General features: G+C 42.6%; 5 protein-coding genes, 1 long non-coding RNA gene and 1 other non-coding gene across 17 annotated transcripts; 4 read left to right on the top strand and 3 right to left on the bottom strand.

The window, feature by feature from the left end:
• Positions 1–36609: 36609 nt before the first annotated feature.
• Positions 36610–36837, top strand: LOC113935096 (cyclin-dependent kinases regulatory subunit 2-like). Its single transcript, XM_035723805.1, has one exon. The coding sequence runs from the start codon at positions 36610–36612 to the stop codon at positions 36835–36837; it is 228 nt and encodes a 75-aa protein (XP_035579698.1).
• Positions 36838–81158: 44321 nt separating this feature from the next.
• Positions 81159–81231, top strand: TRNAE-CUC. Its single transcript has one exon. It is a non-coding gene; the product is annotated as a tRNA-Glu (tRNA).
• A 9867-nt stretch (positions 81232–91098) lies between these two features.
• On the bottom strand, positions 91099–135064 carry APTX (aprataxin). 6 transcript variants are annotated; one of them, XM_027615614.2, is made up of 10 exons: positions 134468–135064; positions 134080–134176; positions 123625–123701; positions 101979–102115; positions 100618–100664; positions 100101–100403; positions 98607–98666; positions 97564–97790; positions 92120–92223; positions 91099–91370 (listed from the first exon to the last, which is right to left on the bottom strand). In XM_027615614.2, the coding sequence occupies exons 4-10, from the start codon at positions 102109–102111 to the stop codon at positions 91216–91218; spliced, it is 1029 nt and encodes a 342-aa protein (XP_027471415.1). In that variant the 5' UTR covers positions 102112–102115; positions 123625–123701; positions 134080–134176; positions 134468–135064; the 3' UTR covers positions 91099–91215. The 6 variants fall into 6 exon arrangements, with proteins under 6 accessions (XP_027471415.1, XP_027471416.1, XP_027471418.1 ...); XM_027615615.2 differs by lacking the exons at positions 123625–123701; positions 134080–134176; positions 134468–135064 and adding an exon at positions 110144–110379; XM_027615617.2 differs by lacking the exons at positions 123625–123701; positions 134080–134176; positions 134468–135064 and adding an exon at positions 110144–110244 and having other exon boundaries at positions 100317–100403.
• Positions 135065–136754: 1690 nt separating this feature from the next.
• Positions 136755–147566, top strand: DNAJA1 (DnaJ heat shock protein family (Hsp40) member A1). Of its 2 annotated transcripts, none has more exons than XM_035723585.1 (9): positions 136755–136894; positions 138057–138198; positions 138340–138517; positions 140503–140607; positions 141509–141736; positions 143639–143753; positions 144735–144850; positions 145123–145223; positions 146381–147566. In XM_035723585.1, the coding sequence occupies exons 2-9, from the start codon at positions 138067–138069 to the stop codon at positions 146597–146599; spliced, it is 1194 nt and encodes a 397-aa protein (XP_035579478.1). In that variant the 5' UTR covers positions 136755–136894; positions 138057–138066; the 3' UTR covers positions 146600–147566. The 2 variants fall into 2 exon arrangements, with proteins under 2 accessions (XP_035579478.1, XP_035579479.1); XM_035723586.1 differs by lacking the exon at positions 136755–136894 and adding an exon at positions 137334–137479 and having other exon boundaries at positions 146381–146610.
• Positions 147567–152021: 4455 nt separating this feature from the next.
• On the bottom strand, positions 152022–172099 carry SMU1 (SMU1 DNA replication regulator and spliceosomal factor). Of its 4 annotated transcripts, XM_027616570.2 has the most exons (12): positions 171950–172099; positions 167916–168126; positions 166258–166410; positions 164941–165051; positions 163490–163618; positions 161976–162095; positions 160356–160472; positions 159604–159731; positions 158161–158287; positions 155874–156041; positions 153607–153759; positions 152022–152533 (listed from the first exon to the last, which is right to left on the bottom strand). In XM_027616570.2, the coding sequence occupies exons 1-12, from the start codon at positions 171973–171975 to the stop codon at positions 152435–152437; spliced, it is 1542 nt and encodes a 513-aa protein (XP_027472371.1). In that variant the 5' UTR covers positions 171976–172099; the 3' UTR covers positions 152022–152434. The 4 variants fall into 4 exon arrangements, with proteins under 4 accessions (XP_027472371.1, XP_027472372.1, XP_027472373.1 ...); XM_027616571.2 differs by lacking the exon at positions 161976–162095; XM_027616572.2 differs by lacking the exon at positions 163490–163618.
• Positions 172100–195346: 23247 nt separating this feature from the next.
• B4GALT1 (beta-1,4-galactosyltransferase 1) lies at positions 195347–248598 on the bottom strand. Of its 2 annotated transcripts, XM_027614841.2 has the most exons (6): positions 248006–248570; positions 217898–218133; positions 203707–203894; positions 201079–201201; positions 198512–198616; positions 195347–198291 (listed from the first exon to the last, which is right to left on the bottom strand). In XM_027614841.2, exons 1-6 carry the CDS (start codon positions 248421–248423, stop codon positions 198159–198161), a joined length of 1203 nt encoding a protein of 400 aa, XP_027470642.1. In that variant the 5' UTR covers positions 248424–248570; the 3' UTR covers positions 195347–198158. The 2 variants fall into 2 exon arrangements, 1 of the variants encoding a protein (XP_027470642.1); XR_004819510.1 differs by lacking the exon at positions 203707–203894 and having other exon boundaries at positions 197743–198291; positions 248006–248598.
• Positions 248599–248737: 139 nt separating this feature from the next.
• Positions 248738–265944, top strand: LOC113934252. The gene is made up of 3 exons (XR_003523604.1): positions 248738–249052; positions 253034–253264; positions 265213–265944. It is a non-coding gene; the product is annotated as an uncharacterized LOC113934252 (long non-coding RNA).
• The last annotated feature ends 22414 nt before the right edge of the window (positions 265945–288358 follow it).

Genomic DNA, 288358 nt, shown 5'->3' with positions numbered 1-288358 from the left:
CTGCCTGGATGCTGAAGGTGCTGCTTCCAGATACCATTCAGCAAACACACATGCACACACACCTATGGTTGTCATGACAATCGAGGCATGGTCTAAACAAAAAACACACTGAGTCCATATCTGAATAGAGCCAGTAACTCAGACATTTTGGTAAAGCCTTTTGTGTTTTGGTTGGGGTGAGGGAATTTGTCTACCCAGCAGCAAAAAAAAACTTCATCTGTCTACACAGCAGACAGTAATACTGCCTAACTAAGTGCAAAATCCTGGGATTTGGGGACTAATTGATTAATTAATTAATTTAGAATTAATTTAATTTAAATTAAAGCATTGGCATTTAAAACATCAATTATTTTTCAAAAGGGCTCTCTGAATGGGGTTTGTCCATCTCTTCTAGGTCCTTACCCACCAGGGGTCACAAGGACTAAACCACAGTAAAAATAACTGCCAAACCAGTCTAGCACAGAGTTCTTGTTTCCGGGAAACATTTCTGGTCATTTTGTTTTGGGGGAAACATTAAGGTCCACAAGTGTCAATCTACCACTTGTTTTTTCACTTGCAAGCATTCTGATGCTCAATTCGAATGATTATCTAGAGTCTAATGACTCACTTAGGGAGCAACTTATCTAAATTAGAGCCCAAGTACTCAGAAACAATGAGAAACAGCTAATAATGGTACCTAATTTTCATTGAATGCCTTAGACACTAGGAAAATTATCATCATTACTAATAAGCAATGACTTTGTGGTAGACACTTGGGCTAGAGAGAGATATAAGGCTCAGGGAAGTCTATAAATATAAGCCACACTACAGGGCCAAACAAAGCAAACAACCGACTAGTTAGACAAGTGGGTGATTAGGAAACCTTGGGGCAAACAAAGTTTCAGGGGGCAAGTGAGACTTCAGCTGAGCCTCATAAAAAGCATAACATTTAAGCATACTGGAAGTAAAGGAAGAACTATTACAGGTAAAAGAACTTCAGGAAAGTGTGCGATGGTTTGGGTATTACCTTGTTTGGCCAACAATGTTCTACAGAAGAGCAATGGAAAATAATACTGTGCAGTGATGAATGAACCTTACCCAAAGAGAGGTCTGGCCTTTGCCCTCAGCTACTAGGAGTTGACCTCTAGGCCTTTGGAATATCTTGCCTAATAGGTAGGTCTTTGCTGTTTGCAAGCTTTGGCCACTAACAATCTAACGATGTGATTTGTGATGGGCCCTCAGGGCATGCAATATGCTGTGACCTCCAGAGGGAATGATGACTAAAGGTATTAGCCTGACCTCTGCGAGTAGTTGGAGACTAAAGGTCAAACACACAGGCAGCATGTGATCAAGCCCCAGTAAAAACTCTGGACACCAAAGGCTCAAGTAGCTTCTCTGGCTGGCAAAACTTTGCATGTATTATCACATGACTCGATTGGGAGAGAATGCAGGAAACTGCATTTGGACCCCTCCTGGACTTTGCTCTATATGTCTCTTCCTTGGCTGATTTTAATTTGTATCTTTTTGCTGGAATAAAACTATAATAGTAAGTATAACATTCCTGAGGTCTGTAGTCATCCTAGCAAATTATCAAAACTGAGGTGATTATGGGGACCCTCAAATATGTAGCCAGAGGATGGTCCTGGGACCACCAAACTTGTGGCTGGTGTCTGAAGTGAGGACAGTCTTGTGGGAACTATGCCCCCAAACTGTATAGTTGGTGAAACGCATGGCAAAGGCTAAAGAATTCAGTTATGGGGACACTGCACACAAGCTTGGAGAGTTTGGATATAATGCTGTATGCCATTAAGTTCTTGAAAAGAGAACATGATAAGGTATAGTTTCATCTCATAGTAGTGCAAAAGACAGGGGCAAGGAGACTCGAGACGGAACTCTTTTTTTTTAAGATTTCATTTATTTATTTGAGAGAGAGAACGAGGGAAAGAGGGCAGGAGTGGCAGAGGGGGAGAAGGGGAGGGAAAGAATTTCAAGCCGACTCCCCTCTGAGCACTGAGCCCCATGTGGGGCTGGATCTTGCCGGGCTCGATCTCACAACCCTGAGATCATGACCTGAGCTGAAACCAAGAGTTGGACACCTAACTGACTGAGCCACCCAGGTGCCCCTGAGGGACTTTTTCTTGTTCAGATGTAGGAAGATGATGGTCTGGACCAGGGCTGAGGCTAAGAAAGGGAAAGGTTGTGTGAATAATAACATTTATTGTGAGCATATGCTGTACCAGGCATCATAAGTACTCCATACACATTTTTTCTTTTGCCTTTTTGTTATTGTTCTAGTTTTGTTTGTTTGTTTTTTTAATGTTCATAGTCCCTGCTTTATGTTCATTTGGTCACACACACTTTAAAACACACTCATGGGGTACTTGGGTGGCTCAGTTGGTTAGGCAACTGCCTTTGGCTCAGGTCATGATCCCAGGGTCCTGGGATTGAGCCCCAAATTGGGCTCCCTGCCCAGCGGGGAGTCTGCTTCTCCCTCTCCTCTGCCCCTCCCCACTGCTTGTACTCTCTCTCTTTCTTTCTCTCAAATAAATAAATAAAATCTTTTAAAGATAATAATAAAACACACTCACAAAATACCCAAACATCCATAATTAGAAGGGCATAAAACAAGGGACTTACAAGCTGAAAGAAAATCCTAAGCTTCAGAACAAAACAATACCAATCGACTATTGGTTTCACCAAAATTCCTTTGGCAAACACACAAAGATGTTTTGTTTTCAATAGGAAAAATTTAAGGACAAGAACCAAGCTTTTTGTGCTCCCTGAGGCAGGGTGTGACTTCTCTCCATATGTTTTTAATCCTAAAAACCATTTTATAAGGTAGACAACATTATTATTTCTATTTTCAAGATGAAAAAAAACTGACGCACAGAGAGATTAATTTGCCCCAAATTACCCAGCAGGCAAGTGGCAGAGCTAAGATTTAAAACCAGCTCAAAACCATGAGAGATGATGGACTCTGAAAAACAAACTGAGGGTTCCAGAGGGGAGGAGGGTAGGGGGATGGGTTAGCCTGGTGATGGGTATTAAAGAGGGCACATTCTGCATGGAGCACTGGGTGTTATGAACAAACAATGAATCATGGAACACTACATCAAAAACAAATGATGTAATATATGGTGATTAACATAACAATAAAAAATTAAAAAAAATAAAATAAATAAAACCAGCTCAAATCTGACTGCAGAGCCTGACTCATAACCATTCTATCAAATGAGCTCTACCTCATGTAAGACATTGTGTTAAAGGAATCAACAGTATTTGCTAGCCAACTGGATATAAGAGAAGAAGAGTACAGGGTGACTTCAGAGTTTAGCACATTGATAGCGGAAAAGATGTAGTGGCCCCTACAGCCCAATTCTTCTGTTTCACCATGAGCAGAAAGGACATGAAGAGATCTGGGTCGTGGCCCCAAATGTGCTACTAAGGGGACCTTGGTTAAGTCACTTAATTTTCCTGGGCCTCTGGTTCTTCAGCTGGAAGGTCTCTGCCAGCCATGAGAATTAGCATAGTGAATGGCCAGCAGCATGAGCTCTAGAATGAAAGAGATTTGGGTTCTGGCTTTTGCTAGCTATGTGAGCTTGGGCAAGTAACTGAGCGTCAGCAATTCTCATCTGGGAAATGGGGATTGTAATATACAGGTCATAGGGATTTTATGAGGATATTTACTGTAATAAAATAATCCATGTGAAGCCCTTAGCACAATGCCTGGCATATGGCTAAGCATTAGATATATGCTGGTTTTACTGTTAGTATTCCAGCTCTAACATGCTGTGAGATAATGCAGAATTGATTAGCCCTGAGCCCCCCATTCCAAATAATTCCCTTGGCCAAACTCAAAGTTGAATAACTAATTGGTCAATCCTTATTAATAAAGATATGAGAGAAACTAACATTTTTAAGCTACCCTTATGTAAATGTATATTCTATATTCTACTTTCATTGCTGTCCGGTGCTGTGGTGATACATACAGTAAGAATACAAGTTCACACTGACATGTAACCAAACTGTGAAACAACAGTAAAACAGACAATAGCCTAGGATGAAGATTCAGCATCACATCAGACCTTGACCAAAACTTAAATGAATCAGCACTTTCCTAAAGCATAACAAAGCAGAACCTAGAATCCCAAGTACTTATTCCATTTTTTTAATCAACTCCAAGCAATAGCTACTTCAAGTTTAGCCAAAAGATTACTTCAATTTTCTTTTTTTTTTTCAGTAGTGGCCATCAGAGATAGTATAATGACCTCACTCACATTTCTATATAATGAGCTTACCCTTGGTGAATGAAGGAAAATCCTTTAAATACACAGATTATTGAAAATCAGCATCCCGGCTTACTAAGCATGTAGTGTCCTATATTTACCCATTAATAGATCTGTTAAATATCCTCATCATTTACTGGGAGTATGTTTGGGTCTAAACACTTGTTCATTGATTCTGAATTAGAGGCATAGGGAAGAGAAGCTCAATCAGAGAAAAATTAAATACAAAGCAAATGATGACATAGTCATGTATGATAGCAACTTTAATTCTATAATGCAGTGTTTTCCAGTAATGAAAAGAAACACAATGAATTGTACAAGCACAATAGTTTCATCAACATTAACTTCATAATGCAGTATTTTTCAGTAATGAGTGGAAATAAAAGGAATTGTGTGAGTCACAATGAAGCATGCAGTGAATTGCATGATCTGTAGGTCAAGTAATGAAGGTAAAATGGGAGAAGCATCATTCCCTCTTCAACGTGGTTACTGGTCTCAGTCTTTCTATTTATCACTAGACTGTAAATTTCCTAAGTGTAGAAATCCTGTATGTCATGTTCACCCTTATAACCTCCAGAGCTAACACAGTGCCTGGCACAGATTGGATTCTCAACAATTACAAACTGAATAGATGAATTGTAACTATTGTTTAATTATAAATATTTTTAAATCTATTTTCAGTTTGCCTGATGGCTAATGAAACATTTCATTGTTCCTGTCTCAATTTATACAATTAAAATTGAAATTAGAAATTATGATTGTTGATACCATTTTATCTAATTATTGTTCCATGTTTGCTACACCATCTTTCAAGATTCACCTCTTTCTCTCACTGGGTAAGGGGAAAGGGAAAATACCAATGTGAACAAATGGGGGTTTAAAGGTCATGCCTGAGAGTCTGACCCCCCCAAAAAAGTATAAAACCAGTTTATTTCCATTATTATTGAATAAAAATGCTTCTCAAGCCAAATCAATAGGCTTTTTCTAGGTGCCCACTATGAAAAAGTCAAAGGCACAATGGAGACCACTAAGTATTGCTTCCTAGGAGATTATGACTTAGGAAAGTTAGAATTTTTACACTTGATCTTAGTCAAAAGGCCGAGAAGCGATGAAAAGTTAGAATTTTTATACAAATTATTTGCTTCCATTAATTCCTAACTTTGTTCCACTGCCATTTAATATTGCTCCATGTCTCAGGGACTGTCCATTCATCAATAACTACTCACATGCAACTCTGACTGTCTCTACTTTGTAGACATCATAATGACCTATAATTTTGCTGAAGGTGGTGTGCAGCTTGTTCAGAAACAAGTGTATCCACTTGTCCAGTGCAGCTTGGACACTCCTTTGTACTGCAGGCTGGCGCCGGAAAGTGGAGTGAAGCCCACAGTGCCACAGGAAAAGGGGTAGTGAGGTAGAAAAAAGTTAAATCAGGCAAAATAATTGGCAAGACCTGATTAGGCAATGGTACCTCCTTATTCAGCACAATTTTTTGAAGCTCTCAGAATTCTGAGCCAGGGAGACTGGAAAGCGATGGGCCAGTTAATTGCTTTAGAAAATATTCTTCATTGTTTATATGTTTGGTTGGTTTTTTTGTTTTGGACTGGTTTGGGGGGAATCTTTGTTTTTGTTTTTTGTGTTGCTCAGCATTGCTTCAGACTGTGTTGATCAAAGCTAGGGCAGCTTGTTTGATGGGAATACCATCCCCTAACATCTAGACTCTCCCTGTTTCTGTCGATCAAGTGAGTGGGTTTATATAACAAGAGATTCACAAGGATTGGGAAGGCTGTGTAAAACTCGTTTAGAGAAGTCCCAGGCTAAGGTTCATTTGCTTGCCAGTTATCCTGATTTCTGCATGTATTCTAGATCTTTTATTTCTTGAATGTCAGTGGCACTTTCATTTCTTCAGATAAATTATTTTGAGTGCATACTAGACTCTTCGCTGGAAAGAGGCTTTCTGCCTCCCCCTCCGACCCCCTACCCAGGAGAGTGTCTTCAGCAGTGACAAGGCATGCCTCTAAGCTTTTCTAAACTCTATGCTCTCTTTCTCCATCTGTGAAACAGGGAAGACCCCTTGACCCCCGGTTAGGGACTGACTGCTTTGACTGCCTGCAGCAAACTCCTGTTACGCAAAATGTTAAGAATGTTTTAACCTGGGCACCTGGGTGGCTCAGTCGTTAAGCGTCTGCCTTTGGCTCAGGTCATGATCCCAGGGTTCTGGGATCAAGCCCCGCATGGGGCTCCCTGCTCTGCGGGGAGCCTGCCCCTCCCCCTGCTTGTGTTCCCTCTCTCCCTCTCTCTCTCTCTCTGACAATAAATAAATAGAATGTTTCAACCTTACAATTTACAATTTCGATTTAGGGGTTTTTCATTGAACTTTCAAAACTTGCTCCCAGGCAAGATGACCTCAGGCCTCATTGCTGATGGGGCCACTGTATCCTTCGCTATGGAAGGGAAGAACTGTATGGCCTATTTACTTCAGATTTTAAAACACCCTTCCTAAGATGAAGAAGTATATCTTTCTAAAGCAATTTCCTGCTGTTTTTGCTAAACTGGATGCCTTTTAGCTCTAAGAAACTGATTTAAGTTAAAAAAAGAAAAGTGGTGGGGGTGGAGGGACTTAACCAAATCACTGCAACATACCGTATTAAAAGCATGCCTAAGTGCTAAGCTCACTGCCACTTTACTCAAACGCCTGCATTTTCTTCTTTTGCAGATAGGATTTGCTCTCCACCTACTAACAGTCATGTGCAAATTTTATAATACTGTAGACTGCTGATCTCTCTGCCTTTTGAGTTGAAATCCTAACTCCAGTTATGTTAATTTACCTGAAAAAGATAGATGCACTCAGGTTACTGAGTTTGGCAAGGTTGGCCTTGTCTTAGGTCATCAGCAACTTGTTTTGGTAACATGCCTTTTTTCAGCTATGAATTAGAATAGTTATTTATCCGGGGCAGCTGCGTGGCACCGTCGGTTAAGCATCTGACTTGGTTTCGGCTCAGGATCTCCGGGTCATAAGATCAAGCCTCACATCGGGCTCGGTGCACAGCGCAGAGTCTGTTTGAGATTCTCTCCTCTCCCTCTGTCCCTCCCACTCGTGCTTGCTGTCTCTCTAAAATAAATAAATCTTAAAAAAAAAAAAAAAGGAGAAGAACAGTTAATTATCCTCAAGGAAAAGGACACACAAGGCCCAATCTTCACGTCTGTAGCATCATTTGTCACCACTCGCACTTTTGATTGTTCTGTGTTCCATATATAGAGTAGGGTATTGTTTGTTTGTTTGTTTGTTTAAAGATTTTATTTGTTTATTTGACAGAAAGACAGAGAAAGAGACAGAGCACAAGCAGGGAGAGCAGCAGAGGGAGAGGGAGAAGCAGGCTCCCCGCTGAGCAGGAAGCCGGACGCAGGACTCAATCCCAGGACCCTGGGGATCACGACCCAAGCTGAAGGCAGACGCTTAACCAACTGAGCCACCCAGGTGCCCCTAGAGTAGGGTATTGTTTGCATTGTTTGCCTGGTCATGATGGATTGATACCAAGCCAAGCACATTCCCTAACCCGGGCTTCCCTGGAGCCAGTGTGGAGATGGGGTCATGGGTGCTATCAGGGACAGAGATACCAGGAGAGTTCATTGGAGGAATGGAAGCTCTGCCTGTAATCTCTTTCACTCTGAGTTTTCCTGACTGAGCACTTTGGTCATTGAAATTGATGCCTCCCCTAACTGGAGACACTTTTATGGGATCCTGGACCTCTCAAGGTGATTGAGCAAGCCCAGCTGCTGCCTTGCAGGGATCTGCAATTTGGCTGGTACAAGCAATGAGTGTTGTTTGAGAGCTCCAGGACTTTGAACTTTGCCGGGAGTGTGGGGGTGTGGGGCAGGGGGGCGTGTTAGGAAGAGCAGGCTATTATTACCTTCTTCACAGGGAGTTTGGCGGTACAAGGACAATTTACCCTGACTCCTCTAGTTTTGGGGATTAAAAAATCTACCACTATTTGAATCTTTAAGCTGTTAGAAGAAGCAACCAACTAAGATCTCCATTCTGGCTACAGGGTAGAAACAATCGGAGTGATTTACCAGGCACTTTTAGTGCTCATTTCACTTGCAGAGAGCTTGGGACCCTCCCTAGAGGGATAAAGGATGAATATTTATTGGAGTCTAATAATAGTGGTAAAATCAAATTTGTCTTTTTTCAGTGAAAGAAATAGGGTGATATTTTTGTATTTCCCTCAGGAATTCTGTCTCAATAGTCCATTTTTGATACATATTCACAATCTACCCTGGTAATATGCTAAATACTTATAAAATACAGCATGATCTGGCTATATTGTTATTTTTTGTATTCATGGTTAATTAAGGAATACAAAATGCAGTCAGGCTTCCAATCAATATTTACAGAGTACCTACCATGTCCCGGGCACTGGGTGAGGTACCAGGGACACAAAAATGAACAAAATTCAGTCCTCACACAAAAGTAACATGTAATCCTCCTAGAGTAGGGTATTGTTTATATTGTTTGTCTGGCTATAAGCTTGCCCCTGTTTTTACTGTTTATTTTATCTTCTACTTCTCTGCCCAACTGTCCCACCCCACTGACCCCCATGCTGTCCCTCCAGCTCCAAGCATGTGCCTGCCTGTGTGCCTCCCATTCCTTCCACCCCCAGATGCCCCTCACTTCATTCAGGGTTCTGACCACACCACAGAAAACTGCAATCCCACTCCCTCTCTCAATCCCCACATGGCTTTATTTTTCTTCTAGCATTTATCACCACCTGATACATCATATAACTATCTGTTACTCTGTACCTTTTCTATCTTCCTCCACTAGACTATGAGCTCCACACAAGCAGAGACTCAGTCTGTCTTGTGCACTGCTATATTATCTGCCTAGTACAATGCCTACCTAGCACATAGTAAATAATAAGTATTGATTCAATGTCTAAATGAAAAGAGTCAGCAAGATGGGATCCAGAACCTAAGTAGAGAGGTTGGCCTTGGAAAAACAAATGGCACAGCTCTTCCTCCGAAAAAAGAAGAAACAAGGTAAAGATGAGCCTTTATTTGATAAGGTTAGAGATAGTTGGAAATGGGGGGACATTGGTCAATTTCACACTTCAGAGCCTATAATTGGGAAGGAGGGATGGTGGAGCAAGGTCATCCTCTGGGAGTGAGATTAAGAAGGAATGTAAAGAAAGCATTAAAAGTGAGGAAATGCCGTAAGGCAGTTAGGGATAAATAGAAAGACTGCATACAGCTGTAGCCTAGGTGGCCCAGAACATCCAGGTCAATGGCTGGAACTTACACACCCAGACCTCAAGACAGATGGAGAGCTAAAACTCCAGGACTAGAAAACACTTGCATACAGGTAGTGGTGGCAGCTCGGAGTGGGAGTTAAATCAGAGAGGGTTTAGAACAAGTGAAAAGCATGCCAAGGACAGACCCCAGGAAACTCTAAGCATTTAAAGTGCGTGTGAAGGATGCTGCTGAAAAACTGAGAGGGAGCCTGCTGGGCAGTAGGAGGTGAAGAGGAAAGAGGGAGTAGGGAAATTCGGTGAGGAAAAAGCTTCAGAGAGAAGGGAGGAGTCAATGGTGTCAAATGCTAGAAACAGGTCAAACAGAAGAACCAGTTATCCCTACTGGTTATTAAATAATTATGGGTTTGGCAATTACACTGCTACTAGATGTTTACTGATTCCCTTGCTTAAAACAATGCTTAGTTTACTTGTTAAACTGCTAGGCCAGTAGTTTCCAAGCAGGGCTGCACATTAGAATCCACCAGTGAGCTTTTAAAATACTAATGCCTGAATTTTCCCCCTGAGTATTTACAGCACAGTGTCTGAGAGGTGGGGCCCAGGCATTAGTTTATTATGAAAGCCCCAGGGGATTATAATAGACAGCCAGGATTGAGAAGCACTGTGCTAGGGGAAACTGAGCTTTCCACAAATAACCACATGGGGGAACTCCATGTTTGGCGCATACTGAACAACGCTAGCCCACCCAATAGGATAGAGGACAGAGAACTTTGGTCCTTCGGATAATGGGAACAATCTGTTGGGATGCTGGTGGACCTTGCCTAGGCACCTAAGCCTGGGGATATAATGGTCACCCTCTCTGCCAGGTACCTGCTGCCTATTTGCTTCCTTGGTTTGGCAGATCCTTCAAACAAAGATCCTTGTCTGTTCACATCATCATCACCATCATCAACATATCTATCGAGTTCTGTATTGTACCAGGCACTTGCTAAGAGCATTACATGCATTAACTCATTTAATATGACATTCCTATGAAGTTGGTACAGTTTTTAACCCCTATTACATGGGATGGAGAAACTGAGGCTCAGAAAGTGACTTGCCCAAGGATCATAAAGCTAGAAAAAGGCGGAACTGGGACACTAATCCAGCTCTGGCTCACTCCAGAGCCTAAGCTCTGAACCATGTTTACATCATACTGCTCCATAACACTGCTGGAGTTGGAATCCTCTACCTGCCTGAGCACCTCCCCTTGCAGCTTCCTAGGAGGACTGCTCTCCCAGCTCCACCTCCCCCTAGACTGGGCACTTCCTTGCAAGACTCATGCACAGCTGCCCAAGATCCAGTGCTGACATTTAACCCTTTCCTTGGTAACAAGTAAAGATTTGTCTTCTACCTTCGACGCACATTGACTTCTGTTAGAGGCACTGAGAGTTACCAAAATCCTAGTGAAATGAGAACTGACCCTTAAAAATCCATGCAAGCAGAACACAGAATTAAAACCAAAGATGTAAAAGTATTATTTCCATGACTTCAGCAATTAGCTCTCAGGAAAGAGCATTCCAGAGAAATAAGTTAAATAGAAATGCATGAACTAACCAAATCAGCCTTTATTACTGACATTGTAGTTCAATAAAATAAGCAGGTGGTGGTTTTTTTGTTTTTCATGCATTAGGTCTCGGATCTTGTCCACTATAAGTACTTCCGTGTTTGCTATATTTCTCCATCTAAGCATCCATCACAAAGAGAAATTATTTCATGAGAATACTTTGCTCCCCATGTATTAATCTCTATTTGAAAGCACCTAGAAGGCAGAGGGGTTTCCATAAAGGGCTCTTCACTTATAATTATCATCCCTTTAGGATCCAGTAACCAAGCCAGCTATGAAGGGGTGCACCAGTGAGATCTGCCCTTAATGCTGTGATAAATTCATACCTAAATGGGTGCAGTTAGTGAGGACTGGGAAATCACCCAAAATTACCAAAGACATCATCACCTCTACCAGACTAACTGTGTTGGGAAATTCATCTTATATAAAGTCTTCTTTATTTGTTCGAAAGTGGGTCTTTGAGATGGGTTGTTTTTCTTGTACCTCCTAATCAACGGCAGTGATCAAGAGTAACACCCAGGCCCTGATTTACTGATATTCTGAACAGAACTGCAGAACTGAACAACTTGGAATCATCTCAGTCCCAGGGTTCCCCATATTTGTTAATGTTCGCCCCACCAGCCAGGAGGATCTGATTGAGCTTTACATTCAGAAGCATGAACTACAAAATCAATCCATGTGATTTTTATAAATTTTATAAATATGAAATTTGATTATAAAATTCAATATATTTTTCAGACCACTTACAAAACCTTCTCTCAGGGGCACCCCAGGACCACCCCAGGATTCACTGATGTAGTATCCCTTTTTAATTTAATTTTTTTATTTTTTATTTATTTATTTATTTATTTATTGGTATCCCTTTTTAATTTTAAAGATGAGGAAACTAGCCCAGAGATGCTAGGATGCCAGAGGCTTGGAGATTCAAGCACAGGAGGGCAATTAACCCCATGTCTGGGGCTAGACTGAAGGACTCTGTAACATCCCTGGCAGATCCTTTCCACTCCACCACTGTCCCATGAACCCTTTGAAAGTCACAATTCTCATTTTGTGTTTTAGTAAATTAATTACATAAATCATCATAAACACATATACATGTCTAAATCCCAAAATGACGGGTATTGTGGCTCCATAGCTGTATCTGCAGATGGGGCATGCTGCATATGAACATGCTTGCCTTGTTTTCTTCATCATATGCGTCACTTTGTCATCATGTTTTTAATGGCACCAGAGCTCTCCAGAAATACTGGGCTGCCATCTCAGCATTTTGCTGTCTCTTCTCTCTTTACATCTTCTCTGTAGAAGGTTTCCTCTCTATCTATGGCTACATTACAGCCCTAGGTAGTGGTGGTCCCCAAACTTCCATCTCCATCTGAGCCTCTGTTCCAAGTTCCTGGCACATATTCAAATTGCCTACTGGATCATCTCTACCTGGAAATGGGCTTAGAAAGGCCGGGAAAATGCCAAGAAGTTGTAGGTTACTTTTGTTGATATATCTCTTTCCAAGACATAATATGGGTTTGTGCTTAGCTGATGACTTCAGATGATGATCAAGTTCCCTTTCCCACCTCACCTCCTTACCTCTGCATACGCTGAAGGGCAAGGACAGTGATTCTCAGGCTTCCCTATAATTAGCTCAAGAGAGAGACATTGGAATGCCTAACAGAACAAGAGTCTTCTTTCTGTGGGAGGAGAGAAAAGAATTAAAGAAAAATTAAAACTTAGCATTAGAAATAATCAAAACAGAAGCATGTGCCAAACTCTCTAGACAAAAGTAAAATTTAATCCCTCTGAAAACTATGCTCACGTTCACTGATCTATTTATTCATTCAACTAATATTTACTGAGCACCTACCATGTGCCAACCACATTCTAGGCCCTCAGAATACAGCAGGGAGCAGAGCAGACAAAGGCCCTGCCCTCAAAGAGTGTATAGTTCAGAGGTAGAAGATAGCAAATATACCAAACATATATAATTTTTCAGTTTGTGATAAGACAACAGGAGTTTAGGCAAATTAATCTATATCAGGGATGAACCATGGCATCTAAGCCAGGTGAGGAAAAAAATGGGGTATGAAAGAAAGTGAAGTACAGTGAGGTCAGTGGATTGGATGTCCCACCTAATGCATTGGTGGAGTTGGGAAACTAAAGGGCATTCACTAAAAAAAACTAAAGGGAATTCCCCTGACATGGAGATGTGGAGGTGATCCAGTTATGTGTAATGATAATATCTGAGGTGTGCTATAGAAATGGGTAGGTGAAGAAAAAGATCTAGATGAGGGATTTCACATCAAAATGACCTGTGTGTCTTTTTGCAGGTATGCCATTGTTTGAATTGCTACGTGAGACAGGTGAAGAAAAAGATCATGGGGGTCAAAGAACTGACAGAACAGAACACGTCATCCTCATGGATACTAAGGTCGGCCAAAATTATAATGGAAGTAGGGTTGGAGAGAGAGAAGCCCAGGACTGAAACTGTGTCCTTCTACCAGAGAACTACATGGGAATAAGGGAGCAAGCTGGAGCCTTAAACAGGTTTCTCAGTCTCTCTGGGTCTCAGTTGCCTCATCTGAAAATGAAATGGCACAAATAAATAATCTATAAGGTGACTTCCACCTAATAGCTGCAGTTTCAGACAAGCTAAGATGGTTGATTCAACCCCTTGGCCTCCCTCTGACAAGTAAAAAGGGTCAAATTAACAAGTGTATCAATTCATGATTCATCTGTCAAACACTATTTAGAATTACACTGTGCATTAGGCATTCCTTCATGAGATCTAGCCTTGAGGCCTTACTAAGTGTCTTAATTAATCATGAGGGAAAGAAAATTCAATTTTGCCACCAATACCTGTCTCTCTCTTCACTCTGTTTATGTCATTCCCACCACTTAAGAGCTGACAACGCTCCTTTCTGGTCAAGTGTGACTTTCTCAGCCTGGCATTTAAGAATCACCACCAAAGGACCCATCCTGGTCATCCAGTTATTCCCAGCTCCCCAACATGCATTGACCAGCTCTAACAATGCTGCTTAGGCCCTTTATTCCCTGTTATCCTGCACAACCCACACCCTGTCTCTCCCACACACATACTCAGCTCACTCCTGTAGAGGACAGAGTGATGTCAGCCCAGCCCCTGCCATAGACAAGTTCCATATACAGTTAGTGCTCAGTATAGAAATGACCTTGCTCATCTGCACTTGTCTAAGGGAGTCCACTTTTAGATATTTATGACATATAGTGACTAGTATGAGCCTTCCCCCATGAAGAACAGTAGTCTGTTGTTTGGTTTTGTTTTCAGTCTCTGTGGGATTACACTTAAATTGCATGGTTGTTGTTGAAAATTAATTTACTTAAACATATATTAAAGCTGGGTAATAACAAGATAATTGGGGGAAATAGTAATAGCCTATGAACCCAAACAGTGTAGTTATTGGTATAAAGTAAATTTTCCATTACCATCAAAATTTCATGATTCCCCTGATCTGAGAGTTGAGACAGATTTTCTTATTATATACTATCATCTCTCCTTCAGCTCTTCTTTGCATTTATTTAAACATACCAAGAGCAGTCAATAATGTTCAATTGTTCTGAATGAAATTCCCATGTCCCTTGATTTATCTGTTAAATGGCATTCAGAAAAACATGAAACCATTGGTCAACATATACAATTCCCAAGGGTTTTACATTTAAAATAATTAAATGAAAACTAATTTCAAGGAACCATGCCCCCACCCTCACTCACCTCCTATTTCTCTTATGGACAATGTCTTTTATGACAGTTTTAATGTCTGTTGAAAATATGTATAATTTTTGTGATTTGTTGGAATTTATAAACCTGGAGGGATTTCTTAAAATAAATAAACAAATCCTAAGGGTGAGAAGAATTTATTTAAGGACTCAACATCCTGGGGAACAAAATCCACACTCAACATCATTATGATTGGAATGTGGTCAAATGAACCAAATCCCAGAGGATCCCTGTGTTCCAGATGCAGCCAGAGTATTTTTAGTCCTGCTCTCCTTTAACTCAGTCTGCCTAGATTTAGATGGGGAAACTCACCCTAATATCTAGAAGACTTTACACTATGGAATTTTGGTTCAGTACTTTTTCAAAAGCATAAGCTATTCAGATAGATAGATAGATAGATAGTATTTATCTTATTCTCTCCTATATATATGAACAAATCAGACAAAACATCATTGTCTGCTAGGATAGGGCACACAGTTCATTGCTGAGCAATGAAGATGCTTGAAAATATGTTCAATAGAATCTTACCAAGACTGAGTCACTTCACGTAGCAATCAAAACAATGGCATACCTGCAAAAAGACACACAGGTCATTTTGATGTGAAATCCCTCATTTAGAGCAAATTAAAAATCCATAGAGATTAGTCCTGATCTGTGAAATTGTTTCAAATGAGCTCAGCTATACCCATATTTGTGAATGCTATGAGGTCATGATTATCCAGAAAAAAAAGTGAATATTTCTTCCAAATAAATCTGATTCACTTGTACATATGTCACATTTAAAAATAAATTTAGGGGCACCTGGGTGGTGCAGTCAGTTGGGCGTCCAACTCCTGGTTTCAGCTCAGGTCATGATCTCAGGGTCGTGAGATCAAGCCCCACATCGGGCTCTGTGTTCAGTGCAGAGTCTGCTTGAGTTTCTCTCTCCCTCTCCCTCTGCCCCACATTCTCTCTCTCAAATAAATTTTTTAAAAAATAAAAAATAAAAATAAATAAATTTAAATGTTCATGAACTGGTCTATAATTAACAGACAAGTTATGTATTATGCTATTTACATTGCTAATATCCATTAGGCTATGGATATCAACTCAGTTATAGTTACAGTTATACTCAGTAAGAGATATGTTAGAAATACTTTTCCCAAATACTTATATGCCTGTTAATTTTCACTGTGGTGTCATATAATCATATATAAGTGGTTCCTTCTAGTACTTTTAAAGTTTCAGTTTTCATACTGGAAATTTAAAGCTGTCCCCAAATTAATTTTGGTTAAAGGCCAACAATCTCTCCTTTCCTCACTTATTTGAAATTCCATTTTTGTAATATACTAAATTATCTTATTTACTTTGGCCCATTTCAGGACTACGTACTTATCTTTCTGGTCTCATTTCTCACCACTCCTACCACTCGCCTCCACCCTCATCTCTAAGCTCCAGCCATACTAAACTACTAACAATCCCAGATTGGACGATCTTCTCTTAGATTTTACATACCCTGTTCCCTCTCTTTGGAATTACTTCTCTTTTTCCTTTTTCCTGGTAAACTTCTACTCTTCCTCAGCTCACCTCCTCTGGGATACCCTCCATAGCCCATTCCCCAAGCTCAGTCTGGACTAGGTGCTACTCCCAGGCACATGACACTCCCTTAGGACTTCTATCAACTGTTCCATAACTCTGTTTGTCTTTCCCACCAGCCCAAGATGTTCTTGAAGGGAGGGAATATTTATTTATTTTTGTAGCCTTAAATGCCCAGCACAGTATTTGTTAGGTATATTAATTAGACCTAGCCTGTGCCTACTACTTACAAGACTCTTTGCCATTGCCTGTGGCTACACTCTTTAGATGCTAAGCAGGACTTTCTGCTAGCATCTCCAGCCAGGTCTTCCCAGGCACCAGTGAGTGAGTGGGCCTAGTTCAAAATCCTCTCTAGGCCTTCCTGTGTAGATATAATGATCCACCCATTCCCATCCATGCCCCAAGACATAAACAAAGCCTCTTTCAAGGTAATGCATTCAGATGACAATAGATCCTTAGGAACAATGATGGAAATGGGGTTTGGTTGTAGAATTTCACTAGTTTATGTTTCCTACCACTCAAATGCCTGGCTCTTACTGGATACCTCAGTTGACAGGAATGTCATCATTGAGCAGAACATCCATCAAGCTTCCCTATGGGCAGTATTCTGTCACAATAACCACATCTGGCACTTTAATGCAGACTTCAAAGAATCTGCAGATGTTTGGATGATCTAATTCTCTGGGAAAATCAGTAATACAAACCAGAAAGGATTTATCTGGAACATGATCTCCTAATTCCCACTTTAAAATTTGACCTAGTTTTTCTGAGCACATAAAAGAACAAATATCTTCCTGGATTTAGTGTTGTACACAAATAAAGCTTGCAGATCCACCCATTGTGATACAGAATTAAGTATTTAGAAAAAAACATACCATCACCATCACAGTTCATTCTGGGCCAGGCACTATACATCTAATATCTCTAATCTGTACAACAACCCTAACTTACTAGGTATGATTATCTCCACTCTAAATGAGGAAACCGAGGCTCAGAGAGGTGAAGTAACTTGGTCAATGTCCCCCAAAGGTAAGAGAGCCAGATCCTAAGCCTGATTTCTGCAATTTCTGAAATTCATTCATGGCTTTTTATCATTGCCATAGTGCATTCCAATATAAAATACAAAAGCAAAGAGAAAGTTCTCACACCAAGAAAAGTTTTGTTTTCCTCAAAAATATTGTTGCTTTGGAAACAAAGGCAATTTTCACAAGCCAAGTAGTCACAGACTTTTCAGTCTTTCCACACCTGTCTCTCATACATTTGTTTCTCTTTAAGCTGGAGTCCCCCACCCCCACTCCTAAAGAAGGAGAAGGCTCTCCCCAAATCCCAGGTGTGTGGCTGGCATTTCGGTGTGGTTAATTACTACATTTGCACCATCAGCACAGAGGCACACATGCTGCTTTGCATAAACCAATGATTGGCTTGCAGATTATCCATGGGGAGTTCTCCAGTTATAATATTTTTCTCCAATCAAAATTCCACCATCTTTTCAGCTTAAAGCTTGTTTCCCCAATCATCAGTTCTTGGATTAGATCACAAATGAGACATCTTCCAAGGGATCGCACAACAGCATTACTTTTCAAAACTGATGCTGTTGAGGGAAGGAATATTTATACTTGTTGTCCCAGCTGTAGATGAAGGGACTTCTGCCCCCTCTCCCCTTGTTTAGGAGATTAAATGGAATGGTCTGATCTCTCCTACCCCTGACTCACTTTCCACTGAATGACTGGGCTGTGTGATGGGTCACACAGTTAGTGTGTGCTACAATTACTGGTGGATATCATTACCGAACCATGACTGTACTGACTACTGTTCCATTTCTGCTCCACATGGCAAGCACCCCTCGACAGTCCTGCCAGGCCTGCCATTCTTCTTGTTCAACCTATGATGGGGTGGGTGTGGCAGGCATGTAGTCCTGGAATGCCGATGGTTAGATACTTGACTTTTTATCTTTTCTGCAGGTCTTTACTCACTGACTCACTCTGTCATGTGGCTGAGCATGTGAATCTAATGACTTACATTTGGGCTGGGTGCTAGAAGCATACACTTCAACTTCACACCAGAGTCAGGTTCACCAATCCACCTTTTACCAAAGTTTACTTTGGGTATCAGGAGCTTGTCTACCTATGAAAGAAGTGGTAATTGTCTCTTTATTATTCCTTATGTGTGTTCCCCATTGGTCAGAATCAGAAAAAGAAGGAGAGGTGAATAGCAACCTGAACATCTAACAATTGAGAGTTCTCAGAAACCAGGTTCTGAAAATATCCTCCATCAACATTAGAATGGCCCCAAGTCAAGGGCACATAAGGAAACCCCTCCTGATTGCAAGATAAGATATTTTAAAAGAAATACGGCATATTAAAAGAACGATCATTTGTGCCCTGCTTTATAGCCCACAATATGCTTTTTATATACATATAAGAAGTCAGTGAGGGTGCCTGGGTGGCTCAGATGGTTAAGCGTCTGCCTTCGGCTCAGGTCATGATCCCAGGGTCCTGGGATCGGGTCCCGCATCGGGCTCCCTGCTCCTTGGGAGCCTGCTTCTCCCTCTGCCTCTCTCTCTCTCTCCCTCTCTCTGTCTCTCATGAATAAATAAATAAAAAATCTTTAAAAAAAAAAAAAAAGAAGTCAGTGAAGGGCACCTGGGTGGCCCTGTAGGTTAAGCATCTGCTTTCAGGTCAAGTCATGATCCCAGGGCCCTGGGATCAAGCCCCTTGGCAGGCTCCGTGCTGGGCAGTGTCTGCTTGTCCCTCTCCCTCTGTCCCTCCCCCATACTCGTGCTCTCGCTCTCACTCACTTTCTCCCAAATAAATAAATAAAATCTTAAAAAAAAAAAAAAGGAAGTCAGTGTTGCTTTGGTTTGCTGAGCCTGGAAAGCTACAGAGCCCCTTGCAAAGGTAAAGAACTAGGAGTTAGTCAGTCTGTGGCTGCCTGATATGCAGGCTACTTTGTATTTCAAAGATGAGTTTCAATATCAGGAGTATTCTGCAAAACTGCAAATGTCGTCCCAACCTAGTATCTCCTAACCAATGTAAATTGTTGCTGGCCCGGTGCCTCCCCATGTATTCCCTTTCTTTATTTTAAGAGGGAAACAAAGTTGAACATATTGCCCCATTAGTCTTGGGAGTAAAAAAAGAGGGGGAAAGCAATGTGCCTACTCCCCTAACTTCTCCTGAATCTAAAGTCAGCTATACAGGGTAAGGGAGAATGGCAGGGATTAGAAAGAAACTAAATTACTGAGGGAAAATGCAATCATAATTTTTGCAAACTGATTAAGTTTCTCGCACAACCTGTTCACAAAATAAGGCCTTAGATGTGTCAAAAATAATGAAGGCTTTTTAAATAACAAAAACTATTGTACTTTTGCTGCAATCAACGTTCTAGTTTTTTAAACATTTGTGACATTAATTCTTTCAAGCTCTGTTACATTGGTCACCACCCCAGTCTTCCAGTCCTAAATGTACCCTGATTTATCATTTTCTGTGATGGGTTAAATATGAAATAAAATATAATATGAATCCATGCAAAGCAAGTACTTGTGTGCCAACTCTGAGACATGATTGGTAATGGCTAACTGAAGCATTGTGTTTAGAAGGATTCTGAGGCCTATCAGGCTCAGAGGAAAAAGTGCCAATAAAAAGATCCTTGGATGTGAACAAGGTCCATAACACATATTTTCCACTCTTGATAGAAATAAAATCTTATCCATAAGTCCAAAAGGCCAATTCACATGGAAATAGGTAGGGAGGTCTAGTGTCATAATAATAATATATATGAAGCAGATTTGGAGTCTGAACTGACTACAAGCTTAACATGAGCCTACAACATGAAGGCACCGTCTAGGGTGGCACGGACGGAGGCATCCCATCCAGAGTTAGGCAGGTGTGTTCTGCTCTGCACTGGCAGGATCATGACAGGAGTGATAGGTTCCATTCCAGAAGTCACACTTGGAAAGAAACATTAGTCAGCAGTCAGCAGGCTGGAAAGTGGTCATTCAATAAAAGGGCTGTGGATTCTGTGTTTTATGAAGAAAAACAAGGTTATTCAACCTGGTAAAGAGAAAACTTAGAGGAATCCTGATACCCATCCTTCCCAGAAATCCAGCATGCTGCTGCCCCCAAAGTAGACCACTTGAGGTCTTTAGCACCACTAATTTATCTGATTCGGTAACCCGCATGAGCTCTCTGCTGTATTTACCTGTCTGCCACTACCATGGTATGCCTGCTGCACCCAGATGTCAAACTTGCAGGCTGGGATCAGTTAGCAATTGTAATTAAAGCTGAATGTAATTAATAACATAATAGTGAGATATTCTTGTTTAATTTCCTGAAGTTGGAAGATGATGATATTCCTGACAAACGATCATAAATATAAATAAACTCCCAAAATTCAGATGAGCATTTTGAGTCATATCCAAATAACTATTCACCAAGCCATTGTCACCAAGTGGAAATTCACTGGCCCACACACATGTAGGAGAATTATCTTAATTAATGATCTTCTGGCCCACTATCAATAGACTTAGATGCCCTTGCTGTCTTTAAATGCTTAAAAAATAGATAGCTGATGATTGTACAACAATTTGAATGTACTTAATACCACTGAGCTGTAACCTTACAAATGGTTAAAATGGTAAATTTTATGTCATGTATATTTACCACAATAAAGAAAAATGTTTTAAAAGAATAGTATGGTGTAGTGGTAAAAGTATAGGCTTTTGAGTCAGCTGGAAAGGAGCATAAATTCTGACTGGGTCACTTACTGGTTCTGTGACCTCAAGCAAGTTGATAAACCTCTCTGAATCCCAGTCTTCTGCAAAATGGAGTGAAAATGCCTACCTATCAAATGAGGTTAATAGTTCGAGGTAAGGAGTAGGAATGACACATAGAAGCTACCTGGGTGGCTCAGTGGGTTAAGGGTCCAACTCTTGATTTCGGCTCAGGTCATGATCTCAGGGTTCTGGGATAGAGCCCCACGTCAGGCTCTGCACTTAGCAGGGAGTCTGCTTAAGGATTCTCTCTCTCCCTCTCCCTCTGCTCCTCCCCCTGCTTGCTCTCTCTCTCAAAATAAATAAATTAAAAAAGAAACAAAGAAAGGAAGGAAGGAAAGAAGGAAGGAAGGAAGGAAGGAAAGAAGGAAGGAAGGAAGGAAGGAAGGAAGGCAGGCAAGCACCCAGGGGGTGATATGGCAGCTGAGAATGGATTAGACTCAGCATAAGGACCAGTGGATTGAAGTTTCCAGAAGACCCACTGTCATTCAGGATAAGGAAGATTTGCTAACTTAAAGTTTCTGACAATGGAAGAGGCACCTCCACAGAAAGACCATAGCTCTGCAAAACCATAGCCCTGAAAACCACAGCTATGGAGAATGATAACCCAAGAACCAGAGGTTCAAAAACAATGGTTCACTTCCCAAGACTGAGGTTTCTAATCCATTCCATAGGATGAAAGGGCCACCTGTTAGCAGCAGACAAACACTGTATAAAACTTAATTATCAGTGAAGGAAGATAGAATTATTCAATAAATTGCACTGGAACAATAAATTAGTTGTATGAGAAAAATTATATTACATCCTCACCTCACTCAATTTACTAAATTAATTTTAGATAGTTAACCCATTGTAAAAACTGAAAATGACATAAATTTTTTTTAAAGATTTTATTTATTTATTTGTCAGAGAGAGTGAGCGAGAGAGAGAGAGAGAGAGAAAGCACACAAGCAGGGGGAGTGTCAGGCAGAGGGAGAAGCAGGCTTCCCGCTGAGCAAGGAGCCAGATACGGGGCTCGATCCCATCATGACCTGAGCCAAAGGCAGATGCTTAACAAACTGAGTCACCCAGGCGCCCCAGAAAATGACATAAATTTTTAGAAAGGAATTTAAAAGTTTGGGATAAATTCATAAAACAATGGATAAACTCAAAAGGAAAATATTTATAGATTTGTCTGCATTAAAAGATGAAAATACCTAACTCATTTGATCCTCCTGGGAAGATCCAATTAGATTAATATGTATTAAAATGTTTTTACACACCACACAGTGGAATAATTTAAAAATATTTAGGGTCAGAGTACCTGGGTGGCTCAGTCGGTTAAGCGTCTGCCTTCAGCTCAGGTCATGATCCCAGGGTCCTGAGATCGAGCCCCGCATTGGGCTCCCTGCTCCGCGGGAGCCTGCTTCTCCCTCTCCCTCTGCCTGCTGCTCTGCCTGCTTGTACTCTCTCTCTTTCTGTCAAATAAATAAATAAAAGCTTAAAAAAAATTTAGAATCACTGACAGGAAGATATACTCTATTCATTTGGTGATCTCAATTCAAATTCTATCTTTATCCCAATTTTCACTGGAGCATACTAGGTTCGTGTTTTAATTTCTTTGATTTTCTATTATTTTTTCACATCAAAAAACAAAAATATTCTTCCTTGCTACTATTTTTTTATTATTAACATAAAATGTATTATTTGTTTCAGGGGTATAGGTCTGTGATTCATCAGTCTTACACAATTCACAGCACTCACCATAGCATATACCCTCCCCAATGTCCATCCGCCAGCCACCCCATCCCCCACCCCCCTCCACTCCAGTAGCCCTCAGTTTGTTTCCTGAGATTAAGGGTCTCTTATGGTTTGTCTCCCTCTCTGGTTTCATCTTGTTTCATTTTTCCCTCCCTTCCCCTATGATCCTCTGCCTTGTTTCTCAAATTCTACATATCAGTGAGATCATATGATACTTGTCTTTTTCTGATTGACTTATTTCGCTCAGCAAAATACCCTCTAGTTCCATCCACATCATGCCAAATGGCAAGATTTCATTTTTTTTTTTGATGGCTGCATAAGCCTTGCTACTATTTTTTTAATGTCCCTGGATATTCTCATCTGCTGATCTTTCCAAAGGAAATTGAGAATCCTTTGTTAGCATGGCCCTGGGTCTTCCGAGGCAGGGCCCAGGCAATGGGAGAACAAGGCACCTTCTACCCTCTCTCAGGCAAGCAGCACTGCCCTCCAATGTGAGGTGAAGCAAAAGCAGTCCACAAATGGGTTTTCTCAACCCAACTTCACTGTTTCTACAACTTTTGGAAATCTGTATTTTCAGAAGCTTCTTTCACATCAAGCAGAATCTAGCTGAACCCATTCTAGCTAAACCTATCTTAGACCTGTTAGAATGGGTTGGATGATTATGATAAGTGCTGGGCTTTCTGAGAAATAGTACTACTTAATCATAATGCCTGTGACACTTGTAGCAGACAAGCTCAAAATTACTTAAAAATCTTAAGGGGAAAAAATTGTCAGAGAGGTACCTTTTAGGTGAATGGTTTCACATAAAAGCCTGACTGCCTTATTTGGGGGTAAAAAAAATATTTTTAATTGAATAGACTTCCTCCCCAATAACTGATAGAATACTGACCAAATAAAATAGTCTCTATAACAGATTTAAATCATACCAAAACTGTGAATTTGTGTTTTCAGTATTCATCCTTTTGTTTTTCAGGTATTTTCTTGAGAAGCTGGGTAAAGATGCATCAAGGGGTGTTAATCAGATGCCATTAAACCATTATAATGGAAAGTTAGAAGGAAGTGTAGTAGGGGCTCTACTGCGTAATCTACCATCATGTGGCCCAGAAATCCAGATATTTTCTAAGTTAAATTTGTGCTACTTTTAACCAGCATTGGGAAAAGTCTGGCTTAATAGTAAAGGAATGTGCTTAGAATCCAACAAACTTGGGTTCTAATCCTGGCTCCATTTTATACTATTTAAAAGCTCTGAGCAAGTTTATTTTACAGCTCCGTGCCTCAGTTTCTTTGTAGATAATATAAAGAAAATAAAACTGACATTATAGCATTCAAGATTAGGGGTAATGCATTCAAAGGGCCTTGTACAATAGTTGGCACAAGATGGATCCCTAATAAATATTAGTTATTAATGCCATCAATAATATTGAATAGTCTGTGTTTCCTTATTATTCTAGTCTAAGAGCTCACCTAGGAGGGGCGCCTGGGTGGCTCAGTCGTTAAGCATCTGCCTTCGGCTCTTGTCATGATCCCATGGTCCTGGGATCGAGCCCCGCATCGGGCTCCCTGCTCAGCAGGAAGCCTGCTTCTCCCTCTCCCACTCCCCCTACTTGTGTTCCCTCTCTCACTGTGTGTCTCTCTGTCAAATAAATAAATAAAATCTTAAAAAAAAAAAAAAGAGCTCACCTGGAAGAAAGTAAGAGGGGAGAGAAAAGATTATAAATGATTCTCCTAGTCTATAGCATTTCTACCAAGGAAATCAAGTTCTTGCCTCTGGCTTGAGTAGCATCCAAGGAGCCCACTAGCTGCAGTACAATAATGGGTGCATGTCCCTGCCTGGCACTGAACACACACTCAGAAGCCAGCCTACTAGATCCCACTCTGAGAACCAAGAGAAACTGTACAAATGTCCCTGGGGCCCCAGGGACCATGGGACTCCCTGGCCACCACTGACCCACTGCCTAGGCTCCCCATCATGATCCAGCAAGCCACATCTGAGTGTAAGAAACAAAACAGTGACATCAGTTTGTGCAACCAACAAAGGGAACAAGCCAATCAGCAGACACTCATTGAACAAGTATCCTTAATAATAATAGCTACCATTGATTTGCCAGATACCCCTCCTGGTACTTTACAGGCCCATTCTTATTTAAGTATCACAATAACCCTGTGAGATAGGTATTGATATCTTCATTTTACAGAGGAGGAAACAAGGCTCAGAGAAATTCATAGTAACTTGCCCAACATCCCATAGCTGTTAAGAGTCAGAGATAGGATTCCAATCCAGATCTGCATGGCTACAAAACTCAATGTCATCCTACCATACCATGCTGACTCTCCAAGAGCCCACAGAGTTCTTCATGGGCTTCAGAACCTGATTCACAGACTCTAACCTGGAAGGAACCTTAAAGATTACACCAGTTATTAAGCTGTTGCCTCTGGGCTCCAAGCTCACCCTTCCACATTTGGCTTTGTGATGCTAGGGCAAGACCCTGCACACCCCATTTCCCCATTGCCAGCTGCTTCCTGTGAGGCTTTTCCAATGGAGGTTGGGGGAACAGTGTGCTAGAGTAAGACCTAAAAAAGGGAGAGGTGGCCTGCTACTTCCTGCCTGCTTCCCATTAGGTCAGCAGGGCCCCAGCAGTGTTTCTTCTTTACCCTGACCTCAGCAGCTTGTTCCTATAGCACAGAGATTCTGTTTGCAATTTTCTCAGCACCAGCCACATTGTAACATCTTCCCCTCCCTTCCCCAGAGATACCAGCACCTACTGGTTCCGAGAAGCATATGTATAACCGTCTCAGCTTCTTCCCTCTGTTCCCCCAGTCCTAAGTGTGATAGCTGCCTTCTGCAGTTGCTACCTCTGTGTTCCCTGTCTGCCTTTCCAGTTCTCTACTACCTGGTTAAGAACTGTTTATAGTAATTTCTCTGTTAAAATAACTGGCATGGTTTCTATGTCCTGACTGGACCCTGACTGACATAAAGAATCATCTACTCTAATGCTTTTTGAATAAGGAAACTAGGCCCAAAGAATTGAGGTGACTTGCCTAAGTTTGCACAGCTAGTTAGTACTAGAATTCATAATAATGTTGCCGCCATTTATACACTTAGAAAATACTACACCCCAATGAAGTACTTAGACCATCAGCCTTATAAAACAAATGTGAAAACTGAAGTTCAGAAGTTTTTGTGATTTCACTCATGTCTCATTCACCTAATGAGCAACAGAGGCACAATTTGAACTGAATTAGCCTCAGTGCACAATCAGGGCTCTTCACCACTATTCTGTGTTTGGCATCTTTTCTCCTCTCACTGAGAGATGCAGAAATGTAAATGTCTCTGCATCTTCAAGGACTGGTGGAGCTTCTAGCTGTGACTACTCACTCTACTCCTGGAACTGCTCACTTGACGTCAGTAATCTTTTCTTAGCCCTCCCGGGACAGAATAAAAATCTAAATATCATTCCATCTACTAACACTTCTTAACCAAGTCCCCAAGCCAAAAGGGAAGAAAACAGTGTTTATATCATATCACTTGTCTCCCAAGCTATCCAGGAATCTTCAGGATGACTGAAGCCCCTCTAATAGCCAATCACAATGACTCCAAGTCCTGGCTGATTCACAGACAAAACCAGAGGAGGATTAGTTGGCAATAACGAAGGAGGTAAGATCACAGTTATGAAACCTATAAATACCTTTCATAAACCTGCTGCAGACTGGGCTGCAAAATGAGGGAGTTCTGATATGCTATTTACCAGTTATCAAAAAAGTTGTACTTCAGAAATATCAGTAAGTCTCTCTCTATTACCTCCTGACAGGTGGAGCCCAATTAGGAGCTTCCAAGGAGCTGGGTTTGGAGTCCAGCCACTCCCTGGACTGGGAGTTCTGCTGATCACAGCTAGACTAGAGTCAGTTAATCACAAAAGTAGACGGCGTAGCTCCCGTGCCAGGGATGCTGCCAGCTTGCCCAGCTTGCTGTCTACTAATGACTCAACCTGGATGACCAGCAACTCTTGTTAGGCTCAATACCCTTGTTTGTAGGAAGCATCCTCAGAAAAATTCATCTTCATTCAAGCCCAGAATGGAGGTTAAGGCAGGAGGTCTCAGAGCATGCAGGAAGCCTTGCTACCATACCAGGGTTGAAACTACCCACAAATACAGGAGTAGAAAACATAATGAGGACAAGCCATGGGCCTTTCCATGTGTCCTGAGCTTTGGCAGTCAGTTCCATGAAGCCCTTGAAAGTTGTGCTGCTTTATATCCAATAACGATTTATGGAGCACTAACTAGAAGCCAGGTACTGACAGGATTGTTTTGTTTAATTCAACAAACATCTGCTGAGCACCTACAACGTACAAGGGCCTTACCAAAGAGGAAGGACTCATGCCTAAAGGCAGCCTTCTGGGCTGTGTGTTACTTCTACTCTGCTCAGTATCCTTGTTTTCACAGATTTCTCAATGCCTACAGCAGGAGCAGTCTGGTTTACTAGGAAGAGCAATAGACCAGGAGCCAAAAGGTTGAAGTCTGGGCTCTGATGCGCACCCCCTATAAAATTTAGGCAAATCACTTAACTACCCCTCAGTTTTCTCATGTGCCAAAAGGAATCTGACAGGTTAAGATGCAGTGAAATGAATCTATTATTGAAATTTGAGGGCAGAATGGAAAAAAATATATTTTAGTCCTATTTAGTTTAACCATTATAGCAGACAAATGAAATTCCCTGATTAAAAAAGACATGGGGTCTACACAGCAAAGGAAACCATCAACAAAATGAAGAGGAACTACTGAATGGGAAAAAATATTTGCAAGTTATATATCTGATAAGAGATAAATATCCAAAATATATAAGGACCTCATACAACTGAATAGCAAAAGCACAAACAATCCACTTAAAATTTAGCAGAAGATCTGAATAGACATTTTTCCAAAGACATACAGATGGTCAATAGGTACATGAAAAGATGCTCAACATCACTAATCATTAGGGAAATACAAATCAAAATCACAATGAGATATGACCTCATACACAGTCAGAACAGCTAGTATCAAAAAGCCAAGAAATAAGTGTTGGCAAGGATGTGGAGAAAAAGGAACCCTTGAGAACTATTGGTGGAAATGTAAATTGGTGCAAATGTAAACTGGTGTGGCCACAATGAAACAGTATGGATATTCCTCAAAAAATTAAAAAGAGAACTACCCTATGATCCAGCAATTCTGCTTCTCAGTATTTATCCAAAGAAAATGAAAAATACTAACTCAAAAAAATATTGGCACCTCCGTGTTCACTGCAGTATTATTTACAATAGCCCAGATATGGAAACAACCTAAGTGTCCATTGGTGGATGAATGGATAAAGAAAATTTGGTACACACACATACACACACACGAATATTATTTGGTCATAAAAAAGAAAGAAATTTTACCATTTGCGACAATGTGAATGAACCTCAAGGACATTATGCTAAGTGAAATAAATCAGACAGGGAAAGATACTGTATGATCTTACTTATGTGTGGAATCTAAAAAACAAATAACAAACAAAAAAAAACCAAAGCTCATAGATACAGAGAACAGATTAGTGGTTGCCAGAGACAGTAAGTAGGGGATAAGAGAAAGGAGTGAAGGGGGTCAAAAGACACAAACTTCCAATTATAAAATAAGTAAGTCACAGGGATGTATTATACAGCATGGTGACTATAGTTAATAATACTGTATTACATATTTTAAAGTTGTTAAGAGAGTAGGTTTTAAAAGGTAAGAAAAAAAACTTGTAACTATGCCAGGTGATGAATGCTAAACTTGCAGTGATCATTTTGTAATATACAGAAATATCAAATCATTGTGTTGTACACCTGAAATTAATATGTTACATGTCAATTATATGATAGATAAAGAAGAAAAATAAAAAAACACCAGAAATGAAAAAGAGGACATAACTCCAGAGAAAGTAGATATTAAAAATCATCAGAAATATATAACTTTATGCTAATATATTTTAAAATGACACTTCTATAAAAATTACTTACCAAACCTGACTTAAGGGAAAAAAATTTAAACCTAAATAAACCAATAACCATTAACAAAAAAATAGGGGAAAACTGAAAGATAAAATCACCCCCAGGAAAATGTGGCCACACATAGATTTATTTTCAAGTCTGCTGTAGCTTATTATTATTATTTTTTTTTTGGTGTCCACTTCATTCAGTGGCCAGCCCCAACATGCAGAATAGCCCTCACCCTCACCCCTCCGGAATCATGAATCTCAGCACTGGAAGGGCCCTCTGCCCATCTCATCCAGTCTCTTGCTCCCACATGACTCCAGTCACCAACATCCTGGTTGAGGTCTTCCAGTCTTTGCTTGAATTAATACATGCAAGGGTGACTACCCATTGTTTATCAATGCGCCACTCCATTCCTGCTCAGCTTTGTAAATAGAAAACATGGTACCCAAAACCTTTCCCTATATTTACCTCTTAGTAGTCCTAGTTCAGCCCCTCTGGGGCTACCTGACTTACCTAACCCCTGTTCTCCAGGGTGCTCTTTTTTTTAAGGATTTATCTATTTAGAGAGAGAGCATGTGAGCATGAATGGGAGAAGGGGCAGAGGGAGAGAATCTTCAAGCAGACTCTCCACTGCACAGGGAGCCGGTCTCAGGGCTTGATCTCATGAGACATGAGATCATGACCTGAGCTGAAACCAAGAGTCGGAGTTTTACCAACTGAGGCACCCAGGCGCCCCTCTAGGGCACCCTTGGACACCCTCATTCTCCTCCTTCACAAGAACTCCTATAAACTGCTTTGGGGTTTTACAAAGCACTTTCCTTACATATCATTAGCAAAATAACATTCCAAAGGGGTGGGGGGAGGAGGGAACCAACACCTTGACATTGCTTGGGCCCTATTAATAGAAATGAGTTCTTTACCCTGTTTATTCAGAAGTTGACATTAGGTATAAAAAATAGGCATGACCTTTTCAGCCAGACTCTAGGCAGAAGACACTAAAAATACATCTATGTCCTCAGGCACATGGTCAGAGCCACTGTGAATAACCCTCCATGCTCCGTGGAAATTCAGGCAGGCACCAAGAAGGGGCCTGCAGGGCAATGTGTATGTGGGAACACAGAGGGAGGCCCTTGTCCTCTAAGAGATGAGGCACGGCCCAGAGCAATGGAGACCTTGTCCTTTCCTGAATTATGAGATGGTCCAGAGGAGGAGAAGGAGTGGATTAGGAAAATGGGAGGATTTGGCCATATTATAATCAAATTTCCCTCAATCTTTGAGAATTATGAGCAAGAACTTGGACTCAAATTAGCTTATGATTAAACTCAAATAGTGCGATAGTACTATTGATTAAAATGAAATATCTGGCTATACTAAGTCCAAGTCACTGTGTGGTAGGAGTTAATCCCATATAAGTATCGTCACTTATTAATAACAATAGTAATTATTTTTATTGAGCCAGTTACTGTTCTTTAGCTATATTATCTCATTTAATCTATACAGCAACCCTATAAAGAGATACTATCATTATCCTCATTTTACAATTGAGTAGACTAAAGCTAATAGCAAGTAAGTAATTTGACTAAGGTCACACAACTAGTAAATAATTTACTCTGGGTCCATGTGACTTGGATTCCAAGCTCTTAACCAAGAGACAAGAACAGGGGCGCCTGGGTGGTTAAGTTGGTTAAGTGACCAACTCTTGATCTCAGCTCAGGTCTCTATCTCAGGGTCATGAGTTCAAGCCCCGGGTTGGGCTCCACACTGGGCATGGAGCCTACTTTAAAAAAAAAAAGAGAGAGAGAGAGACAAAAACAGAGAAAGAATGAAGCCACCTTCCATAGCCAGTCAGTTATAGAGCCATTCAGACCAGACCAGGGTCTCTAGATACCAATCACTCCTACCTGTAGACTTCTGAGAAGCAAGCAGGGCAGGCCTCTGACTTATGTGGACTCCCTCGGTTCTCTGGGCTGGGGACTCTGCCACCTGCAATCTAAGCTTTACCTCAGCTGTCTGGTCACATCGTCCCTGAATCACCAGGCTCCCCTGCCCCTGCTGCCACCTGTGTCTACTTACCTGTGCCTGCTTGACTGAGCATAGGCACTTGTTCCCCAAGCCTGTGCTGAGCCCCTGGACCCTTAAATCCAGCAGGTCTACCAGGGAAAACATGACCCATCTATTCTTGTCAGTCACCTCCTTCCGCCTGCTTGGAAGGTCTTCCACAGCTGGCTGCTTCTCCTCACATGCACTACACTTGCAGGGCTCTGGATGCAGTTCTACAGGTTGCACTCCCATGCCTATTTAAAATCCTCAGAGGCAATAAAGCACAGTGGTTATGGCCCACCACACTTGAATTCAGTCTCACATCTGCCATATAGGAGATGGGTGACCTTAAGCAAGTTTTTTTTTTTTTAAGATTTTATTTATTTATTTGACAGAGAGAAAGAGAGCACATGTAGCAGGAGCAGCAGAGGGAGAGGGAGAAGCAGACTCCCTGCTGAGCAGGGAGCCTGATGTGGGGCTCCATCCCGGGATCCTGGGGTCATGACCTGAGTCGAAGGCAGATACTTAACCGACTGAGCCACCCAGGCACCCTGTTATGCAAGTTTTTCAAACTTAGCCTCAATTTTCCTTCCTTCTTTCTTTTTTTTTTAATTGAAGTATAACTGACATATTAGTGTCAGGTATACAATGTAATGGTTCAATATTTGCATTAGCCTCAATTTTCTTATCCATAAAAGTGGATTTTGAGGAGTCAGTGAGGTAGGATACAAAGTGCCTTGAATGTACTTAGTGCTCAGTAAATATAAGTTTCTGTCTCCAAATTGAAACTTTACTGCCTAACCAAATCCTAACTCAAATATTCCTTGGGTGTCTCCTACCCAGATGCTACCCAAGTAGCTCTGAGTCCCTGGTTTGTTTTCAAATCAGAGGGCTTCTCTGAAAACTGATAACTCATCAAACCACATTGAATAATAAGTATGACTTGCTTTCACAAAGGACTAGAAAGGGAAAGTATCTTCAAGAACAACCCCCTCCCTCCCCCCAGATCACACACCTGGTTAGTAATAGAGCCAGGACTAGAACCTGGGTTCAAATAATTTTCTGTCACTGCCTAAAATGAATTAAAAAGAGATACATTTCTTGGCAAAGAGATTCCATTTATATGATTATTTATAATAACTGTGATCCTAGGGATCCCGAAAGTTGGGCCATCTAAAAATCCTTTTCTTTCACTTTTGTTGTATTACATTTTTCTGCACAATTAGATTTTGGATAGGTCTGAGGCTCAAATTAATTTGAATTCCCTGCTTTCATAAGAGCCAACAGTGGAATTTGGTGCCCCAAGAATGGGTTGGGTAGCAAACAGAGCTAGTTAGGAGTTCTGTTTTGTAGAACATAATCTCTAGGTAACTGGAAAGTTACCAAAGGCTACTTAGACTCACTGTCCCTCAGAGTTAACATTATTTGGCCATTCCTAATTATGGTGATTCCCAAACATCATCAGTCACATGCTACCATCACAATTTTTTTAATATCTGGGGACCACTATTAACTACTTCATGTGTTTCTGTAAAAAAGCTTATTTATTTTCTTCAGCTATGTCTAAACAATATCTATGCAATCACAAGCTGATATTCTGGTTAATATTTTAAAACATGCAACTGTTGGTTGTTTTGTTTTGTTTTTTTAATTTCCCATCAGTAATACATAAACCACTACTGGCACATACTGCCTCATGAGATGCACAAATACCTTCCTCAACAGAGTAAACATTTGATTAACAATGTCCCCTTCACTAGATGGATGATGGCTATTAAGGAGGGCACTTGGGTTGAGCACTGGGGGTTATATGTAAGTGGTGAATCACTAAATTCTACTCCTGAAAACAGTATTACACTATATGTTAACTAACTAGAATTTAAATAAAAATTAGGGGAAAAAAACACACCAAAACACCAACATCCCCTTCAATAACTCCAGTGAGGGGACTCACCACTTTCCAAATATTACCTAAAGATTTAGTTCCCAGCTAAATAGACAGCTCTGGAAGGACACCAGGCAGTACCGAAGTGACCAGTGGTATATTTTGAAATTTTTACTTTTTTTTCTAGAAAGAACCTCTTGAAAAAGAATAAGGCTTTCAGGTCAGAGGTGGTTAGAATTTTAACTCTACTACCTGTACGTTCCTGAGCAAGTGACAACTTCTGAGCCTCAGTTTCTTCATTCTGCAAGGGGACAATGATACCCATGACACCCCTCTGATAGAGTTGACCATGGGTTAAAATGCATACATGAAGCATCTAGCACAGCACCTGGCACAAAGTAATCACCTACTAAATATGAGTTCCCTTCCATTTCCACAAGAATATAGATTAAATAACCTGGAAACACTGACTAATGACTTTCCTTGGTAAAAATTGACCTAATTTATCTCCTAGAGGCACTCCAATCACCCTGTTTTTGCATACGAATTTGGGACAGTATTTTTCTTCCTATTTGGCTGAAAGCCTGTTTATCTTTCTAAACTATAACTAGGGGACATGATCATTCTGAATGTGAAGACAGAATTTCTGACTGAAATGGCAGAACCCTCACTGTTGGTTTTCTAGGTACAACAGGTTTTCCATAATCCCAAGGGGAAATCTAGCTTGCCTAGATTGGGTAGGTAGGGGGTAGGCCCACTAGGGGTGGGGGGGAGGGGCTCTGACCTGGAGGCACCAACCCTGAATCTGGCTGCTTAAGCCCATAGAATTTCAGCAGAAAAGCATCAACCAGTTGTCAACTTTGACAACACTGTCAAAGAGCTGGGGCCTTTGAACTGAAGCTACACAGCCCAGAAAATGTAGGAAAAGTAGAGCTGGAGCTCAGACAGTCCTAATGAGGTGGGTTGGTGGTCAAAACCTCATTTGCATTCATTTCACTCATTATTATGTGGCATTAAGGAAATTTTCTGCTGAGCAGAGTAACCTTGACATGTTATTTCCTGTGCTCTCTGGGTATACGCAAAGCATTATAAGAAGTAATGATTCCCAAAGAGCCCATCTAATCTGACAATTTTCATCAGCCTCCAAAAAGAAATTTTATCTTTTGTCCATTTCTCCTGGGTTAGTTTTTTTGTTGTTTTGTTGTTGTTGTTGTTTTTTAGTGTGTTCCTATAAAAAGAGAGAACAAGATCTATAACCTTCAACAATGTCCTTGCAAAAGTTAGACGTGTGACGTAAATACGATCTTTCACTCATCTTAACTACCACTCAGCATTTCTCAGCGGGTGATTTAAATATTCACTGGCCCAACTCTCCTCTTTGTCTAAATCATGGTAATCTCCAGGCAACCCCTCTGAGTTTGGCCTAAGAACCACAGGCACTAGACTATCAGGATCAAATGGCATGAATCTAGGTAGCCAGTTCCTAACTACTCTAATCTCAATTAATTTTGAGTCCACATTTGTGAACGTGGGTTATGAGGGACATGGGAATAAAACTCTGATTCTGGCTGTTTACAAACTTTGTGCGACATGAGTGAAATCTACTATCCAACTTTTACCTGAAAACATCTTTTAAAACTACTTTTCAAAAAAAATGATACTGAGGGCGCCTGGGTGGCTCGGTTGGTTAAGCGACTGCCTTTGGCTCAGGTCATGATCCTGGAATCCCAGGATCGAGTCCCGCATCGGGTGCTCAGCAGGGAATCTGCTTCTCCCTCTGACCCTCCCCCCTCTCATGCTCTCTCTATCTCATTCTCTCTCTCAAATAAATAAATAAAATCTTAAAAAAATAAAATAAAAAATAAAAATAAAAATAAAGATACTGAAAAAACTTAAAAAAAAGAAAAAAGATTGAAATATGATTGAAATGTTTTATAGTAAAAATTAATCAAAACAGTAAAATTCAGGGATGCCTGGGTGGCTTGGTCAGCTGAGCACCTGACTCTTGATCCAGTAGTGAGTTGAAGCCCTGCGTTGGGCTCCATATAAAAACAAAACAAAACAAAACAGTAAAACTCAGCACAAAATCATACTTAATTATTCATCATTAGCAACAGCAAGACTACCAATAAGATGATGGTACTCATTAGCATAGCCAATCACAATGGGTTTAATAAAGATTTAAATTAAAAAGCCATATAAATTTCAGGGCACCTGCGTGGCTTAGTCGGTTAAGCGTCTGCTTTCAGCTCAGGTCATGATCCTGGGGTCCTGGGATCCAACCCCAAGTAGGTCTCCCTGCTCAGTGGGGAGCCTGCTTCTCTCTCTCACTCCCTCTGCCCCTCCCCCTGCTTGTGTGTGCGCACTCTCTCTCTCTAATAAATAAATAAAATCTTTTTCTAAAACAGCCATATAAATGAGAACAAAGATTTGAGAACTCAACACAATTTTTTAAATGTCACATGACTTTCAGATTTATCTTTAATATTGATAGACTGTACATTTCAGCTTCAAAATAAAGAAAAAGATTCTGTTTTCTAGCCCTTCAAAAGCTATTGTTATTCTTCCTCCCTACTCTGCCCCTACTTCTCTGTAATCATTCTTTAGCAATCTTCTGAATTCCTTTCCATTCCATTAAAGGCTCCAAGGAACTATTTCTCTCTCACATCCCCCCACACACATTCTGCCTCCATGTCAACAAGCTTTATTATCTATCCCAGGGAGGAAAACATTTGCATCAACAATCCAAAGCAATAGAACATGCCAAACCTTTGACTTTTAGTATCAGAATATACTATATAGGTTTTGGGGTAACTGAGCCTTCCTAATAATAGTTTCAAAAATAATGTTTAAATGCACTTTATCAATTTTTTATGCACCACGTGACAGGAGGAGGAGCCCACATATTAGAGCATGAGATGGTAAGAATTTGAGATTTTAAATTTGCTACAATGGATACACAAAGTTGATTTGACAGGGGACCAAAAAAAAAAAGCATGAGTAGCCCCAGGGTCTTCCCCAAACCACTCCCTGCTTCCATATAAGGAGGAAGTTACCTTAACTTCCAGATCCATTCCTAGACCTTTATTGCACAAAACCAAGCTAATAGAGGAAGAAAGAAAATTAAAATGTCCAAAAGGCTATGTTGATCTACATAATGAAGAACTAAGCAAAGAAGGGAGAAGGAAGAGATAAGCGACTTTATGTAGGTTCAGCTGGGTAAAGACCCAGGGCAGTAGCTTGTACTGGGGGAGAAGAGAGACTTTGGAGCAGCTACAATGTTGGGAAGATACTTTGAGAAGGAAAAAATAGGATTTTTAAGAAGCCCTGCATTTTCAGGAAAGACAGCAAGAATGCTTTAGTTTATTTATAATTATTATTTGTTGATCTGTTATTCATTGAATGAGATTCCACGCTGGACTGGACCCTGAGATGATTATCCCCTTATCTACATAATATCAAGTGTCAACAAAGATTCAAATTACCAGATTAGTTGGCAACCATTGATATGGATGTGTGTGTATATGTGTGTATTGTTCTTTTAACAAAGCTTGCTCCTCTCTCCTATTAGATATACTCCGCCTTTTGTAAAATAAGAATAAAAAATACAGAGCGCTACATAGTGTGACAAGATATACTCACTAAAGTTTACTTCTTGAGTCAAGTCATTGCTTTGGCCAAACCAGGACGTGTGGCCGTCAGCGCCCGCTCTTTGCGCCCTGTCACTCCTGCCCGCCCGCAGGATGGCCCACAAGCAGATCTACTACTCAGACAAGTACTTCAACAAGCACTATAAGTACCAGCATGTCATGTTACCCAGAGAACTTTCCAAACAAGTCCCGAAAACCCATCTGATGTCTGAAGAGGAGTGGAGACTTGGTGTCCAACAGAGTCTAGGCTGGGTTCATTACATGATTCATGAGCCAGAACCACATATTCTTCTCTTTAGAAGACATCTTCCAAAAGAGTAACAAAAATGAAGTCTATCTGGGGATCGTCAATTAAATCTTTTTCAAATTTAATATATAGGTGTATATAAGGTAGTATTCAGTGAATACTTGAAAAATGTACAAATTGTTGATCCATACCTGTGCATGAGTTGTATTCTTCACAGCAAGAGAGCTCAGTTAAATGCAACTGCAAATAGTTACTATAAGGTGTTTAAGATAAAATTTCTTCTAGTCGGTTTTTCTCTTAATAAAAGTGCCAGTTTGACTTTACCTGTTACTTTTGTTAAATAAAGTTTGTATGTTGCATTTAAAAAAAAAGTTTACTTCTTGAAGCAGATAGAGGATTGAGACCTTTTATCTACAATGCCCTCAATGCAGAATGTACTGCATGCCTTGTTCCCTTCACTGAGACTGAGAGGCAAAGAAGTCCCAGCTGCCAATTCTGCCATCTCCAGCTGCACCAGTCCCAGATTACTTTAACTATTATTAATTACTGGCACATCAAACTCATTATCCCATACCAGTGCATCTTAATAGCATGGCTAAGAACCATAGATATAAACCTATTTGCATTAGGCAACCAAAGAATCCATTTGAAAACCAAAAATTTCTATAGAGACTGACTCTATTGGCCGAAGAAACAATCCCCAAAAAGCAGGGCCAGACAGTGCTAATCAAGCTCAGTGCTGACCTTTCCAAACTCCAAGGCTAGTCTTGCACACCTCTCCAGCCTAAGGGGAATTTAAGGCCCAATACTGTCTAAAGCATGGTAGAAAGAGCACTAGACTCACAGAGAACTGGATTCAATCCAAGCTCTGTCATCCTCTTAAGAGGCAACACAGGGTGGGAGGTTGTACAAAGAGATGAACTAGACAGACTGGGTTCAAACCCCAGCTGCCTCACTTACTCTTCTTGTGACCTTGGGCAAAGCACTTCACCCTTTTGTGCCTCATTTTCCTCACCTATGAAAAAAGGATAATAATATTTACTTATCAGGGTTTGCTGTGAGAATTAAATAAGACACATGTAGAAGCTCAATAAAGGTTAGTTGCTGCTGTGTGGCCTTGGGCAAGTCACTTAACATATCTGGATTTCGGTTTCCTCATTTGTAAAGTAATGGGGATGGATAACATAATTTCAAAGACTCTTGACAATACAGAACTCTAAGAAGATGTCAGATCCCAACAGGGAATAATAGACATAAGGAACAAACAACCAAGGAAAATTTGGCATGAGATGTTGGTTGATTCTTTTTTTTTTTTTTAAGATTTTATTTATTTATTTATCAGAGAGAGAGAGAGCACATAAGCAGGGGAAGTGGGAGAGGGAGAAGTAGGCTCCCCACTGAGCAGGGAACCCCATGTGGGACTCGATCCCAGGACCCTGGGATCATGACCTGAGCTGAAGGCAGACGCTTAACCAACTGAGCCACCCAGGCATCCCGAGATTTTGGTTGATTCTTATCAGAATGGTCAAGGAAGAGGCAGTGAGAGACCAAGCCGATTGGAAGGTTAATCATCACCCAGGTGTCTAAAGGAAGTGGACATTTCCCATAGTCAGCTGGGCACGTGGAGCAGCTCTCACTCTCCTCACTGAGGCTATCATCCCCACAGACTGAACCAATGGAAAGAAAGAAAGGTGAAAAAAATTTTTTAAGACTGAAAGAAGTAAATTCTATAAAAAACAATTTTTAAATGGAACAAAAAAACCAGTCTAAGGTGAGGTTCTGATGCTGGTTCCATCACTAACTTGGTTTCTAATTTTACTTTGGCTAACCAGGAAACTCATAGTCAATTTACTGTTAATTTCTACTAACTCTATGAAAGCTATATATTGCCACCATAACTCCATTCTCCCTTTCACTTGGTCATTACACTTTATTTTCCATGATCACAGCATTGGTTGTATTTTAGATTTGCCTATTTCATTGTACCTATTCTTAAAATCCACTTGAAATCCTTTATGAAACAAGGCAGGGTATTAAATAAGTAGAAATCATTTTGCAAGTCACTCAATTACTTTATACATCATCTTTCTACATATAAAATAAGTATTTGGGACTCAATGTCCAATATTCCCTTTAGCTCTAATCCTGTTAATTCTAATCTTTTCGTTTCTAAAGTTCAAAGTCCATGTTAGGTTGCCTTTATAGAGCTTTGACTTACTGTATATAAGTAGCACTGGGTTCTCCAATGTGTTTTAAGTTTCCTTATGCTTTTATGCTAAGATGATTGTCAGTAGTAATAATGATTTTTAAAGACTCATTTTGTAGATTCCCTTCCATCCTACTAGGCATTCCATTAGTATCCTAGAATTGGATTTATAATTCTAACTAACATTTGAACGGGGCTTAACATTTATATAGAATTTATCAACGTGATTGAAAGTTTGAAATTCTCATTTTGATCTTCAGCAAACCTCTGTGATAAGTGAAGCAGGAATACATCTCCACTTTATAGATGAGGACAATACCAGATGAAATAAATAGTACCCCTTTTTACAGATGAGGAAACAAAAATACAAAGATACTAAGTGACTTGTTCAAATTACACAGATAATGACTTGCACAGGGACTTGAACCCTAATCCTCTGACTCTGAACCCTTGACCCTCTCCAACCATCTAGCATTAAGTCTTTACCTTCGATGCCCTCAGAAGCCACCAAAGGGAAAAGCTGTGGGGATCAACTTAGAATCCCAGGAGCTAGTAATGATGACAAACTTGCTTCCTGGAGAGCTGAGCCTGTGACGGTTGGCTTCAGTCCCAGGCTTTCTGGGAGTCCTGGGGAGCTGGAATTATTGAGGAAACATTTTGATGGTACCTGCTGAAGCCATAGCCAATTCTAGAATTTGCTACTCTGCTTGGGAAAAGAAAGTCTGAACCTTATTTGGATTCCTGGGGGGGCTCCTTGGGTCTTGTTGCCTGAGCCAAGAAATAAAGCAAATTCCTAAGAGGGGTGGACAGGGGACTTGGGGCCCTGCATCAAGAAGTCATGAGTAGAAAGAGCTTCTCCCAAAGGTACTCAGAGGCTTGGTATCCTAGGTGAGGATGAATTTGCCTCATGAAAGCCCCCTGTCCATCTAGCACTTCAAGAGTCTATCTAGTACTGTCTCCTAGTCAATCTTCCACATTCACTACTCCAACTCTGTGCCTCTCTATGCAGACCCTTCAGAATGATATTGAATCCAGCTTGATTCTTGACCCTGGCTTCCCCTGAAACCATGTGCAGATGTCCCTTGTCTGTATTCCCAAAGCCAGTCCTAGCTCCAGAACCCAGCCAGTGCTGTAGAGCCACACCTCTGTTGGCCAGGCAAAGACTGAATACTCTAATGCAGAGCTCTCTAGAGCTTCTACATAGAGATTCAGCAAGGACCCTTGAGGAAGGGGACAAGTTTGGCCATGGAGTGATCAACGCTTTTAGTAATTCAATAGTAAAGTTGACCCTTGAATAACACAGGTTTGAACCACACAGGTCCACTTACATGCAGATTTTTTTTATACATACAGTATTATAAATGTATTTTCTCTTAAAATTGTTAATAACATTTTTTCTCTAGTTTAATTTATTGTAAGAATATAGTATATAATACATATAACATACAAAATATGTGTTAATCAACTGTTTATGTTATCAGTAAGGCTTTCAATCAACAGTAGACTATTAGTATCTAAGTTTTGGGCAAGTCAAAATTTACACCCAGGTTTTCAACTGTGTAGAGGGTTGGTACCCCTAACCACTACACTGTTGAAGGGTCAACTATACTTACTGAGTGCCTGTGCTATGCAGGAACTACACTAGGTACTTGGGCTATAGCAAAGAACAAGGCCTACCTGGGCCCTATCCTCACAGAGCTCCAAGCTCCCCTCTGACCTGCTGATATTCTGCTTACTTACCCACTTCTGGCAGCAGTTTTAGCTTCCAGAGCAGCTTGCATCATACCAATTCTGATATAGGCAAAAAAAGAGGACTATACACTCATGAACCCACACCACTGGAATAGCAATACCACACCATACCATACCACTGGAATAGCAATGAATGAGTACAACCAAGGTTCATTCTAACCCTTCTACCTGATTCCCATTCCAGTTCATGCATTGCTTCCCTGGGATATCCATGATCTATGGGTTTCTCCTGTATATATTCATCAATGACTTCAAGTTGCTTCTCTTATACAAAGAAAGAAAATATGATAGACAATAAATACCCTAGGGCTATTCAGTGTAGTACAGGTTGAACCTGATCTTTCCACTGGAATAAGTGGAAGTAATTTAGCTCATTGGAGTATTTATGACAGCAAGAAAAAACGTAACTCATGAAATCGTATTTATTTTCCATTAATCCTAAAACATCTCTCCCCAGATTGAAACACTCAAAACCAAAACTCATAGTCACCTTCAGGCCATATAATTGATTAGAAAGAGGTATTCTTGAATCATAATGTTGATTCCCTGAAGGGTAAAACAAGGAGACAGACTACTCACTTATTTTTTTTAATATTTTATTTATTTGAGAGAGAGAGTGTGTGTTTTGGGGGAACAGCAGAGGGAGAGGGACAAACAGACTCTGTGCTGAGCCTGGAACCTGACACAGGGCTCGACCTCACGACCCTGAGATCAAGACCTGAGCTGAAATCAAGAGTCAGGCGCTTAACCAGCTGAGCCACCCAGGCACCCCCAAACTATTTACTTATTAACAGATCCCAAGATAAGGCTTCTCTCATCTATGACCATGGATACTGGTTTCTCTGAATCCTGCAAAGCTTCTAATGTCTAACTTAAATTCCTCCAAATACCATTTAATCCTTACTCTCTCTTTTTTTTTTATAAAGATGTTCCCCCTTATATTTTTTTTAAAGTAGACTCCATGCTCAGCGTGGAGCCCAATGCAGAGCTTGAACTCATGACCCTGAAATCAAGACCTGAGCTGAGATCAAAAGTCAGACACTTAACCAGCTGAGCCACCCAGGTGCCCCTAATCCTTACTCTCTTATGCTACCCTCAGTGATATTAGATTTTGGAAATCAAATGGACATCATCTAGATAATACACCTTAATAACCAAGAGTTTGATTTAGCATTTTTAAATTCCAAAATTATTTTTATTTTTAATTGGTTATTTCATGGTTTTTATATTTACTACAATCAAATGTATCTCACTTTGTAGAATAAGCACATCCCAGAAGGCTTATAAAGTGCATCTTTCCCCTGACATTCATATAAAACCAATCCCAAGACAAAAGAAAATCACCTTTAATGATGCAGAGATCTTTTTTTAATCACACATTTAAAGGAGAATTTTTTATGAAACAATACACACATGAATACTAAAGTTTCTTTTGTTTGGCAGAATCACTTCTAGAGTTAAAGGGAAAACAGCAATTATAGCTTAAGAACAGAACATCCTAGACTAAAAATTCATTCATTCAGTTTTTATCAAATCTCCTTGCCATCATTTTACAAAAGAATAACAGGAAACTCTCCTTGGGTACTCAGACCTTGTTTCCTAGTAATTGATAGAGGGTGCAGGCTTTTAGGAATAAGGAATTGAGCTAAGACTGAGGACAGTACAGATTGTGATTCCAAATACCATGGGAAGTGGATCAATAGGCAATTATTAAAAAGTGGGCCTCCCTCTTACGTGTACATAGTGTTATCTGTTAGCCAATGTAAAGTTAGGCTCTGGACATCATTTAATAATTCCTTTAATCAGTCAGAATCCATATATATCCATAAGGGTCGAGAAGAGGAGGCAGAACAGGTTAAGAACAAAGTAACCGTCTAGTAAAAGGAGGCAAAAATGTAGAGTGTTGTGAGTCAGGTTGTAGAGTATACAGGAGTTCAGCACCTATCCAAAGACACCAATTACAATGTGTGTGTGTGTGTGTGTGTGTGTGTGTACACACATGCACATGCAAACAACAATGTAACAACATCATGACTTTGCTAGGGGTTGGTACAGATTAAATCAGAAGAAAAGATAAGGAGAAGAAGCAAAATACATATCAAATATTCAGCATATTTGCAATTACATAAAAGCAAAGGAAATTCACCGAACTTTAACTATGGCTATTTCAATGATTGTGGATGGTTTGTCTTTGCACTTTTCTGTATTTTCCTAATTTCTATAGTAAGCATGCATCTTTGACTTCCATATATAATGAGGAAATGTTTTGTTTAAAAAAAGAAAGAAAAAGTTTGAGATAAAGGAAAAGCAAGCAAAGGGAACAAAGGGAAATTCTCCTGGGAGGACTAATAAAAGGAAAACTTGATTAAGAAGCTAGAAATGGAGATAGAAGAGAAAACATTAAAATCCACCTGAGAGGCTGCACCTAAAGTGAGGTCAGGTTGGGCTTAAAAGCAGCTCTAGAAGTGACACAAAACAGGGGCTGTTAAAGCAATGGACTAGTTAGTAAGGTTCTTAGCTATAATTTACCCACCCCAAATTGCCTCACACTGTAATAAAACATAGAGTTTGGAGCTAAATTACCAACTGAATGTGCAACTCAAGAACCACTTTGGAAGAGGACATTGAGAAGTAGAAGAGAAAGATAGCCATCTCAACAGGTGCCCTCTAGAGGGGACATCCCCCAACGCCAATGGGGAAAAGGCCATGGCAAATGCATCTTGAGAACAGATTGGTGGGAACCCCAAGTCAGTTACTGAAACGTATGGCCCAGAGCAATAGCTCCCAACCCCCAGAGACACAGCAGGAGCAATGCATTCCCAAAGGCAGACCCAGGTGAGGGGTAGAAAAGACTGTAGAGTACTCAGTGTGAAAGCTGTCATCCAAGCCTGCCTTTCCCAGTGACTGCAACACAATCCAGGCTATGACAACCTGAGAGTAAATCTCTAAGGGATGTACATGAAGTACATGATGAGAGGGAAATAGTTCATGCCGGTTCTCAGCCTTTCTCTTCCTTCCATGCTTAAGAGAATTCTGTCTTGACCCTCTTCACCCCACCCCCTAGACAGGATTGGTTCTGCTTGGCTAAATAAGCTCTCTTAGACCTTGTAATGCAGAGGAAAAGAGCTGGTGAGGATGACAAGAGGCAGAGGGGCGAGAACTGGTACAGTGGATGCAGAGTTTTTGGAGGGAGGCTGAGGTGAGGGCGATGGGGGAACTGCTTCAATGTAAGAGAAATGGATGGAAGAGAAAAGGAGATGTCAAAGATATATTACTATGGTCTCCTTATCTCCCCTTGCAGAGTTGAAGAAAGTCAAGAGCTGAGACCTTTGGAATTTATTTTTAAATGACTGGATGGTATTATTTTAACCACAACAGTGTTCTGAGACCGTCCCATGAGAGTGCAGGCTTAAAAAAGACTACACATTGATGAGGCACACCTCATTCCCACAGGAACCTTGGGGCTCAGGGGTGAAGCTAACTAGAATCCAATAAAACCACAGCAAACATTTACTTCCTAATGTTCTCATGTGTGTTGGCTAAAATAAGGGTCTTTAGCCCTTAGTGTTTCCCCCTGGGATTTTTTCCTAACAGAATTGTCCCTGAAGCTTCTAACTCTGAAAGCTGCTCAAATTTCTCTGACAGTACAGAAGGTATAAAAGCATATCATGTTGGAAGTGACGGGGGAAAAAAATGATAATATCTTCCCTAAGTTTGAGTTGCACAGAAATGTCTACTCTGGGTATGTTTTAAAGGATGAATGACCAAATCTGAAATATTCTTTGTATCTAGAGCATGATGCTTGACAATTTGATACCTTGGTTCTCTAATGAAAGCAAGGCTCCCTTTAATGAAATTAATTGTATTTGGCATAAGAAGGAATAATGAACCATTCTCTGCACACCACGATGGTACTACTAATCTTTTATCCACAGTCATTGGCATATATATAAGATGCACAACAGGACCTGCTGGGGGTCATGAGAACTTAATAGTAAACCCTGAGCCTTGGTAAACACTTAAGAGCTACATGGTGACAAATGACTTCCATGATATGGTGCAGAAATATTCACTGCCATGGCACAATCTAGGACAAAGATAGTAAGAATGTGGTGTGTGTGCTACCACCCCACCTCCAGTGACCATGGCAGACATCATTAATCAATCAATAGAATCTGTCCTGCTGTACCAGAAACCTTTTCATTGTAGTTCTCCAGGCAGTCACTCCCAATGGATCAGAGCTGGCACATGAGATGAAATCTATTTGCCATTCTTAGTCTATGGGATGGTTAGGGCCAAAATGTCAATGCGGGCATGAGTGTGCAAAGATCCCACCCCAGGGGCACACAGGGGTATTGGAATTGGTGGTGCAGAGATAAAGTGACAGCAGAACTGACCTTCTGCAAAGGGCAACAGGTAACAGAAAAGGCCCCCTGCCTAATCCCCAAACCTCTCCTATTTCACCTCTTGGTTTTTAGGTAACGAAGGTATTTTCAGAAAAGAGTAACTTTTTGAGCTATTGTCTTTTATAAACACCTTGGCTCAAATTAATTTTTCACATCAACAAATCAGAAACCCAGAAAGACTCTGAAGGATGAGGCTTCAAGCTGGATCAGGTTTGAAGAGGCATATGATTAGGGATTAAAGAAGGTGCAAAGGGCTAGGTACAAAACACTACTTCCTCCCACAGCTCTCAGGAGGGTCAGCCCTATAGCCAGTAAACTGAGCATCAGATCCTCAAATAAGGAACAAAATCCCATAGTAAATAACTAAGGGAAAACATTTGATTAGGGCTTTATCTTTAATAAATGAAATTAAAATTTAAGAAAATAAGTTTATCTCTACTTTTTAAATTAGATTCTAATGGGCACAACTATGTACTAAGTTTGAAGAACTCAAATAGTTGAGTTTGAACAACTAAAATATGATAGGAGACATAACTTTTTTAACAAAAAGAGTATAATAGCATTATGTAATATCCTTCACTTCATGGTTAATTTGTGCTGTAAGATCATACAGAGGGTAACTTCTCAAAATACTCAAGGACATATTAATTTACCATTATCAATACCTACCTTTGCTATTCAAATCATTTGCTTTGAGGATCTATGATGTCATAACCCTTATTGGTTTTCTCTTCAGTTGTGACTTACCTGACTATCCCAAACCTCATTTGTATGTGATCTGAGCAACATCATTTTCTTCAACCTCATGAAATCCTTAAATGTTTGTAAGAGTGACAATTTCACTTCACAATCTATTTACATTGAGTTTGCATTTTCACTGTCAAAGTTTACAATATTCATCAGTAAAGATGACTGGAAAAATATGTTGTGAGGTGAGACGAGTCAGGCTGGTACTAAGCAGGATAGATACTTGCCAGGAGACAAATATAACAATATTGAATATTTTCATGTGATAATAAATTGTTGCTGCTCCATGAAATCATGTATTGGTTATGACTGAAATCCTAAACACTCAGCTATTCTGGATGCCTGTAATTATGCCACCTTCCTCCCTGGGCCACAGATGATTGGATCAGAGATAGACAGTGACCCAACTAAACCAATCATCTCTTTCCTGGCAATCTGGGATTGAGACTCAGTTACATGTATAGAATAATGACCTCTCAACTTTTTTGATTATACATCCCTAACAGTAAAAAGATTTAACTACACTTTCCATAAATAGCTTTTTATTTATAAATTATATTCATAATTACATTTATTTGTAAATTACATGAATATAACTTTTAAATCTTTCATTTTATATATGAATGTAAATATTTTAATATTTTAAATTTATGACTAATTTTTAAACTTTTTATTCATTAAAATATTAATAAAATATTTAAATTTTTGAATGATATTCATTTATTATTCATTGTTTTAAGAGACTTTTTCAACTCTATGATCTAAAAATTCATGTTGGATGCTATGTTCATATATAAAAGTTGGTTTTAATGGCTGCATAGCTGAAAACCTAACTCATACAGACAATAGGTCCAGGTGGAAGAAAAGATATTTTCAACATTATGATTTTTTAATCCCAACAACCAACTATGGAAAGGCCTTTGTTGAAATTGGGCTCATAAATACCAAGGCATCTCTGAAGTCAATCAGTTCTTACAAACTAATCACACCCACTGACTTTCTCTTCTGGAAACTTTCATACCAGTTAGAAAACTCTGGTTTTTGAAGTACAGAACTATCCAGGTTTTGTGGTTGAGATACATTGTTTTCAACCACAAAATCATATAATGAGAGAAACATTTCTAAACATCCATTTTCAAGATGTTTCTCCATAGCAAGAGTTCTTTTGAAAAGCAGATATTTTCTCTCATTGATAAAAATATCCCCCTTGCCTTGAAGAAGCAGAATAAACTTTTTTTAAGTAGCTATTACTGTCACAGAAAAGGTCAGTGAATTTGGAATAGTTATTGAAAAATAAAAATGTATAATACATCTTTAAAAAGGACCATTCTTTTGTCACAAGATGACCAGAAAACATCTTGTGATATAAAAGATTTTCACAGCCATATCCTTTCTTTTTACAAAGTTTGGGATGATTCTACTATTAAAGCCCTTGTTTTTATCAAGTTAACCACTTAAATGACCTCCTGTGGCACTTTGTACCCTTCTGGCTTCAACTCTTTCCTACACAAAATTGAATATGAATAACAGTGAATGAATTTCACATGTGGTGCTAACGCTCTAATCCCACCCAGAATTATTTTTTATTCTAATCAAAGAAACTGTTCTTTTTTTTTTTTAAGATTTTATTACTTATTTGAGAGAGAATGAGAGAGAGAGAGAGAGAGCATGGTGGGGGAGGGTCAGAGGGAGAAGCAGACTCCCTGCTGAGCAGGGAGCCCGATGTGGGACTTGATCCAGGACTCCAGGATCATAACCTGAGCTGAAGGCAGTCGCTTAACCAACTGAGCCACCCAGGCGCCCCAAATAAACTGTTCTGTTAGTGGTTACACATAGGTATAAAACATTATTTTATTAAAGAACTCATTTCCCATGTGACTATGGCTGACAGTTGCAAGTCCTGTGCAGTATGTTCAAACACAGATACCTCATACCTTGGATGTCCAGTTTCGCTGGGTTATTTTGCCAGCAGTAGACAGTATGTGTGAATATTTGTCCATCATCAGGAATCCAAAGGCCACATATCCGACCTTTCCCCTTCACCAAAAGAAAGAAGCTGTTTTATTAACAATAGATACAGACAAGAAAGCATCAATTATAATGACAAGAAAGTGCCCAGAAAAAAGCAAGTGAGAAAAAGGATGATCATTGATGGGGTTATTTAAACCCTTTCTCCGGATCAGAGCTACTCTGCAGCAAATGCAGCAAATCACTCTGAAGAGCCCTGAAAATGGGTTATTTTAGCTCCCTAGTCAGGATCTAATGCACCTGAATGAAATGTACCTTTAAAAAAAAAAAAAAATCCCTTTTCTGTGTCTTTTGTTCTCAAGGAATATCACAGTAATGAGCTGGATACCCAAAGTACAGTTATTATTTCTAAATGCTCAAATGGCTCGGCCTACATATGCTCTCAAAATATTTGAGTCACTGGAGAAAATTAAGAAAACATACTAGTGGATTAGAAGGGATTTCCAAAGAAATCATATTTTCACCTCAAATCAAAACCTCTTAGCCTGCCATGACTACAAACTTTTGCTCTTATTGTCACCATATGTGCAATATTTTGGATGTTTCTCACTGATATAAAGATCTGTAATTTAATTCCAAATAACTGAATAGAAATGACATTTACCAAATTAAAAGAAAGCACAATCTCCATTGCACTCTTCATACAAACACCTTTCAGTCTTAAAATTTAACAAGCTCCTCTGATCGCAAATGGGATTTAAACGAGAACCTAGCATGACATCTCTAGTGGGTGGGTCTTTCCTTGCCGTCACTGAGTAAGTGGAGTCTTTGGTAAAGGTTATCAATCCTATATATATTTATTAGCAGTACTGCTTTCTGTTCCTTAGGATCTTTACTTCTCAAGCCTATTTGGAGGTGAGAGTATTCAAGTCAGCAGACATGTGTTGAGCTCCTGCTCTGTACAATGACTCGGTCTCAGTTCTGTGAGGGCTTCAAAGAAGAAGAGGTCCCTACCTTCAAGAGCTTCCTCAGGGAAGACGAGGTAAGTTCATTGTTTAAAAAAAATGCTGGGAAGTGGTGCCTGCGTGGCTCAGTTGGTTAAGTGACTGCCTTCAGCTCAGGTCATGATCCTGGAGTCCCGGGATAGAGTACTGCATTGGGCTCCCTGCTCAGCAGGGAGTCTGCTTCTCCCTCTGACCCTCCCCCCTCTTATGCTCTCTCTCTCTCTCTCTCAAATAAATAAATAAATAATCTTTAAAAAAATGCTGGGAAACTCAATGATATAAGAGTTACTAAGTATTCAAAGCTCAGTTCCAAAACTCTAAATTATTAAATTATAACATTTAATTAGCTGAATAATCCAGGCTAATAGCTAAATCCTCACTTCTCCTTAGATCAAAACTAGTTTTTATAGGTTTCCAGTACAGACATAAAACATATAAAGTGGCAGAAAAGACAAAAGGGATAAGTATACATAAGTGTAACTGGGCTTTTAACCCCTGAATAAATATTACCTAACTCTGCTTGGCATTGTGAAAAGGCACAAAGTAGAGGAGGAGAGAGATTCAAAGGGGCTGGATTTTTTAATGACAGGACCTCAAAGATAGCACTGAGTTTGAGTCATCAGGATCCACTGTCTGGTTATGGATCAGTCAGATCCAGATACTGGACCCAAGATGAGTGACCTCTTAGTGGCAAGTTCACACTAAATGGACTGGACCAATTCCTAAACCCCAAAAGCCAACCCCTCAATCTTCATTCAAAACATGACTTATTCTAAAACAAATTTAAGGTTACTTAGAAATATGTAAACATGTTACAAGAGAAAATAAGTCCAAAATAAAAAGATAAAGCAAAGAGCAAATAAAAGTAGGAAAGCGGGGCGCCTGGGTGGCTCAGCTGTTAAGTGTGTGCCTTCGGCTCAGGTCATGATCTCAGGGTCCTGGGATTGAGCCCCACGTCAGGCTCCCTGCTCCGCGGGTAGCCTGCTTCTCCCTCTCCCACTCCCCTTGCTTGTGTTCCATCTCTCGCTGTGTCTCTCTCTGTCAAATAAATAAATATAATCTTTTAAAAAAAAGTAGGAAAGCAAAATGGCATTGGGAGTGAAGTCAGCCCACAAAGTAGAGCAGTATATTCTTCCTTGAGTAGCCTCCTCATTGCTGGAGTAAAGAGGCAAACACAGTGAGTTACATGATGCGCTGCCACCATCCTGGTATAAAGAAAACAAAGAAGTCAAACAACAATCAGAAGATTATCCAGAACAAAGGAAATACAATGGGTAGAAAGAAACACTCCCCCTAACTCTAGGAAAACTTGATATCTTGTTCCCCAAGCAAGACCCACAGCCCAGTGACACAGTTACTGAGTCTGCACACTCAGCGACTCCTCCCGGTTAGTGCAAAAGAGCTGCTTCTGTGTCTGCTTTACTGAGCTCACACTCTCCTTCACTGATATATGAAGTGTCACTGAGGATATGAGGTAAAATTCCATCAACTCCTCATGTTAGTCTTAGACACACTGCGATCCCATCTTTATCTTGAATTTCACCAGACTAACCCTGCAAACTTATCAAGCAAAATATACTAACAACAAACTGGATAGATGATTCCCCCAAAAGGCAGTGGCAATACTCCCAAGTCCATGGAGATCTTGACATAAGTTAAAATGAGAAGAGTGGCCTCTATACAAATTCTCTATAGCAGATCTTATCAACAACAGTAGGACATTCTCAAAGCTTCTGCAGAAAAATGAGCCTGCCCTTTCACATAATAATTCAGACAATGGGAATGTGTTCTAAGGGAGACACGCAAAACAGGGAGGGAAAAAAAAAGTATGTTCAAACATATCCATTGTCAAAGACATCCATGTTGTTTATAACTATTTTTTAAAAATTTGAAACAACCTAAATGTCCAAGAATTGGGAAACTGATAATTAAACTATTGTGTCAGCCCAATGCTATATTATATATCACTAAAATGATATTTAAGGAAATTATTGTACCATTGACAAAGGCTCATGATACAATATTAAGGCTTATAGGAGTATAGAAACTTGTGTATACATTAGAATTACAACTTTTGGAGGAAAATTCCTATGCAATGAATAAAAAGGTTGAAAGGAAATCAATCAAATACTAGCAATTGCCTTAGAATGGTGAGGCCATAGGTGATTTTTTTTCTCTTATCTCTTTTCCAAATTTTCTTTTATTGTGATTATATTAGTCTTATTATGAAATATATGTAAACAAACTTAAACATCCAAACTACCTTAAAACTTGTGAAACATATTAAACAGGTCTTTATATTGTTAGCAATAATAGACAATTAGATAGACAGTAATAGAGATCAGGAGAAGCCTCTGTTTATGGAAGAATCTCTCCCTGAGAATCACTTGAAACAAAGAGGAGGTGGGGGGTAAGGAGACTAACAGCAGGGCAAGAAGTCTTGCAATAGTGGGTGGGGGCAAAAACAGATATATATTGAGTGTTCTAGTATTATAACCTTATTTTTCCCTGAAAGTTAATAGGACAGAGGTACAGTTATAGACTCTGTTATTTAAAGTCACTGCTTTTAGACTAGACAATAGTAGATACTGATCATTTCCAAATCTCTCTCCAAGGTCATTTCTCAACATAATCTCCACTAAACCCTCCATGGTATCAAAGTGGGCCAGAAGTCCCTCCTGCCCCCCACTTCCCACCAAAGACTTATTTTGAGGGAGATAAGAGATCTTCATACGTAAAATAAGATAATAAATCTATGATCCTGTCTGACCAAACCTGATTCAACTCGTGACCTTTAAATATCATACCTGTCACTAAAGAGAAAGAAAAAAAAAAGTTCTATCTGTTGCATTTCTACCTGCCCCCCAAAGGCATCTATTTTACATAAGTCTTGAGACTTGACACTATTCACAGAATTTTAAATAGCTCTTGCATTTATTTTCTAGAGCTGTCATAACAAATACCACAGACTGGTGGCTTAAACAACAGAAATTTATTTCTTCACAGTTCTAGAAGTTCAAGTTCAATATGTCAGCCAGGTTAGTTTTTTTTGAAGCCTCCTTCCTTTGCTTGCAGATGGCCATCTTTTTCTGGTGTTTTCACATGATCTTCTTTCATGTATGTCCCTAATCTCTTCTTATAAGAATACCAGTCATATTTGGATTAAGGCCCACCCATATGACTTCATTTTCCCCTAAGTACATCTTTAAAAGGCCCTATATCCAAATACACTCACATTCTGAGGTACTAGGAGGTTATGATTTCAACATGAATTTTGGGGTTCATAGTTCAGCCTATAAGTCCTATACACTGCCTTCTAGAAACATTTCATCTAAACATAAACTAACATAAATGAGCAAAAACCAAATTAAGTAAGCACTGAGCTGTGCTGTTTGCAGTGGATTAGCATTAGTATTACGCATTTTACCTTACACTATCTGAATCATGTAATGAACCATGTCATAAAGGAATTCCTAGAGTCATGCTTTTCTGTTTCTGAATCCAACCTCATGACATGGTGCCATGAGCTCTCAGATCCTTCTTGCTGGGCCCTGAACTGATCTTGTTACTGATCTTTGATTCTCCCAGAGTGGATCTTACAAACTGATAAAGAAGACATGATTTTTTTTTTAAAGATTTTATTTATTTATTTGACAGACAGAGACACAGTGAGAGAGGGAACACAAGCAGGAGGAGTGGGAGAAGGAGAAGAAGGCCTCCCGCCAAGCAGGGAGCCCGATGCGGGGCTCGATCCCAGGACCCTGGGACCATGACCTGAGCCGAAAGCAGACGCTTAACGACTGAGCCACCCAGGCACCCCAAGAAGACATGATTTAATCACTCCATAAACACTTCTAGATACCTATTGTGTGCACAAGCCCCTTCTCTGCTAGGGGCTATCGGAAACAAAGATGAGACTACCCAGTGGATTTGGTCCCTACCATTAAATGGCCTTCAGGCTGCTCAGAAATAATAGCAGAAGTAAAAAGGCTACCTTCACTACATACACACTTAGGTGTCTACTGGATTCATAGTTATCATAGATGAGACAAAATGATAAGGAAAATAGCCCAAATTTTCAACAAGTAGAAGGACTTGACAGCCTGGCCACAAGCATGTCTCCAGAAGAAATTCCCATTAGTTTTTATGCTTTTCCCTTTCAAAGAACAAGTTACAACACCTTCTCCCAAGTCTCACAGCCTTACCTTTTTAAATACTAATCCTTCCTTTTGACTGCAAAAGCTTTTCACTAATAGATAGCTATCACATCTGAAGCAAATAATTAAAATATGGACTTAAAAGATATTTTTGCCTGCAAACCACTCATTTTCAAAAGCATCATCAAAAAGACATCTGAATTTGTCACTGCTAGGAGGACCTACCTTAATAATCTCAGAGCAAGTTTTCTTTCCCTCCTGCCAATCCAGCATGTCTCCCTCCCCATCCTCAAAAAAATAATTTTCAGAAATAAATTTATGTGTAAATCAAAGTATGCCTATAGCTTGTCATTTCAATTAATAAAGTGACAAACTTTTGTTAAATGCTTCCTCTGTGCCTAGCCATGTTCTAAGTGCTCGGAGACACAAAAGAACCACAAGGAATCTCTCTGGATCCATTTAAAACGTATTGTCATGTTAAAAATGCCTCAAACGTTCCAAAGAAAAAGGAGACAGAACCTCTTCAGGAAATTTTTTTCCTTTGTAAGCCTTTGAAGCTCATGTTAAATACTAAAGAAGAGTTTTTGAAACTTAGATTCTTTAAGGGGAAAATAAAAGGTTGGCCTGCGGTTTGAAAGAGAGGTTGTAACAGCCACTATGAGGCATTCTTTAGGGAAAATAGTGCTCTCAGTGTTTATGAGTTATTCATTAGAGAGGCAGGGTCTGGCTGACACTGTGGGTGCTAAAGCAAAACTTTTTTCCTGGCTGGAAGGTAAGAGCTATAAAGCCAGGTAAGGGCTGCCATGTGTTTCTGGAGGGCAATTCTAAATCACAAAAACATAGAGAAAGAGAGAAGAGGAAACATCAGAGATAGGGAAGGCTTTGCTGTTTTGTCCACAAAAGGAAATGACATGTATCAGATGCAGAGCTGCTCAAGGCCTCATCAGTGGAGGTAGGAGGCAAGGAGGAGACCACATTTTGAGAAGACAATCACAGAATCAGAACAGCTACCATAATTTTTAAACTCAAAGGCTAGAATGGTAGAGCCTCAAGTCTGCCTCAAATAAAATATTCAGAGTTAGATTAAGACCTAACTTTGTTAAGCAGATGAGGCTGAAAGATACATGATTAATTGAAATAGATTATAGGCATCCCTGACTTTGCACTGTTCCAACATGTATAAATTTCAGTTATCATGCTTTAGTTAAATTAACACCAGCCATTCAACAAAACAGTTACCACCATTCAAATTTCAGTTACCAACATATATTAATTGTGAGTCATCACATAAAGTGCAAACTTTTGCTGCTAACCTTCAGCCCACAAATCACTACATAGCAGATGGACAGCATGATCAGTGACCAGTGACATCACTTCTTTCAAAGTTTGTCAGTAATGAAACACCGAGCATTTGTTATTCATCTCTTCCACAGACAGAAAAGAGTACAGTTGCATTGCCTCCTTGCCCCTCATTGATAAATTCATGTAATATTTTACAACAAGGATTAAAGTGCCACAAAGAGACAAAAAGTGATAATGCTGGAAGTGAAATTGGATGCGATTAGATTTGAAAAATGGTAACAGAAAAGCAAAGACAGGATGAGATCTAGGCTTTCATGAAGCTGCGGTATAAACTATGTTGATAAAATATAATGAATATAAAAAACAAGGTAGAGGTGCCTGGGTGGCTCCCTTGGTTAAGTAGCCAACTCTTGATTTCGGCTCAGGTCATGATCTCAGGGTTATGAGATTGAGCCCTAGGTCAGGCTCTGCGCTGGGCGTGGAGCCTGCTTGAGATTCTCTCTCTCCCTCTCCCTCTGTCCCTGCCTCCTCCCTATAAAAAAAAAAGAAAAGAAAAGAAATAAAAATTAAAAAATTTTTGAAAAAAAGGTAAAATTTCTCTAACATATTTTAGTTCAAATTGTGGTAGAAACAGAAAGCCAATTATGGTTGAATGGAGCACACCTACTTTGGACTGAAGGCTGCAATCAACGATAATCCAAATTAGTTCAATTAGCATTCAAGCCAAAGTGTTAACATTAGGTGCCATATTGAAAGAAAAATGTAATTATAGCGAGACCGGAAAAAAGCCTTTTATTGCCAGTGAAGATTAGTCCCACGGTTTCAGATGTCGGCATAAATTGATTAATGTTAAACTATACGATTAAGTAGCTAGCACAAACAAGGATGCTGCTGTGAAATTTGAACCCAGATTGCAAGGATTAGTTAAGGCAGGTAGTTATGATGCTCTCGAACATGAAAGGGGCTATGACAAAAGCATGAGGACATACCAGAAGAAGTGACACTGACAAAAAACAACAAAAACAACAACAAAATACAAGTTAAAGGAACTCTCAAAGGTATTTCACAACATTGGAAGCACAAAGAATAAAATATTGAAAGCTGATCCAAACTTAGAAAGGATTATGACCATTTGCCAAGGCATAATATTGATATAAGCTACAGCACGGTTATATATACCTTGAAATATTATACTAAGTGAAAGAAGCTGGTCACAGAAGACTACATATTATATGATTCCATTAATATGAAATGTCTAGAATAAACAGATCTATAGACACAGAAAGTAATGACTGCCTACAGATTGGGAGGGCAGGGTATGGAATTGGACGGTGATAGCTACAGGGTACAAAGTTTAAGCCATCTGTTTAAATATATCAGAGACAGAGATCTGTCAAAATAGCCAGGATCTGAAGGGCCAAGATTTCAAAGAAAATAGTGAGTCCAGTATTCTTTGCTTCTTTTCCCCTCAAGGAAATGATGATTCTTAGCGTGGTAGGGGTTGTAGTGGGTCAGGGGGGTGGGAATGCTGAAAAGCCAGGCAGAGAACAGATGCTAGAGGCAGAGAAGCCAGTAATCTCATGGAGACCGAGAGAAAACACAGGAGTCGGGGCCTACAGAAGCAGCTTGGCCTTAAGTAGACGAGACCCTGAGGAGGGGAGGCCTAGGAAAGAGAGCCTAATATCGAGGGATTTCCCATCAAGACTAATAAAACTGATGATCCTTTGGGGCGCCTGGGTGGCTCAGTCGTTAAGTGTCTGCCTTCGGCTCAGGTCGTGATCCCAGGGTCCTGGGATCGAGCCCCGCATCGGGCTCCCTGCTCGGCAGGAAGCCTGCCTCTCCCTCTCCCACTCCCCCTGCTTGTGTTCCCTCTCTCACAGTGTCTCTCTCTGTCAAATAAATAAATAAAATCTTAAAATAAAATAAAATGTTGGAAAACATTGCTTATGGTATTAAAAAAAACTGGTGATCCTTTATTTAGCAAGACTAATCAAGAAAAATGAGAAAAAGCACAGATTACCAATAACAAAAATTAAAATGAAGACTGACTCACTACAAGACCTGCAGATATCAAAGAGATACTAATGGAATATTAGAACAACTTTATACCAATAAATTGGAAAGTTTAGATGAAATGGACAGGGGTGCCTGGGTGGCTCAGTGGTTAAGCGTCTGCCTTCAGCTCAGGTCATGATCCCAGGGTCCTGGGATCGAGTCCCGCATCAGGCTCCTGCTCAGCGGGGAGTCTGCTTCTCCCTCTGCCACCCCTCCCACTCGTGCTCTCTCTCTCTCTCAAGTAAATAAATAGAATCTTAAAAAAAAAAGAAGATGAAATGGACAAACCCCTAGGAAAATAAGGCTTACCACAACTGATACAGGAAGAAACCGAATAAAATAAAACCCAAATAAAGCTGTAGCTATTAAAGACACCAAATCTATCATTTAAAAATCTTTCCATAAAAGAACCTCCAGATACAGTTAGTTTCACTGATGAATTCTTCCATTTAAGGAAAAACAAACACCACTACTAAGAAAACCTATCTCAGAAAAGACAATCTATAAATAAGGGAATGTATCAAATTTTCCAGTAAACAAGGTCAATATACAACAAAAATACCAAAAATAAACTATTAGAAAATGACACTTGAAAAATGACACAATAGTAACTCTCATCTCTCCCTTCTCCAGTGGAACTGATTCTTTTTTTTTTTTTTTTTTTACATAATCATCTAATGCTGAATTTAACACTTTAAAAGAAGTCATAAAAGAAAGTCTATACTTAAATGGCTGGACTCCTGTTTATCCAATAAACATGAATACATGCATGTCTTCATTTTAGACAGGACTTCAGAACATCTCTCCTGGCATTCAGCTCCAAGAAAACCCAACATATCCCAGGTGTCACCATAGTTCCAGGTATGTCGGCCTGATACCTGGGAGAGAAGACAGGAAGTTAAATCATGATATGATCCATGAGCTCATCCTCAGCTTATTTTCAAGGGGGAACCCTTATTTTCAAGGGACACTCATTCGGTAAGGAGAACTTCCTTGGGCCCAGCTGAAGAACCTGCCAAAAATGTAGACAAAAGGGTAAAGGCCAGAGGCCAAGAAGCCTGTCTGGGAAGCCTCCAAATTTGATGGAAAGCCTGTTTTTAAAACTGTTAACACTTCCCTTCCACCGCTGATGACTGGAAAAGTGATTATGACAAATATAACAAAGGGTTATTAAAGTCCTTAATATATAAGGAACATGCAATTATCAATCCAAAATACCTTTAAGACCTAAAATACAAATGGACAACAATCCTTAACAGAATTTACAGGAAAAAAATATTAACACAAATGTCCAATAACCATCTCAAGAGTGTTGGGCTGGTGTAGAAATCAAAATTAAAATTAAAATGAGTTCCCTGTCTTTGCCAAAATTACTAGCAGAGTTTTTTTTTAACAATCTTTTTTTTTTTTAAGTAAGATGGGCACTGTCATATCTACTGGTGGGTGTACTAATATATCTTCAAACTCTGTAGAAACTTAACAGATAGGAGAGAGAGAATTCTATAACAAGGCTAATTATAACCTAAATGCTATAAAGAAACAAATGCTGTGGGGATGGGGGGTTAAGATGTCTTAGCCCACCTTACGTCTAAATAAGTTAAAATAGCTTTTACTTGAAATAAGTACTTTCCTCCAGCTATAACAAATAGAAAAACTACTAATTTCTTTATGCTGTTGACCAACCTGGCCTTTCTATCATGATTCAAAAATGACCTTAACAGAGAGCTAAATCTGGCAAACTACAGTTAATCCTTGAACAATATATATGGATTTTTTTCAATAAATATGGTACAGTACTAAAAACGTATTTTCTCTTCCTTATGACTTTCTTAATAACAATTTCTTTTCTCTAGCTTACTTTATTATAAGAGTTCAGTATATAATATATAAAACATACAAAACATGTATTAACAGACTATATTATCAATAAGGCTTTAATCTGGGCACCTGGGAGCTCAGTCGTTAAGCGTGTGCCTTCAGCTCAGGTCATGATCTCAGGGTGCTGGGATCGAGCCCCGCATCGGGCTCCCTGCTCCATGGGGAACCTGCTTCTCCCTCTCCCACTCCCTCTGCTTGTGTTCCCTCTCTTGCTGTGTCTCTGTCAAATAATTAAATAAAATCTTTAAAAAAAATAAGGCTTCTAATCAACAGTAGGTAATTAGTAGTTACGTTTTGGGGGAGTCAAAATTTATAGGCAGATTTTCAACTCCACAGGTTGTTGGTGCCACAACCCCTGCACTGTTCAAGGGTCAACTGTATCTTAAGAGTTTTAGCAGAACATATTTCAACAGTCAGACTGACAACATAGTCCCAATATGTCCCTCCAACACACACACACACACACACACACACACACACACACACACACTTTCACTCACTCACACACATTCACACACATGCACACATACTTCCTGCAATTTTGCCTTTATTTTCAGAACTTTTCATAACATACCTCCTGTGCATCATCTTCTTTTCAGCTACTTTCTCTCTCTATCAGTTTTCCTCTGTCTGTCCTTTAAACACACCAAAAGGGGGCACCTGGGTGGCTCAGTCAGTTAAGTGTCTGCCTTCTGCTCAGAGTTCCTGGATCAAGCCTGGCCAGAGTATCCAGAAGCTTCCTGCTGAGCAAGGAGTCTGCTTCTCCCTCTGCCCCACCCGCTGGCTTATGCTCTCTCCCTCTGTCAAATAATAAAAAAATAAAATAATAAAATAAAATAAAACACACCAAAATGTTTGCATGCTTGGCTTTCTTCTCTATAAGGTTTGTATCTTCTTTTTTTTTTAAGATTTTTTATTTATTCATTTATTTGACAGAGAGAGGCACAGTGAGACAGGGATTCTTGATAAGTAGTCTCAGATTCTACTATTGCTTCAAGAACTATCTCTATGCTAACTTCCAAATCCATATCTCCAATTTGGAAGGAGATACTGCATGAGCTTTCCTCACCAATACTAAATCAATATTTCTTGTATTAACTTCAAATATAACCTCTAAAATGGAATTTTCCTTTCTTACTCCAACTCACCTACTTTTTGTCCTATATTTATTCACCCATTCATTCAGCAAATAGTTACCAAGTGCCAGCCATTATTTTTTTTTTAAAGATTTTATTTATTTGACAGAGAGTGACACAGCGAGAGAGGAAACACAAGCAGGGGGAGTGGGTAAGGGAGAAGCAGGCTCCCCGCCAAGCAGGGAGCCCAATGTGGGGCTCGATCCCAGGACCCTGGGACCATGACCTGAGCTGAAGGCAGACACTTAACGACTGAGCCACCCAGGCGCCCCAAGCGCCAGCCATTATCAACCATTCATTCTTCCAAACTAGATACTTGAGAGCCAACCTTCATTCTTCTCAGCCCTTCTCCTGCTTGGGTCAACTGTGTATCCTAACTCAGAGACGTCTCTTAGATTGAGTTCTTCACCCCCCTAACACTTTAGCCCCATTCATCATAATCTCTCACTGGGATGCCTGCTGCTGCAACTTCCTATACATTTTCCCTGCTAGTGAAGTCAGTCTATTTTCCACACAGTTGGCAGAATTATCTTCCTAAAAATAAATCAGGTCATGTCACTCCCTCTTCTGAAAAGGCTTCATAGCACATAGTGGTGGTAGGGTCTGTGAACCAACTGCACCTGAATCAGCTGCGGAACTCATTAAGCTGTCGCTTCCTGAGCCCCAGACCTACTGCATCCATCTCCTTAGAGAGAAGGCCTAGGAATCCTCACTTTTAACAAGCTCCCCAGGTGATTCTTGTGCCCACTGAAGGTGGAGACACGCTGGCCTGCAGGAGAGAACCCAAACTCCTTAGGCAGAAATACAAGGTCCTTCAGAAGCCTCTGGGCCCAACTGGTCTCAAATACTGTGCACCCTACATATCAGTCACACCAAACTTCTTACTTCTGTCTAGACACTTCAGGCCCTCCCATATCCCCCTGCCTTTCTCTATACAACTCCTCTGCCTCCTTCTTCACCTAGCAAAACCTTGGCCTACCTTCTTCAGTGAATCCTTCCCTGACCACCACCCCTTTCTCCATCAGAATTTTCTCTTCCCCCTTTGTTCTTCTGAAGCCCCATCCTCATACCTTCATCGTGGCCAAACACTAGCACTGAAACACAGTTTACCTGGTTCATGTGGTGGTCTCCCAAGTAGACTGTGACCTAATGGTATTATCTGGCAAATTAAAAAATCTTCATAAATGTCTAATGGGTTGATGAATTACTTGATTCACTAGGTCAATTAATTTATTCATCTAGTGTTCATTTTGGCAGACTAACTGGATTCAGCTCTGCTTAAAATCTAAAGTTCTATGAGAAAAAACTAAAATTCTCTCACAATCAGAAAAAAACAACTATTGTCACACAAGCCAGGCCTGCCTCTGGAATTTACAGGTTCTAACTTTATAACAGGTTAGATCACCATAAAACTCCTTGTTTTAGCTGCACACACTCCTCACAGAATTATAATTTGATGTGATGTTCTATTGTCACTGTAATGATTAATTTTATGTTTCAATTTAACCAGAGCATGGGTTGCAGACATTTGGACAAACATTATTTTGAGTGTATCTTTGAGAGTGTTTCTGGATGAGATTAACATTTGCTCTTGCGCTCTCTCTCTTCCTCTCAAATAAGTAAAATAACTTTATTTTTTTAAGTTACTTTATTTTTTTAAATATTTGATTTATTTATTTGTCAGAGACAAAGAGAGAGAGAGCACAAGCAGGGGGAGCGGCAGGCAGAGGGAGAAGCAGGCTCCCCACTGAGCAAGGGGCCCGATGTGGGACTTGATCCTAGGACCCTAGGATCATAACCTGAGCCAAAGGCAGACAGTTACTGACTGAGCCACCCAGGCATCCCAATAAATAAAATCTTTTAAAAAAGAAGGAGGAGGAGATGGGGGCGGGGGAGGAGAGGTGGAGGAGGAGAAGAAAAAGATGACTGAGTAAACCAGATTGCCCTCCTCCGTGTGGGTGGCTCATTCAATCAACTAAAGAACTAAGTAGAACAAGAAGGCTGAATAAGGGGAAACTGCTACCTGTTTGAGCTGGGACACTGGTCTTTTCTAGCCTTTGGACTCACACCAAAACATTGGCTCTCGATGAAATACAACCAAAACAAGGCTCTTGGGTCTCAAGCCTGCCTGATTTCAGACAGGAATTTACACCATCAGCTTCCCTGGTTTTCAGGCCTTTGGACTCAGACTGGAACTACATACATATCAGCTCTCCTGGGTCTCCAGCTTGCGAACTGCAGATTTGGGGACCACATGACCCAATACTGTATAATAAATCTTCTTTATTTATTTGTTTGTTTATATACATATCCTACTAGTTCTGTTTCTCTGGAGAACCATGGCCAATACAGTCACCAGGTGGCCATTTGAGAATTGTTTCTAGGGGCATCTGGGTGGCCCAGTCAGTTAAGCATCTGCCTTTGGCTCAGGTCATGATCCCAGGGTCCTGGGATCGAGCCCCACATCAGGCTCCCTGCTCAGCGAAGAGCCTGCTTCTCCCTCTCCCTCTGCTGTTCCCCCTGCTTGTGTGCTCTTTCTCAATCTCTCTCTGTCGGCTAAATAAGTAAAAATATCTTTAAAAAAAGCAAAGAAAATTGTTACTATGTTAACCCCCATTGAAAACCTTGTCCAGGGACACCTGAGTGGCTTAGTTGGTTAAGCGTCTGCCTTCAGCTCAGGTCATGATACCAGGGTGCTGGGATCGAGCCCCGCATGGGGCCCCCTGCTCAGCAGGGGGCCTGCTTCTCACTCTGCCTGCTGCTCTCCCTGCTTGTGCTCTCCCTCTCTGTCAAATAACATCTTAAAAAAAGAGAGAGAGAGAGAGAAAACTTGGTCCGTTAATTTAAGTGCTCCATTGAAACAGTGATAGACACAACTTGAGAGTGCTGCTGATACCCAAATGTGTATCACATCCCTGAGTTCCAAACTCATGGATCCAAATGTCTACTTTATATCTCAACTGAGTTATCTCATAAGTAACTCAAATTGAACATGTCCACAACAGAACTCCTAATTTTGCTCTCCAAACCACCTTATGCCCAGTCTTCACTATCTCAAAAGATGGATCATCATCCATCCATATGCTCAAGTTGAAAACCTAGAACAATCTCAATTCCTCTCTCTTATTCCCATCATGCAGCTAATCAGCAAGTCGTGTTGATTCTGCTTCAACCTGAACACTTAATAGCACCTCTACTAGCTTTATCCTGAACCAAGCCACCCTTTTCTCTCACTCAGACCTTTGCAATAGTACCAATAGGGACTCCAGTAGAAGACCCAATTATTTTCCCTGCTTCTACTCTTGCCTCCTGCAGGCTATTCTCCACATAGTAGCTAGTGGGAATCAGAATTAGACATTTAAAAAGCTAACAAAACTTTACCTGCTCAAAGTTTCCAAAAGCTCCCCAATCACAGTTGGAGGGGAAAAAGGTCCAAATCTCTACAAAGCCAAACACAGCTACCTTCTCTAGTTTCATCTCCTACCAGTCCCCTGCCACTCACACAACTGCTGTATCCCTCCCCAGCTGTGTACAAGTTTTCTCCAGTATTACTGGTTGTTTCTCAAATATATCAAGTTTTTTCCTACCTCTGGGCCTTGGAACTTGCTATTTCCTCTCATGAAATGCATTTTGCATGGTTCACTCTTATCATTTGGGATAACTGCTCTTATGTCACCTCCCCAAACAGACCTCCCCACTGTCTCCCCAACACTCTCTATCCCATTAGTCCACTATATTTGCCTTCAGAGCACTCATCACTACCCAATGTTATTTTTTATTTACTAACTTGTTTGTTGACCCTCTCTCTTCACTAAAAACCTCATGAAGACTGAGAATTTGTTTTTCTTGTACACTTCATACCCACAGTGCCTGGAACAGAGCATATGCACAATAAGTAAATGAATGGACAGATTCTTCTTAGTATGTAATACCTAAAAAAAAATTCAGTGTTTGCAAAATGGTATGTATCCTATAAGACATATATATAATGAGAAATTTCATAATGCATGTTTCTCTTTTTTCTTAATTTCTAGGAAGCCCAATTCTAAATTTGTACTCAAGTCCAACAACTTAACTTAAATTGGGTTTCCTTTTTAATTATCTATTACATGCTCTTGATCATTCATGATTATTGTAACATCCTATAGAGCTAGCTATCTTTTATTATAAACCTCCTTAATTCCTTGGTGTAGGCAGACTATAAAGATTAATGCATACATACTCATTTATTGATACATGAATGTTAATATTGTTTCTCTAACATGACTAAAATTCTTGAAAGCAAGCCTATTTATAAAGCCCTTCATATGTCCTCAAGCACACATCAAAGGGCAGAGTTTAATATATTTGCTCAATAACATTCTAAATGTACTGATTTCTTTATTGATTGATCAAGAGCAAAACCACATTTTGGTTACAAGTGAATAAGCTAAGGTGTAGAGAAAATTGTCATCTCCCTTTCAAAAATTGGACAAGGATTTGTTAGAAGTGAGAGAGCAGGAGTTATCTGCATAAAAAAGAGAACCTGACTTAGTGAGCTGGATAGGGAGGGTCCACAGGCACAGCTAAGCCTGACACAAAGTTTAGCAGGAGAAAATCTAGAAAGGCTGAAACCTTCTCCAATAAAATTCTCCTGGAAAAACTGGTGGGGAGAGAGAGTGAATTAAAGGGGAGAAAATAATTTGATGATGTCTGAGGACAACCTTGAAGAAAGGTGAAGGTATTGATCCAAATCTTGCTGGAGAAATAATGAAGAACTCTTGGCAGGGTGGATGGGGTTAAGGGGAGGTGGGATAAATCTGGGATTAAAGGAATGGGTGCAGTAGATGACTGTCATTAACACTGATTGAGGACTACAGGTGGGGACACTAAAGACATCCCTTTTATCTACCTGTGGGCCCCAGACTAAGGTTAGAGAGACAAGAGAGGGGAAAAGAAAGAGAGAGCTAAGTTCTGCTAGAAACCTGGCAGGACTGCCCCCTCACTGTTAATTCTTTTTTTTTTTTTTTTTAAAGATTTTATTTATTTATTTGAGAGAGAGAGAATGAGAGATAGAGAGCACAAGAGGGAAGAGGGTCAGAGGGAGAAGCAGACTCCCTGCCGAGCAGGGAGCCCGATGTGGGACTCGATCCCGGGACTCCAGGATCATGACCTGAGCCGAAGGCAGTCGCCCAACCAACTGAGCCACCCAGGCGCCCCCCTGGGTTTAACAAGAATGTTAATTCTTGACATTCAGCCAAAAGTCCAGCAGAGGGCGCCTGGGTGGCTCAGTTGGTTAAGCGACTGCCTTCGGCTCAGGTCATGATCCTGGAGTCCCGGGATCGAGTCCCGCATCGGGCTCCCTGCTCAGCAGGGAGTCTGCTTCTCCCTCTGACCCTCTTCCCTCTCGTGCTCTCTCTCTCTCATTCTCTCTCTCTCTCAAATAAATAAATAAAATCTTTAAAAAAAAAAAAAAAAAAGTCCAGCAGAGATGTTAAAGACCAGCACTAACCATGAAGGCCAGTGGCAGGAGTAGATGTCGGCATGGTGGATATAGCAGTTGTCCCCACTGGCATCTTTCCAGCTGGCTGGGCCCTCCACATCTTCACAAAACTCCTTGGCAGTGGCCATAGTACTAGACAAGTGCAAGGTTTTGGATTTCTGTAGGTATTTCCCCACCACTCCCCATATGCTCCAATTCCACAATCTGCATCCCTCACACCAAGAGAGGGCCTTGAGATTCTCCTCATTCAACAGGATGGACAAGCTCAATTGAATAAAAATGGTAGACATCCTGCATCCCCAGTCTGTTTCAGCACCCAGAGCCCTCTAATGGATACTTTGCTCAGACATTAATGACTATATAGGGGCCCAGAAATAGCAAGGACAAAATGTGAGGTTTCCTCTGAAAATTGGGCTAAATGACTGCATGTTAGTCAGAGTGACTTATATAATACGCCAGGGTCTTTGCACGGGTTTTTTATGCTCTCGGAGTACAGTTCTCCTTTGCCGAGACATTTACCTAGTCCAGAGCAGGGAACAGACGGTAGGGGCAGTTTCAACATGTGAGGGAGAGAACTTTTGCTCAAAGGACCTTTGCCCTAACACTGGACGAGACCTAGAACCAATAACATTTTTTTTTAAGCTATTGATTTACCAGCAAGGTTTTGTTTTTTTGTTGTTGTTTTTTAATTTTTTATTGTTATGTTAATCACCATACATTACATCATTAGTTTTTGATGTAGTGTTCCATGATTCATTGTTTGTGCATAACACCCAGTGCTCCACGCAGAATGTGCCCTCTTTAATACCCATCACCAGGCTAACCCATCCCCCCACCCCCCTCCCCTCTAGAACCCCAGTTTGTTTTTCAGAGTCCATCGTCTCTCATTAGAACCAATAACATTTTTAAAACCCCTTGTGGTTGGTTATTCATTAAGAGATGCATTATTAACCCCACTAAAAAATCAGGCTACACTGATGCAAGAACTAAGAGATCCTTCAAAAATCTAATAGGTATAGGCAGACTAAATGGAATACCTTCACGATAAATCTTGGAAGAAATCATCTACTAACAGCTTCCACTCCCCTCCATATGGCATAGCCATATCCATACAAGATCCCCTCCATCTTCAACACACATGTTCATACATACTTACCATATTCCAAGCACAATGTTACAGCACCATCTCATATAAGCCTCTCAACAGCCCTGCGAGGTAAATACAACTATTATCCCATTTCACAGATGAGGAAACTCATCAAGGTTGAGCCCTCACCTAGTTGAAAGAGCCAGCATTTAGACCCAAGTGTTCTGACTCAAGAACTCCCGCTCTCAGTCCCTAGGCTACGCGGTCTCCCACAGGATGGCACAAAGCCGTTGATAGAAATGTCAAAATGAGGCACATCATCCCATGCAATGGTTGCAACTGACCAGGGTGGATTTACACGTCAGAGGCAGAGGAGATGGGTCCTCTTGAAGCTCTGAGTATAATAACTCTGAATACAAGCGGTTTTGTTTGCTAAATTAAACCATATTGCCAGCTAAAATTACAGTAACACAGCAATCACTTTCACTTTCATCTAGTTTATAGTATTTGAAGTTTCCTCCTAAAAAACAAACATTTTAAGCTTAAGAAAATACCTTCTAAAAGATTTCTGAAGAGATGAAATAATTGTAAAGACTCTGCCAATTGATCTCAATGCAGAGATATGCTTAAACCAAAAATTTTAAGCTCTGGGTCTCAAATCCCTGCAGAATACCACACACACACACACACACACACACACACACACACACACACACACATACTTATCACATAAACATCAAACATATACACAAACTACACAAACACCACACACCACAAGCAAACACATTCACACCACACACAGTACACACCACACACACATAACCCACACACCACACACATACCACACACTCCACTCACACACCATAGCACACACTCATCACAAAAAAATGCACCATAAATAACACACATATACCACACACATATACATAACATATATATACCCAACACACAAACCACATACCCATTACTTGTACACACATATACCACAAGACACCCATGCCATACAAACCACCCACGCAACACACTCAACATATACACACAGCACACACACAAACAGTAAAGTTGCATGTGCTGCCTGTGCTTGGGATACTTATTTGTGGTGTGAGATTATTTATGATGAAATTCATTTTAAATTTGAAGAGTACAGCTCTGTAGGGGCAACTGTTTTAAACTTGAGAATAACTTAATTAAATGACAAATTTAGTTAATTGTTATAGACAAAAATGCAGTTTAAATTAGCAAAAAAAAGTATGGGGCTTCAAAAAACATACTCTATTTTTTTTTAAGATTTTATTTATTTATTTGACAGAGAAAGAGACAACGAGAGAGGGAACACAAGCAGGGGGAGTGGGAGAGGGAGAAACAGGCTTCCCGCTGAGCAGGGAGCCCGATGCTGGGCTTGATCCCAGGACCCCGGGATCATGACCTGAGGTGAAGGCAGAAGCTTAACGACTGAGCCACCCAGGCGCTCCTCAAAAAACATACTCTTAAGCCTACTAAATCACTGCAATTTTAAAATCTTGAATCTGCCATTAGAGGGGGAAAGGAAATCTATTTTGCAATCTGGCACATTCTTATTATGAGTTTCTTACTGTGACTCATGCCATAGATGCCTTGTGCAAATGTATAAGAAAATAACCAGACTGATATGTGAGGAGAATTTCAATGATGGGAGAAAAGCTGTTTGGGCGAACCAAGCCCTTCCCCAGTCTTCCCAGCCCTCCCAGCCTTGCGGCTGCTCCGACTGTACACATCATGCTAAAAAAAAGAAAAGTATTCTTACAGAGTAGGGAAGAACTTCATAGGACACCAGTAGGTGGAAAAAAAAAGAGAATTTTTAAGCTTGCCCTATGTCCACTGAAAAACACTCTTAAACCTAATAGCCTCTACTCTAGCTCTTTTCTTCTCCTAATTCAAAATCTTATAGCTAAATGCGAGCAGCCTCAACTGCCTTCAAGCTTAAAGCTGGGGAGAGCAAATGAAGGTGAAGCAAAAGAAGGAAGTTGAGGAAATTAGTTAATGGAAGATTAGGCTGAGTGGCTTCCTCCCTGAGCGGGATTCTCAAGGGAGGGGTGGCAGAGAAGAGAGGGTGAAGAGCACAGGGGTGAGGAAAGTGCGAGATGCACATAACTCAGAAGTTCTTGAATAATTCTTTTTTTATTTTATTATATTTAAATTGAGTTAATTAATATATAGTGTATCATTAGATTCAGAGGTAGAGTTCAGTTATTCATCCACTGCATACAGTTCTTGCCTACTTCTTGACACAGTATGTGCCAAATAAGTTTATTAAGTCCACTTTGTACATTGCCCTAGTGAGTTTGGTTTCCATTGCAATTTGGGGTTATCCATGACCATGTAACTATCTCACCCCCATTACTTATTGCATTGTGTTTAAGTTTCAGGGGGCAAAACTGTCAAGAAGTTTTATCTTTTCTTATTTACTAAGATAGAAGAAATCAGGTGTATGTTTTTATATAAATGTTGATTAAGATCAGTCTTTAAGGAAGGTCTTAGAAGTTTACTGTGATCATTTACAACAATGTTTGAGCCATTCATTAATCTTCTTAATAAAAACCACTATTAAAATAATTTGTTTAAACAATATTTCATAAGTGTTAGAGACAGTAAATTAAACAAAGGGTTTATTGTGTGCTACAGGAAAGGAAGAGATTTTTTAGTACTAGGAAAATTCTTATCTTCTCCTTGGGTGTCAGAAGCTGCAGAACAGTTAGTTCAACCAAAGCAAATACATTTGTCTTGGAGACTTTTCTTGAACATTCAAAATCTAGCTAACAAGTATTTTACTGATAAGTTGACTTCTGTTCTTAAAGTAAAAATACATATTTCTGTTCTTATAATTTGTTTTCTTTCTAAAGAAGGATTTATGTGATTTTCTTCCATACCCCAGTTGACATAATTTGAAAATAACACATTTTCATGATACAGATAATTTCCATGCTCTAATAATCCATTACAGAGCATTAAACTTAAGGAACAATTTCCTTCATTTAACAAAATATACATCTGCCTGGGGTACCTGGCTGGCTCAGTCAGTGGAGCTTACGACTCTTAATCTTGGGGTTGTGGGTTCAAGCTCCACATTGGGTGTAGAGATTACTTAAATATAGAAATCTCTAAAATAGGGGCACCTGGGTGGCTCAGTTTGTTAAGCATCTGCCTTCAGCTCAGGTCATGATCTCAGGGTCCTGGGATGGAGCCCCACAGGAAGCTCAGCAGGGAGCCTGCTTCTCCCTCTGCCTGCCACTCCCGGTGCTTATACCCTCTCTCTCTGTCAAATAAATAAAATCTTTTTAGGGCACCTGGGTGGCTCAGTTGGTTAGGAGACTGCCTTCGGCTCAGGTCATGATCCTGGAGTCCCAGGATCGAGTCCCACGTCAGGCTCCCTGCTCAGCAGGGAGTCTGCTTCTCCCTCTGACCCTACCCTCTTTCATGTGCTCTCTCTCTCTCTCATGCTCTCTCTCTCAAATAAATAAATAAAATCTTAAAAAAAAAAACTTTAATACACACACACACACGCCTGAATAGAAAATCAGAGAATAAGAAATTAAGGCCCTTATAAATACAGATACAAGTTTTAGGATCAAGACAGATCAAGTTCAAACAATATTATAGCTATTATTTAACAGCTCCTTGAATATTCTGGCAAATGGGGATAGTGAGAAGGCAATAAAAAGAAACAAGTATAACTATCAGAAAGGAGAAAGAATTATCACATGAGAGTCTATCTAAAAACTTCAGGATATCAACTAATCAGAACTCAACAGAATATTCACTAAGGGGCTAGTTATGAAATAAATTACCCAAATTACTAACTTTCCTATATATTAGCAAAAAGTAAAAAATGTGATGAAAAATTTAAATCCCACTCCAACAGCAAAAGGATCTCTTTACATATAAAGAATAATCACTATGAATAAACTTAAGAAATGTGGAGGATATACATTGAGAGAAAATTACAAAACTATGCTGTAAGACATAAAGGAAGATTTCAATCAGTCTCCAGGAAAGCTCAAGAGCTATACAACTGAAGTTCATCTAGGCCCACTGAGACCCCACTTAAGGTCAAAACCAGTGACTTTGTGATACTCAAACCTGGAGAACAGGGCTTCTTTCAGGATCCTAGTCATCTGGACAATAGAGACTACGCCAAAATGGTCCATTTGTCCATGTTTTAGTGGTAATGACACTTCACACACACACCCACACACCCCAGTGGAGGTGAACTGTTTCCACAGGCTGCCTTCCTGGGGTAGGACTATGTTACTCTGTATTAGTGAGAGCAATGCTTGCCACTATAAAGATAAATCCCATTTTCTCAATAGCAGAAGAAATGGAAATTACTTTCTTGCTTATTAAAAAGTCTAATCAAGGGGCGCCTGGGTGGCTCAGATGGTTAAGCGTCTGCCTTCGGCTCAAGTCATGATCCCAGGGTCCTGGGATCAAGTCCCGCATCAGGCTCCTTGCTCAGCAGGGAGTCTGCTTCTCCCTCTCCCTCTGCCTCTCCCCCTGCTTGTTCTCTGTCTCTCTCGCAAATGAATAATAAAATCTTAAAAAAAAAAAAGTCTAATCAACCTGGGATAAGGAGAAAGGACAGGAACCAGGTTGGTGAGGACCTTGCTATCATCAATACAAATAAGAGGACTCCTATTTAATACGAGTTAATCAAATAAACACTGATTTTTTTTATACACACACAAAAAAAATTTAAAAACCTAGAGTTTTGACCTTAGAGTCAATCTCTTAGACAGAGCAACTTCCAGGGAAGTGTTGATGACTTTCTCCTTGGAAAACTTCTGCCTAGAAATCTGCTGGATACCATATTTTTTTAGATACCATATTAAACAGTTTCAAGAGCCCATCAAAGCCCTGGGAAGCTGATAATAACCAGAGTCATTCTCTAACCTATACTAGAATTATGATGAAAATGTACTTAGCTGGGTAAGAATTCTGGATAACTATACTGTGTCATAAAGGCTTTTCAGAATCTACTTCACTTTTCTAACAAAAACAGTGATCATTAAGTGCATGAAACCAATATGCATTTAGTAGGGTTTTGCCTCCTGGAGTATACACACTAAGGGGTACCCACAAGATACCTTCTGCCTAGTGTTTTCACCCCACTGTGCATGAATCTCTATAATCATGCACATGGATGAAGGCATGAACTCCAGAGTACTCCCGTTTAAATGAAAATACATTCACTGGAAAAGTAATGTATCAGTTAACCCTACCACAAAAATGCTGCTGCAGTTAACGCTACCACAAAAATGCTGCTGATGATTACCCCAAAACCAAGGAGCATGCAACAAGAATTATTTATTCTCAGGTTCATAAATCTGTAGGTCTGCTGGGACAGCTCAGCCTTATACTGTGGGTGTGTGAGGTGGTTGGGGCAGCTCTGCTCCACATGTCATCATTCTTCTGGGACTAGAGAAGAACCAGGATATGTTTATGGCAATGCAGAAGCACAGGAGGGCAAGCCAAAACATGTCAGCATATTTGAAGCCTTTGTTGTCATCATGTTTACGAACAACTCATTGGCCAAAGCAAATCACATGGCCCATTCCAACACCAGTGGGACAGAAAAATATACTTCATCTCTAGCAAGAGGAACCACAAAGTCACCTGACAAAGGGCTGACACCCAGGGAGGGCTGGAGAAATAGGAACAATAATGCAATCTTTCAAAGGTAACATGAACTCACTATTAACCAATAATACAGTAACATTTCAGGGTGCTTGGCCAGCTCAGCCAGTAGAGCATGAGACTCTTGACCTTGGGGTTGTGGGTTCAAACCCCACATTGGGTGTAGAGATTACTTTAAAATCTTATAAAAATAATTAATACAGTAACATTTCTGTTTTCATACTTATCTAGTCATAAATACAGGACATTAAGGAAATAGAAGGAAGGGGGAAAGTCGGATCTAGAAATGTGTCACATTTCTAGGAGGGAGGAATGGGTAGGGGAGGTGCCACAGTGGACTTGGAAGAGAAAATAATAAAGCAGAACATACTCATGAATGAAATTCACCGATAAAAATTAAAAAATGAAGAAAAGCAAGATATGACAGTAGGAAGACATAGGTACATGGAAGGTAAAAGAAAATCCCAGAGAAAGACAAGTTTTTTTTTAAAAAACTGCACTGAGAAATGAAACTGTTCAAGTGTAATTTTTTTCTCCTTTTGAAACTGGCATTCCTTGTATGGCCATCCCTAACCTATTACCTATGGCTTGTGATTTATAATCTGAAAGAGGTTAGAATTTATAATCTGTAAGAATCTCTGCAACAATCCTCTCTATAATAAAATTAAAAAACTGTGTTTGTGTGTGTACACAGAATTTTTCTTTCAAACCAGGCAGATCAGAAACTTCCTAGAATTTAAACCTTGAGCATAGGGACATAAAACTGAAAATGGTAAGAGTTCACTCATTCTTCCTGAAGATGCTGTCTCATGATTACTGCTTCCCAGGTTCTCAGAGTTGCTCTATATTCCTGAACCCGCCCCCGAAACCCCCTATTCACATTTCCTTCAACTCTGTGAACCATCCTTTCATCCTACATATAAATATATTTTTTGCTTCAGTGAGTAAAAATTTATTTCTGTTGCTTTCAAAGAATTGTATCAGGTACAAGTCCCTTTCCCATTTTCTATCCTCCAAGGAAAGGAGAGACAGAGAAAGAAAGAGAGAGAGAACAATAAAGATGCCTTAAAGCAAATAACAAGGCATGCCATCACTCAAGAATCCAGTATCTAAAAAACTAATGATGTAATATATGGTGATTAACATAACAATAAAAAATTTTTAAAAAAAGAATCCAGTATCTAAAATCATTTCATGAAAATGACTGTTACCATGGCAACCTTTCAGTGTGCATTCAGTGACTTTATGTGCATTCATTAACATTTTAATGTAAACCAAACTGTATTGGTTTATTTGGCCTTGATTCCTTTTTAAATATAGATTGTTTTGTCTCATAAAAGTTATCAGAGCTTCTATTCGAGATGGCTGACTAAACAAGTAAATTTACTTTACCCCTAAAATCACACTGAAATGACACTGTAAAGTAAGTCCTCCATGTTTATCTCCCACCACCACCCTTCCGTACACACACACGTACACACACATACACACACTCATAAAATCCACTAGAATCCCAGCTCCTGTCATTGGAATCAGTTCTAATTATCCAACATGGTCAAAAAGGTTAATATCCCTCCCATTAGCTGATAAATTAAATGCAATCAAGTCAAAATCCTGAGTTTTTTTATTAGACTCTGACAAGTTGAATAGGAAGTTCATCTGGAAAAGTGACAGCCAATAAAATGTTAAAGAACACTGATCAGACAGGCCATGACCACAGAGCAAGTCAAAGTGGGTAGCAGCAAAGTAGCCCAAAGAGCCTGGGGAGATAGAGCCCTAGGGAGAGGTGTGCCTATTTCTCAACCTGCTGAACCACACTCCAGCACTTCCTCATTATCTGCATCCCGGACAAGTTCAGCCAGAACTTTAGGCAGCAAGTGGTTTCCAAGGCCATATGACACCATGAGCACCACATCACATTCATGTGCTACCGGATTCTGAGTTTCGGCAACTTGCTGACTCAGAGAACAGCTTCATCCTTCCTGAAGAAACCAGTCAGGCAGTCAAAGAAGATAAATAAAAGGAAATAAAGAGGTGAATCCACATATACTGAGGTCAACAATTGTTTTTACATCTTCAGAGAACTTAGGGAAAATTTTAAAATATAGTGACAAAAAGAAATAGATTTTACACACACACAAGATCCAAAGGCCTAAAAGGATGAAGCACAAAGAACAAACCAACTAAAAGCAGCAATCCTTCCAATGCCAGCATCCCACATGATGCAAGACCTGGAAGGGGTGACACTGGGCAGCAAAGAAATGGGAGGGTGCTGAGAATGAAAAGGATGAAAATTCTACAGTGAAGAAAACAGACGGAAGCCTATGTCCATTTGTCTCGTCTTCACAGGAGCGTCCACCAAGCTTGGCTAGGTGAAATGGAAGTAGAGAAGAGAAAGAAGGAGGAGTGGGGAGGAAAAGAAGAAGAAAAAGAGTTACAAAAAGAAATTCTGTAAAACTATGGTAATGAAAATTAAAGTGTAAGTTTAGTGATAGTTCAATAAAACTGGAATAGGGAGCCCATAACAGACGTGTGTGAGTAGTAAAATTTAGTTCACCATAAATGTGGCGCTTCAAGTGAATGAGAATGAAGGCTAGTTTAAAATGAGTTGGAGTTAATTAAATAAAAATTGAAAAAATAAAGATAGATCCCTATGTCACACTGAATCAAAATTTAAATACCAGATATAATGAAGACCTAAAGTAAAAAAAACCCAAAGTATAAAAGTACCAAAAGAAAATATGAGAACATATGGATAAGGAAGGCCTACTTAAGCAAAATATGAAGTCCAGAAACAATATGTTTTTTTAAAAAAGGAATGCATGTTTCGGCTACATAATAATTTTAAACCTCTGTGTCATGAGAGATAGCATAAATAAAACTAAAAGGTTAAAGGTCTAAATTTGTAAAATATTTGCAATATAAGTAAAAATAAGAGAAAGGCAACTCAATTTTTTTCATGTGCAAAAGAACATTGTCAGAGACCACAGAGACTGTTCAATATCTCTAATTTTCATTCTGTGCTGCTTCTGTACTAATAAAAATTTTAGTTGGGCATGGATTTGCCCAAAATAAACAAAGGTTATGTTTCACAGCCTCCCTTAAAGCTCGGTCACCTGTGGCTTGTGGCTGAATTCTGGCCATGGTAATACAAAAAGAAGCGTCATGGAGGAGATTCCAGGAAACTTCTTCAGAGAGTGTGTGAGTCCTTAATCCCCTTCTTCATCTTTTCCTCCATCCTCCTGCCCAGAACACAGATGCTTCCATCTTGGACTTGAGGTCAAGGTGAGGAGTTGGATTTGAACAGGAAGGAGTTCCCTTTATCCTAGGGGAGAAAGTCAAGAATGGTATGTATGTAGATAAGTGGCAGTGAGGGGATGGAAAGTTGAGCAAGATAATGCTTCACAGCCTCAATTTGTTTGATGAAGCAGGAGAAAACCTAGCTAAGAGTAAGGGAAGTGAGAACTTAAGGACAGTGGTATTGACATGGCACTATTGTTGAAGACAAAACAGAAGGAACCTGAAAACAGCAATGCCACAGAATGAAAGGAAAGCCCGGCAAGAGTTTAAAGCCATAAATGTGTAGTGGTACCCATCTGCAAGGTTTATTATAAGGTCTACTGATTTTTCCCCCTAACCTTGATTAGCTAATCTTTTTATTTTTAAGATTTTATTTATTTGAGAGAAGGCGCACGCATGCGCAACATATGTGAGAAGCAGAGGGAGAGGGACAAACAAACTCCGTGCTAAGCATGGAGCCCAACACGGGGCTTGATCTCATGACTCTGAGATCATGATCTGAGCAGAAATCAAGAGTCTGAGGCTTAAATGACTAAGCCACCCAGGTGCCCCTGATGAGTTAATGTGAAGATAGGAGCAAAGAAAGCAAACTGAGGCATCAATCTAGGGTTGGGATATAGTACAGTGAGTTTAGTATAGAATAGAAGTAAAAGGGGCATTTGTGGGAGAATATTTTAGACAATCAAACATGAGGTTCATGGAGAAGAAAGCAAGCTTAAGATGGGGCTACTAAACTGGGAGGAAGTGGAAGGACCAAGGAATTGAAAATCTAGACAATGATGAAAAATAGATATAGTGGAAATGAAGCTATGGAAAAGTTGGAGGCTGGAGTCAGGGATCAGGATACTTGAGTTTTACTTGAATATTCTAAAATGAAGATGTTCTAGAAGAAGGCAAGTTTCAGAATATGACCATGCAAAAGACAGGAAAAGTTTAACATAGTGGTAAAGAGCATGGACTTTGATCCAGGAAGAATTAGTTTTATTATTTATCTTCATTTAGCTTTGGTTTCTTCAGCACACCTGTTCATTAGATTGTTGTGAGGATTAAAAGAAATTTTAATTTCTTTGGATTAAAGAGCTTTGTTCAGTGCCCAGCACATACTAAGCTCTCAATAACTGAGTTTAAAAAAAAAAAAAAAGGAGGAGAGAAACACATATGTGCCCTATTATTCTGTTTACCATTAATTAAGATGCACAACACAGGGACAACTGGATGACTCAGTAGCTTAAGCATCTGACTCTTGGTTTCAGCTCAGGTCATGATCTCAGAGTCCTGAGGTCAAGCCTAGCATCCGGCTCTGCGCTCCGTGGAGTCGGCTTGAGATTCTTTCCCTCTCCTTCTCCTTCCCCCTGTGCTCCTCCCCCCACCACTTGCTTGTGCACTCATGCGCACACGCGTGCATGTGCTCGCTCTCTTTCTCTTTCTCTCAAATAAATAAATAAATAAAATCTTTTTTAAAAAAGAAGATTCACAACACATTATTAGGGTGGAAAAATGTAATACCTGTAATACAGATGCTAATTTTGCCTATGGGCAGCAAACATTTCCAAATTGTATGAAAATGCCTAATAAGAAACAAGTGAATAATCCAATCATAAGCTCTTCCTTTCCCTTGATTGTAAATGTCTAAGAAAAAAAGAAAATGTCTAAGAAAATGAGTACACACAATAGTGACTAGTATCCCAGCAATTAACAATTAACTAAGTCAGCAATTACAGCAAAAACTCAACTCCATCAACTAAGGCAACATTCTGAAAAGAGGAAAGAAATGTATTTTTTTAAAGATTTTATTTATTTGTCAAAGAAAGAAAGAGAGCGTGAGAGAGCACAAGCAGGGGGAATGGCAGGCAGAGGGAGAAGCAGGCTCCGCACAGAGCAGGGAGCCCGATGGGGGGCTGGATCCCAAGACCCCAGGATCATGACCTGAGCCGAAGGCAGCTGACTAAGCCACCCAGGTATCCCGGAAAGAAATATTTTTAAATAAAAGATTTTTTAAATGAAAAAGAACCTATTTCCAGATAACAAGTAAAAAATAATCATAAGACAATCATAAGTAAACAAACCAAAGAGCCAGTGTGCTTAGAGATAGCAGAATTATTCTTGGTAAAGCTGGAAAGGATGTCAGAGTTACCCAGTGCAGTCAGCATGTTCAATGTCAGAAAGCCTTCCCTACTCCATATGCCCTTATCACTCCTCCCTCACTCTTTAAATTATCACCTGAAGTATGGGAAATGTATACCTGTACATCAAAAGTATTAAATAAACCAATTCAGCAGAAGCCCTTACAGTGCAGTTGGAAAACAAGTATAACCCGGGTCATGGGCTAAAGGAATAACTGCAGACTTGTTATCTGTTACTTATGTTTGAGGGCACATGGTTTGTTCTGTGATATACCAAAATCCATTTAACTCAAATGGCTTTAAACCACACAGCTATAGGGCAATACCTCCTGTTCTCTGCCTGGCACATAGTAGGTACTCAACAAATGTTAAAATCCATTTGTTTATTTATGTAGCCAGTATTTATTAGGTCCCTAATATGTCCCAAACATTATTGTAGACATCAGAAATAGAGCAAACACATTTTTAAATTTTTTATTTATTTTGCTGTTGTTTGTGTTATGAAAGTAATATATGATTATTGCAAAAAGTAAAACAATACAAAGACATACCAAAATTTTCTTTGTGGTCACATTTGGGATCAACTATTTGAAATGTTCCATGAACATACGGGGAATAAAGTGTTTCTTCTCTATTCAAAGGAAGTAAAGTCTTTCTCCTATATTCAAGAGTACATGTGCATACATGGGTGTATGCGCACATGCACGCAAAGTTAACTTATTACATTGTTCAATTCCTATATGTCCTTACTTATTTTTTTTAACTACTGGAGATGTCCAATTTTGATATGCACATACTAAAATCTTACTATAATTATTTTATTTATCTCACTAATCAATGAAAATTAAGATTAAAGAATCATACAATGATGAATTGAGATGCAAGAGCTAAAGTAATCCCTTTGTTAAGTACCACATGCATCAGAAAAACATTAAATGAATTATTAACAGAATGTCTATAGTTAAATACATTGTAGATTAAATAAGGTTGTTTTTTTTTTTTTTTCAGAAAAATCCTTTTTCTGTTGATGTCAAATTAAATCCCTCAAGCACAAGAACTACATATCAGATCATTTACTTCTTCTGAGTTATAATTATTCCTGGTGGCTCATTTTTAATGTTGGCTTTTGTATGGTTGAAAATGACTGCAATTAGGTAATTCTGTTAAAAGGACAAAAATTAGGTTTTTCTCTCAAGAAACAGAAGCCATATGAATACAGTGATGAGAAACTAAAAAGCAATTCAGGAACACTTTTAACTATAATACAAAGTCCTATTAGGCTAGCCCACAAACACGACTGTGAGCCAAGAGCCTACCTGCATTGTTCATCTTTAAAGGTCCTTCACTATTCTTTTGAACAACTCCTCTTCAGGTTTTAAATAAGGAGCAGATAATGTGCAAAAAATACAATTATTTCATGTGTATAGAATAGCCCCATCCAGAAAGCAATGAGCCACAGAAGGAGATGCCCTGCTGACCATCTTTGCTATTAGTCACATTGGTTTAAAGCCTCACAGGTTTTATGAGGATAGAACAGAAAGAAAACCTTCCCATAAGAAAGAACCCAGAGGGTGGATACTATAATAATGACAAGTGTCTATAATCATACAAAATGTTCACGTTTCATACAGGCATAACAAATGAGTTCATCTGCACCTGGCCAAATGACAGGGAGTTTAATCTTGAAGTGGACTATAGCTCCAAACATTTATGAAGTGAATTCACCTAAAATCTTCACTTACCAGATTATTGTCCCACTTAAAAACTTAATAGTTTATTTAAAGTAGAAACTACTGCTACAAGCTCTTATCTTTAGAAAAGGGACTAAGTTATTTTTCTTGAAATTCTTCTGCATTAAAAATAACTTGTTTTGTCAAGGACGTCTTATTTGGTCCTAGGGTATATTTGGCATCTACCAAAATTAATCTTTTCTTAAGACTGTTCATTGTTGTATAGTTCCTTATGTCATCAAACAAACAAGAATCTCTATGAATAGACTGAACCAAGTCCACCATTACGTTTCCTTTGAAAACAACTCTTTGCCATAATCATCATAGTTACTTAGTGACCTTCTACCAAGTGCTCTACCCTCATTACTTCATGTAACCCTGCAGCATAGATGGTATCTCAGCTGCTTTTATGAAGGGGACTAAGGAAATAACAAAACATGCCCCAGCCATCCGAATTACTGTCTTCACCTCAGCCAGGCTTGGTCATTCTCAACTTGCCTGCTAACACACCTTGACTGAAATTCAAGGCTCAGGAACCAGGTTAAGGGAGATGTTATGTGTGGATACAGGAGGAGGCACCTGGGTGTGAGGGAAGAGCTCTGTCTTCTGACTATCCAATCCCCCAATCCCCCACCCCCACCTTAATCTGTGTCAGGACCACACTGAGTTGTAGATTCCTCAAGAAAAGTGAAACTAAAGCCACCTACCCCATGGCCTTCCTGCCAAGGCTGGGGGCTGGCACAAACGGAGCTGCAGTACAGTTTATGTAGTGCCTCTATGCCCCGCAGACCATATTACCTAGACCTCAGCACAAGTGGGGAAAAAAGCTCATCTTGAAGGGACCAGTTTCTATTTCTCATGGCAAACCCAGCATGGGAATTCCTTTTGTCCCCAAAGACCTCCCTGTCCACACTACTCACCAACATGCCTGGGCAGCCTGATGCTCTCTATGTCCATCTCCCTTTCACCAATGAGTTCCCATCTCTTTCTCAAAAAGTAGATGCCCCTCTGGTGTTCCTGCCACCACCAGTAACTGAAAAACAAACTCTGCCGTTATAGAACACTGTGCTCAGTAGGTCAGCCAGACTCCTGGAAATGCACGCCGGAGTTTCAAAAAGATGAAGATTTCCTGGAGGATTTTGTGGTGTTTTGGAGAGTGCCTCTGGGCAGATCACACACTGTGACAAGTTCTTTCCAAATTATGACAATTCAACCGTACCTTCTACAAAGAGCGGACTTTTCACACTTAACCATCGGTGGTAGCTGCCCATGTTCATTTTCCCCCAAATCTTGAAGAGAGTTTGGGATTATGATACCAAGACAAATGCATGGTTTTCTGAACACTGCCCCTATTCCATGGTGCCTGTGAACTGACAAGCAGGCACAGACAGGAGATAAGGGAACTCTACTGATGGTTACACTGGCGTTGGAAACTGTTTGGCACATCCAGCCCAAGGAATGCATCCCACCCCTCCCACCCCCCACAGGTGTCAGAGGGAAAAAAAACAAATAGTTGGACAGGAAGTAGAAATCTCACACTCTAGTCTAAATTGCATGGCCTTCAGCTAGCAGTTTTATGCTTTGCCCTTGAAATTCTTTTCTTTAATCACAGATTCTCATTACAGGGAAGGAGGGAAGGAAGAAAGAGAAACTTCATATAAAAAAATTACCTCATCAGGTAATGCTTAAAAATCTTTTAACTAGATATCCACATGAAAAAAAAGGCGGGGGGGGGGCGCCTGGGTGCCTTAGTCGTTAAGCATCTGCCTTCAGCTCAGGTCATGATCCCAGGGTCCTGGGATCGAGCCCCGCATCGGGCTCCCTGCTCAGTGGGGAAGCCTGCTTCTCCCTCTCCCACTCCCCCTGCTTGTGTTCCCTCTCTATCAAATAAATAAATAAAATCTTTAAAAAAAAAAAAGAAATGAATCTAGACACAGACTTACACCTTTCAAAAAAAATTAATTCAGAGCAGATCATAGACCTAAATGTAAAATACAAAACTATAAAACTCCTAGAAGATAACATGAGATAAAATCTAGGTGACCTTGGGTTTGGTGATGACTTTACAACACCAAAGGCATAATCCATGAAAAAAAAAATAAGTTGTACTTCATTAAAACTAAAAATCCTTTAACTGGGGACAAAATGTTTTGTTGTACAAATAAAGTTGAAATGTGAATTCCTATCTTAAAAAGATAATGCTGAAGTTTAAAATCATACTAAATAGGGGAGCCTGGGTGGCTCAGTTGGTTAAGCATCTGACTCTTGGTCTCAGCTCAGGTCTTGATCTCAGGGTCATCAGTTCAAGCACACTGGGTCCCATGCTGGGCATGGAGACTACTTAAAAAATAAATTAATAAAATCATACTAAATATAAAAGATTAATGGGGGCACCTGGCTGGTTCAGTTGGTAGAGCATGTGACTCTCGATCTCAGCATCATGAGTTCGAGCCCCATGCTGGGTGTACGAATTACTTAAAAATAAAAAAATCTTCTAAAAAAATTTTTAAATAAATAAGATAAAATACTAATGGCAGATCCTTGCTCGGGTCTTATTGTTTCATGGTTGTGGTGCAGGTAAGGAGAAAAGAAATGAGAACACCCTAACACAATTACTCATTTATAAGAAGACAGGAAGAAAAAATATTTGTGAAACATATAAGGAACAAAAACTTATCCTAGGGATAACATGCTATTTCCACTTTACCATCTTGAACATATGCCTTCTCTGAGAGACACAAGGAAAGCTGATGGTTCAGGTGTTGAAATTAGATTAAATATTTCCTTGTTATCAACAGCCAAGGCCATCTCCGTAAGTCTCAGGTCCAACCCAGCATTCAGTTCACAGTCTTATATATTTCTGCTATTTTAAAAATTCAGGTCTCATTCGCTCTCCCCTTTTCTCCTGATACTTTTTATCAGAAGTCTGGGTTCCAGGCCACAAAGCTTTCACACATGAATCAATCTATAGAACTCACCCCCATCCCCATCCATCAGAAATGTTTCCTGGAGTCCAAGCAACATTGAAAGAGTAGGCCTCAGGGGCACCTGGGTGGCTCAGTTGGTTAAGAGTCTGCCTTTGGCTCAGGTCATGACCCCAGGGTCCTGGGATCGAGCCCCATGTCGGGCACCTCCCCACTGCTTGTGCTCTCCCTCTCACAATCTTTTTCTCTAATAAATAAATAAAATCTTAAAAAAAGAAAGAGTAGGCAAGAGGTTCATTCCAAGAACTTAAGGATGGTTCAATATTGGAATTTAATAGAACATGCCACATCAACATAACACTCGAGAAATTATGGGACCTCAGTGGCCGCTAAAAGACATTTGTAAATACAATTAAGAAGTTGCTAGGACAACAATTTTGAACAAAATGTAGTTGATGTCTCCATAAAAGAGACAGGGATTAAGGTTGGGGGCAAACAGAAAATCTACTTTTCTAGATCTAATAACAGGGAAATCAGATCCAAAATTTGAATTACCTTCATTTGTGTCATCCTCAGGTCCAACTGAACCTGTTACAGCTTGGAATTTGGTCTTGCAGGATGTCTTTCTGCCTCTAAAGGGCTGGAGAACTGATCTGACTCATTAAAATTATTAGCCATTTTTTGTTTTATCAGCTATTAATATAGGTAACTGAATGTTAATTGCATTCCCTTGTGATCTATTACTTTAAAAAATAAAATCTGGGTTTTTTTTCACATTCCCAAATATATATTCACTGTGGCTAATTAGAAATCTGCACAATATAACAAAATTCAAATTACCTACCTTCTCACCATCCGAGGCCAACCACTAATTAACATTTTAGTATATTTTCTCCAAGCATGAATTTGGGAATATAAACACTCTTGGTGTTTAATAAGGACATAAGTTTGTCACTGGTGTTATAACAATAATTTCTGTGTCCCAAACCCCTCAATGGGACATCAAAGGCTACTAGATTAAAGAGTGTTAACAAATTCTCAGGGCAAAAGATTAAACACTTATCTGCCCAAAGCACCAACAGCATTAGATGCCCTCCCATGGTAGTAGAGTAACTTTCTGTGTGTGGTTTGAAAAAAAAGCCCTACCAGATGGTTCAAAATAATCAGGGCCTACGGAATGCACATGCATGTGCATGTGTGCTCATACATGCATGCACACACACACACACACACACACTCATCAGTTGAGAACCTCCACCCTAGGAAATTCATGGATAACTGATTTGTTGAAAATGTTTGGAGAAAAAAGAAAATGTCTGGAGAGAGCGTCCATAGCTCTCACCAAATTCTCTGAATCTGTGATTCCTTCAAAATGTCAGAAGTCCTGGGGCACCTGCGTGGCTCAGTTGGTTAAGCAACTGCCTTCGGCTCCGGTCATGATCCCAGGGTCCTGGGATTGAGCCCTGCATCGGGCTCCTTGCTCTGCAGGGAGTCTGCTTCTCCCTCTCCCTCTCCCTCTCCCTGCTACTTTGCCTGCTTGTGCTCTCTCTGTCAAATAAATAAATAAAAAATCTTAAAAAAAAAAAATGTCAGAAGTCCTGGCTTGTAAAATTCTTTCCAATTCTAATATTCTGGCACTATTTGAGGCTGGGGCATTTATTCTGCCGGCTTAGAAGACAAAAGTCTTAGAAGAGCTGGAGGACAGAAGTGAAGCTGGGTTCTTCTATCACAAGGGGTTTTGAGGGAAGCTGACCCATGGAAAATGCACACATACCTCTTTACCGTCTCTGTGTATCATTTGTCTTGCTTTGACAGGGCTTCCTCTAATATCAAACCATCAGAGACTGATAACTATGTCAATGTAAAAATAACACCACTTTTCAAGGATAGGCCCAGAAGTGTCTGCTCCCAGTGCTACTCCCAGTTACACTTGTGATGAGAATAAGAGTTACTAATCTTGGGGTCAAATTAAGAAACGAGAGGAAATGAACTATCATATTTTCAAGGCCTACCATGCATTTGACATGCTTCAAGACCCTCATCTGATAAATCTCAGACTCAGGTCTCAACCCTGGCTCTAGCTAGTTATAGAGTCTAACCTCAGAGCCAAACAACCTCCCCTTGATGTATGTTTTGTATTCTTACCTATACCCTGGTTTTCTCTCAAACTTCTATCTTGATTAGGACATCAGTTAAACACACATCAGCCTTACTTAAAAAAAAACTTACATATTTTATTGTGAAGCACTGATTCTGAAACATAGAAGAATGCGAAATTAAGCTTTGGATTAGGAAACAGATTAAGAATTTCTTGTTCAAATGCTGCCATCTGGCGGCCAAAGATAGTAACCCAAAAAATAGACCTCCCCTTGAAAAGATATGGAAAACCCCAATAGCCCTAATCACCTGGTTTGCTAGCAAAGATTAAAATCTGGAATGTTATGCACGAAAATATTATCTAGAACATTATATGAGAGGATACTAACATGTTTATGTTCCCCTAATTCTGATCCATATGAAATACTTTATCCATAAACAATGGCAACAAGAGGTTTATTAAAATGTTTCTAAAAGCCAAAGATGCAGCCTCACCAGACACACCTGACAGTTAAATTCAGGTGCAAGAGAGAGAGTGCTGTTTTCTTCATGCTTTCAATGAAACATGAGGTTTCATTCACTCAGCAAAATTTTATTGGGATCCTATAATGTTTCAGGTACACTGAATTTCACTGAGTACTTGATGGAGAACCAAAAAACAGCATCTATTCTAGAGAACTTCATGGTCTGATGAAAAAAATGGGTCCCCAGCCTGTAAGGTTTGGCATCTGTACAGCACCTGGGCCTCAGCCTCAGAGGTGAGTATGGGCTAAAAGCTCCTGCCTGCAGGGTGCGCCTTTTTCTCATTCATGTTACCGGGACCTACTGTCTATCAGCTTCTCAGACAGATAATTCAGATAGGTAAACCTAGTAGGGTCTCTTCCTTAATGCCTGACCAGCCAGAGGGATCACATTTTAGTATTTGACCTATTTCCTACCCTCTCTCTGTCATGAACATTTTCTCTTTTCTGGGTTCTTGAAAGCAAAAATTAGTTTCTGTTCCCTAGTCACTCCAGGTATTTAGTAACCCAGAGAGTATTTGTGATAGCGGAATTGCTGTCCATAGTGGATAAGAATCCAGCTGCTCAACTGGCTTTTCAGGCATCCTTCAAAGTCCTCTCCTCTGCCCTGGCCCTGACCTCCTATCTCCAGAACCCAGCCAAGGACAGAGCAGCAAAGGTTGATGGTCTACTGGTGAACCACAACATGGAGGTGCCCTAGGACCCTGGCAACTCCAACCAGCATTTTAAGAGTATATGCTATAGTTTCTGGGGAAATTTCTGCAAAAGGTCCTTGGCTAGTAACTAATCATTAAATTTGAAAATACGATCCAGTTTTTCTTCCAATCAAGGCAAACTACGTCAGTAGTGGGGGCAGTGGATTGTGTCAACTTTTCAACTTGTAGTTGCCTTAAGTCCAGGACAGTTTGCTTCCTTTTCAGGCTTAGATCCCATGGCGATAGTGTAGGGCCAAAGGAGCTCCCAGCCTATGGGAATGATGTGTGCAGTCCACACGAGCAGTAAACAACTATTGTTTTGCAAACTGCTCCTCCCTCTTCCGTGAAATTCTAGTGTGGCCCTCCACCCCTCATCTCAAGATGGTCCTGTTACTTGAGATGGCCAGAGTATGCCACCCACCGAAGAGACACAGTGATTAGAGATGATTATGTGACCTAAGCAAAGAAGTCAGGGTGTTTTCTCTGCTTTGGCAGAAATGTGGAAGGGTGAGGGGTGGAGAGGATGAAGCTCTCTCACTCTGAGGCCCAAAGCTGTTTGTGCTGCACCTGGAGAGACACAACACAGGAAAGCAGAACAAAGAGATGAAAAGGGAGCCTGATGGTATCATTTAAACCCCTAGATTCAGCTATGCCCTTTGCCTCCCTCATGGGTCCAGAATCAGCATGAAGTGGGGAAAATGAAGACTTCTTTAAAAACTTACTTTACAGGTTAATGCATGAGTGCAAAGAATTTCTTGCACTTTAGAAAGCTCATCTGCCAATTTAGTCTGAGAAGGGGAAAAAAAGACCTTGAGGACAGAGCAATGGGAGCTCATCAGCTGAAGGCTGAGGACTCAAATCTTACAGGGAGGGACTTTAAATATAATCTAATCCAAGGCCCTGGTTTTAAATATGAGAAACCAAGACTGGAAGGGGGAAAGGGCTTGCTTAAGAGAATATTCACTGAGGCTTTACAGATCATATGGGGTTAGAGTCTGGCAGACGAGACTAGGATTGAGTGCTAGACCACCCCAGTGCCTGGCCCTTTCATGTTCATGCTTGTTTAATCCTCAACCTGGGAGGTATATATTTTTGTTCCATTTGACAGATGATGAAATTGAGGCCAGAGAGGTTAAATGACTACCGTATTGCCACACAGCTAACATGGTACAGAGCGGAGTTTCAGATATAAGCCTAAGGTGATTTTTTTTTTCTACTCTACGTTTACATGAAAAAGATATCATGAGGCAGGACAGAAGCAAGTGGGACTTAGGAGAGCAGCTGATCCTTATTCTCAAATAAGATGTCAGTGTCTACAGCCCCTGGCTGGCTCAATCAGTAGAGCATGGGACTCTTTATCTCGGGGTCGTGAGTTTGAGTCCCATGTTGGGGGCAGAGTTTAAACAAATTTTTTTTTAAAAGCTGCCATTGTCGGGGCGCCTGGGTGGCTCAGTTGGTTAAGCAACTGCCTTCAGCTCAGGTCATGATCCTGGAGTCTCGGGATCGAGTCCCGCATCGGGCTCCCTGCTCGGCGAGGAGCCTGCTTCTCCCTCTAACCCTCCCCCCTCTCATATACTCTCTCTCTCTCTCTCTCTCGTTCTCACTCTCTCAAAATAAATAAATAAATCTTTAAAAATAAATAAATAAATAAAATAAAAGCTGCCATTGTCTAAGAGGATCTGGAAAGAGTCGAGAAGAGGATTGCAATAAAGGCCAAGATCTGGTTTAAATTGCTAAATGAGCCCCTTAAATCTCCAAGTCCCAGCTGCCTTCTAAAAATTGAGGAAGTTGAAATAGATGGTCTCAAAATAAATTTATAAAATGGAACAGGCAAAAGGAGTTGAGTAGTGAATGGCCCAGAATCCTAGAGGTCTAAACTCCTAAACTCCTTTCCCACTGCTCCATGGTCTGGCCATTCCCTTCTCTGAGGTTTGGGTAGAGAGCAGCTGCTGACAAGGGAACACTCAGGCACTTGAATGTGTCTGATTTGATGAGTCATTCAACAATGGCCTACATAATGCTAATGCATCAGAGCACTAATCATCAGTAGACTCTAAAACCCAAAACCCATTCCTTGATGGTAGAGTTTGTTTGCTAAAAAAAATTAAAATAAAAATAAATGAAAAGACAAAGAGTAGATTACTCTAGTTCAGAGAGTCTAATAGAATTTGAGAACCCTTTTCTCCAGCTCTGACTTAAGATCTGTAATAAACTATTTAAGGTCTATTCTTCATGCTCTCATATAACGCATTCACTTGCTCAGTTTCAGGTTCCAGTTCATCTCTGTCATCATATCTACCTTCTCCTTAAGCAACAAAAGAACTTGATTATAAATTTGGCTTCTTGACTAGAGTTGAAATAACCACCCATATTTAACCATTGTATTTTAATAAAACTGCTGCCTGGCCTGGATATGATGGGGCTTAAGTAGAAGAGGATAGTCCCTAATTGGAGGAAATACAACTTGGAGTCACAAATATGAGTTATATGAATTTGTTCTATTTTTTCATGCCAGTATGCCCAGTACCTTGAGAAGACTCCATCCAATTGTAACACAATAATAAATCTGGGACAAACAGGCAAAGATCATTTTTTCTACTGATAATGTAATAATAGCCCACTTGGGAGAGAGGGTGGCATGGGATCTATATACCTTAATATTTCAGACCCTTTTTCTGGCCCCCCAAAATCATTATTCACATTTGCTCATCCAAAAATTTTATTATTCAAGGTCAGAGTAGCCTGGCTGAATAAAAAATGCTGAAATGGTCACCTCCCTCTTCCAAATTTCCCTTCATTATATCTCACATATTACTCTGTGATATAGTTTTTCCTTGGTTGCAGTTTCTTATCAAATATTCTCATTTTGATTTTAATATCAATATGCTAAACTACATAGCATTGTTGATTAGGTAAAAAATTTAATTGAATGTTTTTGCAATATCTATTTTTAAAAAGTTCACTGGGCACCTTATAAGTTTAATGTTCTCTAATTCTCAAGGACATTGGCTGAGGCCTCAGTGAAATCTCTGCCTTAGTCAGAGATTACTTATGGAGTCCAGCACAGTTTGGACTGTTAACATACTGTACCCAAGAGGTATTGCCACTCCCACTATCCTGGGATACATTCATGATGTAGCTGATCTATTTATGCAGATGACTGGTTTTAGTAGTGTAGATTCACTGCCTTTTAGATAGCTCATGGTAAGTCTGTCAGTCAGGGTTCCTAAACCCCTCAGACCTGCTGAGGATTTCTCTATTTCCCAAGATTCCTGTCTCCACGTGATGGCTAAACTAGAGCCAGAAGCCAGAAGGCCCCAGGATGTGCACATGCCAAAGGGTTGAGGGAGGAGCATTGAGATCAAAGGAGAGCATCCCAGGGACATCCTAGAGATGAGGTCTCTCCCCTAGTCCTCCATAGTGATCCCAGACACCTCCTAAAATCCCAGATGCATAGTGATGGCGTTTTTCTCCACAGCAGATGTTCTTAAGTTAGAGTCCACAGACCCCCAGGGAGTCTATGGAAGAACTTCAAGGGTACCTAAGATGTATATACATATACATTATTTTGGGGAGTGAACTATGATGGCCTTCATCATGTTTTTAACCTAATCTATGGAAGAATCTTCAGAGCTCTGTGGAAATCTTCAAGTTATAGTTACTGGGATAGAGAGAGGCAGTTAGGTCGGTTCTGACACAGTTCAGCCCTGAATCTCTGATATCCAGCCATATGTAGTATATGTGACTAACTACCAGATTCCAGGCTCCAGAAAACATCCCTGAGCCTGCAAGGACTCAGTGACCAACTCAACTATGATCTGGTCTCTGAAAGGACCATTTGTACCTGGATATCTCAGAGATAGAACCAGAAGAGGAAAAATAGTTTAGCTGAGTTCATCATAGACCCCAGGCCACACCTCTGAGACTGCCCTCTGAACAGGAGGAGGAGATAGGAATCACTGAAGAGGCCTTGCCCCTAAAAGCATGGGGCCCGAGGGCCTCCCCCCAGTCCCTGTAGAAACAAAGCACCAGTCCCTATAACCAGTCATTCTCCCTTATCTAATGCCCAAGGTCTCCCTGGATCCTGAAATAAAACTGACCCTGCAAGGGAAGGCAGGCCTGCAACTAGCCCAGAAAGTCAACCAGAAAATGGTGTGTATATCCTTACAGGATAGAGTCTAATCCAGGAGTTTCAGAAACGCAAGGTGCTTTGAAGCCCAGAGTTCATTTATATTGTGGTTCTCAAACTTTAGTATGAATAACAGTCATCCTGAATGTTTTTGTTGGTTTTTTTTTTGTTTTGTTTCATTTTGACAGAGAGAGAGAGAGAGAGAGAGAGAGAGCGAGTGAGCGAGCTCGAGCAGGGGAAGGGGCAGAGAGAGAGGTAGAGAGAGACTCCCAAGCAGGTTCCACGCTCAGCGCAGAGCCCAACGTGGGGCTCGATCTCACAACCCTGAGATCATGACCCAAGAGAAAATCAAGAGTCAGCCAACTGAGCCACCCAGGCACCCAATGAATGTTTGTTTTATAGTACAGATTCCTATAATAACTGTGATTCAGTAGTTCTGGGGTAGAGCCCAGATATTTACAGGTTGTAAAATGGAACTAGCAATTCTGATCTCAGGCATCCATGGAGTGTACCTTTAGAAAGTATCTAGGGTTTAGGGGCTTTAAGGCAACAGATGTGGAAAGGGGGCTTTAAAGGAACTGACAGTCCTCAGATAAATCACTGAAATGCCATGGAGAGCTTCTGGCCAGCACAGGCAAAAGGTGTATGGCTCCTACTGGTTAGTAATACATTTATATTCTTCAACTAATAGGGAAAATGAATTTGATGCACCAGAACCAAGACCAACTTTGAAGCCCAGCAACCTTTATAGATTATTAAATTTTTATCCTTTAAAGGGTCATAACAATGGTACCTACCCCACAGAATTACATACAGTGAGAAGTAAATGAGATAATTAGAACAAAGTGTTTAGCATAATGCCCAGACACACAGGAGTTGAGTGTTAGCTGCTATTACCATTAATTCCTGCTAATTATGACTATACCCATGCTCACCAAGAAACCACTGTAGCATCCTGTTTGTGGAAGACTGAGGTCAAATGTGGTCTCTATGGACTGAGGTTTTCTCCAGAGAGAAATTATTATTAAGGGTATTCTTTTTTTTTTTTTAACTCAAGAGCAAAAAGAGTCAAATCCTCAAATAGATCACCAATGTAATCAAAAACATTTTAGATTTCCCTTTACCTTCAGTTCTGACATTATCCAAAAATCAACTTGCTCCAACAGTACCATCCAAATTTGTTCTGAGTGAAAAATGAAGCTATGGGGTTCTGTGCAACTCTTCAGTCAACAGCGACCTCTGCATGCATCAGAACTAAATCTGTGACTACTACCTGAACTCCCAACAGTTTTCAACTACCTAAAATAGCTGCCCCAAACAAATAAACTTTATTTTCAGATGAAAGATTCAAGCAGACCAGCAAGAAGACTTGACAACCAAACCATGATGAACATTTGGCCAAGTATTTCCTCACCAGCCAGGAACCCCTAATATTAGAAAACCCCATCTCTCCACCCCCTCGTCTAGCCTGTTTGCTTAAAATGAATAAGAACTGGTGAGACATATTTCCTGAGAAGGAAGCATGGGTGGTTTTGGATAGAAAGGAATGAAAGGGACAGAAGCAACTAAGTTTCTCCATGAAGAAAGGAAGGAGAAAGAATATTACAGAATAGATTAAGATCAGAGAACAAGACCAATTAGGGCCTTCAGGATAAATATGAGACCTCTCTAGCTGCTCTGATGAAGAGTACCACAGGCCTCTGGGGAGAAAGGATTAAATGTATGGACAGAAATATATAGCCCACCCTCTTCCATACCTTGCATTAGGTCAGTTTGAACATGGCTTTGCCCCCCATCAGTCAGACCTGACATGGATCCTGGAGCCGGGGGATCCTATCCCAGCCACCATCACCAGAGAACACATCCATGACAAACCCAAATTCCTAATTCCTAAACTACTTCAAGTCACCCCATATTGTAGCCACTCAGGAACAGAAGAAGCTTTGTTTAAAAAAACAAACAAACAAACAAACTGCATGTTTTAATTCAAGAAATAAAAGTTCACAGGCAATCCAGGACAGGTGCCAGGAATTTGCTCTACACAATCAGCCACACCTGCTGCAAAGGTTCAGGCTCCGTGGAATCACTCTGGCCAGTGCCTCCTGAGATGCTCTTTCAGCTGGGGAATGGAAGGCAGTGACTGCTGGCACTCGTGACAACGCAGGGGCAGCCTCAAGAGCTCAGGCATCCCATCTCGGACACTCACTCTGCCAGCGTCCTGCACCATCTCTATCACAGCTGCAAGCAAAGAAAAAAGTTCAGAGCTCAGCTACTCTGAAAAACCAAGATACCCCTCAGAAAAGCAAATCTGACTCCAAATAAAAATATGCCAGGTATCCTAAAGTTAGTAAACTTGAGGTTAAACCCACTGTGGGGAAAATGGGCTTGATCAGATTCTAAATCTGAGCAACCTGTTTTTGAAATAATTACATTCCTTTGGAACACACTGTAAGCAAACCATGTTACATGTCACCACAGTGCTTTACTGCTGGTTAGCCCTCGGTCAGTGGTAGCTGCCATCATTAATGTCCCAGCATACTGAAGTTCCACAGTATACACACTGGGAAATGCTCCCTTCCACATACACGCAGCCCTCTCCTGTTAATTAACCACTTGTGACATGAGGCTGCCCCCAAGCTCCTATCCAGCTGATGGCAGAAAAGACAACTGTTCAGAGCTTTCACATTCATGAATTCCAATAATTCTCAGGACAACCTTTAAGTCCCCTGTCGTTACAATAAAACACCTTTCTGACTCTGACATAACAGTTTTCTAGGTCCCCCGCAAGAAGGTGGTTCAAAGCAAAGTGGCAATCCAAATAATCCAGTTTCTTTTAATGGGTCTCTCTTTATAGGGACACAAAGTGGTACATGGGCTTTTGAGGCCAGGTAATTATCTAAGGAAACAAGAAAATCAAATATAAGAATAGGAAAAAAAAAATAGCTGAGAAAATGAAACAAATGTGAAAACTAAAGAACACTGTTTACCTTGTGATTCCAGGAAGTATTCTGTATTGAAAGAATTCCAGTGTTTTTTGTTTTTAAGGCAAGGAGAATCAAAATCCTGGCTGATCACATGGAGGTGTACATGGCTAATTGAGAGAGAAGGAAATTGACCATTAAATCCATTAAAAACCATGGCTTAATCAAAATGACAAACAGTAAAAGTATGGGTATATAAAATATTGCTAGTGTTTCCATTTAATAATTCATTCACTCATTCACTTAAGAACATTTAATGCTAAGTACCTACTAGAGCCAGCCATTATTCTAGCACTGGGAATTTAGCAGTGAACAAAATGAGAAAGGCCTCTGCCATTATAGAAATTATATTCTAGTAAGGAAAGACAAATTTTAAAAAGAAAACAAACAGGGAAAATTCAAATCTTTAGCGTTGCTAAGGAGGGCGCCTGGGTGGCTCAGTCAGTTGAGCGGCTGCCTTCAGCTCAGGTCATGATCCCAGGGTCCTGGGATTGAGCCCCACATTGGGCTCCCTGTTCAGTGGAGAGCTTGCTTCTCCCTCTCCCTCTGCCTACTTGTACTCTCTCTCTCTCTCTGTCAAATAAATAAATAAAATCTTTAAAAAAAAAAACTGCTAAGGAAAAACACAAACCAGGGAAATGGGACACAGAGTGCTCAGGGGCTAGAAGTTACCTCTTTAGCTAGAGTGTTCGAGGAAGGCCACTCCCAGGCAGTGATTTGAGCTGAGAAAGCAGTCAGGCAAGCAAAGATCTGGAGAAAGAATGTTTTGGGGAGTGGCAATGCCAAGTGCAAAGACCCTAAGAAAGAACTTGGTGCAACTGAGGAACAGAAAGGTGACAGATACGGCTGGAATGGTTCGAGCTGAGGAAGAGAGACTAGGTAGGAGTCAGAAAATAAAGAGTCTTACAGGCTGACAAGAGGTCTGCAGTGTATTCTGCTTACATTGTCTCTGATTTGCACTTTTAAAAGATCACTCTGGCTGCCCTGCAGAGAAAGAACTATAAAGAGGGTAACAATGGATACAGAGATGAGTTAGGAAACTACTGCAGAAATAATCACCCCGAAGATTAGAGCTGTAGTGTTTGGAATATATTTTGCAATAGAACCAACAGGACTTCCTAATGGATTAGATGTGGTTTGGGGGAGGTGCCACTTAGAGAGATGGGGAAGCTTAAAGGAAAAGCAAGTTTGGGGCAGAAAACCAAGAGTTCTCTTTTGGACTTGTTAAACCTTTTTTGTATAAATATGACTCTTAAAATCATTAATATTTCCTATCCTCCCAATAAATAATCAAAACCAACCAATACATGCAGGAATCCAAAATGGAATATAGGCAGTATCAAATAAACTTAATAGTATTACAAATGAATAAGGGAACCACACTGAAGGGGCTCAGGAAGAAAATAACCAGTGAAATGAACTTCGGAAAATAGTAGTTTGGATACTGTAAAGATGGAAAGAACTGTATAGAAATACTGTGAGTAAATGTCTTTCTCACAGGGTTATGGGTTAGCTGGCAATTCTATAACTGTTTTATGTGTATACTAAGACCAAACAGGAAAGTGAATTTATTATAGCTAATGAGAGCCAGATTTTTCACCTTTGGAGAAAGAAATTACAATAAAGGAAAGGGGGAGACAAGAATGAACCTTGCAGAATTGAACTGGCGCCAGAGATATCAGTATAAACTTGTGTTTTTCCGTACACATACACAAATAAAGAAAGAAATACGGAGGTGTGTGTATCTGTATGGATTAGGATTCACGCATGTATTTCCTGGCCCTATCTGCCAAAAGGACCTAGGAGTAAAGACACCCTGGAATCAACCACTTCTCTCAATATAGAAACCTAGTATCCAAGTCTTAGTTTATAAATATCTTTCTTTCTCCAATAAAATGAACTAAATAAAATAAAAAGTTCATTCCAGGGCAAGAACAGGAAAAATACAGGATGAGCCTGGAACATCTTATTCCAGAAAATAAAGAAGTGCTCAAAAAATGTTGGGGCCCTATCAAATGATTCGGGACCCAACCTAAAGGAGCTTCCAAGGACTAAAGCTAGAACAATTTGAGCAAGAAAATGAACAATGATAGACTAAATTAAAACCTATAGAATAAAATATCCATGAGTCCACACTGACAAATAACTAAATACATACATAATGGGGGAGAAGGGACAACTCTTCCATACAGAAGAATTCTAATTAATAAAAAAATCACCATTAGGTAAACACCACAGTAATAACTCTTGCAGGCAAGACCGTCCAATAAATGCTAAAATCACTGGGCAAAAGTTTGGGGAGAAACAGGTTACTAGCATAGTCCCTAACTATTCAAGACATTCATCAATTACAAAGGGAAAAATAGTAACTCTGAGGAGAGGAACCTGGCAGACATCACCCTAAAAAAGTGATCAAGGTTAATATGAGCAATAAGCCATCTCGACATCACGTACTCCTTGATATGAATGTACTGAGAAGGATGCAACATCACCTCTGTGGTATTGGGGGGGCAGGGGGAAGCATAACCTCAATCTAATCATGAAAAAATATCAGATAAATCCAAAATGAGAGACATCCTATAAAACCAACCAGTAATCGGGACGCCTGGGTGGCTCGGTCAGTTAGGTGTCTGCCTTTGGCTCGGGTCATGATCCCAGGGTCCTGGGATCGAGTCCCACATCAGGCTCCTTGCTCAGCAGGGAGTCTGCTTCTCCCTCTCCCTCTGCCTGCTGCTCCCCTGCTCATGCTCTCTCTGACCAATAAGTAAATAAAATCTTAAAAAAAAAAAAACAACAACCAGTAATCATCAAAAGTGTCAAGGTCATAAAAACTAGGAAAGGAGAAGGAAGTGTCACAGGTTAGGGGAAACTAAGGAGAGACAACAAATAAATCCAATGCAGGATCCTGGATTAGATCCTGGAGCAGAAAAACATAAAAATAAAAAAATAAAAAATAAAGAAAGGTGAAATTCAAATAAAGTCTAGAGTTTAATTAGTGGTGATATTATGGAAGATCTTTGGTCTGCTTCACACTTTTTTTATATTTTCTAAACGGAAAATATATTACTTTTACAAGGAAAAAAATGTGTTACCCTTTCCTTTCCATAGTGTTTATTCAAAATTATAAATAGTAATCATAAAAGGGTATGTGAGTGGCAAATTACTGCTCATTTTGCTTCCCACCCACACTTGCCACAGCTCTTTTTAACATTCTTAGAACAATAGCATGTATTACATAAAAAAGGTATGGACACCATGATTACTATGTGAAAAGCACTCTGTAGTCAAAGGGCTCTGTTAGTCATGGGCTGTGCAGCACTGGAGAAATAGGATTATGATTATGGGTGACTTTTGCCCTAAATTTTTTAATAAGATTTTAACAAAAAAATATATACAGTTGATCCTTGAACTGACCCCCCCACACTATCAAAAACCCAAAAGTGTAATTTTTGACTCCCCCCAAAACTACTAATATCCTACTGTTGATCAGAAGCCTCATCAATAACATAAAGTCCATTAACACATATTTTGTATGCTATATACTGAAATCTTACAATAAAAGCAGAGAAAACATTGAGAGTCACAATGAAAATACATTTACAGTATTTTACTATATCAAAAAACGTCTGCATATAGGTGGACCAGCACAATTCAAACCTACGTTGTTCAAGGATCAACTGCATTTTTTTTTAAATGAGGCCCAACATACATCAACCCTATGACCTAGCAACTTCACTTCCAGGAATTTACCAAAGGGCAAAAAAATGAAGTATGTGCATGATATACACAACAACATACACGAATCTCAAAATCATAATGCTAAAAAAGGTCCAACAGAAGAAAAGTACACATTATATGATTCCACTTATATGAAGCTCTAGAACAGGCAAAACTAACCTATGCAGAAAGAAATCAGAACAACACTTGAGGGTTGAAGGGAAGATTAAACGAAAAGCAGCGCAGGGAAACTTTCTGGGATATGACAGAAATGTTCTGTATTTTAATCAGAGTGATAGTTACATAGCATAAATGTTTGTCAAAACTGACCAAACTATAAATCTTGTGCATTTTGTTGTATGTAAGTTATGCCTCAATTTATTTTTTAAGATTTTATTTTTTTGACAGAGAGAGACACAGCAAGAGAGGGAACACACAGGGAGTGGGAGAGGGGGGCAGCAGGCTTCCCTCTAAGCAGGGAGCCTGATGCGGGGCTCGATCCCAGGACCCTGGGATCATGACCTGAGCCAAAGGCAGAGGCTAATGACTGAGCCACCCAGGCACCCCAGTGATGCCTCAATTTAAAAAATATACATACTGATGGGGAAAAAAATGTGGCACAAAAATTTCATTTGGTTAAAGTGGCCCATCATATAAGTCATAATTCACTGAATAAAATGTGAAGAATGTTGGGCAGGTAAAAAAAAATAACCAAAAGAAATTCTGACACATGCTACAGCAGAGACGGACCTTGAAGACATGATCCTAAGTGAAATAAGCAGTCAAAAAAGACAGATACTGTATGATTCCACTTACATGAAGCACCTAGAGTAGTCAAATTTATAGAAACAGAAAGTAGAATGATAATTGCCAGGACTGTAGAGGGGAACGGGATGTAGTTTGGGAAGATGAAAAAGGATCTAGAAGCAAATGATGGTGATGGCTGCACAACAATGTAAATGTACTTAACGCCAATGAACTGTAATACTTAGAATCGTTAAAATGGTAAATTTTTTTTTTAAGATTTTATTTATTTGAGAGAGAGAATGAAAGAGAGAGAGAGCATGAGATGGGGTTGGGTCAGAGGGAGAAGCAGACTCCCTGCTGAGCAGGGAGCCCGATGCGGGACTCGATCCTGGGATTCCAGGATCATGACCTGAGCTGAAGGCAGTCGCTTAACCAACTGAGCCACCCAGGCGCCCAAAATGGTAAATCTTGTTAGGTATATTTTATCACCAAGAAAACAAACAAATACAAGATAAAAACTCCAAAATCCAATTAGTCTGCTTATCTCGTTGCTCAGCTCTAAAGAACTATGGTGATCTGCCTTGCTTGCATTCTTTAAAAAGATTGTTATTCCTTTCTGAATACTTCTGGGTGTGAGCCAAAGGCAAACAGGCTCTATATTTTTCTCTCATTTTATTTTAAATCTTAGATCTACTGAGTTGTCACAATAAAAGTCAGTGATGTTTGTCTCCTTCAAAGCAATGGTCCTTAATTGTTTAGGAGTTTATAGATGCTTCTGAAAAATCTAATAAAAGTCACAGGCACAAAAAAGAAAAAGAAAAATCAAGGCAAGTCAAGCAGAAGGGTGGAAGTTTCAGCCCACCTTCCTTGGAAACATCCCACCCTAGTCCCCTGGGCCTCGGAACTATCAGCACACCTAGGCTGAATCCATCTGTCCACCTAGACAGAACCAGAATGCACTGGCACTCACTACACACAACACTTACCTCATGCTGGGAATGGCATGGTAACCCAAACGGAAGCGGAGTTTGCTGGACCCAGCGAAATCTGTGATCATCTTTTCCCCCACAGTGTGCATGTGTTTAAGGAGCTCAAGGTGTTCCCTGGTCACAGCCTTCAGACTGGAAATGGAAGCCCATGGTAAGACCAGCCAGTGGTGACGAGCCTTGGGATATTTATCCTTAATCACCACCACCTGCTCATCTTTGTAAACCTAGCAGAGGGGCATAAGAGAAGGAAACAGACATCTACCACACACCTTCTGGGCGCCAGGTGCCGTCATATTCACTAACTCACTTAACTCCCAACACAATCTTAAGTAAAAGGTTTCAGTATCCCAATTTTGTCAGATGAGAACTGAGACTTGGAATATGTCTTGCACTGTCACATAGTTAACAAAGTGGGAAGTCTAAGATTGTAAACCAGGTCTAGTCGACTCCAGAGTGTGTGTCTTCAATCACCACACTACAAAGAATACACAGAAAATGCACAGTACAAAATAGTTCCTAAGGTTCTGATGTAACATCCCCTCAAGCATTAATTCAAATGCACTCTTCTCCACTCTAACCCAGCACACCATGTGTCACAATCATGTGTTCCAAGAAGCCCTATCAGATTTGGCCCTCTGTCATCCAGGATGTAATTTAAGAAGAACTCAAAGACTCCTCCCAGGATGACACCTGACTATTAATCCCAGGCAGCCCAATAACTACAGTCACAATATATTACCTGACACTCCCTTGAAAGAAACCCCACTAAGGTTAACACAACTTCCCTTAATAGCACCCAGAAGTTTAGGAGGAACAAAGAAGAGGGGATATTCATTTTAAGAACTGAGCTTCTTTTCAACGAATTCCAGTTGCTAACTTACTGATAATAGGAAAAGCCACTTGGTTCTCACAAAATAGCCCAATAAAACGAACCTCAGTCAGAAGGGCTGATCTCCTTTGCTCTCACTTGTAGTTATGACCTCTTTGGAGTAGTCACTTAAAACATGAAGTGTATTTCAATGCCAAAATGTTATTCTGACCTGCATTTTGGGATCCTGCATAGAAATTTTCAAGCCTTGACTCCAGTGGCCCAATGATTCCTGAAACAAAAAGGAGCCACAAAAATTGCAAATGTCAATAGTTGTATTTGGCATTAGTTAATATCGTACGTCAGCAAAGCCCAACCAAACTTAGCAATGAGATTAGTTTTTAAGAATTAAGCTATACCCCCATACCATACGATCCAGCAATTGCACTACTGGGTATTTACCCCAAAGATACAAATGTAGGGATCCGAAGGGGTACTTGCACCCCAATGTTTACAGCAGCAATGTCCACAATAGCCAAACTGTGGAAAGAGCCAAGATGTCCATCGACAGATGAATGGATAAAGAAGAGGTGGTATATATACACAATGGAATATTATGCAGCCATCAAAAGGAATGAGATCTTGCCATTTGCAACGACGTGGATGGAACTGGAGGGTGTTATGCTGAGTGAAATAAGTCAATCAGAGAAAGACATGTGTCATATGACCTCACTGATATGAGGAATTCTTAATCTCAGGAAACAAACTGAGTGTTGCTGGAGTGGTGGGGGGTGGGAGGGATGGGGTGGCTGGGTGATAGACATTGGGGAGGGTATGTGCTATGGTGAGCGCTGTGAATTGTGCAAGACTGTTGAATCACAGATCTGTACTTCTGAAACAAATAATGCAATATATGTTAAGAAAAAAAAAAAGAAGAAGTTAGCAGGAGGGGAAGAATGAAGGGGAGTAAGTCAGAGGGGAAGATGAACCATTAGAGATGATGGACTCTGAAAAACAAACTGAGGGTTCTAGAGGGGAGGGGGGTGGGGGGATGGGTTAGCCTGGTGATGGGTATTAAAGAGGGCACATTCTGCGTGAAGCACTGGGTGTTATGCACAAACAATGAATCATGGAACACTACATCAAAAACTAATGATAAAATGTATGGTGATTAACGTAACAATAAAAAAATTTAAAAAAAAAGAATTAAGCTATACCCCCTTTACTCAATCATTTGCCTTTATAACCTAAACCGGCTCCATTTTCTTCCTATACAGGATTCAGAGCTATGTGTCTAGACAAAGGCTGGAGATGCCAGAGTGTCAACTACATCTTCTTCACCCTCTCCCACTCCATCTACAGCCTAACTACATTTCCACTTCGACATCAGGATGCGAATCACATGATCTATGAACAGTGTTCCAATGCTAACCTTCTACAGATAAACATATGACTGACCCATTTTAGCAGTTCCATGCTAAGCACACCATCATTATCTCCCTACCTTCAAGTGGCTTACCTCAGGAATTCAAGAGAAAAGTACATGAAGGGACATTCACCCCAGTGACTGGTGACACAAACAAGTGACTCTTTCATCATGGTTAATAAGCCTTGTCATGGTTAATAACCCCTTATGCGTATCTGGGCTTTACAGTGTACAAAACAATCAAGCAGTCATTGTATCTCATTTAATCTCCACATCATCTATCAAGCACACCGCCCTCACCTTTTTGGTAGATGCATCTTTCCCTTTCTTTGAGGGCACAGAGGATTGGCCAGGGTCACTCCCAGGTTCCAGTCCTCTACAGGACTCAGCTTCCTGGGCAGCATCCCCTTCTATAGAATCACTGCTGCCTGACCTCTTTCTCTTCCTGTGTGTTTCTAGGCCAGGGCTCTCTGCCTCTTCCTCAAACTCTACAATATATGGATAAAGTTCATTCACCATGTGGAGAATTTGGCCAGGCTGCAGCTTCACCTCTTGGTCCTTCCCAATTATGACCGAGTCAATGCTGGTGGGATTGACCCCTACCTATAAATAATAAAAAAATAATTACAATGATAGCAATAATACCATTAGCAGCATAGCCACTGCTATGTTAACCACTTACTGCATGCCAGGCAGCATGCTTAATGCTCACTTCCACACGACATAGAAGCTTTTATTGGTTGGCACAAACACTCTAAAATCAACATAAGAAAATCATCAAGTATAAAATGGAAATCCAAATTACAAACACACATACCTGCTTCACCTTGACATATCCTTTGTTACACTCTGCTTTCAACTGTACTGAAAGAGATTTTAAAAAGTTAAACCTAAATGCCAGAAAGAACCAAGCACTTGCTCCTATTCTCCTTATAGGACAATGAAGCCTCACTCCAGGAGGCAATTTGACTGTGGTTTCCTCAAAGGCCTATAAGCAAAATTGCCTGTTATGGAGGTGGCTGGGCTCCAAATCCTTCCATAAAATGTCCACCAGCACACATACTCCCTTAGCTCCTGCTAATATCCCTACGAAGCAGCTTCACAGAATCCCCACAAATCTTGTTATTCCAGAGCCCGTGGCCCACTCAGGATCCCAGACTCTGCAGTCAGGGAAGGGACCCCATTCTCTCACAGACTCTTGGTTCATGATTATATCAGGCTTCCACTATTTAATAAAACTATGAGATGCTTTCAATAGAAAAAGGCAAAAGATATACTTCTGGAAAAGAGAAGTTCAGCTGGCCTTAGTAGGCAGAGTGATTATTCTAGAAAGAGGATTGAAGGAACAGAACAGTCTGAGCATATGTGGGAAGAAATAACATTAAACACTTGTGTTCAGAGAAGTGAACAAAGTTTCTGGGGGGAGACAGGGTGCACAGACACCACAGCTGCTCTCCAAGAAGGAACAGGCAGAAGACAGGCTGACATACAAGTCCCTACAGTTGCTGCTGTGAAAAGGGGACAGAGTGAAAAGCAATATCTGCTTCTGTATCTCAGACCTAGCCAGCTCAAGTATGGTTTTTTTTTTCCCCCATTTAGATTAACTCATGTGGAAAAAATAAACAGTACTGCAGACTCCAAGCACTGAGAAACTCTATGGGGAACACACATGTGGGGGTCTGGTAGCAGTGAGCATGTCCAGAGTTTATATGTTAAAAAATGAGGTACATGGTAAGGCTTTTTCCTAAGGACGTTCATTTCATTAAATCCCAGGAAAGGCATTTCAAGAGCTAGATGCCATAGTCTTATAAAGATAACCCCCTCTGTGTGAGGCATTATGTAAAGGATGGAACTATCCCATCACTTCTCAGACATGGTTTCAGGCTGGAGGTCCCAGAATTAACTGTTTCACTGCCCAGTGAGGAATCTCCCTGCGCAAAGCAGGGTACAAGATTCAGGTCCACCACCCCATAGTAACAGGATGGAACATACCTATTCTCAACACTAAATCTTAACCACTTCCAGAGGATAGAATCAGGGGTGAATGGGTCCCTGGTGTTAGCTAAAAGATGGCAGACAAAAAGTTTCTACCAATAGCATCCAGGAAATGTGCATCTTCGGTTATCATTATCCTGAGGAACAAAACACAGTAATCTGCACATTGCTATGACCAAGTACCTTGCTGTCGAGAACATTTCTTGTCAACGATCTTGGTCTCTGGGCCACGCCCAACCATGACTGCTTCCAAATGTGGAAGTTTGATTCGCTGGTGCCGGTTATCCTGTCTCACCAACCAGCACACCCGCATCATTACTCTGAGAGAAAAAAACAGGAAAGAATCACTGGAAAAATTAGCACAAGTCCTCCAGGGCCACACCCCACACCACCACATATGCCATCTACCAGTGACTTCACCTAGGTCTCAATTTTCTCACCTGTAAAACATGATGATGACAGGACTCATGAGGCTGTTGTGAGAATTAAGTAAGATAATGTATATATTTACCTCTGTGCCTAAATCAGGCTAAGCAATCAAATATTATGTTTATTGATATACTCTATGTGCTGACCATTAGCCTACACACTGAGGATAAAAGAATAATTAAACCTTGTCCCTATCCTTGAGGGGCCTGGAGTATAGGTGGGGCAGACTCATATGTCAATTATTACAATATAATGTGATAAGCACCATAAAAAGGGATTAACCAAATATGGCATTAGCCCAGGGAAAGGAATAACTGACTCTTGTAAGTAATATCAAAAACAGCTTAATGAGGAAGGGATATTTATGCTAAGTTTTAAAGCATGAGAAGGAGTTTGCATGGCAGAGAATCAGGACATAAGAATAGAGGATGTTCTTCAGTCCACAGGTGTCTTTATGTATATTCGGTTTCCCTCCTTAATCATCATAACATATCAATATTAGAACAATGCATTTTATTACCATCTAACAGAAGACTGTCATAATAAATATACAAACCTACAATGTTTAAGTGTGAATGTGGCCCCTCTGTGCAATACACAAACTGCACAATAGTGAAGGGACTGGTTTTCTTTTGAAAACAACCTTTAGGGGCGCCTGGGTGGCTCAATCGATTAAGCATCGACTCTTGATTTCAGCTCAGGTCATGATCTCAGGGCTGTAAGATGGAGCCCTGCATTGGGCTCTGGGCTCAGTGGGGCATCTGCTTAAGATTCTCTCTCTGCCCCTCCCCACCCACCCATCCCAATCACCGCTCCCTCTGCACATGCACACGCACTTTCTCTAAAATTAATAAATAAATCCTAAAAAAGGAAGAAAGGAAGGAAGGGAGGGAGGGAGGGAGGGAGGGACGACGGACAACCTTCATGGCCACATAGGGTATCAGTAGAAGGGAAAGAGACAAGAAATCTGGGAGAAAAAAAATAAATAAATTTGGGAGAGAGATGAGGCCTGAACAAAGGCAGGGCAAAGGGAATGGAGAGGAAGAAGATCCAGAAAAATTGTGAAGGTAGACTTAATACTGACTGTATTTGGGGAATGACAAAGGAGTAAAGGGAGACATAAATCAAGACTTCTAATTTGGAAATAGCCATTAACCACCATGAGAAATAAACAAGGAGACATAATTTGAAGTTAAATGGCAGATGAAGGGATGATTTCTGATTGAAACACAGTGAGATTAAGATCCACAGGTCAAGGTAGGATATATGGGTAGAAAGCTCAGGGAGAGGAATGGGCCGAATGTATATATTTGAGAGGCATCAACATGTCAGAGAAGGTGAGGCAAAGAGAGCATGAGATCACCCAGAGAGGGAGAGCAGGAAATTATGGGCAGAGACAGGACTAGGATCTTTGGGATGCCTCCAGAAACTGACTGTTCAAGCCTCTAATACCCTCTTTGAGAAATGTGCCCTGCAGGCAAGGCAGCACTCATCAGGCCCTCTGCACAGCTTTGTGTCCAAAGGGAACAGAAAAGGAAGAAGATTTTTAAAAATCAGAGTTTCATTACCATCTGCAAAGAAAGGATAATGCAAAGGAGAGTGAGCAAATGAGTGCTGAAGAGGTACAAAGTCACAGAAATTCAATCAGTCAGGAAAGGCTTTGGAAAGCACTCAAATGAAAAGGCTGAGAGGACTGATAAGGAAGAAAATAAGCGGGAGGGGACATTCCATTTTTTTTAAAGATTTTATTTATTTATTTGACAGAGATAGGCAGAGAGGCAGGCAGAGGGAGAGGGAGAAGCAGGCTCCCCGCTGAGCAGGGAGCGTGATTCGAGGCTCAAACCAACTGAGCCACCCAGGTGCCCTAGGACATTCCATTTTTAAAAGCACAAGTGACAGGGACACCTGGCTGGCTCAGTCCGAAGAGCACGCAACTCTTGATCTCTGGGTCATTGAGTTCAATCCCCACATTGGGTGTGGAGATTCTTAAATAAATAAAACTTAAAAAAAAAAAAGGCACAAGTGACAACACAGATTTCAGCAATAAGCCACAGGTAAGGGGTAGAAAGCAGACCTTATTAGTTGACCCAGAGGAGCTGCCCCAGAGAATCACCAAAAAAGTGCAGAAGTCCTGAACACTAGGCTGAAAAGTTTAGACTTCACAATCAACCAGAGACAACTGCCAAGTTATTGAGCTGCATAGCAAAGTGAAACAACAGCTGTGTATAGGCAGACTGGAGCGGAGAAGTCTAGAGTCAGAGATTAGTCAGGAGGCTGTCAACATAATGACCAGAGTGAGGTCCAAAAGTTCAGCAGGTCTTTGTGAAGGAATGGATGCAAGAGCATGAAGAGTCAGCGGCAAACCTAAAATCCTGAAACTGGATCCTCAAATGATGATGATGCTACAGGCAAGTCCACTTTTAAATGCTATGTGTTCAGAGGGGCATCTGTTTGCACTTGCTGGAAACTGATGAATGAGCAGGTAATGACTGAGAAGTGAAGTATGTCTTCATCAGGCCTTGGGGAAATAAGTCATGGTGACTGACTACTCACAGTAATAAAAGAAATCTGAGAGAGCACAGGGACAGGAAGGAATCTGATGGGCCGCTGAGAGCATGGCTGGCTGTTGCAGGATAATAGGAACTACCCCTCCTGCCCTGTACACACACACTCATTCCCACCAAAGTTCTCAAGTCATGATGTTCCTATTTACTACTTCTTGAGAAGCTAAAGCAGTGACTGCACAATGCTTAGGCAACTAACGTTAAGCAACATTTTGGCCCATTTTAGCCTCCAGTTCCAATTTCTAGGAATGAAGCATTTTAGAATATGGGGAGTACATAACGATAGGTGCTCCTGAATCTTTAAATTGGTCCATCCAATAAAACTCCATAAACTGCAAGTTCTAATCAAGAAATCAAGCCCATTTTTTTGCTTACCAATATATCTCCAACACTTAATACTTGGCATACAAGAACGCAATATATATTGCAAGTGAATCACCAGATGATAATCCTGTCCAGATTCTCATCCCTTCCTCCTCTTTCCCCTGCTCCAGTTCCTCTTCTTAAGTGGTCCTTTGCTCCTCTCTTTAGGCAATCCCATCCTCACATCTATGCATATTAAATCCTAATTCTCTATTTTCTAACTCCCTACTTTTCATTCCAGAGTTGTAGGGATTGGTCAGGAAAATATTCTGGTTATATCTTAAGGAACCAAAGTGATCTGATAGGCCACACAAGCCCAGCAATCTGATAACGTGGAACAGTGCTGTCCAGTAGAATTTTTTGCAATGATGGAAGTATCATTAACCTGCATTGTCTAATAATGAAGCCACCATGTGACAATCAAGCATCCGAAATGTAGCTAGTGCAACAAAGGAACTAAAGTTCTTAGATTTTTTTAAACATACATTTAAATAGCTACATGTGACTGATGGCTACCATGATATCCAACCCAGCCCCAGAAATTTGCCCAACCTGGTAAGTACCAAATTCTTCAGGCTTGAGGTTAAGACCCTCATACTCTACCCCCACAAAGGTTACTTATGTCACCTCCTACTTCCTTTCATAGAACTAGCCCACCCTTCCCTTGCCCCAGACTCACATACATTTATTCTTACACACAAATACATCTCTCAGGTATGATGTACTGAGTCTCATCTCCCAAGTAAGTCATTCTTAATATGATCTCCTGGCATTGGATTATACCCTTTCCTCCTTCCTAGAATCCCAAATCCTTCTCAATTTCCAAGTCCCACCTCCTCCAGGGAGGCCTTCAGGGGACTATCTTGTCTTCTCTACATCTTGCCATAGGGTGTGGTCAATTTATCTTCACAGTTCTCTGAAAATTAAATGTGGATGTAATTCTACTCTCCAAATGAGATTATAATCTCCTTATAAACAGCCTGCATCACTACCCATCCATACAGAAAACTCAGGTCTCTAGAAGATTATGGCCCTGGGCTAGGCGCGGCCTTATACTTCTGAATATCCTCTGGTGTTCGGCATACCTTTATCTAGTGCATACTATCTGCTAGGCATTTGTTAAATGTCTTTTTTTTTTTAAAGATTTTATTTATTTATTTGAGAGAGAGAGAATGAGAGATAGAGAGCACGAGAGGGGAGAGGGTCAGAGGGAGAAGCAGACCCCCCGCTGAGCAGGGAGCCCGATGTGGGACTCGATCCCGGGACTCCAGGATCATGACCTGAGCCAAAGGCAGTCGCTTAACCAACTGAGCCATCCAGGCGCCCCTGTTAAATGTCTTACTTTTATCATCTCATTTAATTTTCCCAGCAACTCTTATTCTAAGGAAGAGAAAATTTAAGGCTTAAGAAAAAATAGGTAACCTATTTTTAGTTTGGCATAACCAATGTGTGTGCCAGAGATAGGATTTGAATCAATTCTAAAGAACGGGTTCTTAATCACTACACCATATACCTTTTGTCTTCACTCATTTGATCATTCAATTAAAATTACTATGTGCCGGGGCACCTGGGTGGTGCAGTCAGTTAAGCGTCCGATTCGTGGTTTTGGCTCAAGTCGCGATCTCAGGGTCATGAGATCAAGCCCCACGTCAGGCTCCATGCTCAGCATGGAATCTGCTTGAGATTCTCTCTCCCTCTCTCTCTATCCCTCCCACTCGTGCACTCTAAAATAAATAAACCTTCTTAAAAAATTATTACATGCCTACAGTGTGCCTTGTGCTATTCTAGTACTGAGAATAAAGAAATAATACATCTCACTCATATAATGCAGGTATAATAGATCATTCCTGCCTTCAAAAGGCTGTTTTGTGGGGGAGAGAAACACAAAAACATTTATAGCAAATGTAGTAAGTATAGTGATTGGTCTGTGCAGAGTATCATGGGAGCACAAGGCTAGAGTACCCAACCCAGACATGGAAAAAGAAGATGTCAAGGAAGATTTCCTATAGGAAATGAGTCCTATAAATGAGTCCTATATATAAGCCAGATTAACTAGGTGAAAGGGTCATCCTAATTAGGTGAGGAGAAGGAAGTGGATAAAGGAAACGGAGAAAATTCAAGTCAAAGGGAATAGCAAGGGCAATGCACAAAGAAATAACAGACTGCACATGAAGAAGCAGTGCAGTGTTGCTACAACCTAAAATATGAGGCAGAAAAGAGGCTAGAGACACAGGCACGTCCAGAATAAGCAGAGCCCTGGGTGACTGGCTGAGAAGCTCAAACTTCAGACATTCCACTGGATTTTACAATTTAATAAACAATAAAAATTTGCTAAGTGAATGAGAAAAAAGATCAGATGAATGAAGACAGGTATTAAAGATTATTAAGCAGGACTTTAACACAGATTTGTGTCAAAGATCATTTGGGGGAGGAGGGCAGGTGTTAACTTATATCACCTCATGTGAGAAGATACATGGGGAACAGGACTGGAGGCAGGGAAATCAGTCAGAAGGCCATCATATTTCAGATGAAAGATGACAGTGCCTAAAGTAGTTCAAAGGTAGGGATGAAGAACACAGATTTGAGAAATATTTAGGGGGTAAAATCATCAGGACTTAGTGATCTATGTGATGAGACCAAGTTCAGGGAAGATAGAGTTCAGTTTCAGGCTTGTGAATTTGAACTGTGGGACTTGCAGGCAGAGCTGTCTAGCAGGGTGGTCAGAGGTGAGGGTGAAAGTCAGACAAAAGGGTCTGACAACTTTGATTTGGGAGCATGTAGAAGGGAGTTAAAACCAAGCTAGTTGATGTGCTCACTCAGGCAGTGTATACAGAACAAAAAGAAGAGTGAGCCAAAGTCACAACTTACAAATACCCAACATTTTAGGGGAGGAAGAAAAAAGACTACCCACAGAAGAAATGGCTAGTGAGAGAGACACATGGAGAAACAGCTAGGATGTAAGCTCCTTACAGGGAGGCACTTTGTCTTCCTAGTCTCTGTATCATAATAAATGTTAAATAAATCAGCTGAATGTATTATTCTGGAAAGCAAAGCAGTAGGGGAGTGAGTTTCAAAAGCAGCAAAGGTGACTAAAAAATGTCTATCTGGTTTGATAATTACTGTAACTTTAAGATTAAAATTTCAGGGGCGCCTGGGTGGCTCAGTTGGTTAAGCGACTGCCTTCGGCTCAGGTCATGATCCTGGAGTCCCGGGATCGAGTCCCACATCGGGCTCCCTGCTCAGCGGGAAGTCTGCTTCTCCCTCTGACCCTTTCCCCTCTCATGTTCTCTCTCTATCTCATTCTCTCTCTCAAATAAATAAATAAAATCTTTAAAAAAAAATTACTGTAACTTTAAGGTTAAAATTTCAGGGGAACGATAGTTCTCAAAGGGAGACTGAAGAAAGGAGTGAAAGGTGAGAAAATGGAGATAGAATTTAGAATACTCTTTAAAATAGTTTGAATAAGAAGGGGAATAGAGTTACTGGATGACAGCTAAAGGAAGGATGGATCACTAAGACTTTCTTTCTAGCTTGGTAGGTTAGGGGGCAGGTGACCATGAATCTGAGAAATCTGACATGTTTATACAAAACTAGGACATAGGGGCAGAAAAGACAAATGAAAACAAGGTTTCACAGATGAAAATATAAAACGTAAGAAGCAAAGACACAGGGATTTGCTTTATCAGAGCAGAGTGAAGGAAAGGTAAAAATGGGTTTAAGTCTAACATTTTTTTAAGAAGGGAAAGCAGGGGCAAAAATTTGAGGGAAAGCACATCTGATGACCTCAATTCACTCCATAAAATAGTAGGTAGAAGTGAGGTGTTTGGGAGCTTAATGAACAGTTGAAAAAAATCAATGTAGGGCGCCTGGGTGGCTCAGTTGGTTAAGTGACTGCCTTCGGCTCAGGTCATGATCCTGGAGTCCCAGGATCAAGTCCTGCATCGGGCTCCCTGCTCAGCAGGGACTCTGCTTCTCCCTCTGAACCTCTTCCCTCTCATGCTATCTCTCATTCTCTCTCTCTCAAATAAATGAATAAAATCTTTAAAAAAAAAAAGAAAAAAAGAAAAAAAATCAATGTAACACAGTGGATAACATCCGGGCCTCTTTAAGTTCAACTGCTTGAGTTCAAATCATGGCTCGGTAACCTACCTACCCACTGTGTGATTTGACGCCAATCATTTAACCTTAGCCTTTAATTCTTTAGCTGTAAAACAACATTAAGAATTGCTCTACAACACATGGTTGTCACAAGGACTGAATGAGGAAGTATGCAAAGCTCAGTGTCTGGCAAAAAGTAAGCATTCAACACTATTATTACTGGTTAACAGTGAAGACAAGATAAAAGCAAGAGCTAAGGACATGTAAAAAGATCATCCCCCATCACTGACTGTGCAACTTAGGTGGAAGGGCACAAGTCTGTATTGTCTCCCTACATGTAGTCTTGTCTCAAGTATTTTAACAATTCCTAATATGTTAGATTCCCTAAAGGCTCTAAACCTGGGCCACACTAATTCCAAATGGAAATTATATCCCTGCTTTTTTGAACCACTATCACTGCCTGCATGAGAAAAAGCTTGCTTCTTCTGGCCCTCCTATTAGGCTTGTTGAGGACGATGTGAAGGCCCCTCCAGTTCCTTTCAGGAAACGCTTCTAGAGGAAACAATGCCCTTCCTGACAAGCTGAGCCGCCTCCTGGGCTGGACAATACCCTCTCTCTCTAACCTTTTTTTCTGCTTGTGTTGTGACCAAGCTGTGGGGGGGAGAGGGGAGGTGAACGAACGTGAGGTGGGGCGGCGACCGAAAAACGGCCCAAGGGAGCTTCCGCAAAGTGAGACGCCTAGAGCCCGAGGACGGAGCAAAGCCTGACGGGAAAGAAGCCATAAAAGCATTATTCAAGGAACATCATTCAAGGGCAGTAATGACCCCGGTCCAGGGCCCACAACCACGGTTTCCCACCCGGCCAGCAGAAGAGGTAGGCCAACAACTGCCTTACCTCGAGACCGCGGAGACAGGCAAGCGCAAGTCACTCCTCCGAGCAGCACCACTTCCGGTGCTGTGTGATGACGTCACGAGGCCATCCAGAGAGCAACCAGTGGCGTCACCAGTGCCCGTCCAAAGATTGGCTGAAAGGGTCTCTCCCAATACCCGGATCGGGAAGCGTCCGCCCTGACTTGGTCCCTCCGGAGTCGAGGTCCTACTGCGGTTTCTGGCAATGATTCTGCGGAGGATTAGCAGAGCTTCTCTCCATCCGAGTGTCTCTTCCCTGTCACCACCTCTCAGTCTGAGTCCGGAGAGACTTCAGGCAGCTGTCCTCTCTGTGGCCGTTTCTAGGCAACTGTGCAGTGCCTTGACACTCCGTTAGTAGAAGCTCACTACCTTTAAGGCCATCTTTTCCGCTGTAGAAAGTATCTGCTGTGGCATCGTTTTCCTGCCCTTTTTCAAAACTGCAATCGACTTTCTCTTTCGTCTGGGGAGAAAGAGCTGGAGGGGCTTGCGGTGGGGAAACCTGATAAGATTGTTTTAATGCTATTTTTACTAAATGAACTGGCTGACAGGCAGGAGAGAAGCAGCAGGCTGCTGGGATGAGATGGGTTTACCGATTTTTATAGCGATTCCAGGATGTTCCCTAAGAGTCATGTATTGTAAGTATTCGAAGGCATTTTGGCAGATGGAACAATTCCTATCTTGTGGGTGAAGGCATAGTTTATAATTTTTCTCAAACTAAATAAAAACAGCTTTAAGGAGTCACATTTCTTGCTCAGGATGGAATGTATTTCCTTCCATAGAAAAGCAGAGTTAACGGTATGACAAAGATACCAGAGCTATTAAAATAGGGTAGAAGAATCTTCCAGGAAACACAGAAAAGAGACTTCCTCTTTTTAGCAGTGAAGATGCAGGTTTATATTAGGGTCACACCAGGAAGTAGGGGAGCACAGGAAGCATCTTAGCCACACAGCCTTCATGGTGGTGCAATGTGATTCACGCTACTGGAGGTAAAATTAGGTGGCTCTGGTCACCTGACCAGTTCCCTCAGAATTAAGCTTCCCTTAGCCTCTGCTTCTACCTGACCTGCCTTAGTGTGTCTTGCATTCAAAATTGGATTGGATTATTCTAATTGGATTATTTACCATATATTGTGCAAAATTGGGCAGAGTTTCCATGCCCAGCCTACTAGGTCTAGCCCTTTGTCTATAGCATATTACTGGCCAGAGAGGCAAGGTCACATGGCACAAGGGCATAACACTTACGACTTTCACAGACCCCACCCAGAACGAAAACATATCACAAACAGATACACAGAAATTAATAAAGAGTTGTTTGTAGTATTATCTAATGTCGTGGCCCTCAAAGTGTAATCCTTGGATCAGTAGCCTCACGACACCTAGGAACTTGTTAGAAATGCAAATTCTCAGGCCTCACCCCAGGCTTACTGATTCAGAAACTTTGGGAGTGTGGCCCAGCAGTCCGTTTTAACAAGCCCACCAGGTTATCCTGATGCATGATCAAGTTAGAGATTCAAATTAGGAAGGCAAAGACTTCAATCTGTACATCATGATAAATGTGTTTTGTGGCCTGCTCTGGGCTTTGGGGGCTTTTTTTTCCTTTTTCAAATTCAAAAAAAAAAATTTTAACTGTGGCAAAATACACACAAAACTTATAAGCCATTTTTAAGTATACAGCTCAGTAGTGTTAAGTATATTCACATTGTACTGAATCTATCTCCAGAACGTTTTAATCTTGCAAAACCGAAACTATGTGTTAAACAACTATTTCCCCTTCCTCCAGCCCTTGACAACCACCAATTTACTTTCAGTTGCCATGCGTTTGACCACTCTAGATACTGCACACAAGTGAAATCATGCAGTAGTTGCCTTTCTGTGACTGGCTTATTTCATGTAGCATAATGTCCTCCAGTTTCATTACTTGTAATATGTCAAAACTTTCATTTTAAGGCTAAATAACACTATTGCATGTATACACCACACTGTTTACAATTGCTTTGTCTGTCAATGGATGTTTGGATTGCTCCCATATTATGGCTATTATGAATAATGCTACTATGAACATTATTGTACAAATACCTCTTCAAGATCCTGCCTTCAATTCTTTTGGATATATACCCAAAAGTGGGATTTGTGAGTCATATGATAATTCTATTTTTTATATTTGAGGAACCACCTACCTACTGTTTTCCATAGCAGCTGCACCATTTTACATTGGACGCAAGGGTTCCGATTTCCCCACATCCTTGATAACCTTGTTATTTTCTGGTTTCGGTTTTGTTTTTTTTTTTAATAGCAGTCATCCTAATGGGTGTGAAGTGATATCTCATTGTGGCCTTGATTTGCATTTCTCTAATGATTAGTAATGTTGAGCACTTTTTCATATGTTTCTTGGCCATTTCTGTATCTTCTTTGGAGAAATGTCTATTCAAGTCCTTTGCCCGTTTTTTTTTTCTTTTTGGGCCCCCACTTTTAAATCAAGTTACTTTGTTGTTGTTGCACTGTAGAAGATCTTTTTATATTCTAGATATTAATCCGTTCTCAGATATTTGCAAGTATTTTTCCCCATTTCACAGATTGCCTTTTCATTCCATTATTGTGCCCTTTGATGCACAGAAATTTTTAATTTTGATGTTGTCCAATGATCTATTTTTACTTTTGCTGCCTGTGCTCTTGGTATCATAGCCAAGAAATCATTGGAAGCTTTTCCCCCGTTTTATAGTTTTAGGTCTTATATTTGGATCTTTGATCTATTTGGTCATTTTTTTAATATGGTGTAAGATAAGGGTCCAACTTCATCCTTTTGCATGGGGATATCCAGTTTTCCGAACACCGTCTGTTGAAAACATTGTCTTTTCCCTATGGCATGGTCTTGAAATCTTTGTTGAAAATCATTTGACCAGGGGTGCCTGGGCGGCTCAGTCGGTTAAGTGGCTGCCTTTGGCTCAGGTCATGATCCCAGGGTCCTGGGATCAAGCCCTGCATTGGGCTCCCTGCTCGGTGGGAAGCCTGCTTCTCCCTCTCCCACTCCCCCTGCTTGTGTTCCTTCTCTCGCTGTGTCTCTCTGTCAAATAAATAAATAAAATCTTAAAAAAAAATTAAAAAAATAAACAAATAAAGAAAATCATTTGACCATATATGCAAGGGCTTATTTCTGGCTTCTCTTCAATTCCATTACTCTATACATCTGGCCTTATACCATTACCACCGTTTTGATTACTGTTGGTTTCATAATAACTTCTGAAATCAGGAGTTACGAGACTTCCAACTTTGCTCTTCTACAAGATTGTTTTGGCTATTCTGCTCAGGAGGTTTTAATTATTTTCTAATTCCAACAGAAATTAGTAGATCTCACATGAAAATTGGGATTCTTTGTCTACTGAAAAAAATCAATAAATCCAGCAAATTCTGGCAACAAATAGCCAGAATTGTGAATGACTATCATGCGCTCTCCAGGCTACTGTCTCCACCTACTCATTTATATAACCTGTCTGGTCCCTGAGGGCTCTTCTTTCTTTGAGACTTTGAGAATCCTGGTCTAAGGGAATGGCAGTTGGTGCCAGAGGACCAACCTGGGGATACTACAGTGGTCTGGTCCAGAGATTTGCTCAGAAGGAAAAGTACAGAATCCTAGGAGAAGGCATTGTTAGGAAACTTCATTTTGTTTTTTGGGGTTTTTTTGGGGGGGAGCATAGGGTGAGAGTGGGGTTGGGAGGGGTGTGAGAAAAGACCTGTGTGAGGAAAGGAAAATAAATCAAGTCCAGAAAGTTCAAAAGGAAACAGGCAAGTGAAGGCTAGGGAAAAGAATATTCCAAATCTATGATCTACACTGAAAAAAGAGCAATACACAAAAGCCCTACAGGGGGCCTTAAGCACATTCTTCCAGGCATGATAGAAGTCCAGTGGAACTGAAGAGTAGACAGTGAAAGGAAATGGTGAGATCTGAGCAAGGATCAGATAGTAAACCATTTAGGAACTGTATGTGGGTTCACCCTATATTCAGTGAAAAAGCCCTGAAGATTTAGCCGGGGGAATAATATTATTTGGTATTTGTTTCATTGGATGCTGTGGCTACTGTGAGGAAGAAAGGATGGGTGGGGTGGGGCAAGAACAGAAAGGGTGAGAGCAGTTAGGATTATACTGATATAGTGCAAAGGATGTTGGCAGCCTGGACAAGAGGGAAAAGGTAGATAATTCAAGAGATGTTTTGGAGGCAGCATCAACTGGACAAGACATATTCTTCTCTGTAGGCAGACCTAGGTGAGATGCCAAATAATAAAAGTCACTTGGTGGGGATAGGCACAAAACCTAGTGAGCTAGGGGCGCCTGGGTGGCTCAGTCGTTAAGTGTCTGCCTTAGGCTCAGGTCATGATCCCAGGGTCCTGCGATCGAGCCCTGCATTGGGCTCCCTGCTCAGTGGGTAGCCTGCTTCTCCCTCTCCTACTCCTTCTGTTTGTGTTCCCTCTCTCGCTGTATTTCTGTCAAATAAATAAATAAAATCTTTAAAAAAAAAAAAAACCTAGTGAGCTATAAATTTAGTTGCATGTTTCATATGTCCAAAATCTTCTTGGGATGCCTGAGTGGCTCAGTTAGTTAAGCAGGGCTTAACCTGAGCCTTTGGCTCAGGTCATGATCCCAGGGTCCTGGGATTGAGTCCTGCATCACATCGGGCTCCTTGCTCAGCAGGGAGCCTGCTTCTCCCCCTGCTTGTGCTCTCATGCATTCTCTCTCTCTCTCTCTGACAAATAAATAAATTAATTAAATATTAAAAAAGAAAAAAGTCTCACTGCAGGTACCTACAACTCTGCCTGCTGGATTCCTCTGGACCCAGGAGCTTTCCTGAGTGCAAACACACCAGAAATGAGGGGAATCTATGCCCTTGGGAGCATTTGTGAAATGATGTAAAGAAGTGGATGGGTAAACTTGTTTCCTCACCTTGGGGTGAAACAACTTTGAAGTATGTACAATATTGTCTCCCAGAGGTTCTCCAGCAACACTAAGCCCCAGTTGCCCTGAGTGATAACCTGCACATTGACTTCCTTCCCATCCCAGCCTCGCTTCTCCACACCCCTACAGGGGCTCCTTTGGATCATCGCCTAAATAACATACTGAAATCCTTGCCTTAGTGTCTGTTTCTGGGAGAATCCACCTAACAAACTCCTCCTATTTTCTAAAAATATTATTTCTCTTTTTAGAAAAGTTAATAATTCCTACTGCTTCCCAACTTTTTAATGTCATACTACAAAGATTAAATCATATTCACAGAACACTGGGGTAAACTTATAAGGAACTAGATGAAAAAAAATCATTACATTTCCTTTATAATTAACTATGGTAAGAAAAATTAAAAGCAGAGTATTTGGAAAAATTGTATTGATTTTGGCTAAATATTCAAATAAAATATTTTTAAATTTTTCATAAGAAGCTTGAGCATGTTTCTGTGAATATTATCTTTTATTTTTTATTTGAGAGAGAGAGCACAAGAGCAAGAGAGATTGAGAGAACAAGAGGAAGGAGGGGCAGAGGGAGAAACAGACTCCCTGCAGAGCAGGGAGCCCAACAAGGGACTTGATCCCAGGACCCTGGGATCATGCCATGAGCTGAAGGCAGACGCTTAACCAACTGAACCACCCAGGTGTCCCCTTTTATTCTTTTTTTAAAGATTTTATTTATTTATTTGAGAGAGAGTATGTGTGTGTGAGTAGGGGGAGGGGCAGAAGGAGAGAGACAATCTCATGCAGACTCCACACTGAGCACAGAGATGGATGCAGGGCTCAATCCCATGATCCTGAGGTCATGACCTGAGCCAAAATCAAAAGTCAGACGCTTAACCAACTGAACCACCGAGGCACCCATGTGAATATTACCTTTTTGACATTGGGTTTCATGATGAAATAAAATATATATTTTCTGATTAAAATTTCTTAATCATAATCTTTTCAAATTCTTGGTAGTCATACCTACAATTGGCACACCAGTAGAGAAGTTTTGTCCTATACATCACAGTGTAAACATGCTAATACATCTATAAACTATACCCTATAATTTACTTTAAGATCTTCCACCTATAATTTAAACCTTATTGTTTTCAACTCCGGCTTTTAGGACTGGGTTAACTTCCTACTATGGGTTGATTTCACAGCTTACTCCCTCATGGTTCTAAATTTCCAAGAGTTCAGGAAAATAGTCACCAAAATCCCAAGTAGTGACATTTATACCATTAATGGTTCATGTTAGAACTTTTATTTCAATTCAGCAATTCTTATTTGTGTGAATCACAGATGTTGTGCTGGTCTCTCCTCAAATTTCTTGTAAACATATTAAGAAGAAAGTCACAGGAAGTTCTAACTTGTCCCGCCTTACCTCCCAGCATCTCTTCATTCCCAGCCTGTACCAGCAACACTGAACTTCTTACCCTTCAACTCCCTCCTCCCCGATACTGAGATGACCTGTCCCGCCTCTTCCCCACTACTTAAGATCTATTGAGTATGTGCTATATGGTAGATACATTCCTCAAGTATGAGGAATATAGAAATGAACAAAATAAAGACCCCTTTTCAGTCTAGTGGACAGAAACCTGACAATAACACACAAACAAATGTATGTCACATGGTGATTTAAGTGCTATAAAAAAATACAAATTATACCATGTTGATTAAAAGAACCCTACTCGGGACGCCTGGGTGGCTCAGTCGGTTAAGCGGCTGCCTTTGGCCCAGGTCATGATCCCAGGGTCCTGGGATCGAGTCCCACATCAGGCTCCTTGCTCAGCAGGGAGCCTGCTTCTCCCTCTCTCTCCCTCTGCTTGTGTTCTCTCTGTCAAATAAATAAAATCTTAAAAATAAATTAATTAATTTAATTAAATTAAAAAATAAAATAAAAGAACCTTACTCAAAAGCATTCATACTGATACCATTTATGTTAATTTCTAGAACAGGAAAAACTAGTCTAAAATCTATAGTGGAAAAAAATCGTAACAGTGCTTGCCTCTCTAAAAGTAGGACCAGGGATTGACTGAAAAAGGCACTTGAAAGAAGTTTCTTAGTGATGGTGATATTCTGTATCTTGATAAGGGTTTGGGTTAACTGATACATGTGTTTGTCAAAACTCATCAAAATGGTACAGTTAAAACTTGTACATTCATTTCTTTCTATGTAAACTTTACCTTAAAAATTTTAAACAAATATTGAACTCTAGTTAATTATATGCAAGCTGAGGTGTTGAAAGGCAAAATGTATTGATACCTACAATTTATTGAATTGTATTTAAAAAGTAGATGAATAGAAAGATGAAGAAAAGTGAGATAGAGCAAGCAGAGTAAAACACCAGTTCTAGAATCTAGTAGTGGTTATATGGGATGAGCTAAGCCCTGGCCCAAATGCAGTACTCAAATGCATTCCTGATGTTCATGCTATTTTCTGGAATGTTCTTTTCTCCCAAATTCACTCTTCCCCCTCTAATCCATTCACACTGCAGCTATAGAATATATTTCAAAACACAAATCTAACCATGTCACTCCCCTGCTTAAATCCTTTCATGGGCCTCCACTACTCATCCAATTAAGACTAAACTCACTGTTTAGTCTTATTTTTACATAAGGTCTAATCCCATCTACTACTCTCCCTTTGCCTATCCACGTACCCAAACACAGGGGCTGTCTTTCAATTTCTTGAACCCATTCAGTCAGGTTCTTGAAAACTACTCTAGCAGAGTAGAAAACTACTCTAGCTAACTTAAAGATGGGGCTGCCCTTGATTCCATTCCCAAACCATATGAATCCTGTACTATCCAGGCCCTCAACCTCATAATTACAGATGGTTAACAGTAACTCCCAGAACAGAAGGGCCTGAACTCTTGGCGCTGTCAAAATCAGCTCTTCCCACTAGTAAGAGGGACATGGCTGTACGAACCCACATGGACACATGCATCCCACATTCTCCAGTGTCTTGGCCTCCAGCCAGATGAAAGCAGAGAAGTGCTAGTTCTCCATTGGCTGGTACATTTATTCATTCATTCAAGTATTTCTGAGCACCTTCTACTTGTCCGACATTGTTTTAGGTACTATGGCTACCACAGTGAACAAAAAGTTCCTGCTTGCAAAGAGCTTACATCTAGTGGGGAGGGGCAGATCATAAAGAAGTATACAGGTCACGTGAGGATAAATGCTATAAAGAAAAAGCAGTATTGGGGCACCTGGGTGGCTCAGTCGTTAAGTGTCTGCTTCGGCTCAAGTCATAATGCCAGGGTCCTGGGATCAAGCCCCACATCGGGCTCTCTGCTCAGCTGGAAGCCTGCTTCTCCCTCTCCCACTCCTCCTGCTTGTGTTCCCTCTCTTGCTGTCTCTGTCAAATAAATTTTAAAAAAAGAAAAGAAAAAGCAGTATAGAAAGTGATGAGGGTATTCTGTGTATTATGAAAGGCCTTTTTTGAGCACAGACCTAAAAGAAGAAGTCATGTGGATATCTAGGTGAAATGGGAAATAATCAAAGGATTTTATTGTTCTTTGAAGATTGATTGATTGATTGATTGATTTGACAGAGACGCAGCAAGGTCAGGAACACAAGCAGGGGGAGTGGGAGAGGGAGAAGCAGGCTTCCCGCCGAGCAGGGAGCGCGATGCGGGGCTCGATCCCAAGACCCTGGGATCACGACCTGAGCTGAAGGCAAACGCTTAACCAAATGAGCCACCCAGGGGCCTCTTATTGAAGGATTTTCATCAGAGGAGTGACCCTTTTTTTTGAGCTCTGCCACCACCAACATATGTTTAGGTGACATATTTTTAAAGGATCATTCTAATTATTTCATGGCACCAGGATCTTTAAAAAAAGGGAATCGTTTACAATTCTGCTGTTTCTTCAAACCTTAATGTCTGTATCCATTCACCACTGAGAGTGTCTCCTCTGTTTTAGGCAGGGAGCTAAGTGGTAAGGATAGAGAAGTCAAGCCAGACACAGCTCCTCCAATCAAGAGTCTTTTAGTCTCGTGAGCATGGGGCCTGCATACTTTCACATTTCACGGACTTACCTCTGAGCTATTCTACTCTCCTGAGCCCGTCAATATCCTTCCTGCCAATCCTTCACATACTGACCTAGCTGCTCTACATCAGACTGGATGCCCAGTGGCATTTTCCCGACCAGGGTTTGGCTCCTCTTGGTAACAGATTTGTATGGCTACACTTTTACACTATTCAGACAACCCCAAAAGCCTCCTACCTTGTCACTCGTTTTGTCAGCAAAGCTCCATCTCTGCATATCAAAGTTACACAGTTTAAAATTTACTCTTTCTTTCTACACACATAGAAAAACATAACTCTAAATGATATCATTTGTAACAAAAGTTTTTAGCCACTCTCCAGAGGGCTTTTGATACAGAAAAGACCTCACTTTCTTTTTTTTTTTAAAGATTTTTTATTTATTCATTTGTCAGAGAGAAAGAGAGCACAAGCAGAGGGAGAAGCAGGCTCCCTGCTGAACAAGGAGCCCGATGAGGGAACAGGGAGCCCGATGCGGGACTCGATCCCAGGATCCCGGGATCATGACCTGAGCCGAAGGCAGACGCTTAACCGACTGAGCCACCCAGGCGTCCTAAGACCTCACTTTCTACCTATGTGACTTCTCCCTGATGTCGTAGAGAGGGGGGATATGGCGAACATGATTGAAGAGAAAAAAGAACAAAAACATTTTTTGGAAAAGGTAGATTTAGCCTCTCTGTGGTAATCTAATACTTTACTAGACCCTTGATTCTCACTTCTCAGAATTCTCACCTCTATATAGTCCCTCCCCACACTGACTCTGGTCTTGGTCAAGGGACTAGCTTTGGCCAGTGGGACATTTACAAGTACCAGCCTTGATAAGTCTTGCATATTATGGCCTATCCTCTTGGGGTGTCCTCTTCAGAACCCAACTGCCATGCTGTGAGAAACCCAGCTTAGCCATGTGAAGAGATGTGAAGGAAAACTGGGGTCCTGGCCAACCACCCCAGCTGAGCTCCTGGCTAACAGACAGCATGTGAATGGTCCAGCTTGGAAGGACCCTCCAGCCCTAGTTCCACCATCCCAGCAGTCACCACACAGGAAAAGATGAGCTATGCCTGCTAAGCCTTGTTCTGATCGCAGAATCTTGAGCAAATAAATGACTGTTGTTATATTTTGGGGACAGTTTGTCCCACAGTCTTAGATAACCAGAACACTCTTTTCTTTAAAAAAATAAAATAAAATAAGGGGGCACCTGGGTGGCTCAGTCGTTAAGTGTCTGCCTTCGGCTCAGGTCATGGTCCCAGGGTCCTGGGATCGAGCCCCGCGTCGGGCTCCCTGCTCGGCGGGAAGCCTGCTTCTCCCTCTCCCACTCCCCCTGCTTGTGTTCCCTCTCTCGCTGTGTCTCTCTCTGTCAAATAAATAAGTTAATTAAATCTTTAAAAAAAATAAAATAGGGCGCCTGGGTGGCTCAGTTGGTTAAGCGACTGTCTTCGGCTCAGGTCATGATCCTGGAGTCCCAGGATCGAGTCCCACATCGGGCTCCCTGCTCAGCAGGGAGTCTGCTTCTCCCTCTGACCCTCCCCCCTCTCATGTGCTCTCTCTCTCTCATTCTCTCTCTCAATAAATAAAATTTTAAATAAAAATAAATAAATAAATAAATAAATAAATAAATAAATAAAATAAAAGAGGCACTGTTCCGCTGTCTGCTGGAATTCTTAAGACTGAAATGTATAAACTTCAGGTCAAGGTTCAGCTTCCCTAACAAGAGAACTGCCTTATATACTTGTGTAATTGTTAGCTTAATGTCTGTGCCCTCATTCATCTGTAACCTCCATGAGGGAAGGGATTATGTCTGTCATGGTCAACATTGTCTCATTGACCTAGAAAAGACCCTAGCACATAGTAGGCACTCAATCAATATTTTAGTAAATCAATATTATGTTGATTTACTAGCTATGTTAGTTCCTATGTTTGAATAAGATAGTAATTCTTTGACCGCTGTTATTTTTAGCAAACACTTCTACAATGTTTACTACCTGTAGGTACCTGTACTTTACATTGACTCATTAACTATTTAGTCTTCACAATAACCCTATGGGCTAGGTACTATTATCATCCCCTTTTACAGATAAGGAAACTGAGGCACAGGAAGGATAAATAACTTGCTGGTCGCAGGGCCAGGATTCAAACCCAGGGAGTCAATTTCCAGAATCCATATTCTTAGCCACTACATTATCTCTCCCAGATTCCTATCCTAAGTCTGGCAGCACCACTGCTGTTGAAACAAGAATAAGGTGACACATTAGAAGAGGAAGAGCATCACTGTGATAAAGACATCGCTGTGACTCTGTAGATAGAAAACTGCACACAGAGACGAAGTTCTTGCTCTGAAACACCTTTACGATGTCAGTGACATCAGGAATGAAAGGTGGTGACATCCTCCAGGAAGACCCTTATGCCAGGCCCTACCCCCAAACTTCCAACTCTGCTAGCTAGAAGGACTAAACACCAACCTATGAGCTCAGCTCAACCCCATTCACCCTACAGGGCTGCAAAGAGCTCTGAGACAGTGGCTGCTAGGTCAGCACTGAGTCTCTTTTAATGCCCATGCTAGTGAAACTATGACTGGGTCTTCCTGATGCTCAGCACAGAAACCGACGGCAAAGGCGCACCATGGCCTCATCACAAGCCCTACCTTTCCTTAAAGGAAAACTTGGATGTGGAAGTCTGGATTTAAGCCAGCAGCACTCTCAAGGTCACCTGCAAACTGACCTCCCAGTTTGATGAGTACAGTACTTTCTTAACCCAACACCACCACTACCACCACCAGCAAGCGTGTATACACACACACAAATGCCTCTGGCCTCACTCCCATGTTTGGAGAAAACATAAGAAATTTAATGTTAAAATACTGAAATGGGTGGTGCAGTCAGTTAGGTGTCTGACTCTTGGTTTCAGCTCAGGTCATGATCTCAGCGTCCTGGGATTGAGCCCCAGGTCAGGCTCCTAGCTCAGCGTGGAGTCTGCTTAAGATTCTCTCTCTCCCTCTCCCTCTGCCCCTCCTGCTCGTGCTGTCTCTCTCTCTCTAAAATAAATAAATGAAATCTTCTAAAAAAATTACTGAAATGGCGGTTTAACCCAAGAGTAGAATTATTTCATAACTGCATTGCTAGATAGGTACAAAAGGCGTGCAGAGTTAGGGAGCAGGATTTTAAGTCTTGGAAATTAGAGGGGCCTTTCTAGAGAGAGTCTTCTCCGTTTGACAGTCACTCAACAAATACTTTTTGCCCCCTGTTATATGCCAATAACTGTGCTGGTGCAGGAGATAAAACACTGTGAAGCCATGATCTCTGAGACAGCCCCCCAGCTCAGTGAACCCACTGAATCTCTTTTGGGTGTGCTGCCATCCGGCTGTAAGAGGCATCCTTGTGAACTGGCCGCCCTGCCAGTAATGCTGTCAAGGACACCGCTCCTGATATAACACACTGTTCTCTTAAGAGCAGCCCCGGGAAACAGTCCAATCTGATCTCAGCTCAGGAAACAGTTTTACTTTTGCAGAGTAATGGGTTTGTTTTTTATCAATGGACACCATGAACTGTGGGACCAATGAGGCTGTCAGCTTAGAGATAAATTCATGGCCCAGCTGTAGCAAATGTGAAGGTCATTCCTACATGCACTTTTAGCTTTGTCCCTGTTTCTGTTTGGTCTCTACCCATGTTTTTATTTCTTCATTTTCTGCACTTTTAATTTATAGCATCTTGGGAGTTGGGGTTTTTTTTGTTTGTTTTTTGGGCTCTTCTTGTATCCTTAGAAATGGCTATGAACACTTCTGGAAGAAGATATCACTGTCAATGTTTATAATACACTATACACATATACACATATGCTATGTTAGAGGTGGGTTCACAGCATGATGTGGGAACACAAGAGAGCTTATAATTCTGTAAAGAGCATGAGAGAAGACCTTGCATAAGGATCATGCTTGCTTGAGTTGAATCTTTTGCTTGTTCTTTGTTTTGTTAAGGATGTTGTAGAGTTTACTGATAATGTGACAAGCATTAAACAAAATTAACTTGCTGCCAAGTACAAGATACTAAAAAAAAAAAAATTCTTGCAGAGATTTTTACGTCATTTCATGGGTTCATGGGACATCATAGAAACTGTTTACAACCAACTGAGTCTACTTCCATGAGTTTCCTCTCATCAAGTTTTTATTCTGACAAAAAGAGGATGGGGACAAACAATTCACATCTACATCAGAATTTATGTGCAGAGAAGGAAATTCAGATGGAATATCAAAATAAAATTGGAAAATACTTGATTGCAAAGGGAGGTGATAAATTAAAATATTTACCTACAAGATATATATCTACACAAAATGTTATCAAACTGCATTATTCAAATAAAGGAAGACAAACAAGATTTAGGAATTAAAATGATCGAGATCAAAAGTCTCAGTTTGGAGGGGATATTAAGAATCATTTAGTTCAGTTGCATACCTGTGCAGCAGTATTGCTCCTTAATTCTTCATTCCATCTTGCAGGTAGACCCCCGGCCTTGGACTTTCCCTGGCTGCCTGTGTGAGAAAAGGGTGAGAAAAAAAATAGTTGCTGACACATTGTTTTAAGTGTGCTTGATCAGCAGATTATTTTTAAATACACTCAGTTTGAGCTCCTTTTCTTTTCTTAAAAAAGAGCTCTATCGATGTAAAAACTCATATTGACCCACTGCATACAGAGGACCTCAAAAAAGAAGTAAGTCAGGATTACATGGATGAAGCATTCCGCAATTTACAAAAAGACAGCAACAAACATGTTAACATCCTTTCATTCTTCAGCAGTGCGAAAAATTACAACTGTCTTTCTTCACGTTAGAAAAAGAGAGAAATAGAAAAGGTAAACCAGATAGACTCCATGACCTCTTTCAGTTATCTACAAGGCCTGGCACTTTAAAGGGGATACTAGTCTGTCTTTGCATTGGGGAAAATTATTGACTTTTAACTTAGAGGGACTAAAGAGAATGCATTACTCTTTTTGCCCCTCTGCATTTCTCTTAGAATTTTTTGAAAGCCTTAGAAGTAAAATTATCAGGAAATTGCTCACTGCTAAGACGAAAGGCTACTCTGAACTCGGCAATTAGTCATGCTGACATTTCCTAGAGGAGGGCAGCCCAGGCCCACAGAAAAGCCACCATAGCACTAAGCTGGACGCTCCACGAGGGCAGAAACACCTCTGCTTCTTCACAATGTTAGATATTCAGCTCCTGGCTTAGAGTCTGGCACAATGCATATTCATTTATTCACTCAATAAATATTTATTGAATAACTACTCTGTGCCAGGCAATGTTCCAGATGCCTGGGATATATCATAAAACAAAACAAAGATTCCTGCCCAAGTGAAATTTTAGTTCAATTGGGATAGGGGTACAGAGAGAAGAGACAATGGGTAAATAACAGGTTATGTCAAGAGTGCAGTGGACACAAGAAAAAGTAGAGCAGGTAAAGGGGGGATTGGGAAGTGCTGAGAAGGAACAGTAGATTGCAATTTTGAATAGGGTAGACACTGTGGGTCTCATTGAGGTGACACTTATTTATTTATTTAGATTTTATTTATTTGAGAGAGAGAATGAGATAGAGCGAGCATGAGGGGGGGAGGGTCAGAGGGAGAAGCAGACTTCCTGCTGAGCAGGGAGCTCAATGGGGGACTCGATCCAGGGACTCCAGGATCATGACCTGAGCCAAAGGCAGTCGCTTAACCAACTGAGCCACCCAGGCACCCGAGGTGACATTTAAACAAAGCCTTGAGGGAGATAAAGTGCTCAACAAACATTTGTTGATTAAAAGCAGGGAGCCTGCTTCTCCCTCTCCCTCCACCTGCCGTTCCCCCTGCTTGTGCTCTCTCTTTCTCTGACAAATAAATAAAATCTTTAATAAATAAAGGAATTAAAGCAAAATTAAGAAAGCAGAAAAGTATAAGGCATGTTCAGGGGATGATGAGAAAAGTAGAGAGAGAGGGTAGACTATTAGAGATGAATCTGGGAAGGAGGTAGGAGGCTCACTAAGAAGGGCCCTGGGTGCAAAGAGCTAAAGGATATCGATTTACAAAATTTAGAGTTTACAAAGAACTCTCTTTTATGGTCTTATTTATCATATCTCCAGCAAAGTTAAATTCATCTCCATTTTACCAATAAGGAAACTATGCTCAGAGAAGTTTAGTAATTTTCCTGAGATCACATAGCCAGTAAGATGCAGAGCCAGAACTTAAACCTGACTTCCAACTTCAGGCTGTCCCTACAGCCATGACATCTCCACCAAGAAAAAGTACAAAGGTAGTAGAAAGAAAGGAGAGTTCTAAAATACACAGTAAAATACATAAATGATCACATGCCAGTTATCAAAAAAGATAGGATATAAAAATAAAATGTAATGTAAGCTCTTATTTTTTTAATTTTTTTAATGTAAGTTTTCAAAATTATACACTCTGTAGAGCAACCAATAGATTGTAGGTGCGCAACAAAAAATTAAAAGACAGTAAACTAGGGCGCCTGGGTGGCTGAGTCAGTTAAGCATCTGTCTTCAGCTCAGGTCATGATCTCAGGGTCCTGGGATCGAGCCCCACATTGGGCTCTCTGCTCAGCGGCGGGTCTGCTTCTCCCTCTCCCTCTGTGATCTCTCTCGCTTTTGCTCTCTCTCAAATAAATAAATAAAAGTCTTTAAAAAGATAGTAAACTAAGAACCCATTTTGAATCATGCCACTGTGGTTTCAGCAACAGAAAATACTTAGCTACAAATCTATTTCTACCATAAGAGCCTTTCTTTTTACTACAAACTTTTCAGATTTTCTCTTACAAACACAGTAATACTTTGTAATTTGCTTTTCATTAATAGAAAGCATTATTTCTCAATTATGTAAGAAATACATGAATACTTTATTTAAAAAGTTGAAGTCCCTAACCTCAGAGATAAGTAAGCAGTACTATCAGACTGGAGTGTACCCTCCACTTCTTTTTCTATGGATACTTGTCTATCCAAGTGCTTCCTGACTACATGTGAGGATTAATATGTTTAAAACTGAACTCACCATTTTCCCCTCAGAGCTAACCAGGTCCCCTGACTTCCTGTGTCAGTAAATGGCATCACTAATCAGAAACTTTACATTCCATATTTTATCTGCCCACTCACCTATCATATCTGATCATCAATCTATTCCTATAAGTTTACCTCCATAAGGTCTGTTGTTAACAGCCTCTCTTCTCCATTTTCACTTCCACTGCTTTAATACTGGTTCTCTTTACCCACTGATTCTACTACTGCCCAGCCAGGTTCATGGCTGTGTGACCTCTGCGGTCACACAGGGTCTCACACTTAGAAAGGCCACGTGCTTGGTTTAATGCTCTGCTGGCACTGTCTTAAAATTATTAATAATTTTTTTAACAAGGGGTCCTATGTTTTTATTTTGCTGTAATAGCATCCTAACTGGTCCCCATTTTCCCAATAAGGCCCTGCTGCAACCCACCCTCCACAACTCTGTAGGGAATTAAAAAAAAGATATTCAATTGGAATTAGGTCAAGCAATACATGGCACAGAGGTCTGCCAAATTTGAGGCTGAGAGTTCTGAAGTATGACTTTAAATTGAAAGGATGAATTAATGAAGAATTACATTTTGATATAACCAAAGAACTAACCCCCTTATCTGTGGATACTTTTTGCATTACAAGTACTTAGGGAAAATGGCCAAAGTAAACACAACACTCTGTGAAGCCAGAGTGGTAGGGAAGACAACAGGCCTTGCATTCAGAAAGATTGAGTTCAAATTCCAAACTTGACCACTTTGGTGGGACTTTGGGCAAGTTATTCAAATTCTCAAATTTTTATTTTCCTTTTTTTTTTTTAAGATTTTATTTATTTGACAGAGAGAGACATAGTGAGAGAGGGAACACAAGCAGGGGGAGTGGGAGAGGGAGAAGCAAGCTTCCCAAGGAGCAGGGAGCCCGATGCGGGGCTTGATCCCGGGACCCTGGGATCATGACCTGAGTCTAAGGCAGACGCTGAGCCACCTAGGCACCCCTCAAATTTTTATTTTCCTATTGATAAAATAGAGAAAATTATCTGTCAGGACTTTTGTGAGACTCAAAAAATCATAGAGACCCAGTTCAGTTCAACAGTTACTGAATGTCTGCTCTGTGCCAGACCATGCCTTTATGCCAATGACATCAAGATGAATGACTTCCTTCTCAAGGATACATTATGGAAAATAGGAGGTGACTGAGGTGAGGAGTAACTTTATAATGGAAAAACCTAACAAATGCTACCTCACCAGGTGTGATCAGTTAAACATCGACAGTGATAAGCCAGGTTCATAGTATGTACCTTGGATACGATATAATGAAACTAAGTACTTTAACCCTGTGGTCTTACTCCCCCAAACCCATTTGTAGGACCAAACTAAAATGGAGTCACTTATGTCAAGGACAAAACGGAGATGGTCAATGCAGGCATATAAGGGAAACTTAACTTAACCTTACAGGAATTTATAGTTCTTCTCAGAAATCAGCAAGTACATTAGCCAATCCCCAAATGCCAAGTCTGTTCATGCCATCTTTGGACTTACTCATTCCCTACTCAGCTTACCCTAATACAAACAAGAAAGAAGACCACTAGGCAACCAATCATCTGAAAAAACCAAGCAAGTTCCACATTTACCCCATGAAAAATCCCTTGGACTGTGGCAACTTGAAACTCATTACTCTAGTTTCCCTAAGCTCCCCAGCTTGCAGGCAGAAAGCCTTACAACAAACTCATCTTTCTGTTTTGTTTTATTCAGTGTGCAGTTTGGATTCTGACACTATAAACCCAGTCTCACCATGAGAAAAACATTAGACAAACCCAAATTCAAAGACGGAGTCTACAAAATACCTGGCCAGTGCTCCTTAAAACTGTCCAAGTTATCAAAAATAAGAGGGGCGCCTGAGTGGCTCAGTCATTAAGCATCTGCCCTCGGCTCAGGTCATGATCCCAGAGTCCTGGGATCGAACCCAGCCCCACATCAGGCTCCCTGCTCCGTAGGAAGTTTGCTTCTCCCTCTCCCACTCCCCCTGCTTGTGTTCCCTCTCTCACTGTCTCTCTGTCAAAAAATAAATAAAATCTTTAAAGAAAATAAAAAAAAATAAATTTTAAAAATCTGAGAAACTGTAGCAGTTAAGAGGAGTCCAAGGAGACATGAGGACTAAAAGTACTGTGGTATCCTGGATAGAGTTCTGAACAGAAAAGGGACATTAAGTACAAACTAAGGAAATTCAAATAAAGATGGGCCTTAGTTACTAATCACGTATCAGTATTGGTTCATTTGTTTTAACTACTATTATCATTTGAACACTTTGAAATAGGGAAAACTGGATGCCAGCTATAAAGGAATTTGCTGTACTAGCCTTGCAACTTTTCTAATCTTAAACCATTCTAAAATAAAAAGGGTATTTTAAAAAAAATAAAAACTGGGGGTGCCTGGGTGGCTCAGTCACTTAAGCATCTGTCTTCAGCTCAGGTCATGATTCTGGGGTCTTGGGATCAAACCCCACGTAGGGCTCCCTGCTCCCTACTCCCTCTGCTTCTCCCTCTCCCCTGACCCTTCCCCCTGCTCATGCTCTCACTCACTTTCTCTCTCTCAAATGAATAAATTAAAAAAAATAAAAAAATAAAAAAATAGGGTGCCTGGGTGGCTCTGTCGGTTAAGCATCTGCCTTCAGTTCAGGTCATGATACTCAGGGACCTGGGATCAGGCCCCTCATTGGGCTCTCTGCTCAGCAGGGAGTCTGCTTCTCCCTTTCCCTCTGTCTCTCAAATAAGTAAATAAAATCTTTAAAAATAAATAAATAATAACAACTGGAAGGGTGAGGGGTTGCAGGAGAGAAGAGCTCATAAAGAAGATAAACCATGTATAGTTATAAAGAGAAGAACAAGAACAAATTGGTGATACTCAAAAAAAGTATTTCCAAAATATGCAATGAAAAAAGAGTCTCTTCAATAAATGGTGCTGGGAAAACTGGACAGCCACATGCAGAAGAATGAAACTCGACCATTCTCTAACACCATACACAAAGATAAACTCAAAATGGATGAAAGACCTCAATGTGAGACAGGAATCCATCAAAATCCTAGAGGAGAACATAGGCAGTAACCTCTTGGACATCAGCCACAGCAACTTCTTTCAAGATACATCTCCAAAAGCCAGTGAAAGAAAAGCAAAAATGAACTTATGGGACTTCATCAAGATAAAAAGCGTCTGCACAGGAGAGGAAACAGTCAACAAAACAAAGAGGCAACCCACAGAATTGGAGAAGATATTTGCAAATGACACTACAGATAAAGAGCTGGTATCCAAGATCTATAAGGAACTTCTCAAACTCAACACCCAAAAAACAAATCATCAAGTCAAAAAATGGGCAGAAGACATGAACAGACACTTCTCTGAAGAAGACATACAAATGGCTAACAGACACATGAAAAAATGTTCATCATCATTAGCCACCAGGGAAATTCAAATCAAAACCACATTGAGATACCACCTTACACCAGTTAGAATGGCAAAAATGGACAGGGAAAGAAACAACAGATGTTGGAGAGGTTGTAGAGAAAGGGGAGCCCTCTTACACTGTTGGGAATGCAAGTTGGTACAGCCACTTTGGAAAACAGTGTGGAGGTTCCTCAAAAAATTAAAAACAGAGCTACCCTCTGACCCAGCAATTACACTCCTGGGTATTTACCCCAAAGACACAGATATAGTGAAAAAAAGGGCCCTGTGCACCCCAGTGTTCATAGCAGCAATGTCCGCAATAGCCGAACTGTGGAAAGAGCCGGGATGCCCTTCAACAGATGAATGGATAAAGAAGATGTGGTCCATATATACAATGGAATATTACTCAGCCATCAGAAAGGATGAATACCCAACTTCTACATCATCATGGATGGGACGGGAGGAGATGATGCTAAGTGAAATAAGCCAAGCAGAGAAAGTCAATTATCATATGGTTTCACTTATTTGTGGAACACAGGGAATAGCATGGAAGACAGGAAAAGGAAGGGAAAAATGAAGTGGGAGAAATCAGAGGGAGAGATGAACCATGAGGGACTATGGACTCTGAGAAACAAACAGGGTTTTAGAGGGGAGGGGGATGAAGGGATGGGGTAGCCCGGTGATGGGTATTAAGGAGGGCACGTACTGCATGGAGCACTGGGTGTTATACGAAAACAATGGATCGTGGATCACCACATCAAAAACTAATGATGTGTTGTACAGTGACTAACATAACGTAATAAAATAAAATAAAATAAAAATATTTCCAGCCCCCCTAGGCCCCACAGTCAATTAAAAATTAGAGGTTTCAAAAAATATAATTTATACAAACATAAGAAACAGCATTTTAGCTGCAATTTACTTTCCATTTTGTGCTTTCCAATAAAAATTTTTTTTTTTAAAGATTTTATTTATTTGAGAGAGAGAATGAGGGAGAGAGAGCACATGATGGGGGGTGGGTCAGAGGGAGAAGCAGACTCCCCGCTGAGCAGGGAGCCCGATGCGGGACTCGATCCCAGGACCCCAGGATCGTGACCAGAGCCGAAGGCAGTCGCTTAATCAACTGATCCACCCAGGCACCCCCAAAATTTTCTCTTTTTAATCTAAAGAAAAGAGTATAGCAGTAACTCTACACATCCAAAACTGGACTCACCTTTGCCCTCCCCAATTCTGCCCCACCACAGCCTTCTCATCCTCCTTTTTCTGGGCCTCCTATCTCAGGAAGGGCCTCCCCAATCATCGTGTTGCTCAGGCCAGAACACTGGAAGTCAGCTATGACTCCTTCTCCCTTACCTCTGCAGCTGGTCACCACGAGCTGCAGATTCCACCCCTATGTTTCTATTTCTATTTCTCTCCCTCTCCATTTCTGTTATTTAGGCCTCACCACTTGTGATCTTATCTATACAATAAAAGCTTCCTAAGAATCCATCTTTCACATCAGTACCAAATGACTGTTTGAAAATGTAAATATGATCAAATCCCATCTGTAAAAAAGGGTTGCTGTGAAGATTAATGTATGACAACATTTGTAGAAAGTTCAGCACAGTGCCTGACAGGCACTCAGAAAGAAAAAAGTCAGCTCATAGTGGTTATATTACCATCCTCCCTAGAATCCTCCAGGGGTTTTTCAAGATAAACATCACACTACTAGCATAGTGTTCAAGCCCTAATGACTTGGCTTCTGCCATGCCTCTAGCCATTTCCAGCTACCTCCTTGGACACCTGTAATCTGGTCACATGGTTGGGGAAAGTTATAAAGCATACCACTGAAATAAAATAAATGGTAAGACAAGAGACCATTCATGATAACAAAAAACAGCGTTTAGTAACAACTTCAAGAAGAAATGATCAGGACCTACCTTTTATTTATTTATTTAAGATTTTATTTATTTATTTGACAGAGAGAGACAGCGAGAATAGGAACACAAGCAGGGGGAGTGGGAGAGGGAGAAGCAGGCCTCCCACTGAGCAGGGAGCCTGATGCGGGGCTCGATCCCAGGACCCCAGGACCATGACCGGAGCCAAAGGCAGACGCCCAACGACTGAGCCACCCAGGCGCCCCAGGACCTACCTTTTTAAAAATAGCAACTATAAAATACAATAAAGGGAATATGCAGCGGTATGCATAATGTACCTTGTCCACAGGTAGGAAGATACAACCTTATAAACATGTTAAGTCTCCCCAAACTGACTTAATGTATAAAAGCACTGTAATTGTAATCACAATCAAAGTCACATTGGAATTTGGGGGAAATTGGCCAGAAATATTTTTTTTTTTTTTAAAGATTTTATTTGTTTGAGAAAGAGAGAATGAGAGAGAGCACATGAGAGGGGTTAGGGTCAGAGGGAGGAGCAGACTCCCTGCCAAGCAGGGAGCCCGACGCGGGACTCGATCCAGGGACTCCAGGATCATGACCTGAGCCGAAGGCAGTCGCTTAACCAACTGAGCCACCCAGGCACCCTGGCCAGAAATATTCTTAAATTCATCTTGGAAGGATAAACATACTAGAAAAGTGCCAGGAAAAACTATAAAAAGGAACAGGTGCCTGGGTGGCTCAGTTGGTTAAGCAGCTGCCTTCAGCTCAGGTCATGATCCCAGGGTCCTGGGATCGAGTCCCGCATCAGGCTCCCTGCTCAGCGGAGAGCCTGCTTCTCCCTCTCCCTCTGCCTGCCTCTCTGCCTACTTATGCTCTCTCTATCTCTGTCAAATAAATAAATAAAATTAAAAAAAAAACTATAAAAAGGAGGAGCAGTGAGGGGAACTAGGCCTCCCAGACATTAAAATGCATTTTAAGGAGCGCCTGGGTGGCTCAGTCAGTTAAGTATCTGCCTTCAGCTCAGGTCATAGTCCGAGGATCCTGGGATCCAGCCCCACATCAGGCTCCCTGCTCAACTGGGAGTCTGCTTCTCCCTCTCCCTCTGCCCCTCCCCTGCTCATGCTTGCACTCTCACTCTCTCAAATAAATAAATAAAATCTTTAAAAAATAAAAAAAATGCAGGGCGCCTGCGTGGCTCAGTTGTTAGGCGTCTACCTTCGGCTCGGGTCATGATCCTGCGGTTCTGGGATTGAGCCCCGCATCGGGCTCCCTGCTCAGAGGAAAGCCTGCTTCTCCCTCTCCCACTCCCTCTGCTTGTGTTCCCTCTCTCGCTCTCTCTCTGTCAAATAAATAAATAAAAATCTTTAAAAAAATAAAAAAATGCATTTTAATGTAAATTTACTATGTGAGAAAAATGGCATTTCACATTAGGCAGGAAAAATAGAGTATTAAAACAGAAAAACTAGCTCACCATTTGAAGAAAAATAAAACTCAGTTTCTTACAAATAATCCTCAGCACTTAAACCAAAATCAATTCTAGGTGGAAAAAGATTTACAGGGTAAAAAAATGGAACCATGAAAGTACTAGAAGAAAACCTGGGAGAATACGTTCATAATGTTGGATTGGTGAAAGCTTCCTAAGCATAACAAATGAAGAAGAGGGGAGAGGGAGAAAGAATGGAGAAGAAACACAAAAGCCAAAAAAGGGAAAGGGTAGTTACTTATTACAATTTTAAACCTGCAGTTAAGTTGTCCCAGCAATTTCAGTTCTAGATGTCCATCGTACAGAAACACTGGTATGAGTGTCTACAACTATACTTGAGAATTTCTCTGCAGCATTGTTTGTAAAACACTGGAAATTGCCAAAACGTTCGTCAATAGGGGAATGGTTAAATAAACTGTAATACCTGCATACTATATACTATGAAGCCGTTAAAAATAACAAGGTAGATTTATTTATTCTAACATGGTAAGATGACAATAAATTAAATGAAAGCGGCAAGTTACAAACAGCATGTATAATACAATACCATTTCTTAACCCAAAAAAACACACAAACTAAATTATTGCTCATCTTTTTGTATTTTATATAAATAAGAATGCTTAAAAGTGCTAAGTTCGCTTACTGAATAGTTAAAATATTCATAAAGACATATTTTTAGCATCATTAAGTTTCTATGAAAGAAAAATATTACAACATATGTAATGATGTTCTTTAAGGCCACCAAGAATTACCTAAATTTGCTGTTGGGGTGACAAATTACGAGTTCAAAGCTTGAATTGGGAGGAGAGGATTTTATACTTTTTTAAGTTTAATTTTTTAAATAAGTACTACATTCAAATAGGTTAAAAATTCCAAAGTTACAAAATGGTATATTCTGAAATGTCTCCCTCCCATTCTCCTCTCACCAGCATCTACCTCTCCCCAAAGGCAACCATATCACAAGTTTTTTGGTATCCTTGAGAAATATTCTATACACATACAAGTAAATAAGCACATAGTCTTCCTTTTCTTTTAAACCAACTTTTATGCCCCTTATTTTATTTTTAATAAGTAATTAAGCTCACTTAGCTTGCTGGTTTTAAAAGTATTTTTGATATCACATTTCATAGCTTTATGTTGACTTCCATCGTTCTCAAAGCTGTATGAATTTCCATTGGATTCCTGAGGCAAAAAGAAACATAATATTTAAATATAGTAATATTTAAGAAATACTAGACACAGTAATATTTATTGTGGAAACTCTCAGTTGAAGTGATTTGATATATATTCTACTTATCATTTCACATGCTTAACCAATGTTAGATTAACAAACACACTGTTTATAGTATGATAAAGTCAGAATTTTAGAACTACAACGCCTCAGAACACATGAACAAACTTGTCATTGTTTACTGTTCTCTATTAATTGTTTATGTTCTTATGCCTGCTGGTCTCTTGATCTGGAATACTCACCTGGATGTGCAAGGTTCTGCTATTCAGAATCTCAATACTCTTCCTTTTCCTTTATTGGCATTTACAACACAACTCGTCCTTTTTTGTGTGGTGAGATCCTCAAAGGCAGGAACATGATTTAAATGATTTTTATATTACCAAACCCTAGTGCTCAGCCTGCAGTATTAGACTTCCATAAGGGTTGGTTAAAGAAAAAAAGTTTTTACCACAGGCAATAAGTTGAGATGGTAACCTCTAAGATTGTAAAGATTTGGTGCCTCTCAGTGGAAGCAAAAGCAGAGAAGTGAAGAAGTGCATCGAGGAAAACTGCTGATAAGCTTGGTGTAACTAGGTGCAGTTTAAATAAAAGAGATAATGCTGAAAAAGTACGCATCAGGATGCATTCAGGGTAAAGTTCAAAATCCTGAGCTTAGCAAGATATATCCAAGGTTGTTCCCCAAATAGCTCTGAAGCCTAGCCTACTGCCACCAGCTCCCTTAGCTGTGGCAACATCCAATTATTTGCAATTCCGTAGAAGTATCACATTCTTTCACTTCTTAGCCTTCTCTTGTGCTTTGTTGGGAATGTTTTCATCCCTTTAAAAACTCAGATCAATGGAGGTTCCTCAAAAAGTTAAAAATAGAGCTACCCTACACTCAGCAATTGCACTAAGTACATACCCCAAAGATACAAATGTAGTGATCTGAAGCTGCACCTGCCCCTCAATGTTTACAGCAGCAATGTCCACAGTAGCCAAACTATGGAAAGAGCCCAGATGTCCATCAGCAGATGAATGGATAAAGAAGATGTGGTCATATATGATGGAATACTACTCAGCCATCAAAAAAATGAAATCTTGCCATTTGCAACAACATGGATGGAACTAGAGAATATTATGCTAAGCGAAATAAGTCAAAGAAAGACAATTATATGATTTCACTCATATGTGGAATTTAAAAAACAAAACAGAGAAGCATAGAGGAAGGGGGTGAAAATAAAACAAGATATAATCAGGGAGGGAGACAAACCATAAGAGACTCTTAACCATACGAAACAAACTGAGTTGTTGGAGAGGAGGGGTGTGGGGGATGGGGTAACTGGGTGATGGGCATCAAGGAGGGCACGCAGTATAACGAGCACTGGGTTTTCTAAACAACTGATGTATCACTGAACTCTACCTCAGAAACTAGTGACACACTATTTGCAATTGAATTTAAATTTTTAAAAAAATGACATCTTAAAAAAGAAAAAAATATCGGCTCAACTACTTTCCCACGGATGCTTTCCCTATTCCATCAGATTTGATCTACCTTGTGGTTCTCTCAAGTTCGTTGATATGTCCGGTTCCCTACTAAAATCTAAGTGATGTGAACCGGGCTTTTTCTACTTTGCATCTCCAGCTTCCTTGGTGGTAGATAAATACTCCCATATTTAGTATTATTGAATATAAGCCTCCATTTTCCATTATGGCCCCCATCCCAACATTTTAAAGTGCAAGGACTCACTTCGCAGACTGTAAATCCAAATTCACAGACTGGTAGGGCTTAAAAATTTAGGTCAAGTAAGTCGATTTGGTGCCTCTCACTGGCCAACAGGGTGAATGCCAGGCCAGGAGTCCAAGGCCCTCAGTTTGCATCAAGGTATTCCAAACATTTCCTGGTGCCCAACGTGTAGGACACAGTCAGGGCCAAGGCAAATAACATACGTACAGGGGCCTAGACTTGCACAAAGAGCTCTCTCTTCCCACTTGCAATTTGGTGGATTACAAGGCCATGGACTACGCATGAAAAGGAGCAAGATCAGAGGACTGAGATTGTCCAGAACAAGGCACTTCTTCCTCGGCGGGTTCCCAGAATCTCAGGGCTGAGGAACTAAGACAATTACAGATGCCCAAAGCTGCAAAAGAGAAGCCGGCAGGAAGGGAGTACGGCGGGGCTTTGTTCTAAGAGGTTCCTGTTCCGAACTCAGCTCCCGCATGGGGCTCGGTTCCCAAGCCGTCGCAGGCGGCAGCGGCTGCGCCGGCCGCCCTGCGGTTTCGGGAATCCGGAGTTGGCCCGTTACTGCACCGCTCGTTAACAATCCCTGCTCCCGCCCGAGACTTCCGCACTCTCTGGCCCACGGGGTGGAGGAAGGAACTCCAGAAAGTTCCACAAGCACCAGAAACCCAAGCTTGCACCCACCCCCACAAGGCCCTTCGGCAAAGCTCCTCCCAGCACGATTGCCCACGCGCCGTTGCCCAGGTAACCGAGGGGCGGTGGCAGCGGCGAAAGGGGCGGGACTTCCGTCGAGTGACGCGCCTGGACTCGGCTACAAAAGACGACGGCTGCGGCGCGCCGGGCGGAACTTTCCAGAACGCTCGGTGAGACGCGGAGCAGCGGCGGCTGCCCGAGCTGCGCCCAGCAACGCGCCCCTTCCCGCTCCCCCACACCGGCCTCGGCCCTCTCACCGGTGAGTTTCAGCCCTCGCGCTTCCTCTTGTCCCAGGGCCGGCGCCATTGTTGGCACGGACAAGCCGGATGGAGTCGCGGTCGGAGGCGGTTGGCTTCGCGTGGGCGGAAGGGTTGTTGGTTCCTGTATCCACGATTCTCTTTTTGGGAGGGCTGGTGTGGTGCCGCGGCAACCCATCTCGGGCACGCGGTGAGTGGGCCCGAGACGTTTCCTGAAGCATTCTCCACTCTCAGTTTAGCCCGAGGTCCCCAAGGACTTGCCACCTTCGGGTTTCCACCCGCCCCCCCCCGTGCGCGCCCCCGCGTCCCCTCCGCCCCAGCTTGCTGGGGGTGGGCGACCATGCGCGCACGCGCGGAAGGAACGAGGGTCGAGGGGCTGCGGGGGGAGCGGGGCGGAGGCTGCGGCCGCTTCTCCGGTCTCCCCTCCTCTTTGTTGAGGGCTGGCTGGGGTTCTCCCACCCCTTTGGTCAAGGTGGGAGGAGGAAAACCTTAAAGGTCTGTACCTACGGCAGGGGGAAACCTAACGACGTGTAAACTACGCTGGCTTGTGGGGGCGAGAGGGGTTCGGTGGTCAAAGTGGAAGTGCTGTAAGTTCTGTGATTGAGAAACATCTTGGGGGGGAGGGGAGCTTGCTTTGTGCTTTTAATCAGTTTCATAAACCAATCCGTTTCCCTCTCCCCCGTGCCCAAATTTTTTTTTTTTTTTTTTTTATCTAGGGAGTGTATGGCTTATCAGATTTACCAAAGACAGTGATAACGTAATAACCAATAGACTGAACCTATTGGTGCTCTTTTTGATTACTGCTGTCAGTACTGGAAAGCGAAACAGGAAGAATCCAGATAATAGTGGCGTTAGTATGGAGCTTTCCTGTGGGAGAGGGGGAACCAGCTGCTGTAGAAGGCCTTTGAATTATTCCTGATAATTATTAGTTAACACTTAGTTCGTTAGAATTTATGGCTGAACTACCAAAGGAACCTTCTCTGAAGTTTGGGGAAGGTGGGTTTTTAAAACCAGATTTGGGGAGAACAGATTTCTTTGCCATATCGTTGATTTTGACTAATTAAAATTTCTTCCAGTTGAAAGTCAGTTAAAACTGCTATATCTCTGATTTTGACTAATTAAAATTTCCAGTTGAAAGTCAGTTAAAACTGCTTTTTATTTCAGGCTGTAGAAAATGGTGAAAGAAACCACTTACTATGATGTTTTGGGGGTCAAACCCAATGCCACCCAAGAGGAATTGAAAAAGGCCTACAGGAAACTGGCCTTGAAGTACCACCCTGATAAGAATCCAAATGAAGGAGAGAAGGCAAGTGATGTAGTCCTACTCTTAAATGCAGCGCTGTGGTTCTTTGCCAGGTGTATAGTACTTACTACAACCTGACGAGTATGTGTAATACAGTGACTGCTTTGCAGCACTTTTAACTGAAATTTCTTTTTTCTCAAACAGTTTAAACAGATTTCTCAAGCTTACGAAGTACTCTCTGATGCAAAGAAAAGGGAATTATATGACAAAGGAGGAGAACAGGCAATTAAAGAAGGTGGAGCTGGTGGTGGTTTTGGCTCCCCCATGGACATCTTTGATATGTTTTTTGGAGGAGGAGGAAGGATGCAGAGAGAAAGGAGAGGTAAGACTAACCTAGTCCACATGGAGCAAATTAAAGTAGCCCTTGGTGAAAGCAAATTCTTGAGAAATCATCTATTTGAAATGCTTGTTTACATGTTGGTATAATATTGCAAACCGACATAAACTGCCACCTTGATTTATGATGTAGTTTTTTTAAGTGAGACTGATGTAGCCAGAAATAGCTAGGCCAATCAAGTTTTAACAAGTAAATGCTTGTAAAGGTCTCTGACATGCACGACTTCAGGAAGGTTATCAAGCGTTAATTAAAGGAATAGAGTATAGGACAGAGTCGTTTTTAGAGCTCTTTTTTGATCCCTTCCCCTACCCCCAGCCTTGGAGATACATGGCCTTGTTCAGTTAAAAGTGAGTTAAAGTTAAGAAATTAAAATTTTTTCAAGGTCACATATAGCAAGGCATCAGAGTCAGTAATGGAACACAGGTTTATTAACTCCAAATAGGTTATGGTCTGTTTAATCTTGTTTCTGCTTTCTTATTAAAATATGTGCCCTTAACACTTACCAAATGTGGTTATGGAATTCATTTTAGAACGATTTGCAATCGTAATGAATTGTTTAGGATTTCTCCCACAGAAAAACAAGCGGTTTTTATTTAGAAAAAAAAATTTAAGGAATTGACTGGCAAACTTGGACTTAGATTAATGAAAGATTTTTTTGTTGTGATACTGGAGGATACGTAACCACACTAAAGGAGTTTTTGTTTGTTTTCCTTCCCTGTTTTCTCAGATCTATAAAGCTAAAGTAAGGGGGGCAGTTTCTAACATGCCAGAACCAACTGCATGTGACTGTATCTGATACAGAACCAAAGGTGGAGCTAGGAACAAAAGGGTATAGTTAATGGTGCTTCACACTTGTTTGGGAACTAAAAGTATTCATTAGGTGCATATAGGAGCAAGGGAGCTTTTTTCACTTAGGCATAAGGCAGTACTGTTTCGTGGGTAAAAGTCACTGGAAGAATTACTAACTAGGAACTTAACCATTGGCAGGTGATTTCATTTCTGTAGCCTTTGTGTCCTTATGCAATTTCTATCTTCCACTTCACATTTTAAGATGAGATAGGGCACTCCTTTGTAGCCCGTGGCCACATTTTACTTTAGATTAATTCAAAACAAAAATTTCTCTCTGGTAGCCTTACTAAGGTGCTAAATGGCCACATGTGATTAGCAGATACTGTATTAGATACCATGGATATAAAATATTTGTCACTGCAGGAAGGTGTATTGGACCACACTGTATGAAAAATACAGTTTTTAAGTACTGCTGCCCCCAAAAGTAAGTGCTACTCTTACATCACAAAGAAGTGGGAATTAATAGATTTATCCAGTCTCCATAGAAGACTGTCTGCTTCACTGGCCAGTCTTGCATAGTTGGAACTTGTGTTGAAGAATTTTTGGATGAAGTAATTGGCCGTATCATTACCATACTAAATGAAAGATTAAAAGAATATTAGGAAAGAGATGCTGTTTGGATTAATTTGTGAAACCTGATATTTAACATTGGTTTTCCCAAGTGATTTTTGCAGTTGAGGTTTTTGATTGCTTTAGTTTGTAAGATGGCCACAAATACGTCCTTAGGCAAATTACTTAACTCACCCAATCTTCCTCATCCGAAATTACATCTCAGTTTGAGAATCACAGGTGATAATGTGACCAACTTCTGTGTATGTAGTGTAGTAGGTGTTGAACAGATGTATTTTACTGTTTTTATTTTTTATAAGATTTTATTTATTTGAGAGAATGAGATAGAGCATGAGAGGGGGGAGGGTCAGAGAGAGAAGCAGGCTCCCTGCTGAGCAGGGAGCCCGATGCGGGACTCAATCCCAGGACTCCAGGATCATGACCTGAGCTGAAGGCAGTTGCTTAACCAACTGAGCCACCCAGGCGCCCCTATTTTACTGTTTTTAAAGTGCAATGAACACATGTATAAGAAGTAACACCTCAAATTTTTAATGAGCAATGTTTTGTTTCAGGTAAAAATGTTGTGCATCAGCTCTCAGTAACCTTAGAAGATTTATATAATGGTGCAACACGAAAACTAGCTCTGCAAAAGAATGTGATTTGCGATAAATGTGAAGGTATGGTCTTTTAACACCTCTAAGTATAATTGAAAATGAAACTGAAACTTCTGGATATATAAAACTGACAGTACACTACCTAAATCTTGCAGACTACAAGTGTGAAGAAAACCTGAACCTACCACCTTGAGAAATACTAGCAAAATACCACCTTTCTTTTGTTGTGTATGGGGGTTTTTTGGGTTTTTTTGAAGATTTTTTATTTACTTATTTGACAGCAAGAGAGGGAACACAAGCAGGGAGTAGTGGGAGAGGGAGAATCAGGCTTCCCGCGGAGCAGGGATCCCGATGGCGGGGCTCGATCCCAGGACCCTGGGATCATGACCTGAGCTGAAGGCAGTCGCTTAACTGACTGAGCCACCCAAGTGCCCTTTGTTTGTGTTTTAAATACAATTGGGGTCAATTGAATTTGGTGTCTTTTCCTCAACATTGTGCAGAGGTGAACAGTTTCTGTTCTCTCTAAAACTTTTAAGTACCATTCTAATAGTTTCAGAATCTGTAATATGTTTTTAATAGTGTCTTCTCTTTTTGGACATTTTACTGTTTAGACAGATTCTTGGCTAAGAATCTCTGGTCTTTTTTGTAAGTTATTTGTTGGAAATGCTCCTTTCTAAAGAGCATATGCTTTAAAATGTTCATCTCAGATAAAGTAGTCATAAGAATGGTGCTTTGGGAGCATATGTTTAAAATTCTGAATTGGCGCTTTTTGGGAAGACAGCTGTCAAAATGTCAGTAGATAACTGAAGCTGATGGTGGCTCTGCTTTATCAATTATAAGAAGGCTGAATCGTAGACTTTTAGGGCAGAATTCCATCAGATCTTGGAAATTAAATGTATGTAAGAACTCATTTAAAACATTTGTTGTATCTAATACTAAATTCAAACATTTCTTTTTAAACTAGGCCGAGGTGGTAAGAAAGGAGCAGTCGAATGTTGTCCCAATTGCCGAGGTACTGGAATGCAAATAAGAATTCATCAGATAGGACCTGGAATGGTTCAGCAAATTCAGTCTGTGTGCATGGAGTGCCAGGGCCATGGGGAACGGATCAGTCCCAAAGACAGATGTAAAAGCTGCAATGGGAGGAAGATAGTTCGAGAGAAGAAGATTCTAGAAGTTCATATTGACAAAGGTGAGTTCTGAGCCACTTATTTTGAATTCTTGAGTGCTGTGGCAAGTTATTAATACTACATTTTGTAATTAAAAACTATCCTTAATAGGCTTTATGTATGATCTTATCACCCAGGGATAACTCTTAGCTATGTAGTAAGTGCTTTTTCATGCCAAGCTTTTGTACGTTTGTAGGGAATACTTCACGGATCTCCTCACTTAATGTAACACTGACATCAAATGATTGAATAATGTTCCACACTTAATTCTCTTCTATTAAATCAGTTTTTCCACCTTTTTCATTGCAATTAACTTCACACATTGTTAATTTTCTTGGGAACTGCTAGATGAAGGGATATGCCTACCTTTTTTTAAAATTTTATTTTTATTTTTATTTTTTTTTTTTAAAGATTTTATTTATTTATTCATGAGAGACAGAGGGAGAGAGAGAGAGAGAAGCAGAGGGAGAAGCAGGCTCCCAAGGAGCAGGGAGCCCGATGCGGGACTCGATCCCAGGACCCTGGGATCATGACCTGAGCCGAAGGCAGACGCTCAACCATCTGAGCCACCCAGGCACCCCTAAAATTTTATTTTTAAATAATCTCTACACCCAACACAGGGCTTGCAGTTAGAAGTCTGAGATGGAGAGTCACATGCTCCCTGACTGAGCCAGTCAGGCACCCCGGAATATGCTTGCTTTTAGGTGAAGAATTCAGGGCGGTCTCAAAAAGATTTCCTTAATTTTTCTAAACTAATGAGCATGTTTCATTAATTGATATGTAAGAACTTAGATTATGAATATGTGGTAATGTTTTTCAGACTTTACTAACTTAAAATGAAACTTAGTATTACAAACTGCATATTGGAACTATTGATAGTATGAATGTTATATATTATTACATATATTTATATTAAGTTAAACTCCTGTAATAGTATTCATCCATGTGAATCATGGTACTGACTCTCCCTTCATTTTTTCCTCAATTGGTCCATGTTTAGTATGTTTTCTCCTTAATTGGTCCATGTTTAGTATGTTGGTAGGACATCCCCTTTTGCTACCAACAATATGTATTTTGGAGGGCATTAGTGGCAAGTGAAACCATTTTTGCTGCATTTACCCACGTCTTTACAGTAGTGGAACAACCAGTAAAACCTAGTTTTTAATTGCTTCACCACTGTAACAAGATACTTGGCTTCACAAATGATTGAAGGCTGTTTAGTTTTGTCAGTGTATAATACTGATACTGTGGTTTAAGTTCTTAGTATTAGAGTACATACTGAAGTATTATGTCGGGATTTTGCGTCAAAATATGTAGGGGGGGCATGGGTGGAGGTATAATACATGAAATAGTCATGAGTTGATAGCTGCTTGATCTAGTTTGATGAATATATAGGGATTCATTGTAGTATTGGCTACATGTGTAAATTTAATAGTTTCCATAATGAGTAAAACAAAGTTCTTGTGTGGGTCACCTCGATGATCATTGGTTCAGGAGATAAGGATGTAAGTAATGAAATTGGAATAATTAACGTTTATGGTTAATAATGTTTGCCAGTCAGCTGATTCAGGGGCAGTGTGGGCCCTTTAATAGTCAAAACAGCCCTGATGAGGTAGGTCTCTGGGAAAGTTGGTATTTTTTTTTGGAAGGTTATGCAACTTGCTTTCCCGGGTAACCCAGCGAGTAGTAAAAGCTCTAAAATGTGGAACCTCATCTGTTTGCCTTTATAGAGTTTGTTCTCTACTATGATCACTTTCTTCAGTAAGAAATCGGACTGATTTAATCATGGCATTCTTAGCCATTTTGGTAAATTTAGCATCCACAAAGACATGACTTTTTTTTTCCGCACAAACGTGCATCAGTGTTTCTAAACAGACTGATTCTGGCATTAGTTGGATGTTGAGTATAAAATCTTTTGTTTTTAGGCATGAAGGACGGCCAGAAGATAACATTCCATGGTGAAGGAGACCAAGAACCAGGACTGGAACCAGGAGATATTATCATTGTTTTAGATCAGAAGGACCACGCTGTTTTTACTCGGTAAGAACTTTTATGAACTACTCAAACTGACCTCTTGCAGCATATTTTTTTAATGAGCTTTTCATTACTTTAAAGACATTTCTTGGAATTACCGTAGAAAAGTATAGCAGGAGAGAGTTGGGTTATACAGGATGTTTTTTCTAAAACGTTGTTAACCACTGTTTCAATAAGCTAAAAACAGAAAGGATCAGATTTGGGGATTTTTCTAAACTTAGTTGTTACCTAACCTGGAATTTGAAGGATGTGCTTTTATTACAGGTGTTTTCTATGAGTATAAATGGATGGGTTAGGGGATACATCCCTAAACAGTCTTTGTATAGCATTTAATTTGAAATAACCTAAAACTGACTCTTTCAATCATGAATTTGTGATATGTTGGGTTGTTTTTAACTAAACAAATGTGTATAACTCTGAAAACTATATAAATTTATTACTATGAAACAGTTTATGAAGAGCTAAGAGTGAAGCACAAGAATGATTTAGCAATTTGTTAAATATCTATTCTTTGCTAATTTAAAGCATTGGATGAAAGGAGGGTTCCAATAAATCTGTTGGGAATGACCTCTGAAGGAACTGGTTTTGAGTTAATGAAAAAACATTCCCACAAATGTCTCAATGGAAAATGCTGTCATTTGAGGTGAATCTTGTTAAAAAGAGTTTGGAGTACTCGATAAAATATTTTACTAATACGGATTGGAAAAGAAAGTTTAAGCACAAGTAGCGAGTGGGATGAAGAAATAGTTCGGGGATGGTAAGTAGTTGAGGCTGCCTAGAATGTGTGGACGGATTCTAAAGTCATGTCCAGGAAACAGTTGGCAGGGTCCATGTATATTGGCTGTTGCGAGAACGGGGAAAAGAAAGGACATCTTTGTGAAAGATACCTGATACCCTTGCTGTTAAGAAAACACAATTGCCTGCCATGGTACTTCTAATAATTGGTGATTTGAAAGATCTAAGGCGATGTCATTGACATTGATATAGGCGAGGAGAAGACCTCTTCATGTGTATGGACATACAGCTGGTTGAAGCACTGTGTGGCTTTCAAAAGCCAATATCTACTCTTGACAACCGAACCATCGTCATCACCTCTCACCCAGGTATGATATTTGGATGAGCTTGTTTTTCTATTCTAGTATTGTCATGATCTGCTGTCAGCTGGCACAGGCCCTGAGAAAACTGGTATTTTACTTGGTCAGTTAAATATCTTTCTTGGGAGCTGAGCTGAAATTGTGTACGGTATTGGGTCTTTTTGGAAGCTTCTAAAAAGTTGATTGCTTCACATAAATTCAGTCAGCACATTCCTCTATTCTGTATTTTCCCCGCCTCATAAAAACGTGACTAAGGAAAAACTCGGCTTCTGTGTTTTTAGGTCAAATTGTCAAGCATGGAGATATCAAGTGTGTGCTAAATGAAGGCATGCCAATTTACCGTAGACCATATGAGAAGGGTCGCCTTATCATTGAATTTAAGGTAAGCTATAAAGTACTCTAGGAATACTGGAGAATGATTAGCTTATTTAAACTAACGACAGAATTACATTTCTGAATGGTAAGGTACATCAAATTGATACTTTCTTGTCCCAGGAAGAAATAAGCTAGGGCGCCTGGGTGGCTCAGTTGGTTAAGCGACTGCCTTCGGCTCAGGTCATGATCCTGGAGTCCCGGGATCGAGTCCCACATCGGGCTTCCTGCTCAGCAGGGAGTCAGCTTCTCCCTCTGACCCTCTTCCCTCTCGTGCTATCTCATTCTCTCTTTCTCTCAAATAAATAAAATCTTTAAAAAAAAAAGAATTAAGTTAATACAAGGCTATAATTGGGATCTTAAAGTTCAGCAGAAGCACTCAAAATAACTACTGTGGTTTTTTAGCAAAGTACTACAAAGCTTGGTTTGCTAATAGGATGGTTTATAAAGCAACCCTCAGTCATTTTTTTCAATCTTAAATTGTCTGGCTCTTGACCCATAAATACAGCTTTTATTAAAAACATTTTGGGAAGATGCCAAGGGAAGTGTGCATTTTTGATAAATTCTGGTGACCATATAGTTCAAAATACTATTTTTTTTTTCTTTAACAGTTTTATAGAAATGGAGAATTTTGTTTTAAAAAACTTGGGCATGGGCGCCTGGGTGGCTCAGTCATTAAGCATCTGCCTTCGGCTCAGGTCATGATCCCAGGGTCCTGGGATCAAGTCCCGCATCAGGCTCCCTGCTCTGCAGGGAGCCTCCTTCTCCCTCTCCCACTCGCCCTGCTTGTGTTCCTGCTCTCGCTCTCTGTCAAATAAATAAAATCTTTAAAAAAAATAAAAAATTTGGGCTAAGGACTGCCTTTTTGAGGACAAACAGCTTTTAAAAAAATAAAAGGGATTAGTGTTTCAGGATGGGTTCTTATATGTGCTGAATAGAACGGGGATCATCACAGTACAATTTAACTAGGGTAATTTTTTTTATTGCCTTAAATTGTAGTTCAGGTACTAGCTAGATACATGCTGTGCCTTTTAGAACACGTGTTCTAATTTGGGATTGGCAGATTGACCACATTTTTTGGGGGGAGAAAATGGATCAGTGGTAATATATCTAAGGAGCTAATGAAGTGTATCAAACTGAACTTACAGTAGAGATTTCTTTTTATAGGTAAACTTTCCTGAGAATGGCTTTCTCTCTCCTGATAAACTTTCTTTGCTGGAAAAACTCCTACCTGAGAGGAAGGAAGTAGAAGAGACTGATGAAATGGACCAGGTAGAACTGGTGGACTTTGATCCAAATCAGGAAAGACGGCGCCATTACAATGGGGAAGCCTATGAGGATGATGAACATCATCCCAGGGGTGGTGTTCAGTGTCAGACCTCTTAATGGGGCCAGTGAAAAAACACTGCTGGCATTTTATATGCAGTAGTGAATGAGTGAAGGACTATAATCATAGCTCACTACTTGCTATTGTTTTTGTTTTAATATTCAACTATAGTAGTGTTTTAAATGAAGAATAAACTCATATAAAAGCTCTGACTTTGCCCTGTATGTATGATGACTTCAGTGTGCAAGATAAAAGTTTAATATTTGTAAAAACTACTTTAAAAAAAAAAATCTCCCCTAGCATTTGTTTAGGCCATACATTGTAATTAATTTCAGCTCTATGTATATGAAACAGCTCAGACTGAAATACTAGGTGTATGTATTGACTTCAGTGTATGACCCTTAATTGTTAAGCTATGAAGTTAAAACTTGTATTTAATTGGCAGTCAGACAAAGCATTTGTAGAGAAGTGTTGGTCTATAGTTAAGTGGGATTCATTGTGATGCCTCTGCATTTATTGCCTCAACTGTTACTTGAAGATGGCATGCTATGTAATTTGGCCTGTGGTATCATTGACAGGATACCTCTTTAAAGAAGGGGTTTATCATAATGCTGCTGCTTGAGGGCTTGCACTTGTAGAACTGCATTGCCTTCTGCTGTGCCATCTTTTTTTTTTTTTTTTTTAATATCAGTCCTGGTTACACTTTTTTTCCTTCTCTTTGGACCATGATAAGCTTCAGACTAGTGACTTCGGGAGCAGGTTAACTTAGAGTGAAGAGACATTATGTGGAGAAGTTAATTTGCATGTATGAGATAGGAAGGTGTTTTTTAGGTATGTTACAGGCTTACTTTAAACCATTTAACTTATGCTCCGAAGTAACTGTAATTTAATGTTGGTAGTATAGCAAATTATGATGAATAGCTTTAATTGTATGTTTAAAAGTCATGTTCACAAGCTTAAATCTGGGTATCAGAATTAAGCAAATGAAATGTATGAATGTCTCCTTAATATACTGATTACAAAGCATTTCCAATGTGTCACTACAGGCTTTTTTTTCCCCTAGATTAAAAGCATTGGCTTTTCACTAAGATAGGTGATTTCTCATTTAACTAGTTAAGTGGGTAATAGAAAATGCTATTTAACTACAGTTAAATGTTAAACAAGAGCGGGGAGTGAATGTGGGTGAGGGGTGAGTAATGAGCCAAAAGGGGTTTTAAAAACTTGGCAAACACTGGAGTGAGAATGTGAAGAGGTTTTCCTTTTTTTTTTTTTTTTTTCTGGTTCTGCTGCATTTCCTATAATCAGGAAGCTTAAACATTTCCAACCCAGAAGTGATCCATGTCATAAGTTCCCCTCATAGAGCACACCTGAATTAAAAGGAGAAACCTAATCTGTAAGAGTAGTTCCCACACCTTCAGTGGTTCTTGTCAGTAATCCTAATTCACAGCCTTTATTCTTACATTGTCTTTTTTTAGTCTCTACCTTACAGCTACCCTCATGTTCAGATATGATGGCCAGGTGCTCAGGAAAGCATAACGAAGTATTCAAAAACAAAGTATTCAAAATATAATGGCTGTGACAAATCTTAAATTTCTGCAGAAATTTGTATTAAATGTATATTACAATACATTTAACATCTTTTAAAAAATAAGGCTTTCCACCTCAGTCATGAGGGGAGTATAAATCAAAACCTGGACCTGGACCTTTATCACTTAATTTAGGGTTATCTCCTCCGCAATCTGTGAGACAGAACAAGAATCAAAACACCTACTCTGTAGGTGGAGAAACTGCCCTCCAGTCTGCTGTTCTCGAGTTTGAGCAAAGTTGCTGAGCCCGCACTGCCACAGTTGCCAATTCCATAGGTCAGGGACAGAAGGTTAGCCTTTCGGGGTACTTGGAACCACTGCTCTGGCAAAAGTGAAACAGAACAGCAAAAACTGGAGTCCCAATTCTTGTAATTCATGCTCTTTTACTCCTCTGTCTGTAGCCAGTTTAGGTAAATAAGTTGTTTATGGAATGTGGACAGATAATCCAAGCATTCTTTGCTTTTCCCAAACCTGAAGAGAAGCTGAGAGCAGCTGGATTCAAAGAATAAAGAAATTGAGCTTTGGGATTACACCAAGTTTTCAGTGTGTGCTCCAGGAGCAAGGTTATGGGAACCTCTGGAAATGTTTCTTCATATTATGGGAACCATAATAGGCTGTCACCTCATAGAGTAGTTCTGAGAATTAAATGAGGCTGCTTACATAGGAAGGAAGGGCCCAATAAATGCTCTTAGTTCTAGTATTAAGTTGAAAAATAACTGAAGACATTGAATAGTACCTGAGCTTTAAAAAGAAAAAAGGTTGTCTTGAAATACCTTCAGATCTTCAGTGATTCCAGTCACTAATGCAACAATTGAATGGGGTTAGGACAAATGTCCTTAGCCTTACAGAGTTCATTTTACTGCCATGTACTTAAATTTTAAGTGCTGGAGGGAAATGATCTGTCAGCGGCAGCAGAGGACCTCCCTAGGAACCTGACACAACTTGCTGTTTCAGAAGAGCCCAGTTGTCCGTCTATCCTCTCCCACTATTCGCATGGAATACATTCCAAGACCCCCCAGTGGATGCCTGAAATCAAGGATAGTCCTGAGCCCTATATACATTTTTACCTATACATACCTACCTGTGACCGTGTTTAGTTCATAAATTTGGCACATAATAGAGATTAATAGCAATAATAAAACAATTAGGACAATATGCTGTAATGAGTTACATGAATGTGGTCTCCCCAACTGCACTGTACTCACCCTTGTCACGATGAGGGAAAATGCCCAGAAGAGGAGATGCAGGGAGGTGAGTGATGAAAGCACTGTGACATGGTGTTAGGCTACTGTCGACTTCGATGCTATGTCAGGAGGAGGATCATCTGCTTCCAGGCCACCTTGACTACATGTAACTGAAACCACAGATAAGAAGGGACTACTGTATGCCATTGGTTGCTGGCATCAAGCTCCCATTTGCTTAATCTCTCCTGCTTATACTGTTAAGAAGCCAATAATATGATCTTTGCCATCTCTTCGTAAAGTGAGCCCAACTGTTGGCTCCAGGAGGTGCACAGCATCCACAGCTGGTAAGGGGCTCCCTAGCCCAGGATGCAGGCCAGTTCCAGCACTGCTCAGCATCACCCAGACCTGAAACAAGGGCACAGACCCCCACTGTCTGCCTGGAGGGTCTGAGGCCCTCAAGCAGCTGGACAGTGGTACAGGCTGGTGGAGTCGAGCCTGGGTGGCCCTTCTCTCACCTTGGCCTCAGTCCCTGGGGCTCCCCTCCTAAGAAAAGCTAGGTGTAGAGTAAGTGTACACACTTTGAACGTACAAAAGGAAGAGACGTGCACAGCAGTTACCTGGGAAAGGCAGAAGATTCATTGTTTACAACTTTACGTGTTATAGCAACTCATTAAAAAAAATAACTACTTAAATGGCTCCCAATCCAGGCTTCTCTCTCCACCTGGTCTCCCAAGATGCTACCATTTGTCCAGCATATGCCTTAGAACCCATGGCACTGCCTGGAAAGACTCCTACTAACTTGGACCGCCAAACCCCTTTACCCACAGCTCCTACTGATCTTATGGTCAACTCCTCCAGGAAGCCTTTCCTAACTCAGAAGGGCTAATTAAGTGCCCTTCCTACCATTATCAAAAAACTCCCAAGATTTTCTCATATCCCCTTTTAAGTACTCCTTTTAACTTCAGTTTCTTCCCTATTCTATGACAGGAACTGGTCTTAAGCCATCCTCAGTACTTGGGTACAGGAACAGACATTTGATAAATTCCTAGGAGTAAGTGAACGTGTGCTTACCATATTCTTACTCTTCATGATCACAAAGGAAATACTGTTAAAATTCAACTGCAAAATTGACTTTATTCAATGGTTAGTGAATCCAGCAACATCCTAACAAAAAGGAGTTCTGAAGAGCTGTACAAAACGAAAGGCTTTTATAGACTTTAAGGGAGTGGGAAAACTAAATCTCCAGCAGTGGATTGTTTCATGCAAGGTCACCTTCCTGTAGAAGGGGCCTATCAGGTAGATTATCCTATAAGTGCTGAATCCGGTAATTACAGACTGGTTAAAAATTACAGCCCTGGGACAGGCTGAAACTGCAATTTGGGTAGGCATTAAATCTGGCTTTGCTGATGGGCTTAGCACAAGTGACTCCATTTTAGAATTGATTTATTTGTGAGAGCATGAGGCGGGGGGGGGGGGGGGGGGGGAGCGCGGGTTAAAGGGAGCCTTACATGGAATCAATCCTGTGACTCCGGGATCATGACCTGAGCTGAAGACAAGACACTTAACCAAATGAGCCACCCAGGAGCCCTTGGCCTGTTTAACAGTACTGCTCACTGCCTATTCATGGGCTAAATACAGAATCCCAATTTCTTGAAGACTTTTCTAAAGAATTTTAGCATAAGCTGTTTCCTCTTTGCACCTTAAACTTTTTATGTTAAACTTAATTTCACTGGGATGGGAGACCAGAATTCATGGATTCGTGGCTATGTTCAACTCTCAAAATGGCCACAAATGACATTATGTCAAAAGGCATGTTTAAAGATTTATTTGGAGTCAGAGCTGGGGGGGCAGGGGGACTCTCAAGGAGACCATGCTCAGCACAGAGCTGGACGTGGGGCTCAAACACAAGGACCCTGAGATCATGACCTGAGCCGAAATCAAGTCGGATGCTCAACTGACTGAACTACCAAGGCACCCCCAAAAAGCTGCAGGTTTAATGGCAAAAGGAAAAAAATTGGGAATATGATTGGGGAAGAGTCATTTCTTAGTGCTGCCAAGGATTAATTCAGCCAGTATTGAACATTATTGTGCTATATTTCAATCAAAGGTAAATTACAACACTCTAAAACTTTTTTAAAACTTTCCCCATTAGTTTGTACCTAATAAAGGCTAAAATTAAAAGGCATAAGAGGCCCAAACAAATAAGGTCTCAATTTCTTGAAGTGATCCCTGCACAGCACCTTCAACATCTACATCAGTGCACTGAATACATCTTTGGTTGAAACATAAAAGACACCCATGTGCAAAGTATTTTCAAGAGTTTTGCTGGCTTTTTTTTAACTGGTAAGGATGCACATAGCAAAAGACTTCTCTAAATCTCAGGTCCTTTTCCTTCAGAACAATAGCACATTTTCAATGCCAAAACTGGATTCTCATAATGGATCCTGCAACTAGTTCTGCCCAGAAGATGGAGATGACAGTCCCTGGAGTTGGCCAGAACACATGAGAAAGCACAGCCAGGAAGAGTGAGTGGACGGTGAGGGCAATGAAAGGAGTACCCTGTGCAACACCCAACCTTTGTACATTCGATCTGTCTTGCTAAATAGGAACAGACTTCCTGCTGTGCTGGGATTAATAATGCTTTGTCCCACCCTCCCACTAGATTCTAAATAAATATGTTAACTAGGTGAGCACTTATTTAAAAACAAAGCCTCCGAAAAGGGTAAAGTTTATTAACATCTTAAAAAAACGGACCAGCAAAGAGCTACTGAATATGGGATAGTTACTTATTCACAAGTTTTACTGCAGGAGGTACATTTTCATCACTATTTCAAATCAAAGGAGTACAGTTTTCTTCTAGAAAGCAGTATTTCACTCTTCAGGTAGATTACTGAAAACATTAAGTGATGACTGCCCCAGTTAGAAACAGATAAATGAATACCCTAAAAATATATATAAAAGGGTAACTGCTACTTAAACATGAATTGAATTTTCACAAAATTATTCTTGTTCCTAATTCACACAATTGTTTAGAAAAGGTAGCCTTAAAAAAAAAAAAACAATACATGAATATGTCTTCACTTAAGTACATGCTCTCAAGCAAGTTTTAAAAGAAAAGTGGAAATTAGGGTTTCCAGAGCTTTAGGAGTCCATCCTCACTGTAGGTAGCAATCAGGTTCTGATGAGGGTGATGTGCAATACCAATCACATCCTTCTCGTGAACCTGGGAAAAGTAAAGTACTGGGTTAGAGGATATAGGTCTATAAAAATCACCCCGAAGAGGCTTCCAGAGCTGAGTGGGAGAAGAGTGAAGCTTCTACTTCTCACCAAAGAAACTGAACCTAAGGCAGCCTTGAAGAGGACTAAACAAAACAAAAACAAATGAGGCTATCACTCTGCTAGTTCACATTTTTTGTACTGTTTTTCATAATGTGTGAATAATGCTTTGTCCCAAATCACTTTTGCATTACAGCTGATCCTACTCACCATCACTATTTTGTAAATTCTAGGCCAAGACAGTGGCTAAGACCAAATGATTCCATCAACTCAGTGAACTTGTATTTTCCAGACCCCTCAGCTAGGCACCCCTGAGATCTGTATGGACGCCTGACAGGGCAGGTGCATCAAAAGCTCACTCAAGAATCATGTGAGACCAAGAGATGATTTTCTAACATGGGTATGTATATAATTTTTTATATGTTCATACCACTTCTCCTTCTGGACCACAGAAAACTACATTTTCCCTGTCCCCCTGGCATTTAGTCAACCATGTGACTGAATTCCAACCAAAAAAGAATGAGGAACAAAGTAACATAAGCCACTTCCAGATTGAGTCTCAAAAACATCCAGTGTAGCCCTCAGCTAGTTTTTCTCCTCCCGAGATCTTGGAGGCCATATATTCCAAATGACACAACCAGAAGATGGAGGAAGACTATCTAACTCCTATCACACTGTGGCATAACAAGAAATAAGATGTATCTGTCACTCTCTGATCCCAGCAGGGAGGATATGGCTAATCTAGCTAGCTAGACAGGCATGTTCCCTTTCTTATTTATGTCCACCCATTCTATTCACTTGAAGCTGAGGGCTCAATGAAGGATGACCTTTCCTGAGAGAGGAGGTAATTCCATACCATTACTTATGGGCCCTTTATTTTATTTAGTGATACAATTTAGTGATACAATAAATTTTTTATGTACCAAGCTTCACACAGCAGTCTGGAAAAGGTTCATACTTCAGAGTTCAGAAAGACAAGTATTAAATTTCTTGAGATGGCCTCAAGTCAGTAATACTCACTGTCAAAGTTCTCTCCAGTTTGCCAGTGACTGTGCTAAAACAGTAGAGCACAAAGTCCTCCCCGACACAGTAGATCCACTCACCGCGGGGAGACAGGGCGCAGCAAACAAAATCACCACCTTCCCTCTTACCAGAGCTGAAGCTCCTGACAATCTAAATCATACCATACCCGAAGGCAAAAACAAAATATCTGCATTAGCAGCAGTTCTAAAGCAGCAGTTTTAACTAACATCTTTACATTGTTAAGTTTGCATTTTGGTTTACTGACATTTATAATTAGATCACCAATTACACTCACCGTGTGCTAACTCCTCTTGCCTGGGAAATATTCCACGGGGTAAGCTATCTAAACTTAATCATATATCCCAAGTTACCAACCCTGCTCTTTAGTCTACTGTCATTTTCCCCTGAAGCAAATTCATTACCACCCAAACAATTTCTAAATCAATATACTACCAGTTCTCAATGCTCTGTGGACTTATACTCCACTGTTTCCTCTAACAGAATGGGATGCTTTCCTCATGCAAGATGGAACTCTGTCTCCAAGACCTTGCCTGCTCTATTTTACACACCACATCATCGTAAATCAAGCTGAGTGAAAGCAATCTCACGAGGTTAAAAGGTTACATACCATATGATTCTATTTTTACAACATTCTCAAAATGACAATAATAGAAAGCAGATCAGTGGTTGTTAGGGGCTAGGGATGGGTGGGGGGAAGGTTTGACTATAAAGGTGTAACATGAGCAAGTTCCTCTGGGGATAATGAAAACAGTTCTGTATCCTAACTGCAGTGGTAGTTACAAAAATTCATGGAACTTGTCGCCTCAAAATGAACGCATGTAAAGACTAGTGAAACCCAAATAAGGTTTGTATTTGAATTAACAGTATTGTATCAATGTCAATTTACTGGTTTTTGATAATTGTACTATGGTTAACATATGATGTACCAGCAGAAAATTAGGAAGTGGGCAACTACAGCTGTTATTCAGGGACCCAGGAAATAGTGCAGACCAGCCATCTCAACCATGTGCTCTTTTTTTGTAAGTTAGTTTAGTTAGTTCAGTCAGTCTATCTCTGTCTCTATTTAATCTCTACACCCAACCTGGAGCTTGAACTCACAGCCCCAAGATCAAGAGCTGCAAGCTCTTCCAGCTGAGCCAGCCAGATGCCCCTCAACCATGGGTTCTAAACTACAAATCTATCAGTGATAAGAGCTAATGGGATGGAGAGATGGTTCCAAACACCAGCCCCTGGCTCTTCTCCATGCTCAGCAGAATCCCCAAGGGCCCAAGCCAACATTTCAGTAGCACCACAACACATTCCCAGGGCTTGAGACCTTAATCTTGACACTCCTAATGTCCCTGGTGCTACAAAAGTGCCCTGATTACAAATACGTATCATGAAGACACTGTTGCCCTTCTCTTATGACTCGAGTTCTACCTCAGATCGTGTGGTAACTAGGAGATGCACTGAGTAATCCACATACTGTAGCTCCCTTACTCAGACAGGGAGTGTTATTAACAACACAGGTTTGAACTGCCCATGTCCACTTATATACAGATTTTTTTAATTTAATGTTTATTTTTTTTTTAGTAATCTCTACACCCAGTGTGGGGCTCAAACTCTGAAATCAAGAGTCGCATGCTCTTCTAACTGATCCAACACTCCATGGATTTTTAAAAAAATACAGTATGGTACTGTAAATGTATTTTCTCTTCCTTATGATTTTCTTAATAACATCTTTTTTCTAAGCTTACTTTATGGTAAGAATACAGTATATAGGGGTGCCTGGGTGGCTCAGCCGTTACGCGTCTGCCTTTGGCTCAGGTCATGATCCCAGGGTCCTGGGATCAAGCCCCGCATCGGGCTCTCTGCTCGGCGGGAAGGCTGCTTCTCCCTCTCCCACCCCCCCGCTTGTGTTCCCTCTCTCACTGTGTCTCTATCAAATAAAATCTTAAAAAAAAAAAAAAATACAGCATACACAATACATACAATATACAAAATACATGTTAATTGTTTATGTTATCGGTAAGGCCTCCAGTCAACAGTAGGCCATTAGTAGTTAAGTTTTGGGGGGAGTCAAAAGTAATACGCAGATCACTGTCCAGGGGGTTGGTGCCCCTAACCCCTGTATTGTTTTGGGGTCAACTATGTACGGTTTTTGGAGTGATGAACCCATATTTGATTATTGGAAGGGCCAGAACCGAGGCATGATTTAGGAATGGACCACAGGATCTGTGCAAAGGCACTTTCTGAGCACTCACCTGCCCCTGCATGTTCATGATGACCACTGTATTTGATCTGTTACACACCACAAAGTGCTCTGGATTTTTAGGAAGCAGGATCACACTGTTGACAGTGATATCTGTCCCCGCAGTGCTGCCCAGGGATTTAAAGGTATTTGAACATTCTGTGGTCTTCATATTCCAGATCTATAACACAAAAATTTAAGGCATTAACATTTTTGGGGTGTAAGAATTTATAAAGTTTGGGGATTAAAAAAATGAAAATTTGGTAACTAAAAACAAAACTGACAGGAAAAAAGGCTTCTTGATTTTTAGTCCTGTCAAATACCTAGCTTTGCCATGTACATAGTAAGCACTTACCATGTCTGCTGATTAACTGGTATCAACAAAAGTCACAAGGCTATGATCTTTTCTTACAAAATTTTCCTAATGAGCTATGTATGTTCAAAATTTGCCACGCATCAACACTGCTACTGTCAACCAGAAAGCTACCCTTATCTGGATATCAAAATAAAACATGGGCTTTTTAGAATTATATGCTTAGGACTCTATCCTGAGATTCTGATTTGATAGCTCTGGGGTGGGGCATAGACATGTCCATTTTTAAAAAAGCTCCACAAATGATTCCAGTACAGCTTGAACCACTGAAAAGAAGCGACAGTATTGACACACATGAGGATCCATGAAGTAGAAGTCTCTCTTGGACACGTGTATTACCTCTCCCAGCCCAACATCTCTTCTGGTAATAGTCCCCATCCTAATGCTTTTCACCTTGCCCTTCTGGGCTATTATGACCTGCTGGGGTTAAATCAGACATCACAGTTATTGAAATCTGAGATGTGCTTGGAGAAAAATGGACCAAATCTTGAATGGCATTGTCTGGACACCATTCACTTGATGAGGTATACAGACACAAAAGCCTCAAAGGCACGGACTGTGTTGTCTCCTTTGTGCTTTCAACAGAGCTTAGCACAAAACAGATGTTGAATACCTATAAACAGGAGGAAATAACTGCCCCACTAATTCCCCAGTGTTTATTTTCCTAATTTATACTGGTATCATCTGCCCCAATCTGTTCTCTAAAGCCCAACTGCCTTCAGGAGAGAAATGAACTTTTCAGTAAAGAGTTCTAAGGCTCCCAGTGTTTTCTGTCCAAAAAGTCAGTGAGATGCTTTACCTGACTCACTGAAGAACTAAAGGAAAAGACCACAAAACAAAGAGGGATAGACAGGCAACCTCCCACTGGCATTTTACAAGTTTGTAAGGCCCATACACAAAGCACAAAGAGGGCAAATCCCATGACTAAAGTACTAAGAGCTCTGTGTATCTCCCCAACCATCCTGAGGAAGATTTTCCTACCCTCAGGTTCCTGGTTCAATTCCCAAGCCAGAACAAGCAATTTCAGATGGGGGGTCTTTTAGGCATTTGTGTTAAAATGCTTAGGTCTGCCACAAACTACACACATACATAAGGCAATTTAAAAGCAGGTCCAGGGCGCCTGGGTGGCTCAGTCGGTTAGGCAGCTGCTTTCGGCTCTACTCGTGATCCCCGGGTCCTGGGATCAAGTCCTACATCGGGCTTCCTGCTCTGTGGGGAGCCATCTTCCCCCTCTGACTCCCTTTCTCTGTCTCTCATGAATAAATAAATAAAATCTTTTAAAAAAAATTAAATAAAAGCAGGTCCAGAATGTAAATGGGATTGTCTCAAAGATCTCCAGCAATTTTCTATTTGGATTGCTCATCTCTTTTAGGAAATGAGGCCTGCTATTAAAATAATCAGACCTCTTAAGGTGCTGAAGATCCACTATTTGCAGCTCAGAGCTGAGGACAGTAAATGAGTATTTGAGAAAGGGCTTAGTTATACTCTACACCTCTCCTGCCCCTCTACAAATGCTGTTGGGAAGGCCCCCTAAATGTTGGGGGGTCAGGGGTCGGGTGAGACTGTGCAATAAAAAAAAGATCTATTTATCTGGCCACTAAGCCCTTTGTAAACTTGACTATTCTGGGTGAACCATACCTTTATCAAGATAGACTAACGACTATAAATGGAGTGTGACTTAATATAGGCCTCCACACCCTTCCTCTTTTCCTACACATGATAAAGTCTATTTTGATTATGTAAGTTTGAAACTGGAGGTCCTTCAGTAGGGATCCACCAAAGAATATTACTACTGTCTCAGACTCTCCTCATTTACAGCTAAAACAGTAAAGTTTACTCCACCACAATCATCACTATTATCACCACTGAAAACTCTTCAAAGGACAAAAATAGAAACCCCAAAATAGACCAGTAGCAAATACTTAACCTTTACAGTGCCATCAGAGGATGCACTAATAATATAATGTCCATCTTGTGTAAAAGTTGCTTCATTAACAAAGGAGGAATGGCCACGAAATTCCTTCAATGTTTTCCCAGATTTTAAACCATGAATTCTATCACAAAAAGAAATTTACAATTAATATTCTATAGAATGCAGGGTGCCCGGGTGGCTCAGTCAGTTAAGTGTCTGCCTTGAGGTCATGAAACCAGGGTCCTGGGATGGAGTCCCACATCAGGATCCCTGCTCAGTGGGAGTCTGCTTCTCCCTTTCACTCTGCCTTTCCTACCCACTCGTGTGTTCTCTCTCTCGCTCATTCTCTCAGAAATAAAATCTTTAAAAAAAAAAAGTTTATGAAATAAAAAAAATTTTTTTTTAAAGATTTTATTTATTTATTCATGAGAGACAGAGAGAGAGAGAGAGAGAGAAGCAGAGGGAGAAGTAGGCTCCCAAGGAGCAGGGAGCCCGAAGCGGGACTCGATCCCAGGACCCTGGGATCATGACCCGAGCAGAAGGCAGATGCTTAACCATCTGAGCCACCCAGGCGCCCTAGACTGCAATTGGGACCAAATATTCTTTCAATGAGGGGCGCCTGGGTGGCTCAGTCGTTAAGCGTACGCCTTCGGCTCAGGTCATGATCCCAGGGTCCTGGGATTGAGCCCCGCATCAGGCTCCCTGCTTAGCAGAGAGCCTGCTTCTCCCTCTCCCCCTGCTTGTGTTCCCTCTCTCGCTGTTATCTCTGTCAAATAAATAAATAAAATCTTTAAAAAAAAAAATCTTTCAATGAATTACAGAAGCTCAAGTTATAATATCAGATGAAGAAAGAGGACTATGCAATTATGTATGTAGTAAAATTTTCATTATGCCAAACAAAACAAAAACAAAAGCTTGGCACAAAGACTGGAAGAAGGGGCACCTGGGTGGCTCAGTAGTTAAGCGTCTGCCTTTGGCTCAGGTCGTGATCCCAGGGCCCTGGGATCGAGCCCCACGTCGGGCTCCCTGCTCCACGGGAAGCCTGCTTCTCCCTCCCCCACACCCCCTGCTTGTGTTCCCTCTCTCGCTGTGTCTCTCTCAAATAAATAAATAAAATCTTAAAAAAAAAAAAAAAGACTGGAAGAAAATATGCCAATAATACCATAGGCTTCTGTTCAGGGACAGACTTCTAGGTCTTGGCTATATTTGTAATATGTCCTCTATGGTGCTTCTGCTGCAGGTGGGTCAAAAATCACACTTTGAGAAACTTGAAACACTGCTATAATCCCTTTCTAATATCTCTTCTGGGTGGACTCAAATGAACAAAATAATAACAAGGTCTCACATACACTCTTCATATAACACCATCTTGGTGAAAACATAAGGAATCATGAGTACCTCCCTCCAGTGCTTCATTATAGCAAACCCAACTGAGGGAGTTTGGGGACTCTTACTTACCGAATTGTCTGGTCAAAAGAGGCACTAAGGATCTGACTACTATCCTTAGAAAAGCTTAGACAGGTGACACCTTTACTGTGTGCCCTTTCAAATCTCCTTAAACACTGTCCACTCTGAATCTTCCATACCTTTATATATAAAAAAAAAAAAAAAGTAAAAACTTGTAAATAGAGTCCCACTCTAGCCTGCAAAGCCAAGCAAGATGCAATGCTCAATAGTGTACTAAAAACAGCATTAAAAATGCATGCTAATAGTTGAATATGGCTGCTTCACATAGTGCAATAACTGAATCCTCTGAAACTTAAACCTCTTTCCTTGTAAATTATTAAAACAAAAACTCAGACTCAAAGTTCACTTAGCAGAGACTTTTCTGTATTTTATCTAGCCCAGGGTGTTTTACCAGCAATTAAATACAAACCACAGCTAGTCAACAGCAGACCATCCCATTCCCTAAAAAAAAAACCCAAAGTACAACACATCATATAAGGGGAGCCAGGGTGGTACAGCAGAAAGGGCATGAGGAGCAGATCTGAGTTGAAGTCCCAATCTAAAAGTTACCAACTGTGTGACCTTAAACTGATTATTTACCCTCCCAAGGCAGAGTTATTAGGATTAAACAAGAAAAAGTAAATTAGCATAAAGTTGATGCTCAACAAACAGTTACTGCTATTAAGCTATCACATGTGGAACACTACCTCATTACAGAAGTATCAAAATGTCTACATATAAAGGTCTGTGCCACTAATAAATACCTTGATTTTTCCATCTTGGGCCCCGGTTGCTAACATTTCTGTATCTCTGCTGAAACACATGCAGAGGACAGCATCATCCATCATCATAAAGTTATCCTGGGCCTGGTATTTAAGATCCTAAAGGAAACAAAGATAAGCAGTTACCAAAATAACTCAAAACCCCCAGTTATGCCAGATCTCTACAAACTCACTAAAAGCAGAATAACGGATTGTGCCTACTCTAAATTTCTAAAGCAAATACTAGTGCCATGTACACATGTTCCTAATGAACAACTGCTAGTGCTGGGAATAAGTAATTTTGTACACTTCAAATTAATACTCTAAAAAATTCCAAGGTAACATCCTACATCTTTTCCTTACTGATCTTTTTTCTACGCAAAATTCCCCTACAATTCCACATTGTACATTTTTAATGTATCTGAATTTATTTTAGGGTATGATGTGAAAAACCAATGTCTTTTCCAAATTGTCAGCTAATTTTCCTAAAGCCATATATTGACTAATCGACTTGTGACGTTTCTTTTATCATCCATTACTATTGAGAACAAAGTATCTTCATCTTTTACTAATTACAAAGTAAGACTGCATCATGGTTTAGGAAAAAAAAAAGCAAAGTATAAGGAAATATATGAAGCAGAAAATGAAAACCACTCATGAATTCACTACCCATGGAATGGAAGTTAGTATTCTATGATAAAGATTATATTTTAAATCAGTGGATAGTCAATAAATACCTATTTAGGAAAAAAAGTTGGATCTACACCAACTTCACCCCCCTAAACAAATTCCAATGGATCAAAAATTAAACATAAAATGAAACATGAAAGCACTAGAAGTTGTAGAAGAAAAAGATGGATAAATATAATGATACAAAAAAATTAAGTCTATAAAACAAAATGATGAGCAAAGTCAAAAGATAACAGTCAAAACTGAAAAATATTTGCAATACATTACAAAGATTGATTTCCTCAAACTATTCCTAAAAATCAGTAAGAATCCAAAAGAAAAATAGACAAAGGATACGAAGACTTCACAGAACAGGAAATATCAGTGGCTTTTCACATATAAAAAGATATTCAACTTCATTCATAGAGAAACAATTAGTACTACAATTACGTTAGATTAGAAACAGTAAGTAATTGCTTACATATACCTAGAAATTCCAGGAAGGTTACATAAGAACTGATGACCCTGGCTGGACCAAGGAAGAGAACTGACCAGCTGAGGGACAAGGATAGGAGCAAGACTCTTGCTCTTGCTCCTGAATAACTTTTCTGTTTTATAAAATGTTGTATCAGATAGGGGCACCTGGGGGGCTCAGTCGGTTAAGTGTCTGACTTCGGCTCAGGTCAAGATCTCAAGTGTCCTGGGATGGAGCCCTGTGTCTGGCTCTGCGCTCAGCAGGGAGTATGCTTCTCCCTTTCCCTTCCTCTCTGCTCCTCCCCCTGCTCATGTTCGAGCTAGCCCTCTCTCAAATATTATCTTAAAAAAAATGTTGTATCAGATGTATATATTATTCATTTAAAAAATAAATTTATATTGTAAAAATAACAGGTAATTTAAAAACAAAAAATAGATAATTCTCCCATTAGAAAAGTTAATCTATTTTAAATACTTTACCTTCCTGATTTTTCCAGTCGTAAAGTTCCAGACTTCAATGAATCCATCAACAGACCCAGTGACCAAATACTGACCATCTGGAGAAAATCGAGCACACTCCACATGTGATTTCTGACCAAACTGTTTCAAATGAAACAATGAAACAGATGCATTTTTATCTACTGACCTTAAAACAATTTCCATTTTAACCTTTTGAGAAATTCTGCCCTAGCACAAAGGCATAGCTAGCCTATATTATGGAGTATTGGAGGGGTATTTCTATATCTGGACAGAGACAATGGATATATTTTCTCTGACAGTTTTAAGTCTGGGCTCTCAGTTTAAACTAGGTTTTTTAACGTGAAGTTGGTATTCCCAAAGCAATGTGAAAGGACTTAGAACAAATAATCCTATTAAAATACTCAGTAAGTTTTTACCTGAAGCAGCCACTATCAGTATGACTTTCACACTCAGTATGAGACAATATGTTGTACATCTAGGGGACAACAATTCATTTTTTCAAAATAAATGTCTGTTTTCCTATACTGCTTTGTAAACAAATTTTCCAACCGGTTTCTTTTCATGACCTTCATTTAATCAAGTGGTAACATTTGGCTGACTGACTCTAGAATTAGAGCTGACAGACTATTTGCCTAGATGTATCCTGAGCATTTACCAGCAACGATGTTCCCAATAGAGGAAAACTACAGAACATTAGACAAATGAGAACAGAGAAAAGCTCTATTGTGAATTTCGTTTTAAATGCCAGAAAAGGAAAGTCTTTATAAAAGAAAATCTTAGCCCAGCAGCATAATTATAATGGATTTCTCTCTGTCTCAAAGGCTTCAGCCAGGTAAATAGAACAGTGCTACTCAGAAATATCTTTAGATGCGAATCAGAACACATAATCCAGAAAAGATAAATTCAAAGCTCTAAGCCAAAGGTCCAAGATTTGAGGATTATGAAATATTTCAAAATCTATAAATTCAGTAACAGCACAAACCCAGAGAGAAACTAATAGAAAGGAGATGCTGAAGTAGCAAATAGGCTTGAAATTCTAGGAATTACAGCAATTTCGTGATGGTGCTTTGTCCTAGAAAAGTCTCAGATTAAAATAATAAACAAACAAACAAAACAAGAACCAGCCATGAGATGATAAAATTATTTTCCTCGACCACCACACAAGCCTGCTTTACAATTCATGCCTGGTACTTTGCCAGACATGTAACAGGCAAAAGCAGCAATGATGAACAGGACGAATACACAGAAAGTTCACAGTTAGTTCCAGGCATACCCAAAGAGCTAACCATTCTTCCAAATGAAGGCCTCCTGGGAGGAAGTGCAAGGGCAGAGGATGGGCCAGCTGCCAAATTTATGGATATACACCCGAGGTGTGCCACTGCCAGACCCCAGGAGGAGCCCAGTGGTCACCAGCAGCAACCCTGAATGTTGTCAGCTCCTGGCACATGGCCTGGCTGAGCAAGCAGAGTCCTCAACAAATGATGAGCAAATGGCTGAGTATCTAAGGATCCTACCTTAATATGCCTGCTCAGCTGTGTAGGAAACTTTTCTTCTTCCACATCTTTGACAGCCGCTTTGCCGCGGAACAAATCTATGGTCATGCCGGGAGGAAGCAACCCCTGGTGCTGCTGCCACTTCAGTGCCTGTCAGCAAAGAAACGCACACTAACCTGCTTGGCTGTTTCTAAGATCTAGTCCTGACTGCTTAAAGCCCAGCCCGAAAGGACCAGGTTAACATCCACACCCACACACCTTTGGCCCTCCAAAGACAACATAATCTGTGCAACTCTGTGTCTTAGGAACACAGGCTGATCCCAGGGTGCAAGGGAACTCTGAGAGCCAACAGGTCCGTATTTCCATATCTATTTTCTTAGAGGTTTGACTTTTATTATAAACAAAATTTGGAAAACAAAAATCTCCCATAGTCCCAACATCCAAAAAGAGCCACTGTTGGTTAGCATTTTATGTATACTTTCTAGTGTTTTCCCCCTTACGTGTTTATTAACATATCTGTAATAATGTTCTATATAAAATTTTATATCGTTTTCACCTATCCTCAGATCATGCAATGACGTAACTATCAGTTCGATGGCTGTAAAATATACCCTACGTGGTGAATGTTTTAAGTTTAATTGATATATTAATGGACAGTCACACTGCTACCAATTTTTTACACGGTTAAATTATGCCACAATAAACACTTCTGAACGTAAGGCTTTTTCTATTTAAGGGATAATACTCACTGAGAATAGATTCCTAGAAGAAAAATCATTGAATCCAAAAAAGAATATGAATGGTTAAGGCTCTTGATAGACACTGCCAGACCGTTTTCCCAAAAAGTTGCAACTTCAACAGTGTTTATGACTGCATTATGGGGAGTGGAAAAATCATGGATTTTGGAGACTGATGGTCCTAGGCTAGATCATTTGCCAACTCTTATTTTCATTTATGTTCTTTGCCCATTTATCTATTGTATTTTTACTATTTTTCCTATCAATTTTTGAGTTTTTAATGTGATTAGGGTTGGGACTATGAGCCCCACATTGAGTGTAAAGATTACTTAAAAAAAAAAAAGGTCCAGAAAAGTTAGGTAATGTGCCAAAAACCACATTAGTTGGTAAGTGAGAGATCTTGGATTCTAACTATGGTAAACATTTATTCCAATTTGCCTTTGACAGTGTCCTGCACAATGATCAATAGTACCCTTAAGCCATCCCAAATGGGATAATAAATTCTACGATCATCCTACTTCTAACTAAGTCTAGAGCTTATGCTATTAACCACTAATCTGTATTGCTTCTCCCAGGAAAAATGAGGGTGGCATGGCACAGGTATTGGTACAAGCAGCTCTACAGGTAGTCCCTAATTCTAAGGATGTCTGATTTCTTTAGCCTGTACATATATTTTATATATAGGAAACAGTACCAGGAGTTCAGGGTAATTTCAGTTCCATAGACTTTAATTACCTGCCCCAGCAATGCCATGAGACGAGATGGAGGCACCACACTGACTTCCCCAGCTAAGGCCTGGGCAATTGCTGCTCTTCTCTTCTCTTTGCTACTTCCATCTGGGTATGCCTGAAAAAGGAGAAGGATATGAGTGTGCTTACTTAAAAACAACAATAATCATCAAGCAGAAACATTTTTTTTTTAAGATTTTATTTATCTATTTGACAGAGAGAGAGAGAGCCTGCACAAGCAGGGAGAGCTGCAGGCAAAGAGGGAGAGGGAGAAGCAGGTTCCCTGCTGAGCAAGGAGCCCGATGCAGAACTTGATCCCAGGACTCTGGGATCATGACCTGAGCTGAAGGCAGACACTTAACCGACTGAGCCACTCAGGTACCCCAAGCAGAAACATTTAAAAAATTTATAAAAAGAAACTACCTGGTTAAAGAAGGGATTAATTATATTAATTAGTTAAGACAATTCCCAACTCTCCCCACTTGCATTTCAAAAGTATGAGTTGGGAGAGACTTGAGGTCAGCCAATCCACAGTTATTTCTGAAAGGGTCCTACCAAGTAAACCACATCAAAGCCAGAGTTGTTTTTCCAGTTTTTTGAAAAATCTGCAGAGCTGAGGATTCTTTTAGTAATTCTTTGGTAATTTACTTCAGTCCAACGACTCCCAGCCCAGAAGTTCTTCACCACCTCTAACTTGAATCCTGTTATGGTAATCTAAACTTCTTTCCTTTATCCTCATGGTTTCTGTGAGTTTACCCTAACTTTCCACTCTCTAGGACCTATTAAATTCTTCTTCTTCCTCTTTAGACTAGTAAAAGGCTGGGTGAGAAACAATGAAACAATGAAACATATCATAAGGTTTGGGAAGAAGAAAAGAGTATCAGTCACCACACTCTACCAGTAAGCATAACTGGCTGAGACAAAAGCACGAGCTTTCTAAGAACTAAAAACGTTGAGAGAAAACTGCACTTGTTGGGCCAAGGGACACAAATGCACAGTAAATATGCTAGCAGTCAGGCAGCACTTCAGGGTCAAATAAGTACTTGGGCTAATGTGGAAATTATATGAGAGTAAATTTTTTGCTTCTTTACTAATCAACATACAACCCTCTAAAATGAAATGTGTAGGGGAGGGAAGACCTTCAAATATTCAGAAAACTGAACAAGATTATTCTCTTTAGCATATGTAAACTCCAGTCAACACAAATAAACAGTAAAGTATCATTCTCAAAAATTAAATCAAAATCAGTATCCAATAAAATGGTAAAAAACAGATTCCATTGTTGCATTTTTTTTTTAAAGTTAACAAGAGTTTCTTGTCATACCTCACGAGGATCAAAATAAGACCTGGCCAAGAGGTTCTCCAAATGAATATACCGCTCTGGCTGTGTTTGTTTTAACATGATCATGGGGTCAGTCTGTCTCAGGAGTGATCTGGCCGCTCCCAATTCACGCAGCTCTATCAATTCCAGAACAACCTGGAAAATTGAAAGAAAATGTCTGTTTCAATGCATTCTCTTAGTACTCTTTCAGTACAATTTCTGACTCAGAAATGGCCTCCCAACATGATTTCCAATATTAGGAAATATTCCTTTCTCTTTTCCCTAGCATTTTCAGGTGGATAAATGAAGCAATTATAAACGGTAACTTCAATCTTTCTTTTTTTTTTTTTAAGATCTTATTTATTTATAAGAGAGGGAGGGAGCACGAGGGGGGGAGGGGCAGATGCAGATTCCCCGCTGAGTGGCGGAGCCTGACACAGGACTTAATCTCACAACCCTGAGATCATGACCTGAGCTGAAGTCGGACGCTTAAGCAACTGAGCCACCCCAGTCTTTCAACTTCTTTCATTTTTATCTACCCATCTCCTCTCCTCTCTGGCTTCCTGTTTCAGAAACTGAAAAAACTAAAGATGAGAATATTTCCAAGGGCTCCAGAGAAACCTTTCTCCAATTAACGAAATTTTCTTTAGGGATTACTGAACTCATGTGGATTGTAAATAAACAAACTATCCTATTTTTATTTTAACAACACTACATTCCTATTTCCAGAAAGCCCATTCTGTTATTATACAAGTGTATAATAACTAATTTATATGATCTTTGTCCTGGTTTCCTGGCACGGAGCTTCTAAAAACCTTGGAATTTTCCTAATGATCGGAATATCTTCATTATTAATGAGCCCCCTGCATCACATATGAGTTTGTGCTATGAAGACAGCTCATGGAAAGGGCTGGTTGCCAGAAAGACCAACCACATTATAGGGGTGAGGTTTTGAGCCAGCCCAACCCCCAAGGAGTGCTGGGGAGCTGAAGATTGAATGAAACCCCAATAAAAACCCCAATGGAGCTTCCTAGTTGGTAAACACATTAATAAGCCAGGTGAGACACTCTGATTCCACAGGGAGAGAACATTAGAAGCTCTCCACTCAGGACCCTCCGAGACCTCACCTTTATGTGTCTCTTCATTTGGCTGGTCCTGATCTGTATTCTTGATAATATAACTGTAATCATAAATACAGCACTTTCCTGAGTTCTGTGATTCATTCTAGTGAATTATCAATTCTAGAGGGGTCACGGGACCCAGATATGCAGCCACTTGGTCAGAAGTGTGGGTGGCCTGAGACCCCAAAAAAGTGCAGCTTGTGTCTGAAGTAAAGGGAATCTTGTGAAGGGCTGAGCCTTTAGCTTGCAGGGTCTGCACTAACTCTGGGTGGTTAGTGCCAGAACTGAATTGTAATACACTACTTGGTATCAGAACAGTTTATTTAATGATCACTTAAAAAATAATTTTAATTTAGGAAAATCTTGGCTTTTCAAACAAACAAACAAACAAACATACAAAGTAGTACTCAAGCCTTAACAGTATAAGTTTTAAGGGCTGTTACAGTCCCAGAGTGCTTCAAGGAATGCTCACTGATGCTTCCCAGTGAGGGGGCCCTCAATAAACCAAATGAAGGGGATCAGCATCACCTCCACTCTTACCTGTTCATAGAGATCAATGAGGGTTTTGTCTGGCAATTTCAGAGACTGTATAGCCTGTAAAACAGTATCCCAATGGCCACTATTAATGTCAGCTACAAAACTCTCAATGCTGTCCACCGTATTCAGAGATACTGTAGTCTCTTCCTGTAAAGTTGCTAGTGCCCGATGTAAACTGTTCTCCTTTAGGTACTGCATGATAAGACGGATCACGCTGAAAAAAGAAAGCAACTCATTTAGTTCAGGAATCCTCACACACCAAAAGAGTCCACAAAATAAAGCCCCCCTAGCTTATTTCTTCTATTCAGCCATCCTCCTTTCCTCTTTGCTTTCCTGTTCTTTATCATGTAAGTAAAACTTTCCAAAAATCACAGAATCTCGAGGTACAAGGGACTCTGAGGATCATCTAGTCCAACCTTCACCTCAAAATTCAAGAACTGGGGTTTAGAAAGGGGAAATAATTTGCCCAGTGTCTCACAGTCAGCTAGAAAAGGAGTTGGTACTACAGTGACTCTCTTACTTCCAAGGCCTGAAATCTTTTTATTATGCCAAGTTTCTTATTAACTTGGCATAATGTATGATTATATTGTTGAATACTTTTTTAAAACACTTATTTATTGGGGCACCTGGGTGGCTCAGTCATTAAGCATCTGCCTTCGGCTCAGGTCATGATCCCAGGGTTCTGGGATCGAGCCCCACATCGGGCTCCCTGCTCGGCAGGGGGCCTGCTTCTCCCTCTCCCTCTCCCACTCCCCCTGCTTGTGTTCCCTCTCTCACTGTGTCTCTGTCAAATAAATAAGTAAAATCTTAAAAAAAAAAAAAAGACTTATTTATTAGAGAGAGAGAGTGTGTGTGTGAGCACATGGCGGGGAGGGGCAAAGGGAGAGGGAGAGAATGGACCCAGGGCTTGATCTCACAATCCTGAGCTCATGACTTGAGCTTACCCGACTGAGCCACCAAGGCGCCCCTACTGTTGTACACTTTTGTGAAATATTTAAACCTAGTCCAGCCATTGACACAATATACTCGAAATGCTTATAGGATGATTTGGTCTATTCTTTTAAACAATAAAAAAAAATATGAATTGAGATTTTCTTAATGGGGATTTGTTAAACAATAAGTAGAACTATACTGTATGTAAAAGTGAAACAAAGTAACACCTACCCACTGTCTTTATTACCAAATTTTCAGGACAAGTGAAATAAAAACATTGTGGATTCACTTTCCCAAGGGAAAAGAGCCAGATAATTTCCAAATATTGAGAGAAGAAACAACCACTTTCAACATGTGACAAAACTTTTAAGTTATTTATAGTTACATATAGTTATAGTTAAAACTTCTTGATCTTGGGCTTAGTAAGGAATGTGGTGAAGAATCTGTTCATACAGACTATAAAACTGCACTGTACAATGTTGTAATACACTGTTTTCCTTCTTTCCTTAGAAGTACATATGTGGCTCACACTGTATTTCTTTTTTTTTTTTTTTTCCTGTTTAAAGAGGGGAGGCAGAAGAGGGACAAATAGAGAAAATCTTAAGTAGGCTCCACACCCAGCATGGAGCCCGTTGTGGGGTTAATCTCACAACCCTGAGATCGTGATTTGAGCCAAAATCAACTGTCGAATGCTTAATCCACTGAGCCACCCAGGCGCCCCTCATACTGTTATTTCTACAGACAGCAGGAGTATAGAGGGTCAGACTGTCCTGGCTGGAAGGAATTACAGATTGGACTTTAGCCGATTCCCTCTATCAGAGAGAAATAATAAACATAAAAAAATGAACAATATTTATTATGTACTTACTATATACCAGGTAGTTTTAAGTATTTTAGGCATATCGATTCATTTATTCCTCAAAACAATCCTATGAGGTATTACTATTATGTCCATTCTACAGATAAGAATTTGACCAAGTAACAGAGATAAATGGAAAAATGAAGGCTCAAACTGACAATGTGGCTCTTGAGCACACATCCCTGACAGGAAAGCAAACACCCTCTTCTTAAAAACTCCTGCAGAAGGAAACTGATTACTGCTTCTTGCATTAAGTAGTCTTTTCTCTCATGGCCCCTTTGAGAGATACTCAGGTTTAGAGCCCTGCTATTCTAGTACCTACTATCTTTCTTAGAATACTTCCATTTGCACTCCCAAAAAAGGCACCCTCCCTCTAAAAATCTCGTATTTGACACACTTCAAATCAAAATTTACTTTCCTCCAACTCAATGGACAGTTGACTCTTGAACATGGATTAGGGGCACTGACCCGCTGCAGTCAAGAATCTGTGTTTAACTTTTGATTCCCCAAAATCTTAAAAGTTAATAGCCTGCTGTTGACAGAAGCCTTACTGATAACATAAAGAGTCGATTAACATATATTCTGTATGTTATAGGTATTATAAACTGTGTCCTAACAATAAAGCAAGCTAGAGAAAAGAAAATCATAAGGAAGGGTACACTTACAGTACTGTACGATAAAAATATGCTCAGATAAGGAGATCTGCGCAGTTCAAACCCATGTTATTTAGGGGTCAACTGTAATACATAAAGACCTAAAAGCTTTGGAGATAAGCTGGGATTTGAATCAGAGTTCTGTCACTTACTGTGACCTTGGGCAAGTCAGTTAACATCTCTGTGCCTGTTTCCTCATCTGTTAAGAAAAATACCTACCCTGTAGGGTTGACTTATACTGCTTATAGCATGACTGGCATAGAAAATACTCACTAAATAGTAGCTATTACTGATATTAAAAACATGCAGGGATGCCTCACTGGTTCAGTCAGTAGAGTGTGAGGCTCTTATCTCAGGGTTGTGGGCTTAAGCCCCACACTGGGTGTAGAGATTACTTAAAAATAAAATCTTAAAAACAAACGAACAAACAAGCATGCAGCAGCCCAAGGATGGGAGAATGGTTAGTGTCTGCTCTTATTTAGACCCCAAAGCACGGAATACTTTCCAACTCCTGCCCTGACTTAGCTGTCTTAGTTGCCAGCACTATCACTCTTCTTTGCTTTTTCTCCACAACACTTACTACCATCCGTTAAGTCTCATATTTTACTTATTGTTTTTGTCTGTTGTGTGGGCCCTCCCCAATCACAATGTACATTCTATAAAGGGAAGGATTTTTGTGTTTTGTTAACTACTGCATCCCCAGCGTCTAGAACAGTACATGGTAGACTTCAATATTTGTTGAATGAATAAACCTCCCTTCTTCCTGTGGCAGGTCTTCAAGACAAGTTCTCTCCCTTACTTGCACTCAAGACACAAATGTTATGTCTGCTGGCTTAATTATTATGTATAGGCAAGGGCAAGGTAGACGGTGGAGTCCTAAAAAAGTTCACTAAAGACCGTCTTCAGTCATTAGTCCGCCTCCCCCCCACGTCGATCATTCTTCTGGCCCAATCTTCAGATTCTGTCTCTCCTTTGTAGCTACAGAGAACTCTCTGACCAATCAAAATTCAGCGCCAGATACCGCTTGATAAAACAGCTAATCATTCATTCCAACGGCAGTAATTGAGGCTCTACGGTCCGGTAAGCACTGGGACTATACAGAAAAGGAGCTCCTAGGCGCCTACACAGGCCAGAGAAACAGCTACAATACTGGGTAAGTAAGTGCTGGGCAAAGAAACGCAAAGGGGCCATATAAGCATAGAGGAAACGAATCACACTGTTACAGGGGGAGCGGGAAGAGAAGGAAGCTTAGAATCCAAGCTCCCTTGTGCAGGTAATTAGACTGGAGTCCAGAATGGATGGGCAATTTGATCAGTCACAGAACGCGCCAGGAGTCGGCGATGGCTAGTACTCAGATCTTCAAAGCCTATCCTTCCTCCTAGCCCCGTGCAGTCTCCCATGGGGCTTTGGGCTTCTCGTCCGCGACTTTCTAGTGGGCCCGCCTCCGACGTAGCCAGATCCAAGAAGCTTCTTTGTAGGCAAGAAAAAGCCCTCCACTCCCTAGGCTCTCAGACGCCTCCCCCTGAGCATCTTCCACTCCACACCCTTCACCTCCCCGCCCCTTCGCGAACTTCCGCCACCGCGGGACTCACTCCGAGGACTCGATTTCGATCGACATAGCGATATCTTCACGGGGGAACAAACCAGTCCACTCTTAGGCCCAGTCGCGCAACACACGAAACGCACCTCCGGCGGCCGCCTTACACCACTTCCGCTCGACGTCCGACGCCCACTCCGGAGACGGCGTGTACGACAGAGGGGCGTGGAGTGCGTGAGGGGCGGAGCTTCGAGCGACTTGTTAGAGGTCTGCGTCTGCGTTCCTGCTCCGCCCACTCCGGAAAAGAATTCTCCCATCTCCTCCCTAAGGGAAAACTGCTTAGAAGCGCTGGTTTGGAAATTTTGCTTTCATCTGATGCAATTAGTTGACTAGGTGTAAAGATAGGATTGAATTCGCAATACCTGACTGGGAGATTAATACATTCGAAACCAGTGGAATACTAGCCAACATTTGCAGGAAAAGTTAAATGGGAAGAAATAAACAGAAAGATGGATTTAAAAGAATAATAGGACTTCGAAGCCAAAACAGTTTAATCAGTCTAATTATGAAAAAGTTGGGGACATAGTTGGGATTTGCATACCCACTTCTTGGAAAGAGCTAAAGTATTTATAGCATTTCCAACTAAGTATTTAGTTTAAAAGAGTTTCACTGCAGTGGTAGATTACTAGAAAAACAATGAAACCAAAGCAAATGTTCAAAGGGAGACTTGAGACTCCTTTTTCTAGATTTCAAACCGTACATTATTAAATTAATAGAGACAAATGAAATGTAGAGATGTCAATGAATTTCATAAAGGCTAGTTTTTAAAATATTGTATTGCCATTCTCTATAATTTAAAAAAAATTTGCAGCAAAATGGCAAATCTATATTGTGAAAATTACATATTGAAATGATTTATTTGGAGATTTCCTGTTGGCTTTCAGTCTTATCTGATACTGTCCCCAAAGTTCTGCACATAGTTTCTCTCTAGCCTCTTAAATACTGCTGCTTTTTTTTCAAATCTTTCTCTATTTCCCATCAACTCTTCAAGGACATGGTCTCCAATATCACAAAGGTCTTAGAATCTAAATATTTGCTCCAATATGCGGTGAGATAGGTGTGTGATTTCTGAGATTCTTCCACTATCCCATCCCATGACACAACATAGATTATTACATCTTCCTTGAAAAGAGCCAGCTCATTCTCAACAATAGCATATTCATTGTCGCCACCTAGTACTTGTCATGTTATTTTTGCTTCAATCAAGGCTACTTCCCTATTTTACTTATACAAATAAGTCTTCTCTATAATTATTTAACCACACGTTTTATTCTAGTGTCCGCTACACCTCTGCCTTCATTTTAAATGGAATAGCTTCTCTTCTTGTAACTCCTATTAAATCTTTAGGCCCAAGGATTTAAATATTGAAATAAATATTGCTATATTTTATAACAGTTTTTTCATATGTATTAGACATTATATTTATTTTTTCATCTGTATGAGTAGATTATATTATCTAAGAATTTCAAGATACCAAAGGAAATATTACCAAATATTTGGAGGACCTTGAGTCTAATAGTACTTGAGAACCTACAGGGTAGATCTCCATCACAGATAATTCCAACATAATGACTCCAATCTCTTACTCTATTTTTTTATCCTTGGAAAAATATTTTAGAAAATAATACTTATTTTGAAAAAGAAACATTTATGTAAAGTGAGGCAATTCCTTTGGTTTCACTTTGGTTTCCTTTTATTCAGACAATTACAGGTACAATTAAATTGGTTGTTTTTTCTCTAAAAAAACACATGTATTATATTATCCTATTCTAGGAAAGCACAGGTCCACAATTCCTTACCTAAAATTCCAAAATCTAAACAGCTGTGAAAAGTAAAGGTATTTTATGTTACTTGGCAGCACAATCTGTCCTGAATTTAAGTAAGGCTGTTTGCAGTTTTTTAAACATCTTTTAGTGTGAATACTCATATGCAGAAATGTTAACATATTTAATTATGGAGTACTGCCTAGATCCTGCTGGGAGATATTATAAGATATAAGATATACAGCATATAAACCATACTATCTTTTCAAAATAAAAAAAATCCAAAACATGTCTAGCCCATTTTCAGAGAAAGTGTTGTGAGCCTCTTCTACCTAGGTATCTATCTAATCTTTTGTTTTTTAAAGATTTTATTTATTTACTTGAGAGAGAGAATGAGATAGACAGAGCATGAGAGGGGGTAGGGTCAGAGGGAGAAGCAGACTCCCCGCCGAGCAGTGAGCCCGATGCGGGACTCGATGTGGGACTCGATGCGGGACTCGATGCGGGACTCCAGGATCATGACCTGAGCCGAAGGCAGTTGCTTAACCAACTGAGCCACCAGGCGTCTCTATCTAATCTTCTATTGTATATATATGTAAAGGCTCTTTGAAGTGATATTCACCTAACCTCATCTGGATAATAAGATTTGGACTAATATTTTATTCTCTTCATTTTTCTGCATCATTAAAATTATTTTTCATAAGCATATAAAATATTTTTTTGAATTTCAAGAAGAAAAGTTATAGTATTTAAAGGTGCAGGTATCAGTTATCTGAAAATTTAACTTACATGGAAAAATTCAATCTCTGATAATTCTAATTTCAGAGAAATAAAAATTGCTTCTAAACCAAAAAAAAAAAAAAAAACAGGTGTGGGGGCAGTGAGGGGTGGGAGGGTGCACATAAACTGTATTCTGTCTGCACTGCTTACTGCTTTAAAAAAAATCCCTGTTGCCAAGCGGCCTTTTTCAAGTCAGAACTTATCTGTGGCCGTGTCTGTGGTTTATGCATCCACGACAAACAGACATCATTCCTGAGAAATGAAATTTTATTACAGTTAGCAGCCTCATCCTTTATCTCTTAGATGTGTTGGATTTTTAATCTCTGATTAACAGCCAATATCTGACATCACATACTCTCCTCATCCATGTTTCCTCTGTAATAGCAGATTTAAATATGATGTTTTTGTTACTGTGTCCTAAAACTGCAGTCTTTACCTAGTTAGGAAGGTTCTTTTCCCCCTAAACTAGCTGCTTATATAAGTCTTCTGTATCCCAACTATATAACCCATCAATTTCCATATCCTTTTCATACCCAAAGCATAAACTTTTGTCATCTTTCTGATCCCTTATTAGCAAAATGATAAACTTTAGCAGTTACTAGAAGACCAATTTGTCTATGAAGTTTTGTTTTTACTACCAGACAAATGAGGTCTCTCATATCTCTGTATCTGTAAAGAAACTCACCAACACAACTTCTAACCTCTAAACCAGGCATTTGTATTCATCAGGAAGCTTCCCACTTTCCACTTAGGGACTAGGTTACAGCCTCCTAGACCTGATCTCTGGTGAACAAATGGCCTAGAGTGACCCCCAAGGGAAATCTAATTTACTGATCAGGTCCCCTTTCCAGAAAGTGGGCCCTTCCCAGAAGTCCGTGTCTCTGCAGTCTATCTCCTTAATCCAGCAGAGGGCAGGCTGACCAAAGAAAAGCTTCCATTGTAAACTGGATCGCCAGATATGTAACTCGTTATTAAGGAGGAGAGGTATAGGGGAGAGAGATCCTCCAATGAGCAAATGAAGTAGAAGGCAGGGTCAATATTTGAGTGACAAAATGGGGCAAAAGATTGACTCTTCCTATTAAACGAGATCAATTTCATCTAACATGATAATAAGGCAAAATCTAGAGAAAACTTAGCACACGATTCTACCTATTCGAGGCAGGACATGACTTACAGGTCTTATAACTCAACCTTTTTTTTTTTAAGATTTTTTATTTATTTGACAGAGAGAGATACAGCGAGAGAGGGAACACAAGCAGGGGGAGTGGGAGAGGGAGAAGCAGGCTTCCCCCGGAGCAGGGAGCCCGATGCGGGGCTTGATGCAGGGCTTGATGCAGAGCTCAATGTGGGGCTCGATCCCAGGACCCCGGGATCATGACCTGAGACGAAGGCAGACGCTTAACGACTGAGCCACCCAGGCGCCCAACCTTCTCCTTTTTAATTCCCACCTCCTTTTCCAGAGCAGGAATCTCTGCATCATCCCTGATGAAGGACTTTCATTTTTTTTTTTTTTATATACCCACTTGATTGAAAGCCACCTGTTCCAACTTGGAACAAAATGTGCTTTTCTGTAACTCCCAAAGAGCAATCCTGTTCCCTTCAGAGATTACAGTGTGGCCCTAGCCCTACTCAAAAGGGCGGTTTCACCTATTTGTGCAACATAAGGAATAGCATGGAGGACATTAGGAGAAGGAAGGGGGAAATGAAGGGGGTGAAATTAGAGGGGGAGACGAACCATGACAGACTATGGACTCCGGGAATCAAACTGAGGGTTTTAGAGGGGGGCGGGGGAATGGGTGAGCCTGGTGATGGGTATTAAGGAGGACACATATTACATGGAGAACTGGCTGTTATATGCAAACAATGAATCATGGAACACTACATCAAAAACTAATGATGTACTGTATAGTGACTAACATAACATAATAAAAAAATTATAATTAAAAAAAGGGCAGTTTCTCCACATGGATTTTTATCAGGAACAAAAATCTTTTCCAGAAACCCCTCCCCCTTCAGCTGATACATTGACCAAGATGGCAGTATGTGTCCATGGTGAAGTTGAAGCCATCACTGGTGAGGGGAATGGAATTACCATGGTCGGCCTGACATGCACATGTGCCACCTGGGGCTATGAAGAGACTGCTTTCCTGCGCATCCAAATACAATGGCAGATCATCCAGCAAGGAGGAAGAGATGAAGCTAATTGGGTGGACAGCCAACCCTGACTGCATGGTCTGGTCTGTGAGGCCAGTAGGAGGCACTGAAGAGTCCCATCACACAAGAAAGTGGAGAGGGGGAACGGAGGGCTCTGCCCAGATCTCACAGTGAGTCCCAAGCTTGTAAGAACTCAGTTATGCTGACTTCTGTCCCTTCCCTCCCTTCTTTGACCAATGTCCAAATCAATGGCTGCAGATGCTGTCCTCAGTGGACCAGCCAAGTCCAGGCTTATAGGACTAGAGAGAAGCAGAGGGGGAAAGATGCCTTCCTAGGAGGGCAAGGAAATGGGACTAACTTGGGACACAGAGAATAGTTCTAGCCTGATGACATGATGCTTAGACAGGACCTGAGCTACACATGCATATCATGGAGGCACCTTCTGAGGAAACAGCCTCACCCACAGCACCACCTAAAAGGGCAACCATAGGCAACCAGATTTTATAGCATGTGACTCCACTCTCCATCTTAGTCCGAAGTGATTACGCTAGAGGTAGATAGCATACCCAAGAGCAGACAAGCCATAAGCTGACTGGCATCCTACAGTTTGAACTGACTCAAACTTAGTTTTTCTCTCTGTCTCAGAATTATGACCTTGAAAATGTAGAGAGATCAGCTGAAAGGTTCTAAGGGAGGGAGAGCCATGAGATGAGTAAGACAAAAGTGTGAGGCAGCTTTAGCTAAGAGAGCACAAAGGTATTTAGCTGAGGGAAGGCAAGCCAGTCAGTATATAAGATGAGCATGGAGCAGACACCTGAAGTCTGTTGAGTGGTGTCAGTGAAGGGACTCTGGGGTGGTGAACCTTGAGCTCCACCTTGCTGCTGAGGATGCTGAAGTGACTTCTGAGCCCTAGACAACCTCCATTTCCAGACTCCTAAAGGCCTGAACCATGGTGCCTGTATTTAGATTTCCAAGCTCTTCCATCTCTTTCTTTTAGCCAATTTCTATCCTTGAATAACTCCTGTTTCCTTGAGTTAGCTTGTGGGAAGCTTCTCACTTCCAAAGAGTCTAAGTTCTTTGCTTCCAAAGAACATAAGCAATACACACAATTAGAGTGAGAGCAGCAGTGTTGGGAGTGGTTAACAGCCCAGATCGCCCAGGTTGGAATCCCAGCTCTGTCACTTACTAGCTGTGTGACTTTAGGCAAGTTACTTCTCTCTGCCTTGTCTCTTCATCTGTGAAATAAGGATAATGATAGTACCTACCTCAAAGGTTATGAAAATTAAATGAGTTAATATATATGAAACACTTAGAGCATTTGCCTGGCAGATAGTAAACACTGAGTAAGGGTTTGCTATTATTATGATGATATATTACGAAGTAAAAGCCCTTCTTTTATTTATGTTTCTTAACACAAAAAGAAAATTAATATTGAGGGCACCTGGGTGGCTCAGTCGGTAAAGTGTCTGACTCTTGATTTCAGCTCAGGTCCTGATCTCAGGGTCGTGAGATCAAGTCCCACATCGGGCTCCATGCTCAGCACAGAGTCTGCTTGAGATTCTTTCCTTCTCCTTCTGTTCCTCCCCCTACTCGTGCTTGCTCTCTGTCTCTCTCTCTCTCTCTCTAAAAAAAATAAATAAAAGAAAGAAAGAAAGAAATGAAAATTAATACTGAAAGTCAAAATGAAGTCTAAAACTGGTCAGTTTTGGAGGGAGAGACTCCTCCCTCTTTGATGCGATGCTGCTCTCACAGATGGGTGTATACTTTTTCATGTGCCACCAGGTGGTGAATGGGTGGTTCCCCATAATCTTCCACTTTGCCTTGACCCTTGGGATCCCTATCTGTGTCACTACTGGCCAAGTCAGCTTCTGTGACCCAATGCCATAATGGGGGGTGTGGCCAGCACATCCTTTATTTACACAGAAAGGGTTCTTCCCACAAGCCTGGGGGCTTGGATGGGAGGCCAGGGTTGGAAAGCCCAGTTCCCCACACCTTGACTTGTTAGCACTTGTGGTTTCCAGAGGCTTCTCTTAACACTCTTTGATCTAGTATCTGTACAAATAGAATCAACAGGGCCAGGCCAGAACGAGCCCCAGCAGCTTCATGTACTTCCCCCACGGGGACTTCCCACTATTGTCCTTTTTTGTAACTAGCATCTCTGATCTCCTTACCCAGACTACTTTCCTTCAACCTCCAGGGACTAGAATAAGGACAAAACTTATACACCTGGAATGCTTGGCCTTTCTTTACATCGAGGGGAAGCTTCTAGCTTCATTCCCCATATTATTCCTGCTCATAAAGCAGACCAAGGTGTCCCATTCTCCAAATGCAGTTGGACACCTTTTGGGATGTCTGGCCAACCCATAATTCTCGTTTCTTTCTGAAGTGCTCCAACGACCCCCGGGGGGGGGGGTGCATTTCTCTCCTCACCTGAATGGCCCAGTGGTGGACACTAACCCAAACTAAGCTGATAGGATTTTCTCTCCCAAGTATTAATATTTGGGATCTAAATATTCTAGTTCCAGCTGGCCTGATATGCTGAGGAGTTGCGGGTGGTCACTTTCTCCTGCATGAATGAGGAGCAAAGACAGTCAGGCTGCAGAGAAAAAAATGAAACCGCTGCATAGAGAAAGACATGATAGCCATCAGTAGTGCTCTCTGGGTTTCTGGTGGCTTTTTGTCCTCACAAAACTCTATGTGGTAAGGACTATTAGTAGCCTCTTTTACAGACGAGGAAACAGAGGCTCAGAATCGTGACATTATCCAGGTGGTATGACATGAGCCCCTCCTAAAAAGAATACAACTTGAGGCATCCTAGTTGTGTGAGCTAGTAAAGGATCCTTTTCTATCTCCTTCAGCTGGTTGGGTTGGGATTCTGTCACTTTTTATTAAAAGCGTACTGACAGGGGCACCTGGGTGGCTCAGTTGGTTAAGCATCCAATTCTTGATCTCAGTTCAGGTCTCGATCTCAGAGTCATGAGTTCAAGCCCCGTGTTTGGCTCCATGCTAGGCATCGAACCTACTTAAGAAATGTAAGTGAAAGAGTATTGACAAAAGAGAACGGAGATGGATTCTTTTGGATGGATCTAGCCTTGGATGTGAGGAAGGACACCAAGATACAGAAAAAGGAGATGAGAATGGGTACAGCTGCAGACAAGTTTGGAGGTGGGGGGGCAGGAAGTGGGGGAAGTTTACACCCATTAACCTCAGGGTTTATTTTGCTTTTTTCTGTGAGGTGTTAGGAGGCAAAGCCTCTGTGTTCAGATCAACTGAAGCACTTGCAGTGGGGCAAACGTTGCAACTGGAGAAAGGAATCACTATAAATAGGAGAAGACCATTTGTATCAGGTAGAGGAAGCCCCAGCTGTGGTTACAGGTAATAAACTTTATTTAGGTAGACTCATCCACCCAACTGTGTATGATTTTTCTCCAGTAAGGTTCAACTACATTGCTGGGGATTAGCTGGGTGAGATAAAATTGGGAGGTTAGGACACTGAGGGTCCGAGGAGAGAGCAGTGGAAGTGATAGACCTGGAAGTCAAGCCTGAAGGGGAAGGGGAGCCATGAAAGGCTGGAGGCCCCAAGGATGTAAAAGACCCGTGGGGTGAGGGTCAGAGCACGAGAGAACTAGAGAGAGGGCATGTCAGAATCTGAAACATTGGATCTTGAGAATTCTGAGATGGAGCCCTTCTCACCGATGACAAGATTCAGGACAGGACCACAAGAGGGAGTGGCTGAAGTGAGTCAAGGAGAAATGTTAGAGGGGATGAAGTCATGGGATTTCGGGGCTAAATACATATAAACATATAGGCTTAGAACACATACAAACATACATCAGATACACCCAGAAACATGATACAGACATACATGCAGATAGACACAGGCGCACAGCATAGGCAGGCTTCACTAATTCATGGATACAGGGCACAATACAGACCCTCCCCTCTGCTCACTCTCCACATACAACATAGACAGGTGCACAGCCAGGAACTCAGGGACACATACACACACACACACACACACACACACATGAAATACACATACAGAGACACATAAAATCATGTGACAGACACAGAAACTTTAACACATACACACACCACAGCACTGTGACTTAAGGGAGTAAGTTTTTCCCCTGGGTATCATTTTTCCTGTTGATTTTGGCCGCTGTGTTACCCACGTGGCATATCCCCCGTTGTTAGAAAAAAGACAGAAACCTGAAGCCTCTCCTAAGTTAGAAACAAAGGCCCTGGCACAGCTCAGCCCTGGCTCACCAGTCCAGGATGTCTGCTCCCACCTTTGTCTCCCCAGAACTGGAGTTCTGGCTCAAATGCTGCCCCAGAGACTCCCAGTCAAAGGAAACAGAGTCTCCTCAGGCACAGCGGGTAGCCCTGGGACAGTCAGCCAGGCTGGGCAGACAAGCTGAGACACCCAGAGCCCCTACCTTCCCCAACCCAAGCATCTCTTTCTCAGCCAGGCCAGCTTTACCCCACACACTGGCCTGCTGAAGAAAGGAAAGGAAGGGTGGGTGGAGAGGGGTGAGGCTGGGGAGACAGGTAGGATTTAAGGCTTCAGCCAGAGGAAAATGGGGAATGAAGAGGTATTACTAAGAGGGAGACTGATGTGTTTACATTTGCATTTTAGAGCTCCCAACACCTAGAATAGGACCTGGCACATAATATATATGCATGGCTCTGGTGACTTCTTGTAGGAGGGGCTGGGAACTGTAACCCTAATGGTGGGAACTTCAGTCAGGAGAATCAGATCAAGTAAAAGGGAATGGGGGCTTAAACTAGGACCAAGCATGGCATTGGAGTGAGTAAAAGAAGAAATGAAAATGACTAGGGATGTGATAAGGAAAGCTAGCTAGAGCTGACCATGGGACATGGGCTTTGACTCATGCTAATTAAAACACCACTATGTGGCTGACATAGAAAGCCAACTCGTGAATTTAACTGTCATATGGGTATGAAATATACCTATCATGAGGATGGCAAATATATAGATCATCATAAGCATTCCCAGCAGCATACAAATATGCTCTAGTACTCTGAGTCTTAAAATTTTCCTTTGACCAACATCATTCCTCAACATCTTCTACCTCATTTTTCTTCTTTCCTTCATAGCCAAGTTTCTGGAAAGAATTGCCTCCAAATGCTGTTTCTACCTCCTCACCCCATTCACTCCTATTATTCCAATCTGACTTTCATCTGTACCATTCCACAAAGCATGCTTATGTCAAGGTCACTGGTGACTTCCATGTTGCCAAATCCAACGAACACATCCAGGTCTTCATCTTGAGAAAATTAAGGTTCAGAAAGTTAAGTAGAGTTTCACTTCTTGTAATTTGGCCCATCTCCCCTAATGAAGACAACTGGAAAATATAAGACAAATCTGCCAGAAGGCATAGAAGAGATAATAAATTAATGTTTGAGTCGTCCCTCCCCTGCCCCCGAGGGGTATTTGTCAATGACAGAATGGAGGACCAAGAGACAGATGGCTTTTTTGAACAGAGGACAGGGATTGGAGTTTAGGAGTGGCCAAAGTGAGGAGCCCTGCTGAACTACGCTTGGGTTATTATACTGAAAGCCTGAACCTTAAAAATAAGGCTGAATTAGAAGTAGATAGGCCCTCCTCACAGGGATCAGTTTCAGATCATCTCAATCCTTAAAATTGGAATAAAGTCATTCTAGAATGCCAGTAACTCCCAAGAGCCTGGCAGAAGCAAGTAAAGGTAATCTTCTCCGGAGGAGGACAAGTTAGGCCTCAAATTATTGCCATAAACAATTTTTTGCATTGTGTTTTACAAATACAAGGCCCATGTACAGACAATAGGGCATAAATGAAAATCAGCAAAAACAATAGACAATAGAAACAATTCCACAGGGTCTCCAAATATTGGAATTATAAGATACAAACTTTAACTATATTTACCATGTGGTATTACCATGTTCAAGGCAAGATTGAGATTTTCAACAGAGGACTGGGAACAATAAAAAAGAACTAAATGGAAATTTGAGTGCTAAAGATATAATAATAAGAAATCATGGATAGGTTTACCAATTCATTTGACAAGCTAAAGAGAGAATTCATGAATTGGAAAATAAGTCATAAAAAAATAACCAGAAATAAGTGCAGAAAAACAAAATTTTGAAAATACAAAAGAGAGAAATAATTCATAAAGAGTGTGATGAAAAGATCTAACAATGAGTAATTCAAATTCAAGAAAGAAAAGACAGATAGCAAAAGTTGAAGGGCTAATGGTTGAAAACTTTCCAAAAGGGAAGAAGGTATGAAGCCAGAGATTCAAGTCTTGGAAATCCAAATAGGTTAAATAAAAAGAAACCCATGCCTAACCACATCATAGAAAAGCTGATCAAACCAGTGACAAAAAGAAAATCTTGAAAGCATCCGGGGTTGGGGGGACCCTATAACCTTAAAAAAGAAAAGGGGAGGGGGGTGGGGGGATGGGTTAGCCTGGTGATGGGTATTAAAGAGGGCACATTCTGCGTGGAGCACCGGGTGTTATGCACAAACAATGAATCATGGAACACTACATCAAAAACTAATGATGTAATGTATGGTGATTAACATAACAATAAAAAATTATTTAAAAAAATAAATATTAATTGACGCCCTTAAAAAAAAGAAAAAAGGCAAAAATTAAACTAATACATATCTTCCCATGAGGATCAATGAAACCAGTAGACAATGGGATTGTATCTTAAAGGCACTGAAAGAAAATAACTGACAAATTCAATTCTATATACAGTGAAAATATCCTTGAAGAAGAAAGGTGGGATTCTGATTCAAAAAAATTATAAATTAGAACATACGAAACAATTGGAGGGATTTGAACACAGAATATTTGATATTAAATAATTATTATGTTTAATTATTTGGATTTTTAAAAAGAGTATCTTTTCAGTGATAGTAAATACTTACAGATGAAACATTACGATGTCAGATATCTGCTTTGAAATAATCTGAGACTGGGTAGGAATGGGTGGTGTGAAACAAACTGAGTGGGTACTGATCATTGTTGAAGTTTAATTATGAGTACAGAGGTTCATTACACCAGCCTCTCTGTTTTTGTACTTGTTTGAAATTTTGCATTCTAAAAATGTGATCCAGAAATAGTGAAGGTGAAATAAATAGACAAAAAAGAGCGCGCGAGAGAGAATTTGTTACCAGTTGAGCCGCACTGAAAATGTTGTTCAGGCAAAAGGAAAATTATTCCAGATGGAATCATTGAAAATGCAGAAAATAATGAAAAATGGTAAATATGTGGATAAATTCAAATTGATATTGACTGTAAAACAATAACAATAATAATCTCTTGTGAGGCATCAAATATAGTGAAATTAAAATGCATGACAATAATAACACAGAAGTCAAGAAGGGATAAAAGGAGCGAAAGTGTTCCAAGGTTCTTGCGCTGTTCTGAAAGAAGGCAAATTCGTAGTAGACTTTACTAAATCAATAATTGATCTGGTAATCCTGTAAAATAACTACTAAAAAAAACAGTAAAAGAATGCATAATTTCTAAGCCAATAGAGGGGAAACAGAAAAGTTAAAAATACATAGTCAATTCAAAAATAGGTCAAGGAAGGAGAGAAAAGGGAATACAGTGCATGTGAGACAAACAGAAAACACTTAATGAAGTGATAGATTTAGACGGAAATATATCAATAATTACTTTGACTATAAATGGAAAAAATTCTCCAGTTAAAATACAAAGATTGTTAGACTGGATTTAAAAAACATCTATATGCTGTTTATAAGAGACACAGGTAAAACATAAGGATACAGAAAAATTTAAAGGGCGGAAAAATATGGAATGCAAGGACTCTAACCAAGAGGAGAGGTAGATTTTCTCATACCATTTCAAGTGTACAACTTAATAATTTATTTTTATTATCTTCACAAGATTATGCAACCATCACCACTATCTAATGCCTAGATAAAGCTGGCTTTAAGGCAAAGGCTGTAAACCAAGAAGATATAATAATTCTAAGTTTGTAAGCCTCTAATAATATACCCTCAAAACATGAAAGGTAGGAAGGGATAGAACTACAAGAATAACCGGAAAAATGCACAATCATAGTGGAAGATTTTTAACAAAGGGTATAGAAGATCTGATTTAAAAATTTGTTAAGGCTATAAAAGATTTGAACTATACAATTAGCAAATTTGACCTAATGGGCATACACAGAATGCTGTCCTTCAAAATTCTGACTACATTGTCTATTTTATGCACACAAGAACATTTGCAAAAGTTGACCACACGCTGGACCACAAAACAAGTCTCAACAAATTTCAAAGGATTGATATCATACTGAAGATGCTTCCTGCTTACAATGAAATTGAGCTGGAAAGCCATAAGAAACAAACAGAAACTTCACAAAAATTTGAAAACCCAAGTATTGATTCAAAAATTTGGGAGCTTTCTGGGTGTAATCTGAAACTTGCTACTGTACACAAGGGGTAGGGAGAGACGGAAGAAAGAGGCAGACCACTCCTGATTAGTAAGTGGCAGTTTTAATAAGCAAGGAGACTTATTTATGAGACTTGTGTTAGGCTACTGCAAAAGCAGTAGATTTCTGCACCCATCCTCCAAATCTTAAAAGTTCATATAGAGGCCTTAACTGGGTTCAGTCACGTATACTATCCAGATTGTCTCAGCAACACCTTCCTCTCCCAAGGCTACATCCTTGCAACAGTTCCCACTGTGGGAACAGTAAGCTTAGTGTACATTCTAAGGACCAGGGAGGGGGTGAGGAGCCTCGATTGCCCAAGGTCCAGCTTCTGGGTCAACTGGCAGTCACATTCTCTCCATGAACATATCTCTACACATGATAGGACATTTAAAAAGCATATTTCTACGTTATCAGTAGATGAAAGAAAAAAAAGTCTATTGGAATTAGAAAAAATTTCAAAGTAGAAACTAGACAGTAAGAAACATGACACAAACTTGTAGAATACAGTTAAATATGTGCTTAGAGGGAAATTCAAATGACTATACTTAAATATATATCAAGAGCTAAACCCTAGTCTCAAAGCATGAAAGAAAAGCAAATTATACCCAAATAGAGTAGAAGGAAATCTTAAAAATTAGATCAGAAATTAATGAAATGGAAATAAAATGCAATAGAATCAAAACCAAAATGTTTTTCTTTGAACAGACATATAATATTGAAATGAAAAGGAAAAATAATTCCTTCAGAAATTATGAAAACCTGATGAGGATATTATGAGAAGGAAAATTACTTGCCAATCTCATTTATGAACATAAATGCAAAAATCCTAAACAACAGATCAATCAACCAAATCTTGCAGTTTGTAAAACAGTGAATAGATTATGACTAAATTGGTTCTGTTCTAGGAACACAAGTTTGGTTTAATAATTAAAAACCAATCTGGGACACCCAGGTGGCTCAGTCGGTTAAGCATCCAACTCTTGATTTCAGCTCAGGTCATGATCTCAGGGTGGTGGGATCAAGCCCCATGTCAGGCTCCACGCTCAACGGGGAGTCTGCTTGAAGATTCTCTCCCTCTGCCTCTCCCCTGACTCTCACGTTTGCACATGCGCTCTCTCTATCAAATAAATAAATATTAAAAAAAAAAAAGAAGTATGGTCTGGCCTAGGATAGATAAATAGAGCAACACACCAGAATAGAGTCCAGAAATAGACCATCACACAAAGGTGGCAATGCAGAGCAGTGGGGAAAAGACAGCCTTTCCAATAAATGGTGCTGAGATAATTGGATATCTATACAGAAAAAAAAGTAATTTGCCCAATGTCCTACAATGTCTATATGATGAAATCAGGTCTTTTTGTTTTTCTCTCAAGTTTATTTATTTAAGTAATCTCTATACCCAGTATGGGCCTCAAACTCATGATCCCAAGATCAAGAGTCACATTCTCTTCCAACTGAGCCAGTCAGGCACCTGAAGTCAGGTCTCTGAACACAAATATATCTGACTATAATGTAAGTCCATACCCTTTACATTCTGCCAATGGCCCAGCAACAAGACCAGAAGTTAAGGAAGTGCTTTGTTAACTGGTAAGTACTGTGAGCACCTGTGGGAGAGGCTATGTCTGTTGGAATGATTTGTGCCTTCCAGGCAAGTAGAGTGGCCTTGTTCCACAGCCCTAAAGCCCCTGGTGGGTCTGTCTCCTCTCCTGTAGATTGCAGCTGGACCTGAACACCAAGTCCCCTTTAAAAGAGTGGCCCTCCGGTTAGCTACTGGCAGGGGAACTTGAGCAGGAGGCTGACATGTCAGCACAGATGCTCAGGGCTGGAGCCCTCCCAGGGAGTGGTGCGAGGCTGATGCTCTGATGTTCCCCTGGGGTCTGTCTCCAGCAGCGTTTGGGAGAAAACAGGAGCTAGGCCACCAGAGACCCTTGGGACAAGTCTGTGTTTCACTTTGTAAGCTGAACTTCGTGTTTTTGCAGCCTCAGTTCAGGTGATAAGGCAGACTAAAGAAGTAAGAGCAGCAACAGGGCCTTCCCAAAAGGCTTGCAGCAAAGGCCTAGTTCCCTTTGGACTGTGAACCATGCCCCTGGGAATGTGCCTCAGGACTGCCTGGAGTTGCCTTTCCTTCCACCCTCCTGGTTTTCTGGATTGACAAAGGCGACTTTTGTTTCTGGCCTTGAGTCTTGTCTTAAGCACCCCAGCAGCAACCTCAAACAGGCAGAAGGAGCTGGAGAAATAAAACAGCCTGGAGAGTTTTCCTAGAACCATGGCTGGCAGCCCTGAAGGGTCCTCACAGCCTCCCCACCCAGTTTCTGGCCTTGGTCACCCATCGGATCAACACTGGGTTCCCCGTCCAGGGCTTCCTTAGCTCCCTCTACTGCCTGCATCTGCCCAAAGCAAAGCAACCCCAGCTGTGTCCTCACCTCAGAGTTGGTGGCAGGCCAGTGAAAGGCCTGGGAGGCCTTGTTTCCCATGAAGAAAAGCCCTGGAACACTGTTCTGGAAGGTGCGGGCAGTGAACCTGCAAGATAGGGCAGGCCCAAGATGGGGAGAGTGCCCACAGGCCCTGGGCAGCCAGCAGGGCCCAGCTCATCAGCCAGACCCACCAGTGAACATGGCCAGGGCCTGTGAGAGATGAAGCTGAGCCCCAGCACCTGAGTCAGGGGGCAGAGCATCCAGCTGCCAGGCAGGGCCCAGGCTGGCCTCTGAGCTGACAAATCAGTCATGGGGAGGTCTCTTCTGTCCTCAGCAGCGGATCTTCCCCCCTCATTCCACAGTCTCACTGCGGCTGGGTCAGCTTCCAGCCAGGGCAAACCACATGAAACGTGAATCACTGAGGTCTGGAGTCTGATAAAGTCAAACCCAAAGACTTGCTTTTTAACGCTCTTGGTTCAGCCTGTCTAAAAACCATGAACCATCAGACCAATCAAAACCCTGTCCTGGCTTCATTTAGGAAGGTGCCTTTGGCCAAGAACGTTTGGAGGGATTGGGAATGGTGTGGCACTGCCCTCCTTTGGGCAGAGGCTGGATGGTAAGTGGGGGACAGGTGCCCAGAAGGACAAGGGAGGGCTGAACCGAAGTCCAGGCGTCTGTCTCCACCCTCCGCCGCTGGTCTCCACAGCCTCGGGTCAATACTGTGGTGAATCCTGGATGCCAGGTGTCAGCCCCGGGCAGGGACGGTGCTAAGCGGGAGCATGAGGAGCGGTGCTGGCACTGAGCCAGCTGGTTGCTTCCCGGAGTGAGGCTTCCAGGTGCAGAGAGCAGCCCCACTTCTTCAGGGCCACATGGGGCCCCAGCCCTCAGGGGTCTAACCCCAAGACCCAGGTCTCCTGCATCCTCCTGGAGGATTTCAATGCTCACCACCACGTCCCCCACCCCGTGTGTCTCCCAGACTGCGGTTGCACAGATGTCCCTGCTCTGGGAGCCACTGCCAGGAGGTATGGCCTGATCCCCAAGTCCCCTAAAGGGGAAAACCAAACAAACTGAAAAACACACAAAATAAAAACCGTGCTCTTGGGCCCAGTCCTCAATCTGCACTGCACTTTCCTGGGCAATGCTGCTGGCGCTGGGCTTGAAGGAAGGGCTACATCTTCCTGCGGGGGTGGGGCACCACTCAGCCCGCAGCCTCTACCTGCCACCTGCTTTGTGGAGGGAGGGCTGCTGAGTCTGGATGAGTGGTGGACTCATGGTCCAGGGGCCGGTGGGACTCAGGAGAGCTGGGTCAGACACGAACTCTGGGTGACCTTGTACAAGTCACATGACCTCCCTGAGCCTCAGTTTCTTGTGATGGGGAATACTGTATGAGCAGCGCAGAGCAGGTAAGAAAGTGCCAGGTGCGCTCCTAAGGGCCCACACGCAGCCGAAGCCATTCACCCCATCTGCCTGCAGCAGCCCTTCCTGGCTCCCTCACTGCCGGCATGCCCTTGGTGAAGTTGCTGACTACAGAGCTGGGACCCTGGAGCTAGCCTGTCTCCTGGGCTGTTGTTATCTGAGCAGGCCAAAATTACTGAGAGAACACAGGACACTTTGACACCAGGGCCCAAGGCCCTGGCTGGATAACCTCCCCTAGCTCACCACGTCCAAATTTCTCAATGAAGCGAACCCCATCTGGCTGGGCCCCTTGGAGCCAGCTGAGCAGGGTGGGGCGGGGCTGGGCACACAACTCTTGGCATCCTACCAGATAAGGATCGAAAGTTAGAGGCCTGGTATCCCCCCACCCTTCTCTGGCACATGCCTCCCAGGCAGGGACCGGTCCCAGGAGCACAGGCCAGTTGTCCAGCACTCACATCTGGACCGGACATGAGTCTACAATAGCTCCCTGCTCAAATCTGTGTCAGAATCCAGATGTCAGGGCCTCCCTCAGCAACAGAGCTCCTGGATTCTGGGGCCAAAGATCCGTGGGCAGTGGGGGCTCCCTCACTTCCTCCTAAGCTCACCCTTCTCACAGGGTCCTGATCAGGTGCCTCAGGCCAATCTTGCCCCTTGAGAGCCAGGGAACAGTGCCCCCTCCCATTCTTTTGGCTCTTGAGCATTTCTATTACCCCAAGTATAAAAGGCATGGATGTTCAGTCGTGCAGTGGCAAGAAACGTCCTAACTTGGGGCGCCTGGGTGGCTCAGTTGTTAAGCGTCTGCCTTCGGCTCAGGTCATGATCCCAGGGTCCTGGGATCGAGCCCCACATCGAGCCCCACATCGGGCTCCCTGCTCAGCGGGAAGCCTGCTGCTCCTTCTCCCACTCCCCCTGCTTGTGTTCCCTCTCTCGCTGTCTCTCCTTGTCAAATAAATAAATAAAATCTTTAAAAAAAAAAAAAAAAGAGGGTGCCTGGGTGGCTCAGTTGGTTGAGCGACTGCCTTCGGCTCAGGTCATGATCCTGGAGTCCCTGGATCGAGTCCCGCGGCGGGCTCCCTGCTCAGCGGGGAGTCTGCTTCTCCCTCTGACCCTCCCCCCTCTCGTGTGCTCTCTCTCACTCTCTCTCTCAAATAAATAAATAAAATCTTTAAAAAAAAAAAAACTTCCCTTAAAAAAAAAAAAAGAAATGTCCTAACTTTGTTTTTCTAAATCTGAGAGAATAGCTAGAAGCTCATCGGCCCCAGCTGAGCTCCTGTCCGGCCTCCATGAACATCCCCACATCCTACCACATGGGAACAGGCCACAGGCCTCCACCATTCCCTGTGGGAGGAAGCCCCCAGCTTCCTTCCAAGTCTGGGCACTGACAGAGAATGCAACCCCTCCCCCACCCCCAGGGGACAATCCAGCTCATTCTTTCAATGGGGCCAGCACCGTTGATGGCCTCAGCCCTCAGGCAACCCCCCAAACACTGAAGATTGTTACCCCCAAACCGGAGCCTGGCTGTATAGTCTGTGCGGAGAAGGGAAGATCGTCTCTTCATTTTATTGCTCATGCATCTGCTCCCACAAACAATTACAGAGTAATTTCTGCACTAGATTATCCATACATTTCCCTGCCGTATATGGAAATACCATTCTGTAGTTTGCTTTTTTTTCTTATACCTCTTCCCAATCCATAAATATAGATCCACTTCATCATTCTCAATGGTCACACTGTACTTAATTGCTCGGATGCACCTCATTTTACTTAGCACAGGCCCCCACTGACGGTAGCTTCTAAGTGTTCACATTACAAGCGCTGGCTGAGTAAACACTACTGCGCATACATCTTGGTGCATGGCTTTGCTTTCGTCAGATAAATTCCTAGAAGCTGAATTGCAAGGTCGATGGAGAGGCCCACTTTTAAGATTTACTTCTCTACTGGGGCACCTGGGTCACTCAGTTGGTTAAGCGGCTGACTCTCAATTTCAGCTCAGGTCATGATCTCAGGGTCATGGGCTCAAGCCCCACATTGGGCTGCAAGCTCAGTGCGGGGTGAGGGGTGTCTGCTGGAGAGTCTTTCTCTCCTCCCTCTGCCCCTCCCCTGCCTCGAGCATGCACGTGTGCTCTCTAAATACATAAATCTTAAAAAAAAAGAAAAAGGATTTACTTCTCTACAGTCCACTCCCAGAAAGGTTGTACCAATGTAGCAGCAAGAGGGTGGAGGCCCCCCCGCCCTCACCCACACCAAGTCATAGGACCATCTCTCTGAAGTGTCCCTCCTGTTCTCCAGAACTCATCCTGACCCTTGGGGGCCTTCCCCTTCATCTGGACAGAACTTGTCTAGGTGACTGTTTTCATGCCTAGGTGTAATCTGGCCAAGCTTGTCATTTTTTCCTTTAAAAAGCCTCCACCTCAACCTCTAGGTTCTGCCAACGGAAAATGGGAACCAAGGGGGCACTCTGGGAGTAAGTACCTCCTTGCCCTCTAGTCCTGATGTCCGGCCAGAGTCCAAGCTCCACCTTCTCCACCCAACGCCCCCGGCGAAGGGATTGTTGTATCCGTGTCACAGCTTTGCTGCATCTAGCTTCCGTAGGGAAGAGTGTTTGTCTTAGGCAAAGGTAGCAACTGAACAGCCCGTCATCTGGGGCAGAGGCCCACGTTGGAGTCAGCAATCAAGCTGAGTGCCCATGATTTGCAGATCCTCAGGTGGCACTCCCCACATGGCCAGCTCTTCTCACACTGAAAAGTTCCGGGTGGATACTGGACTCAGCCACCTCCAGAGCAGGATGAGGTCAAGTTTGGCGACAGGGAGCTGCCTCCTTTTTAAAAAAGTTGTGGTAAAATATACTATCCTGGTCTTTTCAGCTTGCTATCACAAAAATAACATAGACTGCATGGCTTATCAACAGCGGAAATTTATTTCTCACAGTTCTGGAGGCTGGGAAGTCAAACATCAAGGTGCTGGCAGATTTGGTGTCTGGTGAGGGGCTGCTTCCCGGTTCACAGACTGATTGCCTTCTTGCTATAACCTCACATGGCAGAAGGGATGAGGGACCTCTCTGGGTCTCTTTTATAAGGGCAGTAATCCCATGCTTGAGGGCTCGGTCTTCATGACACAACCACCTCCCAGAGGCCCCAGCTCCAAATACCATCATATTGGGAATAAAGTTTCAACGTGAATTTTGGGAGGGGGACGCATTGTCTGTAGCAAATATAACACGGAATTTATCATTTTAACCACTTTTAAGTACACGGTTCTGTGGCATTTAGTACCCTCATATTGTGCAACTATCACCACCATCCATCTTCCGAACTTTTTCATCTTCTACAACTAAAACTGGACTCATTGAACACTAACTCTCCATTCTTCCCTCTACTCACTCTCCCCTACGGCCCCAGGGCACCCGTCACCTGACTTTCTGTCTCTATAAATTTGACTACTTAGGTACCTCATATAGTGAGTGGAATCCTGTAATATTTGCCCTTTTGTTACTGGTTTATTTCACTTAGCCTAACATCTTCAAGGTTTATCCATGTTGTAGTATATGTCAGAATTTCTTTTTTTTTATTAAAGATTTTATTTATCTATTTCAGAGACAGAGAGAGTGCGGGGGGGGGGGGGGGGAGGCAGAGGGAGAGGGAGAGAAAGAATCCCAAGCAGACTCCAGGCCAAGCAGAGAGCCCAATGCAGAAGTTGATCCCATGACCCCAAGATCACTACAGGAGCTGAAACCAAGAGTCAGATGTCCAACTGACTGAGCCACACAGGCGCCCCAGAATTTCCTTTTTAAGGCTGAATGATATTCCATTGCATGTATACACATTTTGTTTATCTGTTCATCTGTTGATAGACAACTGGGTCATCTCCACCTTTTGTCTGTTGTGAATAAGGCTACTATGAACATGGGTATACAAATTATCTGTTCGAGTCCTTGTTTTCATTTCTTTTGGGTATATACCCTGAAGTGGAATTACTGGACCATATGGCAATTCTATGTTTAAGTTTTTGAGGAATCACCATGTGATTTTCCACAAGGGCTGTATCATATTACATTTCCACCAGCAGTGCCCAGGGTTCCAATTTTTCCACATCCTCTGCAATATTCATCCTGCTATTTTGATGACAGCCATCTTAATTGGCACAAGGTGGTATCTCAGTGTGGTTTTGATTTGCACAGGGCAGGTAGGGGTGATCCTGCTATTTTTATAAATGAAGACTCAGAGATAAAGTGACTTCCTTCAAGGTGGTAAGAAGGGTTAACCTCAGGTACAAGAGGAAACCCAAGATCAGGGCACTTCCTACTGGGGAAAGGGCAGAACTATGCGGAGACCAGAGGTGGATTCTGGGAGCAAGTCCTGAAACAGAAGAAGAGCAAACTGAAGGCTCAGAGAGGGGAATCAACTTGCCCAGGGTTACACAGTGAGTGGGAAGGCAGAAAAGAGCCAGCAGTAATGATCATTGTTTATATGGCCTTTTCCCGGCCATCTTCCCAGGCTCCCTGCCTGGTGACCTGGCACACAACTTGCTCAAGGGCAGATGTCCTTGGAGTGTCATATCCCTCTGGTTTCTGGTCTACTGACCCTAACACTCCTCACCCACAACCATGCCCTGAAGGTTCCTCTGCCTCACAGCTCAGGTACAGTTCCCTGAGCCCAGATGAAGTCAAAAGCCACATTCCCTGCCCAGGGACTCTGCCAGTGGAGGAAGTAAGACTTGTCTGGCATGACCTGCTCAGCCAGACAAACCTCATTTTCTTTCTAACAGGGTTGAGAAGTCCCAGTTCTAAGAAACTGGCCCCGGGGAATGAGCAAACTCTCACCTCCTGGAACAAACAGGAGGAGGGGAGCCTGGAAGTGTGGTGGAGACTTGGCAACACCTAGAACTTGGCCACCCTCCCACACATGGCTTCCCTCTGTCACCAACAGCAAACAGTCCTGCCTTGGGAGGTCCCACTCATACCTGCACAAGTGCCCACCAACCTGGGTACCACGGCCCTGCCTCTGATGGACGTTTGTAAGACAGTGATTTGGCACCCAGGTCACATTCTCCCATGGAAAAAGGTACTGTGCTGGGGGACCTGGGGCCCACTGAATCCGTACTCACAACTACCAGGCTCTGCCTGGCTCACACTTGGTCTGGGTCCATGTGAAGTGGGAGACTAGAGACAGAGCACATCTCAAGGAAGTGGCCAACCCCAGGGGCCTGTCTGCGGCCCCTTCCTCCTGCCTTCTTCCCTTCCTGGCACCCTTGGAGCCCACCAGGGGTTCAAGCCCCCTTCCTCCCCAGTGCTGCCCTTCCAAACACCTTTGCTGGTGTGAGGCAAGGAAGGGGTGGGAAAACACGACTGTGAGGTCCTGGATATCTCCAGAAGGGGACTGGTCACGTCACAGCACTAGGAAGAGGCAACAGTAGGATTTGAACCCAGGCACTCTGGTCTCTCTTAGGCACATGTCAGGTGTGTTATGCATGTTAGTATGTATGTATCTGTGTGAATATGTGCATCTTTGGGGACAGAAGGGTGTTCCACTTAACCCAGACCTTCTAGCTTACAAAGCCTTCTAAGGCAGCACTTTGTCCAAAGGACCAGAGTCTTGTCGTCTCCTGTTTGAAGGTCAGATCTGAGCCCAGGGCCACCTCTGTTCAGGTCTGAAGCCCCTAGGGATCCTTCTAGCCATCACAAGGATGGGTGGGGACAGCCAGATGGCACTGTGGGGGCTGTGAAGTGCTGCCCTTCCTGCTCCCGTTGCCCAGTTGGTCCCACATTCCCAGCTCCATCAGCCTGGAGAGCAGGGGTGACCCCTCCTGCACCCTGGTTTCCTTGGACACATTTCTTCCAGATGCCAATTCAATCCAGCCAGCACGTAAGAGGTTGCTGGTGCCTGATCCTGGGGGCAATGAGGAGGAGGCACCCGGGGTACATACTGCCTCAGATCCTTGAGTCACAGCTAAGACCCTGGAGAATATTTACATTTCCTGGGACCGACAAGAAATCTTATTTTGTAGAATACCCATTCAAGTTACACTGAGAACACCTTGTGGAAATGGCTCTGGGGACGATCTCAGAACTACCCCAGCATTTGTTGACTATGGCAGAATGTGGCCCGAGACTTGCTAGGAAGAATGTTATTTTGATGTGGCACCAGCTACTCTGTATGTAGTAAGTGCCTGTGAGGCGCCAGTCAGTATGTTAGACACAAGCCTCAAAAACAGCAGATCCCAGTGAGGTGGGCGGAGCACAGTCAGGTGAGATCCCCCCCCACACACACAAGGAGGGGGCACAGGTGGCAGACCTTTGCTTTCCTCTGATCCTCCCAGCAGTCAGTCCCAATCATTTCCCTCCAGCCCTGGGAGAGCCCAAACCCCGGAAATCAGAAAAGAAACCACCTGAGATTACAAAGATAAGGTCATTTATTCACGTTATATTACTGGATTTTAAAGACAAAAATACAGTTGTTTTGAACACCAAGGTCAGACACACACACGGCCCCCTGCCCACTTACAATGATAAATCCATACATTTGCATACATGGGAAATCAAAACACACAACAGGTCTCTAGGACAGGAAAGCTGCCGTCCTGGCTGAGTGGGGCACCCCACGCCCAGCCCTGAGGTCGGCAGACACCCTGCCCAGACTGAGAGCCAGCGCCAGCATTTCCTTTACCCTCTTGTGCCACTGCCGCCCTCTTTCCCAAAGTCCACTTTACAGGGTCACCAGCAACAGGATGGACAGAAACAGAGAAAAGACGCAGCATACAACAACTTCATGGTGACAACTTCCAGGTGAAGGAAATGCTCCCTAACCCTCAGCGAAAACAGGACCTGTAGCATCTTAGGAACCACGCAAGCATGTGGGCCTAACCTTGGGCCCAAGTGGGCCCCCTGAGAGCACCAGAAGGTCAGCAAATGGGCAACAGGTGAAGCGGGATTTCCCTTGGTTCTGAGAATGAACCACATACTTGACTATTCCAATGGAACGTAAAGGGACAGGAAAACAAACAAACAAAAGTCAGAATTTTCTTTAAGAGTAAAGTAAAAAGAAATTATCACCCAGGGTATTTGTCTCCTTTCTTTTAAGGCACTTTGGAAAAGTCAGGATCTGGGGACAGAAAGAGCGGTCTTCATTCTTTGCATTTCCCAAAACTCCCTCTTAGTGCGGTCATTCTTGGTTCCACTGACATCGCTGTTCAGGAATGGGGAACTGAGAGAAAGAATACTTTTTGCATAGCCCAGCTGCTGCTGCAGCAGAAAATAATTTTTAATCAATACAAAGGCTTCTGGAAAAAGAACCATGTGAGCATCCTTAAAGGCACAGGGACGACTGGGGCTGGGCACCATCTCAGCCTCCACACTAGGGGCTGGTTCCCAGGAGGTCAGGGTGGGGCTCCAGGCTGCCACCAGCTGAAGGGTCAACCCTGGGATTAGACAGCTGAATCTTTTGCCCTTAGCCCAGCCAGGCTGGACGTGGCAAGGGTGCCCAGTGGTAGGAATGCCCTTGTGCATCTTGTCCCAGGGAGGCTAAACCTCTCCCAGCAGAGATGGGTTTGGAGACGACACCCCTGTGGATCAGCCTCCCTGGAGTGGGAGCACCTGCTAAAAACCTGAGGGGGATGGGAGGCTTTAGGCACCAGAGTGGTTGTGGGGGAGTGTGGGAGGGTTCAGCTCAACTTCTTTCTAGATGACTAATTAAAAGGCACATTCATGCTGGAGAATGAATAGTTTGTTTGACCCTGAGTGCCACAGGCAAGTTTTAGGGAACAGGCAAGAGGCGAAGGAACAAAAAACGGGGAGGAAGGAAGGAGAAAGCCAAAAAAAAAAAAAAAGCGGGGGGGGGGGCCGGTGGGAGGAGACCGGGTCCTGCAAGGTAAGCCAGACAGTGTGGCCACCACAGCCAAGGAGGTGGGCCCCAGACTCCACAGGGGCCAGAACAGTGATTTCCTCCCCCTCCCCAGACTCACGGGGCCAGTCAACAACCTGATGGCTGTCATTTACAACTCCACAGCCTAGGGCCCTAGCGGAAGGTCCCAGGGTGGGCTGGAAGAGGGGTGGAGGTTCCCTCCCACCTGGGGAGGGGAGGGAGGTGGGGAGCTTTGTCTAGCAAGCCTAAGCTTTTGCCTCCCCCAGAGGTCTAGCAGGATAACTCTGACCAGGGAGGCCTTACCCTCAAAGGGCCTAAAGGTGATTCTGCTCTTCACAAAACCTGGCCTGCTGACTAAATCAGAGGTCCATTCATGGCCAGTACAGCATTCATTAGTTTTTCCCCTAAAAAATGCTCAATCCCCTCCCCACATTTAAAACACCACAATAAAAATACATAAGAAATTCAAGTTTATATAGCATGCTCAGAAAAATAAATTGCCATGATTTAACACTAAATAGCTAGGCAAATCTGGATCAACACAAAATCAAGCTAGATCATAATTAGAACCCGATTTGTTCTTTCTTTAAAATACTACAAACTGCTTTTTTTTTAAAAAAAAAAAGTCTTTACATTCAGAAATCAGACAATCTGGAGAAAGGCCACTGAATGTGAGAACACCCAAGGCTGCCTTGTTCTTAGTGTCACCAAGAACACTAATGCTGCCTTGGAATTCACACATTAGCAGGGCAAAAGGTCCAAGGCTCAAGTTTTAAAATCCTTTTGCTACAAAAAGACACACACGCGCACACACACAGTGATTGTAGTAGTTGCATACCACTAAAAGGTGGGGAAGGGGTAAAATGAGAATGGTTGAGACTGTGTTTGTCTGTTAAAATATGCAAACAAAAAACATCACACCAATCTGATTTCAGCAGCACTCTCCGATTTTTCATAAAGTAATAATACCACAATTTAAAGCGAAATTCTTACCTATTTCAAAACAAATTAGCAGTTTATCACTGGGAATGAGTCCCACAGTCACCAAATTTTGGGCTGCGTACTGATTCTTTGGGGTGACACTGTGAACATGCCAAGAATCCCCCAAAGGCTGATGGTTTCTACATTTACAAATACCTTGTAGAGCTAAGAAGTCACATGCCGAGCCAAGTTGGGGGCAAAATGTCCCACTCATCCTGGTCATCTGGAAAGGCATCTGAATGATGAATGAAGGGGGCCTATCACTCCGATTGTTAAGAATGAAAGGGACCAGCCCAGCAGATTGGCAGGGACACAGAGCAAAGGTCCCTGGTCATTTTCAGGTCTCTTATTAGTGTACCGAAATGCTAGCTCGGTGTCCCGATGTCCACTGTGATTTTGGTATACAATGGGTTTCTCTCTATGTCCAACACCTTGTAAGTGAGTGTGTTCAAACCATCCGAGAGCATGGTCTCCTTTGTATGTGCAATTCGGTCAAACCTACAGGGAAAAGATAGGCAAAGGGTTGGTGTCAAAACAGAAATCTTAAGAAAAAAGCATTAAACATTTGTCCTTCATCACATGCCCACCTACTCTACCAGTCCCCTGGACAGAACCCTCCCTCTCCCTCAAGGCATGGAGCCCTCTCCAGAGCCTCATTCCTGCGGCCTCCCCCCGTCTGAAAGGAGAAAGAAGGAATGTAAATGAACAAAGAACACACCTCTGGGGATTGGGTTCATTTTTCTTGTCTCTTGAGTGGCGGATCATCCGACACTTGCCAACCACAGCATTTGGGCGAGATACGGACATACCTTTAAAAACTAATCTGCGAGGAGTAAAAGGACAATTCATCATTGCACAGCTGCCATAAGACTTGGCTCCAAAAGCCCCGGCTGCAAGACTTGTGCTCCATCCACCATCTTGTTTACTGTTCTCACTCAACCCATTCCCCGGCCACTGGGGTACTGGACCAAACACAAACTAAGTCCCCAGGTCCATTTACCACAGGTTCTGTAGTCTGTGTTGGTGACTGTTCTGGGCCAGGCACTGGGGGTGTCTGCCCTCATAGAACTTAAAGTGCACACTTAGAACACAGGACCATCAGTGTCAGGATGGAGGCAAGGAGCGGAGGTAGGGTTGAGCACTTGAGGAGAAGCCACTCATTTTCCCTGAGCAAGACCAGGGGGATGCCTGGGTGGCTCAGTTGTTAAGCATCTGTCTTCAGCTCGGGTCACGATCTCAGGGTCCTGGGATCGAGTCCCACATCGGACTCCCTGCTCAGCAGGGGGCCTGCTTCTCCCTCTCCCGCTCCCCCTGCTTGTGTTCCTGCTCCATCTCTCTCTCTGTCACATAAATAAATAAATAATAAATAAATAAATAAATAAAAAAGACTAGGCAGAGCCAGTTGTGAAGATGAAGGGGTGCTAGAGCATTTCGGGCACCCAGGGCAGCTGAGGCAAAGGCAGAGAGACAGAGCAAACACAGGGTCCTCAGGGAGCAACACAAACTTCTGGGGACTTGTGGACAGAGTCTGGAGTAGGAAGTGGTCAGAGATGAGGCTGGAAAGAAGGGTGAAGGCTACATGATGGAAGCCTTCCCAGAGCTTTATAGCAGCTTTATAGCATGCCAGCGATCAGTGCCGGTGTCTGAAAGGGACATAATATACAGTTCCCCAAAAATGTTTGGCCAAAGGCAAGTCTCTCTGATAAGCACCATAAGGATAGAGAGCAGAGAAAAAGACAAGAGGCAGCCAGAACAGGATGGAAGATTCTGTGTAGGTCTGGGGGAAAGGAATGAGGGCCAAAGCCAAAGCCTTGACAGCAGCAGTTCAAGTTAGTTAAGAGGCAGGCCTGGCTGGTCCTGGATGACTCAAAGGTTTCTTATGGCCTCGGCTCCCCTGGTCCTGATCTCGTGCCTCACACACAGCGAGCAGGTGCATAAGACACACCTTTATCTTTCAAGAAAGCTGCTCCACAAATCACTCTGCCTTCTAGTCCCTCCACCCTCAGGGCTCCCTCCCCACTAACCCTCTACACCACTCAGATCTGTGGCATCACATTGGCCCTGAATGCCATCCCATGGGCCCCGTTTGCCCAGGTGGTGCTGTGGAAGAAATTGTATAATCTGTCTGGACCCCCTATCCGGGGCTTCAGTGGCCTCCCCACCGGGCCTGCAGGACACAGTGCTCTGTATGCTGAAGGTGCTTGATCATCAATCTGCATCCGCTCCAACTCTGATTTCTCCCAGGCCGATAGTAAAGACTTGAGTCTATGACAGGTTCTCGCACCAAGCTAAATGTGACTGCCTTGGGTGCTGCCCAGACACACACCTTTTGGGAATGGATCAAATAATGTACTCCAATTCAGGAATGTGCTAGGGTTTATTCTGATATCAAGCTCAGTGACAAGCTCAGACTAGCTCCCAGAGGGAGAAGGCACTTCTTATCCATGGCCGGCAGGGTTGAAGTCTCCATGGCCAGGGAGAACTGGGCAGAATGTGGTTTCAAATGCCATTAGAATTTTTTTTTACCCTCTGCAATGACAACCCCCATGATAAAGGCTTACCAGCTTATAAGGAGCCCTTGGGGTGTGGGTGGGGCGGGGCTGGCAGTGGAGAGATGGTCGTGGGGAAGGGGCTGTTCACAGAAGTTCATTATACTACTCAGTCCTCTTTCACGTATGTTAAAAGTGTTCCAGAATAAACAAATAACATAGAGATTCTGTAAAGGAACTTAGGATCCCGCCCAAAGAAACTTATTTCATAATCAAACGGGACCACAATGAAATGCCGAATTTTTGCAAAGCACACATGTTTACTTCTTCAGGACAAAACAGCATGTGGTATAAATCAAAGTAAACTCAACCCTTCACTTGGTTTTCATTTTGCATGTTCCAAGGCTAATGCAAAAATCACAGAAGCTAATCTTCCTAAAGACATTCTTCAGCACCTATGGTACTTACTGCGGTGCACACTTAAGAATGTGGGCCAAGGGTTGCTTGGGTGGCTCAGTCGGTTAAGCATCTGGCTTCGGCTCAGGTCATGATCCCAGGGTCCTGGGATTGAGTCCCTCATCAGCCTCCCTGCTCAGGGGAGAGCCTGCTTCTCCCTCTGCCTGCCACTCTCCCTGCTTGTACTCTCTCTCTGATAAATAAATAAAATCTTAAAAAAAAAAAAAAGAATGTGGGCCAAGTGGGGACTGTATCCCACCTGAGGAGCAATCCTTGCAGAATAACCAGGCGCTGAGTGAAAGGAGACAGAGAAGAAAGAGATCTAAGTTGTGACCGTTACCTGTTAAAAATGTCATCATCTTCACCTCCCCAGCCCCAGTAGTTATTAGGAAATCCATTGATGGTGAGAAACTGTTGTTTACTTAGAGCAGAGACACCTCCAAAATACTGAACGTAAGGCAGGCTGGGGGAGAAACACACACACAAAGACCAGTGGTTAGGTAAGTCTTGACTTTTCAAAATAAAGCATGCTCAAAGCATAAACCCTTCTAGTGTTATATTTATTCTCTGGGACTTCTTAATTGGGGATTTATGAGGGTTTTCTTTGTTTTGTTTTTCTATCAGACTCAGATGATCCTAGAGAAGACACAGATATCAAAAAGTAGAATCTTGCTCTAAGAATACTGTGTTGCTTCTGTGGTTACCTGGAAAATTAGTCAGTGACAAAAGCATAAGCCCACTTCTTGTGCCCCGTTCAGGAATCTGCTTTTCCATATGTCCTGCTCCTGCATGGGAAATCTTTATCCAGGACGTCCTAGAAACTGAGATTGGGGTAAAGCCTCCCTGTGCCCACCTGGTTATGCCCTCCCTTCCCACCCTCAGCCCATCTACCAGTCCAACTTTCATTCTTCACAGGCATACTGGTTTCAACACTGACCCCAACAGTCAAAACAGTATTTCTGAAAATCTGCTCAAATAACATTTTCTAGAAAATTTCTACCACATCCTGACTTAGCAAAATGTGTAAGGGTGAATCTATTTTGACATGTTTTCAAGCAGTAGGGCATCTGGACTCTCATCTTTCCACACCTTTTGGTATTTTACTATTTCAACAGTGATGAAATGTTAAGATTCAGGTCACGTCCAGAAGCCTGGCAAAGGCTTTCCCGTGGGGCCTTTAAAGCCTGTGGTTTTTGTGATGACCTTGTGTGCAGCACCAAACTACACTAGGGCTCTTACTGGAATCCAAAGTGACTAAAAATACATCACATAGATTAAAGAAAACTCTTAAGTCGGACTTCGAGGGGGAAGTCAGCCAAACCATACAGAACATATGAAAGAAAAAGGTGCAATTATTATTTTCAAAATACATTCAGAACATCTGACTGTGAGTCTCCACAAAGATCCCTGGGGGCCTGCTTCACTGAGTCAAAGGTAATCTATCTGTAATTAGGTGTCATCACTTAGCTGCCCAGTCACCCACCGTTGGGCATACCTCACACTACAGTCTGTGCCTGATTACAAGGGAGGGTTTGAAGCAGGTGGCCAAGCCAATAAGGTTTCTCCCAATCAGTGTTTATACAAAAAGGACTCTTGGTGACCTCACAGGAAAGTACATGCCGAGATGGTGAGATTCGGTTTCGCCGTCTGTGTTGGTTTCTCTGACCAACCGCCTGTCCCCCAAGTCTGACTGGTTCTGGGTAAAACAGGCATGGTGCTGTGGCAAAGAATGAAGGCATCACCACCATGCTTCAAGGGGGGGATGTGGAGGGGGCAGGGTTTGAGCCTGTGTATCTCAAAGAGAAGAAGATACACAAACAGGGAGGTAGGGAGGGTGGAGGGTGGAGGGTGGAGGGTGGAGGGTGGAGGGTGGAGGGTGGAGGGTGGAGGGTGGAGGGTGATGTTTACAGCCAAATTCTCCCCTCCTTAAGACAGCAATTTAGGCGCTGGTCTGGGGGAAGGACTTCACAGCATCCCTATTTTCTTTTCTTTTCTTTTCTTTTTAATTAAGTAGGCTCCGTGGCCAACGTAGGGCTTGAACTCACGGCCCCGACATTGAGAGGCACATGCTCTACCAAATGAGCCAGCCAGGTGCCCCTTAGCATCCCTGTTTTCATCTCCCAGGCCTCATTCCCCCAGCAAGAGAGGATAGAAAGAAATTATGGGAATAAAATGAGTCTGAAAGACAGCATCTGTATCTAAACCAAGGGACTGCTGGTCAGCACAGGCCTGCCACACTGGGGTAGTGAGCCTAAGCCAGGGATGCCCAGCACACAGCTTCCTGGAACTTCAGGCTGACTTAAAGCAGTGAGGGAAGGGTCAGTTTACTCAACTAATAGGTGATTTAAAACAATTTTATGTTAATATAAACATGGATAATTATGGAACAAAATGCAGATTTATTTTTTTAAGATTAAAAAAAAAAAAGGACTACAAGGTTATTTTCCACCTATAACAATATGCTTTGGATTATACCGCTGCCCTTGGGGACAGGCATCAGTTGGCCTCCTCAATAGGGGCATTTTGATGGAAATGTCTGGGTCCCAATGTCCAGACATAAGCCTGTGTTTTGCAGGAAAACAGTATCATGTTCTTTCTTAATTAAGTACCAAGGTACATCTGCTAAGGTACCCAAACCCAAGAATTTACTGGGGGGAAATGATTCCAATTTGCTTCCCAAACTGGGTGGAGGGGGAGGGGATAGAAGCAAGGAAATACAGCATCTGTTTGGAGCCTCCAGGCTAGAACCATCCCAAACACAAACACTCTTCTTGCCTGGATGTGCAGGGATATGAGTGTTTCTGAATTTTCATGTTCCTCCTCAAACTGTAACTGACTCTGGCCTTAAAAAGCACCCTATTCTCAGGGGAAGGATTCTCCTCTGGAACCTCAAGAGAGACTCCGGGGCTGGCAGAGCTGCATTTCCTAGTCGTCAGGTTTTCCATAGCTTCTGGTGGATATCTCTTACCTAAATCCAAACTTATCCATGGCCACAGAGATGTGCCGTGGCTGTGAGAAACACCTGTAGGCGTTGTGGTCGTTCATTGGAATGAGGTCCACATCGCTAAACACAAAGCAGTTGTAGTCATAGTCCTTCAAGGCCTCTTGAAAGCCAATGTTGAGGAGTTTAGCACGGTTGAACATGGTTTCTCCAGCCTGGGGCAGAAACAGAAGAAGTGCTATCAGATATCGTGAGGCCCCTGAACGGAACACTCACACGGACTGGTCACCTGCCGACTACATGTGATCCTTAGTCCACTCATTTTTTTCTGCTCTCACTTTACAAATCAATACCAAATGGCATGCCCTGCATCAGCATTCCCTCTTCGAGGAATTGAATTATCACGTAGGACTTGCAAATATGCAAAAATGAACTTGCTCACCGTGGGATTTTTATCACAGCAAAAGACTGCAAACAATGCCATAAGCATTGCTAAGGAACTGGTTAAATAATTTATGTAACATCCACATAATTGGGATAGAGTTGTTAAAAAAATAAGGAAGCTCTTAAAGGAAATGATTTTCAAGACAGTATTGTTAGGTGAAAAAGCATTTAAACATGTGTGTCATATATTTAATATACTTTATTTAGACTAACTCCCATAAAGATAGCCAGGAAACTGGTACCTATGGACTTTACACTTCTTCCCTCTTTGTATGGCTGATTATGGGTCTATTGTATGCCTTCGCAGGTATCTGTCATTAAACTAGGTACCAGAAGGGGCGCCTGGGTGGCTAAGTCGTTAAGCATCTGCCTTTGGCTCAGGTCATGATCCCAGGGTCCTGGGATGGAGCCCCGCATCGGGCTCCCTGCTCCACGGGAAGCCTGCTTCTCCCTCTCCCACTCCCCCTGCTTGTGTTCCCTCTCTCGCTGTGTCTCTGTCAAATAAATAAATAAAATCTTAAAAAAAAAAAAAACAAAACTAGGTACCAGAGAAATATGGTGAACCCAAGTCAGTCTCTGCTCTCATTGTGTTCACAACGTAGGGTAGGAAGCTGTGTGACACACGCTATGATAGAAACAGAGTGTATGAGAGAGAAGAAGACACCTGCTTCAGGATGCCAACCACTGGGTCCCGAAGCACCAAGTCTGTTGGTGCAAAGGTACTTCATATTTTATTTACTTATTTTCAGCCCCCCCACTAGAATATAAACTCAATGAAAGCTGGAATTTTTAACTTTTTATTCACCCAATGCCTAGAACACTGCCTGGCATACTATAAGAGCTCAATAAATAACTGCTGGATGGATGGATGGATGGATGGATGATGGATGGATGGATAAGTAGACCAAGGGATGGGTTTCAACAAACAATGGTAGATGACAATTCTGGGAAGCTTCAACCAAAGGGCTCCCTCAGGGTCACCACCAAGAGTCTCTGCTCTTAACCACAGCCCCAGGTTAGGAAGGACAGTAACAGCATCCACACTGCCACCTAGCAGTCCACAAGCCCTTCCATACGCGTACTCTCATCCCGGCCAGAATCCTCCCAACAATGCCATGAAGAAACTAAGGTACAAAAGTGACACAGCTGGTGCTGGACCCAACACTCTGAAATCCTCATTTAGTGCTCTCCCAATATCTCTTGGGATCAACAAAATCAGGGCCTTCAACTTTGGTGGAAAGTATATCTCCCAAGGGTCTGCAGTGGCTATACAATCTCAAAGGTGGGATCCCCAACATCCTCTCTCTAGGCCCCGAAGAAAGGATTTGGAAACTGGTGCTCTATAGGCTGCCTGTGCGAGTACAGAGCATATGGACGGTGCCACAGCTGCCCAACTCAGGTGGGTGACTCAGAGAAACGAACCACTTAAGAAACACAAGTATCAGGAAGTCAGCCAAGAGAATAGTGAATGAATTAAGGAAACATTTTATATAAGAACTCCTTTCTTCAGCCCATGACAAAGCTTTCTAATCATACATGGTGAAAGGAGAAGGCTGAGCCCAATGGCACACACTGTGTTCTTTAGTTGTACCCACCAGTTAAGAGTCATTCAGAATCCTGCCTTCAGCTAATTCTCTGTAAGTCTTGAGGTGAAAAGAAGTTTAAAGTTTAGAAACCAGATATGAAAACTATAAAGGTGTTGTAATTACTATTATTACAACACACTGCTAAAGTTCTTTGGGAGATGTGACATGCAAGGCATAGGATAAGTGTTTTACATGCTTTTAAACATCTCAACAATCCTGTAACAACCTTCATCCCAAACCAGACTTACTTCATTCTTCCCAGACCCATCTCCCTTCTGGCAGTTCGGAGAGAGATCTGCACCTGGTACTTTCCATCTTGCTCCTCTAGCCCCGTGAAGACCCTAAGAGTTAGCTTTCTCTGAATATTTTCAAACACAATGCAGCCCCACTGATCACTTTTCCAACAAGTGAAAGGGTGTTCCAACAAAGCCTTTTCACACCCAGGTAGTAGACTCCCTGAGGGTGGCCACCCAATACTCCCTTCTCTTGGTACATTCTCTAATAACAGGGGCAGGGAGCTCTTGATGGCTATGCCCAAACCAAAGGGCCTGGCCTGCTAGCTATGACTGTTTGAACTAAGCAGATGTCTGACTGAGACTATACTAAGCATTTTTCCTCTCCCAGGAACTGCCAATTTGGAACCATGAATGGGCACCTCTGGCACCACACCCCAAGAACAATGGTAGCCTAGAGGAGAAACCCAAGGAGCAGATCTATCCTATCCTTTTCCCTACTTGTGGCATAATAGTTCCTTCAACTCAATAAGGCACTTCAGTGTCTGGTCCACAGTTAAAATTAGTCAGCCAGTTTTCTAAAATAGCCTGCACTGTATATCACTCCTCTCATCCTGGCTCCACCTCTGTGATTCTGGGAGAGGGAAAAGGTGGGGTACATTCTTGCAGGTGTAATTTCCTACTGGGGCCCTTAGGAACATCAGAGCAGCAGAATGGTAGATAAGGAAAGTCTGTGTCTTCCCCTTCCACCCCTGGGATTATAGAAAAGTTAACTCTAGGCTTCTTTGGGTGAAATGGTGTAACACCTTGGGTAACTTTCTTGATAAGAAAGACAGGCCCTAGCAAGCCTGTCAACCCCCACCACTAACTTCCTCTCCAGGGGGTGGGAAGACATCCAGCCTTCATTCCTGCCTCTTCTCAATGGACACATGCATCCAGTGTGTCTGCTACTTCCTTCCCTCAGGTAAATATTTATCAAGCACCACTACTGTCCAGCCACGCCAAATACATAGTTGTGACGGACACATTTTTTTTTTTTTGACACATGCATTTTTATCCCAGGAATGCCTGCTTCTTGGCTTCCTAGCTATGTGACTTTGGGTAAATCACACCTCTAGGTCTCCATTTCCTCATCTGGTTATTTGGATACCAACAGGTGAGTTTTATTAGATGAGACAATGCATGAACAGGCCTTTGCATACTGCCTGGCAACAAATGTCAGCTACTATCATTATTCTAGGAGTAGGTCTTCCCATGCATCTTGAACAGACCTTTCAAATTGTCTCCTAGAAATCCAACATGGAGACTTCCCCTTCTCTAGTGTTTGTGTGTGTCCTTCCCAATCAGCTTCAAGAAACTTCCCAAATCCTGCTTCTCTGACTGGGGGCAGGGGGGGGGGGGTCCAATAAGGATTAAGGCTCAAGTGAGTTAGCCTGTGGCTCACAAAATGAGAATCTCTATAGCAACAAGAGGAAGTCTGAGACCTTTAGAGGTATGATATGCTCGGGAAGTCACACATGAAGAGGAACTGGCGCTCTGAGAGCAGAGGTCCCTCTGAAAGGCTGAGTTTTTTAGTACAGGTTTTGTCTTACTTTGGTAGATAAGAGTTATACATATCCATTCCTTCAAGGGCAACTGGCTCCTCTTAAGAGAAGGAGAGGATAGGAAGAAAGAAGAAAGGACAAAAATGGTATGACATTCCCACAGCTAGACAGAGAAGCTGTCTCACCAATCAAAGCTCGCAGAAAAACCTGTAAACCTTTTATGACTGGGCCTGTACCTAAAAATGGGTGTAACAGTCAGTCAAGCAAAGCCAACAATACCAGAAGGGAGAGGACAAGCTCCTCGGGGAGCGGAAAGGAGGAAGCGGCTGCCTCCAGACACCTCAAACAACAAACCCAGGGCCTTTCTGGCAGATCTACATGGCAGAGACAAATGTCCTAAGAAGCATCAGAAGCAACTTGCTCTCTTTAAGACTGGTAACACCTTTCTCTAGAGCCCTCATTTATACTAAGGAGAGCAAGTGGTATGTCCACTGAAAACAGAACCCTCATACACTGACGGTGGGAATGTGAAATGGTGCAGCCATTTTAGAAAATAGTCTGGCAGCTCCTCAGACTGGACGGATAAACAAAGAGTTACCACATGATCCAGCGATTCCACTCCTAGGTATATACCCAAGAGAAATGAAAACTTATGTCCAGAGGCGCCTGGGTGGCTCAGTCGTTTGGCAACTGCCTTCGGCTCGGGTCGTGATCCCAGGGTCCTGGGATCGAGCCCCGCATCGGGCTCCCTGCTCGGCAGAAAGCCTGCTTCTCCCTGTGCCTCTCCCTCTCTATCTGCTTGTGTTCCCTCTCTCGCTGGGTGTCTCTCTCTCTGTCAAATAAATAGATAAAATCTTAAAAAAAAAAAAGAAAGAAAGAAAAGAAAACTTATGTCCACACAAAAACTTGTCCACAAAATTCATAACAGCATTATTCAAAATAGATAAAAAGTAGAAACAAACCAAATGTCTGTCAACTAATGAATGGATAAATATAATGCAGTATATCCCTACAATGCAATGTTATTCAGCAATAAAAAAGAATGAATACTGAGACATGCTATCACATGGATAAACCTTGAAAACATCATATTAAGTTAAAGAAGCCAGTCACAAAGGACCACAGATTGCAAGATTTCATTTATATGAAATGTCCAGAACAGGCAAATCTATAGAGACAGAAGGTAGATTAGTGGTTGCCTAGACCAGGGGAAATGAAGGGATGTAGAAGCTAAGAAATACCAGGTTTATTTTTGGTGCAATGAAAATATTCTAAAATTGATTACGGTGATGGATGCACAACTCCTGAATATACCAAAAGCCACTGGATTATGTACTTTAAATAGGTGAATTGTATGGTATACAATTATATCTCAATAAAGTGATTATCAGAAAGAAAAAAGAAGTTAAGAAAAAAGAGAAAGGCTAGCTCCAGAGGCAAAAGAGGACCAAGGATCATATTTCTCCTTCTATCTCATATATTCATTCTTGTCATTTAGTAGCTGTAGGGATACAGAAAAGGAAAAGACACAGGCCCAGCTTTTGAGTAGTTCTGAGTTAAACAGGCAATTATAATGGGCTGATATGGAGATGAAGACACTGATCAAATCCTAGGGGATTGGAAAAGCATGAGAAGAGTGTTCCTAGAAGAGAAAGCAGCATTTGTCAAGGCTGTGGGGGAAAAAAAAGAACCATTCAAGAAGCTACAAGAAATACAGAATGGGGAAGCCAGAATAAGACATGAGGGTGAATGGGGACCAAATCCTGCCGGGGAGAGGGAGGCTGGGAACTCTATTAAAGTACTCAGGCTTTGTCTTTTATTTAGGCCATGGGGAGCCCTTGAAGATTTTAAACAAAGATTATGTTTTACATGTCAAGGAGGGACTTGTGCCCTATCCCACAACTGAAAGCAGGGAGATCTGTTTGGAAGCTGTCACATGATTCACATGAGAAATGGAGAGTAGGCAGTAATGGTGGGCAGGTAGAGAACGCCTTCCTCCAAGGGCTAACGCAAGGGCTCCATGTTCCCATTTCGTGCCTCACCTGCTCCCTGGGCACGTGCACTGTACCCACAAGCAGCCTTCGTGGGGCTTTTAGAATAGGTACCAGAGTCTGGTCTAATCCCCAGGCAAATCCTGACTGTGGTTAAGGTAAGAGCAGCTTCTCCTTATTACAGCAAGACACACGACCAACTGCAGAAGGCCATGGCCTCTCTTGACCAAGTTCTAACGGTCTCTAAAGGATTGGTTAAACTACCCTGCCTTCCCTGGATGTTAGGCCCATGTGTATACACCGGTAGACACTTCCCCCAACCATGACAGCTTGGGGACTGACCACCTGGCCCCTCCTCCACCAAAAGACACAGCAACAATGAGGTTGGAAACAGCAAACCAAAGCCAAGACTCAATGAATCAGAATCTCTATGTGATGGGAGAACAATTTTGCTCCCATACACATGCCCTGGCCCATCACAAAGCCAGACACACACACACACACACACACACACACACACACACACACACACACACACACACACACACACACACACACAAGCCCCCTTCTCAACACCCATAGTAACCCACAGGCTCTCAAACCCACAGCTCTGGAGGTAGGGCTATAGTCGGTGGAAATGCTTGCTGAAACGCCCCTTGCATACTTCTCTGTGCCCAGTCAGACACCAAGAGAAAAGGCATAGGCCAGAGGGTGGCAGGAAAGCAGAAGAAGCTCTGGCTGGGCGGTCCTGTGGCAGGACTGACCCGCGGGCCTACGTGTGGACCCCGGGGTAGTAGACAGGCTGGCTGGGAGGTGATCCCTGGAGAATTGCTGGGATTACACAAACGCTGAGTTTGTGGAAGGCTAATATCCACTCACCCATGATTTCACAGCAGTTGGGCCTCTGGCTCTTAACCATAATAATATGGTAGCCTCGAGCTTATTAGAGAGGGCTCCCAACAAAACCTGGACTTCAGACTTCAGCTCTTCACCCAGGGAGTAAAGGAAACGGGGCCCTTCAGGGTCAGGGAGCTGGGGTGGGGGGGGTAGCTCTCTGTTTGCCAAAGTAACTGGCAAGAGTGAGTACATCCTTGGCCCCCGCTGGACTAGAACACAGGTCAGAAACCCTAGGTTGCCTTCAGAGAGAAATGAGCGAACAGAACGGCCCAGCAGGTATTCGGGGGGAGGTGAGCACAGAGAACAGAGTTTTTAAACCCCAGCTCCACAGGAACCATAGTAGGATGTCCTCCTTCCCTGGACCTGAGGCCCTGAGATCTGACTTTCTGCAGGAAAACATTTTAAAAAATAAAGGGCTTCTCTTTCAGAAAGCAACTTGACCATTTATATAATGGACTAGAAACATGTTTAAACTGCATCTGAACCCGTAATTCCGTGCCGGAAAATCTAGCCTGTGGAAACGATTCTAAATGTGGAAGCAAGCAAGCACCAAATAAGCATCTGCCTCAGGGATGTGCGTTATGGTGTCACTGACACCAGCGAGAAAGTGGCAATTGTCTGAATGCCTTGTAGTAGAGGGACGGCTAAGTTCCTCACGGTAGAGCTGCGTGCTTAACGACTAGGGGAGCGCGGACGGTGGAGATTATGAAGGCTATGAGAGAACACGGGAAGATGCTGATGACACGGAACTGAAGAAAAACGCAGGACACAAAAGGATATACACACACAGCATGAGCTCAATTGTGGCTTAATTTAAAGGCAAAGTATCTCAGACCTCTGCACGACAGGCTGGCTCCCCGCGACCTCAGCATTTCCAAGCGAGCCCACAGAGACTACGACCTTGCGTGGGGACCCCGGGGCCCGGGCTCAGGTTTGATTTGGGGCATGTGGACATTACCAGGGTGGCAGCACTGGTGGTGGCGGCGGCGATGGCAGTCACAGCAGGAGTTAGGCCGGCACTCCTCTCTCTCTCTCTCTCTCTCTCTCTCTCTCTAGGAGGTGGAGGGCACAGAAGAGGAGGTAGGTGGAGAGTAAGAAGCAGATCACAGAGAGGAGCTCCTCCTTCAGCTTGCTTTGCTACAAACAGGATTAACAAGTAAAAGCAAAAGGCCCCCACTAGGAGGAAAAAAAAAGAGACAAGGATGGATGCAAGGGAGAGAGGTAAGGAAGAGAGGCAATGTCAAGGCTGTGAAGAAAAGCGGGGGAGGAGGGGCATTCTGATCCTTGTTCCAGTGCAAAGGCAAATTCCCAGGAAGCTGTCCCTCCCCGTCATGACATCACAGGTGCACGGGGAAAATGATGTTTCCCAGAACAATGTCCAGGGAGGCAATTCACGCCTGTGAGTACCTGTAAGGGCTCTGCCACATTCCCCAGGAGAATGGACCAAGCCACAGATGGGGAGAGGGGAAAACACACAGCAAAGGAAACGACCAGTCACTGGGACTGCACACGAGCTCTGGTGGGACACAGACATCCCCAGGCTTCCCACAACACTCCTGTGCCCCAGGATCCGGAAGGTCCCAGTACTCAAGGAAGGGGGTGCTGCAGGAGGGGACTGGCCCTACTGCTCCCAAGCCCCATTCCTGCACACATCAATCTGGGTGCTGACAGCTTCAGGAGAAAATGGAAGGCAGGGATGGGGGGGATGGTGAACAGACAAGATCAACACAGAATCACCACAGAAACCAAACCAGTGGGGGCCATCGGTCCAGGCAGTCGTCCTTCCCCACAATGGGATGGACCCCTGAGTCTGACTCAGTCTGACTCCTCTTGGCCTCAAGTAGGAACCAGCTACTTGGCCCAGTGACAGAAATAAGTTGCTGAGGTGTGGTGACAGTACTCTCTCACTCACTGAGGGTACAAAGGGCTGTCTCCAAACCTGGCCATACCTGGTTCCAGACAAGCAGCCTGGAAATACCTTACAACGTGCACAGACAAGAAGGAAGAGGGGAAAAAATTCCAAAGTCAAAGAATCCTCAGGCAGGCCCCCCTCTGCTGCACCCCCAGGCTTTCAGACCAGGATTTACCTGTCAGCATGACAACTGGGCAAGCCTCCTTTTGAGGCTGTTTCTCCAAAGCTGCTACTCACCTCTCATGACCCACTGGGACTCAAGGTGGTGTTGCCAAGTGGACATGGAGCTGTTACCCAGTGCGGGGAACAAGTGTGTTCGGGACTGAACGTGGCAAAGCAAGGCATTCCTTAGGCCTCAGGTCATCTTTATCCAAATCCCAGCTCTGCCACCCAGCCATCATGGGGCCCCAAGCAAGCTGCTTACCTTCGTGAGCTTTCTCTCAGCAGAAACAATGAGAGTACCCATCTGCCTTACTGGGGGGCTGGTAGGGTCAAAATTCAAAGTGAGACCATGAAAGAGGTTCAGTCCAAAGGACCATAAAGTCTTATGACCATCACTGACCACAGGGCTAAAGCAGGTTCTGTGCATTTTTCCTGAAAAGCAAGGTCACCCTGAGGGCAATGTCCCAGGCAGCCTGCTCTGGCCAGGAAGGAGGAGGAAGCTTTGGAGAGAGGCCCCAGAGAAGGGCTGTGCAGGTTGGTTCCCAAGGGTCCTGACCTGGCCTGACTGGGAAAGGAGGCTTCACTTCCAAGAGGAACAGACCTCACCAGAGAACCAGGAGCAAGGGGTCCTGAGGATGGGTGTTCAGTAAATGGGCAGGAGTCACAGGGAGCAGCTTCTATCTCCAAACCCTGACTGAGCACTGGACTGTGCATGGAGCTATGTGGTCAGGAAGGCAGTGGGAATCAGACCTGAGGGGCCTGGGGTTTTAAGGCCGCAGGCCAGGGAGAACGTGCATACACAGAATCAGCCCTCACCCCTCACTAGAAAGCATTGAGTGGCCTATGGGAGGAGAGGCTGACTCTACTCCAAGGCCTCACAGAGCTAAGGCGGGGGCAGGGAGCCAGGGGTGAAATGGTGGCTAGAAAGAAAGGACTAGGTCACAAGGAACACAGGAGACAGGCACACGGGGCAGGGGGGCAGCATAAGCAAAGACACAAGGAGGGGAGCACGGAGTGTGTCTTAGTGAAGATGGAGAGTCCAGTGTGTCTGTTGTGTCGAGTGTGGCTCAAGGAGGGCTGAGGAGGAAGTGGCTAGAGGTAGGTCATGGGGGGGACCCAGATGGTCTTAGATACCAAGCTCGGCACTTGGGACCCTTTAGACTCTTGGCTGTAGGCAGTGGGGACACAGTCAAGGGCTTAAAGAGTAACATGGTCAGAACTAGAAAGATCTTGGGCAGCTGAGTGAGATCAGAAGCACCAGAGGATACACAAACAGAATCGGAGAGACCGGTCCTGGGCCCCGACTCAGGACAAAGGCTGCATGGTTATGACAGAACTACCTGACCAGCTGGGCCTGCATTCCTCACCCGTGTGGTAATTTTTATGCTGGTTAGCTTCACAAACACCCTCTATTTCGCATGTACGGCCTTTACTACCAGGTGGTAACCTGCCTTTCCTTCAGCCTAGGTGGTTTTACAGTTTCCTTTCCTCATTGAAGTATGAGGAGTTAACAGTGCTCGTCCCCCATCTGCTCTGACATCTTGGTATCCACCGCTGCACCAAGGCCCCGGTGTCAGACCGCAGGTGGGACATCGGTGCCACAGAGCAGCACCCTTGGCTCCAAGAGGGTGGACATGCCAGAAGCCTAATGGGAGGCTCGAACACTGGGGAGAGAGGGCAGGAGGAGTGCTGAAGACCAGAGGATGAACAGCAATCTCAGCTGGAACCCAGGCAGTCCGAGCCGGAAGCTCGCTCCCAGCCCTCCTACCCAGCTGGGAGAAAGACTTTGAGGAAGGGACCAAACGGCCCAGAGGACAGTGAGCGCTGAGGCTGCGAGAGGGCACTAGGTAACAGGCGCTGGGCTGGAGCTGGAGCCCTCCTGTTACCTATGTGACTTCCTACCTGTCCCTTCCCCTCACTGAGCCTTGTCTCCTCATGGGTGCAAGAGAGTAGACATTTTCATACTACCTGGGGGAAGGGAGGGGCAGAGATGGGGATACGGTCTCCCATTCAAGTAGAATAGCACCAGAGTGACCTGCTGTTGCTGGGGGGACTGCAGAGCATTTTAATGGGGCAGGAGGTTCTGTGCTCGAAAGCCTGCTGGAGAACCCTTGGAATAGAGGTCTCAGAGGCTCCTCCTACTTCAAGCATTCCTTCTCTCTCATCTTAAATGGGGCAGGCAGTGAACAAAGAGTCAAGATGACAGCAAGGTGTCTGAGGCAGGGGGATGATGGGAGGCTTGCCTATTTACACGAAGGTCAAAGCCAGATGCTACCAACTCTCTTTCTTCCTCTTCTTTGTGTAACAACAAGAGAGAACAGAGGAAATTCCTAATTTGCAGGTGGGGTATGCTCCAAATGTTTCTTCTTCTGCCTCTTTTCAAGGATTAGGTTTCCTCTCACCACTTTATTATGTGCTCTTTACGGATATGATGCAGACGATATTCTTTACTGGAAAGGTCGAGCAAACTTCAAGTTTCTTCATGATTCGGTTATCTGGAAGTCAGATCATACTTTCTCAAAGAAATCATCAGGGGAGAGTTGGAGCAGAATAAATAAGATTAGCTGGGGGAGAGAGAGATAAGGAGGAAAAGATGTTCCTAAGGTGGAAAGGTAACCCTCAGAAAAGAAGGAAAAGATGGAGAAGCAAAAAGACATGGAAGGGGGGTGGTGATAGTGACACTGACAAGACAAGACTAGAGGGGGGAAAAAGATGTAAATATGTTTGGAAAGCTAAAAATCAAATATTTCCGATGTTAAGTTGCAAGAGGGAAGAGATTGGGGGGGCGGTCTCAGTATCCTAGGGAAGTAAAGAGGTGGGTTGGGTGGGGGATGGGGGGGGAGGTGTTGGTTTAGGCCTGCTTTCCCCAAAGTGTAATTCATAGAACATTCATTGCTTGAGACAATTCTTGGAAAACAGATCTCCAGTCAGCCAAGCTCAGAAAACACCGTGTGCCAAGCAGTTTTGGAGGCTATGACGTACACTAGCACACAAGGCTGTGTAGGAATGAAACCTGCTTCCCGTTGTTCGATCCAGCGTTTTTCAAATGTGGCCTCAGAGCTCCATTTTGGAAAGCACACTTTGGAAGAAGCCTGGTCTTATGCAGTGTCCGGTGTGAGCCAGCATGGCAGCGCCACCGTCCAGCTTGGCGCCGTCTAGTTGTTCCGCCAGCTTGGACTGGGGCAGGCAGGAGCATCTAGCTGGTACAAAGTACTCTGAAACCTGTTGTTTGAAACCTGGGAAATATCTACATAAATTATGTCATAGGAATTTAAGATCACGGCTAAATATTTGTTTTGACTTTGTAATTGAACGGGGAAGTCTCCCATTCCCCTAAAATATAACATAGCTCTACCTTAGCATCCTTCCCTCCAGTCTTCCTTGACCTCGGTCACCTAAATTCAAAAGCTCAGCATCACCACTAATTCTTTTACCCACTTTACTCAAGTATATATTTTAATCTAATTTATATGCTATCTAGCCCACAGTCGTCTGTCTTGTGTTCAGGCCGATTTGTGGGAGGCCATCCATGCTTTGCGTAGTAAGATCTGACAACACTGTGTCTACAGTGTATCCCTCACCTACTGGTATAATAGCTGGGAAGAGAGGAAGGCGAAGCTGGCATGGCTTGTTTTCAGGAATTCCCTACTGGCTCCCAGCAATGGTGGCTTCCTCTTCTAGGCGCTCCCTGCCATTGTTTTAATATGCTCCTGAGCCATGATCAACATGTGTTCATTGGCATCAGACAAATGTTCCTTGACAAGGGTTTTCTTAAACAAATACTTGTTGGATTGAAGTGGCTTGGATTTTATGGGGCATTTACCTATTCTCTCTTACATTCTCAAATATTCTTCTAAGATGACCCACAACTGTCTGGCTGTCTTGCCTGCAGATTTTCTGAGGGCCTTGGTCTGTGCCTCACTTGGCCAGGGGACTCGAACAGCCTCGAGGGGTTTGCCTGCCACCTACTCCCCCACCTCAAACTTCAGTTCCTTTTTAACAGGGCTTCCCTACCTGACAGATTCAGCTCCTGCACCTGGCCCTATCACCTCTGCTGCTTTTCTACCCCTATGGTCAACTTCATCTCCAGGAACTTGCAAAGCTCCTTTCTGCACTGAAGGCCCTGTTCCCTGGCTCCAGCTGAGATGCCCAGATGTCCCTCCAGCCCTTAGAACGCAGTTTATATCCTGGTTCTTCCAGGTCACTCACTGCTCTCTCCTCCCTCTGAGCTTCCAGAGCATTTGGCAGCCACCATCCAGTCACATACTATTTGGGATTGTTAATAAATTATTCCCTGGAAGGGTTCCACTTGCCATTGTGAGGAAGGAAGCCTCCAGACAGACAGAACTGGGACCTTACTTCTTTAGACTCTCTCTGCAGCACTATGTCACGGCAGTGCTCAGAAATGGTCGATGGACACACTGCTGTTTCCAGCTTCCCACTGGTCCCAGGAAGGCATCCAAAGTCCCTCTACTTTGACGGAAGCTGTCAACTACCAACAATTTTACTATCTCGAGCAGATCCAGAGTTTATCTTGAAATGAAATGGACAGTGAGCCTTTTAGAATTGGGCATACTGTTCTCTTCAGATGAATTTCAATGAACTTTGGTATACAGACAGGGTAAATGTATTATTCCACCTAGTAGGTTATAAAAATATGAATTTAGGTTATTTTGAAAAACTCAGAACACCAAATTACATTCTTAGAAAAATAATAATGCTTCTCAAACGAACTGGAAATCAGTTAAGTTATTTTTTAAAAACTGCATTCTAGATCAATCTGATTCTCCAGGTCATGCTGACATGACTTCAAGGCTGACATGTCTCCCACATTAGTTTCCTAAGCACGGCTAAGCTCAACACACATGAATCAGACATGCAGTGAGAAGCTCTCTTTTCTCAGACCCAGCCCAGGGCACATGACGCTCAGTGGCCTACTAATCAGACTTTCCCAGCTATTTTGCTGGAGGCTGGCATTCAGGCCTGATCTAAGGGTGCAATCTCCTGCAGGTGTCCCAGAAGATATAGTTAGACTGGATAATTTCGAAGCTGCCTAAAACTCTGATATTTAAAGGGGTGTTTGATTTTTTTTTTTTTCTAAAGGAAAATACACAGCTACCCAAAGACAGGAAATAATCAGTGTTTTACTTGGGGAGAATTAGGATTGTCATTTTTCTCTCAATTTTGCTGGAAGGGCACTTGCAGCAAAAAGAAAACAAAATAGCCCAGCAATTACCCTTGCCTAAAGAGCAGACAGCAACAAGCAAGCAAGTTGTATGGTATTTAGCTTATCTGCATTGCTTAAGGAGGATGATGGCGGCGGGGTTATAAAATGCCACATGTCTAGTATCATGTTCTTTCTCTTAACCCTCACTACTCACATACTTGCGTGCGTGTATGTGCGTGCACACACACACTCCCTCCCTCACTCCATCTTCCCAGACCTCACCTGGTTGATAACATAGATGCCGTAGTCTAACTGCTGACGCTGTAGGATTGGGTGCAAGTAAAACAGCCAGTACTTGAGGTGTTCCTGCCGGTTACGGAATGGAATAATGATGGCCACCTTGTGGGGAGAGATGCAGTTCTTGGGGGCATAGCGGCCGCCCACCTTCACCTCTGGGTTCTGTTTCTCCACAAGCTTCAGGTCCACAGGCATGTTAAACTCGATCACCATGGGGCCGACTAGAGAGGTGGAAGGAAGGAGAAGTTAGCAGGCTACAGGGTTCCCCCACGCCACAGCCTCAGGAGACACATCCTCCTGGGAGGCAGTGTGACAATGAAAAAGGCACGACCAGCACTAGCACGACCAACCATCCCAGGAAACCCCTCAGGACCAGGTAAAGCCAGATAGCTGGTCACCCTATGAAGCACTCAACTGCCCATGACCCGCTCCCCTGAGATTCTAGGTTTCTCAGCTCTAACTGGAAATGGAGTGATTGCTGCTTAGACTTCCTGAAAGGTTGTTGTAAGGATCAGAGAAAATGGATGAGAAAGCACTTTTTTAGGAATCCTGAGATTGAGACCTAACTTTGCCACCTCCCAACTGTGTGACCTTGCACAAATGACTTCCATCCACTCTCTGAACCTAGCCTAGTTGGGAAAGGGTGTGTGTGTGTGTGTGTGTGTGTGTGTGTGTGTGTGTGTGTGTGTGTGTGTGTGTGTTGGGGAGGATGGTGTTGTGGAAATCAGCCTCAAATCAAAAGGTAGCAAGAAGCGGTATGAGTACCCCATGTCTCAGGAAGGCACTTGATGCACAGATTAAAAAAAACTCCAGGGGTAGGGACTGGAGGAACTGAGAGCCAGAGCAGAGTACAGGGAAACGGAGAAGAGAAACAGCAGAAAAGAACATCGAAGAAGAATGCTTAGTAAATGTAGGTCGTGGAGTAACAAAGGGGATGAATAAGGGAGGAAAAGTCAGAGAGGTCCCCCAAGTTTCTAGCCTGGAAGAATACAGCTCCAGATGAGAGAATAAGTTAGTAAGAGAGCTCTTGGCTTAGAATAAAAATCGATGAGACATGGATGGTGGATTCTGAGGTAGTGATAGGTTAGGAGTAGTGGGAGAGGCCAAAATCATGATCCGGATACAGACATGGAAGTTCTCGTTTCCTAAGGTGGAGCTAGGAGAGGACTGCACTCCTCAGCTGGGGACCGCCCCTCCTGTGGCATGCAAGGTGAGGGCAGGGAAAAGGTAACAGGCCCAGGAACACACAGGAAACTGGGGACAGAGTCAATACTCAAACCCAGGGCACCTGGGTGGCTCAGTCGATTAGGCGTCTGCCTTTGGCTCAGGTCATGATCCCGGGGTCCTGGGATCAAGTCCCGAGTTGGGCTCCCTGCTCAGCGGGGAGTCTGCTTCTTCTCCCTCTGCCTCTGCCCCTTCCCCCATGCTCGTGTTCTCTCTCTCTTGTGCTCTCTCAAATAAATAAATAAAATCTTAAAAAAAAAAAAATACTCAAGGGGCACCTGGGTGGCTCAGTTGGTTAAGTGACTGCCTTCGGCTCAGGTCATGATCCCGGAGTCTCGGGATCGAGTCCCACATCAGGCTCCCTGCTCAGCAAGGAGCCTGCTTCTCCCTCTGACCCTCCCCCCTCTCATGTACTCTCTCTCTCTCATTCTCGCTCTCTCAAATAAATAAATAAATCTTTAAAAAAAAAATACCCAAACCCAGAGCCCCAGTATTCCCTGCAGGCCAGACTTTCTCAAAGTAGGTTACAGGAAACAATAATTCAAGTAAAACGCTCAATGGAAGAACATGCCCCCTGGTCAAATAAGCATACTAAATCTTGCTTCTGAAAAGTATGAGGCACAGCAAAGGTTCTGAGAAGTTGTGCAGTCAAGAAATCCCCTTCACTTTATATAACCTACCTTTTCTTAAACTTATTTGGCCATAGAACCATTCGACCAGGGAACATATTTTCAGAACTGTTACTCCAGCATAATAAGCCAACTAGCCACAAGAACGAAGGCAGCTACAGAATAGAGGTGAGAATTCGGTCCACAAACAGGGATCACGGTCACCTGAAACATGCCGGTGAGACCCACCCGAGGCCCAGCACGCATCACCCCGTTGCCCTATTTGTTCATCAATAATATGTGGCGCTCCAAGCACCCCTTGTGCCCAGAGATCACTCACCCCCCTGAAACGAGCCCCAGAAAAGGAAGCTGTGATTCTTGCTCCTCTTGCATGTCAGCAGGTGCAGACTCCCCAGCATCCCCTGGTACTTCTCACACCTTCCCGCCCTCCAATGCTGACTCAGTTCCACCATCACTGGACCCATTCCCATCCATTTATTTTCTTCTGAGACGCAGATCTGATCATATCACTTTCCTGATTAAAAAAAAAAAACAACAACCTCTGATGGCTCACAGGCCATGTATTCTTTAAGAAGGCCAAACTTCTTAGCTTGGCACAAGGCCCTTCAGTCAGCTCTACCTCCCTCCCCATTCCAATAAATCATGCCTACGTCCACACTTTTTTCTTTGCCAGAAATGCCCTTCCTTCTTTCCTCTAACAGACTTTTACATTCAAAGACAGAATGGAATCTTAAAATTAATAAAGCCCCGATCTAGCTTTGTCCTTTTGCTCTCTTCGTTAACAAAGCTCAGACAGCAGACGCCCTGGCCCAGGGGCATGGAGGCCTCATCTCACACAACTGACCCAGTTCCAACTTCTCAGGGTGCCCCTGGGTGAGGGGGTACTGTGCCCCAGGACTAAGTAAGGGGTTACCTGAACCAGTTTTTCTCAAACCCATCATCAGAATCATACGAGGCAATTCGTAAAAAATATGGTATCTCAGGCTACTGCCCTAGGGAATGAGTTGGCCGATTTGGAGAAGGACAGAGGTAAATCACAAGCAGCCCAGGTGACTGGGCAATGGGAAGCTGAATCTCTCATCTTCACAAGCTTTGGGGCTTTCGTGGAGATAGTCCTTCCCCATAAGGTCCAGCAGGCCTGGGCTGCTCGACCCTGGCAAAGCTTCTGGGAGGCCCTGCAGCCCAGTGCACTTGTGAAAAACATGAAAAGATAGTCACTGGGCTCTTCTCACTTCACAGGGCCTCACAACACCTGCAACATCCCCCGAACTCCCTGCAGCCCCACCCTACCTCTGGTTCTGAAGATGCTGCTAAACATAACTCCATTTTGGGGAACCCAAGAGGCATCTGGACTGTCACCCTACCAACTTGCTCATATTTTCTGAAACTAACCCAGAAGACAGGAATTCACACGTGGTCTGCCCAACCTCCCGAGAGCAGACACCTGTGGGCTGGAAAGCATCTTAGTTTTGCCCATTGGGGGGTTCCAAAAAGGTGGTCCTGAGGTAGAGGACCTGGACAGAAGAAAGGCTGCCTGGGCCTGGGTTCAGCTCCACCAGTGACTTGCTGGATGATCTTTAGGCAAGTGTCACCCGCTCTCAGGATACTGGTTTCCCATCTGGAGACTGCAGGGATTGGAATCCAACCAGCACCAAACGAACTCTTATTCACCGCCACCCCCACCCCCATCATCACCTATGCCAAACCTGCCTCTGCTCCAGAGCTTCCTCGGCAAGTGACACTGCTGTCCACCACATTGTGGGAGCTGATACCCTAGGTGGTCCATCTTCTATTCCCCCTCCCCTTCCCCAAACCCAGCACACTCACTCACACACAGGAGGCACGAACGGCATGTGACAATCCATGGGCGCCTGCTCAAGTGCCAAACCAGACTCTTTTTTGAAGTGTTTAACGCCAACTTTTCCTATGGTATGTGTCAAAGCCACTTCCAATTTGTTTTAATCAACACTTTCTGGGCACCTACTGTGTGCCAGAATGTGTGCCCAGTGGAGGAGGGGAGGTGACAGAAGAGTCAAGACAGTTCCGGACCTCAAGGAGCTCCCTGATGAGGGTGTGGCAGAACCTCAGTGAAAACTACCCTGGTTTAAAGCTGTGTAAAGGACTCGTTCCTCCAATGGCTTCATGCAGGGCTTTGTTACTCAACAGCCTCTCCTCACTCTCCTGCTCCTCTCCTGGCCCTTCTCACAACCCCCAGCATGTCTGTGACACATCCAGAGCGCCCTGATCCCCAATCCTGCTATCCTTGCTTGCTTTCTCTGAAGCCTCCACAGCTCCGAGAGCCCTGTGGCTCACGCCTGAGCTTGGTCAGTCCTCAGCAGTCGGCGGCGGCTGCAGACCTGGAGCCAAATTCCTCCTGGGTCCAGTGCCAGTCAGGAGGCCTCCCTGAGTGCCCTGCACACCGCTGCCATGCAGCAGGGGCTGTTCTCCACGGCGTGCCTGGCGCTGTCCCAATGAGCAAATCCAGAGAGCTCGGACTCCAGGAGGGCAGTGACCAGCTCTGCCCAGAACCACAACGAACTGCTATCAGATCTCAGAGCCACTGCCAGGGGCCTCAGAGAGGGGCAAGGGGAGGAAGCAGAGGATGAGGGCTTCATGAGAATCCTCACGCTGAGCCGAGGCTCCCTTGCTGTGTGGCGCATGGCGTGTGCTACCACAGGCCCTAGGCCCCGCTGGGCTGGCTTGTGTGTTTTCTTGGCTCTGGGAGCTGGAAGCAGGGTTACGTAAGCAGCTGAGCAGATGTGAGCCTGTCCTCGGCTCCCCCCGCTAAAGCCCCGCCACGTGGGCCTCTCGGCTGGGAGTCCAGGTCACGGCCTTGCGTGTAAGGCGCTCAATAACTTCAATGTGTGAGCTCAACTCAGACAAATTCCACTGCTCCCTTGCCCGGCACGGCAAACCCAAACACACACATGCCCCTCCATCAAAGCCCGGCTAATCTAGAGTCAACCCAGCATGGACTCCCTGTCTCCCTTTCATGCTGGAGCCGCTCGTTCCTTTCACTGTCCTCAGCAAAACAGGCTGGAACATCTAGTCACCGCTCCCCAGCTGACTGGCCAGTGGCGCAAGATACAATCTCTGACTTGATGCTGCGTCGTGAGACGATGTTTCACCAGCCTGTCACAAAATGGTAAAAGTAAAGACATCGTACACTGTTCTTCATTAAGGGAAGTGTAATCAATGTATCGGGATGCCCTTTCTTCCAAAGTCAAGGGCTTCTTACTCTAAATGTTAAAATGTCCTTTTATGAAATGATCATGGTGGATTTTGAGACTGAATTATTTTAAATTCAATTTGTAAAAAATCCCATACTTGACAGCCACGGGATCCGGCTCCTAAGTTTCTTGTGAAACCTTCCTGGGTACTGAAGCTCAAACATGTGGGAACTGTGAGATGCAGCAGTGCCCAGAGCTCTGTGGTCCTCAAGTTGGGGTGCCGGCCTGTCTTCTTTGGCCCAGCTTCAGCCCCGACAGTGTGACATAGCGCCTCTTCAAACTATCTCCCCTTCTACCACAGCGCTGTTCACAGGCTCATGTGAGTAGGCCATTTTTCTCTGTACCAATCTTCTGAAGGCCAGATATGCACTGGAAGCCAGGTCCTACCAAATCCCCAGGCTTGAGGTAAGAGCTGTCTGCAGTGGTCCCATGAACTCATGATGCTCCTTGTGACCCCTCAGACTAGAAATGAGAAGCACCATCTATTGCACAGGGCCAGGCTGCTTGGTGCCAGGCAGGGAGCAGCAGGGTTGGGTGAAGAAGAGTTCTTTGCTCTTAGAGGGGAGGGAGACCAGCAAACCAGGGTGGGGATGACAGTGGTGAGAACAGCTGAAATGGCACGAAGGAAGCGGTGTTAACTCCGGTGCCAGTGAATAGAGTCAAGGAGAAAGCTTTGCACAGAAGCAGCTCCTCTCAGAGAGGACTCATCACGCACGAGTTGTGGCCACTTGGCCGCCGTGGACACAGAGTATACCAATAGATCTCATCTGAGAAGACAGTACACAGCTATGCTCCCTGCTTACCCACTACTGATACAAGCAACTAAGAGGCTTTCGATACGCTTTGAGGAAACTTGACGTAAGAGCAGGGGACAGAGAGCCACCAGAAGGGACTTCTCAAGTCTCATGATAACCGTTACTCATTAAATTTTAAAATCAAGCTCACAAAGGCTTCAAAAGTACTGGAAATGATTTATTTCTTAAACCAGATGTTCGTGGTAATTTTCTTTATACCTTTGGTTCTGTCGTTAAAATTAAACAATAACTATTTTAAAATATAAACCAAGGAAAGAAGTGTGACCCCCTCTTTCATCCCCTTCCCAATAAGTGTCTTCCAAAATAAAGATTTCAAAACATACAATTCAGTGACCAGAAAAGTAGGAATAATCTAGTGCTAACACTGACTTGATATGTCTCAAGCACACCATACACTCAACAGAATTTCAACAGCCACTGTTCTTTCTGCCAATTCACCATCCAAGCCACTATTAGACCCCAGGGATGGGAAAGTTTTTTCAACAGGAAGCAGAACACATTTGTGGTCTTAGAACCCTACACTTGGGAGGCACAGAAAAAAACAAGGTATTTGCTCAAAAAATAAAAGAGCCTGCCAGAGGAGGTCTGCAGAGCAGAGGCCAGGTGGCCAAGAGGAAGCTGGACGAATCGAGAACAGTGGCATCCGTTACTCCTCTATCTGTGCTTAGAAGCGACCCTGCCATGTGCCTGAACTGCCACATTTTGTAGGTCTTCCAAAATATCACCTGAAAGTGACCTTGCCACCAATGAACCATCCAGGTCAGTGAAACTGCCCTTTCTTGCACTCTGCTCTCTCCCCCATTAAATTCCTACCCAATCTTTAAACAAAGGCCAAGTATTCTTTTTTTAAGTTTATTTTTAATGTTATTATTTTTTTTAGTAATCTCTACACCCAGCGTGGGGCTCACGACCCTGAGATCAGGAGTCGCATGTTCTTCTGACTGAGCCAGCCAGGCACCCCAAGGCCAAGTACTCTTATTTGCTACTGCACTGGCTTTCAAAATACTGGTGAGGTTTCCTTCTATTATAGACGTTCAAACTGTGGACTGCAAGAGCAATCATTTGGGAAAGCACATAAAACTGGATTCCTGGCTTCTACTCCCCAGAACTTCCCATTTGGTAGGTCTGGGACTGAGGCCCAGGACTCTGCATTTTAACGAGCAGTTTAGATAACTTTAATGCGGGTCCCTGAACTATACTTTGAGAAATGGTGGTTTATAGGTTCACGCATTAACCACCACCTCCCTCCCACCCCCATGAGGCTCTTTAAGAGTGGGTACCAAGAGGGGTGCCCGGGTGGCTCAGTGGTTGGGTGTCTGACTCTTGATTTCGGCTCAGGTCATGATCTCAGGGTGGTGAGATCACTCCATGTTGGGCTCTGCGCTCAGCGTGGAGCCTGCTTGAGGATTCTTTCTCCTCTCCTCTCCCTCTGCCCCTCCCCCCAACTTGCATGCTCGAGCGTGCTCTCTCTCCCACTCACTCTCTAACAAATTTTTTTAAATAAAAAAGATAAAAGTTAAAAAAAGAGTGGGTACCAAGAAAAACAATCTACACTCAGGAACTACTGTACATTTCTGCTCTCTGACAATACTTAGAACAGAACGTGTTTCACTTTTGGCTTTTGCAAAGGGACAGATGTAATAACTATGTTGGGCCATAAGGTGTGAATATCTACATTTTAACTCTTCCCCGGTCTTTAACTTTCTAAATCACATTTTCTCTTTTTCTGATTTTACTTATATCTGTCCTTTTTACAGTATGTATCCTTATAAGCTACACTGAAAACCTTTGTGAAAAAGGTAAGGTAACAATCCTTTAAAGTTCAAACCAAATGTTGTCCCTTCTTCAGACCTTTCCCTGAGCCCCTGGGATGAATCAGTCCCTGCTCTGCATGCCAGAGGAAACTCGACGTAAAGTTTACAAACTTTACAAACCAACATTACAAACTTTACAAGCCTACATTAGAGCCCTTCGGGGTGAGGGTGCCAGTCTGTCTACCTGCTCCCTCCATTAGACCCTCCTCTCCTTGAGGGCAAGGGTTGTGTCCCATTCCTTTCTGTCCTTGGGACAGTTTCTGGTAGAGTAGAATCCACAAATGTAGGTTGACCCACACGGCACTTGTTCAACTATGGGTTAAGAACCAGAACTAACAGGGCAGGGAACCATCTGGCATTTGATGTTTGAGAATCTAGACTGTTGTCCTAATTACACGTCTATGACTAACGCAACCAAGCCCAAAAACACTCTCCTTCCTAGGCTCTAAATATGCCTTCTTTTTTTTTTTAAAGATTTTATTTATTTATCAGAGAGAGAGAGAGAGAACACAAGCAGGGGGAGCGGCAGGCAGAGGGAGAAGCAGGCTCCCCACTGAGCAAGGAGCCCGATGCGGGACTCGATCCCAGGACCCTAAGATCATGACCTGAGCCAAAGGCAGACGCTTAACTGAGTGAGCCACCCAGGCACCGCTAAATATGCCTTTTTGTGTCAAGGGGTAGCAACTGATTTGTGATCTAGAGACACAGCCCCCACCCTCAATTTTAAAATGAGTTTCCTCCAGGTTCTAGGCCTATAATTTGAGACTTTGTGGCAGTGGACAGCCCAACCTAATAAAAACACTGCATTTCCTCATCTAAACCTCACACAGCCACATGAAACAGGCTCTTCACCAAATACCATTTGTTCCTTGAGAGAATAACCCCAAAACTCAGGCTGAGGTGGGTCAAGAAATCACCAGAAAAGCCCTGAGTGGTCACTCAGTCCAGGATTCTGTCACCAAGAGTACCAAGGCCTAAACCTAAGGGAACAAAGCCAATGTCAGATTCTACCACTTTGAAGGGTCAGGATCTACCTCAAACCAGAACCCTGAAGAGTCCTGGCAGATCACGGCTGAGGGACCTTAAGAATTATGTTTCAGAGGTGCCTGCCTGGCTCAGATGGTACAGCATGTGACTCTTGATCTCCGAGTTGTGAGTTCAAGCCCCACACAGAGCTTTAAAAAGTAAAATAAAATAGGGCGCCTGGGTGGCTCAGTCAGTTAAGCATCTGCCTTTGGCTCAGGTCATGATCTCAGGGTCCTGGGATCCTGACCCACAACGGGCTCCCTGCTCAACAGGGAGCCTGCCTCTCTCTCTCCCTCTGCCACTCCCCCTGCTTGTGCTCTCTTCCTCTCTCTCTGTCAAATAAATAAATAAAATGTTTAAAAAAAAATAAAAGAGAGGAAAAAACAAATAAAAAGGTAGAAAAAATTTTTTAAAGGATTATGTTTCAGTCCCCAGGCTGCGCATGAGAGAAAATGAAGGACAGAAGGATTGAGGCTTTCTCAAGGACACTCCTGGATTGGCAAAAAAGAACATCCTTAAGAGAATGTCAAAAATTCCAGGTAAAGGCCCTAGTCAAAAAGGTAAATGTCCATAAAAGGCTAATCTATAGAGACAAAAGTGGTGGCCTGGAGCCAGGGTTTAGAAAGGAGATGAAGGAGATTAAGGGTGCCCGGGTGGCTCAGTCGGTTAAGTGTGGCTCAGGTCATGGTCCCAGGGTCCTGGGATCGAGCCCCGCATCGGGCTCCCTGCTCGGCGGGGAGCCTGCTGCTCCCTCTGCCTGCCGCTCTCCCTGCTTGTGCTCTCTCTCTCTGTCTCTGACAAATAAATAAATAAAATCTTAAAAAAAAAAAAGGTCATCCCTATCTTCCCCTCATTAACCCTTTAGGGTTCTGATGTTCATGGACGTATCTACACAGTGGACAGCAAATCGCAGCGCACACGTCCCTCTACTCTTTCTCTGCTGTGCCCACCAAGACTGTTTCAGAATCCTTAACGAGGGTTCCAGGGAGCCACCAACTGATCCAAGGTGGCGTAAAAGTGAATCTTATTTGACTTGATTGATCTAAACCCTTCTCAAGCAAACTTCTGTACCACACATGGCCGTGGCTCTGGAATTCAGTGGAGTAGGAAAAGCAAGGAAAGAGCCCTGGGAAATCTCAGGAGGCCCTGGGACTGGGGGTGTGATGATACACTTCTGTCCTGGTGCGACCCGAGGAGAAAGTTTCTATCCATAGTGAAACCACAGAGATTCAGGGCCCTGAGGTCAAGAAACTGTGCCGGGGACCACAGGCTTTTAAAGCCCAGTAAACAGGCTTCCCAGTGTTGTCCTCCAGGGAAAATCTGTCCCAGGAGGAATTTCTGCTTTGTTTGGTCCTGGCCCAAAGTCAGATTTCCTCCTCACTCAGCTCTTCTCCCTTTGGCTTCCCTTCCTCCCTGCCTCCCTCCCTCCACTGGAATTTGTGGAAATTCTGGAAACTGTTCCTGCCCACAGTTACCACTACCAGGAAAGGCTTGAGAAGCCAATTTGCCTGGAAATTGTTAGCTCCAGGAAGATCTTGGGACATCTCTCTCATCTTAGAAATAGGGCATTTCTGCAAGAGAAGATATGAGCTTCTCAATGATTTAGGCCTGGTGTTTTATTTTACGACCTCCCCCTCCAGACTGAGGCCGTCCTCCTGCCTCTTTTGGGACTTCCGCTCTCAGCCCAGAGCCATTCACCCGTCCCCAGCAGGTAGCCCAGAGCCTGCCACTTGAAGGCTCCAGGCCTACAATGGCAGAAGCCACATCTGCCTCCATTCCTCTCCTGATTACTTTCCCCTCCTCGGGATGCTGGGGGAGAACACTTTGCTCTGCATCTTCCTAGGCCATTTGTTAGATAAGATATAAAAATCTGACACACAGGTGTATAGGAACCAAATTCAGTTTCTGAGGGAAATAGTACGGCAGGAAGAGGCTCAAATCCCTGCTCTACCTCTGAAAAGCCACTGGCAGGTTTTATAACCTTTTCAGTGATAGCATAGTGCCTAAAAGAGTAGGCCCACAGCATATATTTGCTGAATAAATCCATGACTAATATTTACATGCAGGCCTCCCTCACACTCTAAGAGGTAAAGTCATTCTTAATACAACTCAGTAAGAGGTTAAGTCATCATAAAGATAGACCATTTGTTGAAGAGAATCAGCTGAGTTCAGCTATACTAGCACACTTAAAATGTGGAGGAACAAAGGGTTTTAACATAGAAAAAGAAGTGCTGGTGAGAGACTGCACAAACAGGAAACAAAGGGTCTAAATTAAAAAAAAAAAAAAGGTAGCACAGGCAAATGAACAGATAGATGACAGATTCAGATCCAGAATCTGCAATGTTTGGGACCAGCAAGAGATTAATATCGAGGATGTATAAGGAACTTCTGCATATCATCAAGAAAAATGTAAGAACCCCACTGAGAAAAACAGGCAACTAATTATCATGAACAAGCAATTTACCAAAGAAGAAACCCAAAAGCCATCGAGCATATGAGCGTTTGTCATCAGAGAAAGGCAAGTTAAAACAAGACCTATCTCTTGGGGCACCTGGGTGGCTCAGTCATTAAGCATCTGCCTTTGGCTCAAGTCATGATGTCAGGGTCCTGGGATCGAGCCCTGCATCGGGCTCCCGGCTCAGCAGGAAGCCTGCTTCTCCCTCTCCCTCTGCTGTTCCGCCTGCTTGTGCTCTCTCTTTCTGTCAAATAAATAAATAAAATCTAAAAAAAAAAACCCCAAAACAAAAACAAGACCTATCCCAGCATATAGATTCACTCGGCCAAAAATTAGGAAGCTGGCTAATGTCAAGTATTTGTTGGAAGTACAAAAACCCCCATGCTCCACCAGTGGAAATGTTAAATGATGGGTGGTCATTCTGGAGTGGTCATCTGGCACTCCCGCATCAATACAAATATACAGCCACAGGTCCATCAAGAACATGTAGAAGGCTGTTCCTTACAGAAGTATTTGTGAAGACAGTGTTGGGGGCAGTGTGGGAATCTATCCTTATAGGAGAAAGAAAAATTGGGATGAACATCATGGACACTAGATGTACACACAGCAACATGGACGGACCTTAAAAAACAAGGGTGAGGAGCACTTGGGTGGCTCAGTTGGTTAAGCATCTGACTCTTGGTTTGGGCTCAGGTCATGATCTCAGGGTCCTGGGATTGAGCCCCACATGGGGCTCCCCGCTCAGTCAGGAGTCTCCTTGGGATTCTCTCCTCTCCCTCTGCCCCTCCCCCCACTCTTGTGGGAACACACTGCACGCACATGCGCTCTCTCTTCTTTCAAATGAATAAATACATCTTTTTTAAAAAAAAATTTTATTTATTTATTCATGAGAGACAGAGAGAGAGGCAGAGGGAGAAGCATAAATAAATACATCTTAACAAAACAAAACAAAAACAAGGGTGAATGCCTGGGGCCCAGTTCTTGGTTTCTAAATACCATTCTCTACTAAAAAGAACTAGAGCTTGTTGGAGAAGTTGCTGATTCCAGGGCTGAGTCAGGGTATGAACAAGAGGAGCCTAGATCATCTTGCTGTGCCTAAAAGAAAGTGCTCAAAGAATGATGGGATATGTCAAAAAGACACAGGAGACAGCCTGAAGGGGATTTCACTGGCCAAATCTGGGACAATCTAAGCATCAAAATAATGATAGTAAAGAATTATGAGCTACTGAATAAAGTAAGAATCCATAAGTCTGTACTGATATATGAATTAATAGGGGAGAAGGGAAAGCTCTTCCTTACAGGAAAACACCAACAAATACAGAAGGAATGAAACACAGAAGGAATGAAAGAACCAACCACCATACTAAGAACTGATTCAGGGAAGAATCATCAACTGATACTAAAAACAAGTGGATGAATGTTCGAGGAATAACAGGATATTTACATAATCTCAAGCAAATTCCTGTAAGATATTTCTTAATTAAAGGGGGTAAAAGAACTCAGAATCACTTGAATGGTATTCTTTTCACAAATGTGTAATCTGAACCTCATCACAAGGAAACATCAGACAGGGGCGCCTGGGTGGCTCAGTTGTTAAGCGTCTGCCTTCAGCTCAGGTCATGGTCCCAGGGTCCTGGGATCGAGCCCCACATCGAGCCCCACATCGAGCCCCACATCAGGCTCCCTGCTCAGCAGGAAGCCTGCTTCTCCCTCCCCCACAGCCCCTGCTTGTGTTCCCTCTCTCGCTGTGTCTCTCTGTCAAATGAATAAATAAAATCTTTTTTAAAAAACCAAACAAAAAAAATAAATAAAAGGAAACATCAGACAGACCCAAATTGAGGGTCCTTCTACAAAATAACTGGCTTATACCCTTCAACAATGTCAGTATCAGGTAATAGAAAGTTTCAGGCATTGTTCCAGATTAAGAGACTAAAGAGACATGAAAACTGACTACAATGCATGGTCTTCAATAAGGACAATTAACAAAAATCTTCATAAGGTCTGCAATGAGATAACAGGAATTTTTCTATGTTGATTTCCTGATTCTGATCATTATACTATGGTTATACAAAAAATTATTGTTTTTAGGAAATACATGTTAAATTTTTTTTTTTTTAAGATTTTATTTATTCAGGGGCGCTTGGGTGGCTCAGTGGGTTAGGCGTCTGCCTTCGGCTCAGGTCATGATCCCAGGGTCCTGGATCGAGCCCCGCATCGGGCCCCCTGCTCCGTGGGAAGCCTGCTTCTCCCTCTCCCACTCCCCCTGCTTGTGTTCCTTCTCTCGCTGTGTCTCTGTCAAATAAATAAATAAAATCTTAAGATTTTTCCAGAGGATCACCACATAATAGGTTTCTAACTTGTCTCCCTGATTTTACCTTTATCTCCCTCCATTCTACTTTCTTTTTTTTTTTTGAAGATTTATTTATTTGTCAGAGAGAGAGCATGAGCACAAGCAGGGGGAGTGGCGGGCAGAGAGAGAAGCAGGCTCCTCACTAAACAAGGAGCCTGATGCGGGGCTCGATCCCAGGACCCTGGGATCATGACCTGAGCCGAAGGGAGACGCTTAACGACTGAGCCACCAGGCGCCCCTACATGTTGAATATTTAATGGTAAAGGAGCATAGTTCATAATCTATCACACACATATATACATGAATAGAGAGAAAGAAGAGGGGAAAAAAGGCAACTATAATAAAAGGTTAACATTTGGGGAATTTAGGGGAACCCAGAGGATATCCAGAAATTCTGTGTGTAATTCTAGCAACTTTTCTGTAAGTTTGAAGTTATGTCAAGCTTTCTAAAAATTAAAACAAAAACAGACCTGGGTGAAAAAAATTAGAATCAGAATAAACTGTAAAATAACACCATTTACATAAGTTAAAAATACAGGTACATCCAACAGGCACATGAAAAGATGCTAAATATCACTCACTCATCATCAGGGAAATACAAATCAAAATGACAATGAGATATCACCTCACACGTGTCAGAATGGCTAAAATCAACAACACAAGAAACAACGGTGTTGGTGAGGATATGAAGAAAGGGGAACCCTCTTGCCCTGTTTATGGGAATGCAAACTGGTGCAGCCACTCTGGAAAACAGTATGGAGGTTCCTCAAAAAGTTAAAAATAGACTACCCTCCAATCCAGCAATTGCACTACTGGTTATTTACCCAAAGGATACAAAAATACTAATTCAAAGGGTTACATGCAACCAATGTTTATAGCTGCATTAATTATCTACAATAGCCAAATTATGGGAACAGCCAAAGTGTCCATCAATTGATGAATGAATAAATTAGATGTGAGATACACACACACACACACACACACACACAGGAATATTACTCAGCCATCAAAAAGAATGAAATCTTGCCATTTGCAACAATATGGGTGGAGCTAGAAAGTGTTATGCTAAGTGAAATAAGTCAGAGAAAGACAAATACCCTATGATTCACTCATATGTGGAATTTAAGAAACAAAATAAATGAGCAAAGGGGGAAAAAAAGAGAGAGGCAAACCAAGAAACAGACTCTTAACTATGGAGAACAAACTGATGGTTACCAGAGGGAGGTGGGTGGGGGATGGGTGAAATAGGGGAGGGGGATTAAAGAGAGAACTTGTCATGATGAGCACTGGGTGATGTATGGCAGTGTTTAATCACTATATGGTACACCTGAAGCTAATATAACACTGTATGTTAACTAACTGGAATTTAAATAAACTTAAAAAAAAAATAAAAATGCAGGTATAGACACTATATGATACATATTTATAACATTCTCAAAGAGATACAACACTGGTAATAGAGAATAGATCAGTGGTTGCCAGTGTTAAGGGTGGGAGGAGAATGTGATTTCAAGGGGGATTTTTTGGGTGACAAAACTATTCTGAATCCTTATCGTGGTGGTGGTTATACAAATATACACTGTGTTACAATTCATAAAACTAAATACCAAAAAAGGCCAATTTTACTGTATGTTAATCTAAAAAAAATCATTTTTATAGATTTTATTTATTTATTTGACAGAAAGAGAGAGAAAGAGAGCACAAGCAGGGAGAGTGGCAGGCAGAGGGAGAGGGAGAAGCAGGCTCCCCGCTGAGCAAGGAGCCTGATGCAGGACTCGATCCAGGGCCCTGGGATCATGACCTGAGCCAAAGGCAGACGCTTAACTGACTGAGCCACCCAGGTGCCCCTAAAAAAAATTATTTCTTAATTAAAAAAGGTATATAAATATAAAGCAGCAGCTCCAACTGGGCAAGAGAAAAACATACACAGTAAACACATTAGAATTTTTGCTCCTGGTGGGGTTGGGAAATGGAAGTGAGAATGAGAATAAAACAGAACAAAGAAAATAAGGCAAGAGAGTCTGTGATGATAATGGGCCATGAAATAAAGTTTGATGACTGGATGGAAAGAAAGGAGAGAAGGAAGAAAGTACAGAAGGAAACTAATAAGGGAGTGGTGGAGATGGAGCTGGATGTGTCCTTCCAGAGCTGTACAGGAGAGAAAAAGCCCTGACAACTAGACCAAACCGGTCCCTGAAACAGGTCTGCAATGCTGTGGGGATGGGTTCGTGAGCCCTGACAGCCAGACACCATCCAGCGTTACAGTACAGCTCCCTTCCCTGCTCTGCCTTCTGCCTTACCAGCGGCCTCATTTGACTGTACTATGGCTTTGCTTGTAGTACCGCCAACAGCCAGAGAACTCTAGGCCACTTGACAACAGTTCTAATCTTCGCAGCAAAGCAGCAATTTGATATCGAGCATGTAAATAAGTCTCGTGGGAGTTTTATTAGTGAGTCAGCTGCCCCTCTGATCAGTTCTGGAGCCCTAACTCAATTTCTGGAACTTCAGTGCTGGTTACAAATACATCCTCTCTCCGTCTAAAACCAGACCTTGGGCTATAGAGAGCCTGCTGCCCTACGGACCATGGGGGCAGTCAGCCAGTCACGCATTCCTGATAATAGCTTTCTGGTATCAGGATCACTTTTTTGTTTTTTTTATGACAGGCCATATCTGCAAACAATTTATTTATTTATTTGACAGAGAGAGAGACAGCGAGAGAGGGAACAGAAGCAGGCTTCCCGCAGAGCAGGGAGCCCAATGCAGGGCTCGATCCCAGGACCCTGAGATCATGACCTGAGCCGAAGGCAGATGCTTAACGACTGAGCCACCCAGTCGCCCCTGGTATCAGGATTACTTTAAATGCAGTCAGTTCCAATTTCCTCCTCTAAGGAGTGGGGATAATAATGTGTTCTTTTCAGGTGGTAAACGAGGTAACTCATATACAGTTGACCCTTGCACACGGGTTTGAACAGCATTGGTCCACTTATACACCGGTTTTTTACAGTACCGTACTGTAAATGTATTTTCCTTATGATTTTCTTCACAAACAATCTTTTCCTCTAGCTTACTTTATGGTAAGAATACAGTGTATAATACATAGAACATACAAAATACGTGTTAACTAAATGTTTCTGTTATTGGTAAGGCTTCCGGTCAATAGTAGGCTATTAGGAGTTTTGGAGAGTCCGAAGTTATACATGGATTTTGAACAGCACAGGGGGTGGGGGGGGGGTCAGTGCCCCCTAACCTCCATGTTGTTCAAGGGTCACCTGTATATACTTATCACAATGCTTAGCACTAACAGATATTCAATAAGTATTACTTTGCCTTTTCCCCTGAATCTCTACACCTTCAAAGCCTACAGATTATTACAGCTCTATAATCACAGTGGCTAAAACTTCACATTTCTATTCTGATCTACCAGCGTCAGTGATTTGGAAGAGGCTGAGACCTCAAAGGGCCTTCTGGGTATGATATGGTTTCTTGCAACACATGAGGGTTGAACAGTGATTCTGTTCATCTTTTACTGTCAGAAATAAAATGTTAAAGAACCAGCTTAGAAGGGAATACAGAAGAAAAATTTTATAATCTTGGGATGAAGACCTTCCTGAGTGCAAAAATAACTTGAAGCCATAAAGGAAAAGACAGATTTAAATACATAAAAATTTGAAATTTCTGTATGGTCAAAGATACCAGAGGTAAAGTTAAAAGATAGGTGCCAGGCCATATCTGCAAACAATATATAATAAAGGAGTAATATCCATAATATTAAAAGCTCCTCCAAACCTATTTTAAAAACTAATAGAAAAATGGGTGGCTCAGTAGGTTAAACATCCAACTCTTGATTTCGGCTCATGTCATGATCTCAGGGTCTTGAGATCAAGCCCCACACCGGCTCCATTCTCAGCACGGAGTCTGTTGGAGATTCTTTCCCTCTCCCTCTGCCCCTTCCCCTGCTCACACGCATGCACACACTTTTTCTCTCTCAAATAAATAAATAAATCTTAAAAAAAAAGAAAAATGGGTAAAAATATTAACAAGTAATTTACAGAAGAAATACAAATGGCCAACGTAACGAATACATGAAAGTTTGGTCAACATCATCAATAGTCAAAGAAACTAGTTAAAACAAGATACCACATTTGATCATCATACTGGCAAATGTAAAAAGACTGCTAACTGGCATAAATGTGAGAAATAGGCACTTCTCAAACACTGTTGATGAGCACAAACTGGAGGGCAATTTGACAGCATCTATGAAATGTTGAAAGTAGGGATGCCTGGGTGGCTCAGTCGGTTAAGTATCTGCCTTCGGCTCAGGTCATGATCCCAGGGTCCTGGGATCGAGTCCCATGTCAGGCTCCTTGCTCAGCGGAGAGCCTGCTTCTCCCTCTGCCTGGCACTTCCCCTGCTTGTCCTCTCTCCATGACAAATAAATAAATAAAATCTTTAATCAAAAAAAACATTAAAAGTATATGGCCTTTAGGGGCACCTGGGTGGCTCAGTTGGTTAAGCTGGACCTGACCTTTGGCTCAGGTCATGATCCCAACGTCCTGGGATCGAGCCCTGCATCACACTCCCTGCTCAGTGGAGAGTCTGCTTCTCCCTCTCTCCCTGCTCCCCCCCCTCCACACTCATGCTCTCCTTCTCTCAAATAAATAAATAAAAAATGTTAAAAAAAAAAGTATATGGCCTTTAGATCTCAAATCAATAACAACCTAAGCTTCCACCTTAAGACACTGGGAAAAAAGGAGCAAACTAAACCTAAAACAACCAGAAGGAACAAAATAATAAAGATTAGAGCAGAAATTAATGAAATAGAGAACAGAAAAACAATAGAGAAGATCAGTGAACCGAAAGTTGGTTCCTTGAAAAGATCAACAAAAATGACATACTTGTGGCTAGAAAAAAAAAAGAGAGAAGACTCAAATTACCAAAATCAGGAATGAAAGAGGAAACACCCCTACCAACCTTAGGGAAACAAATAGGATCCCAGGGGAATACTGTGAACAACTGTATGCCAATGAATTAGGGGGGCTTAGGTGAAGAAGACAAATCCCTAGGAAGACACAAACTACCAGAACTGACTGAAGAATAAACAGAAAATCTGAATAGCCATGCAACAAGAATCTGAATTAGTAATCAAATAGCTTCCCACAAAGAAACGCCCAGGTTCAGATGGCCTCACTGGTGAATTGTAACAGATATCTGAAGAAGAATACAAATCCTTCACAAGCTCTCCCTAAAATTGGAAAGAGGAGGGTAGTATTGCTCATTCTATGAGGTAGTACTACCTTGATACCAACATCTGACAAAGACATCACAATAAAGAAAACTACAGTTCATTTATTTGTCAATTATACCTTAATAATGCTGTGAGGTGCGTGGGTGGCTCAGTCGGTTAAGCATCTGACTCTTGATTTCGGCTCAGGTCATGATCTCAGGGTCCTGGGATTGAGCCCTGAGTTGGGCTCCACACTTAGGAGGGAGTTGGCTTGGGATTCTCTCTCTCCCTCTCTCTCTCTCTCTGCCCCTCTTCCAGTTTGTGCGTGCATGTGCACTCTCTCTCTCAAATAAATAAATCTTTAATATATTTTAATAAAGCTGAAAAAAAAAAGAACTACAAATCAGTACTTCTTACTCTTTTATAAGACAGGCTATCTACAGGCCTCTGCCTAAGTTGTCCTAATAACACACCAAGTTTAGGTCACTGGGCACCCCAGGCTGCCCCCTCCCCCCACCCCCCTTCTTAACACATCTCTTCTTGTCCCCTGAGACTCCATGAAACATTCAATGTTCCCTCCATTCAATTTTCTATACTCTATGATGGCCTCTCCCCAGGACACGGACAAAAAATGTCCACCTGGAGAAGGGAAGGCTGTGGAGCACCACAGAATCCTGGCACGCCTGGCACGTGGCAACACTCACTCCCAGCTCCCAGTGGTGTGGATTCAACAGGATGGAGGCCTCCTTGTGGCCTGGGGTAGGTCTCTTCATCGAGGCAGGCCACAGTCTCCACCAAACCCTGGCTCCAGGCTAAACCCTATCCCTAAATTGTGGTTACAGCCTCACACCTCTCCCTTATCCTCTTAACTCTGCCCCAGGGCAGATGGAAAACAACAACAACAACAACAACAACAACAACTCACGTTTGGAGGAAATTTTACTCTGCAGCCTACTCTGTTGAGTGTATGTCTTCTGCACCCAAGGGAATGGGTTAGACATCGAACAAAAGAACAGAGCACTGACATCACCACATACCTCATCTCATTCAATCCTCTTATCAAGTCCTTGAGGTAAGAATTATCTCCCCATTCTACACAGGAAGAAAGTATTGCCCTGGGCCCCCCAGAACAATATGCTAGACGGCTCTGGCCTGGCTGCAAACACATCCAGGGAGCACCTTGTTAAATCACAGCTGAGTGCTGCGGAACTTGGCAGAAGAGGACAAGAAGGGCTGCGAGATGAAAGTAGCAGCTGTCACAAGTTGAATGCACCCCATCTGCTTAATTTGTAAACCTCTGGCCGCTGAAATCACTGGCTCCAAAGTCATCGTACTACTTATGGACGTCAGCAGGCTCCTGTCTATCTACAAAAGAGGCACGTGAAGGGGGTGGCCAGAGAGGCAGAACTGGCCATTCACAGCCATCGATCAACTTATTTTTAGCCAACATAATTTAAGTCCTTCTTCCTTTGGGCCTCATTTCTGGATCCCCTCAATCAGAGCCATCAGACTGGAGTTGATCCACATGGGTTAGATGGTCAGGTGCCCAGGCTAACCCGTCAGAACTGAACACAGTTTCTGTGGATGGCTGCATGTGGTACTTTCAGACATCAACCCACAAAGTTTTAGACTAACACCATTTTGCTTTTTGTGTTTGTTTTGTTTTATTTTGTTTGTTTGTTATTATGTTATGTTAGGACCAATACCATTTTGAAGCTAGGCTTGTAAAGCCAGGGTCTGCCCCCATTCTACAGGTTTGGCTCCACAAATAAAGGAAGAAGGAAAGTTTCTTACCTTCTGTAAATCAACTCTTCGGCAAAGGTACAGGAAGTATTGAAAGAGCCACCAGTAAGGCCCCTTGGTGGATACACCTCAGCAGGAACTCCCAGACACAACGGCATACGGGAAGAGTCTCAAGTCCAAGTTGGGTGCAGTGCGCTACACAAGGAACTTAACGCACACACATACACACAAGCGGGGAGTGTCAATGTGAGACTCCAGACAGATCTGACTTCCCCTAGGTATCCATATTTTTTAAAAGCCAGTATCTCTAGCCTAGGAACTTACAGTTTAGGGCCTGTGGATTATTCCAACCCTCCTGGAAAGCAAAGTGGCAATGTGAACCAATGTCACAAAGGTGACTATCTCCCTTAACCTAATTCCTCTTTAGAAATTTATCCCAAGGAAATAATTCAACTGAAGCAAAAAGCTAAACACAAGAGAAAATGTTCAAGATTATCTATGATTTAAAAACAAAACAAAACAAAACAAAAAACAACGACCATGACGGAGAAACCTGAAACCTTGAATGCTAAGGGAATATCAGTAAGGATTTAATTTTTTTAAAGATTTATTTATCTATTTATTTATTTGAGGGAAGAGGGGCAGAAGGAGAAGGAGAGAAAGAATCTCAAGCAGACTCCCTGGTAAGTGGGGAGCCCCACGTGGGGCTTGAGCTCATCACCCTGAGATCATGACCTGAGCCAAAAATCAAGAGTCGGATGCTTAACCAATTGAGTCACCCAGGTGGCCCCTGAATAAGGATTTTAGATAGCAGCTTGAAAAGATAATTAGGATAATTATGAATAACATAACAGTTTAAGATAGCATTGAATGAAACGAACAGAATGCAAAATAGTTTCACACTACAATTACAACAGAGTAAAGTATGTATGTATTTAGAAAGTCTTGTCAAGTTTTGTTACAGTGGTAGGCATATGTTTGGTTACAATGGTAAACAGCAGAATTGTATTTTTTTAAATATTTAATGTGGTGATGTATTTTCAACTAAAAAACAGAAAAAAGGAAGAAATCCTACAAACGCCAAAATCTTCACAAATAAGAACTATCAGTGCTAACCAATAATAGATAACATATATTCAGAGCTTATTCAGTGTTAGGCACTGTTTTAGGCCTTCTTATGCCTACTACCTAAACCTTACAACATCTATGAGGTAGACACTACTGTTATCCCCATTTTACAGGTGAGAGCACTGAGGCACCGAAAGGAAAACATCTCTCCCATATCACACAGCTAGCCAGTGGGTAACGAGCTTCACAGGGAATTTCAGAGCCCTTTCATGCAGCATAAATGACCAGGATTTCCCCCATACCAACCCAGACTTTGGGAGGAAGAGAAGGAAGAGCACTAAAGACCAACAGGTCCAACCCACTCAAACTTCAGAGAGGGAAAGAGGGACCAAAAGAGTTGGGACTTGCCCAAAATGATGGAATGAGTTAGAAGGACCAGAACACGGAATTCTCACACCAGTGGCCTTTGAGGCTTGCCCCTACACCCTGCAGACCACAAACCCCCTGGTTGTGTACCTCCCTCTCCCTCGCCTTCTCTCCTTCGGGCCCTCAGTCTAGCTATCTTCAGCTTTCCCCTGTCCAGCACAGCCCCTTCTGCACCAGCTTCTTTCTTCCATTATCTTCCTCTCACTCTGCCTCCCACTTCCTGTCCTCTCCTGCCCAGCTGGTGACTGCATGCAGCAGCTGGGACTGCAGCCATGGCCTTCTTCCCATGTGACAGCAACCAGAGGAAATTACAGGCTGCGTTCAGCGGTAGACCCCTGCCCTTCCCAACCAGGGAGACTGTTCAGACACACTGAGAAATACAGAGATGCTAGAATCAGTGTTGAAAGAGAGGTCCTTCATTTTGAGTCTGGACCTAGCCCAGATCACCCATCTGGTTCTCTGCACCTTCCCAGTGCCCTGGGAACACCCACACTTCCCCTCTCTGACTACACCATATTGCCAGGGTCTGTCCACTGCTGAGCCCTTGTTCATGTCTATCTCCCATGCTTCAGATACTGTGGTTACTAACAAAAGCTTGCTGAGTGAGCAAATCAGTCTTCATTCACCCACTTCCTTAGGGCTCCTCCTCACTTAGGGTAAAGACTCAGGTCTACCCATTCTCAGCCAGGCAGCGGCCCTGCCCAGGCTGCCTTTATACTCATCTGAATGCCAGGAGCTACCTAACACCTCAACGCCAAGTCACCAAGCTCCTATGATGCAAATACCATTTTCCCTAGATCCGCCCTCAGCTTGGAGCCCTATCCTGTTTTTTCAAGCTGGCAGCGGCAGGGGTGGCCTGAGACACTAACGACAGCTCTGCACTTTCAGGATGTCAAAGGCAAAAGGACATTATGCAAAACAGGAAGAAACTTTTAAGGAAAAAAAATTTTTTTAAGATTTTATTTACTTATTTGACAGAGACACAGCGAGAGAGGGAACACAAGCAGGGGGAGTGGGAGAGGGAGAAGCAGGCTTCCCGCTGAGCAGGGAGCCTGATGCGGGGCTCGATCCCAGGACCCTGGGATCATGACCTGAGCGGAAGACAGACGCTCAACGACTGAGCCACCCAGGCGCCCCTTAAGGAAACTTTTAAAGGCATTTTTTAAATGCACACGGTCATGGGGTCAGGCAATTAGTGAACCCCCTGCCAGGACCCCTCCCCATGACCTCCGGACCCATGAGGTGGGGCAGGAAGGAACCTGACCTCATACCATACTGCTCATGCTGGTCTGATATGACCCCGCCCCTTCCCTCAGCACAGCCTCCCCCTGGATCCCCAGACTCTGTGCCAAATGACCCCTGGCAGAGTCCCAAAGCCCAAGCGTCCCTCAGAAAGGGAGAATGTAGATCTGGTGAGGGTAATCAAAGTGGAATAACTTCAAAGTACAATGACACCTTGGGAAGAGCCTAGCCTACTGGCCTGAGATTAGATTGCTCAGACCACCTGAACCAGTCCCGACTGAGCGCTGGGCTCTAATGCTCTCTAAGGCTTCTCTCAAAAGCAATTCCTGGAAACCTATAGGGTCTCACTTCATGGCCCCTCCCCAGATCTCAGAACCCCCTGGAGGTGGGAGCACTGTGCTATTGTTTTCACAGTCCAATTTGCTAGCGTGTTCCTGGGCAGCTCTGTGGAAAGAGTCAGTCGTGTCAACTGCACCAGCTTAGCTAGCTGGTGTCTCCCCAGCACCACGGCCCCAGTGCCACAGTCCACACAAGCCTAGCCCAGGGACTTGGCAGCTAAGGAGACAAATGGAGAAGTTACTGAGAAAGAAGACTCCTGGGGCATCACCCCCACTGCTTCTGTTAACAACAGATTTCTGCTCAGTCTGATCCCAAGTGTCCATCCTACAGCTTGGCCCTCTGCCCCTGCCCCAGGCACTTCCTGCACCTAGTTTCCTTTTTAATCAGAATTCTAGACACATTCTTCATTCAGCAATAAATGATACTCCTCTGCCAGCACTAAGTAAACCTGTAATTTTGAATGGGTCTATCTTTTTGTTAAGACTGGTTTTAAAACCTAGCTCTTCTCAAAAAGCATTCACCCTTTTTTTCCCTTTTTAGAAAACTCTACTCGAGAAACAATCCAGAAAGTGCAATGCTTTATGCACAAGCCTCAGAGGGCCACTAAGAAAAAACAAAAACTACGTGTGTGTGTGTGTGTGTGTGTGTTCAACAACAACTGAAAAAATAAAGTTATAGCATATTCAGCTGACAAAATGACACAGCTTTTGGGGTTTTTAAAAGTGTAGGACCAAGCTCATGAGAAAGAATCTTGAGCGACAAATGCTGGATACCAGGTATCTATGTCTATCCATACCAATCTATCTGTTCATCTATATTCTTAAATATGTACAAGAAAAAGATTAGCAGGAGATATGCCAACATATTTCCTCTAAGTGAAAGGAATACAGGCGTGCTTTTCTACCTCTTTTACCTTTTTAAGTTATTTTCAATAAAACTGCGTTACCTTTTACAAAAAAAATACAGGAAAAAGCAAAGACCCACAGCCCTAGCCTGCAGCATTCCACGGAAGGAACTCCTTCCCTCTCTCCGGGCTTCGTGAGGGGCTTTGGAGGGGTGGCAGGGGAAAGGGAAGCAGCTACATAACACACCCAGACCAGACATTAAATTCACTGCCAAAGAATTCAGCAACGGCCAATTATGTATCTCCTGGCCTTCATTTGTGTAGGGAAGGGGCGGGCCGAGGCCAGGCTGGAAAGTGGAACCTGAAACACTGAGTGTGTGACTCAGCCCCTCTGCCTTCTAAGGACGAATCCCTTTAGGCCACGTCCACCCAGAACCACCTCCCAACCAGACCCTTTCCCCTGATCTTAAGCCACCATGACCTTTGAACCTGGACATTTTGACCTTTACAACAGGATCTGCAACCCCTCCCCAAACTGGTGACCTGCGTAGGCCTAGGTAAGCACAGAGACCCCCACAACTGGGGCCTTTACAATCACAGCCACAGTCTAGCTCCTAGGAACACTCACAATCCCATGCCTGGTGAACTCCCCCAGGAGTCAGGGTCTGGCTCACCGGCCTTTACAGTGACCTCATTGCCCGGACCACCCTGGGCATTGCCAGAGCCAAGTGTAAAATGGCCACAGTGCCAGGATCCACGGGATTTAAGCTGCAAGGGCAATCCATTTGTCCTAAAACAAATGGATTGCTACTTAACTAGATAAGAATAACTGGAATTTCCAAGTGGATATGATTACAAGCAGAATTCCAGTCTCTGCTTCTTGTCAGGAGCAGGCAGGGAACACTGAACAGTGAAGATGGCATTGAAGGCACTGGGTATGCAAGCAAGGAAGAAATCACTAGGTTTGACTTGGCCACAGGATGACTGGGCCACTTTCTTTTTCTTTTTTTTTTTTTTTTAAGATTTTATTTATTTATTTGACAGAGAGACAGCAAGAGAGGGAGACTCAGCCACTTTCATACACACCCAGAGCCCAGCTAACCGCAAAGAGGATGAGCCTCCCAGACCTGCCCCCAAAACCCAGAAGATTCCCTGGGTGAAATCCACAGAAAGGCAGGGACTGCCTGAGCATTAACTGTCCTGTCATTCCCAACCCATAAATTAGTCTAGTCCCAGCCTGGAAATCCCTACCCTGCTGCTACCCAAAGACCATATGGCTGCTCATGTCTCAGAACAGTCATTATAAAGCAGCAAGGTACAGATCACTCAGCAGAGCTAATTTGAGGCTTCAAAAATTACAGGAACAACCAAAACCAGGACTGAAGAACTTTGATATCAATTCTGGGTTTCTGAATAAGACAAAGAAAGAAGAAAGGAAGAAAAGGTGGGATGGATAGGAGAGGGAGAGACTAAACACACTCACATTTTAGTTTTCCCTAAATGACATCAGCACAGTTTAATTATGCCTCCGCTGCCTGGACTGTGAGTTCTTAAAGAAGAGGCATTGTGTCATCTTCCTCCTTGCAGCTCTAGTACCCAGCACAGGACAGGTGCATTGTGGGAACTAAATGAATGAAGTTACCAGATGTCTTAGCCATCAAGGATGTCCAGGCCAGCTTTCAGGTGGACACACAGACATACCTAGCAAGGATCCTCTCAAATTCTAGGTCATATTAGCCTGCTCCGAGCCTCTGCACTAGGTGTCTACTGGGCAATAACCTCAAGGAAGAGCACTGGGCTGGGAAGCAGGATACCCGAGTTCCAGCCCCAGCACAATGAGGGATGGGGCCAGGGAACTAGACAGTCCCATCCTGGGATGCTATGGGTCCAAGATGCTGCAGTTTGAATCCAATCCCACATATGACTATGTGTGTCATAGTCAGGGAGAGTCCACCTGGCCCATGCTTGCTCAGAGTCTGGGACAGCAACAGGTAGGAATCACTCCTGCCACCATCAGGCTGAGTGGAAGGAAGCAAGCCCAATAGTCATAGAGGGTATTTCTCAATCTCAGACTGTTAGACAAGAAGGTGTATCTTTGTATTTGCCAATAAACTATTTTCCCGAGGAAAAACAACAGGACAAACTAGTTTAAAGTACTAGCTACATAATCTCCCAAAGTTAAAGACCTGGACAAGGGGAAGCTCCCCGTGCCTTCCCCAACTCTGAGGATAAGGCTCTACCCCAGGCCAGAAAGTGATGAGGCTCCAAGACTCAAAGGGGAGAGAGAGCCCTTCCCCAAGCTGAGGGCTGGGACAGATGTCCTCAAAGTACATTTCGTCCTGGGCAGCCTGCTTGGGTCCCCATGTGTGAATATGTGAGAAGGGGGGAGAGGGGGATAGCATGCTGGTGGAAAAACACCTGAGAGCTGAGAGCCAGCAGGGACCCAGAAAGTGCTTTGTCTTCCCAAGGGCACAAACCACTACAGAAGCTTGGTTGACAGCCCCCACAAAAGCTGGGGAAGTTGACTCATGGACAAGTGCTCTCCCAGGACCCTGGCTACCTATGGTGGCTGTTTGCCGGTCCAGGTGCCCATGGCTCTCTGGTGCCCACCTCTAGATTAGAGTCCTCATTTGAACAAATGAAGAGGATCTCTTCAAAGCAGAGATGGGCAAAGGAAGCCTCTGGGTTTAAGCAGTCCTATACTCACCCCCCACACCCCATACACCCTTGAGGGGACTGTACCAGCTGTACCAGGCCCCAGTTGAGCCCGCAGGTCAGTCCTGCCTCCCCTAACCAGCCCAACCTGAGGTCCTGCCCACCTTCCACCTAGCCCCTCTCTGGGCTGGCAGTGCCAAGGCCAGCACCAGTCAAGTCACGTTGAGTTTCCACCAAATCTGAGCAGAGACAAACATTCCAGGAAAAGAAAATGCAAGACCGCTGCTCCTCCCAGGTCGAATACCCAGGCAGCCAGGAAAGGGAGCCTTGTAATGTGGACTAGATGCTGCACAGCCTGAGGGCCCAGAGGACAGTGCCTGCAGGCCTGAACTTTCTGGGAGAACTCCCCAGGGAACTTGGAGGAATACTCAGGAAAGGCCCATCTCCCCCCCTGCAGTCCCTACTCCTGAAGGCCTCCCACTAGCCCACGGGGGATCCTGAGGCAGGGCCTACAATGGCTCAACACACCGCAACCTGCCTTATGTCACAAAGACTAGACAGAGGCAGGATCCAAGCCCAAGTCTGTCTGAAGTCTATCCAAGGCTCTGACAACCCATGAGAGATCAAACAGACACCATCAACAGCCTGGTCTGGTGCCTGGCTCCTCCAGGGAAGGGCATGCCCATTGCCCTCCACATACCAAACAGGAGCTTATCATAGTGTCTGGCCCAGACCCCTGGACACCAGAAAGTAGAGCCAAGTCAGGGAAAGGAAGTGCAAGTAGTGAAAAGGCCACAGTTCTAAACCCCACGGATGCTTTCTCCCATCAACCTCAAAACCACCCTGCAAGGGCTTTGGGTGACACCTGCTCAGATGAACAGATGGGCTCAACTCCCCCCAACCCACACACTCCTAGAGAGACTTTCAGCCTCCTCGAGACCCCCTCTCAGCCAGGAGCCCCCATTCAGAGAGCTGACCCAACCACTCAAACCTAAGGGCTCAATTAAAATGAAGAAAAACCCGCCACCTTCACTTTGTTGGACCTCCACAGCAGCAGCCCAAACATCATGGTTCCATGCGCGTCACATTAAGGCGGCCAAGCTAGAGAAGACCCAGGGCCTCTCCTCGCCCTCCAAATGTTATCTCTCAGGAAGTGCCTTCACGCTGCCAATTCAAAATTCAACTCAGAAATAACAGTAACCGGTCACCACACCGTCGCAAAACAAAAACAAAGCACCATGGGCCCTCTCACTTCATTGAGAAGACCTTATACCTCAAATACCAATCTAATGAACTTTGGGGCACTTTAATGTGCTAATTTCTCTTTTTTCCTGCATAAACGTCTAGGCAACAATTAAAAACAAAAAGATGAAAACTGGCCTCTCTGGGTTCTGGGGACTTACCTCTCTCTTCCCCCTTTCTCTCTGCTGTTCAGAGCCATCTCCACAGGAGTCTGAGAAAATGGAACTCAAGTCCCAAGTCCTATTTGCCATGTACTTAATGTACGCAATCTCACTTAGCCCTAAAAATAACCCTGAGTTAAGCACCAACACCCCCATTTTACATACAAGACACAGACTGTGAGAAACTCTGTAAGATGCTTGAGGCCAGACACTTAACAGCAGGGCAAATATTCAACCTTATTTTATAAGACTAGTCTGCTTCTCAGACTAACCACCAAGTCCACAGGGATTCAATTTTCTGCTTTAAAAAAAAAAAGTCCCCTTATTTCCACAATTCATGTCTGACCAATTCCAAGAGTTTCCTCCTAAACTTGATATGCAAATACTGAAGTAATTACTGGAGAAATTGAGCAAGAGCATGTAGAAGGCCTGCTCTGCCAGGGCTTTGCGGGAGAGTGACAGAGTTCCTACTGGCAGGATGCCTGCCCTCCTGCCAGGGCCCCTCACTTAGAACAACAATCTCTAAACTCTGGCATTAAAAAATGAGCAGCCACCGGTATGATTATCTTGGGAACAACCTGTGGCTGCCCTGGGCCTGACTGCCTGTGGATCACAGGTCAAGGAAACATTCTGCCGGCAGGGAACCGCTCAGCGTCCTCCAGACAGGAGGAACGCAAACCCACCCTCTCAAGTTCCCGGCAGGCTGGTGGCCACCCTTCCCATCACCTGGGCAAGTCACCTGAGACTCCAAGCTTCTACCTGGAAGGAACAACGGGATGTGGACTGGTTACAGTTTAATCCTCCAGCTGCTAGGGTGCACACTGTACTCCCACAAACACCCTCAGTCCTTGGGAGGGCTCTAATCTCATAGGTTTCGGGGAACCTACAGGGTCAGGAAGCAGGGTAGGAAGGCCCCAGGGCAGGGATCTACACAGAAGAGGAAGTTGACACAATAGTAACAATTTATTAAGGGCTTACCTTCATTAACGTAAATACTTGTTTACGTTGTTTCACCTAATCTTCCAAAACAACCCTGACTTAGGTACCGTTTATCTTCCCCATTTAACTGATGAAAAACCAGAAGTTAACAAGTCACTCGCCCAAAAGCTCACGAAAAGTTAACCCACTCAGGAGAGAGTGGTTCTAGGGAAAGACAAGATACGTGAACTGGATGTGAACTGGGAGGTCAATTTCCTTCCCCACTGGAGGCCTCATCATCAGTTTCCCAGACTGGAGGGGGTTACTCTGAGCTGCCTCTTGGTCCCTACCAGAGTGAGCGGGGCGAAGGCAGCTCCAAGCCCTAAGCAAACTCAAACTCCAAAACTTCTTGAGGCGTGAGCCAGAGCAGGGAAGTCTCCAAGCCCTCCGGTTCTGGGGCCCTGGGGCCAGAGGGGCCCGTGGCTTCCTTGTACCACCCCCACCCCAGTCTTCAACGTGAATCCAAAAGGACTCGCCTCCCACCCTCTCATGCCATCCAGCCCGGAACCTCTGTTTGGGATTAGGGACGGTGATCCGGAACTGGGAGGTTGGATATCCTGGAAGAGGGCACGGGCGAACGTCCAGGGGACCCCGCCGAGGAAATTCGGGAAAGTCCCCGAGTCCTTACCGAGCAGTGGGGACTCCTCAGGGCATGCGAGCAGCGACAGCGCTGTGGTGGAGGGCACCGGGGCCGAAGTCAAGTTGCTCGCGGAGCCGGGGCCGGGGTGAGAGTCTGCCTCTGGGCTGGACTCGCGACCTGAGCGCAGCTCGGAGGAAGCGTCCAAAGGCGGCAGCGGCGGGGCCCCTCGGGGTCGGAGCTCCCCGGAGGGCTGCTCGATCGCGGCAGCGCCGTTCGAGCCGCCCTGAATCGGTGTTGGGACTCCGACCAGCTGAGGCAGGCGGCTCAAGTCGCGGCCCGCCAGGTAGTAGACGAAGGTGACGCCAAGATGCAGCGCGCAGACGGCCACGAGCAGGCGGCAGGCCCGCTGCAGGGACGCGCCCGGCATCGCGGCGCTGCCGCCCAGGAGCGGCTCCCGAAACCTCATCTTCCCGCCGCCGCTTTAAGAGGCGGGTGGGCTACAGCGGGGAGGGGCGGCCCGCCCGCGGGCCGCCGGCCAGGCGCTGCCCGACCGCGGCGCTTGGGGGAGGGGCCGCAGGGGAAGCGAAGAGGGAGCGCTGCCCCAGCTGGCAGGCGGCGGAATTCGGAGACTCCGGCCAGCGCGGCCGCCCAGCGACCAGAAGTGCGCCCGAGGCGCGGGCGGGGGCGGGGGCGGGGCCGCCGGTTGGAGCAGGGTTTTCGGGGCTCGAGCGGGAGGGCGGGGCCTCTGGGGCGGAGCCGCGACGCGCGGGCGGGGACTCGGGAGGGGGCTGAAGGGGGCGGAACCGTCCCGAGGGCGGCTGGCAGCTCGGGAGCTCAGCGCCGCGCTCTAGGGTTCCCACACCGACCTCCTCCCGAGCCCTCGCCGTGTGGCTTCGGTCGCTACCGAGCCGCGCCTCCTCCGCTTCCTTCGCCTCCTCCTGGCTGCCCTCGAGAGGCGCCGCCACTTCCTGCGGTGCTGAAGGGCTGGGGTATGGGCCTGGGCCTACAGCGCGGCGGCGCAGAGAGCCGGCTGGTCGTTGACTTGAGGTGTTGAGGGGTTGGGGGCCGCGATGGCGCTCCCCCTAGGGCGCCTCGGTAGGCCTGATTGGGTCCGGAAGAGGGATGGGGAACGGTTGTCCAGGAAACGGGCTTCAACACCGGGAAGGAGGCGGGACAGCCGCGGAGGGATTCCCTGGGACCTTCGATGCCCCTACCTTGGCGGGGCTAGAGTCCTCTACCAATGCGGGGGCCCAGCAAGGAGGCGCCGCTCACCCTCTCGCCGCGGGAAAGGGCACGAGTCTCCGCTTGTCTGGCTCAGCCTACGGCAGCCAGAGCATCTCCGAGGCCCACCCAGCTCGGTTTTGGATGTGTGGGTGCCTCTTCTAGTGCATCCCGCCCCTCGAGGATACGTGCTTTGAGTGAGAGGGTGGCAAGGAGCCTCTGTAACTCCCTTGCTGGCCTGCAGGAGAGCAGCCAGCTTTGTTTACAGTTTACGTGAGCTCAGACACAATCCCAGGAGGTAGCAATTGTCCCTATCTCACAGATAAAAGAGTCAAGGGTCAGGAAGGTTAAGCTTACCTGAGATCCCACAGCTAGTGAGAGACAGAGGTAGAATTCTGGCTCCAAAACCTTTATTTACCACATATTTGCCCCTGGTTGATTTGCATGTCTGGGTGGGAGGCTTAGGCACAGCAGTCGCTCGGTTCAAATTTGACCCAGAGGCCACTCTTCAGGCACACCTGATGCCTAGTGAGCAGTCCTCACCCCTGAGAAGGACTCACGGAACTGCTGTTATTTATGTGGATGGAGAAGCTGAGGGCTCTGGCAGCCAACTGAAGTGGAGGGAATGATAGCGATAACTAGCATAGCTTGGGAGTTTACTATATGCCAGTCAAGCACAAGCCTAACTGCTTTATATGCATCGTCTCAATCCTAACACTTTCATGTAGGTTCTTGTTACTATCTCCATTTCGCAGATGAGAAAACTGAGGCTCAGGAGTTGACTCTCAGCTGTGATCATATAGAATACTTTCCTCACTTGGCCCTGGACACCAGGCTTTCCTGATCTTCCTCACTTCACTAGTCACTCCTCTGTCTCCCTTGTGGGCTTCTCCTCCTCTTCTCCAGTTGTTGAAGGCCCCAGGCCATAGTCCATGATGCTCTTTTCTGTCCGTTCAGACTCCCTAGGAGTGATTTATAATATCTGTATATAAATGATACAAAATTTCTGCCTTCTGCAGTTGTCCAAGGCCTCAGAATATAGCACATGATGTTCTTTTCTGTCTACACACTCCCTAGAAGTAATTTATAATAATCTGCTGATGACTGAATAATTTCTATCTCTAGCCTAGATCTTCAGACTTATTTTCAAGTGCCTATCTTACCGGCATCTCAAACTCAATACATCCTGCCCCCTGACAACCTACTCCCTATACTATACCCCACTCTCATTCTTAACCTACCTCAGAGAATGGCACCACTGTTCAGCCAGTTCCTCAAGCCAAAGCCTAAAAGGTGTCCTTGATGTGCCTCTCTTATGCTAAAATGCCATTTCCAGTCCCTCAGCAAGCCTTGTCAGTGCTACATTTAAATCATCAGAATTAACCACTTACTAATTCTGCTATAACTGTCTTGGACCAAGCTACCACCATCTTGGCCTGGGTTATAATGGTAGCTTCCTAATTGGTCACGCTGCTTTCACCTCCTCCCTGTCCCCTCCCCAGTCTGTTCTCCAAACGGCATCTAGGAAGATCTTTGTAAGCATAAATCAGATCGTGCCATTTTATTCAAAACAAAATCCAAATGTGTAGGAGCCCTATCTAATTGGTTCCTATCTCTCTTCCCCACCCACATCTGTCACTCTCTACCATGTTCTACCTGCTTTAGCCACACTAACCTAATTGCTATTCTCTGGAATTTGCTTATTTCTTCCTGCCTCAGGGCCTTTGTACTTGCTATTCACTTAGTCTGAAATACTCATCACCCATATTTAATTCAGATCTCTCAAATGTCACCTTAAGAGAGAGGTCTTCTCAGACTATCCTATATAGAATAGTCCCCCACCCAAATCTACTTAACCTGCTTGATTTTTTTCAGAGCATGTATCACTACCCAACACTATATTTATTGTTGTCTGTCTCCCTCACTAGAAGATCAGCTCCATGAGTGCAGGAACTCTTTGCTACTATATCCTCAGTTCCTGGAACTGAACTAGTACATAGTGGACACTGAGTAAATATTTGTTAAAATACCTGTTAAATGAATGCTTACGATCATCTTGATTATGTGGGAAGGGGAGAAGGGAAGAACTATTGCTAAGTTATTTTATTTTATTTTATCTTATTTTATTTTAAGAGAGAGAGAAAGCGCGCACACACAGGGAAAGGAGGGCAGAGGGAGAGGGAGAGAGAGAACCTTAAGTAGGCTCCACACCCAGCACAGTGCATGACACAGGGCTCGATCTCACGACCCAGAGATCATGACCCGAGCCAAATCAAGAGTTGGATGCTTAACCGACTGAGCTACCCAGGTACACCGCTAAGTTATTTTAAATTTATTATTTCTTTATATAATTTTAGAGAGAGAGTGCTTGGTGGGGGGTGTGGAGCAGAGAGAGAGAGGGATAATTTTTTGGGGGGGTTTCCTTTTTTTTAATTTTAAGTTCAATTAATTAACAATATAGTGTATTATTAGTTTTAGAGTTAAGTGATTCATCAGTTGCATACAACACCTGTGCTCATTCCATCACGTGCCCTCCTTCATGCCCACCACCCAGTCACCCCATGCCCCCTCCACCTCCCCTCCAGCAAGCCTGTTTCTTTCCTATGCTTAAGAAGTCTCTTGTGGTTTGTCTCCTGAGAGAGGGATAATCTTAAGCAGGCTCCATGCCCAGCACGGAGCCTGACATGGGGCTTGATCTCACAACCCTGAGACCATGATCCTAAGATCATGACCTGAGCCAAAGTCAAGAATTGTATGCTCAATGGACTGAGCCACCCAGGCACCCCATCCTGCTAAGTTATTTTTTTTAAGATTTTATTTATTCATTTTGACAGAGAGAGAGGGAACACAAGCAGGTGGAGTGGGAGAGGGAGAAGCAGGCTTCCCGCCGAGCAGCAAGCCCGATGTGGGGCTCCATCCCAGGACCCTGGGATCATGACCTGAGCTGAAGGCAGATGCTTAATGACTGAGCCACCCAGGCACCCCCCGCTAAGTTATTTTAAACACATAAGTTAAGAGTTGTTCACCAGGGAATTGGTCGAGGTGAAGCTGACCTCAACAGCCTATGCCTAGAAGAAAATGCCTGTCCAATGAGTGAGGGTGGGTCTAAATAGTCCCCCATCTGAAAACTGAGAGGAGGGGGAAATGGAGATACGTCTTCCACGTATCCATATAATGGCCCGGAGACAGAATGGAGGGGAGGGAGGTTAGGGGTCACAGACTTATCCCAGGATCCTCTCTGTGGCCAGGAAGCAAGGAAAAGAAACACTTGCTGTAGATTCCTTGGGACCACGAAGAGCCAGTGAGGTTCCCACCAGCCTTATCAGCACCCCCACCCACATCTAGAGGTGCCTACAATCCATAAATTTTTTGCTTCAGAAGGTCTAGAAGGTCAGAAACATTCAGAACAATATTCTGCAGCTGTCCAAACAGGAACTGGTCTTAGAAACAGAGAGACAGACCCAAGGCAACCTTCGCCACCTCTTCCCCCTTTCCACTTTGTCAGGTGGAAACTAATCCGCATCAGAGGAGATACCTGGAGAGGAAGTTGCAGGGCTGACTGGTCAAAAACTGAAATCTGGGTTTTGTAGTTTGCGTGTTCAGTGCTGATCTGCCCAGAGCCACCCAGCTCCTGCTTCTCCCTGCGGGCTGCCTTCAGCTGGTTAGCGGCATTTCCTCTGCGCCCTTATCTGCACCTGTCAGTTTACATTTCTCTTTCACCTCAGTAGATCAGAAGGACATGGAATAGTGCCTGGCACATGGTAGACCATTATTTCAAGGATCTGTTGCTGCATAAGATACCACCCCAAAACTTAGTGTCTTCAAACTAACAGTTTCTTTCTCCTAATCATGTAGGTTGACTGGCAGTTCTGCTTCACATGGGCCCAGGCACAGCTGGAAGTTCCAAAATGGCTTCCCTCACCCGGTGGGCAGTTTGTGCGGGCTAGAGGCTGCCTTAGAATGGTCGTGGGTCAGGGGCCTTGGCTCTTCTCCACTCGGACCTCTCCATAAAGGCCTTTCACATGACTGCTTGGGTTGCCTCACAAACTGGAGGGTGAGTTCCAAGAAGGAGCATTTAAAGACAAGGTAAGAAGATGCAAACCCCGTAAGGCCCAGCCTTCAGTATCACTCATTTGGGTATTTTAGTTAACTTATTGGGCAGTCTAAACTCAAAGGGAGTAGATGTGTCTTCCTCTTTTTGGGTGGAGGAGTAAAGAATCTGCAGCCCTCTTTTTTAAACCACTGTAGTTCGCCCAGTGGCCACAACTTATTTAGATTTTCCCCACATGTAGAATACATTAATCTCCTCCCAGATCCTCCAAAGGCTGAGCCTATTAAGACTTCAGGCTCAGGCTCCAGGTCAAGAATTTCATCATCTAAATCAGGTCCAGATGATTCCTCAGGTTCAGAGTCCTGCAAACTATAAAACAAGTTCCCTTCATCCTCTTCCTGAGCAATTCAGTCCAAAAGCCATTAGGTAGGGATGAGCAAGGTAGGAGTCTAAATCTTATAGACAGTGTGTCAAAGCCCAACCAAATGAAGAGAGAGGATGGGGTGATGAGTGGGGAGGGTGGCAGCCTTAAGTAGGGTACAGGGTGCAGGGTGTCAAAGCCCAAGCAGAGTAGAGGGCATCCATGGGTGGTTAGGGTACTAGTGAATTAGGGCAGCGCAGGCCAGGGTGTTAGAGCCCAAGTGGGATGAGGAGATTGTTAAATACAGGGAGACTGATTAGAAGTAGCTATATAGGGGCGCCTGGGTGGCTCAGTTGGTTGGGCGACTGCCTTCGGCTTAGGTCATGGTCTCAGGGTCCTGGGATCAAGCCCTGCATCGGGCTCCCTGCTCAGCGGGAAGCCTGCTTCTCCCTCTCCCACTCCCCCTGCTTGTGTTCCCTCTCTCGCTGTGTCTCTCTCTGTCAAATAAATAAATGGAATCTTTAAAAACAACAACAACAACAAAACACACACACAAAAAAGAAGTAACTATATATGGCTAATGAGAGTCACCTAAGTTTCTGACTGTCAGAGAAGGGAGTTACAAATATAGATAAGGACAAAACTAAAATGAACTCTTTGACGCTTTATTGGAATTAGAGAAATTGGTGTGAATTCATGGTTTTCAATATATAGATAGATAATGAAATAAATATAGGGGTTTGTGTGTGTGTGTATATATTTACATGTAAATATGAGGAAATACCTGGGAGAAGTGCTGGGAGCAGAAACTTCCCAATAGCAATGAGCATATCTAATGCTCAAATCTTGGTTTCTAAACAGCATTTTCCAATAAAAGGAACTAAATATTCTTGGAGAAAAGCCTGATTTCAGGAATGGACCAGGGATATTACAAGATGAGCCTAGAAAATCATATACCAAAAAGTAAGAAGGGCTCAAAGAATAGTGAGTATGTGTCAAAATAACACATAAATCAGTTTGAAGGAGCTCCCATTGGCCAAGTCTGGAACAATTTGAGCATGAAAATAAATATTGATAGGAACAGTTTACAGCCAATTGAACAAAATAAGAAACCATGAGTTCATACTGATATAAATAAAGAAATGAACATTTGATGATAACAAGATATTTACATAATTTCAAAGTATCTCCTCCACAAAATCCTTACAATTTCAATTGGAAACATTAGAAAAATCCAAATTTTGAAACATTCTAGAAAATAACCATCCTGAAATCTTAACAAATATCAAGTTCATGACAGTCAAGGAAAGACTGGGGAACTGTTCCCCACTGGAGGGGACTAAAGAGAAATGACAACTAAATGCAACACTGATTCTGAAGTGGATCCTTCTGCTGTAAAATGTTTTGAGGATGACCAGTGAAACTTGAATGGGGACTAAGGATAAGATGATACTATTGTATCAATGTTAATTTCCTGATTCTGATGGTTGTATTGTGGTTATGTTAGAAATATACATATGAGATTTGGGGGGTAATATGACATCATGTCAGAAGCTTACTCTCAATCCAAAAAAGTATTTGTACTAAACTTGCAAGTTTTCTGTAAGTTACCTACCCCCCACCCATACATCCGATATACAATGGAAAGACCAGAACAGAAAAATCACAGTAGACACTCCCACGTAGAAAGGAGGTAATAATAGGCACCGGTCCTTAGGGAATCTGAGATCCAAGCGTGCATGTCACCAAGTCCCCCTTCTCCAGAGGCAGGCAATGTGATAGCTCCCATTCCTACTGTTCATCATGCTTTATGGTTGATTTCCTGCCCTGTCCTGATCATTCTTCTTCAACCAGGTTCCAGTCTGCCTGTTTCCTTCATAAAAGACTAGTGCCCAGGGGCACCTGGGTGCCTCAGTCAGTTAAGCATCTGCCTTCAGCTCAGGTCATGATCTCTGGGTCCTGGGATCCAGCCCCGCTTCGGGCTTCCTTCTCAGTGGGGAGTCTGCTTCTCTCTCTCTCTCTCTCTCTCTCCCCACTGCTTGTTCTCGCTCTGTCAAATAAATAAATAAAATCTAGAAAGAAAGAAAGAAAGAAAGAAAGAAAGAAAGAAAGAAAGAAAGAAAGAAAGAAAGAAAGAAAGAAAGAAAGAAAGAAAGAAAGAAAGAAAGAAAGAAAGAGAAAGAAAGAAAGAGAGAAAGAGAGAAAGAAAGAGAGAGAGAGAGAAAGAGAGAAAGAGAAAGAAAGAAAGAAAAAAAAAGAGAAAGAAAGAAAGAGAGAGAGAGAAAGAAAGAAAGAAAGAAAAAGAGAGAGAGCGAGAGAAAGAAAGAAAGAAAGAAAAAGAAAGAAAGAGAAAGAGAGAAAGAAAGGAAAGAGAGAGAGAGAAAGAAAAAGAGAAAGAGAGAGAGCGAGAAAGAGAGAAAGAAAGAAAGAAAGAAAGGAAGGAAGGAAGGAAGGAAGGAAGGAAGGAAGGAAGGAAGGAAGAAAAAGGAAGAAAGAAAGAAAAGAACAAAAGAAAAAGAAAGAAAGAAAGACTAGTGCCCACGACTGGATGCAGCATTCCAGCTGGGGTCCAAGCGACAGAATGAGAGCAGGATCCTCAGTTACCTTCATAATTCCAAATATCATACTTTCATAGATGCCTTCTAACACAATGTTTACTTTTTGATATTCATGTTAAACTAAAAGGCAGGGCTGAAGACAGAGCCCTGAAACAGTGGAAACACCCTACAAGTTGACTTGGATCCTTTAAATACAATCATTGTGCCAATCGGTGTTTTTGACTGCAAAACAGTCACTTACAGCATGGCTTGGCCATGGCTACCACTGCCAGTGAATACTCAACACCACCACTTCAAGACTGTTCAAGCTGCTGCTGCTGTTAACATGTATACTTTCCACACTACCCTTGCCTCTTAGCATCATCCCCTAAAAATTCAAAGTCCTTGGTGAGAGTGGCTGGGCCCAATTCACACACTTCAGTCCTAGCTGCCAGGAAGTGAAAAGGAGAATCTTCTTTCTGCTTCCACGGTGGGAGCCAGGGCACTACAGTCCTCTAATATTGTATTATTTTTAGAAAATTATTCCAAAATAAGGGATTGCATATTGAGGGGACAAATATAATAGCAAAGGTTCACTCCAGTCATTTAGCAGGTTAATTTTCCTCTTAATTGTACTATCATCCAACTCATTTTTCCCATTTTACCCATAAGGATCTCATGGCAGAGATTATTAAAGGCCCTGCTGAAGACCCAGTTTGCCAACAGACTATCGAGTACATCTTTGTGATGTCAGCTCAGGGACCTGCCATAAAAGGAAATTTGATTGCCCTGGCCCTGACTTATTCTGAGAAATCTCTACTTCCTTTATATCTTTAAAAATCTATTCCTGGGTAAATATAGTTTGCAGAATCAACTTTTTCTCTTTGTAATGGACTGGTGTTAATTTTGTCTACTCTTTATTCATTCCTCCTTATGGTAAGAGGAGGTCCACTCTTCCACTATGTGGTTGGTATAGGCTAACCTCAGAACTCAGATACCATATAATTAATTGGGATAGGGCTCCTCAGTGGACTTATATTTGGCCAATCAGAGCACTGTTTCCCTCTGACCATGGTGACTGGTTCAAGGATTGACACACGGTCCAAGGAGGCCAAGAAACAAAGATCGCATCTTCCCTCAGGAATTCTGATTGAGAAATATTGAGAAATACTGAGAAAAAGTTTCTTCCTTTCCTCTGGGGTGGCCATCCTGGAGTTGCCAAGGGTATTAATATTAGTTTTCTAGGACTCTGTAACAAATTCCCAAATACTTGGTGGCTAAAAACAACAGAACTTTATTCTCTCACAGTTCTGAAAGCTAGAAATCCAAAATCAAGAGGCCAGCAGAAGTAGGAGAGTTACAAAAAAAAAAAAGAGGGCAGCAGAGTCCAGCTCGTTCTGAAAGCTCTAGGAAAGAATCTTTCCTTGCTTCTTCTTGCTCCTGGTGGCTCCCAGCAGGCCAGCATTCATTGGTTTTTAGCTGCATCACTCCATTCTGCTTCTGTCTTCACATGGCCTTCTCTGTGTATGCTTCTCTTCTGTTGACGTGTCCTCTCCTCTTTTTGCTAGGACACCAATCACTGGAAATAGGGCCCACTCTAATCCAGTATGACCTCATCTTGACGTAACCAATTATATATGCAAAGACCCTATTTCCAAACAAGATCTATTCTGAGGTTGTAGGTAGACATGAATTTGGGGGGTCCACTATTTAACCCCCTACAGGTATCATGTGGAAAGAGCCTGCCTGAGAATTAAGCCAACACGGGGGCAGGGATATGGGCCCTAGTATGGCCATATTTGATTGCCCCTGGACTGATGAATTACATGAATTGGCAAATTTCCCTTCTTTTCCTCAAGTCTCAGCTTGAAGTGACAGAAAGAAACTGACTACCACCCTGACTTTTGCAAAATTAGAAAATCATTTGCACATGACCAACGTTCCAAACTTCTTCCTACTGCACGTGTCCTCCAAAAGTCTCTGACAGGAATTGTGCAATCCCACTTGGAAGTGGAATGGATTTACTTCATTTACTTCATTTGTCCAGGAAACAAATTTATTTCAAGCAGCTAGATGATTTCTTACAATGTATTCCACCATTATTCCTTTCTTTTAATTTTTATTATGGAAAATTTCAAAAATACACAAAAGTAGGAAGAATAGTATAATGAACCTCAATGTTTCCATCACCCCATGTTTGCTTCTTCTATACCTCCAACTTCCCTCCACCTCCTGTAGGATTATTTCAAAGCAAAACTCAGATACCATGTAATTAATTTATCCTCTTCAACCACTATTCTAAATTTTAATCCCCTCATTACTGCGTTTGAGTTTTGTACCTTGCAAGACAAAGCAAGGCACTTTGAACATAGAAAGTGTATACCAGACGTCTGCTGAATGGAGACCCTGCCATCAGAATTTCTAGTCTATTAAGAGGATAGGACAAGAAGCCCCTCCAGTGCTTACCAGACTTTAATGAAAATCACCGGGGGAGATGTTAAAATGCAGAAGCTACTCGAATATGTGGGAGGGGGTGGGGAATTCTGCAGTTCTAATAAGAACTGCAATGCTGGGGCGCACCTGGGTGGCTCAGTTGGTTAAGTGACTGCCTTCAGCTCAGGTCATGATCCTGGAGTCCCGGGATCGAGTCCCACATTGGGCTCCCTGCTCAGCAGGGAGTCTGCTTCTGCTTCTGCCTCTGACCCTCCTCCTTCTCATGTTCTCTGTCTCTCATTCTCTCTCTCAAATAAATAAATAAAATCTTTAAAAAAAAAAAAAAAGACCTGCAATGCTGTTGGTCTGTCAGTCTCACTTTGAGCAGCCAGATCCTAAACCATAAAGCAAAGGAGAAAAAGACAGGGTGCTGTGTAAGGTAGAGGTGATGGGTCACCAGGCTTAAGAACGAGATTTTTGAATAGTTTATCACAGTTACCCAAATTAATTTTTACAATATTCAAGAGTGAGAATAACACTGAACCAAGCATGGAGGGACCCACAAAAGAAATTTTATAAACTCTAAGAAGGGAAAGCACAGTTACCTATCAGTTCTAGGAAATCTATATGATAGAAAGTGAAAGTGTCTAGCCAGCTTCTGGTGACTCTTTTTCCAAAAACCTTGACCCTCCTGGGACTGGTCCTCCATACCCATTTTTGTACTGTTTGAACCCACCTACCAGCCACAGCTGATTGGACCAAAGGTGAGCATCTGACCTAAGCTGGGCCAGTCAGAGGGTCTCTCTTGAGAATTTGGTTTTGAGATTCAGGATGGTCAGTCAGACCCTAGGTATGGCTGGAATTGAAATTATGTAAATATTCCACCTTCTGCCAATACATAGAGAAGCAAAGAAAACTGATGGAAAGAAAGAGACTACAAAGAGTACCTAGAAATGAAGAGAGCACTACCTACATTCCTTCAGCTTCTTGCCCCATTCTCCTCCTTCCTGAGGCCTAATAGCATTTCTGTGCCTCAGAACCCAATCACCTTATACTGAAATCCTCTAGGTGTTGCATTAGTGAGTTTCAGATCTTTGCAACCAATGAGACTGACAAACAGACATGCTCATGTAACAAGTGGGGACAAAGCCAGAGAGGGAGAAGGGTAAGAGCTGCTGGGCCTAGGAATGCAGGTCAATGTGGGTTTACCAGGCAGGTGGGTAGATGAGAGGTCATCCCTGGCAGGAGTGAAGTCTCAGGAACCAGAAAAGAAACTTCCTGCAGGCAGTGGGCTGGGCCCTGCCTCTGGCCTCCTTTGAGACCACCAGGTCCATGCTGCCTGCCTGGCTGCCACTTCTTGCCTGAGAATTCGCCTCAGCCTTCCTGATCGTGTTCGGACTGACCACACCATAAGGCACCTTGTTTCCACTAACCTTTGAGGGCTGTGGTGTCCCTACTGTAGAGCACCTTGATGGTATAGTCGGTTCCTCCCAAGTGTCTGGGAAGAGCTGCTGCTGGCTGGTTGTTATTCTGCCCATCTTCCTCATCAGCATGCCACTCTGTGAATCTCTAGCCTGGGAGGTGCAAGAAGTTTAGCCCACAGGTAGGTCCTGAAGTCTGTGGCAATGATTCAAGCCCAGCCCTTTTGTTACAGATAGATTAGTAAACTTACTTCTGTTTGCCCAGGACCATCCCATGTCACAGGACCCAGTTCTGGAAAACTGGAGAGCGTTAGTCATCCTAATTTTAAAGCCCTCGGGTCCTCAGTGGAAACCTATTTTAACATTGTGCCTTGAAAGCATCATCCCCGGCCCCTGGGTGGCTCAATTGGTTAAGCGTCTGCCTTCAGCTCAGGTCATGATCCCAGGGTCCTGTGATCGAGTCCCATGTTGGGCTCCTTTCTCTGCAAGGAGTCTGCTTCTCCCTCTGCCGTTCCCCCCACCTCATTCTCTCAATCTCTCTTTCTCTCTCTCTTGCTCTCGCTCTCAAATAAATAAATAAAATCTTAAAAAAAAAAAAAGAAAGAAAGAAAGCATCATCCCAGTTCTGGTAACTCCAGACCTCCAAACTCCACCATCCTGAGGATTCCCACACAACTAGAGTTTCTGAACTGCTTTCTGAAATCACTGCATCTCTACTTACACCTGTAGACCATATGGCAAATTAAGAGCACAGATTCTGGAGCCTCCCATTCACTAATTGGGTGACCTTGGGTAAGTTATCTAAACTCTCAATGCCTCACTGGAAAGTAGTACCAATAATACCATTCCTACTTCATCGTGTTGTTATGAGAAAAGTGAGAATAGTGCCTGACTGTATCAAAGTTGACAATTATTATCATGCCCTTACCCCGATCTAGTCATTGTCTCCTTCCGCTAAGGAGACCCTCACCCCTGGGCATTCTTTCCAGTTTCAGTGGCATGGCACAGACCCAGACATAGGGCAGTGGGCGACCCAGGCTGTCTACAGAGGCTTCACCTGGTCCTCCTCTCCCTGGGCTCTGATGTTGGTCCTCAGAGCAGGGTCTAGTTTCTGTCATTTCTGGGCACAGTCCCTGAAGGGGAACACTCATGGGGCCCTTTAGAAGGACCTAGCAGAAAGGGACCAGGAAAGGACTTCAGTGGCTTGGCTAGCCCTCTGGTGTAGACAGAGGATCCCCATGTCTCTGGTCCCCTGGCATAGTGGTCAGTCTAGTCCCTCAACCTGCTTTCTCAGCAGCCATGCTCTCACACCTGTCAGAAATGAGAATTCCAGAAATGAGAGATTCCAGGCCAGGAGGGACATCCCCTGAGAACTCTGCATACAACTACAGAATGCCTTGAGGACATTTTGTGTGTGCATGTTGGGGGAAGTATAGGAAGTCCCTGTAGCCAGCTATCCCACATGACCATTGACAACTGGAGGTAAGGTCTGTCTGCCCACAAAGGCACCTGACCCATGTTGATTTCTTCCCTCTGTTCACCACGGGAAGTGTATGCACCAACGCAAGCTTTGGATGTCACGATGAAAGCAAATCCCAAAGCCCCGGTGCTGGGTTTCAGGCCCTCTAAGGAGAAAACCCCAGGGGTGCATGGAGGTCTCACCACCTCCCCTTGGGCCAGCCACGCCAGGCCAGCTCTCAAAGGCCTCTTGTGACTGTCCTTTCTCTCATCTTTCCCCACTGTGATAAATGTCCTGGGATTAGCCCTTCTGTGTTTATTGGATGAGCAATTTGTGTCTGTCTGAAAAGCTATGTCTGAATAATGTTTGGCACGAGCTGAAGAAATGTGAGCCTCTGCATTCCCCTCCAGCCAGCTCTCTGGAGCCAGCCCGTCTCCTGCCAACAGGGTTAGACGGCTCTGCAGCTGGGTCCACAGCCTAAACATGTTTGTAGGTGGAGAGAGGGGGAGTTGGTAGGAGGGGAGGGAGGTGCCTGCGGTAGGACCAGAAACCCAGAGGGATGGAAGAGCAGAGCAACTTTAGCAAATCTGCTGATTGTTCTGGAGTCCCTGTAATAATCTGGGGACATCACAGATGCCCATGGTAGTCACCCAGGCCTGAGGACTGGAAAACCAGGGCCCCCTGTGCTGCTCAGGAGCCTGGGTGATTACCTGGGCCCAGAGTCCCAGATGTGAATTACAACAAGAGATACTCAAGGGAGTTCAGTGGGTAGCATGAGGATCCCAGGTCTAAAAGGGGAATTAGTGCTGTGTGCTCTTGAAGTTTGTGTGGGGTGGGGCCAGGTAGGGGGTGTTAGGGTATACTGAGGCTGTTTAAATAGTTCCTGACTCCATCCATTTGGGTCCTGGAACTGGGGAAGAAGCTTGCAGCAATCAGGCGACACAGTTGGGACCAAGAGGGAATTTGGCGGGTGTGGGTGGGTGTGTTAACAACCCCCACCCCCTCACTCCTCCAGCAGCCTTCTGCTGTTCTCCCTCAGCATTCTCCTGCTCTTCTCTTAGGGTGCACATCACTGCTCTCTTGTTCCCTCTGACTCAGCTCTTTCTCCACCTCCACCTCACTCTCCCCAAGTCAGTGATTGGACTGAAGGCAGGACATCATCCATGTGCCCCTAACAGCGAGCACAGAACTGGCCACCAAGGAGGCATCAAAAATGGTGTATTGAGTCTTGATTTTGGCTCAGGTCATGATCTATTGGGTTGTGAGACAGCCCCACTTCAGGCTCTGCACTGGGCATGGAGTCTGCTTAAGATTCTCTCTCTCTCTCTCCTTCTGCCCCTCCCCCTGCCTAAAAAATGGTTTACTAAGTAAAGGAAAGAAGGCGAGGCTGGGAGCTCAGACTTCAGTGGTCACAGACTCACAAGAAGATAGCAAAGAACAAGTGAGACAGAAGTAACAATGCAGGAAATCAGTTCAGAAGTGAGAACATGGCTACAATAACACCATCCTCGGAGTCTGGTCTGGGTCAAGGCTTATAGACCAAGTCATCTTATCAGGAAAGGCCCCTCGAGTCTCTTCTGTATCTGTACATTCATCTTGGTGTTCCACATCATTTCATCCATTTAGTTAATGTGTTTTGAATCCCTACCTGTATCATCCTCTGTAGGATACCCTCTGTCTCCTCAAATAGAAAACAAAACAGGACAAAAAACAGGTGTACCCATACAAGGTAGGAGCAATCTATGCTCTCACAGAGGTGTAGAGAGAAGGTTCTAAACATTCAGGTGAAAAAAAGAGGTTAATTTTACTTGGAAGAGCAAGGAAGTCTTCGTGGGGATGAAGGAGATGCGTTAGACCTGGACCTGGAATGAAGTCTGCACATGTACCCCTAGTGTGCTGTTCATCCCCACCCCCCTTCCCTGCTGTCAATACTCAATCTGGTGTCTATGGCAGATTTTGCTAACTGATTCTTTTACTCTTTCACTAAGCCTGGGTATAGCCACAGAATCCTTCTCAACACAGCAACACAGCCAGATGGTCAGAGCAGGCCCATGAGAGAAGAAAGGCTTTTGTCATCACACCTTGGAACGTGTATACTGTTGAGACATGCAGGGATCACCAACAGAAGGAACAGAGTGAGGAGGGGCACAGTGGTGGGGAGACACTGAACGTGTACAATGAAAGTGAGTGGGTTGAATTAGGGAGCAGTGGACAATGTGTCTGAGAAAGTAGGTTGAGGAATATCTGGATTAGTATCTTGCCAGGTTAAGGAATGGGGGTTTCAGCCTGCAGAAGGCAGAGGCAGAGGCTTGCACAACTGAGCTGTGTTCAGAAAGATAGTCTGGCAGCAGTAGACAGGGTGGACTGGGATGGGGAGAAGCTGGAGGTGGGTAGACCAGCCAGATGACTCTTCCAGGCAACCAGTAATGGAGCCTCCTGTGAGCTCTTGCAGCACTTGGCAAAAGCATCTGTTTAACACTCACCCTACTGTCTCTCTCGGAGCCATCTTTTGACAGCTGGACAGCCCTACAAGCTGCAGGATCCTTGACATCAGGAACTGTTTGCTGCCTCTCTGGGGCCCCAAGGCCTGACATGGTTCTTGGCAGGTGCTCATTATATATTTGTGAATTACTCAATAGGGCAGTGAAAAAAGGACAAGGGTTGTACAGAAAAGGGCACACATTTCTGGGATCACATCCTGTTTAGCAAGTACAGTTCCTTAGGCCTGGACATTGGTACAGCTGTCTTTTGATGTGTGTGGAGAAGTAGAAACATATGCAGGCAGCATGGGCAAGGAAGGAGTCACAGGTGACTCCAAGAAACTAGGAATTGCCTTTTCTGTGTGTGTGTGTGTGTGTGTGTGTGTGTGTGTGTCTTAGGCTTGCCAGAGCTTTTGGCTTTTTAGAGAGAGGTGGACAGACAAATGGGAGACCTCATAATCTTTACTGTCCTAAGGTGCCTTAGGAAGTGTATTAAAACCCTTTTTTGGTGGCAAGTGGCAGAAGTTCAATGCAAGCAAGCCTAGGAGGAGTGGGAAGCTTGTAAGGTTTATTTGGGGACCACCAGAATGAAGGAGTCCAACAATGCCAGACTCTTTCCATCTCTAATGTCTCCTTCTCTCCACATGTCTGTCAGCCTCATTCTCACAACCTGGCTTCCCCCACAGGCTGGAAGCATGGCTGCCAGGAGCCTGGGTCTCTGGCATCTGACAGCTCCCCAGCCAGAGAATCACTAAATGCTTCCTTTCTCATGTCCCAATTTCAGAGATCCCAGGAAAAGACTCTGATTGGCTTGTGTCGGGACCCTGCCCCTGGCCTAACACCTAATGCAGCAGCTAAGGAAGCAGGGTCATCTCAAAAGGAAAAAGCTTCCACCAAAACCTTATAGTTGAAGTGAAAAAGGAGTATTTCACAGAGGTGGAGCTAATAATAATAATCCTGCAGTGCCTGGCTGTTTCAGTCAGTAAAACATGTGACTCTTGATCTTGGGGTTGTGAGTTCCAGCCCCACATTGGGTGTAGAGATTACTTAAAAAAAATCCTGTCTGAGTAGGCGTGAATTAATTCTTCTGCACAACAACCCCAACAGGTGTTTCTGTTGTAGTCATTATTACCCTTTAGAATTATTACTTCAGGAAATCAAGGCACAGAGAGGGTAAGTAACTGTCATAGATCACACAGCTGGTAAATAGAGATGGAGCTGGGATTTAAATCCATTTAATCTAGCTCCAAACCCTATAACTTCCTATATGTTATGTTGCCTATTCACTACAGAAGGAAAGAAAGCAAGGTGATGGGCTGTGAGGAAGGAACCTTGACAATTTCTCCCGGGAAAATTCAAAGCCCAAGCTGAGGAGCCTGTGAGAAGTGATTGGTCCAGTGCCATGGGAATCTAGAATAAGAAACACCACCACCCATCTTAATCTCACTGGAGATATATGAAAAGGACTGTTTCATTGTGACTTTTTTTTTAAGATTTTTATCATTTTTTAAGTTATCTCTACACCCAATGTGGGGCTTGAACTCACAACCCTGAGATCAAGAGCCACACATTCCACCGACTGAGCCAGCCAGGCACCCCTCATTTTGACTTATTTTTTCTTCCATCGTTATTTACTTCAAGTAGAATTAGATAAAGCCAAGAAAAGCAAATGTGAGAACAATGCGGTCCCATTTTCACCTATTAAAAATTTAAGCAGCAGTATAATAGCTATGCTGGCAAATGGTGGGAAGATGGTTTGCTTCTAAATGACTGGTGACTGGATATGGGGCGCCTGGGTGGCTCAGTTGGTTAAGCAACTGCCTTTGGCTTGGGTCATGATCCTGGAGTTCCGGGATTGAGTCCCACAACGGGCTCCCTGCTCAGCAGGGAGTCTGCTTCTCTCTCTGACCCTCTTCCCTCTCGTGCTCTCTATCTCTCATTCTCTCTCTCTCAAATAAATAAATAAAATCTTTAAAAAAAAATAAATGACCAGTGACTGGATAAAGTGGTCCAGCTGGTGGAGAACAATTTATTTGGCCACGGGGGTCAAGAGGTGTAGAAGCTTTCTTTAACTTTGACCTGGTAAACTTACTCTTCAGAAACAGCTCATGGAATCACAAAATAAAACCCAACTAGTGCTGTGTGCAAGAGATACATCTAAAATAGTGTTCCTCAGAAATACTGAAAGTAAAAGAGTAGGAAAAAATAGAAAACAAGAACAAATGCCGTACATGCAAATACACGCAACAAGAAAACAAAGGTTTTGGTATTAATATTAGACACAGTTGAATTCACAGAAAATCAGAAAATAAGATACAGGCAAAAATATTATAATGATAAAGGCAGAGAGCAACAATGAAGATCCGTCATAAGTATTTATGCACAAAATAATATAACATCAGAATTCATAAAACAAAAACAATAGGAAATACATGGAGAAATGGATATAAATACAGTAACAGTAGAAAATTTTAATTCACACCTCTTAGCCCATGACTGGTTAATAAACCATACAAAAAGTAAAGATATAGAGGACTTGATTTGTTCAATTAGCAAGGTAGATTGAATTAAAGCTATCAAGCTCCATATCTTGAAAACCTGTTAAGTATCCATGGATCATTAACAAACAACCACACGTAAGGCCGTAAAAAACGAACAAAAAAACCTCAATACATTTCAAGAAGTAGAATGAATACAGATAACAGTTTCTTTTCACAATGCACTAAAACTAGGAAGTAATTGCAAAAACAGAAACTGTAAAGCAATAGAGAAGTTGAAAATTAAATAAAAAACAGTATCTGGGTGGAATATTATTCTGTGTTAAAAAGGAAGGAAATTCTGACACATGCTACAAAGGACATTACATACACTAAGTGAAATAAGCCAATCACAAAAAGACAAATACTGTATGATTCACTTATAGGAGGTATATAGAGTAGTCAAATTAATAGAAACAAAAAGTGGAATTGTCATTTCAAGGGGAAGCAGGAGGAGGGGGGAATGGGGAGTTGTTTAATGGGTACACAGTTTCAGTTTTGCAAGATGAAAAAGTTTATTTTGTATATTGCACAACAATGTGTGAATATACTAAACATTACTGCACTAAACGCTTGAAAATGGTTGAGATGATAAATTTTGTGTTATATGTATTTTAAGAAATTCTCTTAAATAATTCTCAGAGTGTAAACTATCTTTTGAAAGAAAGTGATCACTCTCAAGGAAACAGTGCAAAACACAGGTCAAAGGAATGCGCATTTTCATGGTTCCTGGCTACGTCTCACATAATCTTCAGGAGAGAATTCAGAGGGATAAATTTTGAACAGTGCAAGCCCTGAGACGGACATACTGTCCGTCCGTGTTTGAAAATGTTGGTTTTCTTCCTGCATTATTTAGCCAGCTTGTGTGCAAAGCCCCGTATTAAGACCTAGACAGACCAGAAAGGGTGGAGTTTATCTCTATTAGTTTATCTCTACCACAGAAGCAAAGGCCCAGAAAACAAAATTCTGCTCAACCCCACCAGGTAGTTCCAAGTAAAAGGAGAGGCAGAGGGAGTCCAGATGGCCAAAGATTAGGTTCTTCTCTGAAGCTGAAGCTGAGCCCTTCCTCACCTGGGCTTCGGATTGTGGCTTCCTTGTTGTGACCGTAGGTAAATCATTTTACCTCTCTGAGAGCCCCTTTTCTCATCTACAAAATGGAACTGATAGTGCCACCTGGTTTTCAGAAGGAACAAATGAGGGAAGTATATGAAGAGTTTAGAGCCTAACATCTATTCAGCACAAAGGAAATGTTGGTTTGCTGCTGGGGCATATATTTTATGGACGAGCAAGTGTCCTCCAACTCAGCTACATTACTTGTTCTCTTTGAGGGTTTTGATATGCCTGGTTCTTCCCTTCCTAAAGTTCTTCCAAGATTCTGACTACACACTTCTACATCAGGTTGTCAGCTCCCTGAGGAAAGAGACAAAGCTGACTCTCCCTGGTATCTTCAGGACCTAACACTTGGTGAAAAAAAAAAAAAAAGACTCCATAGCTTCAAGCACCTCATCAAAGTTACAACTGCTCTGGGGCACCAACCACTATGCCATGAACACCTGGGCATCAGCAAACATGGCAGATGAACACGTCTATGAATACTTGCTACGTGATCAGCAGCAAGTCCATATCCTTTGGAGGTTTTCCTTCTCTCCCTGCACCTGGCAGATAGCATCCTTCATGCTTAGTAACTTAGTTTATTTTTTAATTAATTTATTCATCCACGGCAGTATGTCAACAATTAACAAAAATTACACTAGAGATCTGTGTAAAATGCAGTGAGAACTAGGAGGAGCCACAAAGCCTCACTGGACCTATCAGGGCAGGCTTCACAGAGAAGTAGCATGAGCTGGACTTTGAGTGATCTATAGGAAAAGGACATAGGGGTTAATGAAAGAATATACAGTTAAAGAGTAGAGCTTGGGGGCGCCTGGGTGGCTCAGTCGGTTAAACGACTGCCTTCGTTCGGCTCAGGTCATGATCCTGGAGTCCCGGGCTCGAGTCCTGCATCGGGCTTCCTGCTCAGCAGGGAGTCTGCTTCTCCCTCTGACCTTCCCTCTCATGCTCTCTCTCTACCATTCTCTCTCTCTCTCTCTCAATAAATAAATAAAAATCTTTAAAAAAAAAAAAAGAGTAGAGCTTAGAGCCCTTGGAGTTTTCTTGCAAGACTGAGCAGCTGTTTCCCATGAGGCCATGCCCAATGGCAGGAACGCAGCAACTATTAAACTCTAGAAGGCTCTCTCCATATCCTCTCACTGCCTCAGCCCTCCGGACCTTACATCATAATGGGCCAGAGCTTTCCCTTAGGGAGAACCAAGTTCTGCCAGAGTCCCATCGTGAGCAGTAATGGAACAGAGATTAGGATCTGACTGAGTTATAGTCCTAGCTTTTCTATTCTTAACTCCTAGGCTTTTATGGAGCTCTGGGGGCTGAGCTGCTTTTTAAAAGCCCACACATGGAAAGCATGGTGGGTACAACTGGCTCACCATTAGGAAAAAATTTAAGTTTAGAGTTCCAAGTCATGGCTGACATTAGAATAAATTCCAGATGGCTGAAAGATTTGAATGTAAAACACGAAATCACAAAAATAGTAAAAGAAGAAAATAGATGAATATTTATAATTTTGGAAGGGAGGGGGAGTATGGAAGACCATTTTAAGTTTAACACCAAAGACAGATAATAAAAGATTGGTTAAAAAAAAAATGTGTGTGTGTATATATATATATATATATATTCATGTACAAAAGACAGGCACAAAAGTAGAAATGTTAACAAAGAACAATTTCAGAGTTAATGGGTATAAGGAAAAGAGGCCCTGGACCATTCCTTAGAGTGATTAATTGGGAAAATGCATTTGGAGTATCCAATGTGGTTAATCCCTTCCTTCTCCTCACATTTGACTCATCAGACAGCTGCAAGAGGGATTCTCCCCAGACCAAACCATTAAGTCTGGGCTCTCGGGCCAGAGGCAAAGCCTTGCCCCAGACAACAACTAATGCCCAAGAGGGGAAGAAAATTGCTGTACTCAAAAGACAGGACAGGTCCTCTTCTTCCTTTTATACACCACCACATCTCCAACCAACCAGCACATTCCACTCCTCCACAAAGTTACCACATGCAGGCTCAGTAAACAGGACAGACAAGAACAAGAATGCACAATTTAAAAATGAATAAATGTCTTAAAGTACTAAACAAAAATTTGAGAAAAGTCAGAACAATGAAACAAGGCCTTCAGAATCTATCATCAGCAACTCTAACATCCAAGAAACAGAGTTAGTAACTACCAACGAACAAGACTTCAGATTAAGCGTAAATAATGTCTTCACAAGAAATGTGAAAGGATATTTCATGTATTAAAAAGATTTAAGAACTTGTTTTTCCAAATAAAAATTCAATGGGCTGAATCACAAAATAGGTATCAATGAAGAGTCAACAACAGAGTTGAAAGTTCAAGTGGAGAAATTCTCCTAAAATGCAGTTCAAATAAACAGAGGTCAGAGGTATAAAAGAGAAATTAGAGGCAGTGGCAGGTTTGGCCCATTGACTAGAGTCTGCCAACCTCTGTTCTATGGCTCTCACTTCCCTCATTTGTAAAATGAGGGCAATCATTGTGCCAACTTCATAGGGTTGTTGCGGGAATTAAGTGGGGCAATGTGCCAAGTACTTTGCCCATTGCCTTGTGCACAATAAGCAGTCAATAAATGCTAGTTCTTATTGATTGTATTTGTTCGGGTAGATGCTGAGAATGAAGAGAAAGAGGGGCGCCTGGGTGGCTCAGTCTTTAAGCATCTGCCTTCGGCTCAGGTCATGATCCCAGGGTCCTGGGATTGAGCCCTGCATCGGGCTCTCTGCTCCGCGGGAAGCCTGCTTCTCCCTCTCCCACTCCCTCTGCTTGTGTTCTCTCTCTTGCTGTCTCTTTCTGTCAAATAAATAAAATCTTTTAAAAAAAGAAAAAAGAATGAAGAGAAGGAGGTCACTGTGCACACAGCAGGCCCAAGGGACTTAAAAGACTTCATTTTATTATTTTTATTAGCCACTTAATAAAAATACCTCATGTTGGCATAGGGGAAAAAGAAGTTAGGAAGCATAGAAAATGGATCTAGAAGTTCTGTCATCCTATTTGATAGGCATTCCAGAATAAAAGAACAGAGGGAAGACCTAGGCCTAAATTAATTATGATGAAATATCAGAACACCAGGTATAAAGGAAATGCCAAGCAATTCCTTTCTGTTCTCTTACATTTGTGAGTGCATTTTTCCAGGAAGAGGATCCGAAATACGGATCCAGTTCTTAAAAGAGCAACCAAAAAGGAAGTCTAGGAATTGCTGTCCTCTATGAAGAGAATGTCTCCAAACAAGGAGGCTGGTGAGAAGGGGCTTGACCCTTAATTAAGGTTGTTCTATATCTCATGCCTTTCACTCTTTTTTTCTTGCACACTCACAGAAGGAAAGATTGATCAGCTCAAAACCAGACTGCCCTTAACTCAGCACATCATTATACTTCCTTCTCTCTGGGAGAAACATCTACAAAGGTTTTCCCTCAGGAATGTGTCTGGTTTTAAAAAGTCTCTAAGACTCAACAGTGCTGGTAGCATTTCCTCCTGTGAACACCTTGCTGGGGAAATGGGAGGAAGGGGAACCCTGCGAGCCCACTGCAGCCCTGCAGCATCAGGGTCACAGAGACGTGGGCCTGCTCTGTAGGCAGCCCAGGTCAGGGAGGCTGGAGACCTGGATCCACTCTTTCCAACCGTGTGATCCAGGCAGGTCACTTTTACTTTCTGAGCCTCTGTTTCCTGGTCAGTGAAATGGGAACACACTTGTACTGCTTCTCAGGATAGTTCTGAGGCTAAGATTTTCACCAGTGAAGACTCTCTGAGAAAGCAAATTCTAAACTAAGAGTCACTGATGCAAATGCCTTTAACTTGTGAAGTGACCAAGGTACAACATGAGGGAATGGTGCCGACCTTGACCTAACAAACGTGTTTGGGAGCCAAATTTGGCCCTGGGTCACCAACTTGTGACCCTGCCTTAAACAAAAATGAGGGTAATTACAGCAAAGAAACTCTCAAAATTGATGGAAAATAAAATTTTTCTCTACCCTGATATGAGTTGAATTGTGCCCCCCCCAAAAAAATAAGTGGAAATCCTAACCCCAAGTATCTCAGAATGTGACCTGATTAGGAAATAGGGTCATCGCAGATATAATTAGTTAACATGAGGTCCTACTGGCGTAAGATTGACTCCTTATAAAGAAGACAGCCATATGAAGACAGAAAGACACAGGGAGAATGCCCTGTGAAGACAGAGATTAGTGATGCATCTATAAGCCAAGGAATGGCAGGATTGCTAGCTCTCATGGGAAACTTAGGAGAGGGGCATGGAACAGATTCTCTCTCAGAGTTCTCAGAGGGAAGCAGCCCTGCTGACGTCTTGATTTCAAACTTCTAGCCTCCAGAACTGTGAGAGAATAAATTTCTGTTGTTTTAAGCCACCCAGTTTGTGATACACTGTTTTGGCAACCCTGGGGGAAACTAATACACTTCCCTGAAGGAAACTTGATTTTATATCAGGTATGAATTTCTGCTTCTCAGCGTGAGTCAGTGGGACTCCTCGCTTAAACCTTGGCAGGGCCTGGACTAGGGTGAGACGCCGAGGGTCCAGAATTTTAGGAGGCAGTTCCTCTTAGGTTTCTGCAAGTGCTGATCTTCAGAGAGAGTGCCTCCTCGAGAGCCAGGAGCCTATCCATGGCCATGCTGGAGTGTGTGGCTGTAATCCTGCCTGAACGCGTTATCTAGTATCTTCGAGTGGTGCTTTGGAGCTGATTATAAAATGTAGTTTCCAGCCACTTTAACCTAGGGCAGAGCAAACATGTATTTCTCACAATCTCAGAATACTTCCTCTTTACTTAAGGTAGAGGCTGAAGGGTAGCAGAATATGCCACCCCAAAATAGGACCGCAGGAGTTCAGGACATGCCACCCCAAATTATGACACTTTGGTATGCTGATTATTTTAAGCTGTAGGTACTTGAAAAACAGCAAATGCAGGGAGCAAATGAATTCCCCTTATCTGCCTAAATCCCCCAAAAGGAACTCAGTTGTCATAAATCTCCTCCGAGGGAGTTTCATCAAGCAGGGAAAATTGACTCTCACCACAAGGGAGCAGGCTGGAAATCCACACCACACATAGACAAACTCTGTCGCACACTGTTACATCTCCTATCCTCCTAGGGGCCAATTCAACTTTCCCCCAAATCATTTATTCTCTGAGCCCTGTATCCTCCCCTCCCATTTCCCTATTAAAATGGTATTTAATCCTAAATTCTTTTATTTTTTTATGATTTTATTTATTTATTTGAGAGAGAGAGAATGCACAGGAGCCCGGGGAAGGGGCAGAGAAGCAGTCTCCCTGCTGAGCAGGGAGCCTGATGTGGGACTCGATCCCAGGATCCTGGGAGCATGACCTGAGCCAAAAGCAGATGCTTAACCAACTGAGCTACCCAGGAGCCCTTAATCCTGAGTTCTTTTTTTTTAAGATTTTATTTATTTATTTGACAGAGAGAGACACAGCGAGAGAGGGAACACAAGCAGGGGGAGTGGGAGAGGAAGAAGCAGGCCTCCCGCAGAGCAGGGAGCCCAACGCGGGGCTCGATCCCAGGACCCTGGGATCATGACCTGAGCCGAAGGCAGCCACTTAACGACTGAGTCACCCAGGCGCCCCCTTAATCCTGAGTTCTAAGCCACCTTGGGGAGTCATTAATTTTTCCAGGGGTATCTCCCCTGTATATATATGAGGTATATATATATATATTATAAGCTTCGGTTTGCTTTTCTCTTGTTAATCTGTGTTTTATTACAGAATCTCAGCCAACTCAGAAGGATAGAGAGAAAATTATGAGGATGGGATCTCTGAAACCCTACCCAGATGGAATTCTGGGAAAACTGGCAGAAGCGTAAGAGTTCTTATTAAAATCAGCTCTCCTGGATCTCTGTCTGTAGTGCCCAGTTGAGAGAGGAGGGTAAAATTTTATCTTGTCCCTTCATCTTCAAATTCAGATTCGTGTGAGAAAAATATTTTTAAGAATGAATTCTTTGAACTGTGACTCTTAGGAATTTGGTTTTTGGGATACCCTTGGGTTATTTATCCTTTCCCTCCCAGGGACAGCTATTGCTTTCCTGTTTGTCTCGTTTTATGTCCTGAGAGCTTGATTTGGCACGCAGGTTGTTGGTTCTCGTGCGTACAAGTGAGTAGTTCTGGATCTTGGCAGGGTTGCATCTTTTGCACCCTCTTTAGGGATACCACCTGTATCCATGTTAAGTCACAAAAGGCTTATTAATCTTGGTTTTGAGCCACTTGATAAGTATACCTTCAGTTTAAAAGAAAAAGGGGAAAAATAATTTATTTCTTTTTTAAAGATTTATTCATTTATTTTAGAGAGAAAGGAGGAAGGGGCAGAGGGAGAGGGAGAGAGAGAATCCCAAGTAGACTGACTCCCTGCTGAGCAGGGAGCCCGATGATCCCAGGCTGGATCCCATGACCCTGAGATCATGACCTGAGCTGAAATCAAGAGTCGGACCCTCAACCAACTGAGTCACCCAGGCACCCCAGGAAAAAAAATAATTTAAAAAAGAAGTTCAGAAATAGTTACTGTTTGTTCCAGCTGATAATAATATATTGAAAGGATTTTTTTAAGATTTTATTTGTTTATCTGACAGAGAGAAAGAGCGAGAGAGAGAGAGAGAGAGAGAGCACAAGCAGGGGGAGGGGCAGAGGGAGAGGGAGAAGCAGGCTCCCCGCTGAGCAGGGTACCCATTGCCAGGCTCCATCCCAGGACCCTGAGATCACAACCTGAGCCAAAGGCAACTGCTTAACCAACTGAGCCACCCGGCTGCCCCTGAAAGGATTTTTAAGAGCTGAATGGTCAAAAAATTGGCCTAATTTGAAGCCAATACTCAGAGCCTGATAGGAACTGTTTTCCCTTGATCCTGTTCCTCCTATGGGGATTTCTCAGTCAACTGAAATCCTCTTCTCAAACCCCTGCTGACTACATGCTCCATCAACTCTACTTCCTTCATGTTGGCATGATTTTGCTGAGGATAAATTCGGAACTCCATTGGCTTCTTTGGAAAACTTAAGATTTCCCCAAATTGGCTCTTTTAAGACCTCTTCCTTCCCACTGTTCCTTCTTCCTCTTGTCACTTTCAATCTTCCATTCCGTTCCCTTTAACTTGTTGACTCTACCTACCCTGCCACACTTCTCCCTTTCCACTTGAGCCTTCAGCTCCCTATAGACACTTGAACTTTAGGCCCCCCTACTCTCCATCAGGGGCTGTTGAGGGACCCAGAGACCCCCAAAAGCAACTACTTGAGGCTGAAAAGGAAAAAGGAGCTTTTGGAAACTGGGCAAGTGAAAATCTTAAAAGTCCTCTCCACAAATATAAGTAAAAACTTTTAGCCATCTGAGTGGATCCAACTGTTCTTTTATAAACTAGCAAGTTTTGTATTAATGTACCCAACATATGGCTAAAATTTTAATAAAAGCTATAAGATTTCTATGTTTGTATGTTTATGTATGTCTATATATGTATGTTAGTATATGTGGTATTTTTCTACCTCTGGATGATATTATCAAAATTAATTGTGGAAGAGCTCTATTTAATTGGCTTAAAGAAAAGTAAGTGCTTATATAAATTAGACATTCTCTCAGAGCAATACAGAAACTAACCCAAATGTTTTTCATGCGCTTCCAACAGGTGTGGGGTGATATCTCATTGTGGTTTGTTTTTTTTTTAGGATTTTATTATTATTTATTTATTTGACAGAGAGAGACAGAGAGAACAGGCAGAGGGAGAGGGAGAAGCAGGCTCCCCGCTGAGCAGGGAGCCTGACATGGGGCTCAATCCCAGCACCCTGGGATCATGACCCAAGCCGAAGGCAGACGTTTAATGACTGAGTCACCCAGGTACCCTCACTGTGGTTTTGATTTAAATTTCCCTGATTAGTGATGTTGAGCACCTTTTCATGTACCTGTTGGCCATCTGTATTTCTTCTTTGGAAAAATGTCTATTCAGATTCTCTGCCTATTTTTTATCAGATCATTTGTATATTTTTGGTGTTGAGTTGTATGAGTTCTTTCTATATTTTGGATATTTACCCCTTATCAGACATATGATTTGCAAATATTTTCTCCCATTTAGTAGGTTGCCTTTTCATTTTTTTTTTTTTTTTTTGCCTTTTCATTTTGTTGATGGTTTCCTTTGCTGTGCAGAGGCTTTTTAGTTTAATCCCATTTGTTTATTCATGCTTTTGTTGCCTTTGCTTTTAGGGTCCAAAAAAAAAAAAAAAAAAGCCATCACCAAGACCGACATCAGAGAAATTACTGCCCATGTTTTCTTCTAGGGGTTTTATGGTTTCAGGTCTTACATTCAAGTCTTTAATCCATTTTTTTTAAAGATTTTATTTATTTATTTGAGAGAGAGAGAATGAGAGATAGAGAGCATGAGAGGGAAGAGGGTCAGAGGGAGAAGCAGACTCCCTGCTGAGCAGGGAGCCCGATGTGGGACTCGATCCCCGGACTCCAAGATCATGACCTGAGCCGAAGGCAGTCGCTTAACCAGCTGAGCCACCCAGGCGCCCAGGCGCCCGTCTTTAATCCATTTTTATTTCATTTTTGTATATGGTATAAGATAGTGGTCCTGTTTTATTGGCTTGCTCTGATAAGAGATTGTGAAAGGTTTTTCTTTACCTTTTAAATAATCTGTCCAGAAAACAAAGATTCTGTGTTTAATCAAAATAATTTCCCATGCTTCATATTAGGTCTTTGATTACTTAAGAAAACTCTATTAAAAGTTTTTAATAGTTCTCTATTAAAAGAGCTAAGGTTTTTTAAAACTATGTAATTTTCTGTATTTGCCTTTGAAATCTTTAATAGTCATTTTGTCTAAATCTTTAATTATCACTTAATTATTCTACAGGATTTCTGGAACATCTCAAAAGACTTGTTCTCTCTCCTTATAAAAAGAGAGATTAGATTTATCTGACATGTTATATTACATGGGAAGAATTGTCAAACAAGTTGTGTGCAACCTTCTTAGGTTTTATTTGTATGGGTATATGTTATTAATATAAGTGTTCTAGAAATTGTATGAAATTCCTAGAATCTGATACATCCTGGTATAGTGTCATCAATCGCAACTCTAGTTATCTTAAAATGAGATAATCAAATTTTGAGAGATCATCAAATTTCCTTGTTAATTCTGTCTAAATGAACTATCATCAGATCTTTAATCATGACCATTTTAAGACTTTGGTCCATCAGTTATTTTTTTTTTTTTAAAGATTTTATTTATTTATTTATTTATTTATTTGACAGAGAGAGCACAAGTAGGCAGAGAGGCAGGCAGAGGGAGAGGGAGAAGCAGGCTCCCTGCTGAGCAGGGAGCCCCACGCAGGGCTCGATCCCAGGACCCTGGGATCATGACCTGAGCCAAAGGCAGCCACTTAACCAACTGAGCCACCCAGGCACCCCTGTCAGTTATTCTTTTACTCTGATATTTTCTAAAAGCTGTTGCAAGCAGCTATGATCCAAAAATGCTTTATCTTCAGAACAATTCATGGACGAGACTCTGAAAAGTCCTCTAGATTGCAGGTTTCTCATAATGTTAAGGTTATACCATTGACCTGGGTAAGAATTTCTAGAACTCTAATGAAAAAACAAAATGATGTAAAAAACTGCTAACTCAGGATCAAGCAAAACATGAATTAATTACATGGGGTTGAATAAATTGATGAAGATGATTATAATTTTTATGACTTTTTATTTGAAACATCACTGGTTCTTTAATGTTTTGCTTTCCAGATTTAAGGAGACTTCTCTTTTTTCTTAAGTGATCTGTGACTGGCTGCAAGTTGGCAAAGTATACCTATGTAAAAAGAAATGAAGCATTTATCTTTTCTCCCTACCTGATCCTGCCAGAATTCAGAAACTCTTGAGTGTTCTTATTTTCATGGCAATATGCGTATTTGCCTAAGTTCAGTAAGAATCTTGCAATGGGACACAATTGGAAATATTGCTTATTTTACCAAGGGTTTGACTGGAATGTCATATTTGAGAATGATGGACACAGATTAAGATATAACCAGACAGCTTTAAGGCAGTAGAGTTGATTTTAAGGGGCCAATGCTTATTAAGCCCCCTTTTGAGAAACCACCTGGTACCTTGCTTTCAGGGTTTTCCATCTTACCAGGTGAGTCCTGGCAGGCTCAGTCCCCTCAGGATATTTTCAGGACCTGAAACAGAGAAGAATTCATCCAAATGTATAGATAATTCACGTGAAGTCTGATAGTGAGTTCTGGTGTGGCTTTCTAGCCTTGAGAGGCTTTTTTAAAAGTTGATTCTGAGATTTGTTATGAAAGTTCCAGCAAAGCTATTTTTTAAAAAGATTTTATTTATTTGTTTTTGTGAGAGAGAGAATGCACAAGCGGGGGGTAGGGGGCAGAGGGAGAAGCAGGCTCCCCGTTGAGCAGGGAGCCCAATGTGGGACTCAATCCCAGGACTCTGGGATCATGACCTGCTCCAAAGGCAGACACTTAACTGACTGAGCCACCCAGGCACCCCACAGATTGTGAAACTTCTTGAAGAATTTTCAAAGATGAGGAATGAAGGGTAGCAGAATGTGCCATGCCAAAATATGATCACAGGAGTTCAGGACATGCTACCCCAAAATATGCTGCTTTGGTGTAATGATTGCTTTGAGCTATAGACACTTGAAAAATAGCAAATGCAGGGAGAGTGTTCTCTGAATTTCTCTTGTCTGTCTAAAGACAAGAGCCCCCAATGACTCTTGTCATAGGAGAGGAGACTAGAAGTTAACACCACACTCAGGCAGACTTTGTCACAAAACATCCTATTTCCCATCTATTCTTCTAAAGACCCATTCATCTTTCCTTAAAATCACGTCCTCTCCCCTACAAGGCCTACATACCCCCTTCCCTTGTCCCAGTTAAGATGGCATTTAATCCTGAATCCTAAGCCACCTCAGGAGCTTACTCATCTTCCCTTGGGTATCTCCCATGTATACATGAGGTACACATGTTAATAAAGTTCTGTTTGTTTTTCTTTTGTTAATCTATCTTTTCTTTTTTTAAGTAGGCTCTACACCCAACATGGGGCTCGAATTCATGACCCTGAGATAATGAGTCACATGCTCTACTGACTGAGCCAGCCAGCCAGACCTAACCTGTCTTTTATTACAGGGGTCTCAGCCAAGAATGCAGAAAGGTAGAGGGAAAATTGTTTTCCTCCCTGGAAGGTTTACAAATTTTAATTCTCTCTCTCCCACTTAGCTCAATCACTCCTATCTATCAATTAATCAATTCTCTATCCTGGGTGCCAGGAATTTAAAAATTGAATGAGACACCAAAGGTGGGGGCAGTGGTAGATAGAAACATTTAAAAACATTTTTAAGGGCGCCTGGGTGGCTCAGTTGGTTAAACGACTGCCTGCGGCTCAGGTCATGATCCCGGAGTCCCAGGATCGAGTCCCACATCAGGCTCTTTGCTCAGCAGGGAGTCTGTTTCTCCCTCTGACCCTACCCCCTCTTGTGCTCTCTCTCTCTCTCTCCCAAATAAATAAAATAAAATAATCTTAAAAAAAATTTTTTTAAAGGAAAGGAAGGAAGGAAGGAGGGAAGGAAGGAATTACAATAAAGTATAATAAATGCTATTAAGAGACTCAGGTTTAGGGGCCTATGAGAGCTTGGCAGAGTGGTACATCACTCAGATGACCAAGGAGATGGGATAAGAAGATGGTTCCTACACTGCCTCTTTAAGAATGAGTAATTGTTGGGGCACCTGGGTGGCACAGTCGGTTAAGTGTCTGACTTTGTCTCAGGTCATGATCTCGGGATCCAATCTTGGGGTCATGGAATCAAGCCCCGAGACGGGCTCTGTTCAGTGGGAAGTCTGCTTCTCCCTCTCCTTCTGCCCCTCCCCACCTCTAAAATAAATACATCTTTAAAAAAAAAGAAGAAAAAGAATTGTTAGGCAGATGAGAAGAAGAGAAGGATGGAGGAAAGAGGATGAAAGAGATTGATTAATAAAGCCAATTAGATCTTCAAAACAAAACAAAGAATGACACCAGGGTAGCTTGGGTGATGGGCAAATATGGTGCCAATTGACCAGAAAAGGGAAGGATATAAAAGAAAAGGGATTGATTATGTCTTGGACATGCTGAGTCTTAGGTGCTTGTAGCTATATGAGGAAAGATGACCAACAGCACTTCCAAAGTGTGTTCTAGGAACCTGACTTCCAGGAGATATTAATATTCCAGGGGAAAAGGGAGCAAGGGTAGACTGTGGAAGGCTGTATTAGCCCAGATTCCCTGGGAAACAGAGTGGAGGCAAGAATTATATGCTGATGCCTTTTATGAAGGTGCAAACCCTAATCCTCAAGAATGATGTAAAAGACATGAGGCAGGGAAGGACGGGAAACAATGCAAGATGCAGGGAGGAGCAGCTGGTGGGCCACAGAACTACACTGTTGGCTACAGCTCAAGAAAAGCAAAAGGCTAGGGGTCCAGGACTCAGGCAGTGGTAACAGAAACTGAGAAAGCAGATTGTATCCAATACAGATGCCAAATAAGTTTAAGAAGTATTGGGTATTACATGCCCTCTCTTGGAAATTTGCAATGCATTTTAGCACATTAACAGTTCTAGAAGTAACTTACCAAGGAAATAAATTTCATTTTATTTAACACAGTATTTCCCAAACTTATTTGACCACAAAAGCTTTCTTTCCTGCCCTGCTCATCTGTAGAACTCAGTTCTGGTCAGCTGTGGATACTGCAATCTGAGCAAAGGAGATAGTACGGATTGGAGGTGGGGATTTGAGAAGCATATAGGTAGTGTTGGAAGGCCAGAGGATGGAGGAAATCATCCAGGAAAAGTCTGTAGAATGATCCTAAGCCAGTCATGGGTTACACCAATATTACGGGACAAACAGAGGAAGAAGATCCCTTAAGAGAGAAGGAAGAAACATCAACAGAATTTGGATAATCAGAAACTATCACTAGGTAAAGCAGAAAGGAATTTATGAATGGGTGCAGGTGAGCAGAGGACGCCCTAGGACCGAGTGACTCAAAAATCTATCCTAACCATCAGACACTACCCAGGAGCTTGTTAGAAATGCAAAATCTGAGGCATGCCTGTGTGGCTCAGTCGGTTAAGCATCTGCCTTCGGCTCAGGTCATGATCCCGGGGCTCTGGGATGAAGTCCCACATCGGGCTCCTTGCTCGGCAGGGGAGCCTGCTTCTCTCTCTGCCTGCCATTCCCGCTGCTTGTGCTCTCTCTCTCTCTTTCTCTCTCTAGCAAATAAATAAATAAAATCTTTAAAAAAAAAAGAAAGAAAGAAATGCAAAATCTGAGATCTCACTCCATATCTACCCTTTACCTGGATCCTCGGGTGATTCACATAAACATTAAAGTTTGAGAAGCTCTGGCTTATAGCATTGCTGTGAGAAGTGGAGGAGTAGACTAAAATAGAGCTTCCGGAGATACCTGTAAACCCTCAGAATCACCATGCCTCTGCCATTGTGATTAGGAAAGAAGCCACAAAAACACTGGTGCTGCAGGAAGCTGCTGAACTAGGAAGCTGGTGATCATGAAACCAGCTGGCCTCTATCCACACCAGCAAAATTGATGCCTCACCTGCTGCTACTCCCCTCTTCATTCCAGGATCAAGTCTCAGGTAATGTCATTGAATTGGCAGTTCCTAAATCACATGTGGAATGCCAGCTGCAAGGAAGTCTAGGAAATGTAGCTTCCTAGCCATAATGTCCTAGAAGGAAGTGGAAAGCGTAAACCAGTCAACAGGATCCATCCTTCGAGGTATCCTGGAAGGTATGACAGGTACAGACAGCTATCCCCCAATACTTATTCTACCCTTCATCCATGGTTACAGGATCTTCAGCTTGGCACATGACTGCCCAGAATAAAGACATCTCCCAGCCTCTCTGCAGACAGATATGACCATGTGACTAAGTTTGGGCCAATAATGTAATGGAAATGTCACAAACCAGCATCGAGGAATCTTTGAGAGACAGGAGGAGCATATCCTTTACACTCTTCTTTGTCCATCATTCTACCATGCTGCTTGGAGCATGAGAGGACATCATCTTGGACTATGAGGTTGATGGCTAAATCCTGGGGTTGGCAGAGCCGAGCTAGAAAGAGCCTGAGTCCCTGAGGACCTCCTAGGTGAGATCACCATCCTTGCTCTGGCGACTTACCTCTGTATACATGAAAGTCTAATCAACCATTGTTGTTTTGGATCATCCCTGGAAGAACCTAATTATAACCAGATGTCAAAAGCACTGGTTATTAACACTGGCAATTCATTGATTCCTTTGAGAATGGAATGAATGTCCTGGACCACCCCCCTAAAAAGATGCACATCTGTACAACTCTTTGTATAACAATTCAAGGACTGCGTGTTGTTTTTTCCTGAAGACAGTCTAAGGACGCATGGAACCCTGGTTAAGAACCCCCAGAATTGAGAGTTTTCAAGAAGAAAGGATTATAATCAAAAGGCAAATGGCTCAGAGTTAAAGTAAGAACCGAGAAGTGGACCCTGGTCCAGACTGTTGCTGCCATTGGTAGGAGCAGTTTCAGTGGGGTAGGGTCGAGGGAGGGCAGAAACTAGACTATAGAGTTCTGGGAGAATGAAAATCAAGAAAGTGGAGGCAGCGGGCGCCTGGGTGGCTCAGTCGTTAAGCGTCTGCCTTCAGCTCAGGTCATGATCCCAGGGTCCTGGAATCAAGCCCCACATCGGGCTCCCTGCTCGGCAGGAAGCCTGCTTCTCCCTCTCCCACCCCCCCTGCTTGTCTTTCTGCTGTCGCTATCTCTCTCTCTCTCTCTGTCAAATAAATAAATAAATAAAATCCTTAAAAAAGAGAGAGAGAAAGTGGAGGCAGCAAGTATTGGCAACCATTTGGAGTAGCCTAGCCCCAAAGATGGTGGTGGCTGGGAGACGGTAGAGGTCATGGGCTCCAGAGAGGGTTTTCCTGGCTTTCCTCTGCTTCTAGGACCAGACCAGCCAGAGTGAGGGTGATTTGGGATATCCAACACCATTCCATGTTGCAGCCCATCTGGTAGCCTATTTTTTCTTCACTGCCTTGGAAATGCTGGTCCCGTCTCAGAAAGGAGGGGAAAGTGGGATCCTGGGAATAGAAAACATTCCCGAAGGAATGAAGGCTGGGAGATGAATTGGGCTCAGCCAGAGTAGATGCTATTAAGTCCTTCCTCTTCAGATACTCCACACTAGGATGCCTCTGGGCAACCTTCAATGAGAAGGCTATCCCCTCTTCCCCATCTCTTCCCACCTCTGGTGCTACTGCTCTAGTGGGATCCCAGACCTGAAACCAGTGCGTCCAATAGCCTCAGCATACCTGTGGAGCTAACATCGACGCGAACACAGCTTGTCCTCTGGGGAGGAAAGGGGACCACATCATGTGTCCTGGTTTCTCTTCTTACAGGGAAGCTCTTTCATGCTTTTCTGCAATCAGGCTGGCATTCCTGGTGTGACTCCATGACTTTCTCCCCCAGTACCTCATCAACCCTGCTCTGGGATCCCAGGCTTATCCTGTTCCTGCACCTTGAGCTGTTCCTCTGCATCACCCCCTGAATACACGAGTCACTTAGTCCTCTCTCTCCTTTACATCATCCTTTCAAATGGTAGAACCACCTTCCCAATCAAAGATTTATTATGCAAGCACCCTCCCCAGCTTCCCATGGTGGGGAAATTAGACAAAATCTAATCACATGTTGGAAACTAGAGACAGAAATGGCTCAGATTTATACTAGAGCCCCAGGGAACAGCACTGGCAGATGGGGCCTATCAAAGAGGCTCTGCTCCAAGTGGCCTACCTTTTATGGAGACCCAAAGTGCTCATTTATCTATCTTGGGAGGAAATGAGGGTCTTCACTGGAGCCTTGCACTTGACAGCCAATTTTTGAGCCAAACTTGTGTTTTAGTAGCCCCTCGAAGGCCTCAGGCATCCAGGGAGAAAGCAAGGGTCCCAGGTCAGAGCCAGGGCAGCTCTCACTCTGGCTCCCACTTCCCAAGACATGTTCCTGCTGCTCTGGACTGTGGCTACCTCCAGAAAGGAGACTAGGCTTACAAAGTGGAAATTATCCAACAAAACTTGTAAACATCCCACCTGTACCCCTCCCACTTCCCACTCCTTGGGGCCCCAGTGTTTGAAAACAAAGCTTAGCGGCCACTGAAAGCCTTGACCTTAGATAAGAACTGAGCCAAACAGGTGGGGCTGGTTCCTTAGGGCAGCCTCTTCCTCCTCCCCTGACCAGCATTTCCTGGGTGTGAAGGAAGAACTCAGCAAAAGGAATTTGCTTCCCCAGAATTTTAGCAAGATGCTTAGAAAGAAATACGGGCTCTGGGCTCTGAAAAGCCTGGGTCCCAATCCAATCCCTGCCACTTACCTGCTGTGTGACTTTCCCTTAACTTTTCTGAGCTTCCACTTATTTTCTCAACTGTAAAATAAGGATTAGAATTCCCCTTATATAAGGTTGTAATAATTAAATGAAATAATGTATGCATAGTTCCTGGCTTTTTCTAATTGTTACTAACCTGCTTGAAGATGGAGCCTCTACATAACTTGTTTACCATTTTCAGAAATCCTTTTCTCTCTGGTTTCAGTTTACCTTTCTCCTCTTTCCTCATTTCTCTCCCCAGTACCTGGAAATATCTCCTAGGTCCCTATTATTCAAAGGTCCAGGGCAAGAAACCTCACCTAAGAGCTTGTTAGAAATGCAGAATCTCAGGCCTACCCCAGACTCTCTTGACTCAAAATCTGCCTTTGAATAAGATACCTAAGTTCTTCTCTGTGCATATTACAGTTTGAAAAGCACTTGCACTGGGTCATCCCTTGCTGCTTTTTTTTTTAAGGTTTTATTTATTCATTTGAGAGAGAGAGCATGAACTGGGGGAGGGGCATAAGGAGAGGGGGAAGCAGACTCCCAGCTGAGCAGGGAGCCTGATGCAGGGTTTGATCCCAGGACCTCAAGATCATGACCTGAGCCGAAGTCAGATGCCTAACCAACTGAGCCATCCAGGCGCCCCATATCCTTTCTTCACAACACCAAATAGCACTGGATTTCAACACCACTTAACAGGAATTTCCCTCCAGCAAATTTCATATTACATACTAAAACTTCTTTTTTTTTTAAAGATTTTATTTATTCATTCAAGACACAGAGATACAGAGAGAGAGAGAGAGAGCATGAGCAGGCGGAGAGGCAGAGGAAGAGGGAGAAGCAGGCTCCCTGCTGAGCCAGGAGCTGGATGTGGGGCTCGATCCCAGGATCCTGGGATCATGATCTGAGCCGAAGGTGGACGCTTAACCATCTGAGCCACCCAGGCGCCCCTATATACTAAAACTTCTTAATTGGACACTTGAATAACAATAAATCATAATAGTAATAAAATAATATTTTATATATTATTATAATAAATTATAATAAAATAACAATTTAGTATGTGCTTAATGCTTTGCTATTTACAACACACAATTTTATACTCACATAATCTCATCTGATTTCAGAATATGGGATAGTTATCTTCAATCAGAGAGTGTTTGAGTAAATGAATAAATGATTGAATGAATGACTTGGGGACTATTTAGTGAAGAGAAGCTGAGTTATGAGAGGGCTTTTAGGGTTACACCAATGAGGACTTTTGTCCAGCCCTTAGTAAGAGAGATCCAAAACAACAGTGGCCTAAATAAGATAGAGGCTTATTTTCCTCTCACATGATAAACCGTCTTCAGGTGGGCCAGGCTGGTATGGGGACTCTACAAGTCTCGGAAGCTGGAATCCTATCTTCTGCTCTGCCATCCTTAGCACATGACTTCAACTCACGGATGAAAATGACTGCTGGACGAACTGGGGGAGGGGCAGAGGGAGAGGGTAGGTTCTCACCTACCCCTCAAGTTCATGTCCCAGGGACAAATAAGCAAGAACAGGGGGAAAGGACAAAGGGGTGCTTGCTAGCTAGTGAACCCCTTTAAACAGCTTTCTAAAAACCCTACCCAGTCACTTCCACTGACTTCTCAGTAGCCATCCCCCTCTGCAAGGAAGGTTGGGAAATGTGGTTTTATTAGCCAGCCACATTGCTGCCCTCAACATAGGAGTAAGGAAGGTGAGGATAATAGCTATAGGGTGAAATCTAGCAATTCTCTACCAAAAGGGGAATGAAGGAAAGAGAGCATTTTGTATTTCTCCCCTTGCAATATCTCAACAAGGAATGGAAGAGTCTGGACAAGAGGGAGTGGTCCCTGCTGGGCTGCTTTCAGGCAAAAGGAAAGAGTCTTCTTACCAGTGTATTAGCTGGGGGCCCAAAGTAGGGGTAGGTGAGAAACCAGGACCTTTAACTGAAGAGTTGCTGTCTCTCCAGAGGATGCCGACCTCATGATAGAGTTATCATTCACGCTCTTCTTCTGGACTGGGATGTTCTCCCTTCTTTACATCCTAATGCCCAATTCCTTCCACTCAATTCCTGCTCATTCCTTCAGTTTTCTGCTTGTATGTTCTCAAAATCTTGTTATATGTTCTCATAAACCTGGATTTTACCTGGATAGTACTTGTTCCAGGTTTACCCTGCCCTGGCCTTTTATCCCGCCTCCAAGTATAAGGTCCCTTAGGGTAGATTCTATGGCTCTCCTATTCATCATTGGATTTCCAGCACCTTGCGTGGTACCTGAACATAGTAGTTGCACCAGAAGAATGCACTTGAATAAATAAACGTCTCTGATAAGAAAGTTGTTATTATTCCTTAGCTTTTTTGGATTGTAAATAACAAACATCCACCTGCACTATCAAGGAGAAAGTTAATTATAATGATACGGAGGCATGTCACATAGACAAGGGACAAGATTACAGCCTGGTCTCAGGAATGGAGCAGAACCAGAAACTCAGATGCCCTTGGGAGTCTCCTCATCTTTTGTTCTCTCTCATCAGACCAGTTACTCCTGCTTGTTACTTCTACACAGCGAGGAAAATACGGCTGTCAAGAAAACCTCAGAGTTATATGTTATTGGACCAATCAGCTGGAGAGAAGTTAACATAACTCTTCCTCTCTCATCTCTATCTCTTCAAAATTCCAAGCAGAAAAATTATTGTTCCAATATGGGTCAAGTGCCTGACCTGGACCAGTCAAGTGACCAGGGACCAGGGTCATATTGTAGAAACATAGCCGTTCCCACTGCAACCTTGTAGTTTGGGGATGGGAGAGTTGATTCCTGGAAGAGTGGTCTGGGGCAGACCAAACAGTGGATGTCCACTGGAGCGAGCATCAGCTCCCCAACACACACAATCCCGGCTCCTCAGCCACAAGTCCAGCATCTCCTTGGATTAATGCCTGTATCTCCAGGGCCTCCACTGGGTCTTCAGGGCCATTGCCAGAGTTCTCTGGTAGATTCTCATATCTAGCTTCCAACTCTTCTTTCATTCCCTGAAAATCCCTCTTCCCCAACAATACCAGCATTCAAAGATACCACAGGCACTTGAGCTTCACAGGAAGGGCCTTCTCAACAACCAGGAGAATCTGCTGAACTGTCCTGGCTGCAGAAGATGGAAAATTAAGTTGGGCATAGTCAGACCTCAGGTGGGTGCAGCTTTCTCCAGGATTTCTTTCAACCAGCACTCTACTTCTCCTCTTACATCTGGCCATCATGTAGCTATGAGGGATGAGCTTCCAAAACCATCTGACAAATGAGGAAACTGAGGCCCGAAAAAGGGACAGGATATTAGGGTGGTCATTTAGTGTCAAGACAACACTTGAACTTAAGTCTCTCTTCCTTATGCTTTTGATAGAGGGACTGGAAGAGCTTGACAACTCCTCTGCAGAGACAATGCTATGTTCACTAGATATAGGCTACATTTCCCAGGCCCGCTTGCATCTAAGTATGGACCATATGACTGAGTTCAGCCAATAGGAAGAAAGTAGAAGAAAAGCCTGCCACTTCCACATTTGCCCGTAAAATATCCCAGGTTATCTTCCACACCCTCTCTCCTCCATCTGCATGAGTCTGGAAACAAAAGGTTCTGAGATGGCAAAGCCTCCTAATGGAGGAAGACCAAATCTCTGATTTCACTGCTTGGAGGAGAGCTGCCCGGGAGTCACCAAGATCCACATTGGACTTTGCTGGAACAAGAAGTAAATCTTTACTGTGTGAAGCCATTGAGATTTTAAAGTTATATTTTATTATATATAGCATCCCATTCCCATCTTTGATGGAGCCCCTCTTCTCTGTGATGAGTTAGACTTTTTTTTATTTTAATATTTATTCATTTATTTGAGAAAGGGAGAGCACATATGGGGGGGGAGGGGCAGAGGCAGAGGGAGAGAGAGTCTTAAGCAGACTCCACTCGGGACTCAATCTCAGGGCCTGAGCTGAAACCAAGAGCCAGATGCTTAACTGACTGCACCACCCAGGTGCCCCAATGATGAGTTAGACTTGATCTCCTCCAGCACTGTCTCTGCCCTTTGACCCTGACAAAGACCCAAACTACAAAGGGGCAGTACAGCTTTGTGATCAGGAACTCAGGCTTTAAATCCAGTCATATCTGAGTCTGAACCCCAGATCCCACCCCCCCCAACAGACCCAAGCAGGTTTGTTTCTTTGAGCCTATTTCCACATGTGTAAAATGGAGAAAGTACCCAACGTGCCATTGTAGGGTTTAAATAAGATATTACATAATCAGTGGTTCTCAATAGAATGATGTCACAGAAATGGTAAGGTCATGGTTGTGGAACCCCTTTAACTAGAGATGCTAGGTGTCCTGTGATGCTTAGGACACTCCTACACAATGACAAGCTGTTGCCCCTCCCCCACAG

The sequence above is a fragment of the Zalophus californianus genome, chromosome 13 (assembly GCF_009762305.2).
Source record: "Zalophus californianus isolate mZalCal1 chromosome 13, mZalCal1.pri.v2, whole genome shotgun sequence".
In the NCBI taxonomy this organism is placed as follows: domain Eukaryota; kingdom Metazoa; phylum Chordata; class Mammalia; order Carnivora; family Otariidae; genus Zalophus; species Zalophus californianus.
This window is presented reverse-complemented; position numbering and strand designations above follow the sequence as displayed.

Coding starts and splice junctions, on each gene's coding strand:
- LOC113935096 (XM_035723805.1), top strand. CDS start 36,610: ATGGCCCACAAGCAGATCTACTACTCAGACAAGTACTTCAACAAGCAC.
- APTX (XM_027615614.2), bottom strand. CDS start 102,111: ATGATGCGGGTGTGCTGGTTGGTGAGACAGGATAACCGGCACCAGCGA. Junction 100,665..101,978: donor GAAATGTTCTCGACAGCAAG/GTACTTGGTCAT, acceptor AATCTCTTTCAG/TACAGTTGAAAGCAGAGTGT. Junction 97,791..98,606: donor TGCAGGATCCCAAAATGCAG/GTCAGAATAACA, acceptor CCCCTCTGCTAG/GTTTACAAAGATGAGCAGGT.
- DNAJA1 (XM_035723585.1), top strand. CDS start 138,067: ATGGTGAAAGAAACCACTTACTATGATGTTTTGGGGGTCAAACCCAAT. Junction 138,518..140,502: donor GATGCAGAGAGAAAGGAGAG/GTAAGACTAACC, acceptor GTTTTGTTTCAG/GTAAAAATGTTGTGCATCAG. Junction 141,737..143,638: donor AGAAGTTCATATTGACAAAG/GTGAGTTCTGAG, acceptor TTTTGTTTTTAG/GCATGAAGGACGGCCAGAAG.
- SMU1 (XM_027616570.2), bottom strand. CDS start 171,975: ATGTCGATCGAAATCGAGTCCTCGGA. Junction 159,732..160,355: donor CCCAAGATGGAAAAATCAAG/GTATTTATTAGT, acceptor TTATATATAAAG/GTATGGAAGATTCAGAGTGG. Junction 152,534..153,606: donor AACTGGAGAGAACTTTGACA/GTGAGTATTACT, acceptor TACTTTTCCCAG/GTTCACGAGAAGGATGTGAT.
- B4GALT1 (XM_027614841.2), bottom strand. CDS start 248,423: ATGAGGTTTCGGGAGCCGCTCCTGGGCGGCAGCGCCGCGATGCCGGGC. Junction 218,134..248,005: donor TGAGGAGTCCCCACTGCTCG/GTAAGGACTCGG, acceptor CCACCTCTCTAG/TCGGCCCCATGGTGATCGAG. Junction 201,202..203,706: donor ATGGATAAGTTTGGATTTAG/GTAAGAGATATC, acceptor TTTCTCCCCCAG/CCTGCCTTACGTTCAGTATT.